Genomic DNA, 288358 nt, shown 5'->3' with positions numbered 1-288358 from the left:
GAAAATTGGTCTTTCGCTCATTCATCGAATGATGATCAAATGTGCTTTTTAGCGGGAAATATGAGTGCCCATAATGCATTGCGTTATGTGTGCGTTATGTGATTGGCCAAATCATGCACCCTGGCCTCCATGCTTTGGCCAATCAAATGATCTCTGCCATGATTGGACAAAGGCAGGCTCCCTTTAGCCAATCATGGCTCAGGGGCTAAGTACACCCCCCACACTATATAGCAGCGTGTTGTGTGATAAATGTGCGGGCGAGATAGGAGACAGGTAGAGGAATGTGTTTGAGGCAAGGAGAGAATAGTCATTTGCAGTTTGTTAGACAGTGCAGTGTAGTTCAGAGACATTGCTAGCAGAGAGTTAGGCAGGGAGAGGATCATGTTTTTCAGGCAGGAATAGCAAAGTGATTTTCAGTTTGTCACACAGTGCAGTGTAGTCTAGAGACATTGCTAGCAGTGAGTAAGGGAGGTAGGGGATTGTGTTTTTCAGGCAGGGAGAGCAAAGTGATTTGCAGTTTTTCAGACAGTGCAGTGTAGTCTAATTAGAGACATTGCTAGCAGTGAGCTAGGCAGGGAGAGAGATTTGTGCTTTTTAAAAGTTAAGAGATCAGATAATGAAGTATATTCAGTAGTGCAGTATATACCATAGACCATATACCATACAATGATCTCTATATATAGTGCCATTGATTAGATCATAACAGGGCAGTGAGTATCTATCGGTCAGTTGCGTATACCCCATATTGATCTCTGTCTATATATAGGGCAATTGATTAGATCATAGCAGCCCATTGAGTATTTATCGGTCAGTTGAGCATACCCTATATTGATCTCTATCTATATATAGGGCTATTAGTTAGATCATAGCAGCCCATTGAGTATTTATTGGTCAGTTGCGTATACCCTATATTGATCTCTATCTATATATATAGGGCAATCGATTAGATCGTGTCAGCCCATTGAGTATCTATCGGTCAGTTGCGTATGCCCTATATTAATCTCTGTCTATATATAGGGCTATTGATTAAATCATATCAGCCCATTGAGTATATATCGGTCAGTTGCATATACCCTATATTGATCTCTATATATAGAGCTAGTGATTAGATCATATTAGGCCATTGAGTATCTATCGGCCAGTTGCGTATACCCTATATTGATCTATATATGAATATATAGAGCACATAGTGCTCAAAAATATTTTGGGACTTTGTGTGAGATATGGCCAATGGGCACATGATGTTGTTATGTGATGTTCAATATACCTAGGCTGGTAAGCACAAAAAAAGGTATAGAATCAATTAACATCGTGTGTTTTAATATTGTATAAATGGCAATTGACAATGTTATAGATACAATACAATGGAGGTAAAAAGGGTTTGCATATAAAATTGATACAAAGTTGTAACACAAATAATTGAACATAAAAGAAATATTTTTTAGATGCTAAGACCATGCCTGCTCCTGAGGAAGTGAATAATATTTCACGAAACGCGTCGAGATTAAGAGGCAAACAATTCATCTACAAGCATTACCAGATATACTCGAATGTTTTGTAATATTTTCTTTTATGTTCAATTATTTGTGTTACAACTTTGTATCAATTTTATATGCAAACCCTTTTTACCTCCATTGTATTGTATCTATAACATTGTCAATTGCCATTTATACAATATTAAAACACACGATGTTAATTGATTCTATACCTTTTTTTGTGCTTACCAGCCTAGGTATATTGAACATCACATAACAACATCATGTGCCCATTGGCCATATCTCACACAAAGTCCCAAAATATTTTTGAGCACTATGTGCTCTATATATTCATGTATACACAGGGATGGAGACTCTAGGCAGGAGTCTCATATAAAGTCCCACCTACCCTTGACGTCTTCCCATTTTCCTCCCCTGTTCCTTTCCTCCCCCCCCCCTCCCTTCTTTCCTTCCCCCCCCATTGTTTCCCCCCCCCTTCTCCCATTATTAGATTGATCTATATATATATAGTGCAATTGATTAGATCATATCAGGCCATTGAGTATATATGATGGTATAGCAATGAGTGCCACAGAGACTTATACTCAATCTGCTAGCAGTACACCACCGCTTGATTTGACTAGCAGGCAAATTTCACTACCCCAGTTGCTGAACCGTAGAAAGAAATACAGTCCCAGTCATCCACAGGCTCAGCATCTTTTTTTTTTTTTTAATGTTCTTTTTTATTGAAATTCAACATCATACAAGGAAACCAACCATAACACAGTCAGGTACATTGCAACATTAACGAAAATGCAACAGTAAATGGGGAAGAGGGAGGGGGGGCGGGGGTGGGAGCAATAAAAGAGCAGAAAGAAAAGAGAGATTCCAGTATTAACATACAAAGTAGGCATATCCCATATGGAAAGAGAGCCCGTAGTAGGGAGGAGCGAGAGCCACCCCCACAGCCCCCCGTGGGAACATACTTGCCATGGGGGAGGCCCCCGCATCCCCTCCACGTACTCAGAGTACATTCAGGGATAGTAACTCCAGCACTGCCACACCTTCACAAAGTGACCATATGAAAGGGAGTTTACTGCCAGCGCTTTTTCTAGCACATAGTTGCCGTTGACAGTTGATACTACTTCAGAGAAATTAGGCACTTCTAGAGAACGCCATTTGCGCAGGATCAGAGTCCTGGAAGCTAGAAGGATATGGGTTACGACCTGTCTATATTGGGCAGGGTAGGACTCAATACCCACGTTCAGCAGAGCCAGTTCCTTCCTAGGGGGACCCAATATACCCGTACATTCCGCTATACATCTAAAGATCCTGTTCCAGTAACTTGTCAATGAGGGACATTCCCACAGAACATGTGCCAACGTCCCTCTATGTCCACATTCACGCCAACAGAGATCAGGAACAGATGGAAAATTTTTTGACAGTCTGTGTGGGGTGTAATACCACCTATTAACAATCTTCAACATCATCTCCCAATGCGAAGTACAGTGGGAGTACTGGTAAGTAGCGGAAAGGGCCCTGGACCACTGTTCCGGGGTGACGGCAACACCAAGATCTCTCTCCCATCTCTGCATAGAGACAGAGACCGGAGGATCCGGCCTGCGCAGGAGCAAGTCATAAAACAGAGAGATGCCCTTGGCCTTTTTCAGTGAGGAATGGTAAAACGCCCATGCTTTTATAGGGATTTTCACGGTCCGTAGGGGATGCTTCCTGAGGAAGCTACATATCTGCAGTATTGGAAAGTAGAGGGAAGGGGGCACCCTGAAGTTGTGCATCAGCTGCTGAGGGGTCAACAGTTCACCGTCCGCATAAAAATGGGAAAGTTCGGAGAGGCCTAAATCAAGCAAACAGGACACTGACAGAGAGGGTATGTGTGCGGATAACACAGTCACAGGCAAGGATGAAGAGGAGTGGGGAGCCACCCCAACTTCGCCCACGCATGTTTCCCCCAACTTCCTCCAGGAGAGTAGGGCCTCCCGCAACGTCGGGGGGAGCCCCGATAGCGGCCATCGTATCCAAAGGTCACTCAAAAGCAACAACCAAAGGTCTTTGATAGGCGCCATGTGACCCTCCAGAGACTTCCAGGGGAAGCAGTTCCCAGGGTCAAACCAAGCCCTCAGTTGATCCAATCTAGTGGACCAGTAATACGTCGAGAGATCCGGGAGCTTGGCGCCTCCCAAAGCCTTGGGCTGAATTAACAGGGATGTAGCGACTCTGGCCCTCTTCCCGTACCAGATAAAGTTACGTAATCTACAGGATAGGGCAACCATGTATTTCCTGGGGAAGGGGATGGGAATCGCCCTGAAGATGTAAAGTATTTGTGGCAGGATCATCATCTTATAGGCGGCCATCCGACCGCCCCAGGAAATGTCAGTCTTAGCCATGTCCCCCATTTCTTTGTTGATTTTCTTAAGCAAGGGGTCTAGGTTAGCAGGGAGGAGTCTAGCTATACTCGGGGTAACTCGCACCCCTAGATATGGGATTTGATCCACCGTCCATTGGTAGGGATAGTTCAGTTGGAGAAGGGCAGCTACCTTCGGGTCAATTCCCATGTTGAGTATTAGGGATTTAGAGGCATTGACCTTGTGGTAGGAAATCTCCCCGAAGGCCAGCAGTATCCTGTGGACCGCCGGTAAGGACCGGACCGGGTTTGTTAGGACCACCACAACGTCATCCGCAAACAGGTTAACCTTGTGGACGGTGTCTCCCATTCGGAACCCCTCGACCCCGTCGTCAGAACGAATGGCCTCCGCCAGCGGCTCAATCATCAGATTGAAAATCGCTGGAGAGAGAGGACAGCCCTGGCGGGTGCCATTAGAAATGACGAACGGGCTGAGGCAACGCCCGAAGCGAGAACCTGGGCCGAAGGGCAGGAATAGAGTGCCAACAGAGCAGACAAGATGCCCCCCGAGAAGCCGAACTTCTCCAAGGTCATCCGCATATAGAGCCAATTGACTCTATCAAACGCCTTCTCTGCGTCCAATGTGAGGAGCAGAGAAGGGGTATGGGAACTCTCAGCGAGATGCACCAGGTCAATAATACGCCTGGTGGCATCCGATGTCTGTCTGCCTGGCATAAACCCCATTTGATCATTTTTGATTAGGCACGGGAGGACGGTCTGTAAACGGGCGGCCAAGATTTTAGCATATATTTTGGTGTCGCTATTCAGTAGAGAGATGGGCCTGTAATTAGCTGGGAGGCTAGGATCCTTTCCTGGCTTGGGGATGGTAGTGATGTAGGCACCCAGCATTTCCCGCGGGAAGGTGGATGTCGACATCGCCTTATTGAAGACCTGAGCAAGGAATGGGCTGAGGGTATGGTTGTGGAGTTTATAGTAATCGTTGCCCAATCCATCCGGGCCCGGAGACTTACCGATAGGAAGGGATTGGATTACCCTAGACACCTCCGGTACGGTTATCGAAGCCAAAAGGGTACTAAGTTAGGTTTCAGATAGGGAGGGGAGGGACAGTTTAGCCAGAAAGCTCTGGATGGCCTCAGTACTGGGTTGGGCGGTGGAGGAGTCTTGGGACAGGTTGTAGAGAGAACCATAGAACTTCGCAAACTCATTTGCGATGTCCTTCGGGTGCGTGAGTTTCGTTTTGGAGGTATGATGCGTTAGGTGGGAAATGCGGGCAGACGCCCGCCGTTGTTTGACCCGGGAAGCTAGGACCTTACCCACCCTGTTAGCATGAGCATAGTAGCGAAGTCTAAGGCTTTTGAGGTGGCGATCATAACGCTCCATAAGGTGGGATCTAAGGGACTCACGCCTGCGGGTCAGATCCCTAGTCACTGTGTCGGTAGGGCCTCGCTTGTGAATGGTCTCCAACTCCTTAATTTCCTTAAGGAGATCCGTTAGCCTCTGGTTGTAAGCCCTACGCAACCTGGCCGTTTGTTGGATGCACACCCCTCGAATGAAAGCCTTGTGCCCCCCCCACAGTGACCAGGGGTCCGAAACCGAAGGAGCATTAATGTTAAAAAACTCCAACAATTGATCCCCTATAACCTTGCCCGTCCTTGTGTCCTGAAGGACTTTGGTGTCACATCGCCAAATGGAAGTCCGTTCCCTGGGTCCGCCCTCCTCCAAGACCATCTCCACAGCCGCATGGTCAGACCATGTGATGCTTCTGACAGCCGAGGAGGAGACCTTACCCAGTAAAGGGAGATCCGTCAAAAACATATCAATACGTGCATAGGAACGATGTCTGGGGGAGTAGTGGGAGTAATCCCTTTCCGAGCCATGCTGGCACCGCCAAACATCATAGAGATGTTCCCTGTGGAGGAGGGATTGCAAAGAGAATTGTCGCCCCCGGGCGGGCACCGAGGTGTCAAGCCCTGGGTCGACCACCGTATTAAAATCCCCACACAGAACCAGATTACCATACACATTAGCAGTCATCTGCCTAAGCAGTCTCAAGAGAAACCTCTTCTGATGACTATTCGGAGCATACAATACCACAAGAGTCATAGGAAGAGAGTTGAAGTCCCCCTGCAGGATTAGGAATCGACCCTCTGGGTCGCTGGTCTGGCCCTTAAGGGTGAAGGCCACAGTGTCCCTGATCGCCACCAAGACTCCCCGCTTCTTCTCCGGAGCGTTGGCAAAAAAAAGATGTGGAAAGTTCCTATGGGAGAACCGCGGCGGCTGGGCGGCCTTAAAATGAGTCTCTTGCAGGGCAACTACATCAGCTCGACTGGTGCACAGTTCAGTCCACAACGAGTGGCGCTTGACTGGGTGATTCAATCCGTTAACATTCAGAGAGAGCAGTTTAATGGTCATGGTGGGTGGCTCAGGGGGAGACGGTCAAGCTGGGTGGAAGCAAAGTAACAGAGTTCAAGGTGCAGCATGATGAGGAGCACTGGAACCAACGAGGTGGTCAGGTAAGCAAAAAACAATCCAACGTCGGAGCAGGAACAAGGGGAGGAAGGGAAAGGAACAGGGGCAACGGGCAGAGCCCGAACCATAAAAAAAAGTCCAAAAGCAGGAGGAGCCTGCAACAGGTAACGAGGGGCCAGGAGGATCAGGGTCATCCTAGGCCTGAGACTATAGTGGAGACTGTGGGAAGACACTCTCACCTCCAGACGAACGTTGTGCCGAGTTGGAGCGTTTGCGTGATGCTACTTGCCATTCACTGGGGACGGGCGTCGGTGAAGGAGCCGTAGAGGGCAGAGGGGACGAGACCGGGATGATATTCCAGCGTCGCAACAGAGCCAGTCCTTCCTCCATGGTAGAGATGGTGACTGTAGACCCATTGTGCGTTATTGACAGGAAGGCCGGATGTTTCCACTTGTGTGGAATGTGGTGATTACGGAGGGCCTTAGTCACCGTGGCCAGATTCCTTCGCTTCTGTAAGGTGTGCCTGGACAAATCGGGAAGAATCTGAAGTTGAGGGTACTCTCCCGGCATGGATTGCAACTTCCTGGATGCCATAAGCACTTTATCCTTAGTCTGAAAAAAATGGACACGAAGCAATACATCCCGAGGCAGGTCCTGGGCAATAAAGCCGGGCTTGTGTATCCTGTGTATCCTGTCTATCTCAAGCTCAGCTGCTGAGAGAGATGGAACCAGCGCAGTAAAAAGGGTCTTGACCATTTTTTCTAAGTTTTGCGGCAGCACCGACTCAGGGACACCCCTGAGCTTCAAGTTATTCCTGCGAGACCTGTCCTCCAGGTCCGCAACTTTGTCCTTCAACCAGGAGATGTCCTCAGAGTGGCTATTATGGGCAGCCACCAATGTGTTCAAAGATAGTGAGCACTTCTCCATGGAGGCCTCCACAGTATCCACCCGCACCCCAAGATGGCGGACCTCGCGCCGCGTCTGGGACATTCCCTGCACCATGTCGGCGTGCAAGGAGGTCCACAGGGATCTCATCATGTCCTTCAACAGGGAAGCTGACACCTGCTGGTCTCCCTCTGGGAAGGCCGCAAAGGGATCGGCCATAGCTGCAGGCTGGGTCTGGGTTTGATCAGGAGTAGCAGACATGTCCATGTGTGCACCGCCGTAACTCTCAGGGGGAGAGGGGCCCCGGCGTGGTTTTTGTTTGGCAGGGCTAGTAAAAGTCTGGGATGGCGGGGTCGAGGAGCCCGAGGAGTTCCCGCTATCGGGATTTGCTACTTGCCTGAGCGGCAGAGATCCATCTCCTGGCAGGCTGCAGGATCGCTCACGCGGAGGCCGTTGTTGCTGAGGCGGGCCGGCGCCATGTTGCCTGGGACCGGCGGCGCTGGATATAAGAAATCCGTCCATCCGAGCAAACTTGTGGGCTCCCTTCTTGCCCTTCGCCATCCGGGACACCACCAGGAGGTATACAGAGGCGAGAGGGTCGTTCCGTGGGGTCAGTGTAGGCTGTAGTCTCGAGTGGCCGACGGAGCTGCAGGACTATGCGGCCATCTCCAGCGCCGTACGCCACGCCCCCTCCCACATGCTCAGCATCTTAAGGCTAGCTTGACCAAATTGCTAGCATTACAATTGTGCCTTTTCATCTGGTAGACTCTGCTCCCTTTCACGAATTTGAGGAATGCGCTGTACCACGGTACCAAAAAGGTATTTATTTTCACGTAAGGCCATTCCAGCTCTCTACCGTCATGTGGAAGGTAGTGTTTTGGCCTCGTTAGACAGAGCAGTCAGCAGCAAGGTTCACATTACTGCTGACTCTTGGTCCAGCAGGCATGGACAGGAACGTTACATTTCTTTCATGGCGCACTGGGTAACTCTGCCAGCTTGGAAGGACGCAGAACAGGGTTCAGTGTTGCAGCTTGTTTTGCCACCACGCCTCCAAAAAGCTGGTGCCGGTTCTGCCACATCTGGCTACTCCACCACCTCCTCCTCTTTTTCTTCCTCCATGTCCTCTTCTGCTCAATTGTCCTCTGAAGCAGCAGTGCTCCCTAAGCGTTCAAAGGCCTACGCAAGCTGTCAGGCTAAAAGATGCCACGACGTGCTTCAGTTGGTCTGTCTAGGGGATAGGAGTCACACTGGGGCAGAGATTCTGTCAGAAAAGTGTCCGCACACCAAACGATGGCTACGGGATGAAAGGCTTTATTGAAATGGGCCCAGCAAGAGTAACTGCGAGGGGATTATGGTGTTCACCACCAACAACCAAGGCCGAAGTACATGCCATTTGAAATTCGTATGTTTATTTGTATATGACATTTTTTCCATGGGAGTCTTGGTTGATGATAGATTAGGCAATAGCATGCATTGTCAAGCGGCAGCTGCCAAAGCAAGCTGAATATTAGCATGCATAAAGAAAGGAGGGATGTATTCCAGAGATAAGACTATAATCCTTCCACTTTATAAAACTCTGGTCCGACCGCATCTGGAGTATTCTGTCCAGTTCTGGTCACCAGTCCTCTGGAGGGATGTGTTGGAGCTGGAGAGAGTCCAGAGAAGGGCAACTAAACTGATTAGGGGATTGGAGGACCTTAATTATGAAGAGCATCTGCAATCGCTTGATTTATTCTCCCTGGAGAAGAGACGCCTGAGGGGGGACATGATAGCAATTTATAAATATCTCAATGGGGATCTCAGCTTAGAAAAAAAGCTGTTCAGTCAAAGGGATTGCATGAGGACTCGAGGGCATACAATGCGATTAGGGGAGAAGCGTTTTAACCTCAGGCAACGTGGGGGGTTCTTTACTGTTAGGGCTACAAGATTGTGGAATTCTCTACCACAAGAGGTGGTTTCTGTGGGTAGTATGGTGGCTTTCAAAACATTCTTAGACGTACATCTCAAGGATCAGAACATTTAGGGCTATGTGAGATGATGATTACAGCCACACACACCTACACAGGTTGAACTGGATGGACTATTGTCTTTATTCAACCTCACCTACTATGTAACTATGTAACTATGTATTGCTGCAGCAAGCTAGATACATCGTACAGATGCACTACTTTACAGGCACATTCGGGGGACCCCCCAGGCACGATATTTGAAGGAATTGTCCATTTTTATAGTTTCACTTTAAGCCTCATTAAAATTAGTAAATCACTGCTCCTTTAAAAACGATCCCTTTTAAAAACTTTTTTTGCATTGCTACATGTTCCCCAGGTAAGTACCTGGACTCCCATACACTTTTTTGGGGCAATAACATGCATTTAAGCCTTCAAAATGAGGCCATTTGATTTTTGACGCTCGAGTCCCATAGACTTCAATGGAGTTCGTTTGTTTGAACAAACTTTTCCTCTGTTCGCGGTGTTCTGGTGTGAACCGAACCTGGGGGTGCTTGACTCATCACTATTCATGATAAAAGAGAGGATTGAAGGGTTAATGGTGTTTTCATGCTGTATATTCTTCTCTATTTCTCATGTAGCTATCCTTGATTCATAGTCATAACATCTTGTTTGTTCAGATATGTCTGACTCTGCAAAAATAGTTTTACATGAGAATATAAATTTTTTGTGGGAATAATCTAACTTGTGTAGTATGCTCTCTGTTTCAAATTGTATATATGCTCGGGACATTTCCTGAAATAAACGAACATGCTCTGACTCTACCCTCGTGTGTGGGTGTCTCTGTGTGTTCCCGAATCCCAAAGCCTCGTAAGGAGTCACGCCAGCGAAGTCCCTAGGAAGTCCCTAACGCTGGTAGCATATTTTTATTAAAAGGCAAATAAAAAAAAGTCTGTAACATAGGTTTCCCATGCAGGGGTTCTTCTCCAGTAAATACACAAACCGAATATACCAGCCCATCTGGCTCTTAAGCTCTCCCTCAGCTTTAGTTGCAGTACCTCTGCTCTTTGTGCTGGTCACCCCGACCATAGGTGCTTATGTGCAGATCACTTTACTCAAGCGTCCACAGCTCCGCTCTGACCTTAGTCCTCTGACTGCGTACTGCCTCTGACACACACATGCTCTGGCTGCCATCTACAGCCTCTCTGACTCCTGGAGAGGATTAGAGTCCTCCTGACTCCCCATGCACAGACCTATCTGTTGGGTGGAGCAGTCTCCAACTGGGAGCCCTGAGGTATTCCTATACCTCTATTATAAGGCCTATGTGCACCTGACAGTGTTGCCAACCGTCCGTATATTCACAGACAGCCCGTAAAATCAGGGCACTTTTCTCCTGCCCGTAAATGCCCGTAGCAGGAGAAAAGTGCCCGTTAAAATGATGGCCGCGGCGAGACAATGTGACTGCGCATGCGCGGCGTGTGCCTCAGTCATCTCCGGACACTTCTGAACTAGTGAACTCACTTGTCATCTCGAGTCCTGCTCCGATTGTCTCCGAGTCCTCCCCGCCTGACGTGACCGCCTCCGGCTCCGCCTGTGTGTGCCCTCTGCCCTAGGCGGGCCCGCCCCCGCCCCGCCCAGAATCTTGAATCTCGATCTTCCCGCCACTGCCGCCGCGGCTGCTACCTACCTACCTCCCCCAGCCTGAGGAGCCTGTTGCCGGACCAGGGACCGTGTGTGGAGAGACCCGACCAGCCCAGGACAGGACAGGACTGTCTGCAGCAGCGCCACCAGCCAGCTGAGCTCCAGCCTCCAGTCCCACCACCCCGGCGTTCCCCCACCACGACGAGGACAAGCCAAGGATCCATCCATCTCTGCCTGGGCTTGGGCTGGCCTGGCACAGACACCACCACCATCGGCCATCCACTGTCTCCACTCAGTCTCCAGTGAGATCTTCTTCACTTCTCCAGAGACCGTGAGTAGTACTCCTCCTAGGGCTAGGCTCCTACTTATCTCCTCGCTCCCAGACCCAGTCCCCCCCAGCCTCAGGCCCCACCTGACACTTCTCTGACTGACCCCCAGGCCCCAGCCCTGGATTGAGCCCTGGGCAGGGCCAGGGCGGCTGCTGAGTGCTGAAGCAGGATCCATCCATGAGGAATTGATGATTCCATCCATCCATGGCCTCTCCTCGACCTCGCTCCCAGTCCCAGTCCCCCCCAGGCCCCACCACCTGCTGCCACCTCTGACCCCCTCAGCCCTGGCCCTGGCCTGAGCCCAGGGCAGGGCTGCTGAAGGATCCATCCATCCAGGAAACAGGATTCAATTTCCATCCATGGCCTCTCCTCGCTCCCAGTCCCCACCTAGGCCCCACCTGCCATCTCTGACCCCGGTCACCCCCTGGCCTGAGCCTAGGGCAGGGCTGCTGAAGAATCCATCCATCCATCCATCCATCCAGGATTCCATCCATGGCCTCTCCTTGCTCCCAGTTCCCCCAGGCCCCACATGCCACCTCTGACCACCTCCTGTACCATGTCCGCAGTCTCTGACCACCTTCTGTACCATGTCCGCAGTCTCTGACCACCTCCTGTACCATGTCCGCAGTCTCTGATCACCTCCTGTACCATGTCCGCAGTCTCTGACCACCTCCTGTACCATGTCCGCAGTCTCTGACCACCTCCTGTACCATGTCCGCAGTCTCTGACCACCTCCTGTACCATGTCCGCAGTCTCTGACCACCTCCTGTACCATGTCCGCAGTCTCTGACCACCTCCTGTACCATGTCTGCAGTCTCTGACCACCTCCTGTACCATGTCTGCAGTCTCTGACCACCTCCTGTACCATGTCCGCAGTCTCTGACCATCTCTTGTATCATGTCCGCAGTGTCTGACCATCTCTTGTATCATGTCCGCAGTGTCTGACCATCTCTTGTATCATGTCCGCAGTGTCTGACCATCTCTTGTACAATGTCCGCAGTCTCTGACCACCTCCTGTACCATGTCCGCAGTCTCTGACCACCTCCTGTACCATGTCCGCAGTCTCTGACCACCTCCTGTACCATGTCCGCAGTCTCTGACCACCTCCTGTACCATGTCCGCAGTCTCTGACCATCTCTTGTCTTTTATCATGTCTGCAGGGGAGTCTGGACTCTGGAGAGGAGTCAAGAGTGAGAGCGCCGCCGGGATGGGGGTCACAGGAGAAGTCAGATGTGTGGGGCCTGCAGAGTGGAGACCAGAGCTGTCTGACTGAGCCCTGCACAGTGCACCTGAGAGGAGGTCAGTGACAGTGCCGCCAGACCAGTCTGATGGGGGGGTCACTGATGTAAGGTCCAGGGGGCACTGATATAAAGATCCCTCTATATTAGTAACCCCCCCAAATCTTAATGTATTCACTCTGTGGAAGGTGGTCTCTGGTCACCAGATTGCCCCCCACATCAGAGTTCCTGGCGTTCCCCTTTACATCAGAGTCTGCAGGATTCTCCCCTTACAGTGCGAAGGGGGAACTCTGCAGACCCTGATGTAAAAGGGAACTCTGATGTAAAGGAGAATGCAGTGGACTCTGATATAAGGCGGTTTCTGGTCACCAGAGCACCCGCTTAAATCAGAGTTCCCCCTTAAATCAAGATCTGCAGCATTCCTCTTTTTGTCAGAGTTACACTGTAAGGGGGAATCCTGCACACTGATATATGGGGGAACTCTGTGCTGGCTGGGTTATATTAATCTGATCTTCATGTAAATGGAGAAATATGTTTTTTGACTTTTGTTTAACCTAAACACATTGCTAATAGCACTATCTACATGTTTATAGTTTAAGTATTGATATTTGCACGGTTTAGCACTGAAAACAGCCTGTTTATGTGCATTTTTGCAATGCCAGTAAAAAATTGGTGCCGTCCGTAAATTTTGGACATTCTGCCAGTAAATTTCCCTCCGGGGGGTTGGCAACACTGGCACCTGAGCACACATCTTGCTGGATATCCACAAAACCTGGACACAGGGTTGGAGATTCCATCCCACCCAAGACACTATGGAATCTCCAAACTTCAGAGCCCCATTCAGGTATACCAAAACCTGGAGAAAGTTGCAAAAGCAGTTTTCGCCACTCCACAGCTACACTCTGTAGTCCTGCACGGAGCTAATGTGCATACTATGTGTCCTTTAAATTACCAATTTCACAGTGACAGTGCCTCGTCCTGTCACAGCTGATAAACATAATCAAAACATTTTCCAAAAAATATCGATACATTATGTAGTCCAAACGCTTAAAGAAGTGAAGAAAAATTATTCTGATGCAACCACTCTAGTGAAAGTGAAGATTTTATTCAAACTGTGTCCAGATAGCTAACCATCACCATCGAGTGAATTGCAAACTAACCGGAACGAATGGCTACCATCACAGCTGCATGTGCACCTTACAGCATATATGGAAATCTCTCTGGATGTGTCACAGCATTAAACTCCCACTGGCACCTCTCTACGGAGTCCAACTAAGAATAAAAGGAGCTCACCCAGGTGGATTTTCCATAGTGTAGTAGATTTATTCTTTCAATTGTTTAAAAACAGCAAAACAAACAAAAGTAAAAATCACTCACATAAAAGGCCGCTGGCGAACCACAATCACATGGTGGCAAGATATCAGCACCAAATTCCCCACCCTAAATGATAAATCATTGGCGTCAGTATATATTTATATATTTACCTAAGAGAGGCTTACCTTCTTCCACCCTGCTGGCTCTAGTACTGCTGAAGAACCAAAACGATTCAGATACCCTAAGGTAGGAGAGCATTTACGGATATTTTGCCACTCTCGGAAGACAACACATGAATAACACCTTAGAAGCCAGACCCAAGCAAGATTTAACACTAGAATATGTCTAAGAAAAAATATTCTGATGAATATAAAAGAAGGAAGGAGAATATGCACAATAGAGATGGCCTTGCGCTTCGCCTGGCAGTCGGTTCGTGGCCCACTTTGCTAGTTCGCTGTCCACCGATCATGCGAACATATGGCGATGTTCGCGGCCGTCATATTCTTTTACATTGTGAAGAACTTTGACCCATGACACATCCATCAGGTGGTACAGGACAGCCAATTGAGACATTTCACACATGGACATACCCCCTACCTTATAAATAGACCTGATCTGGCTGCCATTTTACATTCTGCCTTTTGTCAGTGTAGGGAGAGGTTTGCTGTGTGGAGCAGGGACAGATTGTCAGTGACACAAATCGCTCGGTAATAGGTCCACAAAAGTCCCTTTTAAGGACTGGTATAGGTGTACTGTCTATATTCTGTCTTTTGCCAGTGTAGGGAGAGGTTGCTGTGGGGAGCAGGGACAGACTGTCAGTGACACAGATCGCTCGGTAATAGGTCCACAAAAGTCCTTTTAAGGACTGGTATAGGTGTACTATTGTTTGGTGGGCAGTATATAGGGGTGTAATACACTTATAATATACTTTCTAACATAGAAAGCATATTATAGTGTATTTGGGTACGGCAGAGATTTTGCCTCTTTTGCTGCTTTAACTCTGCTACACACAGTGACAAAAGTTACTAGAAAATATTTTTCAGAACTGGTGTGATAAACCAGTGGCCCCCCAAAATGACAGATTGAAGCGGGGTGTTATACTTTCATAATAGTGTTTTTGGGTACTGCAGAAATTTTGCCTCTTTCGCTGCATTAACTCTGCTACACACAGTGACAAAAATTACTAGAAAATATTTTTCATAACTGGTGTGATTAACCAGTGGCCCCCCAAAACGACAGATGGAAGCAGGGTGTTATACTTTCATAATAGTGTTTTTGGGTACTGCAGAAATGTTGCCTCTTTAGCTGCATTACCTCTGCTACACACAGTGACAAAAGTTACTAGAAATTTTTTTTTTATAACTGGTGTGATAAACCAGTGGCCCCCCAAAATGACAGAGTGAAGCGGGGTGTTATACTTTCATAATAGTGTTGTTGGGTACTGCAGAAATTTTGCCTCTTTCGCTGCGTTAACTCTGCTACACACAGCGACAAAAGTTGCTAAAAAATATTTTTCATAACTGGTGTTATAAACCAGTGGCCCCCCAAAATGACAGATTGAAGCACGGTGTTATATACCTTCTTCCACATATACTGTGCTTCTCTAGAGACTTTTGTCACAGGGTCATCTAAAAGATGACAGGCAGATGAAGAGGCAGGCCCTTCGGCAGGGGTGGTAGGGGTAGGACAGGAGCACCAGGCCGGAGCCAAAGTGGGAAGTTGCAGAAGGCGTGTTTGATTACATCAAAGGACGCACCTGACTTGGTTGAGTGGCTCACTCAGCCTTCTCCTTCTGCACCCTCCTCATCCTCTCCATTTGCACCCTCTTCACTCTCTGCTCTTTGCACCCGCAAAGACACCACCACCACCACCATATACCCTCCGCTTGAGTCACAGGAATTATTTTCTGATCCATCACAAGACATTTACGATGCGCAGCCATTGTTGGCATCGGATCAGGAAGAGGAGGTAGCAACAGCCGTCACTCAGCAGTCTGACGACAGTACCCAGATCAGCCCAAGGAGGTTGGTCCCTGCTGTTGCTGCCTACTCCAAGATCTCAAATGTTAGTGGTGGGGAAGGTGACGTTGATGATGACGTGTCTATGGACATCATGTGGGTGCCCACAAGAGTGGAAGAGGAGGGGAGTTCAGAGGGAGAGATGGACCAGCAGATAGGGAGGAGAAGCAGGCCGAACTAATATTGCACAGGAGGGACAAACCAAACTGGAAATGTATCAGGAGCGAGCTATCAACCATGTAAGGTCACATCTGGCGCTCCCAGGACGCAGGCACATGGCTCCGCAGTGTGGGCTTTTTTTTACCTGTCCGCTGCTGACAATAGTGTTGCCATCTGCAGCCTTTTCTGTCAACGCATAAGTCGCGGTAAGCCCAACACTCACCTAGGGACGAAGGCACCTGGACTCCCATCACCGAGCCCAGTGGGAACAACACCATCACAACCCACAAAGCCAAACTCCAGGCTCTCACCGTCCAGCCTCTTCTCCTTCTCCTTTCTCCTCACAATTGTCCTCCACTCCACCTTCCATCATGCCGTCTTCAAGTTTTTCTGGAAAAAGGCAGGCTTCCGTGGCCCAAATGTTGGAGCGTAAAAAAATGATGACGCCGCATAACCCTCTTGCCCAATGGTTGACCGCTGGCTTGTCAGAACTTATAGCCCGCCAACTACTGCTATATAAACTGGTAGACTCGGAGGTCTTTAGAAAATTTGTGGCCATTGGAGCACCACAATGGAAGGTCCCAGGAAGGAAATATTTCTCGCAGAAGGGCATCCCAGAGCTATATGGCCATTTTCAGCGGCAAGTGAATGTATCTCTGGCTCACAGTGTCGGCGCCAAGATACATCTGACCACAGACACGTGGTCTAGCAAACACAGGCAGGGAAGGTATATAACTTTTAATGCCCACTGGGTGAACCTTCTGACGGCCGTCAAGCATGTAACCCGTGGCACCCGTGTAGATTTGGTTTTACTGCTACGGATTGCATGCGGGCCTGCCTCTTCTTCTCCTTCTCCATCCTCCCTCTCCTCCTCGGCTGACTCCTCCTTTTCCAATGCTACTGTCTCTTCCATTGCGCCGCCCAAGATCTCCAGAACCAATTCGACATGCCAGGTGAGACGTTGCCATGCTGTGCTGTATCTGTTGTGCCTGGAAGCCAAAAGCCACACTGGTCCTGCACTTCTTTCAGCTTTGCGTTCACAGGCAGATCAGTGGCTAACACCGCTCAATTTGACAGTTGGTAAAGTGGTGTCTGACAATGGTGCCAATCTGCTGAGTGCACTGAAACAGGGTAAAATTACACACGTGCCATGCATGGCACACGTCCTGAACTTGGTTGTGCAGCAATTCGTTGTCAATTACCCTGAGGTCCAGGACATCTTGTGGCAGGCCAGGAAAATCTGGGGCCATTTCAGAAGATCTTACACAGCCATGGCTCGCCTTGCTGACATTCAGCAGTGACACAACCTGCCCGTCAGACGTCTTTATTGTGACTGCCCAACGCAATGGAACTCAACCTAGTATATGCTTGATAGGCTGCTCCAGCAGAAACGTGCAGTTAACGACTACCTGTATGAACTCTGCGGCAGGACAGGTTCTGTGGAGCTTGGGTTTTTTTTATTGCACCAGTGGCTGCTCATGTGCGACGCATGCAGACTGCTGCGGCCATTTGATGAGATCACCAAACTTGTCGGTCGCAGCCAGGGCTCCATCAGTGACATCATACCTTACGCCTTCTTTCTGGAGCATGCATTGCGTCGTATCATTGATCAAGCCGTCGAGGAGCAGGAAGATGAGGAAGTCGCTATGCTGGATGAATTCCCAGGGGGGCTACTCCATATGAGACAAGTCAATAACAGGAGTCTTAAGAGGAGTCAGAAGAGGATGGTGCCGGGGCAGATGAGGAGGAGCAAGAAGAGCATGCTTTAAACCTTTCTGGGATCCCTGGTGTTGTCCGTAGATGGGAGGAGGAGAACGAGGATGACATTATCCTGGATGATGAGCTTGAGCCAGGCCACTACACTGCTTCCAGTTTAGTGCGAATGGGGGCCTTCATGCTCCAGTGTTTTAAGGGGGACCCCCGTATAAAAGGCATAAAGGGCAAGGACCTGTACTGGGTAGCAACGAACTTAGACCCCCGGTACAAACAAAACATGGCAAAAATGTTACCACCATCACAGAGGGCTGTCAGAACTTCCAGGCCTTGCTTCGGGAAATGCTGCATTCTACTTTTGTGTGCTCTGGCAGAGGAATTTCCACTTACAGAGAAACAGTTGCGGGTAGCAATCCAACAGCACCTGCAAGAAGAGGGCGGTTTGAAGATGTGTTGGTCACTTCTGATATGAGATCATTCTTTCAGCCGACCCATCCACAGCTGTCCTCCGGATCCAGCATCTGTAATGCCTAGACCGACAGGTGTCCGACTACATCTGGTTAACGGCCGATGTGGACGCTCTGAGAAGTGATGAACCCCTGGACTACTGGGTGGGCAGGCTTGACCTCTGGCCAAAGCTTGCAGAATTTGCAATGGAACTGTTGGCTTGCCCCTCATCCAGTGTCCTGTCCGAAAGGAGGTTCAGCGCAGCAGGGGGGATCATGACAGATAAGCGCACTCGCCTAGCTCACGGCAGTGTTGACTACCTCACATTTATAAAAATGAATGAGGCATGGATCTCAGAGGAATTCAACACATGTGACCAGTAGACCATGTTTGATTCAAATTCCTCATGACAGCCCACAAATATCCACCACCACCCATAACAATTCATGGTCCCTGTCTTAGGTAAATATATCAGCATAAAAGGCCTTTTATGTCCATTGAATGCCTAATTTTAGGGGCCTGTAATGGCCGACACTTATTTATTCTGTGAATGTCCAATGTACCTCCAGCCACAGAATACCAAGTTCTTTGCTGTCAGGGGAACGCCTGCTGGCTAATTTTTGGGGCTTGTACTGGCCAACACTTACTTCTGTAGCCTGTGTATGCCTAATGTACCTCCAGCCACAGAAAACCAAGTTCTTTGCTGTCAGGTGAACGCCTGTGGGCTAATTTTTGGGGCCTGTACTGGCTGACACTTACTTCTGTATCCTGTGAATGCCTAATGTACCTCCAGCCACAGAATACAAAGTTCTTTGCTGTCAGGTGAACGACTGTTGGCTAATTTTTGGGGCCTGTACTGGCCAACACTTACTTCTGTATCCTGTGTATGCCTAATGTACCTCCAGCCACAGAATACAAAGTTCTTTGCTGTCAGGTGAACGCCTGTGGGCTAATTTTTGGGGCCTGTATTGGCCGACACTTACTTCTGTATTCTGTGTATGCCTAATGTACCTCCAGCCACAGAATACAAAGTTCTTTGCTGCCAGGTGAATGCCTGTTGGCTAATTTTTGGGGCCTGTACTGGCCAAAATGTTTTGGCTGAAAAAAAAAATGTTTTATGGCAACTTTTCCAATAGCAATACTTCTGGTATGTCAGTGTCCATGTTGTGGGACTATGTGTGCACAGCTAGTAAGTATTTTGTGGCTGCAAATATGACCTGGATGTTTTTAATTTTTGCCTGCCATTAAAGTGAATGGGGTCCGCCGCAAACTTGCGGTTCGCAAACATTTGAGAAAGTTTGCGGATCGCGTTCGCGAACCACCCCATCCGATTTTAATCCATCACTAATGCACAATAAAGAAACAGAGAAAGCTCTTAAAATGCACAAGGGCAAAAGCAAAACAAAGCAAGATGAGAATGTTTTCACTGTAAAAACAGTAAAAAAAAAGACTGTATAATCTGGAAAGCTGAGCAGCGAATGTGAGAGCCATTCACAGGAGAAAGAGATAAAGTAGTTTAAAAGGTAACTGAAGGAACATCATGGAGTGGCACTTTTAAAGTGATTCAGAATAGTATACCACGTGGTTGGTTCATCAAACCATATGACCAGCGATGAGACTTTCTTTACAGAAATTGATATCAGTGCAAAAGGCAAAGTCTTCCTAGCCAATGGGAAAAGTATTACTGCAGAAGGTAATGGTCAAGGGTTCTTGAACTGCATCACACCATCAGGGGACAAGCAAAGTATTCTCGTAAAAAATGTCCTGAATATCACAGACCTAGAAAGAAGTCTTCTATCAGTAAAAATCCTCGCTAACAAAGGTCTCACAGTTCGAATCCAAGGTGATGAATGCACAATTTGAATTAACAAGCAAGTTGGAAAAGCATTATTTGGAAAAGTAAAAACTATATAGTATTGTTCCCTCTCAGGTATAAAAATATTACCAGCAGCTAACGCAATTTGATGACAGCAGATCTTCAAACATCCAAAAACAAGTGTATTGCTTTAAATTCCTTGGAAAAAGAAGATTGGGTGAACATCTATACAGAACCATCATCGCAGAAGATCAAGCCAAGATTGCCACTCAGAATCCCCACAACAAATGAATTTCCCTATGGCACAGACAACTGGGGCACCGAAACCCAGAAGCCATAAAGGAACTGATAAAGAGAGGTTTATCAGAAGATATGACAATGCTGCCTTGCAAATTCCACATGAAATGCAAGTGTTGTATGGAATCAAAGGCCACACATACTCCACTTCAAACAGGTACTTTGGGACTGGAATCTGTGCATCTGTTTTATTAAGGGCCCACTCCATGCTAATGCAACATCCTGTATTTTATTTCACTAATATACAACCAGTTTATTCAATTTCCTGCAATTTTGTATTTTTACTAACACACAAGCTGTTCATTCCATTTCATATATATTCTTCTATGTCCACTCCCATATTAACCTATTCAGAGCAATCCAAAACCATGAGCTTTTTTCTATTATCTGCATCTTATGCCGTATCTTTCAATAATTCATCAGCTGGTTCTCTTTTCTGGTGACTGTGCTCCTTTTCTAACTACGTTAGAAGAATACGTTGTCTTCATCATGTACCTTGAAATGTTAACACCTATATAAATGTTATAATATTTGGCTATTTATCAAGGTTCTTTCTACATTTTCTGCAATTCCATTTGCCATGTTTCCAGTCTGGTAAAACACTCTTACTTCTAAATTGCAATTTTCAGATAACAAATAATCTCCAATTTATACAGTTTTATGCAAAGAATCATACTGAATTAATGCTTCTCTAAGCCAAATGTAAATGTGTAGGTAACAATTTAGTCCCAATTGTAATGCCATTATATCTGGAAGACAGCAATCAAGTATAATCCTGTGAAATAGGTGACAGTTATGGGAACTTAGAAGTTATATCCACTAAACTTGCTTGTACCTTTGGGAGCTATCAGCATTGCAGAAAATGAATGGAACCAATAAATAAAGCAGAATCAGTCTCACACAGCTACCAGGACCATGAAAATAATTCTTTGGGTAAGTAAAGTAAAACAGAATTGAAGTGTGCTAACACCTTATTAGCCTTATATGCAGTTAGGTAATATTACTTGGCAAACTGAAGTCTATGGGACTCGAACCTCGAAAATCAAACGGCCTCATTTTGAAGGCTTTAATGTAAGTTATTGCCCCAAAAAAGTGTATGGGGGTCTGGGTCCTGGCCTGGGGAACATGTGGAAATGAAAAAAACGTTTTTAAAAATTATCGTTTTTTAACGGAGCACTGATTTACTGATTTTAATGAGGCTTAAAGGGAGACTATAAAAATGAAAAATTCCTTCAAATATCATGCCTGGGGGGGGGGGGGGTCCCCTGAATTTGCATGTAAAGTAGTGCATCTCTATGATGTATGTAGCCTGCTGCAGCAATCCTGACATTTCTAAAGCAAAAAATGTCATATACAAATATACATACAAATTTCAAATCGCATGTACTTGTCATACGGGTGCAGAAAAATTGGGCCTTGTTTGTTGGTGGTGCCTGAACACTGTAACCCCTTGTAATTACTCTTGCTGGGCGCAGAAATGGCCCCTGCTGCTTAAAAATCCATACAAATTTGAAATTGCATGTACTTGTCATACAGGTGCCAAAAAGTGGGCCTTTGCTGTTGGTGGTGCCTGAACACCGTAACCAAGGCCTCGCAGTTACTTTTGCTGGGTGCAGAAACAGACCTGCTGGTAAGAATTCCATAAAAATTTGAAATCGCATGTGCTATACAAGTGCCAAAAATTGGGCCTTTGCTGTTGGTGGTGCCTGAACACAGTAAACAAGCCCTCGCAGTTACTCTTGCTGGGTGCAGGAATGGGACCTGCTGGTAAGAATTCCATACCAATTTGAAATCGCATGTACTTGTCACTTGTCATAGAGGTGCAGAAAAATTGTGCCTTGGGTGTTGGTGGAGCCTGAACACCGCAACGCCTCGCAGTTACTCTTACTGGGCGCAGGAACGGGCCCTGCTGGTAAAAATGCCATACTAATTTGAAATTGGCAAAGATCAAGTGTTGCATGTGTTCTTATCAGTGATCTAGTGGGGGCGCTGTGCTGTCATCTGACCTGGCCAAGGTTAGGAGGCGGCTATGCAAACTGGCAGGAGTGATGGGGACCTGGAAGGTTAGAATCGGCAGGAACTGAAACTAAAATTGGGCCTTGGTTGTTGGTGGTGCCTGAACACTGCAACTCCTCGCAGTTACTCTTGCTGGGCGCAGGTACGGGCCCTGCTGATAAAAAATCCATACAAATTTGAAATCGCATGTACTTGTCATACAGGTGCCAAAAATTGGGCCTTTGCTGTTGGTGGTGCCTTAACACCGTAACCAAGGCCTCACAGTTACTCTTGCTGGGTGCAGGAACGGGACCTGCTAGGAAGAATTATTTATTTTTATTTTATTTATTTCAGGTACTTATATAGCGCTGTCAATTTACACAGCGCTTTACATATACATTGCACATTCACATCAGTCCCTGCCCTCAAGGAGCTTACAATCTAAGGTCCCTAACTTACATACATAAACAGTAGGGCCAATTTTTTATTTTTTTTATACAGGATTCAATTAACCTACCAGCATGTCTTTGGAGTGTGGGAGGAAACCGGAGTACCCGGGGGAAACCCACGCAGGCACAGGGAGAACATGCAAACTCCAGGCAGGTAGTGAGCAACCCTCTTGCTGCTAGTTAAAAGTGCTAACCACTACACCACATACAAATTTGAAATTGCTTGAGCTATACAAGTGCCAAAAATTGGGCCTTTGGTGTTGGCGGTGCCTGAACACCATAACCAAGCCCTCACAGTTACTCTCTGCTGGGCACAGGAAAGGGACCTGCTGGTAAGAATTCCATACAAATTTTAAATTGCATGTACTACACAGGTGCCAAAAATTGGGCCTTTGGTGTTGGTGGTGCCTGAACACTGTAAACCCTCACAGTTAGCAGGGCACAGGGACAGGGCCGGCTGTTAAAAATGACATAAGACATTTAATTTGTATGCACCTGTCATACAAGTGCAGAAAAAATAGGCCTTGGGGGTTGGCAGTGACCTAAACCAAAAGCATTGTTGGAAGCTAGCAGAATAAAGGTAGAGGAATAGGATAGGCAGCATAGGCAGTGTTCAAGGGATGGCAGACCCCTAGCAAATTCAATCAGTTACATCAGCATCAGGGGCCTGATAGCTCTTGTTGATCCAGGACTGGTTCATTTTGATAAAAGTCAGCTGGTCAACAGAGTCTGTGGACAGACGTACTCTTCTATCCATCACAAAACCTCCAGCAGCACTGAACACGCTGGAAGCAGGACAGGCCAGTAGCTCCATTGCATATTGAGCAAGTTCTGTCCAGTGGTCCATCCTCAAGAACCAGTAAGCCAGTGGATGCGCAGCTGGAAAGGTCTCCAAGTCTGGTCTTGCGTCTAGATAATCATGCACCATATGATGGAGACGCTGCCAATGGTTGCTTAAACCGGGTGCTGCTGAGGACAAAAGAACTGTTTAAAGGCATCGGTCAGCTGGTCACCTTCGCCACTGCTCCTCCTTTGGCTGAACGATGCCTCAGAAACACGTCCAGAGAATGTTGACCTCCCAGTGTCTGGAAAGGCGGTACACAATTTTTTTTCAAGGCCTCCTCAAGATGTTTCATCCTCTGCTCCCGCTGCGAACGCAGGATGAGCTCTGCAACTTTACCCTTGTAATGTGGATCAAGAAGGATTGCCAACCAGTAATTATCACTCTCCTTGATAGCACAAATCCTCGGGTCCTTTCGCAGGCTTTGCAGAATCAGGAAGCCCATGCAACGTAAGTTGGAGGAGGCATGAGCTTCTGAGTCCTCTGGGTCACTAAGGATGCCATTGTCAGCACCTCTCCCAACCACTTACAACTCCTGTGGTTTCTGGGGAATCAAAACCATCCCTTGAAGACTGCTGTATGCTATCCTCTTCCTCTACATCCATGCTACCGAAATCCTCATCCTCCTCCTCCTCTTCCTCCTGTGTGTTTTGTGGCCCAGCAGGAATGATATTTGCATAAAGAGGGCCATGTGAGGAAAGGAAGTTCAACTCTTCTTGCCGCTGTTCTGCCTCAAGTGCCCTGTCCATGATTCCACGCAGCATTTCCTACAGCAGGTAGACTAGCGGGATAGTGTCACTGATGCATGCATCGTCCCGGCTCATCATCCTTGTGGCCTCCTCAAATGGTGAGAGGACGATGCATACATCCTTAATCAAAAGCCACTTGCATGGCAAAAAAATGCAAAGTTCTCCTGACCCTGTCCTTGTGCCATACTCGCACAGGTACTGATTGATGGCCCTCTGCTGCGTGTGCAACCGCTGCAGCATTGCCAACATTGAGTTCCACCTGGTGGTGAATTCCCCTTTAATGTCAGATAAGCAAGCACTGGCATTGAAAGAACGGCAGAAATGGCCACGGACTTTCCTGGCCTGCCTCAGGAGATCTTGGAAGCCCAGGTATCTGCTCAAGAAACGCTGCACCACCAGATTCCTAACATGTGCCAAGCATGGAACATGTGTCAAGTGTCCCTGTCGGAGTGTGGAGGGAAGGTTGGTGCCATTATCGCATACAACCATTCCTGGCTCAAGCTGTCATGGCGTCAACCATCTCTGAGCCTGCCCCTGCAGAGCTGACAGAATCTCTGCACCGGTGTGACTCCTATACCCTAGACAGACAAACTGAAGCACAGCATGGCATCTTTGAGCCTGACTGCTTGCATAGCCCCTTGAATGCTTAGGGAGCACTGCTACAACAGAGGACAATTGAGCAGAAGAGGACATGGAGGAGGAGGTGGTGGAGTATCCAGATGTGGCAGAACCAGCACCAGCTTTTTGGAGGCGTGGTGGCAAAACAAGCTGCAACACTGAACCCTGTCCCGCATCCTTCCCAGCTGCCAGCAGAGTTACCCAGTGCACCGTGAAAGAAATGTAATGTCCCTGTTCATGCCTGCTGGACCAAGAATCAGCAGGGAATGTGCACCTTCCTGCTGAGTGCTTTGTCCAACGAGGCCAAAACACTACCTTCCACATGACGGTAGAGGGCCGGAATGGCCTTACGCGAAAAAAATGCCTTTTTGGGACCTGCCACTGTGGTACAGCACATTCCACAAATTCGTGAAAGGGAGCCGAGTATACCAGATGAAAAGTAATGTGTCAAGTATAACCGTGCTCTTTTAAATAACAAAATAAAGCTGCAGCTTATAGTGGGATAACACCTTAGACAAGTAAAATAAAAAAAGCTGCGCTAACGTGACCAAATACAAATAAATGTATCAATAAATAAATATGAGAAATAACATAAATAAATAAGTAATTCAAACTTAATGAACAGTATCCACAATGGTGATGAAAAATCAATATATAACCAAGGATGGTGACAAAAAGAAATGAATATTGAAACAAAGTCGCACAATATTGATATAAGTCAGTAGGTAAGTCCTGGGTATGAGTGACGGGTACCCCACAGTACGGGTATGGGTACCACCAGGAAGACGTCAGCTGTGACTAAACGCATCGGGACCGGTGTGCTGACGTCACCATGCAACCCGGAAGGATGGGCGACACAGAAGCCGGCCGGTTGTGTTGAGATTTTTAGCGGTTTATCTTCCAACTGATTGTGAGTAGAGTTGAGCGGACACCTGGATGTCCGTGTTCGGCGGGTTCGGCCAAACTTTAAAAAAAGTCCGGGTCCGTGTCCCGGGCTTTTACCAAACTTTTCCCGGACACCGAACCCCATTGAAGTCAATGGGGACCCGAACTTTCAGGCACTAAAATGGCTCTAAAACACCAATGGAAAGGGCTAGAGTGCTGCAAATGGCAGCAAAACGTAGTTAAGAGCATGGCAAGTGCTCTGCAAACAAATGTGGATAGGGAAATAACTTCAAACAACGAAAAAAAAACAGAAAAATAAAACAATGTTCTTCATCTCTGAAGGACGAGGCCCATATGGAGTAGGAGGGAGGTTGAGGTGGTGGTGGATGTGGCGGTGTCATAGGCATGTGCACAGGGTGTGCCGGGTGTACCTGGGCACACCCTAATCACCTAGGGCACATAGCATTATCGCTCTGTTTGCCAGTGAGGAGATGGGAAAGATCTCCCTTGGACCTGCTCTGCTCCATTTCTCTTTGCCAGCAGGGAGAGTAATGTATCGGGGCCATGTACATGTAGGCAAACACATGCATGTGTATTTAAACTTTGGGGTGCACACCCTAATGCAATAGGCTGCGCACACCTATGGGCGGTGTAGGTGGAAAAAGCGGCGGAGGAGGACCAGGGCTGGATTAAGAGCATCATGGGCTTGGTGCTGAGGATTTTGAAGGGCCTTAAGGGCCGTGCCTTGGCATGCACCCAGAGGAGGAAGGGTGCAGCCATGCATGCCTAATTCAACATGGGATGCTGTCTCTGAAGCCCATAAACACATCCATGCATCGGCAACTGTCCCTCCTTGTCCGGCCTTCATGCTGTGTGGGGAGGTTCTGAGGGAGCTGCCTGGGGAAGCGAGCATAGAAGCCAGACTTCTGTGTTTACAAGTGACAGAAGAGCGGTAACAGTGAATATGGCCAACCCGGGGCCTATATAAAGGTAGGGGCCCGGAGCTGCAGCTCCAATAGCCCCTACGTTAATCTGGCCCTGAGGAGGACGAGGTAGCCAACACTGCTTCTTTTCACAAATTTTAAATGAGGGTACACCCCAAAAGAGTGAGAAAGAGCAAACATAGAACAATGGCTGGGTAAGGTCGGTATCCATCGCTATTCTGCACAAGGTACGGAAAAGTCCCGTGGGATCCATGCCTGGTTCATTTTAATGAACGTGAGCTTGTCCACATTGTCTCTGGACAGGCAGCTGCGCTTGTCTGTGATAACGCCCCCAGCCGTGCTAAATACCCGTTCAGATAATACACTGGCTGCAGGGCATGCCAGCACCTCCAAGGCGTAAAGGGCAAGCTCAGGCCATGTGCCCAACTTGGAGACCCAGAAGTTGAAGGGGGCAGACCCCTCATTCAGTACGTCTAGGCGTGTGCACACATACTGCTCCACCATGTTGGTAAAATGCTGCCTCCTGCTAAGACGTTCCATCCTGCTAAGACGTTCCATCAGCTGGTGCTGCTGTTTGTTGTGGCGTGCTGACAAAGCTTTTCCACATTTCGGCCATGCTAACCCTGCCTTCTGAGGTGCTGGCGGTGCCCTGGTTGCGTTGGTGACCTCTTCCTCCTCCTCTGCCTTGTGCTTCCACTGTGGCCCCGCTGTCAGGTGGGAATGCCAGCAGCATGGCGTCTACCAGCGTGCGCTTGTACTCGCGCATCTTGCGATCGCGCTCCAGTGAGTGAATTAAGGACGGTACGTTGTCCTTGTAACGGAGATCCAGCAGCGTGGCCACCCAGTAATCAGCACAAGTTAGAATGTGGGCAACTCGGCGGTCGTTGTGGAGACACTGCAGCATGTAATCACTCATGTGTGCCAGGCTGCCCAGAGGCAACGAAAGGCTGTCCTCTGTGGGAGGTGTATCGTCTGTGTCCTCTGTATCCCCCCAGCCACGCACCAGTGATGGCCATGAGCTGGCCTGGGTGCCACCCTGCTGTGAACATGGTTCCATCTCCTCCTCCAGCTCCTCCTCCTCCTCCTCCTCATCCTCCAGAACTGTGCCCCTGCTGGACAATTGTGTCCCTGGCGTTTGTGTGTGCAGGAACCCACCCTCGGAGCCCCTTGCGAATGACTGCCCTGTAAGCCTTGGAAATGTTACCTCCTCATCCTCCTCCTTCTCCTCCTCCTCCTCATCCTGTGCCACATCCTCTTCCATCATCGCCCGAATTGTTTTTTCAAGGAGGCATAGAAGTGGGATAGTTAAGCTGAGAACGGCGTCATCGGCACTGGCCATGTTGGTGGAGTACTCAAAACAGCGCAACAAGGCACACAGGTCTCGCATGGAGGCCCAGTTATTGGTGGTGAAGTGGTGCTGTTCCGCAGAGCGACTCACGCGTGCGTGCTGCAGCTGAAACTCCACTATGGCCTGCTGCTGCTCGCACAGTCTTTGCAGCATGTGCAAGGTGGAGTTCCACCTTGTGGGCACGTCACATATGAGGTGGTGAGCGGGAAGGCCGAAGTTACGCTGCAGCGCTGACAGGCGAGAAGCAGCAGGGTGAGAACGCCGAAAGTGCGCACAGACGGCTCGCACTTTCTGCAGCAGCTCTGACATATCGGGGTAGTTTTTAAGGAACCTCTGCACCACCAAATTCAGCACATGCGCCAGGCAAGGGATGTGCGTCAAACCGGCTAGGCCCAGAGCTGCTATGAGATTTCGCCCATTATCGCACACCACCAGGCCGGGCTTGAGGCTCGCTGGCAGCAACCACTCATTTGTCTGCTGTTTCATGCTCCTCCACAACTCCTGCGCGGTGTGTGGTTTGTCCCCCAAACAGGCAAGTTGTAAAACTGCCTGCTGTCGTTTACCCCTGGCCGTGCTGAAGTTGGTGGTGAAGGTGTTACACTGTGCGGATGAGGAGGCGGTAGAGGATGAGGAAGCGGAGTAGGAGGAGTTAGGAACAGGAGGCAAACTGAAGCGCCCTGCAATCCTCGGTGGTGGAAGGACATGCGCCAAATTGCTATCCGCCTCAGGCCCATCCGCCACTGCATTTACCCAGTGTGCCGTTAGGGAGATATAACGCCCCTGACCGTGCTTACTGGTCCACGTATCGGTAGTTAGGTGGACCTTGCCAGAGATGGCGTTGCGCAGTGCACACCTGATTTTTTCCCCCACTTGGTTGTGCAGGGAAGGGATGGCTTGCCTGGAAAAGTAGTGGCGGCTGTGCACGACGTACTGTGGGACAGCCACCGACATAAGGTTTTTAAAACTGTGCGTCTCCACCAGACGGAATGACAGCATTTCAAAGGCCAAGAATTTTGAAATGCTGGCATTCAGGGCCAGGGATCGCGGGTGGGTAGGGGGGTACTTCCTCTTCCTCTCAAGTGTTTGGGAGATGGAAAGCTGAACGCTTCCACGGGACATTGTGGAGATGGTTGGTGACCCAGGTGGTGGTGTTGCTGACAGATCCTCTGTTTGCGGGGTGGCAGGTGCTGGTATCACTACAGATGTGGCTGGAGCGGCCGAGACTGCAGCAGAAGAGGAAGCAGGATGAGCCAGAGACGTTTCTTGGTTTTGAAGGTGTCTACTCCACTGCAGCTCGTGCTTTGCACTTAGATGCCTGATCATGCAGGTTGTGCTCAGGTTGAGAAGGTTTATGCCTCGCTTCAGGCTCTGATTGCACAGGGTGCAATCCACTCGTGTCCTGTCATCAGCACATTTTCTAAAGAACTTCCACGCTAGAGAACTCCTTTGAGCTGACTTTGGTGCGCTCGTTCCCTTGCTGCGTTGGGCAGTAGCGGGCGTAGTGTCTAGGGCACGGCCGCTCCGCTTCTGCACCCTGCTCCCTCTTCTGCTGTGCTGGTGGCTCTGTGCGACCACCGCCTCTTCCTCCAAACTACTCAGGTCACCTGCATGACCTTCATTCCATGTGGGGTCGATGACCTCATCGTTCTCCACATCATCTTCCACCCAGTCTTCACCCCTGCCCTCCTTGTCAGTCTCCACAATGCTGAACGCCACAGTAGTTGGCACCTGCGTTTCGTCATCATCGGAGACGTGCTGCGATGGTCCTTGCATGTACTCATCTTGAGAAATAAGTGGTTGGGCATCGCTGCACTCAATCTCTTCAACTTCTGGGGCAGGGCTAGGTGGATGGCCCTGGGAAACCCTGCTGACAGATTCCTCAAAAAGAAGAAGAGACTGCTGTATGGATTGGGGCTCAGACTGCTTGCCTGATTTCCAAGGGGGTGTGGTGAAAGACGGTTGGACATTGGCTGCAGGTGCCAACTCTTACCTTTCTGCAGTAGACTGGGTGGGAGACAATGTGAAGGAATCGGAGGCACTGTCAGCAACCCAATCTACTATCGCCTGTACTTCTTCAGGCCTCATCACGTCTAGAGGCGCATGATGCCCTACCAAATACTGCTGCAGGTTCTGTCGCCTACTCACACTTGTGGAAGGTGTTTCACTTGTGCGTGTAGCTGGCACAGATCGACCACGTCCTCTCCTTGCAACAGGAGCTCTACCAGCAGCACCACGACCCAGGCCACGGCCCCTATTTGACGGTCTCCTCATATTTCTGTAATTTATGATCTTGCCCTAGAAAGGTGTTTATTGAATAACGGAACAAAACAACAACAGTATCTCACGGGTGTATCTCACAGTCAAATATGCAAACTATGCCGCAATTTAATGTTTTTTACCCCAAAAGGGTGTATATTGAATAGCGGAATAGGAAAAAGGATAAAAAAACGGTGTATCTCACACGTACAAACACAGACTAGGCCCCGATTCAAATTTTTTGTACCCTAAAGGGAGGATGAGGAAGAGGAGTAGGAGGAGTTGGGAACAGGAGGCAAACTGAAGCGTCCTGCAATCCTTGGCGGTGGAAGGAGATGCGCCAAACAAATTTAAAAGGTGTATCTCACACGTACCGATACAGACTATGCCGTAATTTAATTTTCTTACACTCCAAAAGGGTGTATATTGAATAGCGGAATAGAAAAAATGTTATAATACGGTGTATCTCACACGTACAAACACAGACTAGGCCCCAATTACAATTTTTTGTACCCTAAAGGCAGGATGAGGAAGAGGAGTAGGAGGAGTTGGGAACAGGAGGCAAACTGAAGCGCCCTGCAATCCTCGGCAGTAGAAGGAGATGCGCCAAACAAATTTAAAAAGGTGTATCTCACATGTACCGGTACAGACTATCCCGCAATTTAATTTTTTACACTCAAACAGGGTGTATATTGAATAGCGGAATAGGACAAATTTTACAAAACGGTGTATCTCACACGTACAAACACAAACTAGGCCCCGATTACAATTTTTTCTACCCTAAAGGCAGGATGAGGAGTAGGAGGAGTTCGGAACAGGCAGGAGGCAGACTGAAGCACCCTCAAATCCTCGGCAGTATGAGATGCGCCCCAAAAATTGGAAAGGTGTATCTCACACGTACCGACACAGACTATCACGCAATTTAATTGTTTATACCCAAAGGTTTTGATTAAATAGCGGAATAGAAAATATGATCCAAAAAAAAGTGTATGTATATCACACGTACACAACCACGCTAGGCCCCAATTACTATTGTTTGTACCCCTAAAGGCAGGATGAGGAGTAGGAGGAGTTTGGAACAGGCAGCACCCTCAAATCTTCAGAAGTATGAGATGAACCCCAAAAACTTGCAAAGGTGGATCTCACACGTACCAACACAGACTATCCCGCAATTTAATTGATCCCCAAAGGTTTTTATTGAATAGCGGAATAGGAAATATGATCAAAAAAAGTGTATGTATCTCACACGTACAGAAGCAGACTAGGCCCCAATTACTATTGTTTGTACCCCTAAAGGCAGGATGAGGAGTAGGAGGAGTATGGAACAGGCAGCACCCTCAAATCTTCAGAAGTATGAGATGAACCCCAAAAACTTGGAAAGGTGGATCTCACACGTACCAACACAGACTATCCCGCAATTTAATTGATCCCCAAAGGTTTTTATTGAATAGAGGAATAGGAAATATGATCAAAAAAAGTGTATGTATCTCACACGTACAGAAGCAGACTAGGCCCCAATTACTATTGTTTGTACCCCTAAAGGCAGGATGAGGAGTAGGAGGAGTATGGAACAGGCAGCACCCTCAAATCTTCAGAAGTATGAGATGAACCCCAAAAACTTGGAAAGGTGGATCTCACACGTACCAACACAGACTATCCCGCAATTTAATTGATCCCCAAAGGTTTTTATTGAATAGCGGAATAGGAAATATGATCAAAAAAAGTGTATGTATCTCACACGTACAGAAGCAGACTAGGCCCCAATTACTATTGTTTGTACCCCTAAAGGCAGGATGAGGAGTAGGAGGAGTATGGAACAGGCAGCACCCTAAAATCTTCAGAAGTATGAGATGAACCCCAAAAACTTGGAAAGGTGGATCTCACACGTACCAACACAGACTATCCCACAATTTAATTGATCCCCAAAGGTTTTTATTGAATAGCGGAATAGGAAATATGATCAAAAAAAGTGTATGTATCTCACACGTACAGAAGCAGACTAGGCCCCAATTACTATTGTTTGTACCCCTAAAAGGCTGGATGAGGAGTAGGGGGAGTATGGAACAGGCAGCACCCTCAAATATTCAGAAGTATGAGATGAACCCCAAAAACTTGGAAAGGTGGATCTCTCCCACACGTACCAACACAGACTATGCCCCAATTTAACTGATCCCCAAAGGTTTTTGATTAAATAGCGGAATAGAAAATATGATCAAAAAAAGTGTATGTATATCACACGTACACAACCACACTAGGCCCCAATTACTATTGTTTGTACCCCTAAAAGGCTGGATGAGGAGTAGGGGGAGTATGGAACAGGCAGCACCCTCAAATCTTCAGAAGTATGAGATGAACCCCAAAAACTTGGAAAGGTGGATCTCTCCCACACGTACCAACACAGACTATCCCCCAATTTAACTAGCCCCTAAAGGTTTTTGATTAAATAGCGGAATAGAAAATATGATCAAAAAAAGTGTATGTATATCACACGTACACAACCACACTAGGCCCCAATTACTATTGTTTGTACCCCTAAAAGGCTGGATGAGGAGTAGAAGGAGTATGGAACAGGCAGCACCCTCAAATCTTCAGAAGTATGAGATGAACCCCAAAAACTTGGAAAGGTGGATCTCACACGTACCGACACAGACTATCCCCCAATTTAACTGATCCCCAAAGGTTTTTGATTAAATAGCGGAATAGAAAATATGATCAAAAAAAGTGTATGTATATCACACGTACACAACCACACTAGGCCCCAATTACTATTGTTTGTACCCCTAAAAGGCTGGATGAGGAGTAGGAGGAGTATGGAACAGGCAGCACCCTCAAATCTTCAGAAGTATGAGATGAACCAAAAAACTTGGAAAGGTGGATCTCACATGTACCGACACAGACTATCCCCCAATTTAACTGATCCCCAAAGGTTTTTGATTAAATAGCGGAATAGAAAATATGATCAAAAAAAGTGTATGTATATCACACGTACACAACCACACTAGGCCCCAATTACTATTGTTTGTACCCCTAAAAGGCTGGATGAGGAGTAGGGAGAGTATGGAACAGGCAGCACCCTCAAATCTTCAGAAGTATGAGATGAACCCCAAAAACTTGGAAAGGTGGATCTCTCCCACACGTACCAACACAGACTATCCCCCAATTTAACTGATCCCCAAAGGTTTTTGATTAAATAGCGGAATAGAAAATATGATCAAAAAAAGTGTATGTATATCACACGTACACAACCACACTAGGCCCCAATTACTATTGTTTGTACCCCTAAAAGGCTGGATGAGGAGTAGGGGGAGTATGGAACAGGCAGCACCCTCAAATCTTCAGAAGTATGAGATGAACCCCAAAAACTTGGAAAGGTGGATCTCTCCCACACGTACCAACACAGACTATCCCCCAATTTAACTGATCCCCAAAGGTTTTTGATTAAATAGCGGAATAGAAAATATGATCAAAAAAAGTGTATGTATATCACACGTACACAAGCAGACTAGGCCCCAATTACTATTGTTTGTACCCCTAAAAGGCTGGATGAGGAGTAGGGGGGAGTATGGAACAGGCAGCACCCTCAAATCTTCAGAAGTATGAGATGAACCCCAAAAACTTGGAAAGGTGGATCTCACACGTATCAACACAGACTATCCCGCAATTTAATTGATCCCCAAAGGTTTTTATTGAATAGCGGAATAGGAAATATGATCAAAAAAAGTGTATGTATCTCACACGTACACAACCACACTAGGCCCCAATTACTATTGTTTGTACCCCTAAAAGGCTGGATGAGGAGTAGGGGGGAGTATGGAACAGGCAGCACCCTCAAATCTTCAGAAGTATGAGATGAACCCCAAAAACCCCAAATATCATTCAGCTCTGCTGCAGGCCACAACTTAATTTTTTTTAACCCAAGGCTGTATATTGAATAGTGGAATAGAAAAAAAGTGTATGATTTTTGAAACCACTCAATATTAGCACATGTGAACTGAACACAGCAGTGTATGATCAGTCACTCAGCACAGCACAGCACAGCTGAAGGAAAAATGCTGCACACAGTGACTGATAGAAAAAGACTTTTCTCCCTCCTCCTCAGTGGGCAAAAAAGATTGTGTTCACTGCACCCCAAAAAGATTGTGTTCACTGTACCCCAAAAAGATTGCGTTCACTGCACCCCAAAAAGATTGTGTTCACTGCACCCCAAAAAGATTGCGATCACTGCACCCCAAAAAGATTGCATTCACTGCACCCCAAAAAGATTGTGTTCACTGCACCCCACAAAGATTTTGTTCACTGCACCCCAAAAAGATTGTGTTCACTGCACCCCACAAAGATTGTGTTCACTGCACCCCAAAACGATTTTGTTCACTGCACCCCAAAAAGATTGTGTTCACTGCACCCCACAAAGATTGTGTTCACTGTACCCCAAAAAGATTGTGTTCACTGTACCCCAAAAAGATTGTGTTCACTGCACCCCAAAAAGATTGTGTTCACTGCAGCCCACACACAGCAAAATGGATGTGGATCACTGACACCTGCCTATCTCCTATCCCACACCACACAGCAATATCGATTGTAGTTTGTAGAACACACTTTCCCTAAAAATCAGCAGACTCTATCCCTAACAGGATTTATAAGATCGTAGATCGGGACTGCAGACCCCACCCCACACAGCAATATCGATTGTAGTTTGTAGAACACATTTTCCCTAAAAATCAGCAGACTCTATCCCTAACAGGATTTATAAGATCGTAGATCGGGACTGCAGACCCCACCCCACACAGCAATATCGATTGTAGTTTGTAGAACACACTTTCCCTAAAAATCAGCAGACTCTATCCCTAACAGGATTGATAAGAGATCGTAGATCGGGTGACTGCAAACCCCACCCCACACAGCAATGTCGATTGTAGTTTGTAGAACACACTTTCCCTAAAAATCAGCAGACTCTCTCCCTAAAATCCCCTGTAGTGCATTTGCACATCCTTCCCAGTAAGGAGTATTATCTCCAAGGGTTAGGCTGGATTCATCTCTTTTTCATGGATAGTGTAGGACCCACTGATAATGGGGTACTTTGACGCAGTAGTGGGCTTGAGCACGATATGGCCATATGGTGGGACCAAACCCCCATTTTTATTTATGGATTGTCTTCAGATTTGGTAGTTATTTCTTTTGCATTTGCGGGCTATTCTTTTTTAATATACATGTCTTTTGGTTCATAGCTGCAGCAGCTTTAGAAATACATGGGTATGCTCCCCCAAATTTTTTGCCTGTTTATTATGTATTCGGTCTGACCAGACTATAGAGGTTGAGCAACCCTCCCCACCCCCCCACACACACCTGTACTCAATCAGTGTCCACCATCAAGTGGATATAGGAGGAGTCCCCTGTAGTGCATTTGCACATCCTTCCCAGCAAGGAGTATTATCTCCAAGGGTTAGGCTGGATTCATCTCTTTTTCATGGATAGTGTAGGACCCACTGATAATGGGGTACTTTGATGCAGTAGTGGGCTTGAGCACGATATGGCCATATGGTGGGACCAAACCCCCATTTTTATTTATGGACTGTCTTCAGATTTGGTAGTTATTTCTTTTGCATTTGCGCGCGATTCTTTTTTAATATATATCTCTCCCTAAAATGCCTACAACTCGCCCTGCCTAACACACTCCGACCTGTCCCTCAATTCTATCCGGACACAAATGTTTTTTTTTTCCTGTCTGTCCCTAATCAGCAGCCAGCACGTTGATGTGTGCTCTCTCCCTGATCTAAGCAGCAGAATGACGCCGTAGCGGCGCTGCCTCGAACTTATAAAGACTTGGTCACATGCTTCAGACGGCCAATCACAGCTACTGATACATTTGTAGGCATGGCTGGGATGGCTTAAGGCACACCAGTTAAACGCTTGTTGATTGGCTGTTGAAAGCCCGCCATGAAAAGTGCGCCAAAGCATGCAAAACCCGGAAATAAAACGACCGAACACAGATTTTTACCCGAATATACAGTAAAGTGTCCGTGTCCTTGTTCGGGTAAAAAAAATCCAATTATTCGGTACGAACACGAATAATACAGTCCGTGTTCGCTCAACACTAATTGTGAGTTATTTTCTACATTATTAAAGTGTTTTTTTCTAATACACTACACTATGGAGCCTTCTTCATCTTTTTAATGGTAACATTCTGGACGGGTGCTGTTTATGTGCTCCGAGTCTGTTATCTGCTGTTCGGTGTGGTATCCTGCCATATTGACGTCTCCCAGCCGTTTACATCTACTGTGGGCATCATCATCTGGACCCATCTAGTGGTTGCTTGGTTGGCATATCACTTACCAATATCTGGTAAGCTCATAGGTATGCTTTGGTGATAGACGCACCGTGGAGGAGAACATATATTTCACTGTGGTGGAGGACTACACATCCTTATCACACACCTGCTATTAATTAATTTTTATCACTCATACCCAGGACTTTATTATCAGTCACACACTGACCTATATCAATATTGTTGGACTTTGTTTCAATATTCATTTCTTTTTGTCACCATTCTTGGTTATATATTGATTTTTCATCACCATTGTGGATACTGTTTATTAAGTTTGAATTTCTTATTTATTTGTGTTATTTCTCATATTTTTTTATCGATATATATTTATTTGTATTTGATCACGTTAGCGCATCTTTTTTTTATTTTATTTCTTTATTATTATACCAGATGAAAAGGCAACAACTGTAATGCTAGCAATTTGGCCAAGCTAGCATTAAGACGCTGAGCATATGGATGGCTGGGACAGTATTTCTTTCTATGGTTCAAATACTGGGGTAGTGAAATTTGCCTGCTGCTCAAATCAAGCGGCGATGTACTGCTAGCAGACTGGGTGCAAGTCTCTGTTGCACTCATTGCTATACCACCATCCCTCTCAATGCTGGTATTTGAGAAGGCATGAGGTATAGTAGGGTTAGAGATCGCAGATGAGGAGCAAGGTGATGTATGCTTGTTTTGATCTGCTGCCTCTTTCAGGTGCTGTTGCCAATGGACTGCATGGCAGGTCGTCATATGCCTTGTCAAGCATGTGGTGCCCAAGCGGCTGGTGTTCTGGCCACACTTGATCCGCTTCAGACAGATGTTGCAAACAGCAATTCTGCGGTCTACTGCACAGATGCTGAAAAAAGCCCACACTAATGAACTTTTTGGAGTTTTCGGGGATTTTGCAGCACCCTGCATCTGTGGAGCTCTGTGCTGTGAGGCAATAGGTTGGCTACTGCTATGGTGGCCCATGGAGCACATCCTGCCTCGTTGGAGTTGTGCGTCCTCCTCATCTTCCCCCTCCTCCTCCTCTATCCTGTCAGACACCCAAGTACAGTCAGTGACCTCATCATCCCCTCCCTCCTCGTCACTGGAGCAAACTTGGCAATATGCTTCAGCTGTGACAACATGACTGCTGTTTTTTTGTCCGTCATTGTCACCCCCTCTCTCTAGGCTCATGTTATTCCCTTCATCAACCTGGGAACCAACATCACAGCTTTTTAATTTGCTGTGCATCCTCCAGGAGCATGTCAATGACACTATGATCGAATAGTTCAGGTGACTCCTTCGTGCGTGATGGTGGGGCGACTGAAGGAGTAGCTGTGGAGATGGAGCCTGTGGAATGGGCCGCTTTGGCAGTTGCGGTGGAAGGCAAACTACTGGGAGCGTGGGTGTCAGAGGAAGAGGAGGATGAGGACAGCTTATTGATCCACTCCACCAACTCTTCCATATGTTATGGATGAATAGCACGGGCAGCTTTATCTGTGATATATTATATAATGTTCCACGACTGACCAATGAATAATCTGAATGATATCTGAACTGATCTATAATCAAATAGGTCTGTGAATATTATAGAATGTTCCACGACTGACCAATGAATACTCTGAATGATATCTGAACTGATCTATAATCAACTAGGTCTGTGAATATTATAGAATGTTCCACGACTGACCAATGAATACTGTGACTGATATCTGAACCAATCTATAATCAAATAGGTCTGTGAATATTATAGAATATTCCACGACTGACCAATAAATACTCTGAATGATATCTGAACTGATCTATAATCAAATAGGTCTGTGAATAATATAGAATGTTCCACGACTGACCAATGAATACTCTGAATGATATCTGAACTGATCTATAATCAACTAGGTCTGTGAATATTATAGAATGTTCCACGACTGACCAATGAATACTGTGACTGATATCTGAACCAATCTATAATCAAATAGGTCTGTGAATATTATAGAATATTCCACGACTGACCAATAAATACTCTGAATGATATCTGAACTGATCTATAATCAAATAGGTCTGTGAATAATATAGAATGTTCCACGACTGACCAATGAATACTCTGAATGATATCTGAACTGATCTATAATCAAATAGGTCTGTGAATATTATAAAATGTTTCAGAAACTGACTGATGAACAATACTCTGACTGGTATCTGATGTAAAGAAATAAATCTCTCCCTACCTCACACAGGAACCTTGCCCTCCCTACACTGCTAGCAATGTCTCTGCACTGTCTGATATGATGTAAAGAAATAAATCTCTCCCTACCTCACACAGGAACCAAGCCCTCCCTACACTGCTAGTAATGTCTTACAAACTCCCTAAAAACTACTCTCTCCCTGCCTCAATCGCATGCCTGTCCCTGTCTCATCGCCTGCACACTACATGCTGCGGCTGTGCAGCCTTTATGTAGTGTGGGGGGTGTACTTGGCCCCTGAGCCACGATTGGCTAAAGGCAGCCTGCCTTTAGTCCAATCATGGCAGAGATCATTTGATTGGCCAAAGCATGAGGTCACGGTGCATGCTTTGGCCAAACACATAACATGCTGCATGCGTGGCGCGCATGCAGTGCATTATAGGAAACTCAAATTTCCCGCAAAGAAGCACATTTGTTCGTCATTCGACGAATGATCGAATAAGCGATGTTCGAGTCGAACTTACCTTCGACTCGAACTCAAAGCTCATCCCTAAATCCAAAAATTTATTTGAATCCTGCTTTAAGTCAGTGAGAGGTGAATTTTGAAAATCCATTCTCTCAATGCTAATAGGCAAAGGATTGTCAAACAAATGCACCCTCCTGCAATGTATATTTTTGAGGTCTACATAGAGGCAGAAACACTATAAGACTCTCCAGAATCAGCCATGACACCTTCTTCATAGAAACATCTGAAAGGTAAAACATTTAATTTTAAAAAATTCCTAAAGTGATAGCAAAGTAAAAACAAAAATTAAATAACAAAGATGATATACTTACCTGCTCTGGGTATTGGAATTGCAGAGTGGACCTGATCCTCCTCCTCTTCTCAGATCTCCTGACAGTGCTCCTGGCTCTTCCTGGTGTGCCACCACAGATAGCCATTTTGTTTAGTGGCACATCTGCGGCCTTGATCCTGTGCCACACTGCCTGCACCCATACACAAAGGCAGCATGGCTTGGCCCTTCCCCCCACTCCCTCATCACACTATATAGGTACATTGACAATGTCCTTATTGTCTGGACAGGCAGTGAGGAATTACTCCTGGACTGTGTTCACTCCATGAACAGGAACAACTTCAATCTTTCATTTACCCTAAATTATAATAGTGAATCCATTGATTTCCTGGACATCACAATTAATAAAAACCAATTAGGCAACATCACGACCACATTGTTTAGAAAACCTACCGCTGCCAATACAGTACTCTACGCAACTAGTGCTCATCCAGCCCCATTAATAAGGTCTATCCCTTACGGGCAATATTTGCGACTCAGACGCAACTGCTCTGAAGATCCCATTTTTAAGTTGGAAGCAGATAAACTTAGAACAAGATTGACCACCAGAGGCTACACACAAACTTGTCTTAAAAAGGCCTATCGTAGGGCCAAATCGCAACAAAGACAAGACCTCATCTTCAAAAAATCGATCAAAACTTCACGTGATAGCAATCAGATCCAACACCAGGCACGTATTATAACCTCATACACGAAACAACATGATAGAGTCTACAATGTCCTCAACAAATATTGGCATTTACTTACATGTGATCCACATCTTAATCCCTTTGTTACTGACCAACCGGCGATAACTTATCGCAAGACTCGTTCACTCAAGGATAAATTAGTTAAAAGTGAATACACAGGCGAATTCCGCCAAGATCCTTGTAAACGCTTAGGAACTTTTAAATGTGGAGGGTGCAATATATGTCAATACATTTGCACAGACCCCAATATACTTCTCCCCAATGGGTCCCCATACAGACCCCTACATTTCTCTAATTGTCAAACGATAGGAGTAGTCTATCTCCTCCTCTGCTGCTGTGGGTGCTTCTATGTCGGGAAAACGAAAAATGAATTTCATAAACGAGCTCAACGACATATTACATGTATGCGTCAACGCAACCCTGATCTCCCTCTTGGGAGACACGTTCTAACTACACACAGTGGCATTTTCCCACGTTGCCTTTTTGTCATCCTTGACCGGGTGCACCCCAGTAGCAGAGGAGGAGATTGGGACAAGACTCTTTTACAAAGGGAATCTAGATGGATCCATAATCTCAGGGCTACCATCCCCCCAGGACTCAATGAAAGCATTAGCTTCAAGCCCTTTCTTGAGGGTTTCTCATCAGGAGGATGGGATCCATAACATAAGTCCTTGAGGACATGACTTAATGACGACACTATGGGGCAATGTCCTTAAATGTAATATTTGTTTCACTTTTAAATCACTAAATATATCTATATACCCATAATATATTGGACACGATCTCTTCCTTCCCTTTCTTCCATATATATTGCCTGACAAATAAAACTTAGATCTGTTTCTTTAACGGATGCAGTTAGTCCATACGTTTTCATTCTATTTCAGTCCCAATTTCTGTGAACCTCATTGTTTACATACACTTTTGCTTTAGTCCTTTTGGATTAGTTGCCCTTTCTTCCTACCTATTACTACCCTTTATCATATATCACATACTATAGCATATAAGTACCACTGTGTGGCTATTTAATACACTCTGTTTGCGGTGGCCTTTGCTCCCGTTTTAATTGAATGTTACTCCAAAAGTATCCAATATCAATTATGTCCTATTTTTTGTATCTGCTCCTTTATGTAAACACAGAGTTTGCCTTGTTTTGATGTCTTTGTTTTTGGTTCCGCCCCCTCAGCCGCAGCTTTATGTTATCGACAGTGATGCTCACCGGACAGATCCTCCCCCCGGCGCACACAGGGGCGTCCTTTCGCCCCATCACCGGTCACCTGATCCCGCCGTGGGCGGAGATTCAGACCCGGATGTTGTGCGTCGGCGTGCCCGGAACGCACGCCGCGGCTAACCATGTGTGGGCGGCGTCTGTGCGTTCCGGACACGGAGGACCTCCATTGGAGGCTCCGGCGCATGCGCCGGCGTACTTAATGGCGGACCGCGCTCTACTCAGAGCGCGCCGCCATTACTCACACACACAGGACTGTACAGGTAAGTTATCCTCTCTCTGGACATCTTGAACTATTTTTGTGATACTTGCACTTGCCATAGAATTTTTACTAACATCTATTCTGGTATCCGGGCACCTTTTGGGACTTCCATTAGTACCATCTCTCCCTCACTTGGTGACTTTTATCCTCGGCCATATATTGCTCCTACATTCCTCCCCACCACCCAGTTTTCTTTCTCTTTCCTTTGTAAATCATAGGACTCACTTTGGGAAATGAGGCCTTCTCCATCCTTACTTTTACCTCCTATCTGCTAATCCTCTGATACTCCATATATTTTCATGCTTGACATGTTTTAGGTCAACAGGGATGCAGTGCTGGATACGTCCCAGCACTATATATCTATCGGGGGACACCTCCATTCTACTACTAATTCACAGGTAGTCATTACCAACAATATCTTTTCCTATTTCCCATTTCAATCTTCATTATGGATATACTCCATTTAATTTTCCTTCTACTTTTCCTTTTCATAACCATCTAGATGATCTGTGTGTTTTTGACCTTACCTTGGAGATCCTCGTGGGATTTTCTGATCGTGGAGCTCTCTTCTCACTGTCATTTGCCAAACCACTGTGTATTTGGCTTATAACCATTCAAATCTCCTTTGGAAGCCCATACAACATTAATAAATTGTTCTGAGCCTATCTTGCATAGACCCAGCCAAATTGGCGTATACTACTTGCGGCCATAGACAATTGAAGGCCTTTTTCTCATCCACCAAGGCCCATCCCTTTGGTCTCACGTCCTGGATTCCACAGAGGTCTTACATATCTGGTATGTAATCATAGAGGCATTTCTGCCCCCCTTTTCACATCTAAATACGACAAACACTGTGTATAATGAATTATGTGATATATTGTTTCTAACATTGTTTAATACATGTGAAATCTAATTCTATGCTTACCATTTGCATCATACTCATTGTTACCTTTTATGCTCCTAGTCTGAGCTCTGGTGTTCTCTGGACTATCGAGAAAGGCAATTGGACCGAAACGCGTCTAGTCCGATCCAGACACCTCAGACCCTCTTGGTTCCAAAACGTATCTATGACCTTGTTTTTATCATATATTTTATGTGTGATTATGTATGTTTCATCTTTGTAATACGTGTAATAAAATTTATATATTTTCATACTCAAGTCCTGGTTCTTGCCGTTGAAAGTCCCAATCCTCAGGGGTTATTTTCTGTTTCATAAGCCATAATCATCAAACTTAAAAGAAAGAAATGCTCTGTGTGTAATAAATCTATATAATAATAGGAGAGCACAGCCAAACCACACTCGTGAAAGGAATTAGGGTAGACAAAGCACTGCAGCAAGGAGCTTCATTTATTCTAGTCTCATGCAAAGGAGGAGTGTTGCTGGACTACCCATTCCAATCAGATGTCTGAGATTTTCTGAGTGCGTGTTTGCTGCTGTAAAGGCAGCCATCTTTTCTCACTCTGGTGAGTGTCCATTACACAGGGGTGCTGTAAATGGTTCTGGAGCACTTCACTGGATCACCTTAACTTACCTGAAGCATATTTTTGCACAGATCCCACATTGGACAGTTTAGATGACAAAAGGCTCACTCCCCTTACCCTGTTTTGGGATTATACATTTGAGCCTTTATCTCGTTCAGCACTGAGAGGACTTTATTTCTATTTTCTTTTATTGTTTTTATTCTCCTTAAAGTGGAGTTCCAGCCGCAAAATCGTTACATTCGATTTTGTGCCATCTGCTTCCTTATTGTCACCTGAAAAAGAATTGGAGATTCCAGAATTTTTTTTTTTTTTACTTACCTTGTTTCAGAAGAAAATATACTCACCTTTCCTTCAACTTCCTCCCTCTGTGGCCACGGCCTGCACCATCACTTCCTGTCCTGCAATGCATCCTGGGAGCTCTTACTCATCACTCCCAGGAGGCAATGGGCAGTGACGTAGGCGGCTGGCCGCTCCTCTCATCACTGCCGTCCCTATGGAATCCCTTACTATGCTGATCGCATAGTACTGGGCATGCGCGAGATTTTGCGCTGCATTCATCGGCCCCCTCCAGGAAGCAGGGCAGACATTTGCATACTGCGGCTTTGGGTGACCAAGACAAAGATGGTGGCGCTCAGCAAACTTTTTTTAAAGTAAGATTTTATGATTGCCAATCCATTATTAAACTGTCTAAAACCGGATTAGCGGATTTATGAAGGGCGGGGGATCACTCTTTGGGAAGTATTTATTAAAAAAAAAAAACGATTCTGTAGCCGGAACTCCGCTTTAATCTTATTTCTTTATGGACTATTTTTCATTATTTGTTCACTTCAGCACTTTTACATTGCATTATTTGTCATTTACTTTTCTGGCGCAGCACCCTTTTTTGATTGTTGCTATATAATATGAGTTTCACTTTTTGAATTTGATTGCCGTATATACTCGAGTATAAGCCGACCCGAGTATAAGCCGAGGCCCCTAATTTTACCACAAAAAAATGGGAAAAATGATTGACTCGAGTATAAGCCTAGGGTGAGAATGCAGGGCTGCAGGCATGGTACAGGAGAATGCAGGGAGGCGGGCATGGTACAGGAGAATGCAGTGCTGCGGGCATGGTACAGGACAATGCAGGGCTGCAGGCATGGTACAGAACAATGCAGGGATGCAGGCATGGTACAGGACAATGCAGGGCTGCAGGCATGGTACAGGACAATGCTGTGGGCATGGTACAGGACAATGCTGTGGGCATGGTACAGAACAAGGCAGTGCTGTGGGCATAGTACAGGACAATGCAGTGCTGTGGGCATAGTACAGGACAATGCAGTGCTGCGGGCATAGTACAAGAGAATGCGGGGCTGCGGGCATACTACAGGAGATGCTGTGCTGCGGGCATGTACAGGTGTACCATGCCCGCAGCACTGCATCCCTTGTAGTATGCCCGCAGCCCAGCATTATGGCAGGTAGTGCGGCTGTGTTTCACTTACCTGTTCTAGAAGCGCTTTAAATTTAAAAATGGCGCCGCCCAGTGCCGATGCGTCATTGCTCATGCGCCGACGCCGCTCGGGAAAGCTCGTAAATGTTCGGCTATTCCCGGGAACAGCCTAATGTGTACGGCCTGTCCCGAGCGGCGGCGGCGCATGCGCAGTGACACGTTGGTGCCATTTTTAAAGTAAAGGACGTCGGGCCGGCCGGGGACATTTTTTTTTTGTTGACTCGAGTATAAGCCGATGGGGACATTTTCAGCAAAAAACAAAAAAATGTGCTGAAAAACTCAGCTTATACTCAAGTATATATATACGGTACTAAAATAAATTAACTTTTTGATGATATTTTATTTGACTGTAAAGGTGAAAATATGTTGACTCCAAAAGACATTTCCCAAGTGCTTTGTTTTGTTTGTGAACAAAGCAACCAGGGTTTCTCTTAAAGGCTAACTTCGCTTTTTCCAGAAAAAAAACCCTATGCAGTTAACACAGAGCTCCACCCAAAAGGGGAAGCTCCACTTGTTTGCTTCCTCCCCCCTCCACTGCCATATTTGGCACCTTTCGGGGGGGGGGGCGTTTACCTGCTTTTTACAGGTACCCATCCCCACTTCTTTTCATCCTCCTTGTAAATGAGAAGAGGTTTGACCGCACTCCAGTGGATGAAGATAAAATGATCCTTTATTGACATTGTAAATCCAACAAAACAAGAAAATCGAGCCACAGATAGTTGACGTGTTTCATGATTCAAGATTGCCTAATCATAACTGGCCAGTTGTGATTAATAAATATTAATAATTAGGATCATTTTATCTTCATTCACTGGAGTGCGGTCAAAACTTTTTTTGTTTACATCGAGTGGATCGAGACCACGGATTTGCACCTAGTTGTTTGAGGGTTGGATTGTCCTCAACTGGAGCGGTGTCCATTTCCTTTCAGTGAACCCCCTCCTCCTTCCCTGCCAGCAAGCCATTCAGAAAGCGCAGGTGCTTGACTCATGCACAGTAGGAAACCAGCTGTGAAGCCACAAGGCTTCACTGCTGGTTTCCCTTACAAGGTATGGCAGTGACAGCACCCAAGAGCCGATTGAAAAAATTGGCTGGGGTGCCGACATTGCGGGACCCCTGGACAGATAAAAGTCCTAAAATTAAAAGTCAGAAGCTATAGCATTTGAGGTGCGGCTGCCGTGGTGGTTCCTGGTTTTTAGTTTTACATGCATTTTTTTGCATTATATCTGTTGTTTATACCATTTTCATTGTATTGTTTACACTATTTGTCAGCAGGGGCAGACTGGTGACTTTCAGCCCAGGGGGCAAGTACAAACCAGAGGCCCATAGTGCAGAGACTTGGCCCCCTCCTACTCAACAGCTTTCCGGTCTCCTCCTGACCCCCAGTCCAGTCTGAAGCTTCATTCCAGGTACTCTCTACTCACCGGCTGAATTCAGGTTCCTGACCTGGCCAGCAGGGGGCGGTTGGGGGAGCTGGAACAGGTCAGGAACCTGGATTCATGGATTCACCCGGTGAGTAGAGAGTACCTGGAATGGAGCTTCAGCCTGGAATGGGGGTCAGGAGGGGGCCGGAAAGAGGGAGAGTGGGAGGGGGGCCAAGTCACTGGAGAGTGTCCAGTGGGGCATGGAACCAGCCTCTGCTCAGACACAGTTGTTCACACCATCCATGCTGGGTGGGGGAGGTCTGCGCTCTGTCCTTGTCTTCATCCTACACTCATTAGGTCAGCGGCAGAGACTTTTTTCTTCTCTGCACCAGGAATCTTTTAGGCATGTATTTGGCAGAAGCAGTGCAGCCTTTTTACAGGACATCAGAGTGGCCCAGGGGGCAATTGCCCCCCTGCCCCCTGGCCCAGTCCTCCCCTGTTTGTCAGGCATTTGAGCGCTACTAAAGATTTCTCCTTCTTGCACAGTTTGATGATATTGTGGGCACACTGGTCAGCTGCTGGACATATTCATTTGGGAAGGTTATATATATAGAAGTCATAGCAGGTGTCCATCAATTCATTTAATCAGTTTGAGTGTATATGCTTTACCCTCCAGGTGAAATGAAATGCATAAACATGGCATGCTGAATGAAATTCACAGAACAAAACAAACAAAAAAACACCAATTAACAAAGGGAATATGTTTAACCGCTTGCCGACAGCCGCAAGTAGATACACTGCGGCGGTCAGCCCCGGCCAGGCAAAGTGATGAATATATACGTCACTAGCCTGTGACCGGTTTGTGAGCCAATAGCGGGCGAGCGCGCGCCCGCCGCGGCTCGTTCACGGAGGAGTCCGCGCGTGTGACCGGCGGACCCCATGTCCGCCGGTCACACTACGATCGTCGGTAGAGCGGGAGAAAGGCAGGCGGCTTATGTAAACAAGCCGCCTGTCATTCTCACCTGTGTAAAAATGGAGATCAGACGGGTCTACTATGTAGAACTGTTGATCTCTGTTTTTACAATAGTAGACCTGTCCCACTACAGTTAGAAGCACGCCCCTAGGACACACTTAACCCCTCCCTCTCCAATACAGTTAACCCCTTCCTTGCCAGTGTCATTTTTATAGTAACAGTGCATATGTATAGCACTGATTACTGCAGTAATGTCACCGGTAACCCTAAAAGTGTCAAAAATGTCAGTCAAGGGTCCGATCTGTCCGCTGCAATGTCGCAGTACCGCAAAAAAAATCGCAGATCGTCGCCATTACTCCTTAAAAAAAAATCTTTCCCTTTGTTAGTAACGCGATAACTTTTGCGCAAACCAATCAAAATACGCTTTTTGCGATTTTTTTTTACCAAACATACGTAGCATAAAACAAATTGCCCGAAAATGTTAAAAAATTTAGATTTTTACATTTTTTTGGGGGAATTTCATATAAAAAAATGTGAAAAATATTGTTATTTTTGCAAAATTTACGCTCTTTTTTTGTTTATAGCGCATGATCAAAAAATCGCACAGGTGATCAAATACCACCAAAAGAAAGCTCTGTTTGTGGGAAAAAAAGGACGTGAAATTCGTTTAGGTACAGCGTCGCACGACCGCGCAATTGTCCGTTAAAGTCACGCAGTAAAAAATCGCAAAAAACCCCCTGGTCGGAATGGGGGTAAAATCTTCCGGGGCTTAAGTGGTTAATATGTCAGAAAATAGGCCTAAAGTAAAAAAAATGTACAAGTGAATTAAAATAGTTAATTTTAGAAACGTATACAGTGTATACAGTGCATTGTATGTATGTATTGCAGTACTATCCACATTTATGATGGGTTCACAGAGGAAGAGAGGAGTTCTCCTGTAATTTTTTTTATAGTGGTAATGACAAGTTTGCCTTGAAAATCTTTATTTTTTGTTGGTGGAATTCAGGTTGTAATTTTATAAGGAAGCCACTGGTGGAGTCTGTCCCAGATTTAGATAAGAATAGACAGTGTGCGTCCTACTTTTTTGTCATTTTTGTTTTTAAGGGTTAATATATTGATTGTAACATTATGTTTAGTGATATTAAAGCGGAGTTCCACCCTGGAATACTTTTTTTTAATAAAAATACCCCCGGGACAGTCAGGGCTAGTACATTCCACAATGGATAGCCTCTGATCTGTCCCGGGTTGCACTTACCTTTTAGGACAAATACTTACCTTGAAAAAGTATTGTCCAGCGCTGCCATCTCAGGTGTGGACAGCTTGAAGCCAGCGTGATCCTCTTCTGTGTCCTCTTCCGTCTTCTTCGGTCCCACGATGCACTGCACCGGCCCCGCCGTCACTTCCGGTGCGCGCGCGTCATCCCTCCACAGCTTCTGGGCATGCCCAGAAGCTGTTTAGAAGGGAATGACGCGCGTCCCGGAACTGACGTCGGGGCCGGTGCAGGCGCAATGATTCCTGGGAGCGATGACGTTCAGCTCCCAGGAATCATTGCAAAGCCAGGAAGTGACGACGGGCCGTGGCCGCCGAGGGGAGGAAGAAGGAAGTAAGGTAAGTATTTTCTTCTCTACGAGGTAAGTAAAAAAAAAAAAATGCGATTATCCATTTGTTTTTCAGGTGACCCGGAGCGAGGAGATGGAGGTAAGTATCATTTTAGGGTGGAACTCCACTTTAGGGCTTGATTTTGGCTATAATTTAGGAATATGATATGCTACTCAGTCTAAAATGGAGTCCTGACATCTTTGCCAAAAATCACTGTTCTCTAAAGACATTGACTGGGTCGAAACGTGTTACATGTGGCTTGATGGTGATGTCATTGCGCAGACGCGCTCGATCAAGCAGGCATGCTTTCAGTTTTCACAAGCTATTAATTTACTGTTTATGTGAGCAGCATTCCTAATAAAAGTGAATGTTTTAAAAGGTTGATGCACATACCCAGAGAGATGTCTACTTTGTTAATGAATACCAAACTGTACCTAATCTTTGCATATTGCGACTGTTTCTTTCTTGTTTGTTTGTTTTTTTGTTTATTCTTGTTAAACTTCAATAAAAATTATTTTGAAAAAAAAAAAGGTTAATGCACTATGGACATGTATTCCTTTTATTATTTGGAGCTCATGTGGGGCTTATGTGGCTTTGATCGGTGTTGGGTGCCGTAGATCACATTTCCTAAAGACCTGAAGATTTAAGCTGGCTGAGGCTGCTGTTACAGTGGCTGGGACCATAGTGGAGGATTCAAAAGCTGCCTGAAAGATCGTTTTGACACTTCTGTGATATTGGCTTATTTCTAAGCGCTTCCGAGCACATTGTTTTGGTGGTCTTCCTATCTGGTAAGGAGATACTGTGTCATTAAGGTTGTAGAGCACTGGTTTATTTGGAAGGAGTTCCTCTACATTGTTATTTCACGATAATGGACTAGCTATTTTATATTATTTTTAACTTGTGCACTATTTTATCATGCATGGGCACGGTATATGTATAATGATTGAGTTTATAATTTATGTTTATTTACACTGTGTTTTATTTATTTATTAACTAAATCTTTTTGGTTCAATGAAACTAGGCTACTTCAACCACTTCTGGACTGGAAGATTTTCCTGCTTAATAACCAGGCCCTATTTTGCAATTCGGCACTGCGTTACTTAACGGACAATTGCGCGGTTGTGCGATGATGTACCCAAAAAAAATTAACGTCCTTTTTTTCCCACAAATAGAGCTTTCTTTTGGTGGTATTTGATTATCTGTGTGATTTTTATTTTTTGCGCTATAAACAAAAAACTATTTTGAAAAAAAAAACAATATTTTTCACATTCTGCTATATAACATTCCCCCCAAAAAAAATGTAAACATCAAAATGTTTTAACATTTTAGGCCAATTTGTTTTCTGCTACATATTTTTGGTAAAAATATTGCAATAAGCGTATTTGGATTGGTTTGCGCAAAAGTTATTGTGTCTACTAACTACGGGAAAGATTTATGTCATTTTTATTGTTTTTCTTTTTTTTTACTAGTAATGGCGGCGTTCTGCAATTTTTTTGCGGGACTGCGACATTGTGGCGGACAGATCAGACCCCTAACTGACATTTGTGACACTTTTGGGGTACCAGTGACATTACTACAGTAATCAGTGCTAAAAATATGCACTGTTACTGTAATAATGACACTGGCAGGGAAGGGGTTAACACTATGGGTGATCAAGGGGTTAAATGTAAGCCTAGGGGTGTGATTCTAACTGTGGGGTACATGGCTTCTGAAATGATCACAGAGAAATGCGATCCTATACAGCATGGTCACATGGTCTTTGTAATCACTGCAGGGAGAAGAATGGTCGGCTGTGTTTACATCAGTCGACCATCCTTCTCTCTCAGCGGGGAGAGATCGCTGGTCTCAGGCAGCAATCAGAGCTGCCTGACACACACACAGGCTTCCCCGCTGATGAGTGGGGTGGGAGCGCACTGGCAGCGGTGCACGCTTACTCCCTAGCCTCCTGAGAGCGAGCGATGTAAAACTACGTCGATTTGCCCAGGAGCGGCTGCCTGCCGCAATAAATCTGTGGCGGGCGGTCATAAAGGGGTTAAGAAAAAAAATACCTACCATCATGAGAAACTTTGGAAATACAAAACACCAAAAATGTAGTAATGTGACAATGTGATCTAGAAAGCTTTAAATAGGGTCTAGCCTCTAGAAATTGACTCAAATGCTTGTACTGAATGTCGGTAAAAATCACACACAAAATGTAGAAGATACAATAATGTAATTGAATGCAACAAATTACATAAGCACACAATATTTGATGCAGTAGCTATTCTATTATTAGATATGATTAGTGTAACAGATTTTGGTCTCTATCCACTAACAGATATTTAATCCAAGTGACTGCAGGAACATGCCTGAGAGTCGGCAGAGAGCACTGACAGTGGGGCAAAGCAGACCAGACAACTACAGAGTGACTTTCATGGGTAGAGATGCATATCATCTAGGAGAAGAACAGTCTAGGTAAAGCAGAAGTATACCATTCTCGAACCCTTAGCCATTATGGGGGGGCCAATCAGGAGAGCTGCTTCCTGACTGGCCACGGTGCCAGTACTTTGGGTTAAACTGGGAAGTCCCATGGAGCCATGTGATGCTGGAATCCAGGAGAGGTGGGTGTGATATTTAGCTTAAGTTAATTTGCACACTCAAACAGGATAAAATAAGGAGATTAAATCATGGGTTTCTGTGTTAGGAACATGAAATAAAATTAAGTAAACAGAAAAAGCAGGTTTTATACATTAGTCAAAACCAATAGTAGTAAATGGTATACATATTTTATTGGACATTTAATTTATGCTGGCTTGCTCAGAAGATAAAAGCTTGTTAATACAATTATGGTAGATGAGTAAATGACAGGAAGTAGAAACATAAGAAAAGAAAATGAGGTTACTTGGGTTCCACATTGGGGTTAGAGGTTGACAGTCGTACTAGTGTTAATGGTGTGTATTAGGTAAAAAGCTGGGCAACTTTTCAGTTTCTGAATTGACATAAAAGCATTCAGTTTAAATGCTTATGTTCCTATACAGTTATGGAACTGTTCCACAGATAAGTCTATTTACATAGATGAAAATTAGCAAATCAAAAAATCAAACTAGCTATTGACAGCACTTTAGAAGATATTTTAAAGAGATATAATGAGCTTATATCACTGGATCATGCAGCATTTAACATCAGTATGTTGACCAAGTTGGAGATAAAAGTTCTGGCAAGTCTCAGGGTACAATGATCCAGTCAAGCACTAACAGACATCTTGCAGTCTATCATTATCAGTAATTGAATTACTTTGGATTGGTAGCCCTGACTGACTAGGTAAAATATTAACACACTGTCCGGCTATTTCAGTTTGTCATTACAATGACCCGAATTAAAGGAATGCCCCATATTTAGACTCCACATATTGATGTCAGTCACATGATAAATGTTTATGGTACAATTCAGCATGACTGTCTTTAAATGGAAAAGGCTCACTAAGTAAATTACAATGACAGAAAGTAAAGGCTTTTAGCGATGGTGGCTAGTGTGGAACATAATTTTTAAAACCTTTTTGATTTAGTTTCTAACAAACCTGACTTTGCAAAGCTTTTCTGAACTCCGTAGTCCTTGAACAAATTAGTTTATAAAAGCAATGATGACTTTGAAAATATAACACTAGCTACCTTAAACATAATAATGCAATCTCAAGTCAGGTAGCAACAAGTTAATACCTTTAAAGTTGAACTTTCTTTTCCTTTTTTTTTAGTCTGGAGGTATAATATACTTTATTAATTTAGTTTCTCCTTCATAACTTTGCCAGATGTACTGGCAAGTTAGTGTTGTTAGTTTTTTTTTTTTTAATTACTTAACATTCAATGACAAACTAAAAGCTGTCTATCAGTTTATTTAACCAATGATGATGTTTATGTGAGTACAAAATGTACAAGAAAATCTGGGGCACTGTGTATTTCATAAGAACTGTCTGTATTGCATTTTAGCAATTTTCCAGTGCTAACTTTAAACTGATTTGTTATGTGAATCAGAAAATAACAGCTTTTTTTTGATGGGCATGAGCCACATTATAGAGTGTGCTGAATGGAAACTAAAGAAAGGAAATGTAGGGCAAATGTGGAGCAGTTGCCATATAAATCATTTGTACTACCTGTTTCGCTTTAAGGCCAATTTTGCACAAACTTGCATTAACACTACACACATGATTGCAAACTACTCATTTTGGTCATTTAAAAAGCACATTTATAAAAGTTAATAGTGTATATATATACAGGAACCAAGTCTACCAATCAGATCATCTCATGCCTTATCCTACTTCTTCCATAGGCAATCCCCTGGCTTCAGTGTACCCTTTCTTTTCTTCTAGATTTGGGCCTGGACAAATCTCAGCTGCCACATTGAAGCTGAATCAGCTTCTTACCACTGTACTGATCTTGAACTATTGTGTCACCACCATATTGACATTGAACCAGCTCCTGAATATCCAAAGCCCTGGTTGGGGGAATCTGGCAGAGCCAGTAGGAGACTACACGGAGTAAGGGGCCATGTAGCCAGTTGAGCTGTAGGTCAGAGAGGGGTCCACCCACTGGGAGCCTAAGGAGAAGCTGGCAGGCCATGTCCAGAACATCACAGCCTGTTAATCTGGGAAAAAAGAGATTCCAACTATATGGCTTTGCAACTCATTATGGTCAGCAGCCAGGACCTCAACAAGGACAGTTTGGTTACCTAATGCAGTCTTATTTTTTTAAGGTTCTCTAGAGATATTTAAAGGACATGCAAGCTTTGCGTCAGGAGGAATGGGCACACATAATGGACAACGGATGTTTTTAGGTGGGCAACAGAGATCAGGGTCTAATTCTCAATTAAGCCAGTTGTCACACAATACCAAGCAGGACCCTAGGAGCCAGTTGTCAGGCAATAACAAGCAGGGCCCTCATCCTTGGCAGCAGCAAAAATAATAACAGTCTCAGTATTCTCAGCAGTAATTAGGCTTGCAGGTTGATTGCCAATATCTGACTTTTTGGTCCTAGTGTCCTTCCAGCCAGCCCGTGCAGCCCAGTTTCAGCATAAAACAGCAGTTTTAATTGTTTACTCCTTATAGTCATCAAAAGCAACTGGGCTCTCACTCAGCAACAAATAGCTTCTCAGTTTTAAGGTCATCATCAGATTTCCCTGTCCATGTCCTCTGGCAAGCCTGTACAGCCCATTTTAATTCACCAACAGCAGTCTCCATTACTTTTACAGTATGCACAGCAACAGCAGCTAGGTCCTCCCACCAGTCTACAAAGTCAGCTATCATAAATTCAACATGATCTGCAGCACTCAACTTTTTGAGGTAAGGATTTTCCTTATCCTCTTCAGTATTAGGTGCACAGCAGGGGAGTACCTATTTTAAGCAATGCCCCCCATCTGCCACAGCAGAGGACATAGGTACAGTAGGAAAAAGGAGATTTAAACCAAATATGTTTAGTGAGTGTAGCATTATGTGTTTTTCAGAAACATGGCTGCACAGAGATATTCCCGATCACAATGTTACCATAAGTGGTTTCCAGATTGCTACAGCGGACAGGGACTGCACAAGTAATGTAGGAGGAAGGGAGGGGGGCTTGTTATTTTTGTAAACATATATGTTTAAGACCAATACAGGTCTTAAGCAGGTTGGTGGAGGAACTAGGGGTGATGTGGAGAGGGCAAATGAACTGAGCCATTTTTTAAATAGGTTTGATTTGAAGGCCCTGACTTTAACTTCTTTATATTCAACACAAAGCTGTAGGAGAGCAGAGTTTTGGAAAGTACCCTCCAGTTCTAATACTAGATGTCCTTCCTCCTTTAATGTGTGATCTGATTCCCCCCTATTGGATACTTTTACCGGTTGTTCTTTTTATAAGAACAATTCTACCCCTCCTTTACGGCAAAGGGCATCAATGTCTTTTACAGCTGATCAGGTGAGTAGACAGTTGAGGAGACTTGAGGCAGGAAAATCAGCATGCCCTGATGGAGTTAACCCCCCGGGTGCTTAGGGCATGTGCAGACCAGCTGGGTAGTGTCCTTCAAGGGGTCTTTAACCTGAGCCTGAGTCTACGAAAGGTTCCTGTGTTGTAGAAGACGTCCTGTCTTGTCCCTGTGCCAAGGATTATAGACCAGTGGCTTTGACCTCTCACATCATAAAGATCTTGGAGATACTTGTTTTATATCAGTTACGACCCATGGTTAGTAAATGTTTAGACCCTAGAGCCAAGACTGGGGGTTGAGGATGCTATAATTTTCATGTTAAATCACATGTATGCACACTTGGATACGTCAACAAGCACTGTGAGGGTCATGTTTTTTAAATTCTGCAGTGTTTTTGATACTATCAGGCTGGATCTCTAGGGTGAGAAGCTAGCAGCAATACAGGTTGATGTTTCCCTTGTGTCATGGATTGCACACTACCTGACTGGAAGACCACAGTATGTATGTTTGCAAGACTGTGTCAGATAGGGTGATCAACAATATTGGGGTTCCACAGGGGACAGTTCTCTCTCCCTTTCTCTTTACTGTCTATACCAATGGTTTTAGCTACCAAACAGAGTCTTGCCATCTTTAGAAGTATTCTGATGACTCTGCGGTAGTAGGATGTATCAGGGATGGGGAAGAGACTGAATATAGGACTGTGTTGGAGAACTTTGTCACCTGGTGTGAGGAATAGGATAATCATCTGTATCTAAATGTGACAAAGACAAAGAAGCTGGTTGTGGATTTCAGAAAGAGGAAGTCACCAGTGACCCCAGTCTCCATCCGAGGAGTGGAGGTAAAGTAGTAGAGAGTTAAAAGTATCTGGGGGTAATAATAATAATAAGCTGGACTGGAGCAAGAACATTGAGGGGCTCGGTAGGAGGTGCCAGAGCCGCCTCTACTCTTTGAGGAGACTGAGGTCCTTTAACACCTGCAGGACGATGCTGAAGATGTTTTATGAGTCTGTGGTGGCCAGCATTCTCCTGTATGCAGTGGCATGCTGGGGAAGCAGGCTTAGGGTGTCTGACACCAACAGACTCAATAAACCAATTCGCAAGGCCACTGATGTTGTTGGATTGAATTTGGAGTCTTGCCCAACAGTGTTGGAGAAGAAAATGTTGTTCAAGCTACGTTCAATCTTGGACAACTACCACCCACTCCACAGTACGCTAGTCAGTCTGTGGAGTCCCATCAGTGACAGATTGTTACAACCACAATGCACCAGAGAGTGATACAGGAAATCATTTTTGCCTGTGGCAATTAAGTTATATAATTCTTCTCTGTGAAGGCTGGAGGTGAAGATTTAATTCTGGTTTATGATTAGGATTTTGTGTTGTTTTTATAATATATTGGTATTGTGTTGGTTATTATTTGGGGTGGTGTTACAAAATGTGTCAAAAAAAACATTAAAAAATTCCAAGCGCAATTGTTCTAACTAACAGTTCATGTTAAAACCAGGGGTTAAGTTTTCACACATTTGCAAATATATGTGTAAGCTGCAGGGTCACTTCACGGCATCCTAGTGTATTGCAGTCCTAACCCTAGAAATGTTGAGAGTCTCCAAAGTTGGAGCACATATATAATAATGGACAGATTGAGGGCAGGTATGCCTGCAGAGAGCCCACCCCTCTTTAAAGGCACAGAGGTTCAATGGGCACCCAGCAATAGCACAATGGCAGCCAAGGTATCCAGTGCACCCCCTCACCAAATAACCAACAGTACAAACAAATGACAACCACCCCAGCCAGTAACTGGCCTTTGCAGCAAGGAGCACATAGAACTATGACATATGTCAAAAAAGAATATAGAAAAATTCTAAGCTCACTTACTAGCCAGCCTGAAACAAACCGAGAGCCCCTGTTCTCATGCACATTGCTGGATCGAGAAAACAGGCTCAGGCAAGTATAAGGTGGGCTGGGGGGAGGGGGGGGGGGAGCTGCATGCAGTAGGCTTTTTACCTTAATAAATAGAGTGCATTAAGGCCAAAAAAAACAATTCAGCGTTTATAACCACTTTAAACCTAATGCAAGTTTTACCCCAAAGACATATTTGTATTTACATGCGTATCATAACATTTATACAAGTGATTCACTGTTTAGAGAATTAAGGTAATCCAAACACATATAAAAAAGATTTTAGTGAGGATGTACTGACATTATTGTGACTGAAATTAGTATTCAGAATCATCATCAGTTTAAGTGACGAACCCAACTGGCACTGAAGCACTGCAATGAAATAGTCGTATAATAAGCAAATGTAATGTGCAAACTCTGGCTTCATTTTCACCATTTTTGGGGGGAAGATGCAGAGAAGAACACAATCTGCTAATTAGCCTTTGAATCTGCTAATCATCTTGTGTTATTCCCAGCTATTAAAGACTTCTTCTCTAATTAGCAATGAAGCTTGTGATCCTGCTTGCAGATGGGGAAGATCAGCTCTGCTATAGTATTATATATGGTCCTCAGTCTCCATGATTAGTTCATTGTTCTACCTCAAAGGTACGTGACTAATTGAGTTTGACCAATAATGTAGATATGGATTGCCAAATCATTAGACACCACAATTTTAAAGTCCATAGTTAAAAATGTACTGGAAAAAAAATGTATAAGCAGAGTATATATATATATATATATATATATATATATATATATATATATATTTATTATTATTTTTCAGGATTTATATAAAAAAAATGATAAAGTGCCAACAGTTTGTGCAGCACTTTACAAAATGAAGCAGACATTGCAGTTACAGTACAATTCAATAGGAATCAGAGGGCCCTGATTGTTAGAGCTTACAATCTAAGAGGAAGGGTCAAGTGATACAAAAGGTAATAACTGTGGGGGATGAGCTGATGGAGAGAATAAAAAACAGTGTATTAGTTAGAAGTAGTATAGGCTTCGCTAAAGAGATGGGTTTTTTAGGGATCACCTAAAGGTGCATAGAGTAGGAGATAGAGACAGATTGGGGTGAGGAGTTCCAGAGAACAAAAGAGACTCTGAAGACATCCTGGATGTGAGCAGAAGAGGAGGTGGCTGGTTTTGGGGTGCTGAATCAACAACAGGCATGGGAGAAAATATATGAAAGAAAAGTTATGATGTACAATTAAAATGTAACAATTTTTCTTGCAAAAATCATATCTAAAATTGCCAATAGGCATATACAATGATCAGGTTAAAAACAATCAAATATGCGGTCTGTGCATTTTGGAGGGGTATTCCAAAGAGCACAGAAGAAGGGGAGGCTGGTTCTGGAAAGAAGAGGAATAGAAACCAGATTGTGTGGATTGTGGCTGCTGTTGGAGAATGGCAGGCAGGGCCGCTGATAATGCAGTACAGCCAGCCTCCCTGTACCGGACCCGAGCCCAATCAGTTAAAAGGGGGGCCCAGGCATTTGCTGAGCAGGAGGTCTGGCTGTACTGTCTTATTGTAGTTTGTGAATGAACAGGAAACCTTGGAGCGCTTCCTATTAATTTATCTGTGCAGCTGAGACTACAGAGAAAGGGACTGATAAATCTATGACCCTAGTCACTTTCAGCCAGGAAAAGGGGGCCCTGTCACTATGTATGGCTGTATGGGGCCCCGTGATTTCTAAGAGCAGCCCTGATGGCGGGTGTCAGGGGTGTTGGTAAAAGTTAAGTAATGATGGCCCAGGATTTTAGGAAATATATACAAAAGTTAAGGGAAGCAGAAGGGTCAGAGAGGTAATATGTTCTTGGACCCCTCCTATTTTCAATCTACACCTCCTCTCTGGGTCAGCTGATAGCCTCCCACGGCTTCCAATACCATCTCTACACTGACGATACCCAAATCTATTTATCCACCCCTCAGCTCTCTCCCTCAGTTTCCGCACGTATCACTAATTTACTATCTGATATATCGGTCTGGATGTCACACCACTTCCTCAAACTCAATCCCTCCAAAACCAAGCTAATAATCTTTCCTCCACCATGTGCCCCTTCTCCTGATCTCTCTGTCAATATCAATGCAATTACTATGAGCCCATCCCCGCATGCCAAGGTCCTAGGTGTTGTCCTGGACTCTGAACTCTCCTTCAAGCCCCACGTCCAATCGCTGTCCAAATCTTGCCGCCTTAACCTCCGCAACATCTCCAAAATACGCCCCTTTCTAACCAAAGACACAACAAAGCTCCTAGTTCACTCCCTGGTCATCTCGTGCCTCGACTACTGCAATTCCCTTCTCATTGGCTTACCTCTACACAGGCTATCCCCCCTTCAATCCATCATGAATGCCGCCGCCAGACTCATTCATCTTACTAATCGCTCTGTGTCCGCCGCTCCTCTCTGTCAAGCCCTCCACTGGCTTCCGCTCACCCAACGAATCAAATTCAAAATACTAACAACATCTTACAAAGCCATCCACAGCTTAGCCCCCAACTACATCACTAGCCTAGTCTCAAAATACCAATTTCCTGCTCTCTAGCTCCCTTGTCACCTCCTTTCATGCTCGCCTCCAGGACTTTACCAGAGCCTCTCCACTCCTATGGAACTCCTTACCCTTATCTGTCCGATTATCTCCTACTCTATTAGCTTTTAGGCAATCTCTGAAAACCCTCCTCTTCAGTGAAGCCTATCCTACCCACACCTAACAACTCTACCTCCATTTTATCCATCTGCCCATTCCCCTCAGTTACTGTCTTTTGTTTCACTTGACCCTCCCTTATAGATTGTAAGCTCTAACTAGCAGGGCCCTCTGATTCCTCCTGTATTGAACTGTACTGTAACTGTATTGTCTTCCCCCACACTGTAAAGCGCTGCGCAATCTGTTGGCGCTATATAAATCCTGTATAATAATAATAATATGGGAGTGTGACTTATATGTAAGGGAATGGCCCAGTGTTTTGGAGGTTTTCTTAGCATGTGGGTTCAGATTTAGCAGGGGGTGTTGAGTGCAGTAGGGAGAGGACCGGAGTGAGGATGAAATATATATAAGTTGTGGGATGGAGAAGAGGGGTGAAGGAAAGAGGGTTTAAGAGGATGGACACAACTGTTAGAAGAAGTAGAGAGTGCATGTTACAGAGTGAAGAAATTAAATAGCTTGATAGGGAAACCGGTCACCTTCAGTCTATCTAGTGTTTTGCAAAGTAGTTTGCTGTGGATTCTCACTTTGTGCATTCACTGAAGTGCAGAGCGGAAAGTGCATTCAAGTTGAAAAATTTATTCAAGATGATAGTTGCCAATGCCACTCCTGCCTAGGCTACCCCTGCCTGTGAGTTCCCCTAAAGATGATCTAAATTTATACAGAGATGGTTGGGGGTAGTACTTGTCACCTAATCAATTAGGAGTGCACAGGAGACACATGGCTTGCAGAGAAAACTTCTCACACCAAAGCCAGACTACAAGAGAGCAGGAAGGAAGAGCTGTAAAGATAAAGATCAGCTCCTAATTAAGGTGAGACAATAGGAGAACAAAAAAAAAACAAAAAAACATCACAATAATTTGGACAGGACTACAGATTTTGAAAGCAACATAAATTACCATTAAGCACATTATTTGTAATGAGTTATCTTCAGTTAGAGGTGGATTTTGATATATAGAGTACATATTAACTTTTTTTCATAAATATGTTTGAATTAAATATGAATGCCAAATTAAATTCTATCATCTTTCATTGATCTCTAGTATATCTACAGCCTAAACATTCTGTCTGAAATAGAAAAGTGTTTGACATTTTTTGCCATCTGCATCTAATTGTGGAGATTTCTCTTAACTTCCTCCCTGTAGACGCTACATAAAGTGAAAGGAAATAACCCCCCTTAGTTAGCTGTCGCTTTAATAGGTGTTCTTTCCTATTGGAAGATTTCCCCCTTTATCCATATTCTGTGGAAAACCCCTCGCCACTTAATACAAAACTTAAAGAACAAATATTTGGCTTCTGTCAACTTTCCCACCTGTTGCACAATTCCCTGTCACCTAGTGTTCCCATTGGAAGATTTCCCCATCTTCTTCAATTCTGTGGACATATAAAAAATTGGCGTTTCCCTCACTTCTTGTCCTGATGACAATACAAGGGCAAACACAGGAATAAAAACTTGATGGCTTTTGTCAACTTTCCCAAGGACTGCACATTTCTCAGTCTACTTGGACTGCCAGGACATTTCTCTGCTTGGTTTGCTGATTCTCTGAGTCAGAATTTTATGTCCTCATAAGACCAATTTCCTATTTGTTTCCTAGAATTTTTCTACCTGTCAAGGTGATTGATGTCAGATATAACAGGAAGAGAAATCTCCGCTGTGGGCTCAAAGACAGCATTCAAAGTCTGAAGCTACTATTTGGGGACTGCAGTGTGAGAATTGGGTATCTAAGACATAGACATTAGGTCACTTACTTTATTTGTCAGCCAGGTAACGCTTAATTCCCATTTACACCTGTCCATTTGTGGTGCAATACAGCAACCCATTCATCGCCAAAATGCACTATCCACATGGTAGTGTATTGTGATGCCATTCATTGGCAAGCCAACACCCCGACACATCCAATACAGTACACCATAGTGCACAATAATTTACTACTATACATTATGGTGTGCTGAATCAGAAAAAAATCATACTTGTACAATTTTTGTCTGTTCTTGTGCATTGCCCCAAATAAACGGGTTGCTCAAATGCAACACATGTGAAGTGTTACCCCCATAGGGGCTGCTGGTAATAGCTGGTTCTTTCCAAATAATAAAGAGGCTGCCTACCACCACAAGTACCAGTCCATACACACTGACTTCAATAAAACAGTCTAAGGGATGTCTTTTTAGGATTTACTGCTTAACAAAAGTTTAAACAGGAGAGGGGATAGGGCATGGGATGCTCCAAAACGATTAGCCTTGGTTCACACCAGTGTGGCTTTGAAATCTGGTTACTTCAGCATGATCTCAAGGCCTCAGAAGAACTGTAAGCCCTGGTTTATTGCACTACTTCAGCGGGATTTCAAAGCAATTAACATTTAACAGAAGTCAATGCAAGTCACAATGGAATCGCAAAAAAGGTATGCAGTATCACAGCATTTACACGAGTACAAGTACTCCTGCAAATGCTTAGTATTGGCACCGATACCCATGTCATCATCGGTGCAACGCTAGTGAATACCCATTGTCTCCCATTGTGGAAGAACATATGACCTCCTAGGATTAAGTGCTTGGTTTTAACAGTTAATTACCAGATCCAAACACTGTTTCTTTAAGGGAAGAAAAATTGCCATCTGACACAGAGTTTAAACAGAGTAAGGACTGCAACAGAGCAATGGAGTGGTTGTAGTATCTGCAGATGTCTTTTTTTTATAGGAGAAGTTTTTTTTATTTTTTAACAAATTTCATTTTAACACATTTCTAACCTTGAAATCCTACAGAGTAAACAATTAGCATTTAAATCTGACAAATATTCCAAACCTTCCCCATTCTTTTCAAAAATGAAAAAAAAGTTTTGGCTGGATTTACTTAAACCCCGCAGTAGCTGTGTAAAAGCATCCATTTGGCTCTTTACTTTTCTGTAGGATGTTTTAACATGATTAAGAGATTTACTTACAATGGACCATAAAAATGTGTAAGAGAAATTAAGCAGCCACAGATATATTTATCATAACACAAAATTACAAGGCTGTTTTATCGCAGTATGACAATGTGTGAGCCTGTTGTGCCGTTCTTCTCAATGGAGCCTGGATAATGTCTAATCCGATTCCCTCTAAACACTCTGCTTGTCAGGAAAACCATTAGGTTTATCAGCATGCGTCCTGCTGTTGGCTAGTGAGAAGCTCTGAAGGCTGAAGGCTGACCTCCCATAGAAGCTGAGATGACAGACACCACATTAATGTCTGAATAATCATTTCTGCTGGCTGTCAGACCTGCCGCATTGTTCTTTTTCATGAGCTTACAAATAAAAATCCCGGGTCAGTAACAATCACAAACAAGAGGCTGCATTGATAATAAACATGCATTTAAGATGGAATTGGGAACTTGAGAATATGATGGCACCCCTGAACTTTGTTTTTTTAGATGAATCAAAAAAACATATTTGTTTATGTGTAGGCCACAGTATTTCCAAACCCAATTTCACTGGAAGCATGAATGAACAAATATGTAGTGGTGAGCGGATCCCGTACCCTGAAAAAAAACTGTCAAATGATTTGTACTTCCTGAGATTTATACAGTCCTGTTACACAGCACAAGTAGAAGGATAATACCACTTTCTCCTTTAAGGATCGCAGACTGTATATTGTAGAGATGGTTATGATGTGCACATTTCATTCTTATTTGTATGCTCATTTTAACATTCCAAATGTCCCTAACCCAGCACTTTAAGGAGACTTGTGTACACACAAGCCATCGGACCAATAACAAACCCCTTGAGGGACAGTTCAGTCCAAAGTTGCAATTAGACAAACAGAGTCTCAAAGTAAGTAGCTTTTGCTTTGTCATCTTTTTAGCTAACCATATTTTAAAATGCATTTGTAAAACAAAGATGGTACATACAGTAAAACAGATTTAAAACAATATGTAGAAACTTCAAAACCAACTAAACTAAAACTATTATAGTTTCCAATGAAAAAACAGTAAAACATAAAAAGCCATTTGTCGTCTATTGAAGCAATAGAGGCACCCTTTACTGAGGAAGAAGTATTTGTTTCTATAGGGAATACCTTGAATGAAAATAGCCGTGGCCGGGATTGGTTTACCCCAAAATTTTATAAGAAATGTAAGGCATTAGTTACACCTTTACTAAACAAGGTAGTAAATGCTATATCTCAAGGGGAGATGCTTCCTCAGTCCTTAGAAGCTCATATTTTATTAATACCAAAAGCTAGTAAAGATCTTGTTTTTTGTTCTAATTACAGATCCTTATCCTTAATTGATGTGGATATGAAGATTTATTACAGGGTGCCAGCTAAACAATTTTAACCCTTGCTTTCTAAACTTGTCCACTTGTACCAGGTTTGGTTTGTTCCTGGTGAAGAAGTTTAGACAACACGATCAAAACCATTTTACTTATGCAACATGCAGAAATATCTTGTGTTCCCATGTGTTTTCTAGCAGTTGATGCCAAGAAAGCATTCGATGGGGTGAGTTGGTCCTTCCTAAAGCACACATTCAAACAACTTGATTTAGGCCCCAAAATTATATCTAGTATTTTTGCTTTATATTCCACCCCTTCAGCCAGGGTTAAAGTAAATGTCTCTCTATCTCCTAGATTTTTCATTAATATTGGTATCCAGCAAAGGTGCCCCTTACCCCTCGCTTTATATTTTTATGATGGAGCATTTAGTGGTGGCTTTAAGAAATAATAACAAGATTCCTGGAATTTCTGTTAGGTCGATTCAAAGTAAATTATCAATGTTTGCAGATAGTGATGGGCTGAACACCACCCTATTCGGTTCGCACCAGAACATCTCAAACAGAGGAAAAAGTTCTAGCGAACATGCAAACTCTATTAAAGTCTATGAGACACAAACATGAAAAATCAAAAATACAAATTTTAAAGGCTTATATGCAAGTTATTGCCATCAAAAGGGTATGGGGACCCGGGTACTGCCCTGGGGGACATGTATCAATGCAAAACATTTTTTTTTTTTAAAGGTGCAGTGATTTTAATGATGCTTAAAGTAAAACAATAAAAATGAAATATTCCTTTAAATATTGTGCCTGGGGGGGTCCCCTTAGTCTGCCTGTAAATTGGTGCATTTCTAAAGGAAAAAATGTAATTTAAACGGGCTCGCGGCTGTAATGTATTTCCGGCTGCCGGCAATACAAATAAAAAAAAAAGCCAAAAGTAAAAAAAGAAATGGTGTGCCCCCCCCCCCCCCCAAATCCATACCATACCCTTATCCGAGCATGCAGCCTGGCAGGTCAGGAAAGGGGGTAGACGAGTGGGCGCCCCCCCCCCTAAATTATACCAGGCCATATGCCCTTAACATGGGGGGGGTGGGTGCTTTGGGCAAAGCACCTTGTGCCCATGTTGATGAGGACAAGAGCCTCTTCCCAACAACCGTGGATTGTGGTTTTCGGGGTCTGCAGGTTGGGTTCTTATTGGAATCTGGAAGCCCCTTTAACAAAGGGGCCCCCAGATCCCAGCCCCCCCTTAAGTGAATAGATATCAGGTACATTGTACCTGTACCGAAAAAAAAAAAGTGTAAAAAGTTAAAAACCACAGAACACAGTTTTTGACAAGCCCTTTAATAAAAATAAAAAAATATAGTGTCCCTCGATGTACAGCCATCATCAATCACAATGCCCACTGGACCCGAAAAATAGAAAACAATTAAAAAATGCTTTGCCTCTTTAGAGGCTACCCACCGCTTGCCCGATCCTCAGCTTTGACAGTTGACTATATATTATAGTAACAGGCACAACTATACAGTGAAACGCCCAAATAATTTTGTTATCTATGATAGATTTATGATCTATGATATAGCTTTCTCTTTGTACATAGGAGGCAGAGATTTGAAGCAGCAGAGAAAGTGGACAAAAGGGCAAGGACCCTCCAGAATAAGGAAGGTCAGGGGGAAGTGTAGGGTGTGGAGGGATGAGGATTGGATGGTGAAGAGATGGGCCATAATGAGTGTGGTGGGGTTGATTGTAGCGAGGGAGATCGGAGAAAGGAGAATAAATGCATAGTGGAGAAAGACAAGCAATGGAAGAGAACTGAAATCAGGTTGAATCTTTCATCAGAATTTTAGCTTGGTCTGAAAAAGATGAAGTCAATTCAAAGCAACAATTTTTTTTGTAGTACTGTATATTTCAGGCTTGTTTTGAGATGTCAAATGGGATATGCACGAGAAAAAAAAGAAGGGATCATCTTGGGTTTTAAAGTCTATGAACTGTTGCAAGATTCATCACACTCTGTGCCAAAAGATATTTGGGCATGACCAAAATTTGTTGAAAATTTGCCCCCTCTAGCTTTGTGGTATCTCCAACAGCAGTTGGAGGTGATAGGATAGAATTCATGCAGGGTTGATGGTGTTCTGTGGCATTTGGTTAAGATCTTAAAATTGGTCTCCTGGAGTTTGGTGTAAATGAATTTCTTCAGTGAAAAATGTATTATTTTCTGACAATGTTTCAGGTTGAAGGTCTGTCTACTAGGGCTGAAGATAGGAAAATTTATACCTCAGGTCCCCCTTTACATCATCCCCCTCCACCCCTTTCACAGTAATGTTCTCACACTTCCTTGGCGTCAACCCCCCAACAGTACTATCCTCTGCCCCTATTTACATCATCCCCCCCACATTACTACCCTCTGTCCCCAATCCCCCCCCCCACACACACACAATACAGTCCTCAGCCACCCTGCATTACTGTCCTCAGCCCCCTTCACAACCAATCATGATCTTGCAACACCCCCCTCCATCCAAACATGCTGTGCTGTGCCTCCCTCCAGTCTTCAATCTGTGTAAGCAAAATAAGACAGTGAGGGAGGGGGTGAAGTCATAGGGAGTGAGGACACTAGTGTGTGAAAAGCTGAAAATGAGGAATGTGTGTGCTGAGGATAGTGATATGGGGGGCTGGGGGGCTGATGACATCAAGGTTGGAGGAGCCTGAGGACTGTAATGTGGGTGCACTGATGACATCAAAGTGAGGGGTGGGGGGCTGAGGACTGTGATGTGTGTGTGTGTGGGGGGGGGGGGGCTGAGGAGATTAATGTGGGGGACTGAGGATTGTATTATGGGGGGTTAGGGCATTAAAGGGGGGGCTGGGGACTGTGATGTGTGGGGGGGCTGAGGACATTAAAGTGGGGGGGGGGGGCTGGGGACTGTGATATGTGGGGGGGGGGGAGGCTGAGTACATTAAATTGAGGGACTGAATACTGTAATGTTGGGATGTTGGGGGGGTTAAGACATGAAAGTGGGGGGCCGAGGACTGCAATGTGGGAGGGACTGAGGACATTAAAGTGGGGAGGCTGAGGACTGTGATGTTGGGGGGCTGAGGCTGTAATGTGGTGGGCTGAGGACATCATAGGGGGGAGGCTAAGGACATTCAAGTGGGGGCCCTGGGGACTGCGATGATGGGGGGGGGCCCTGAGGACTGTGATGTGGGGGGAACCGAGGACAATAAAGTGGGGGTGCTGAGGACTGTAACGTGGGGGGACAGATAATTATAATGTGGAGGGAGCTGAGGACATCTTAGGCAGACTTCTGGGAAAATCGCTGAGCCAATTACACAAGGAGGAAATTATGTTTCTGTGGTGTGGTCAGTACACATTCTGTGTACAGAAAAGCTCCAGGTAGTCATATTGCATTGCATTTTCAGAAAATTACAACAGCTGCAGTTTGAAAAGGAAAGGTAATTTTTAATAGCATTCAATTACAATATGATTTGTGTCGCAATTGTATACACTATATTGTTTTTTCTTTATTCGCTATTTTTTTTTCCCACGAAAGTGGAGTTACCCTTTAAGCAATGTAGATCCTCCTCAATCACAATGAACTACAGTCTTGATAACCCAGCAACCATGCATAACAATCCAATCCCAGCAGACTTTACATCTTAACTGAAGCAGTTAGACAACTTTGACTGAATAAGGTTATGACCATATTAAGTCAATGCCTCCTCCCAGTATGCCAACTGGCTAGTTTATAAAGAAAATAGTGGTGGCCGCCAGCATCTCAGCAACCAAGGGTGGTAGAAATACTGCCAATTAATGAAGGGCTTTTTGCATCTTCTGCTGGCTAATTGGCCAAAAAGTTCTACTCACCCACAAACACTGAATATCCAAAGTTCGGATGTAAACCCTACATAAAGCCAAACCTGAACCCCAACCTTATGCACAATTACCAATTATGTTTGGGAACAGCTCATAAACTAACAAAGGCTGGAGCCATCTAGTTTAATTATTTTGCTATTATGAACTGACAAATATCAGCTAAAGATGACTGACCCGATCTACATAGAACTGCATTAATTCTAATTTGCCCCAGATTGTTCTGTTTCTCTCATTCACGGATCAAAGCAAGGGTCAGCTTTTTAAAGACTTGCTTCTCTAAAAAAGATCAATGAATGCATCTCAATGAATCCAGTTTTGTTGCTTTTATTTCCTATGGAAACATATCTAAAAATGTTTGAATTTACAGTTACATCTCTTCCTACACGACTGTGATCTACCTGAAGTTCACTACTGGGACTATAATACCTCTATATTAGCACTTGTATCCTGCTTCTGTATCTATTTTGCTTTGCTCAAAATGTTGGCAGCTGCCTTGATTTATATGACCTAATGTGTCAAAAGTGTCAGCACTCAATCATTACTATATTAATGAACTCTGTTATTATTAATAATTAATAAATTAATTGTATGCAATTAATTAGGCTATTTCCCAGATGATTTATAACAGCTGAGCCCAATGATGAAGTAATTTGTCTCTAAGTAATGCAAAGGTAAACACCAGCCAAAGTGACAATTTGAAAATGTAGTAGAACTAAAAGGAAAAGTTTTCTGGATAAAGTAAGGAATGGTTACATATATTCTTCAAGGAAAAGTCCTCTTTCGCAGCAAACTGTATCCCTACTCTCCAGAACACGGTCCCTCTGCCCCCCTGCGTCATCAGATACAATGCATATCTATTGACCCTGCATTGTAGGCAGAGGTGGCAGGAGCTGCTGAGAGTGTGTTAGAAGGAGACTTTGAAAAACCGGCCACACCAACAGAGGAATGCTGCTAGAGCGAAGGTAAGTATTACACCCTGTTTGGACTAAACAAGCATTTAACCCATACAGCGTGGGGGGCCCACTCCAAAGTTTTTTTTGTTTTTTTGCTTTAGTGTTACTTCATTTTTGTTAAGAAAAACAACCCCTCTGGGAGATATACTGTATGTGCACTGCAAGGACTTTAACAAACATTGTAGCAGATTCCTACCTTTTTCTGTTCTATAAAAGAAGATGTAAGATCCACTATGTCCCTAAAGACTGATTCCTGAATGGGAGAATCTGTGTTTATTAATGCAACCTGATGCAGATTCAGTATTCTAATAAGGAAAGTTACAGTGTTCGCATTCCTTAGGCAAAACTTTATTTTCATAATGTGTAGCGCTGTCATTCAGAAATCATACATTTATTTGTATATCAAATTCATAAGCTGTGCTCAAACTCCTAAACATAGCATATTGCAGTCCAATAAAGAATAAAAAGTCCACCATGAAAAAAAAGAATAATTTTCACACCCTAATCATGCACTAGCTACCTTATTTTCATGCAGCAACCAGACATTCAGACCCCACATTATAAAAGGTCTGAAACCGCTTTAAAATAAGGAATCCCGGATGGATGGATGGATGATCGTGGCTCTCACTTCTTCACTTCAGAATCTGGCCTGAATGTCTCTCTCTCATTGGCAGCATACCACAACAAACCATCAGATGTACCTTACTACTTTACACAAATGCCTCAGCACAATAGAACATGCCAGGAGGAAAAAAGAAAGGTCCAATAGTAAAAACCAGTGTTTATTATAAAACTCAGTAGGGTACTGACAAAACAGTAAGGTGTTAGAGCATATCACAGAACACCAGCTGGCTCTCCAGCTCTCACTGCTAGGCTTAGCACTACGCGTTTCGTCGGATGGGATGTCTTGCGGGGTAACGGATACAAATTCCTTAGGGAATATCTGGCAAAAAAAAAATCCTATTTCAGAAGATGCCTAAAGTTAGTAATCCAATCACACAATCAGGAAATTTAATTTTTGGTTACCACATTGCATCTCTCATTACCTGCCCAGCTGTCCCTACTGATACTGATACTGATTGCCTCCAGGCTTGGCCAGCATCCACATTTCAAAATTATACTTCTGAGTGGATTGGTCTTTTACCTAGTGGTGCCCAGTATATTCTGTAACATTATTCTTTAGAACCAGAACTGGTGTCTGTAACAGTCTTATCTTTCCTCTGCTTCACCTCTGGCACCAATAATCTTTCTTGAGCTGACCTTTTGACTACCAGGTGCACTTACAGTGTAAGATGACATTTCTTCTCCCAATAACCACAACTTTTTTCCACTACTGATCACCAATGTCTTGCATGTGAACATTAAAAAAGGGGAAATTCTTTTTTCACTGACCACCAATGTAAGGTGACATTACTTGTCTATTGACCAAAAGTTTAAGAAGAAACTTCCATAAAGCAATAACATTTCTTCTCCACTGCTGACTAACATAAGAAGTCACTTCTTCTCCAGCTGTCAAATAATGTGAGAGGGCATTTCTTATCTCAATGTTCATCAAAGAAAGGGTTAATAAAATTTTTTCTGCCTACCAATGTAAGAGTGCACTTCTTCTCCTACTGTCCGCTAATATAACTACCGACTAGCAATGTAAGCATGCACTTCTACTCCCACTGTTCACCAATGCAAGGAGGCATTTCCTTTCTACTGACTTCTAATGTAAAAGTGTACTTCTTCTCCCATAGCCCACCAATGTAAAGAGGGTGTACTGACTACCAATGTATGGGTGCACTTTTTCTGCCACTATCCACCAGTAAAAGGGTGCATTTCTTTTCTACTGACTAGCAATGTGAGTATGCACTTTTTTTCCCCACTGTCTGCCAATGCAATGAGGCGCCTTCCACTGACCACAAATTAATGTGGAGGAACTTCTTCTCCCACTGATCACTGTAAGGGGACTAAAAAAAAATGCTATGTGCCACAGAGATTTCACTGAAAAAGGTGACACTGTATTGGGAACCCCATAAAAAAAAAAAAAAAATCATTCAGTATGTGGCTCTGTGATTTATAGTTAAACCCCTGCATTACAGCTTTCCACTTAAAACGTTCAAAACTAAAATGAACAAGTTAGAAAACATGACAGTGTTCCTTTAAACAAATTAGTGCTGAGTTGTATAACAGCATTAATGCCCAAGCACCTTTAATTGTAACTGATCATGTACACACTGGAAATGAAGAACTCGGCTATACCTGCAGCATTTGCAATCATTTATTTGCTATGTTAAACCAGTGAAGAGAAACAGAATTGTCGTTTCCCTGAGGGAGATAAGAGAAGTGTGAAATGAACAAAACCCTGAACAGGGTTTCCCCTGAATAATTGAGCACACTATAGATTAATCAGGCTGTATCTACTTAAAAAAAGATGTATTAGTATTCCACAAGTACACAAAGATAACAGCCAGAAGTGGGTATTTGTACTGAATATTTATATTTTGTTAAGCTTTCCTACAGGAAATCATTATGTAGAACAGAAGTTATTTCATTTGTACAGATGGGACATAAGCACTAAGAACAAAAAGATATACAGCACAGCATCTTAAAATTCTTTGCACTTCGGTTACTGAAGGTGCCAAAATAATTCATAAGCGCACACATTGCATATCTGCTTGGAAATCTTTCATAGTGTATATCCAAATAAAGAATATCAACAAGTTAGTTAGAATACCATATAACCAATGGATTCCAAGATTTCTCAAAAGCAAGAAAGGCATCTGATCTGAGTGATATCATTATTTCATAAGAATAATGAAGCAGAGTTAATGCTACAGCTTCTGATGGGTTAAGTGCCATCTCCTGCTTCCAATATCTTGTGATATGAAGTTTTGCTAAAAGTAATATATTGGCTATTATTGAGTGATAAGAAGGAGGAAAGGCTTCTATTCCTAAATTCAGAATAGCCAGTGCAAAGGGGCGTAAGGCTACCTGAGACATCTGAAAAGCTTTGGAATATCATCTGCCAGAAGCTGTGCAGATTCTTACAAGACCAGAAAATATGTAATAGGCTGCAGGATTTGAGGGGAGGGGGTGGGAGTAAAAAAATATGTATTTGTATCATCATTACATTTTGGTATCTAGAATCCAAGACCTTTCCACCAAGATCTCCCTACTTCAAGGCTTCCTTTCCTAAGAAATCCGATATCCATTGTATGCCATAGCAACACAATTTAGAGATGGACAGAAGGGGAATAATAAGTTCTAACATTTTTTGAGGGAAACAGATATCTCTATTAGGGGATATAAACTGAGTGAGTGATTCAAGAATCTCCATGATATTAGAGAGGCTTTAGTTGTAACCGAGCATGTATCTAAATTAAGTGACTTCCACATGTCCGCAATTAAGTGTAGAGGTAAGTCACTTGTTTTGGTTAGGGCTGTTCCAATGTTAACCGAAAGCAACTGAGTAGAGTCGTGGAACCAGTGTTTCAGCTGGTCTAGGTTGATATATAGTAGTCCTGGATATCGACCATGTCAATCCCCCCATTTGTCCTGTCTTTAATTAACTGTGCATATGAACATCTCATCCATTCCTAGATAAAACCTTGGAAGAGGGTGATTAATAATGGAAGGTATGAATGTTTGAAGTGGATGGGTAAAGTACATAAAAAGTAGAGGATCTGATAGAGGATTAGCATTTTGAATGCTGCCCACCTGCCGACCCAGGATAATTCAAACTTGGCAAGGTTGTGGAGTTCTGAGTCCAATTTGGCAATAAAGGCCTCAAAGTTAGATTCCGCTATGTTATCTATGGAGGGGGTTAATACAATAACCATTTTTGGTATACTCTCTGTTGCCCAGGAGTATGCCAGCTGTTGAGTCAGGGATTGCTGAATAGATTGGGGAACACCTAAGTTTAGGGTCCGGGTCTTAGTAACGTTAACCTTTTAATAGGACACAAAGCTGAGCTCAGTGAGAATTGAGAAGTGAGTGCGGGGAAGCAATACCAATGGATTAGTTAAAAACAGAATGAAGTCATTAGTAAAGAGATTAAGAGTATGGGGTCTAGTGTTGAATTTGAAATCTGATATTTGTGGATGAGAGCGGATAGTTTCTGCCAGGGGCTCTATCATTTAAATACAGAGGAAGATAGAGGATATCCTTAACATGTACTGTTAGATTTCTGAAGGACTTAGAAAACAGGCAGCAGGCTTAAGGTGTACACTTCCAAAAAACAACAATATCTCTCCTGCGCTCAAGTGGTATGCAGGAAGGTGAATCTTCTAGGCGGTTTTATGACACAAATGAAGTGGTCTTGCTGCCCCCCTCAGGACCAAAGGTATCCAAAAGGCACTACAAGAAAACAACAAGAGAAGGGCGCACCGACCTTGTGCATTACCACTTAAAAGTTTATTAAAATCAAAGAAGGGTAGTGTACAATATACTCACAAACGTAGCATATGAACAAGCCTATAGGAAATGGGCACCGCTCGCTTCCAGGACACTTCTCTACTGCTGGATAGCGTTATGGCGTCCTCAAAACCTGATGTGGCTTACGCATTTCGAGGGAGGGAGATTTTGGCTCTGAGGAAGAGGGTCCTCCCTCGAAACACGTAAGCCACATCAGGTTTTGAGGACGCCATCACGCTATCCAGCAGTAGAGAAGTGTCCAGGAAGCGAGCGGTGCCCATTTCCTAAATGCTTGTTCATATGCTACGTTTGTGAGTATATTGTACACTACCCTTCTTTGATTTTAATAAACTTTTAAGTGGTAATGCACAAGGTCGGTGCGCCCTTCTCTCGTTGTTTTCTTAAGGTGTACACTTGGCAGGTGGGGGAGGGGGGTTGGAGTATAAAGCTAAAATAGCCAACAGCATCGCCCCCCCCAAGCCAAACTTAGATGAAACTTGAGACATATAACCCCCAATGTACTCGGTCAAATGACTTCTCCGCATCAAAAGAAAAAAGCAGAGAAGATGTTTGACGTGTATACGTTTGGTGGCAACAAAGGCTTGCATCCCTTTAGTAAATTCCATTTGGACTGTTTGGGGGGGGCACCAGCAGTGCGGGGGAAGGTTGCTGAACATAGTACACCCTAAAAACGAGTGTAGCATGTTCAGAAAGGTGAATTTACCCTTTAAACACATCCACCAATCCTCAAGTTATCTGGGTTTAATGGAGTTCAATATGGTTTTAGCCACTAGTAGCAGTCATAATAATTTAAACTTGATTACTTATCAAATGTCCAATCTGATTTCACCCTGTATCTTTACATTTAGGAGTCTTGAACCCTGAATGATGGTAGTGCTGCCAATAATGTGGCCCTTGAGCAGATCTTGTTAGCAACCAGTGGTTAAATAGCAGCAAATTTCCATCTCCTCATTTGAATGTTATTTGCATGTAATGTCATTCTCTTGTCACTTTCTCATCCCCAGCAGTGACTGTTCCACTCTGAATACTGTCAAAATGCCAAGCCAATTTTATAAGACGATGTAACAGATTCATCTTTATCAAGCTGATGTCACCACTAACACTTTGAAAAGACAGGAATTTGTCACTGTCTCTTATAAGTTATTCTCTGGTATTGCTTAGCCAAGTAATCATTGCTTTATATGGTGACAGAGAAGACACAGGTGCAGAACTACAGAGAAACATGCTTTCATTGAGATCTGTATATAATTGTATGTGCTAAAGGTTTGCTATTGCAAAATAGATGCAGTCCAAAAAAATCTTCCTGTTTTCAACTCTAAAATTTCTCTTTAACTGCAATATACTGTACATAAATGCTCTGTATTTTTCCCATGAGACCACCAAACTAATAGCTGTGATTCTAAATACAGTACATTGTACCATGCAACTGTGCCCTAAAAGTGCCCTACATTTAAACCCTGTGTTTATTTAGCACAAGAAACATTACTTATTAATCCAATGTGTCGCTTGTGCTGCTGGTACCTCCATTCCTTGAAATCTTCCTCCTTCAATCCCCCCTACCCCCATCACTGTATTTTCCAGTGCAGTGGGGGATTATATATCTAAGGGAACTAAGAGAGGCACTCATCAAAAGTTTCTAAGTATGCCAACTCTTTCCACCCCCTACCCCCCTATTATATAGTCCACTCTATACTCTATATTATTCAATATATTGCTTCTATGAATAAAAAGGGATCTATTATTGGAGGATAGAAATGTGATTGAAAGGTACGCACCCTCTATTTATGAAAGCTTTTCATTAATAGAAGATATAGTATGGCTTATATGAATGGAGGAGGGGGTAGAAAAGGCAGAAATAGTCAAGCACTCTTAATGGGTGGCTTCCAGAGCTCCCTCGGCTCTACTAGCCCCAGAAGATTCCTCATGGGAGGAATATTTCAAGGAATGCAGGGGCCAGCAGCACAAGGGGCACTTTGCAATAATAATAAGTAACGTCCCTTGTGCTGATTTTTATAACTAAACTCAGGCTTAAACTAAAGCATATCTACTGGATATACTCGATTTTGTTTCCTTTTCTTATGTAGAGTTACTCTTGGAGGAGCCACTGTTCAAATGGTTCCTTCTGTTTCCCTCAGTGATGGTGACTCGTCAAGGTAGAGCCCAACCTCACTAACACACCTTAAATGGCATGGAATTTACTAAACAAAAAAGCCTTGTAAAGGTGGAAACTCAATGCAGCAAGGCACCAAGTACAACAAAATTTGACAGTAAAAACAGTACACTATTATTCTAAGGTGTAAATCTACTAATAAGTTCAGTACCCGACCAAACAGCCTGACTACATTTTAAAATGACCCTTTCCTACACCACTGGCCAGTGGGCTATTAAGTAGAACTAAAGACACACATACTTACCCTAATTCTTACCGGTAAAAACCCGCAAGGTCCCTTGCTGGCGCTAGCATCATCTCCCTGGGTTGTTCCAGGTACTGGTTTTTGGCCATTTTAATTGGCTAATGCAGGATGCACTGCATGCATGTACAGCTTAGTGTACATTCCACAGAGGATTGCAAATAGGCAGGTAAGTGTACTAAAATTTTCTATTTTTTCACATTAAGTTGGAGCACGTAGAGTACCATTAGCTGTGTTCACTTAAGCCTGAGATATGTGTAATACACTTGAAAAGGGATATTACAGTCCTCAAAGACAGTAACATAGGAACAACAGCCTAATATACACATTGGGGTGGCCGGTAGGCCTCTCACCACTCTGGCATTCAGGGAGAATCTTACTTGAAAGCAAGTCACCCCTTCCGGGTGAGGTAAGACAAAACAAACCCCTCTAAGCTTTGGGCCTTCCTCCCAAACCTTCCCCTCACTGGGAATACATTTCTGTGTCTAAGTCATATGTCACGCTGCCACTGCGGATTTCTACCAAAAGTCTCTGAACAGCAACAGGGACACATTATACCTTTCTCACTTATAGTCATCTGCTGCCCCTCTGCAGAGCATCTGTAGTGGGCCAATCTCTATGTATTGCAGGAATAGCAGCCACATAGGAACCCCAATAACACTGGTATGTGCTCAGTACAACAGCCCTTCACAAACAAGTCTGCTGTGCATGCTGTACATCAGTTTCCATCTCAGCAACACAGAGTTTATGCATATTAAGTAATAATTGGTACCAATGACTGAATTTGATCAACACAATGCCATAATCTCACCAAGGTTTAGAACCACTGCTCCAGAGCACATACATACATACACACCTTGTGAAAAAGTCTTATCAATTTCAAACTTTCAGGCATGAAAGTGACTGAAACACAGACATGTATTATTTTTCATGTCAGCTTCCCCCCACTGGTCCACTTTAGTATCTGAGGGTTGAGGAGCTAAAGTGCTTAGCTTTGTTAAGCATTGCTTCAAAAATATGTTGGATTCAAGGATTCAAACCTTGAATCCAATATATTGATGAACAAGTTCTGTCCCAGAAATATTTGTCCTAATACACTGAAGATTCATCCTTGTTTACAATGATTTACTGGAATTACAACATGCTTCAATTCTAGAATTCTCAAAAGGGAAAATATAAGTGACATGGAGCAGCTAATGTGTTCCTAACATCCAGGCAAAAACATTACATTTATACAAGGACAGATTGAGGCTCTCTAGTGTACATTTATGTGAGTACAGTGTGGCACCTGGAGGAAAAAACAGTGCAGTAAGAAGAATAAATAGCATAACCGTTAAATGTTTTATTTCCTTATATGCTTGGAGATGGGTGAGCTGGAAACAAAAAAGAGGTATAAACCTTTATCCAATATACTTCTGACAAGGGCATTGCTGGAAATGTGACACATCCATGGATACAATGAGGTGAGGAACTCCATGACTTGTTTAGCACACATCAGCAAATGGTGGGTATTCTACCAAGCAGTGGAAGTACTTTTAAGGGACTTAGTTAAAAACAGCCTGAGCCTACTTGGTATGTGCACTGTACATATGTGCATTCCATGTACCCACTAAATATGCCTTAATTATTGTGCCGCATGGGAGAGTCTCATAGACACACATAAACCAAAGCACAAAGGATTTTTTTTTAATCAAAACTCTTTACATATTTATGCTTTTCTGTACCCAGAAGATTGTCTGCTAACACATTGTCCAAAAGAAGACTTTCATTAAAACAGTTGGAAACTGTAAAGACATTAAACAACTTGGTCAAGAGTATGTGACTTAAAACATAGCATATAGAGTGCAGTGGTCATAAGTGTGAAATGCACAGTGCAGCTTACAATGTGCAGTAGTCAGGATTAACGTAAATCAGGAGATAACAATTTTTACTAGTTGTGTATGGCTCTCTTACATTGGTGGTTGTTACAGTACCCTCCTAATTTAGTGGGTAGTGGAGAGTGCCCCTTTGGACAAGTGGCCAGTGGCAAGTGCCCCCTTTAATGGTTGGTCAGTGGGAAGTACCTTGTTCATTAGTGAAGTTTCCCTTTTATTAGTGGTCATTAGTGAAGTGTCCAAGTTCTTTAGTGGTAAGAATTGTGGTGCATTTCTATGTTTGTTGGTGGTCAGCAGTGAGTACCCCCTTACTCTTTGGTCAGTGTCTCCTTACTATGCGGCAGTATTCAGTGTTTACTTAAAGTGTATCTATGGTCAAAAAGAAAAATTATATAATCATTTTGACATTGTACAGTATTTCAAATAATTCTAGAATACTCCTATTACTCTGAACAACCTTGACTTTTGTAAACTTACTTTGTGAATATCTCCACACATTTACTTCCCTGAATTCTGTGACAAAAATGTACTATGCCCTGTCAAAAGGCACTGCTGTGTCACAGAATTTACAGAGCCTACCTTCTGAACTACATAGTCACTGAGGCAAAGAGTTTTCGTAGGGGGGAGTCAGTACAGGAATCTCTGCTTGCAGGCAGGAAGGTATCATGGAATTTGTAGTCCTTATAAATTAAAATCAAACAGCAGAGGAGAAGCTGTAAAGCATGCAGAGAATCTGTGAAGTTGTGGAAAGAGATGGGAAGCAGATAGGCTTAATTCACAACAGGAAAGGGGCTTACTTGAAAATTGTAATAGCAATGCAAAATAACTATTTTTTGCATTACTATTACAATGCTGATATTTTCAAAATATAGGTTAATGTTATGACCATAGATTTCCTTTAACCAAAAGAAACTGCACAGGTTCTGCACCACTGCTATCTAAGTCTTCTGTAAGGGTCAATTCTCATCAGGTGCGGTGGGACTGCATTAGGGCAGCTATTCCAGCACATTCCTGCCACAAGACAGGGCAAAATGCCTTGTCTGCAGTGTGGTTGGTGCATACCACTGCATTGCGTGGTGTATGAGCAGTGTGCACTGAACAAAAGTACTGCATGCATTACTTTTTTCCAGGGCAGCGATGCTCAACACATGCTGGCCGATAGAATGCTTTGAAATGTCACTGTAACATTTCAATAAAGTTTGTTTAAAAAAGGGAGCAGCGCTTTGTGTTGGTATTGGTGCATCAGCACTGCACTAGTCTGGCTGGAGTGCACTGCACACCAGCTGCTGCATTGCAATGTAGCCACTGCATTGCACTGTCCACTAGGATATCAGTCCACCCTATGTTTCCTGTTATAGCTGCAGCACTACTTCATCTAGGTCCACAGAGGTGTCAATAGACCCAAGACACTGAGCAGGAGACCTAAGGCCCCTGATGCCTAGGTCAAGCAACTCCTAGGGGTTCCTTTTAATATACAAGTAACTTTTTGACATGAGATGATGTCTGTGGTCTACTGAGGCTGCCAGGTTGTGCTCTGCCACTCATCCTCAAAAGATATAAATATGCAATTTTGGACAATTTAATAATACTTGCTAATAGAAAAATAATTTAGAAAAATTATCTTTTGGCAGTCTCTTTACATAAGTGCAGCCAGAAGGTAAACAAAGCGAGGACTCAATTCCTTGCCTTAGATGCCTTTAAGCCTTCAACTAGGTACACATCTATTACTCCAAATAATTTCTGTTATGGAAAATAATATTATCCCTAGTTTGTTTAACAAATTACATTACTATTAAAATCAGTAGAAAGGTCATTCTTTTAGCTAGGGCACTGAAGTCTGCTACACAAATTTAACCAGACTATATACTGCCCTTGTCAAACAAAAGTGAATTAGAAAGACAAGACAAATTGCATTTTATGGCTGTGCACTGGTACTGTTAGTCGCCTGCTTACACTGGATTGCACTTTTCCCTCCAATATGTGTACAAAAGCATGCATTATATTATAATAATTACAGCAAAACATACAATATATTTTAATACTTAGATCAAATGAAATTAAATTGTTTATATACACAAAGTGGGGGTAAACAACAAGTCAGTGCATTAATGAAGAATATTGTTAATGTAACTGATGTCAGATTCATGGGGTTCAGGTACATGGCATGCATGAGTAATCAAATCACAGAAGTCCATTCATCATTTGGATATATACAGATTGGTTAGCTGACTTTTCTGTTTCAAGTATTTTATTGAATAATGCAAGTAAGTAACAACGTGTGACACTCAGAATAATGCGAAGTAGTGCAAACAAAGCTCGGTAACAAAGCATGACCAATAACTGTAACTACAGCAAATCGTGAGGGTTAGAAGACAAGGGGCGGCAGAATGGGCGGTCACGAGAGAGTAGTGATTGGCATTGCCAACCCATCGGCACCCCATAAAGGGAGCACACTGTGCCCAGGTGGGTAGGCGAAACCAACCAATTGTTATTCTAAAAGGGTACCCAAGTCTACCGTACCGTGTGGGAAGAGGCTGGGGGATGAGAGGAACCACACGGGTATCAATCAAACAGGATAAACATGGGCTACAGGCAGCCAATATGAGTGAATAAATCGAACAGGTAACCAGTAAACTGTAGTTAAAACGACACGGTAGAACCAAACTCAGACATTGTAGGTGCTACTACAGATGTATGCAAAGGGAAGTAAGGCGGGGGGGGGGGGAGAAACAGAGAGAAGGGGGTAACAAGAGGGGACAAGAATAAAAGGGAAGAGAGAGGGGGAAGAGGAAGGGGAAGGATCGCCGGGGGGGCCAGTACATAAGGAGTGGAGGTGTTGGGTCCCCAGGTATGGTTCAGGGCAGCAATAGGGAGCTATCAAAATTGGGGGGAAGAAAATTGTCAACCCAAGGTTGCCAGAGTCAATCATATTGCTCGACTCTATCCGTCAGAACAGCATCGATTTTGGTGTGAATCATAGCGTTGGTGATTCGGTGTTTCACTTCAGTCACAGGAAGGTGTGGGGATTTCCACGCTTTCACAATGGTTTGAGTTAGCTGACTTTTCATTAACATTTATCATAATAATCACTAACATAAACTGCAGTCTAAACATGAATTCTCAGTTTTATGAAAACTGTATATTCAGTGCACAGTAACAGAAATATTGTCATAGTGAGTATTATGGGGCCCGATGAGAGTGTTCACAGGCAGGTCCTGTAGGTGAATAGAATCTAAAAATAACACTGACTATTGCAGGTCTGCGCATAGGCAAAATATTATAAAGCCTGTGACCATAAAATGAAAGCAGATGTAAACCCTAACTGAGTTTGCTAAACTATCATTTTAATATGATAATGAATTGCTACTTTTAAAAAATAAAATACAGTTAAATATTTTTTTGCATATCAGCACTGATGATCATAAAATCTTTTTGTAGACACTTCCTATTTACCCTAGCAGAAACCCAAACTGTTCCAAGCGCTAAGTCAATGATTCCACAGATGTATAAGAGAAAAAGATACTGAATTGTCCTGGTTGCTGTAAAGAGCACTTGGAGTAGTGACCGGACAGAAAAACTCAGGGTTAACAGCGCTCAGGAACCCTTGATCAGTTGAAATTAATCAGAGATCCATTGTGAGATACATGATGGGAAGAAAAAGTCCAGCACGGCTACTCCATAAACACAAAGTACATATATTGAGCCATAGAAGCATTAGTCATAAAGATTTCCAAGAGCCATTGACTGTTGGTAACCTTTATGACTAAAGCCAAGTACACACAATGAGATCATTGGACGAATGATTGTCAGTTTTTTTCATGCTAGTCTCCATATCGAAAACGAAGAGGTTACTAAAGAACAAAAATTCTCATACGACAGAATAAATATTTTGGAAGTGATGTATTGTGTTGTAGTATATTTGTATTGTATTTTTGGATGAAAACTGTACTGATTAACCTGTTGCCGACCGCCCAACGCAGTTATGCGGCGGCAGGCAGCCACTCCCAGGTGAATCGCCATAGCTGTACGTCGCTCGCTCTCAGGAGTCTAGGGGGCAAGCACGCTCATCAGCGGGGAAGCCGATGCAGTGGCAGGCGGCTCCGATTGCTGCCTGACACCCGCGATCGTTCCCCACTGAGAGAGAAGAACGGTCAGCTGTTGTAAACGCAGCCGACCGTTCTTCACCCTGGAATGATCATAGAGCTCATGTGATCCTTCTATGTAGGGTCACATGTCTCTATGGTCATTTCAGAAGCTCCGCCCCCCCACAGTTAGAATCACTCCCCTAGGCTCACTTTTAACCCCTTGATCACCCATAATGTTAACCCCTTCCCTGCCAATGTCATTATTACAGTAACAGTGCATATTTTTAGCACTGATTACTGTAGTAATGTCACTGGTCCCCCAAAAGTGTCAAACATGTCAGTCAGGGGTCCGATCTGTACGCTGCAATGTCGCAGTCCCTCAAAAATCACAGATTGCCACCATTACTAGCAAAAAAAAGACAATAAAAATGACATAAATCTTTCCCGTAGTTAGTAGATGCAATAACTTTTGCATCTGCATATCTGTAGCAGAAAACAAATTGGCCTAAAATGTTAAAAAATTTAGATTTTTAAATTTTTTTTGAGAATGTCATTTAGCAGAATGTGAAAAATATTGTTTTTTTTTTTTTTTTTTCAAAATTGTCGTTTTTTTTTTTGTTTATAGCGCAAAAAATAAAAATTGCACAGGTGATCAAATACCACCAAAAGAAAGCTCTGTTTGTGGGAAAAAAGGACATCAATTTTATTTGGGTACAGCGTCGCACGAACGCGCAATTGTCAGTTAAAGTAATGCAGTGCCGTATCACAAAATAGGGCCTGGTCAGGAAGGGGGCAAATCCTTCTGGTCTCAAAGTGGTTAAACGAACACTGTACGATCTGTCACACAGCAGCAGACTTCCACAGCAGGGAGAATGAGAACGAGAAATGCATATCATTTACCTTGCATATACAAGACCTGTGGACTGCTAAGATTAATACGGAGGTGTTTTGGTATGTTCCTCCCACACTCCAAACTGGAATTGACCATGTGGTAAAAAGCTTCCCCAACCATTCCTGACTGGTCATGGTGTACAAAATTGAAAAAAGCTTATCAGTGTGCTGGCAACATATTTTATTTAAGTGTAAAGCTGAGACGTGTCTGAAGAAGGGTTCCTGTGTAGCCCTGAGACATTACTTTTCTATGCGATCCTTTACCAACATACTATATTACCAGAAGTATTAGAATCCTAATAAGTTGGTTCTGAGTCCACGCACATGAACTTTAATGGCATCCCAGTCTTAGGCCAAAGGGTTCAATATTGAGTTGGCACACCCTTTGCAGCTATAAAAGCTTTAACTTTTCTGGGAAGGTTGTCCATAAGGTTTAGGAGTGTGTCTATGGAAATGATACCAGAGCCTCTCCAATCCTATGGAACTCCTTACCCTTATCTGTCCGATTATCTCCTACTCTATTAGCTTTTAGGCGATCTCTGAAAACCCTCCTCTTCAGAGAAGCCTATCCTACCCACACCTAATAACTCTACCTCCATTTTATCCATCTGCCTTCCCCCTCGGTTATTGCCTTTTGTTTCACTTGATCCTCCCTTCTTGATTGTAAGCTCTAACGAGCAGGGCCCTCTGATTCCTCCTGTATTGAATTGTACTGTAACTGTAATGTCTTCCCCCACATTGTAAAGCGCTGCGCAAACTGTTGGCGCTATATAAATCCTATATAATAATAATAATAATAATGATTGACCATTCTTCCAGAAGAGCATTTGTGAGGTCAAGCACTGATGTTAGAGAGAAGGCCTGGCTCACAGTCTGTGCTCTAATTCATCCCAAAGGTGCTCTATCGGGTTGAGGTCAGGACTCTGTGCTGGCCAGTCAAGTTCCTCCACTCCTAACTCACTCATCCATGTCTTTATGGTCCTTGCTTTGTGCACTGGTGCGCAGTCATGTTGGAACAGGAAGGGGCCATCCCCAAACTGTTCGCAGAAAGGTTGGAGCATGAAATTGTCCAAAATGTCTTAGTATACTAACGCCTTAAGAGTTTCCTTCACTGTAGCTAAGGGGCCACGCCAAACCCCTAAAAGAAACCCCCACACCATAATCTCCCCTCCACCCAATGATTTGGACCAGTGTACAAAGCAAGGTCTATAAAGACATGGATGAGCGATTTTGGGGTGGAGGAACTTGACTGGTAAGTAGTCCTGGCCTCAACCTAATAGAACACCTTTGTGATGAATTAGAGTGCAGATTGTGAGCCCAGCCTTCTCTCCAACATCAGTGCCTGACCTCACAAATGCGCTTCTGGAACAATGGTCAAACATTCCCATAGACACACTCCTACACCTTGTGGATATCCCTCTCAGAAAAGCTGAAGCTGTTAGAGCTGCAAAGGGGGAGCCAACTCAATATTAAACCCTAAGGACTAAGACTGGAATGCCATTAAATTTCATGTGCGTGTAAAGGCAGGTGTCCCAATACTTTTGGTAATATTGTGTATTTTATCCAAATAATGAGGTCTGGCTTCAACGTAAGATGTGGAACGAGGAATGGAGACTCTGTAAAGCTCCAAAGCTTCCAGACTCAGAACCAACTTATTAAGATTATAAATAAAACAAAATGTTTGTTTTCTTCGTGTAGCACCCTTCTAGTGCAGAAAAGGCTGCTAGGTAAATTTAGCTTGGCTCCTCTGTAATCAGTGGAGCAGGGGTTGATTATCTAGAGCTGCTCAGTGTTTCACAGACTGCTGTTCTATTACTTCTCCCTGTCTTTTAGATTGTAGAAGCATAGTGGGAGGAAGGACAGAACAAGCAGCCTGAATATTTATGGAACTCCAACCAATCCCTAGGGAGGTGTGCCCGAAAGGTGGAGAGAGAGCTCATAAATAGTCAAATGCTTGAACAGCAAGGGCAGTGTTCCTGGGTCAAGTGCTACAGGAGAAGACCCCTGTGGTGGGGATCTGCCCCTGGTGCAGGGTCCTAGAGGAAACCTTAAGGAAGACACTGAAGTCCCAGCTAGGCTTAGCTGGGGGGGGGGGGTCTATTTGCACTTCCACATCCAGTCTAGTGAAGCTCACTGAAGAGAGCCCAGAGGAAGTTGGTGGAAAAGAGTCCAGCTGTCCTATGATAGTGTTCGTCTACATCTCCATCACTAGGAAGAACCTGCTGGATATCAGCAGGAGGCAACCAATGATCCTGTGACTGAGTTAGCAGATGATCCCAGTGCTAGAGAAAAAGTGACTGTGTGTAGCTTCTAACTCTGGAAGGAGTACAAGTCAACAACAGCACAAGGGATCCTGTGGGACATTCAGCAGTTTGCGCAGTGCAGTCAGCAGTTTGCTCAGTGCAGCCAGCAGTTCCATGAAGTGCTGCCCAGGCTCCCGCTCCCTATCCAAGTTCATCTTTCCCAATAAAAACTCTAATAAGAACCTAGATTGTTTTCTGAGCCAGTGGGAGAATGAAGAACATTCTGTGTGCCTGGCTGTGTGTGCTCTAAGTGGGGAAAGAGGACTGTATTCACCAGTGGCTTCTACTGGGGTGCACTAAATTCACATCAGTCATAACCCTGGAGCCCCTCACCATGTGTATGTGAGAAACCTAGTTGACACATACACACAGTATCCACAGTAGTAGAGATTGCAGGCAGATTATCAAATTATATCAATCAAATCAAATCAGATTATAAAAGTTCTAATACAGTCCCATTTACAGAAGTGGTCCTGAGACGTGCAGACAGAAGTAAAATAGAAACTGCTGATCCGACCCAGGCTGCATGTCGAACAGTCTATTTAGGTAGTCCTAGTTGGGACAAATGTGAACTGCATCCTGCCCTGGGATAAAAGGATGAGTAATGACCAGCAACTGGCAAAGACTTAACCACTTTACCACCGGAGGATTTTGCTGTCTTCCGTCCAGGCCACTTTTTGCGATTCGGCGCTGTGCAACTTCAACTGACAATTGCGCGGTCGTGCGACGCCGTACCCAAACGAAATTTACGTCCTTTTTTTCCCACAAACAGAGCTTTCTTTTGGTGGTATTTGATCACCTGTGCGATTTTTACTTTTTGCGCTATAAACAAAAAAAAGCGTTTATTTTGAAAAAATAACAATATTTTTAACATTTTTTTATATGAAATTCCCCCCAAAAAAGATGTAAAAACCAATTTTTTAAAAAAATTTGGCCAATTTGTTTTCTGCTACCTATGTTTGGTAAAAAAAAATCGCAATAAGCGTATTTTGATTGGTTTGCGCAAAAGTTATTGCGTTTACTAACAAAGGGAAAGATTTCTGTCATTTTTGGTGTTTTTTATTTTAACGCGTAATGGCGGCGATCTGCGATTTTTTTTGCGGGACTGCGACATTGCGGCGGACAGATCGGACCCTTGACTGACATTTTTGACACTTTTGGGGGTACCAGTGACATTACTGCAGTAATCAGTGCTATATATATGCACTGTTACTGTAAAAATGACACTGGCAGGGAAGGGGTTAATTTTATTGGAGAGGGAGGGGTTAATGTATGCCTGGTGCTTACTGACGTGTAGGGGGGGAGGTGACTGAGTGAGTCATGGACAGATCGGATGTCCAGCTATGCTGAACAGTCCGATCTGTCACTCCCTGTCACTATGGAGATCCGCCCGCTGTGTTTACACACAGCGGGCGGATCTCCAGACTCGATCCCCGACGATCGGGTAAGAGCAGCGGCGATCGCCACTGCTCCTCCCCTGGCCCGACTTCCGCTGTGAATGAAAACAGCGGGAGCGAGCCTCCGGCGGCGCGCAAGCGCCGCCCAGAAGGGGGAGTGTCTGACGACGTTAATACTACGTCGTCAGACGATAACGAGCCACTCTGCCGCAGTAGTATTACTGTGAGCAGACGCAAAGTGGTTAAGGTTAATCATTACATAGTACAAAGAATTCATGATCATATAGTTAGACAGAAAAGGGTCCCTTACTAAGTTGAGCGTTCATAGTACTATAAATATACTAAAAATAAAAAAAAATCTACACTATCATTTCTATTAAAGAGTATCTACAATTTTCAGTGCCATGGTCCGAAATAATGAAACAATAACTGATGAATATTGCTGATGAACTTAGGAGCTCACATGCTCGCCTATATCTGAAAGTTACAGGCCAGTGGGTGAAAACAATGGCATGGGACTATAAGAAAGTTTCAGTGATGGAGGGGGTGATCTTTTTAAAGCACAGGTTCACTTTAAGATAGATGTAAACCATAACTTAATGACAATTACTTAACTAAAGCACTGAGCATCATAAAACAAATAAACAAATGCCATTTATTACATGCAGCACCGTCCCTGTAGGGTTTGCTTTTTGATGACTTGTTGGGCCTTCTCTGATTACCTGTAGACAGTCATTTAGGGACAATTCACACATACATCCTTACTCCCAGTGGCTCCTTACTTAATAAACAATCTAGGGGTTTTGGTTTTATATTGATTGTGGAACTTTGATGGGACAAGGGAATAGTGGGATACTCCAACTGGAACTATGTACAGTTGATAAGGACAACTCTCACTTTGACTCACCAGGTTATTTGTAGTAGCAGACCCACTGCTTTAACCATACTGCCTGTATGGAGAAATGAAGTCTTATTGCTCTCTCTAGCAGCAGACTTGATGCAACTTCATTATCTTCAGGACACTCTCCAGCATCCCCTTGATTGACACCCGTCCACTGACTTTTCTAGCTGAAGGAATGGCCCTCTCAGGGCAGGCCCCATGACACAGATCTGTAGTCACTGTAGGCAGAAACAGATCCTTTCTGGTGTCTCCCTTCCAGTCAGCTCTGCAGGACATGTGGGTTCAGCTCCTCTTTGACTCTCCGGCCCTCAGGTCGACCACCTGAGGCCACATTGTAGCTTCTTTAGAGGAGGGACAGCCGTACCCTCCCTCCAGGAGCCAGCTTTCCAGCTGAAAGACCCCAAGCACATGTGTCCTTAACATTTATACAGTATCCCAGCATGCATTGATGCACATTCCTCTGCTAATCACCAGGGCTGTACTAAATGCCTGTGCACTCATTTGTCAGGTTTCCTCCCACTGTCCAATATGCCTCCCTATTGGAACAGTGTGAAACACTTAGAACAAACTGAGCTGCATCTGAGCACTATGAGCAGACCTCGCTAGCAAATCCTGCTCCTCTGGTAGGCAGAGAGCAATATAAATTTACCTGGCAATTTCTGTGGTAAGCAGAAATATCCAAAAAACTATCTTCTCTCTTCTAGCACCTACCTAGGAGGGTGCTACATACATATTTTCATCATTTGTGGCATCTCCACGCTGTTGATTTCATGCAGCCTCATCCTGTCTACATACTGTACATGCACTTGTGGCTGCAAGACACTTCTCAAAGTAGGTATCCAAATGGTGACAACAGTTTACCATTAATTAACCACTTAAGCCCTGGAGGATTTGGCTGCTAAAAGACCAGGGGGTTTTTTGCGATTTTTTACTGCGTGACTTTAACAGACAATTGCGCGGTCGTGCGACGCTGTACCTAAACGAATTTGACGTCCTTTTTTTCCCACAAACAGAGCTTTCTTTTGGTGGTATTTGATCACCTGTGCGATTTTTTGATCATGCGCTATAAACAAAAAAAGAGCGTCAATTTTGCAAAAATAACAATATTTTTCACATTTTTTTATATGAAATTCCCCCCAAAAAAATGTAAAAATCAAATTTTTTTAACATTTTCAGCCAATTTGTTTTATGCTACATATGTTTGGTAAAAAAAAAATTGCAAAAAGCGTATTTTGATTGGTTTGCGCAAAAGTTATCGCGTTTACTAACAAAGGGAAAGATTTTTGTCATTTTTGGTGTTTTTTTTTTTTAACGCGTAATGGCGGCGATCTGCAATTTTTTTTCGGTACTGCGACATTGCGGCGGACAGATCGGACCCTTGACTGACATTTTTGACACTTTTGGGGGTATCAGTGACATTACTGCAGTAATCAGTGCTATACATATGCACTGTTACTGCAAAAATGACACTGGCAGGGAAGGGGTTAACTTTATTGGACAGGGAGGGGTTAAGTGTGTCCTAGGGGTGTGATTCTAACATTCAGGGACATTGCTATTGGTGTAAAAACAAAGATCAATGGTCCTACATAGTAGAACCGTCTGATCTTCATTTTTACACCAGGGAGAATGACGGGCGGCTTGTTTACATAAGCTGCTCCGCCTTTCTCCCTTCACAGGAGCGATCGTAGTGTGACCGGCGGACATCGAGTCCGCCGGTCACACGCACTGACTTGTCTGTGAACGAGCCGCAGCGGGCGCGCGCCTCGGCGGGCGCATGCCCGCAATTGGCTCGCAAGTCAGTGACAGGCGAGTGACGTATCCATACGTCACTCTGCCTGGCCGGGGCTGACCGCCGCAGTATATAGTCGTGCGGCGGTCGGCAACCGGTTAAAAAAAGATGTGTTGGTTTCTTTTCTTTTTTCCACAATCATACTTACCTAGGTGGATGCAGCATCGGTCCGATACTGCATCTGTCCCCCGGTGCCTTTAACACTGAGAACTGAGCGATCAAACACGCATGATTGCTCATTTTTCACAGCTTCCTGAGCAACTGTAAGTCAGCAGCTCTCTGCTCTGCCCCCTTCCCACTCACTGGAGCGCTGGGCTGTGGAGGGGCAGGGAACGGCTGGCTCAGGCTCTCTGAGAGTCTGAGCCGGTCCAGACATGTGGGTGGATCCCGGCTTCATTTTCACGATCTTGCCTGAGCCTGGACCAGCACTGTGACGTCAGCAGACAGTGGACTTCAGCCCATTGTCTGCTGAAAATTGGTCACAGAAGTGCAGAACAAACTGCAATCCTGTGATACACAGGAGTAGTACAGCCAAATGAGCTTTGGCTGTACTTCTCCTTTAATAATATGTGTTGAAACACCCAATTGTAGTCTGTAGCAGGGTGACAATGCCGGAAAATAAATGAAAGACAGGAAGAGAGTTGTCACTCATTAAAATAAAGTGTTTGAAAAAGGACCCTCATAGCAGGATACCCATGTATTATTTAAGAAAATAATACTGTTTAAAAGATATTGAAAACAACTTTAGAATATATCTTAACATGTTGCAGTCTAGATACAATTTTAGTGACTGAGTATAAAAATACTTTAGGTAGTTCTGCAAGGGAGTGGAGGGGGGAGCTAAAACTGACTAAATATGGGGCAATAAAATGGCTTATTTACATAAACAACATATCTTACTCATAGAGTGTATGCTTTATTTTATTGTTGATCTAGGAATAAAGTGGACTTACTTACCACCTACTACTGAATAAACAGTTTCTTACTGTTTGAACTAGAATTTTCATGTTTAAACAGTTTTAATGTGTTTGCTTAACTAAGCAAGTTAGCTAATTGCAGATAAGGTGTTGGTATGAGGAAGGAAATGTCTGGTGGTTCATGGCAACCGGTTTATTGATTAAAGCTTAGCTCTAGCTAAGCAACATAATTCCAGATGAAACAAATTATAACCCCTCTGGAAATGAGAAATGAGCTGTGGAAATAGTGAAGTAAATAAAAAGACAGTAAACATTTTTCAAGCTGCCACTGACACCAATTCAGTTATAAGGTGGCATAAAAATCATTTTTTCACTGCAGATAATAATATTTTCTTTCTGTAAATGGTCAGTTCAAATAAATTAAAATAGCAGAATGATATAAAAATAAATAAATGAAATGTTTAACATAATATTTGATTTCCAGTTCCATTAGGAATGTGATTACTGTAAATTAAAAATACAATAAGGGTTTTCTCACACTGCTTTTTCCATATTTCCACATTTTTTTGCAATGGTATAGTACATTAATAGGGAATCCACTTTTCAATATTGTTTCTAAACTTATTTCTACCTTTTTTTTGGGGTGGTGAAAAAGAAGCAGTGTGTTAGAACATGTCTGTTTACTGAATCAAATATAATAATATAATAAATATACATAATATTTGTCTATTTCCAATTACCATAGGCATAGGACAATATCTACATTCTATATATATATATATATATATATATATATATATATATATATATTGATATATATAAATATATGTATATACTTAGGACATACCAGAACTGCAAAGGGACTAGCAATAAAATGTATATACAGTATTGGATTTAGTGCAAGTTAAAAAGGAAATATTGCCAAAAATAGGATCACCAGAGCCATGATCCATGCCAAAGCGGAAGCAGTTTTCCTGAACAGGGTCAAACAATATAAACGCTTGTGGGAACAATGGATAATTATTTAACAAGGGATTATTATTTCCCTTTTGACTTTGATGAAACATTATTGTCCCCTTGTTTCCCGAGGTTCTTTGTTGAGGATCCTTGATCCCCTTCCTCTTTACCATGCCTTTACCCTTTTCATTCACCCCTCCCCTCTCTGTTTTTCTGGTCCTTTGTTTTTTTCTCCATCTGTTTTCTGGTCTCCCTTCTCCTCTTCATCCCTGTCTCCCCCTTCCCCCCTCTTTTTTCTTCTGTCTCCTCTCTTCTCTTATTGACTGATTAGTCTCTTTTACCAAGGTTATGTGTGAAACCAACTCTACTTTCATTACCAAAGGTAGCTTACCCAGTTTCCTCAATTTGTCATTCCCTATACCCTTAGTTGTTCATACCATATGTTACCTGCTATTCTTTAAATGTTTACTTACAACATTTTTAATGTGGCTTCAGCTGTCTTGAGGGGCTAGCCTTTGCATTTCCCTCCATCCCTTCATGACCTAGTTGGACATTTGAGGTTTATCATATTTTTCTAAACAGATTTGAACTACAGTCATTAAAAGTTTAATGTCATTGTTTTTGATGCTTTACCCAGTTGCCGACCACGCAGCGCAGTTTTACTGCGGCAAGGCAGCTCGGCTGCACGAACCGACGTAACTGTAAGTCGGTCGTGCATGGGGGTAGGGGGCATGCATGCGTGCGCCTGCTGTCCCCACGATGTGCTGATTCAGTAACCGATAAGTCATCAGTTCCAGGCCAATGATTTTTGGCCTGGACCTGGTGATCGGTTCTGACCAATTGCAGAATGTCCTGTGCCTGTGTAATGTAAACACAGGCATAGGAATCGATGCAATCTCCTCTCCTGGAGCCCTTTTCGGTTCCAGTCTGACAGGAGAGAACATCAGACAGTGAGTACACAAGCACTACACTGACACCAGTACACATAGGCACATTTGTCACCCCCTGATCAACCCCCAGTTAACCCTTTCACTCCCTGTCACAGTTTCACTATATACAGTATACAGATAATTTACTGATCACTGTATTAGTGTCATTTGTGACGCATGTTAGAGTGAGAGGCAGTTAGTGGTAGTTCAGCGGCAGTCCCAGATAGATTAAGGGTACCCGTCATACATTCCCTAATAAAGATTTAACCCCCTGATCACCGCCAGTTAACCCCTTCATTGCCCTGTCACAGTGTGACTATTATAGTGTACAGATATTTTTTCTGATCACTGTATTAGTGTCACAAGTGACATCAGTTAGCATTAACGTTAGTTATCGTCCATTCAGGACAGCGCTAGATTGCCCGCCACATATTTAGTAATACATTTTAACCCTTCAATTGCCTGTGACATACACACACACACTAGACACCTCCATTATTAGTAGTGTCTGAACAGATCAATAGTTTAGTATTGTGTTCCCAAAATGCACCGTTAGCAGGATCAGCCCAGACACCTGCCAACACCTGCATTTAGCCCTTCCGCCCAGCCCCCAAGGAATGCAGTATCAGCAAATTACTGTCACTTCCAATACACAGCACACTAAACCGCAGCATTAGTAGAATCAGGCTTGATCTTTGCTAGCACATTTTTTGGTAGCAGCTCAAACAGTCCTTGACAACCAGGTGCTTGTTTACCTGTGAGTCACACTAGGTACTTATCAATTTATTGACCAAAATGTCCAAACAGAGGTACACTAGTGAAGAGGCCTACACGATGCTGAGCATGACAGATGAGAGCAATAGGGAAGCCTCACTGTCAGAATCAGGCACCGTATTCAAACTTGTAGATAGCAGCGGCACCGTAAAAGATAGCTCTGATGACAGAGTAGTGGTCCCTGCTAAAGTCAGGTGTACCCAACCCCGTTCTTCTGTTGTTGTGATGCAACAATCTCAGGGTTCTTGTATGCAGCAGAGTGTCAGTACTAGTGCCACTCAACCTCGTGGTAAACTGGTACTAGTGGCCTAGTAGATCCTGGTCGTAGTCAAGCCAGCACTTAAGTAACACTTGATGACGTGGCGAGTCCCATAAGTGCAGTTCAAGTTGTGCCCCACAGTCACTAAGAATTTGAAGACAGGCCCATTAAGCCCAAAGTCTCCTTCCTTAGAGGCTTGCAAATCCTGATTGGGAGTCCACCACTTCTGCAGCGCCCGTACTTCCCATATTCACTGGCCCATCCGCAGGGCCGGATTAAGAGCATCATGGGCTTGGTGCTGAGGATTTTGAAGGGCCTTAAGGGCCGTGCCTTGGCATGCACCCAGAGGAGGAAGGGTGCAGCCATGCATGCCTAATTCAACATGGAATGCTGTCTCTGAAGCCCATAAACACATCCATGCATCGGCAACTGTCCATCCTTGTCCGGTCTTCGTGCTGTGTGGGAAGGTTCTGAGGGAGCTGCCTGGGGAAGCGAGCATAGAAGCCAGACTTCTGTGTTTACAAGTGACAGAAGAGCGGTAACAGTGAATATGGCCAACCCGGGGCCTATATTAAGGTAGGGGCCTGGAGCTGCAGCTCCAATAGCCCCTATGTTAATCTGGCCCTGCCCATCTGGAATTCAGGTGGAAACAGTCGATTTTACTCCCCATGATTTTTATGAGCTGTTTATCATAGAAGATCTGTACAGATCTATTGTGGACCAAAGCAATTTTTATGCCAATCAATTTATCTCCACAAATCCAAATTTGACCCTTGCCAGAGAATTTGCATGAAAACGTATCACTGTTTTCGAATTTTAAACCTTTCTGGGCCTATCCCTCATCATGGGCATTACTAAAAAGAGGGAGTTGAGATCATATTGGTCCACTGACCCAATTCATCATATGCCCGTGTTCTCTGCTGTCATGGCCAGGACTAGATACAAGCAAATCTTACAGTTCATGCATTTCATTGACAATGAACTCTGTCATCCTCGGGGTGACCCTGGATATAACCGGCTCCACAAAATTCGGCCCCCTTGTAAATCGCTTCAACCAAAAGTTTGCAGCCTTGTATACGCCCCAACAAGCGGTCTGAAGACAAGGCGGCAAGAAAATTTATTTAGGGACTCATCAATGCAAACAGTTTCTCCCCAGCAAGTGTGCCAGATATGGGGTCAAGATGTATAAGCTCTGTGACAGGGCAACAGGCCATTCTACTTTCTGGATTTACAATGGAAAAGATAGCATTGTGGAGCCTCCCAACTGCCCAGACTACATAGGGAACAACAGCAAGACTGTTTGAGACTTGGTGTCAACTTTATTCAGAAAGGGGTACCATTTTGGACAATTATTACACAAGCGTGCCACTTTTTAGTCACCTTTTTGGCTTGCAGATTCCCAACTTAGACAGGGGGGGGGAGAGCCTGCTTGAAGTGTAATTAATTGCTTGCAGTAAAGTGGAGGGACACACCGAAGGTTTTCGTTCTGTCCTCCATTCATGCAGATTCGACAGTCCAAATTGCAACAGCGACTGGTGTTATTGAGAAGCCCCTCCCCTCGACTGTCCACAAATACATTCTTAACATGGGAGGGGTGGACTTCAATGACCAGATAATGATGCCGTACTTAATTGCTTGTAAAGCCAGACAGACGCTGGTATCTGTATCCTTATTCCAATTGGCTTTGCTGAATGCCTACGTGCTATACAAAGCGTCAGGAAAAAGTGGATCATTCCTAAAATTCCAGGAAGAGATCAACACAGCCCTTCTGTATCCAGAAGGTGCTGTGGCCCAAATTCACACTCCAGATGCAGTGAGCCGGCTGCATAAGAGGCATTTTGCGGAAGTCCTACCTGGTACCTCTACCCAAAGAGCACCCCAAAGAAGATGTCATGTCTGTAGAAAATGCGGATATAGGCATGACACCAGCTTTTTTTGTCCCTCCTGTCCTGGCCAACCTGGTCTCTGCAACGGGGACTGTTTCCGTCGCTACCACACACTAGTATGGTACAGCACAACACAGTCTAGGGCACACTTTCACACAGGGTCTCGAAAGATGTTAGCTAGCTATCACATTTTGAGAGACCCTAGAATGTTTAAAGTCTTTTTACAGTTGCAAAAAAAAAAATTAAAAAAGCCAAAAATAGTTGTAGTTTTATTGAGTTAATTTTTCTGTTCTTACTCTTTTACTGTAGTTTATAATATACTGTTATCCTGTAATGTTTTATTGTCACTGTTTTTCGTTGTTAACCATAGCTTGATTTGCAGATATGGCCTTTCTACTGTATTACTGTACTGTATGCTATTATAATGTAATGTTTTATTGCTACTGTGTTTTATTAACTAGTGTTTGCTTTGCAGGTATGCCCATCAGCTGCAGCACTGATTTGTTTATTCTGCGAGCAACAGCGTTTGCTCTCAGCAAACACGTAAATCATTGATTGCAGCGCTGTAGGAGGTGATTTCACCACCACAGTTAAAAAAATATATATATGGCGAAGCAAAGGGGATGGAGTGGACACAGCATCTCCCCTATGCTTTACAAAATATTTTTAACACTTTTCTTGGCAGAGATTTCTTCATCCACATCGATTGATGTGAATGGCTGAATCTGCTATGCTCTCTTTTTTGTTCAGCCCATGGGCTGAACGAAAAAAAAAATAACATTGCATATATGTCCATCAATAGAAGTGGGTGGATGCTGGGAGGTCTAATGGTGGGCATACCACACACTTTCTGGCAGAGATTTTTTCATTCACATCAATCGATGTAAATGGCGTGTTTTTTTTTCCATTCAGCCCACAGGCTGATTGAAAAAGAAAGAACCTTACAACATATGCCCAACAAGGACCAGCAACGTTTTTTTTTTTTTTTTTTTTACACAAAGTTGTCACTTAATTGATATATTGCTCAAACATGCCATGGCTACATGTAAATCTACACCCCAGAATACATTCTTCGGCTTCTCCTGAGTACAGGCTTTCTAGGGGCGTAAATTGTTGATTTCACTCCTCACTACCACAACCCCCCCCCCCCCAAATGACCCCTTTTCAGAAAGTAGATAAGGTATTTGCTAAGAGGCATGGGGAGTATTTTGCAGCTCTCATTTGTTTTGGAAAATGAAGAAAGACAAAGATAATTTATTTCTTTTTTTTCATTTTTCAAAACTTTGTGACAAAAAGCGAGATCTGCAAAATACTCAACATTCCACTCAGCAAATGGCTTAGGGTGTCTACTTTACAAAAAGGGGTCACTTGGGGTTTTTTTTTTGCAGTCTCTGCATTTTATGGCCTTCGAAACTGTGATAGGTAGTGAGGAGTGAAATCAACAATTTACGCACTTAGAAAGCCTGAAGGCAGTGATTGGTTTTCGGGGTCCTGTACGCGGCTAGGCTCCCAAAAAGTCTTACACATGGGGTATCCATATACTCAGGAGAGGCAGCAGAATGTATTTTAGGGTGTCATTCCACATATACCCATGGCATGCGTGAGAAATAAATCATTTCAATGACATTTGTGTAAAAAAAATATATATATATTTTTTGTCATTTTTTAAACACCTTTGACAAAAAAATTAATTTTCAATGGGCTCAACATGCCTCCCAGGAAATTCCTTGGGATTTCTACTTTACAAAAGGTGTAATTTGAGAGGGGGGAGGGGGTTGTACCGCCCTGCCATTTTAGCACTTAAAGAAATGAGAATGAGCCAGAAAGTAAAAGCTGTGTAAATTCCAGTATATACACCATAGTTTGTAGACGCTGTTATGCTTATTGACATTTTTTAAAATCAAAGACATGTAGCTAAATACATTTTGGCCTAAATGTATGACAAAATTTGAGTTCATTGGATATTTTTTATAAGAAAAAGTAGAAAATATCATTTTTTCTCAAAATATATTTAATCTTTTTTAATTTATATCGCAAAAAATGAAAACTGCAGAGGTGATCAAATACCACTTAAATAAATCTCTATTTGTGGGGGAAAAAAAGACATACATTTTGTTTGGGTACAGCATTGCATGACTGCACAATTACCAGTTAAAGTTACACACTGCCAAATTGCAAAAAATGGCCTGGTCATTAACGGGGTAAAATCTTCCAGGCCTTAAGTGGTTAACTAACACATCATAGTGGGCTGCATCCTAGTTTAATTGATGCACTATTATGCAAGCTGTTTTACCCCCTTGCCTTGCGGTTATTCCGCAAGAGTTTCTATGCTTTGTATGCTCCTCTTTTTTTCTGCATCAATAAAAATACACTGCCTGGCCAAAAAAAAAGTCGCCACCTGGAATTACCTAATTAACTAACTAAACTAACTAACATATGCCCAAAGAATGAGGTCAGCCGACTACCTGAATATACTGAATGACCAGGTTATTCCATCAATGGATTTTTTCTTCCCTGATGGCATGGGCATATTCCAAGATGACAATGCCAGGATTCATCGGGCTCAAATTTTGAAAGAGTGGTTCAGGGAGCATGATACATAATTTTCACACATGGACTGGCCACCACAGAGTCTAGAACCTAACCCCCATTGGGAATGTTTGGGATGTGCTGGAGAAGGCTTTGCGCAGTGGTCCGACTCTCCCATCATCAATACAAGATCTTGGTGAAAAATATTGCAACACTGGAGGGAAATAAATCTTGTGACATTGCAGAATTTGCAGCTTTTTTTTGGTGGCGACTTTTTTTTTTTTGGCAAGGCAGTGTATTTGAACAAGATAAAGGAAATATTGGAAATATTGATTACAGTAGGTTTGCCCATTTATAGAGCTGTTCAAGACAATTTTTCCACAGGATGAAAAAAGTAAAATTAATTTTCCACTTGCTTGCTGTCAGTTAGTAAACTTCACTCCATTTTCTCAATTAATGTTGGCAATAAAGCTTCCCATGGTAAACTTTTATAAAGCAGGGCAAGAATTGGATTTTGGGTTTACCTGTAAAATCCTTTTCTTGAAGTACATCACACGACACAGAGCATCTTTATATTCATTACGATAAAGTTAAGCTGGCACCTTCAGGTGATTGGACACTGGCAACAAGACAGGAAGTCCCCTTCCAGATAGAACCCTTTCCCATCAGGCAAGGCACCAGTTTTTGTAGCAAGCCATGGACTACAAAGGAAGAGGAACGGTAAAGAACCCTAATATGCAGTTTAAGGTTAAACCGCTTCTCATCCAAATTCACTGAGTGGCCACATATCATCTTAACAGATCTAAGATTGAAAAGTTTACCCCTACTCTAGTCTAGAACCAACCAATTTAGATATTTGTATATTATGATTATATCTTCTCTTAAATGTCTCTTCTTTGGGGAGAATAAGTTTAATGTTTGTAGCCATTCCTCATTAACTGAGCCCTCCTTTTAGCTTTGTTACCCTTCTCCGGACTCTTTCCAGTTCCAGCATATCCTTCCTGAGGATTGGTGACCAGAACAGGTCATATTGAAGATAGGGCCGAACCAGTATTTCGTAAAGTGGTAGAATTATAATTTTTTCTTTTCAGTAAATAGCCTTTTTAACCACTTGCTTACTGGGCACTTATACCCCCTTCCTGGCCATGCCAATTTTCAGCTTTCAGCGCTGTTACACTTTGAATGACAATTGCGCGGTCATGCAACACTCTACCCAGACTAAATTATTATAATTTTTTCACACAAATGGACCTTTCTTATGGTAGTATTTAATCACCATTGGGTTTTTTATTTTTTGCTAAAGAAACAAAAAAAGATCAAAATTTGGAAAAAAAACAAAACATTTTTTCATAGTTTGTTATAAAATTCAGCAAACAAGTAATGTTTCCCCTGATATGCGCTGATGAGGATGCACTGATGGACACTGATAGGCTGCCCTGATGGGCACTAATAGGTGGCAATGATGGGCACTGATGAACCTGCACTAATGGGCACTGATGAGGCAGCACTGGTGGGCACTGATGAGGATTGAAAAAAATATTGAAAAAATTGACACCACATTTTACCAATTCTATTTTAACTACGGAGTTTGGTTCATATAAGGATTCTTTTATATGAATTTTTGTATGAATTTATATGGTACCACGAGTTGTGCTAATATTTAGCAACCCACATATATTTTAGCTTTTTAAAGCCGGGATATCTTCCTCTTATGAATATAGAATTTGTTTTATATTTATCTATATATATATCAATATTCTTGAATTTCTGCAATACTGTATTTTTAGCCACTAATTTATTTTATAGTTGTTGTAATTCCCATTCAGAAAGTAAACCACAGTAATATATATTTTTTATGATTAACACTTTTCATTATTGAGAGCCTATATATAATAATTTTTTTTAATATCGTGGACTTTTTTTAATATTTAGGATTTTTAGCCAATATCCTTTTATTAATTATCTTTATTTGATAACTATCTTTATTCATTAATTAGAAAGCTGTGATTCACATCTGGATGTGGTATTTATAATATATGGGTCTCCCCGTGAGGCAATGCCCAAATTGCAGCTTGTTATAAAGTTATAAAGTTATTTATGAAAGATCGGCAAGTGATTTCCGGTTGGGTGTACATGAGGTCAGGTACACCCAGCAGGAACAGGAAATGACCAATGTATTAGAGGAGGAGGGGGTATTTATACCCTTCCTAGTTGAGGCCGGAAATACGTCTGTGATAACGCCTTGGAGGAGGGCGAAACGTGTTGACGCAATTTCCGGTCCCACGCTTGCTGTGACGTCACTTCCGGTAGCGGTGAAACGCATGCTGGGACCAGGGGAGCCCGCAGCACACCGCGATCTGAACGATCGGTTATACCAGTTGATTGACTGCATCAGCTTGCCTTTTTGTATCATGCCAAATGTGAGTGATCCATTTATGTTTTTCACAATAAACGTTTAATTTAGCAATATTACACTATTGTGAGCCTTTCCTTTCGCATATGGTCCCTATCCTGCTGAGTTCATTGGAGGTCCCTTGGTGGTTTCAATCAGTCTAAAGGATAACTGCCTGGATTCCTTACTGGACTAAGCCTGTGTGACCCTTACACAATACGTCTAGGGGTCCATTTTGTCCGGTAAGTGTAACATCCTGGGGGAGAGGAAAAGTCACAGTTTTTCACCACACTATGGCAGCATGATTTTGCACAGAATTTCCAGCACTTTATCACCTTTTGTGGACTATCTTTCACTGGCCACCTGCTGAAGCACTTTGGATTTTATGTATTATGTTTTGATTGACTTTTTATTACAATTTTCATGGACTTTTATATTCACTGCACAGGGTGTATAATATCGGTTGCTTTTTATTGATATTTATTGCACAGGGTTTAGGTACCTGTCTCATATATATATTTATATTTATATTCATATCCACATTTATATTGATTATTTTTATGATATTTTTTGTGATTCATCATCACATTTTTTATGCCAATCACAACCATTTTGCGCTGTTATTTTGTATTGTCACGTTTAAGAATCCTTTTGATTTTTGCACAGCAGCACTTTGAGTTGCACTTTAGCACCACCATAGCGCAGCATTAATTTACATTTCATTCCACTGATGAGGAGGCACTAATGGGGCTGCACTGATAGGTGGCATTGGTGGGCACTAATAGGTGGCACTGATGGGCTCTGATAGGCAGCACTGAAGGGCACTGAGAGGTGGTACTGATAGGTGGCACTGATGGGCACTGATAAGCAGCACCGATGGGCACTTATAGTCACTGGAAAGCAGTGCTGATAGGCAGCACTAAAAGGTGACACTGATGATGAGGCACTGACTGGCAGCACTGTTGGGCACTGATAGGTGGCACTGGTGGGCACTGATTGGTAGCACTGGTGGGCACTGATAGTTTGCACTGGTGCTGATAGGTGGCACTGATTAGCAGCACTGGTGGGCACAGATTGGAACCAAATTCCCTGTAGCAGAAGCCAGTTAATGGCTTTCTTCTTTTCTCCTCATGCTGATCGCGAGGAGAAAAAAAGTCAATAACCAGCTTCTGTTTACTTTCATGATCAGCTGTCATTGGCTGGTTAAAGGCCCGCTGTAATTGGCCCTTTTCTCTGTTCTGTGATCAGCTGAGTCCAAAGGACTAGACAATCACGAGCAGCGTGTTTACGGGAGGACATCTATTAACGCCCTCCCGACACTGGAAGCCCTTGCTGTAGCTGTCTTTCGAGTATAGCGCGGGTGGAAAGTGGTTAACCCTTTTGCTGCCAGGTCCATATGGTGTACAGACCTACAGCAGTGCTTCCAGCATTCCTCTGCTTTAATCTTATGGCCACTTCAGTGCTTATGAACTTATAGCAGAAATGTTCAGCAGACTCTGCAGAACAAAACAATACCTCTGATTAGCGGCTAACAAGCCGCTGATCAGAGCTATTCACCTAAAATGAAAGACCCTTCCTCCACCAATACTGCCGCCAATGCCCTTTTACCTCTCACCTGCTGCTTCCTCTCCTCATGCACTGCCTAAAATGCCTGCGCCCGGCCCTCCCACTGTCCCCTATCTTCACCAATAATCCTTCCCAAGCACTAATTCTCTAATTCTCACCCCCAGCATCGGTCTTCCCTCCCCCCCACCTGCCAGCATGGATCTCTGTGGATCCAATGCAATTCCTGGCTTACCCCCTCTGCCTCTCCCGCCACCAATTGCAGAGTTAAACCTTTAACATTTTGTCCCCCCTTCAGCGCCCCCCCCCCCTCACTCACTGATCCCTGGTGGCCCTTCCATGCAGCTCTGCTAGCCGGCTTTCCCTCCACCACCTCCCTCTGCCTGCAGGCACTGCCCGGAAGATTGGCAAGTGTCAGATCAGGGTCAGGATGAAGAGCAGGGGGGGGGGGCTGGTAAACATGTATTTACCAGCCCCCTTTTTTTTCCTGAATGAACAAAGTAGCAATCCATCTGTTTATTCATCACTGACACATAGTAAACTGTGTCTTCAGTCCCTTTCTCTGTTTTAAAAAAGAGACATTAGGGGTCCCTGATGTCCCTCCAAAGCCCCCCACCCCCCAAAAAAATGTACAAATATAAAAAAAACAATTGTAAAAATAAAAAAATAGTAAGGGTCTCAATCTCTCAATCCACATTCGGATCACACTCCAGAGGCTACTGACAGGCAGTGAGGAAGCAATTCGATGCCTCCTCACCACCTGTTTTAACCCCATTTTTGCCAAGAAATGGGCTGCAACCACGTGTATTCCATGCAGTTGCAGTGCCTTTGTGGCTCTTCTTCAGGCTTAAAATAGAAGCGTTCATCACTACTAGTCAGGTCAACTGTGCCACAATTCCAGCTTCTAAACCTCTGTGAAGGGCCTGCAGAAAAGTGGGTTCACTCCATAATTACGAGGAGGACTTGTCCCCCAGCTTAGAGGGCTTAACAGTCCATGGTTCCTTGTGGAACTGAAACTGAGGTATGGGCCTGAAACCCGAGGCTTGAGATTGACAAAACGTGTAGTAGATCTCTGAACTGTAGGCCATTCTTTCTTTTTAGGTGGTAAAAAAAGTACTCTTATTCATATTCTCCTTCTGGATGTAATCCTCTAAAGCAGGAAAAAACAAAGATTTCGCTTGAAAGGGAAAAAAAACATCCCGCATGCAGGGTAATGCCGCTGACCAACACTTCAGCCATATGATTCTGCAAAAGAGTACAGAGAAGACTCCTAGATGAGCAAATGAGGCCTTAAAGTAATATTAAAGACTCACTTTTTGTTATTAAAATAAAAAAAGATGTTTACATTACCTGCTCTGTGCAGTGGTATGCACAGAGCTCCTCCTTAGCTCCTCTTCTGGGGTTGCCCTGGTGCTATTTGCTGTTCCTCTTCCCTAAGTGCCCCATAGCAAGCCATGTGCTATGAGGGCACTCATGCAGGTGCACTCCTGAGCTTGGCTATGTGCGTGCATAGAAACATACAGCGTGGCTCGGCCATTCCCCATTCACTCCTTCCTCACAGGATTTGACTGACAGCACCAGGAACCAATGACTCCCACTGCTCTCAGTGAAGCTTGTGAATGTAGGAAGAGAGGAGAGCAAGGCTGCTGGTGGGGACATGGCTGGATCATGAGTGGAGTCAGGTAAGTGTTTAGGGGGCGATGGGGTGAAAGAAGAGCTATGGGAGTGTTGTTTTACCTTCATACAAGGAATGCATTAAGGTAAAAAATGTTTTGCCTTTATAACCATTAACATAGTGTCTCGAGACGTTTGTCTGAGGCATCTTTAAACCAAAAGCATACTCTTTTTCCAAGTGAACGTGCTCTCCATGGGATATTGCTGAGTTAATCTTTTTGCATAGCACTTTGTTACGGTGAACCCAGTTTGTGTCCTTCAAATGAAAATGTACATAGTTTAACCACTTTAAAAATGGAAGGATTTGCCCCCTAATGACCAGGCCCTATTTTGCGATTCAGCACTGCATTACTTTAACGGACAATTGCACGGTCACACGACACTGTACCTAAACAAAATGTACATCCTTTTTTTCCCCACAAATAGAGCTTTCTTTTGGTGGTATTTGATCACCTGTGCAATTTTTATTTTTTGCATTATAAACAAAAAAGAGCGACAATTTTGAAATAAAAACAATGTTTTTCATTTTCTGCTATATAACATTCCAAAAAAAAAAAAAAAATCTAAATTTTTTAACATTTTAGGCCAATTTGTTTTCTGCTACATATTTTTGGTAAAAAAAAAAATCGCAAATAAGCGTATTTTGATTGGTATGCGTAGAAGTTATTGCGTCTACTAACTACGGACGAAGATTTATGTCATTTTTATTGGTTTTTTTTACTAGTAATGGCGGCGATCTTTAGCGGGACTGCCCATTGCGGTGGACAGATCGGACCCCTAACTGACATTTTTGACACTTTTGGGGGTACCAGTGACATTACTACAGGGGGGGGGGCGTGGGGGAGCATGGCTTCTGAGATGACCACAGAGACATTTGATCCTATATAGAAGGATCACATGAGCTCTGTGATTCTTTCAGGGAGAAGGATGGACGGCTGTGTTTACAACAGCCGACCGTCCTTCTCTCTCTGCGGGGAGTGATCGCGGGTGTCAGGCGGCAATCGGAGCCGCCTAGCACACGCATTGGCTTTCCCGCTGATGAGCGGGGGCGGGAGCGCACCGCCGGTGGTGCGCGATCCCCCCTAACTCCTCCCAGGTGAGCGACATAGACCTACGTCGTTTTGCCTGTATGAGCCAGCCTTCCGCAGTAAATATAACGTAAGTGGTCGGGAAGTGGTTAAGGAAGGATTACAGATGCTGTGGCAGACGCCATGATCTAAATCCTGTAACCTTTGGAGTGAAGGTAGAGGTTAAATTATTCTGAATAACTTCCATGAGAAAGTTCACACTTTGGGTCAAAGACTCTGGTCCTGTGGTTCTGCAGGAGGAGACTCTTTAGATGAAGATTCTTCTGTATCTCCATCTACGGCAACATACTAGTCCTCCTTTACTTTGTCCTTTCCTTGGTTCCTCTGTCATAATAAGGTGGGAGATAGAGGAAACGTTTCAGTTTGTGACCCAGATGGCCCAACCCTGCAAGTATTCCTCAAACCTGCTGCTGAAACAATAGCAGACAAAATTTACTTCTGGCAAACAAAATCAACTAGAGAAACCTTCCCCCTGAAGTGGCGTAGATGCCAGTCTGCTTTAGAGTGTTCAAGTCGCATGGAGCATAATGATCCTTAGGGGAAAATAAATAACTGCCTCCTGGAGGGCTCATCAGGCCAGGGCACGAGTACTAGCATAGGAGCTAGCCCAGGGCACTCAACACCATAACCTAAATATAGTAATATATTAGACCTAGATATTAGTAAATAAATGGAAACCTTGCTTGATAAGGAAGGGTTATATCTGGGAGGGGACTTCCTGTCTTTTTGCCAGTGTCAGATCACCTTAAGGTGCCAGCAAAGCACTTTTGTAATTTTGTAATTTGTAATGAATATGAAGATGAAGGATGAACGAAAAATAAATGCAGAGGGCCTAGTACATAAAAATAGTGAAGTGGAAAACAAATTATTTACATTTTTACGAACTTTTTCAAAAGCCCCCATAGACTGCAGAGGACTCATGAATAAAGAAACCGTTTTGCATTCTATTTTACAGTGAATATTGTTGCCGAATGACTGTGTAAAATATATGGCTTACCCAGTGACCTAAACCACATCTGCGGTCATCCAGAGCATGAATGGCACATGTTTTCCAACATTGCTCAATCTACGATGCACAAAGGTGTAAAACAGAATGGATTGAATTTACTAAGGGCAAATAGTCTGTTCACTACAAGTAAAGTTGCACTTTGCATGGTAATTATCCCCAGAGCTTAGTGTATGTGGTTAAACTTCACATTGCAAAGAATACCTAATCACATGCAAGGAAAAAGGGAAAAAAAAGAATAAAACAGCATTTTTGCTTGAACATAATTGTATGAAGTAGTCAGCAGAGCTTCACCTCATTCACTAAGCTCTGGGAAAAAATTCCCAAGCTAAGTTCAACTTCCCTTGCAAATTGAATGGTCTATTTTCTTGTATTTTGTTTCTTCCAAAGGTTTCTTACATTTGCATGGTGTCTCTCCATGGTGCCAGTCACATAAGCTGAAATGGTACCTTTGACATGCTGTACCTGCAAGTGCAGATCTTTCTCCTGCCAAATTGCACTATTTACTACACTATTCACTCCTCCTGCGTCCTTTCTAGCATTTCCAGCACCACTGGTATAATTTCCTTTGACGTAACCAGCAACAACAAGCAGTATCCTATTTAAAATCCCTTAAACATTTGAACATTGATAAGGTTTTACTCTTCTACAAAGAGGATCAGATGATCATCCTTATCCACCACTTACAATCACTTGAACAATTGGTCTTTGAAGTTTTTCAGAAATACATTTTCTTCACATTCTTTCTTTTGCTTAATGAGGACAACTTTTTTCCTTTACATAAATGCATTTTACTTTAAGTGCAATCCCTAAGATAGCAAGAAGCCTTAACCAGAGAAAGAAAAAGTCAGCCATTTCAACCAATCAGGCTTCATTTACATTCCATGTACAGTAGTACCTGAAGACTTACCAAAAATATCAAATCATTTAGAATACAGCATACCACAGATTTTTATGGACTGATAGGAAAATCAATAACCCATTATTATCTTAAACAATGCATCAGACTCTGACAGGCCTATATTTGCTTTCAAATAGAAGATTGATAAAAAGCCAGCAGTCTGATGAGATTTAAATGCTGCATGTGGGAGAGGGCTAATAGGGAAGAAGGGAGATTGTCATTTATCTCTCACGCTAATGCTAGATGTAGGATGCAGAAAAAAGGCCTCAGAATAAATTGCCTACATAGTGACTAATTTGTGTCAGAAAGTCATTAAAGAGCTGTAGATTATGGAGGGGTTATAGACTTATAATTTATGCTACAAATAAGGTGAATTGATTATGTAGGACTCTCAATAGGCTCTACTATACATAGGAAGGATAGTGGTAAAAGGAATTGCAGGGAATTGGTGGAAGCGCTTGAGCTTTATTTAATTTTCTTTCAAAATGGTCTCTAAGAGACACTTATTAGCTTTGTGTGTAGCCAGTGGTGTACCTGATCAGCCAAGCAAATTAAATGTCGGGAAGCCTGGTAAGCAAGCAGTGATCTTATATTAAAAGCATCCAGGGGTCATTTTTGGATATAATGACTGGTAAAATAAACAGTATTTGTCTTTTCTTCTGCTTGATTAAACATAAAATAGAGTTCTTTACCAGAATACATATCTGTTATGTAGGTTTTTCATCATTTCTATCATCATGAAAGCTGGACATCTTCTAAGATTTAACAAAAAAATATTGTGATGGAAAAACATATAAGAAATAAGGCATTTGTTAAAATAGACTGTAGCATATACTATAATGTGCCACTAATTTATAGCTAACAAATGTTGGGACAAAGAGGTTGATTTAGTAAAGGCAAATAGGCTTAAGGCTTTGCAAGGCAATTGGTCGCAGGGCTTAATGAATTTAGTGAAGTTTCAATTTGCAAGGCATACCCAATCACATGCAAGGGAAAAAAAAAAAACAATAAAAATACCCAGAATTTTTGCTTGTACATGATTGGATGTTATAAGTTCTCAGAGCTAAAAAAAAAAAAAAAAAAAAAAAAAAAAAGTTCTCAGAGCTTCATCTTATTAACTAAGCTCTGGGGAAGATTCTCTTCTTCCCATTTACTCTGAAAATGATGTAAAATAATTATTAATTGCCATAATTAGATACTGACAAAATGATGATCATCTATCAAAACCATTGCCATTTAGAAATATCCCTCTGGTCTTGATTAAAATTTGCACACGTTTAGGCCTGAAGATTGAATAAAACCCCCAAACCGTACATATTTCAGAAAGCAGAGCCCTCAGAGAATAAAGTGGTGTCAGTTAAAATTTTTATGGCTAATGATTAGTGATGAGCCGAACACCCTCCTATTTGATCCGCACCAGAACATCTCGAACAGGGGAAATGTTCTAGCGAACATACGAACAATTACAAGTCCTCATTTTAAAGGCTTAAATGTAAGTGACTATTAATCACCCGGCAAGGGGAAATTAGAACCCATAGCCTCTAACTTGCAAGCCGTTATTCTACCAGCTATGCCATCGAGCCAACTGATTAACCTAAGACCGTCTCTGCTTAACTAACTTCTATCTGAGTTAGACAGCTCTTGATTGCACATGATTGAAAGATGAAAGTCAGCAGATCTTTCTCTAATTCGCTAAGCTCTGTGGAAAATGCTCTTGCAAAGTGTAAGTGAAAACCAGTGTTTTTTTAATCATAATAAGTTACTTTTTTTACACTTAACTTTACTTCTATCTCATAGCAGGCTGATAGCCCCATGTGATGGCATAGAGACATCAGGGGTCTATTATACCCATAATGTTACCTATGGGCCCCACTGAAGTCAATCAAGCACAAATCATGTTTGATCAGCTTCTTCACCAGCTACAGTAGTCAGAGAATAACAGTGTTGAACCTGGAAGTGATGTAATACACATTGTTCTGTGTTCACTAACCAGAGGGCACATCTCTGTTCCACCTGCCCATACCTGCCATGCCCATCCTGAGTTAAAAGGAGGCCAAGATTCATGGCTGGGGTAGTCACGTGAGTAAGACAGTATTTTCAGGGGTAATGATCACTTTCACCAGAAAGTCGACAATCAGTTAGAAAGGAGTAAGCACGCTTCCAGCTGCTGTAGCAGCCAGGAGTGGATTCAAAGCCTGTTCTACCAGTCATTGTTTATAAAGGACACTGATAGACAACTAATAAAGCAGCATAGCAGATCAGAATCGTTTACCCTAGGTTTCCACATTGTAAATTATTCTTTTTTACAGTGGAAAGTCCACAATGGGACAATAGGGGGGGATTGGGACTATGCGATACCAAAAAAGTAAAGGTAATGAAGGAATTACACTTAAAGATGAAAAAAGTAATACTCTTAAATATGAATTTTATTGATGCAAAAAACAGTAAAACATCTCAATGAAAAACCATTGTTAGGTAAATAATAAAAAGTATGAGGACATACAAACTTACATAAATGTGCAGGGAGAACCCTGGTATAGACAAAAATATTGAAATTAGTGGACACAGAAGCCCCAACGCGTTTCAACATAAAGTCTTCTTTTGGGGGTAAAGATGTCCACTCATCAAGGATTTTTTTGACAGATCAAAACATATAAAGGTCTATACATATGGTAGAAAAACCAACTGCGTGTCAGAGACTTGGAAAGGACACTCCAAAAACATTGACGGAAGCTATTATTTATTACAGGTATGCTGCATATGCACATTAATCCCTGCCTTTACAATCTAAGGTCCCTAACGCACATGTATACATATACTAGGGCTTTTTAAGACAGAATCCAATTACCTTTGAGTATGTCTTCAGAGTGTGGGAGAAAATCCATGCAAACATCCATGAAGATCCTGATTGGGATACAAACTTGGGACCCTAGTGCTACAAGGCAGAAGGGCTGACCATGAATCCATTGGGCGGCAACTTTTTATCTTCCTGCGAAAAAAAAAAAAAACATTATTTTCTATACGCAACCACTCATAAGTTTTTCTTACCCTCCCCTTTTACATTAACTGCAGAAGTAGCTGACAGGCAATCCCCATCACTTCTGAATGCCTGTAACATTCTGAACTCATCAAAGAGATTACATAGTCTATACGCCTGATTCTTTTATCACTGTTTCCGGAATAACCTATTCAGAATTGCACCTTATCAATGGCTTCTGACAGAGCAATTGATGTAATAATGTTGAGAAGATTTATCAGAATGAATTGTTAAATGAAAAATACAGCTGCTTTGATAGCGATAGAAAAAAAAATGTGCCTGAAATGTTGTAATGTTGTCACTTTACAGTAATTATTAATAATTATTTATGAAACATTCTCCTACATAATATACGATCTTCTCTTTTTAGCATTTCGCAGGTTGGAGTATGCATTGTCATTACTGATATGATTAAATGTGAGGCAGTAGAGTGGGAATTTCAGTGAGTTGGTTTTTTTCATTTGGTATCAGCAGTTCAAGGAAAGCATCACCAGTTTTTTTTTTTTTTTTTTTACATCCTCTGTCATTGCAGAGTTTGGAATTTGATAAGTAATAGCGAAATGTATTGCTTTCATGCGTGGAACAGAAGCAGAAGACTCATCTCTCTCATTTAGCAGCTTGCTTTCCCCTGTAGCAATCTCAAGCTAATAGTTTCATTACTGTGTTTATCCTTAAAGTTCCCATAATAGATGAGTATTTGATGATGGTGTTTTAAATGAGTCATAGTTTAGTCCCTTTTTATTACAGATTGGCAATAACTGATATTATAAAGCAGATAAAACAAGTAGGATTTAACTGAAACATCAGAATTTGTAAAGTAATAAGAAGATTTGTATTTGAAAACAGTAACATCTTTACACATTATTTTTATATGTGAAGCCTTTTGATTGTTGACCTACTACTGTGTCAGAAATTGCATCTCTGATTGTTAAGACATTTCTTGGATGGATAATTTGGTCGTTCCATCTTTCATATCTTTGCCTGAGGTCTAAAGTCAGTGACATGACCTGAGCCTCTTGGGGCAAGTCTTGGGCAAACAAAGGTTGCCAGATTCGATTTAGGTTCAGGGACCGCTCACATGATGCATGGTGTTATCCTATGTACAGACAAGGTGTATTGTGTTAAGACAACTTCATTTTTAATGAGCTGACATTTTACCTAAATGCATGTAAAATGAGACATGTTCTTTTTTGTAAAAGCAGCCACCCTACATGCATTTTGGTGCCTTGCCCCTACTACAACAGTCTATTGAGGTGACATTAAAATAAACAGCACCATAGTGTGGTGTGTGAGATGGGCAACATGCCAGTGTAAATGTGCCCGAAAGCTTTAGGTTAATAGGCTAAATATCATGTTTTTGTCAAGTATTATAAAACCAGATTCATTAAAATAAAATTATAAAATAAAATAAAATATAAAATACAATTTTTTCTTAGATGGTGCCATACAGTAAACAACGATTATTATCATTCATCACAGTCATAGTGTATTTGCTAATAGGCGGTATTAACTAAAATCTGTAGTATTAGTGTATTATTAGTATATTAGGGTGTAGTAGTGTATTTGCTAAAAAGCGGTATTAACTGCAATGATAATATGTTTTTCCTCACAGAGTACTCAACATTACCACTGCCACACATACATGCTAGCAAGCATTAGACAGGGACTATTTTAGGATCTGCTAGTTAAAGTTAAAGCGGAGTTCCACCCTGAAAAACATTTTTTAGCTAAAAATACCCCCGGGCTAGTGCAGTCAGGGCTAGTGCATTTCAGCAACGATAGCCTCCGAACTGTCCCCTGTTTCACTTACCTTTGAGAAGAAATACTTACCTTGAAAATGTCTTGTCCAGCGCTGCCATCTCAGGTGTGGGCAGCTGAAGCCGGAGAGTCCTCTTCGGTGTCCTCTTCGGTCACGTTGGAGTCCCAGAATGCCCTGCACTGGCCCTGCTCGTCACTTCCGGGACAGGCGCGTCATCCCTGCACAGCTTCTGGGCATGCTCAGAATCTGTTTAGCAGGGAATGACGTGCCTGCACCGGAACTGACGAGCGGGCCGGTGCAGGCGCATTGACTCCTGGGAGCGATGACGCTCATCTCCCAGGAGTCAATGCAAGCAGAAAGAGATGGCGCGGGCCGTGGCCGCAGAGGGAGTAAGAGGAAGGAAGGTAAGTATATTTTGTTTAAAGATAAGGTAAGTAAATAATAAAAAAAAATAAAACTATCCAATTCTTTTTTAGGTAAAAAAAAAGCAAACGGATGGTGCAAAGTTGTTTTTGAGGCCGGAACTCCGATTTAAGAAGTTACCACTATAGGGACAGAAGTAAAAGAATTGGGCCTGCTGTGTACTGCTGTAGGGACTAAAGAATGCCCCATCCAAGGATTTTCCTAAACAGTTACTGGATTTAATGCACTTTAGCTGTTGCCTTTGTTGTCCAGCAAATAATGATTATGAAGTGTTTTATATTTGTCCAAGGAGTGTAACACAAAATTGAAATGTTATATTTTCAGCCTTCAGTAACTACAAAATAAAAAATGTGTTGCAGTATTGATTGTTCAGCATATGTAAGGTATCAGGAATCTGGATGGTTAATTACCCCACAGATAATGTATCAAGAACGGGTATAACATATTTTTTAGTAGTGTTGGTTCATAAATGGATCATAATGTGTTTTCCATAAACTTCCAACATTAATTAACATTTAAAATTCTGTATTCCACTTTATGGGATGCAGTAACAATTGGCTTCCTTTATGCAGCAGCAGCCTTGGTCATGCAGTTACTTAGGAACTGATAAGGTGCTATGTGACACTTATAAATATATCTCTTTGTCAACAGAAGGATCTATTCTGTTTCATTAGCATGCTCTTTGACCCATAAATCATTGACAATCATTGAGCCATTATTAATATGCTATGTATCATGAAATATACATATAATAAATATGTATAAAATGTTTTTGGATTCCCATCATGCCTCATTGGTCATAATCCAGCATATCTAATGTTTCTAACCCAATCCCAGCAAAATCTCTATTTATTAGTGTTCTATTCTATTTCATTGTTTATATCAGGGGTCTCTTAACTTTCTATACAAAGGTCCAGTTTTCTGTCTTTCTGTCTTTTTTTACTTTAGGGGGGCTGGACTGTGACCAGTGGGAGTAAAACATGCCCCAGGGTCAGTAAGAATAAACAATGTGTAAAGTTTGGTGGTTAGTGGGAGTAAAAACCCATCATTACTAAAGGAAGGAATATTGCCCAATCACTGGTATTAGTGGATGTCACATACCTGGTTAGTGAGCCTGATGTGAAGAGACCTCTCATACAGGCATAGGAATCAGGACCAAACACACAGAATGCTGTAGGACAAACAGCAATGAGCCAGTGCTGAAGGACTGTTTAAACAGGCCATTGGACGCTAGTATTGATGACAGGCGCACATGTGTGCACCTGAAAAGTCCATCTGCACTATGGATAAGCCTTCCCTGACAGTGGGAGCAATAGTGCATCATTGTTAGTGTCAGTGGAAGAAAGAGTACCTCATCGTTGGTGTCAGTGGAAGGAATAATGCCCCATAATTCCGGTCAATAAGATAGTGCCTTGTATCAGTAGGAGGAATGGTGCCCCAAGCAAATGGCTGCATCTGCCCTGCTTGTTGCAGTTTGAAGACCATTGGTCTATATCCAGTAGACATGTGCAGTTTGTTACGTTCCGAATCAAAATTTGGACTGAATTTACGAATTTCAATAGTAATGATATTTAAACCAATCCAAAATAACAAAACTAAATTTTGGATGAAATTCAAATCAAGTTTGAACGGTTTTCAAATTTGATTCAAATTGTGTTAGAATTTTTATCATTTTTGAATTCAAATCTTTTTCAAATTCAATTGAAATTCAAATTTTCAATAAGATAGAATAGAAAAAAAAAGGAAAATTATACAAAATAATAGGATAGAAGAGAACAGAATATAATATAATAGAATAGAATAGACTAGAAAATATAGAATTAGAACAGGAAAAAAAAGAAATGAAATAGAAACTAAATGAATAAAAAATAATAAAGTAAGCCAGAGCAAAATGGAATAGAAAATAAAAGAACAGAATAAAATAGAATAGAAATTATAGGAAAAGAATAGAAAATAATAGAACAGAATAGATTAGAATAGAATAGAAAATAAAAGCATAGATTAGAATAGACAATAATAGAATAGAATAGAAAAAAAAACAATAAATACTACTATTATTACTAATACTGAACAAAAACATCTGTACGACTAGTGTCCCATCAACATCTGCCTCAGTGTGTACCAGCACACAACAATACATCTGTCACAGTTTACCATTGCACAAAACCTAGTGCCCCAGCAACATCTGATGTGAAAGCTGAAAAATGGCCCGGGCAGGAAAGAATTGTCAAGTATTTAAATGAAACATACCTAAGCTGAAAGAAGTAACAATCCAATATTCAAATTGTTACTAATTCCAATAGATTTGAATTTGAAAACGAAATCGAAAGAGTACATCATATTCCTGCTGATGAAAAAAAACGAGGGTCATTTTTCTTTTATAAAAATGTTGTCTCTAGGTCTCGCGTACTACTGGCCCCATCAACATCTGTCACAGTGTATCTGTGCCCAAAAACATTTGTAGTAGTAGTAGTATGTGTCCAACCAACATCTGTCAGAGTTTACCAGTGCAACCAATCAGCTGTTACAGCAGGCATGTTCCAGTGTACCAAAACATCTGTACGACTAGTGTCCCATCACAATCTGTCTCAGTGTGTACCAGTGCACACCAAAACATCTGTCACGCACAGATTTGGTTGAAATGTTTTCTAATACGATTGAAATGTTTATTAATGCAGTTAAAATGTTTTCTACGTAATGAGGTTGCAATGTTTTCTAATGTGGTTGAAATGTTTATTAATGCAGTTGAAATGTTTTCTAATGCAGTTGAAATATTTATTAATGTGGTTAAAAGGTTTATTAATGCGGTTGAAATGTTTTCTAATTTCGTTAAAATGTTTTCTAGATTGAATGAAATGTTTTCGAATGTGGTTGAAATGTTTTCGAACGTGGTCAAATTTGAATACGAATAAACAAAACGAAACTAATTCCAAAAGGGAATTAACCACTTTAATACAGGGCACTTCCCTCCCTTCCCGCCCAGGCCAATTTTCCCCTTTTAGCGATGTTGCATTTTGAATGACAATTGCGCGGTCATGCAACACTGTACTTACACCAAATTTATATCATTTTCCCCCCACAAATAGAGCTTTCTTTTGGTGGTATTTGATCACCTGTGCGATTTTTACTTTTTGCTAAACAAATAAAAAAAGACAGAAAAGTTTGAAAAAAAAAAAAGTTTTTTTGTTTATGTTATACAATTTTGTAAATAAATACGTTTTTTCCTGCACTGATGAGCACTAATGAGACTGCACTGACAGGCACTGATGAGGAGGCAATGATGGGGTGGCACTGATGGGGTGGCACTGATGGGGTGGCACTGATGGGGTGGCACTGATAGGCGGCACTGATAGGCACTGATATGTGGCACTGATAGGTAGCACTGATATGCAGCATTGGTGGGCACTGATAGGCGGCACTGCTGGGCACTGATAGGCGGCATTGATGGGCACTGATAGGCGGCACTGATGGGCACTGATAGGTGGCACTGACGGGCACTAATGGGCACTGATAGGCAGTACTGGTGGGCACTGATGGGCACTGATGGGCGGCACTGATGGGTACTGACGGGCGGCACTGATGGGCACTAATGGGCACTGATAGGCGGCACTGGTGGGCAATAATGGGCACTGGTGGGTGACACTAAAGGATGGCAATGATGGACACTTGTGGGCAGCACTGATAGGGAAGACACTGGTGGGCATCACTGATGGGGAGGGCAATGGGGGGCTCCCTGAGCCCTGATTGCCATCCCTGGTGGCCATAGTGGGCATCCCTGGGGTCATAGTGGGCATCCCTGGGGTCATAGTGGGCATCCCTGGTGGTTCTAGTGGCATCCCCCCCCCCGAGGGTCTGCACTGGTAATCAATGATCTGATTACCAGTGCCAACCCCCCCCCCCCTGTCATGGGAGCCACCGATCGGCGCTCCTTTACTCGTGCCTGTCAGGCACGAACTAAGGAAAGCCGATCAACAGTGATTGGACATGGCTGATCACATGGTAAAGAGCCTCCGTCAGAGGCTCTTTACCGAGATCGGAGGTGCAGGGTGTCAGACTGACACCTCGCATCACCGATCGCTGCTCTGCGCGCCCCCGGGGGGCGCCCAGAGCGGTGTTATCCTGCCGCCGTCATATGACGTCCGGTCAGGATAACTCAACCACATTCCCGCCGTCTTTTTGTAATAGGGCGGGCGGGAAGTGGTTAAACAAAATAACGAATCTAACTAAACAAAATTGTTTAAGTAAAGAATGGAAACGAAACACATGGTTTAGTTTTGCATATGTCTAATATCCAGCCCACTTGTTCCACGGGTCTGTTTTGCTTTGTGTCTTTTAAGGTCATTTTGCAAAAAGCAAGGAAGTCTAAAAAAACCTTTGTAGTATATTATGTGCTTTACTAAACAAGAATGCTGCAATACAAACTACAGTACATAAAAATTTTAGGATAACAATACACAATATACAGAGTATTATAAATATGCTTACAATATACACATATACAACTATCTATCCTGCCTAGAAAATGAGCATGGACAATGTATGCGATAGGGAGACATTAACAGTTACTTAAAGGAGTTATAAAGTCAGGTTTTTTATCTTAATGCCTTCTATGCATTACGATAAAAAGCCTTCTGTGTGTGGCAGCCTCCCCAGCACCCCCTAATACTTACCTGAGCCCCATCTCTGTCCAGTGATGTCCACGAGTCCCTCAGCCATCTGGGACTCTTCCTCCCTCCCATTGGCTCCTGCGGCTGTCAATCAAAGTCAGTTAGCCATTAAGGAGAGATAGGGGTGGGTCAAAACCACATCTCCCTGTCTGAATGAACACACAGAGCTGCAGCTCAGCTCGAGTGCCCCCATAGCAAACTGCTTGCTGTGGGGGGCACTCAACAGGAGGGATGGACTAGGAGCAGCAAAGAGGGACAATAGAAGAGGAGGATCCAGGCTGCCTTGTGCAAAACCACCGCACAGAGGAGGTAAGTATAACATGTTTGTTATTTTAAAAAAAAAAACATAGCTAGTGCGCATGCACGCGGCCCCGGGGACGGCTGTGATCTGACTGGGCTCCGCACACTGACACCCTACATCTGCCTTCATCCGCATCAGGACAAGACATCTAGCCTCCCAAGACACCCTGTTCGACAGCATGAGGCGCGGAGGACCTGGCCAGCCTAAAAAATCCGGGCAAAAACAGACTTACCCGCTCCGTTCATCGCGGCCTACTTCCTCTCCTCAGCCCTCAGTCTCCAAGATGGCGCCAGGCGGGATGGACACGCGCGAGGCGCCGGACTCCGGGCAGCCCCCACGGCAGAACGGACACTGGCCACTACCTCCACAGAATCCCTAGAGGTACATTATGCCCAGGAGGGGGGAGACATCTCGGCCATATTACAGGGACAGAGCTCCCCATGCCCCTCATCCCTGGCACTTTTTTCAGGCCTGTGGCCTGGTGAGGGGTCCCCAGCTTCCTCACTGGATAAACAGATGGCTGATATGGCCGAATTGGCCTTCAGCCAGCATAGCCAGCAGAGCCCCACTCGGTCCTTCCCGGATTCTAATCTTGCTGACCCACCACCTGTATATGCGGGTGATGCAGTGCTTATAGCCCACTTCTCCAACTTATTGCAGCAGGAACTCTCTAAAGCTTGTACAATCATCACGACGGATCTTAAACATGACTTCCAGTCAATCGGGACCAGGCTAGACACTATAGAAACTAAAATGGATGGTACTGTTGCAAGGGTTAACCAGAACTCCCGCATGATCTCTGAGCTACACGAGCGCTTGGAGGAGGCCTACTCTAAAATCGAGGACCTGGAGAACAGGTCCCCCGGGACAATATACGTATTAGGGGGATCTGGAAAGCACGGTCCAGGAACTCATGAAGGTGTTGATCCCTGATATCAGGCCCCACCAACTGGAAATTGACCGCACTCACGGCCCCACTGCAAGACGGCCTCCCTCGTGATGTGGTGGTTAAGCCTCACTACTAGGGTGAAGGAAAAGCTTATGCCAGCTGCTAGACTTAAGCCCGACCTATCCCTTTTGGGTGCTCCTGTCCAACTCTTTATGGAACTGGCTCCTTCCCCAATACAGAAAAGAAGAGCCATTAAGCCGCTATTGCAACAGCTCATCAACCAACAGATAAAGTATCGCTGGTCTTTTCCCTTTACGCTCTCCTTCACCTACAAGGGCAAGTCCCATTCCTTCACCAAGTTTAATGATGAGGAAGATCTCCTATTTCAACTGGGCATCATATCCAAAGAGTCGTCCTCCCCCAGACAGCGAGAGGGGGCTGATGGTTCGCTTTCGCCCATCTGGACCTCACCGAAGCATCGTTCCCGCCGTCACCCCTCCCGCAGAGATGTCCAGCCCAACTGAAGCGGACTACACCATGCTCTACGGCTCTGTTTTTGGCTACACATGTAGCACCCTGTCACTCTGACTGGTGACCCCTGTCCGGGGTGTCTCTCGGTCCTGGGACTGTTCCATGCCCCTGGACCAGAGTTGTGGTTCTTTTGTTCTGACAATTGTTTTAGGTCTTGTCCTGACCTTTCAGTTTTTTATCTGCAGGTTTCGGTGTACACGCTTGCCACTTATTTTTGTGTACCCTTGCCTTCATCCCTTGGGGTGGGGGCAATGTTGCATGTGGTAGCTAGGCTGGGCCCGGAGAAGGGTGTTAGCCTATGGGCCTTCTGGTCCACCAATTTTCTTTTCTTTTTTTGCCTTACTCTTTCTCTGATCCTTACTCTTTCTCTTTTCTGGCTCGTGTTTCCCTCTCTTCCTATTTTTCCTCGTCCCCCTATCTTTTTGTGTATTGCCCTTATGATTTTTCTTTCTTTTTTAGGCTTCATATCCTACTGGTGCTTTGGTGACCCATGGGGCGTCCTCGGCTCGGGGGTCTCTCTGGATCTCCGCCTGGTATCTGCAGCCAAAAGGGGTGAGTGTATTCTGCCATACCACCATGTCTAACATACGATCCTCATCTTATATGGTAGTTTCCCACAATGTGCAGGGTCTTAATGCTCCCACAAAGAGGATCAAGGCATTCCAATGCTATCAGAGAATGGGTGCAGATATTCTTTTGATGCAAGAGACACATTTCTCGATATACGCAGTGCTATTTGTCTGGCGGACCCAGAAAGAAGTGTGGAGTGGCAATCTGTTTCTCTAAAAAGGTTCAGTTTGTTCCTGGCACTATTGTCAGGAATAAGGAGGGTAGGTTTGTTATGGCGGCGGGGAGGATCAATGATCAGGCTGTCTCCTTCATCTCATATTATGCCCCCAATGTGGGACAGGTGGCTTTTTTTAGGGATATGTTGGCTACTCTGCTCCCTAAGATTAGTGGGGGTGTGGTGTTGGCGGGAGATAGTAATCTTCCTCTGGAACATGTCCTGGATAAGTCCCCCCCGGTCAGGCCAGTTGCCCGGCACCTGCCCAGGCAGAGTGGTGCACTGGCGCAAGTTTTACACCACCATGACTTGGTGGATGCCTGGAGGGAATGTAATCCCTCCACTAAGGATTACACATTTCTCTCCCACGTCCATCATACGTACTCTAGGATTGACCATATCTTGGTACAGACACCCATGATACCCTATATCACCTCTGTGAAAATAATGGATACTCCATGGTCAGTTCACTCCCCATTACGCATGACTCTAACTGATCTCTGGTCCCGACCATCCCCGTCTCCTTGGCGCCTAAATGCCTCTTTGCTGAGTGACCCGACCATTTGTTCGGAAGTGGAGACGGAAATACGTTCTTTTTTTGCTACAAACCAGCCTTCTGATACGTTTCCCTCCTTTCTAGCCTCCTATGTGCACCCTGACCAGGCTGTGTTTGCACCTATTAGACAGGCTTCTGATCAAACCAGGAGGGTGATTGATGTAATTTCGGCCCTTCACTCTGATTGGGATGCTTGTGGATCCAGGAAGGGGATGTTGCTCTCCTTTGATGTCCACAAGGCTTTCGACTCACTCTCCTGGCACTATCTCTTATATGTGAAGGAGAAATACGGGTTTGGCCCACGTTTCCTGTCTATCGTTAAGGTATTATATGATAAACCGGAAGCCTCAGTTATGGTCAGGGGTCACAGATCGGGCCCTCTACGGATCCATAGGGGTACCCGACAGGGATGCCCTCTGTCGCCATTGCTTTTCGTCCTGGGACTTGAGCCCCTGGCGATTAGCATCCGGCGACATCGGGATATTCAGGGTCTTACATGTGGGGGGGGGGGGGGTGGATAATAAGTGTCTGCTCTTTGCGGACGACATCTTAATGTTGTTGTCCTCCCTGATTGTCTCCATACCTAGCCTATATAAAGTGCTGGGCCACTTCTCACGGATCTCGGGACTCACGGTCAATCATGCAAAATCTCGGGCACTGAATATATCTCTAGATCTTAGCATGGTGGAGCTACTGAAACAAAACTTTTCTTTTTAATGGCAGGCTCAGGCTCTTCCCTATTTGGGAATCAACCTCACTCCCTCTTTACGCACCTTATATGCCCTGAACTACCAGCCATTGCTTAGACAACTTTCGGAGGACCTCACCAGATGTCAAATTAGGCCTCCATCTTGGTATGGCAGAATTCATTCTCTAAAAATGGTGGTACTTTCGAAACCTTTGTATTTATTCCGTACCCTCCCTATACAACTTCATAAACCAGATATTGTTTCCTTTCAGAAGAAAATGCTTTCATCTGTTTGGGGTAATAAGAAACCGAGGGTTAACAAGCGCACTCTCCATGCTCCCAGGGGGAGGAGGGGCCTAGGGGTCCCACACCTCTTTAAGTATTTTTATGCAGCTCAATTAGCCCGGCTCATCAGAGCCCATTCGCGGACCGCACTCCCTTTGTGGCTGCGGGTGGAGTCTGTTTCTGCTGGGGCTCACCCAATCTCTCACCTGCTGTGGCTGCCTTCCAGGTCTCGCCCGGCCATTATGTGTCCTTCGCTTTCTCTCTCCCTGGGGCTGTGGGATAGGCTCTCCAGGTCATTTAAATTTGTATCCCCCCACAGACCGCTAGCCCCTTTGTTCGGAAACCCTGAATTTGCCCCGGGCCTTGAGCCCAGGGCGTTCTCATGGTGGACGAACAAGGGCCTGCTGCGAATCGCGAATGTCTGTGACCACAGGGATCTTTTCACCAAATGGGTTTTGATGAAAAAGTTGCATATGCCAGAGTCCGAATGCTATCGCTATGCTCAAATTGCGCACTACGCCAAAACTCTGCAGCGCGGGTCTGACCTCGCTTATAGAACCCAAATGGAATTCTTGTGTGAACAATTTGATAAACTGGGGGTCATATTTCTCAAATATATGCTATCATGACATCCTCCAATTCATGCAAACTAAATTATATGGGGGCTTGGGAGGGGGACCTGCAGGAGACTTTGGACCTGGCGGATTGGCATAAGTTGGCTACCACTGCTTCTAGGTCCCTTATTAATACCTCTATCATTGAGGCAAATTATAAAGTTCTCCTGTGATGGTATATGTTTCCTACACGGTTGGCGGCATGTGTCCCGGGGGCTTCTGTGTTTCACGATCTGTGGTCAACAGGGGACGGCCTATCATGTGTGGGTCTGCCCGAAAGTACAGCACTACTGGATATGGATCTATAATTTCATTTACTCTTTGACCCAAGTGAACCTGCGGAAATCCCCGAGACAGGCGTTGCTGGGGGAGATGGTGACGAATGCTCCCAAGGGGGCCAAGTTGCTTATACGATTTATTTTTGTGGCGGCGAGAATAGTGATAGCACGGTCCTGGCGCTCGGCAACAATACCTTTTGAAATGCTTAGAGCAAAATTGACTTGGCTGATGATTAATGAACGTTTATCTGCTGTACTAAATGATAGGGTAAAACTGTTTGAGAAGGTCTGGCATCCATGGTTGCAGTACTTGGAAAGAGACCCCGAAGCCTACTTAGGTTGAATGATGCCTCTTGGGCTTTTTGGGCTTCTCTGGGGGTAGACTAGGCTTTTGCACCTGCTCCCCTTGGGGGTTGCCCCCTAGCTGTACCAGTCAGGGACTTCTGCAAAGTTTATGTGTCTCCCCTCCTTCTCTCCTTCTTCTCTCTTTTTCCTTTATCTCGCCTTCCCCTCTTTCTTTTTCCTCTCCCCCTTTCTCCCTTATTGTTTTACCTTTCTTGTCCTTTCCTTGGGACGGTGGTCATCTGCGGTCGCCCTGCCTAAGTTTATGGGTCCCCCTGATCCTTTGGGACCATGTAAGTCTGGGGTTGATTGGGGTGGGGGGGGGATATTTTCTGATGTTGCATTCATTTTGCTTACCCCTATCCCCCCATTGCATTATTGTATTTAGCATGGCGGTTAGTTCATAACACTGTGGACTTTTTGACACTGTCAGTTTATATCACTGTTCCCTGTATTTGGGCTCTTTTCCTTGCCCTTTTTTTTGTTCCCTTTTTGTTACTTATATTGTTGTATTTTATTGCAAAATCTTTCTAATAAAAATTATTGAAATAAAAAAAAACTTTACAATCACTTTAACTTAGGTTGTAGATTTAGTGTCACCCCCTGGTAAAGTTCCTTCTTTCAGTCCTCAAGACTAGTTCCTTTGTGTTCAGCAGATCGCTGGTACCATGCAGGACTACTGCAGACCTGTCAGTGTATCTGTGTGCTTGTACCTTTTTCAGGCAGGCAGATACTCACTGACAGGAAGAATGAATGAACTACCACAGCACTCAACAGCGCCATGGTAGTTCAATGAGAACTACAAGCCGACAGTCGCAAAGGCTGTTGTGACTTGTAGTTTCCAATTCAAAGGGGACTGTGAATCAATGACGTGGCTGGGCGGGCAGAGAAGATGCTCAACTGCTGTCAGCGGGGAGTGAGGGGAGAGGGGAAATGGTTGCAGCTGCTAAAACATGTTACATGTTCCACCCTAAATAAGGTTGGAGCATGTAACATGTTTCAAAAGGTAAACTTATCCTTTAAGTTTTGATTAAAAAAAAAAAACCTGGAAGCTGACTGGTTTTCATGCAAACCTGCACAAGATTTTTCACTCTTCAGTTTTAGTACATCAACCCTTGTGTGTGTCTTCCATAGAAGGCTGTGGACAAATATTAATGGTAGTACTCCATGTCTGGAAGTCTATGATGCTCTGCTATGATGCTGCCTTATCCTATAGCAGTGATGGCGAACCTTGGCCCCCCCAGATGTTTTGGAACTACATTTACCATGATGCTCAACTACACTGCAGAGTGCATGAGCATCATGGGAAATGTAGTTCCAAAACATCTGGGGTGCCAAGGTTCACCATCACTGCCCTATAGCAATCATTTACATTTCGTCCATGGATCACCAACAATGGATCACCAACCACATGTTTTAGTATGCTGATGGCACAATTGATTGCCAGATGATCTACCTAAATCACTTAATTACCGCCTGCCCGCATTGTACCATGGGTGAGCTGCCACTGTAGGCAAAGTGATACACTAGTATGTCGCTGCCAACTTCCAGGCCTAGGGCATGTGCCCCCACCCCCAAGCCGGCCAACACCGGCTTTGATTGTACACACTGGGAGCCTGTCAGCAAATCCCGCCCAATGATTCACAACAGGGACCTTCTGACCGGCTGTGTACAATTACAGCACAAAGCTCTGTGTTGAAGTTTAACACAGAGCTCTATACACAGGGAGTGATCTGTCAGTTTGCAGGGATGATAATGATTTGTAAAAAGTACACTTTATACACATTAAACATAGGTGATAGCCAGACCATTTTAGGTGATAGCCAGACCATTTTACCTAATTTTTGAGAATAGTCTACTGATGGGAATAGTACCAGCTGATTGGAGAAAAGCCAACTTGGCACCAATATTTAAAAAAGGGCAGATATATGTCCCTGGGAACTACAGGCCAGTTAGCCTAACATCATTAATCTGCAAGCCATTGGAGGGGATGGTAAGGGACTATATACAAGACTTTAATAATGAAAACGGTATTATTAGTAGTAATCAACATGGATTCATGAAGAATCGTTCTTGCCAAGTTGCCAGACCATTCTATTAACCTTCTATGAAGAAATGAGCTGCCATATAGATAAAGGAAGGCCTGTGTATGTGGTGTATCTGGACTTTGCAAAGGCATTTGATACAGTTCCCCACAAACGCTTACTGTACAAACTAAGGTACATAGGTATGGATCATAGGGTGAGTACCTGGATTGAAAACTGGTTTCAGGGCTTAGCCCAGAGGGTGGTGATAAATGGCGAATACTCGGATTGGTCAGATGTTGAAAGTGGGGTCCCCCAAGGATCTGTCCGGAGACTATTCCTGTTTCATTTATTCATAAACGATCTGGAGGATGGGATGACCAGCACAATCTCAGTATTTGAGGACAATACTAAGAGATGCAGGGCAATATCTTCTTGACAGGACATGGAAGCCATACAAAAAGACCTGAAGAAAATAATGGGTGGGCAACTACATGACAAATGGTTTAATGTTGAAAAATGTAAGGTAATACACTTGGGTGCCAGAAATATGAACACAAGTTAATTGCTAGGAGGAGAACCTCTGGGGGAATCTAAGATGAAAAGGACCTGGGGGTCTTAGTAGACAACAAGCTCAGCAAGCTGCTGCAAGCAAAGCCAACAGAATACTGGCATGTATAAAAAAGGGGATTCACTCCAGAGATAAAGCGATTATTCTCCCACAATACAAGACCAGCAGCATCCCGAGTATGCCGTCCAGTTCTGGGCACCGGTCTTTAGGAAGGATATGCTGGAACTGGAGAGAGTCCAGAAAAGGGCAACAAAGATAATTAGGGGAATAGACTACAAGCATTGAACTTATTCTCTCTGGAGAAGAGACGATTGAGAGGGGATATGATATCAATGTACAAATAATAAAATTGTTTATGGAAAAAAAAAATCAATGTACAAATACCGAACTGGCGACCCTAGCATAGAGAACAAACTTTTCAACAAAAGGGAATTTAAAAAGACACGTGGCAATTCACTAAAATTAGAAGAGAAGCGGTTTAACCTTAAACTGCATAAAGGGTTCTTTACTGTCAGAGTGGTAAGGATGTGAAATTCTCTTCCACAAGCAGTGGTATCAGCAGGGAGCATCGATAGTTTCAAAAAAACTATTAGATGGGCACCTTATCGAGCACAAAATACAGGGGTATACAATGTACTGTTAAGTGCAAACACACACATCATAGGTTGAACTGAATGGACTGGTGTCTTTTTTCAACCTCACTAACTATGTAACTATGTATAGTTAGGCACAAAACTAACCCCTTGATTGCCCTAGATGTAAACAGCCAGTGTCATTAATAAAGTAACAGTGTATGTTTTTAGCACTGACCACTGTATTAATAGCACTGGGGATGTCAGTGGCAGTCAGCCAGTCTCCCCCCCCCCCGGTGTCAATTAGTGTCAGATTGTCCGCTGAAATATTGCAGTCCCATTATAAGTTGCTGATCGCTACCACTATTCGTATAAAAGTAAAAATAGGGCGTACCAGCGGAGGCGCGCTCCCGCCCCTGCTCCTCAGCGGGGAAGCCGATGCAGCGGGCAGGTGGCTCGGATTGCCGCCTGACACCGGAGATTATTCCCCGCTGAGAGAGAAGAACGGTCAGCTGTTGTAAACACAGCTAACTGTTCCTCTCCCTGGAATGATCATAGAGCCCCTGTGATAATTCTATATAGGATTACAGGTCTCTATGGTCATTCCATAAGCCTTGCCACCCCCCCCCCCCAAACGTTAGAATCACTCTTCTAGGCTCACATTTAACCCCTTGATCACCCACAATGTTAACCCCTTCCCTGCCAGTGTCATTATTACAGTAACAGTGCATATTTTTAGCACTGATTACTGTAGTAATGTCACCGGTCCCCCCAAAAGTATTAAAAATGTCAGTCAGGGGTCCAATCTGTCCGCCACAATGTCGCAATCCCGTATAAAATCGCAGATCGCCGCCATTACTAGTAAAAAAAAAAAAACGTAGTTAGTAGACGCAATAACTTTTGCGCAAACCAATGAAAATACGCTTTTTGCAATTTTTTTTTACCAAAAACATGTAGCAAAAAACAAATTGGCCTAAAATGTTAAAAAATTTAGATTTTTTAATTTTTTTTTTTGGGAATGTTGTATAGCAGAACGTGAAAAATATTGATTTTTTTTTTCAGAATTGTTGCTCTTTTGTGTATAGCACAAAAAATAAAAATCACACAGGTGATCAAATACCACCAAAAGAAAGCTCTGTTTGTGGTAAAAAAAAAAAGGACATAAATTTCCTTTGGGCACCGCATTGCACAACCATGCAATTGTCAGTTAAAGTCACGCAGTGCCAAGTTGAAAAAAGTGGCCTGGTTATTAAGGGGGCAAATCCTTCCGGTCTTAAAGTGGTTAAATGAAGCACTCACCACCAATTTTCATGGCAAGAAATGTGATTTGCACTATTTACATTTTTTACCTTTCCTTCTTGATATTAGAGGCATTTCCACCATGACTGCTCTCTTTGACTTTAATCTGCTTGGTCTGTTGTAATTTCTTTATTTTTTTTTCTGTCTGCAGGTCTCACGCACACTGCTGTGGCTTATTAGCTCCAGGTGTACTATGTTTCGCTTCTAGAACACAGCAGCATACGGTGCACTCTTCTATCCATTTGTGTGTAGGTGTAGATTGCATGAATAAACACACTAAGAAGGTGTGGAGGGGGGAGTCAATGAGCTTAGAAACAGCCTTATAATGCAAGTTCCTGAACTCAAGACTGCAAGGCACATTGAGAGCTGTCTGTGTGGGAGGACCCCCAAAATGACAATTTACTAATCAGCCCTGGTTCTATCTCAGTCCTGTCATTTGTAGTGTAATAGTTCATCCATTATTCCAAAGTTCTTTCTGATCATTGCTGCTGCTGCCTGACATTAAAGGGAAACCCTTCACCTTTGGAGATCATTTAGCTGACAGGGATTGTCACTGTATACGGTGAGACAAAGGCTCCATTACCTGTAATAGGAAATTATACATTCATAATGACTTCCCTAGCCAATAGCAAACTGCCAGGGTTATGGCCATAGCTGAAATAAATATTAATGTGTTTATTTTGCCTTTATGCTGTCAAAATTTAGGGAAAAAGGCAGAGTTAAAGTGATGATGACATGTATGAAATGGAACGAGGTGTACAAATAAATACATTTGGGTTTTGTTTCTAACATATTTAACTGTAGATGAGGTGGAAGATTTATTAAAAGTTAAAAAAAAGTTTAGCAGGAAATCTAAATCATGATACCTAAATACATTGCGAATGAACATCTTGAGAAAAAACTTGTCGATTACATGTTAAGACATACAATAGGTTTTATAACTAGCAACATAAAACAAAGGTAGAAGCATTCTTATTTTCTTTATGTAGTCTCACAAGACAAAATACACTATATTATCAAAAGTATTGGGACTAGGGATCGACCGATTATCGGCAAGGCCGATATATCGAGGGCCGATATTGACTTTTGCCGATATAGCTGTAACAGCCCCAGAACTGGTCGATATTGCAGACATTCCAAATATTGCTCATGTAAGGGTAAAATGATGTCACATAGCATAATTCCCTTTACAAATGTTATTGAATATGCCACTCACATATGTACAAATTAAAGATATAAGCAATTCCACATTAGCGGATCTGCTGGCAGATCAGTATCTCTCACCCACTTGCCGTAAGTGATACCCAGGTAATACTGCTCCATTCGGCATCCACTCAATACTGCTCTCACCCGCTCCAACTCCCACCCAGCCGATACCGATCCGTCTCTCACCCACTTGCAGTAAGTGACACCCCGGGTGATACCACTCCGTCCGGCATATGATGATGATCATCCCGGAGGTCACATGGTCACGCCAGGCGTGACCACGAACTTGGCCTCCGAGATCGTTTGTCGGATGGAGCGGTATCACCCAGGTGTCACTTACGGCAAGTGGGTGAGAGACGGATCAGTATTGGGTGGGTGGGAGATGGAGCGGGTGAAAGACAGAGCAGTATTGAGTGGATGCCGAACGAAGCGGCATCACCCGGGTATCACTTATGGCAAGTGGGTGAGAGATACCAATCTGCCAGCAGATCTGCTAATGTGTAATTGCTTATATCTTTAATTTGTACATATGTGAGTGGCATATTTATTAACCACTTAAGCCCCGGAAGATTTTACCCCCTTCCTGACCAGGGGGTATTTTGCGATTCGGCACTGCGTGACTTTAACGGACAATTGCGCGGTCATGCGACGCTGTACCTAAACTAATTTGACGTCCTTTTTTTCCCACAAACAGAGCTTTCTTTTGGTGGTATTTGATCACCTGTGCGATTTTTTGATCACGCGCTATAAACAAAAAAAAGCGTCAATTTTGCAAAAATAACAATATTTTTCACATTTTTTATATGAAATTCCCCCCCAAAAAAAAGTAAAAATCAAAATTTTTTAAAATTTTCAGCCAATTTGTTTTATGCTACATATGTTTGGTAAAAAAAATCGCAAAAAGCGTATTTTGATTGGTTTGCGCAAAAGTTATCGCGTTTACTAACAAAGAGAAAGATTTTTGTCATTTTTGTTGTTTTCTTTTTAACGCGTAATGGCGGCGATCTGCGATTTTTTTTGCGGTACTGCGACATTGCGGCAGACAGATCGGACCCTTGACTGACATTTTTGACACTTTTGGGGTTACCAGTAACATTTCTACAGTAATCAGTGCTATATATATGCACTGTTACTGTAAAAATACACTGGCAGTGAAGGGGTTAACTTTATTTGAGAGGGAGGGGCTGTGTGTGTCCCTAGGGGCGTGATTCTAACTGTGATTGGCTGTGGCTTGAGGTGTAGTTACACTGATCAACGGTTCTACATAGTAGAACCGTATGATAAGTGTTTCTACACAGGGAGACCTGACAGGCAGCTTGTGACAGGCAGCTTGTTTACACAAGCTGCCTGCCTTTCTCCCTCTCCCCCGCCGATCGCCGAGTGACCAGCGGACATCGGGTCCGCCGGTCACACTCGCGGGGGGGCCCGTGACCGTGCGGGAGCGGGAGCGCGCCGCCGGCGGTGCGCGCTCGCTCCCCAGACCCTCCCAGGCTAGTGACGTACCGATACGTCACTCTGCCTGTGAGGGGCTGACCGCCGCAGTATATAGTCGTGCGGCGGTCGGTAAGTGGTTAACATTTGTAAACAGAATTATGCTATGTGACATCATTTTACCCTTACATGAGCATCACCATCTAATGGTTGGAGCAGGAGAAGACTAGTCTCGGACCCTGACATAAGATGTACAAAATATCAGCCGATACCGATATGCGATGGCCAAAATATCGGTATTGGCAACGAAAAACCATTATCAGTGCAACCCAGTCTTAGTCCATAGGGTTCAGTATTGTGTTGGTCCATCCTTTGCTGCATTAACTGCTTCAGCTCTTTTGGGAAGGCTGGCCACAAGGTTTAGGAGTGTGTCTATGAGAATGTTTGACCATTCTTCCAGAAGCACATTTGTGAGGTCAGGAGAGAAGGCCTGGCCCACAGTCTGTGCTCTAAATCATCCCAAAGGTGTTCTATCGGGTTGAGGACAGGACTCTGTGCAGGCCAGTAAAGTTCCTCCACCCCCAACCTCGCTCATCCATGTCTTTATGGACCTTGCTTTGTGCACTGGTGCGCAGTCATGTTGGAACAGGAAGGGCCAAAGCCAAACTGTTCCCACAAGGTTGGGAGCATTCAGTTGTGGTGTGGGGTTGTTTTTCAGGAGTTGGGCTTGGCCCCTTAGTTACAGTTGAGAGAACTCTTAAGGCATTAGCATAACAAGACATTTTTGACTAGTTCATGTTCCTAAAATTGTGGGAACAGTTTGGGGATGGCCCCTACTTGTTCCAACATGACTGCACACCATTGCACAAAGCAAGGTCCATAAATTCACGGATAAGCGAGTTTGGGATGGAGGAAATTTAAAGGGCTGCAAAGAGTCCTGACCTCAACCAGATAGAACACCTTTGGGATGAATTAGAGCAGAGACTGTGAGCCAGGCCTTCTCATCCAACATCAGTGCCTGACCTCACAAATGTGCTTCTGGAAGAATGGTCAAACATTCCCATAGACACACTTCTAAACCATGTGGTCAGCCTTCCCAGAAGAGTTAAAGCTGTTATAGCTGAAAAGAGTCAATAATAAACCCTATGGACCCCAATACTTTTGGTAATATAGTGTATGTCATTGTAGATGTTATTTGTTCAAAAACATCATGGTAGTTGTGAAGGTTTATGAAACCACCATGTATTAGAAACATGCCATAGAGTATGGGATATGTGTTATTTATTCAAGTCACTTGGCAATGTAACTCTGTGTGCTGGTTCACATATATGCGATGTAAGACATTGCATGTGATTCGCACCGCACTGCTATGCAAATCACATACAATAAAAATAAATGTGTAAAAAAACTGCGCTAACAAAAAATAGTGAAAGTATAAAAGCCGCTAGCAAATCAACTGACATATGTTGTGAATAAAGTGAAAAATAGGAAATTGCAGCGCTAAACCAAAAATGCAAACAACATGTGACCATATGTGAATAAAGGATATATACATCAATGAATGATATATAAAATCAAAATGTGATATAAGGTAATGAAAAGTGTTGCCACTAAAAAGAAGTTGATGAAGAAAGTCCCAGGTAGTGATAATAATAGTTGGGCATCCAAATTCAAAGGTGATATTGAACCGTGCCAGGGAACCCCACACCAAGGATCAAATAATTGCGCTCACCTGCCATGACAACTTCCTATGATTATGTCTGCTTAGAGGAAACGCGTCAGTAACGTCATTCATGCCATCTGTTTCTGTATACATGCCTTAAGTTCATTGGATGCTTGTACACTATACTATGGCTTTTACACTATATTAAAGTTTAGCGGTTTTACACTATGTCGGTTTTATCTGGCTTCTTCCATGTATGACTGGGAGAGATCTAGGGCTTCCATTGTGACACTGTGGTTACCTTCTTGATATCTGGTGTTCCAGACTTATCTTGGGAGTATACAGCAATATCAGCCCGTATTTTGGGTCCATACTCACCGGTGAGCACAATTATTTGATCCTTGGTGTGGGGTTCCCTGGCACGGTTCAATATCACCTTTAAATTTGGATGCATAACTATTATTATCACTACCTGAGACTTTCTTCATGAACGTCTTTTTAGTGGCAACACTTTTCATTACCTTATATCACATTTTGATTTTATATATCATTCATTGATGTATATATCCTTTATTTACATATGGTCACATGTTGTTTGCATTTTTGGTTTAGCGCTGCAATTTCCTATTTTTCACTTAAATCACATACAATGTCTGTGCGATGCAAATTCAGCCATACAGATTGAATGGCTGAATTTGCATCGCATTCGGACAAAGGCGCGCAGGACCATTTTTTTTGTCATCCTAGCTGTGTACAGGACCCCAAAAACCAATCACCGCCGTCAGGCTTTCTAAGGGCTTAAATTGTTGATTTCACTCCTCTTTACCTATCACAGTTTTGGAGGCCATGAAATGCCAAGATAGCACAAAAAAAAAAAAAAAAACTACCCCTTTTTGGAAAGTAGACACCCTAAGCTATTTGCTAAGAGGCATGTTGAGAAGGCAGTGAAAGGGTTAACTGGGGGTTGACCAGGGGGTTAAATATGTGCCTATGTGTACTGGTGTCAGTGTAGCGCTTGTGTACTCACAGTTGATGCTCTCTTCTCTCACGCTGGAAGAGAGATTGAATGATTTCCTGTGCCTCTGTTTATATTACACAGGCACAGGACGCTCTGCAATTGGTTAGAACTGATCACCATGTCCAGGCCTAAAATCATTGGCATAGACCTAATGACTGATCAGTTCTGAACCAAATCAGCACATCGTGGGGACAGCAGACATGTATGCTCCCTAGCCCCGCGTGCAACCGATGTACAATTAAGTTTTCGCACAGCCGAGCTACCTTGCCGCTGGACAATCGCGGCGGGTGGTGGGCAACAGGTTAAAGACATATTGGTTATTTCCATACAGCACAAAATACTGGTCAAGAAACCCATGCAAACAACAAAAGGAGAAAAGACTCCTAGTTTAATTTAAGATGGCATGCAAAAGTAAATGCTCTACCCACTAAGTGTTTAAGTAAAAACACCTGCCAAAAGACAGTACTAATTTATTGATGTTAAATGATGTTGATCATGATGATCATGATTGATCATGATTAGAGTTGAGCGAACACCTGGATGTCCGGGTTCGGTGGGTTCGCCAAACTTGAAAAAAAAGTGCGGGTTCGTGACCCGAACTTAACCCGAACTTTACCCCGATCCCGAACCCCATTGAAGTCAATGGTGACCCAAACTTTTGCGCACTAAAATGGCTCTAAAAAAAAACATGGAAAGGGCTAGAGGGCTGCAAATGGCAAGTGCTCTGCAAACAAATGTGGATAGGGAAATAACTTAAAATAACATAAAAAACTGAAAAATAAAAATGAATCATCTTGATCTAGGAGGACGAGGCCCATATGAAGTAGGAGGTTGAGGTGGCGGTGAATGTGGAGGTGTAGGTGGAAGCGGCGGTGGAGGAGGATGAGGTAGCCAACACTGGTTTTTGTTTTTAATTTTCTTTTTAAATTAGGGTACACCCCAAAAGAGTGAGAAAGATCAAAAATACAACAATGGCTGGGTAAGGCCGGTATACATGTCTATTCTGCACAAGGTACGGACAAGTCCTGTGGGATCCATGCCTGGTTCATTTTAATGAACGTGAGCTTGTCCACATTGTCTCTGGACAGGTGGCTGCGCTTGTCTGTGATAACGCCCCCAGCCATGCTAAATACACGTTCAGGTAATACACTGGCTGCAGGGCAAGCCAGCACCTCCAAGGCGTAAAGGGCAAGCTCAGGCCATGTGCCCAATTTGGAGACCCAGAAGTTGAAGGGGGCAGACCCATCATTCAGTACGTGTATAGTACGTAAGGAACAGTAAGGAACTGTATATGGTATATGGTAAGTTACGGTGATGGGGGGCTTTTTTCCCCCTTCTGGTTTGAGTCTGGCCTTGGAAAAGGTATGTGTCCCTGGTTGTGGGCCGGGCTCTCCCAAAGCTGTCTAAGTTCTGAGGCCTTCTGGTAGGGACAGGGCTGCACTGGTCTTGCCAGGGACTGGGATTCTGAAAAGCCTGTGGTGTATGTGCCCCTGGAGTGGCAGTCCAGGGGTGCCATAATTCACGGTGGATGGCAACACTATGAGTATGGCACCAAGGACACTGCACTTCCCACACCCGTTTTTCACACCTGTGTCTAGGGCCGGGCCTTTTGGTCAGGAGTCAGGACCAGAGGAATTTTTTATTCCTGACTGAAGGGCCTGCCATAGTATAGCAACGTGGCACTAACCTTGCACTTCTTCTTCACTAACCCTTTCCCCACTGTTATGTGTTGTGTGTCTCACGTTTTGTGTTTTTTATTGTGGCGGTACACTTTATTTTGCACAGCGTGATTAGTAGGGTGTAGGTCCTTGGGCCTGTCCCTGAAAGTCTTGGGAGGGGGTGGATATAGCCTTCTGGCTTGGTTCGCCCTCTCTCATGGGGTCTCTCTTTGGGAGAGCCCCACCTAGTACTTGGGGTGGTCTGTTTCAGCAGACCTCCTAAAGAACGGGGCTGCCTGGTTTCGGCCAGGTTAGCTAGTGTAAGTACCCCAGTCCCTGTCAGGACCCTTGCACCCTGGGGATCAGGGTCAGGGACCATGTGTACACCCTGTGCACTTTTTGTGTTTCACTTTTTTGGTGTGCACTTTTTTATGCACCCACTGGGTGATAGTCTGAGTGTGTTCACACACCACGGGTTTAAAAAAAAAATAGCTGATGGTCCTGGTTGTATGTTACTGTAAAATATGAAGGAAAAAAGTTTTTTTTTTTTTAATCCAGATTAAGCAGACACAATCCAGATTAAGCAGACACATATGCACTGAGCTTGCATTACATGGCTGCTACACGCCGCAAACCTAACAGGTTGGATACTGTTGTTGTTCTATTCCGCTATTGAATAAAAAACCCATTTGAATGAAAAACTAAAAAATATTTTTTTCCCCGTAAATTGGTGATTTTAGAATAGCAGATTAGAACAGCAGTGTCTAAACAGTAAACTATGAAGGAAAAAAGTTTTTTTTTTTTTTTTATCCAGATTAAGCAGACACATATGCACTGAGCTTGCATTACATGGCTGCTACACGCCGCACACTGCCCACCTAACAGACTGATAAAAGTTTTTTTTCTCACTCCTCCTCAGTAGGCTCAGGTCAGGGCAAAAAGATCGTGCACTGCACCCCCACACAATAAAATCGATGTAAATTGCTGTCTGATTAAAGAAGATTCTCATATTCTTTCCCTAAAAGCAATCTCCAGCCTGCCCCTACAATAATCTCCTATCTCTCCCTCAGCAGCAGCATCAGGAACCTCTCCCTACAGTAGTTAGAGCAGAGTGACGTGTGGCGCTACGTGACTCCAGCTTATATAGAGGCTGGGTCACATGCTGCACTGGCCAATCACAGCCATGCCATTAGTAGGCATGGCTGTGATGGCTTCTAAAGGCACACTAGTTAAACGCTTGTTGATTGGCTGCCCTGCAGCTGTTGAAACTGCGCCATTAAAACCGCGCCAAAACATTAAAACCGCGCCAAAACATGAAATAAAATTACCGAACAATGGACTGTATCCCGAATATACAGTAAAATGTTCGGGTCCGTGTCCGGGTACCAAACACCCAAAAGTCCGGTACGATCCCGAACAATACAGTCCGTGTTCGCTCAACCATAATCATGATTGATTATGATGATAATATTTGCTCTTCGTGGTTTTCTTTGCTTATTTTGCATTATGATAATGGAAGACTTGTTATGTTAAATAAAGGTCCTGATGGAGAAATTGTAATTTTTCCCTAGTGATGGCTCACTAATACATAAGAATGTAGATGAGGGATGGTTTTCATATAACTGACCCAAAACAAAGGAATGTCCTTACTACAAATTGAATAAGCCCTTGGTAGAACGTGTGCTATCTTTCTTAAACAGCAATACTATTTTCCAGGGTTATGATTGTTAAATACTACTGATTATTCCTGTATATACCGCGGCCAAAACAGGAATAAGTTAGTCTTTCACCAGAGCTGCTACATGCATGTCTGGTTTGATTATCTGCCAAGTACTTGGAAATGGGTTGGATTCCTTGACAAAAGGCATCTATAACATACTTGCAACTAAGTTTCTTGTTATATTTTTCCATCATCATTACATTTTGTTACTTTTATCTGCTATTGCTATAACTAAATATTGTATGTTTGATTTTACCTGCAAGTGCTTGTGTGATCTCTCTTTGTATAACTCAAAATAAACCCCAAATACATAAACTATCAAGTAACGATGATAAAACAGGTCCAAAGTTATATTATATCATATCATCTAAAAATTATTTTAGTTGCTGCCTGATTTACATGGCTTTCACAGTATTCCAACATCCTGCACGGTTGGTGGAAATGTTCTTTACAGTGGAATTGTAGGCCACATTCTCACTTATTAACCTTATTAAATAATAACCATGACTCTCAGTTCTTTGGCAAGAAAAGGCCGCGGCACTCTTTATTGGTTTAATATAATTGAAATCATAAACATTTAATTGCTTGTATAAATACTCAAATACCAAATAAACTTGTAATTGCTCAGTTATACACAACTCAAGCAAAATAAACATCAATAACCATCTGAAAACAACGTCCCCCCTGAGATACCAGGGTGACCCGACCACATAAAGGTGCACGCGACAAGGGAGGGGGGGCGGGAACTTTCCTCGGTGTGCTCTTCGGTGCAAAGGGAAGAACTCCAGACTGCACCAAACTTAAATAGCCTCTGCTCCAGCCACTGGAATATTCCTTGATAACTGATTGGCCATTACCTGTTACCTCTAGCCAGGTATAATTTAACCACATAAATGCCTAATAATAACCACAGCAACCATATGAATCTAAACCTTAACTGCTTACAGGTGGGGTGGCCACAATTCCACACAAGTGGCCACATACTGTGCCCCCTTATATATTCTTTTATATCATCCTAACAGAATTTGTTATGTTTTGTGTAGATTTCTTTCTTATATGTATTATGTAAAACAGTAACCATGCTTACAACCACTTCTTCTATTTAACAACATTTTTAATTTGTTGCATACTGTATCAAAGATATTATGATGGGACAAATTGGCAACCAGATAGAATGACTATGGAAGAGATAAGCAGATGAAGAGAAAGCCTGAGATATTCTCTGTACTCATAACTGCAATTATTACAAATAACTGCTGCAAATTGCTCCAAAATGGAGTCTGGGATGAGAGTAGCATTAGTGAGAAAATGAGTGTTATTTTAATAAAACAGCTATCTTCATAAAAAGGCCATCAGTATAATGGAGAACTACTTAAGTCCATGACAGGTGTTCAACCAACTGGGTCATACTTCTGTACTGTTTCTGCTTTGATACATACATACATACATACATACATTCGTTTGTCACAAAAATATTTTAAAATGCATTGTCTGAAAAATGCATTTTCTGATGTGTTGTATATGAGATACTATAAGTGCTTCTCCTGGTTTCTTAAGATCGGTGTCTAGCTTTATTCTTCAGTATAGAGAAAGCAAAAGGATTATTAGGAATGCATTAAGATATATGTTTTTGATATGCCGAATATCCCATACAAGTCAAATCACAGAGGAATGGCACTTTATTGTTTTCTTTCTTTTCATTTATCCTTCTTTAGTAAATGTAGTATAAAAATGTAGCATATAAAGGAAAATACTGTACATGTGTAGTTTATGTTCAGTGAGAACCACATGTTATAAAGATTAGACGATCCAGAAGTACAGGCAGATGACGTTATAAGCATTTTGCAACTTTTCCTGTTATGTCAAGCTTGGTCATGCTCTTTCCATCTCCAAAATCTTCCAGTTCGTGCAATAGTATTCTAGACGGATTAACTTAGCAATATACAGTGCCTTGCGAAAGTATTCGGCCCCCTTGAACTTTGCGACCTTTTGCCACATTTCAGGCTTCAAAAATAAAGATATAAAACTGTAAATTTTTGTGAAGAATCAAAAACAAATGGGACACAATCATGAAGTGGAATGAAATTTATTGAATATTTCAAACTTAATTAACAAATAAAAAAACTGAAAAATTGGGTGTGCAAAATTATTCAGCCCCTTTACTTTCAGTGCAGCAAACTCTCTCCAGAAGTTCAGTGAGGATCTCTGAATGATCCAATGTTGACCTAAATGACTAATGATGATAAATAGAATCCACCTGTGTGTAATCAAGTCTCCCTATAAATGCACCTGCACTTTGATAGTCTCAGAGGTCCGTTTAAAGCACAGAGAGCATCATGAAGAACAAGGAACACACCAGGCAGGTCCGAGATACTGTTGTGGAGAATTTTAAAGCCGGATTTGGATACAAAAATATTTCCCAAGCTTTAAACATCCAAAGTAGCACTGTGCAAGCGATAATATTGAAATGGAAGGAGTATCAGACCATTGCAAATCTACGAAGACCTGGCCGTCCCTCTAAACTTTCAGCTCATACAAGGAGAAGACTGATCAGAGATGCAACCAAGAGGCCCATGATCACTCTGGATGAACTGCAGAGATCTAGAGCTGAGGTGGGAGACTCTGTCCATAGGACAACAATCATTTGTATACTGCACAAATCTGGGGCTTTATGGAAGAGTGGCAAGAAGAAAGCCATTTCTTAAAGATATCCAAATAGTGTAGTTTAAAGTTTGCCACAAGCCACCTGGGAGACACACCAAACATGTGGAAGAAGGTGCTCTGGTCAGATGAAACCAAAATTGAACTTTTTGGCAACAATGCAAAACGTTATGTTTGGCGTAAAAGCAACACAGCTCATCACCCTGAACACACCATCCCCACTGTCAAACATGGTGGTGGCAGCATGATGGTTTGGGCCTGCTTTTCTTCAGCAGGGACAGGGAAGATGGTTAAAATTGATGGGAAGATGGATGGAGCCAAATACAGTACCATTCTGGAAGAAAACCTGATGGAGTCTGCAAAAGACCTGAGACTGGGACGGAAATTTGTCTTCCAACAAGACAATGATCCAAAACATAAAGCAAAATCTACAATGGAATGGTTCACAAATAAACATATCCAGGTGTTAGAATGGCCAAGTCAAAGTCCAGACCTGAATCCAATTGAGAATCTGTGGAAAGAACTGAAAACTGCTGTTCACAAACGCTCTCCATCCAACCTCACTGAGCTCGAGCTGTTTTGCAAGGAGGAATGGGCAAAAATTTCAGTCTCTCGATGTGCAAAACTGATAGAGACATACCCCAAGCGACTTACAGCTGTAATCGCAAGCAAAAGGTGGCGCTACAAAGTATTAACTTAAGGGGGCTGAATAATTTTGCACGCCCAATTTTTCAGTTTTTTATTTGTTAAAAAAGTTTGAAATATCCAATAAATTTAGTTCCACTTCATGATTGTGTCCCACTTGTTATTGATTCTTCACAAAAAAATTACAGTTTTATATCTATATGTTTGAAGCCTGAAATGTGGCAAAAGGTCGAAAAGTTCAAGGGGGCCAAATACTTTTGCAAGGCACTGTAAATGCTCAGGAGAGAGGAGGGTTGTGTAAAAGCTTAGATTTATTGGCAAAAGTCAAGATTCGTGCAGCATTTCAGCTGCTTATAAATCTGGAGGTACTGATCATTTTTTTATGCATTTCTCAGTGATGGTGAACTGTGCTTATCTATTGTTTCATAATTTGAATTGGTCAGATTTATGGCAGATTTAATATCTGCCCTGGTGATGAGTCTGAGTTAGTACACATGGGATCACACACACATAAAGAAATATGAGAGCGGGGAATATGTGTCTTGTCAGTGGCCTACTCTCCTTTTTCCATCCATATCACCCCCAGATCTTTGGCATTGCATAAGCATACTTTAGTGCAGGCAAATAACCAAAAACACACTGGGCTTGATTTACTAAAATAGGAGAGTGTAAATTATGGTGCAGCTCTGCATCAAACAACAATCAGCATCCATTTTTTTTGGGGGGGGGGGGGGGGGGGATTGTCAAAACTCAATTGAACAAATTGAAGTTAGAAGCTGATTGGCTACCATGCACAGCTGCACCAGAAATAAGGATCTTTTAAATTATTTTATTCAAAGAAAAGAAGCGGTTTAGAGGAATGAGGCCTAGGGTGTGGTGGTCAAGTGTGGAATGAAGAATCCTAAAATGCTGGCCAGGGGCCTCTAGTATAGCTCTGAGTGTCCACCAAAAATGAAAAGAGAGGGATGCAGGAGTGCTGTTATAGTGTGATAGATTTTTTTTTCTTTTTTAGAAATTCTTTATTAAAAGCATCCGGCATTCTTAGAATGACAAGTAAACATACAGGTGCAATACAATTTTAGACCATAGTGTCGTAGAATAGTTCAGAAATGCATCAATAAAAACATTGCTTAAAACCACGAAGAGTAGTTCCACAGTAAGAGGAAAAAAGATCAAAGTAGACTTACATCTGTTCAGGCTGAGTGATGAAGAACAAGCAACCTTCCAAGTGCACAGACGGAGAAGACCTGTCTCCACACAGGGTTTGTGTGGTCACTCTCTATGCCTTGGGAGTTCCCATCCTGGGTACTCTGCAGAGTTCTCAAGCTGGTAAAATGAATCACTTAGAGGAATCAGCTCAAAATCAGTTCAAAAAATATGTCAGTAGTCCAATTGGCAAAGGTGCCCAAAGTGGTTTCTGTAAGGATAGGCATGAATCGCCTGCTTTAATAAAATATCCAATTTCTTTATTTCACCAAATAAAATGCGTTTCATCATTTTAAATTGCCACTTTCTCAGTTATAGGTGATAACATGTACAGCTGATCCACGAGATCCACTCAGATGACTTTACAGGCCTAAGTTCTTCATCAATTTTATCACCTTGAACTAAGGAAGTGGCAATCTAAAGCCACAAAACAAGTTTTATTTGGTGAAATAAGGAAATTGGATGTTATAATAAAGCAGATGACTTGTGCTTATCCTTAGCAAAAACACTTTTGGTGCCTCTGTTGATCAGCTTACCGACAGCCTGATTCCTCTTATCAAGAGTATAGTGGTGTCTGTAAACTATGGCAGACTGGACAACAGGATTTAAATATACATTTTCCAAAGGCTCTGTTTGTTCTTACGGTCAAAAAAATAAAGCCTTGAAATGCATACAAGACTATTCCATTTATTTTTGTATAGATATTCATATAGAGCAAACATTTTACACAGTGCTCAAGGAGCTTACAATCCAAGGTCTCTATCCCATATACCCTATATTACCAAAAGTATTGGGACACCTGCCTTTACACGCACGTGAGCTTTAATGGCATCTCAGTCTCAGTCCGTAGGGTTCAATATTGAGTTGGCCCACCGTTTGCAGATATAACAGCTTCAACTCTTTTGGGAAGGCTGTCCACAAAGTTTAGGAGTGTGTCTATGAGAATGTTTGACCATTCTTCCAGAAGTGCATTTGTGAGGTCAGGCACTGATGTTGATGAGAAGGCCTGGCTCACAGTCTGTGCTCTAATTCATCCCAAATATGTTCTATTGGGTTGAGGTAAGGAATTTGTGCAGGCCAGTCATGTTTCTCCACCCCAAAATTGCTCATCTATGTCTTTATGGACCTTTATTTGTGCACTGGTCTAAATCATTTTGTGGAGGGGGGGTTATGGTGTGGGTTGTTTTTCAAGGGTTGGGCCCCTTAGTTCCACTGAAGGTAACTCTTAAGGCGTCAGCATTCCAAGACATTTTGGACAATTTCATGCTCTCAACTTTGTGGGAACAGTTTGGGAATGGCCCCTTCCTGTTCCAACATGACTGCACATCAATACACAAACAAGATCCATCATGACATGGATGAGCGAGTTTGGGGTGAAGGAACATGACTGGCCTGCACAGAGTCCTGACCTCAACCAGATAGAACACTTTTGGGATGTATTTGAGCGCAGACTGCAAGCCAGGCCTATTCTACCACATCAGTGCTTGACCTCACAAATGCGTTTCTGGAAGAATGGTCAAACATACCCATAGACACACTTCTAAACCTTGTGGACAGCCTTCCCAGAAGAGTTAAAGCTGTTATAACTGCAAAGGGTAGGCCAACTCAATATTGAAAACTACAGACTAAGACTGGGATGCTATTAAAGTTCATGTGCTTGTAAAGGCAGGGGTCCCAATACTTTTAGTAATATAGTGTACATACATATTTGGGCCAGTTTAGACAGGAGCCAAATACCTTACCAGTATATCTTTGGAGTGTGGGATGAAACCCACACAAACACAGGAAGGACATGAAAACTCAATGCAGATGGTGTCCGAACCAGGATTCAGACTGGGACCCTAGTGCTGCAAGGCGGAAGTTCTAACTACTTAACCACTTAACTACATCTTTTTGTATATAATCTGGTGAACTGAGTGCTGTTTTTGGATACCTATTGGTAACATAGGAAAGGTGTTCCTAAACACATCCACTGTAGGCTCCTTTCTTTTTTCCATGTAGTGAAACCTGATATAACACAGGCTTTCAGTGCTAAAGGCAATGTTTTGGAAGCTCTAAACTGATCAGTATTACAAAGTTATGCAGTAAACTCTTTTGGTAGAGGACACACCTATTGCAATACATCTAAGTGGCGGTTCACATTTGTGCGATTGCAGAGATTGCATGTAATTCAGAGCGCACTGCTCCTAAATTACATGTGATCTCATGTGCGGTGCGAATTTCAGCCATACACTTTGTATGGCTGAATTTGCACTGCATCCACAATAAACACGCACATGAGGCTTTTTTTTATCCGCAGCATAATCGGATCGCATAGTGGTTCACACTAGTGCGATCCAATTCTGTGCAAACTTGCAGATCGCACTGCGATATGCGATCGCAACTGGGGGTAAAGTTAACTTTTAATTGGCAGCCCCTGCGTGTCGCATATGGCAGTGTGAACTGCCAGAGGTGTGGATGCGATGCGGGATCACTCTGCATATTCGCATCGTTCCCGCATCGCACAAATGTGAACCGGGACTAACTCAGATCATGGTAAATTTATTTACTTTCCTACACAGTTGCAGTACTTGCTAAATATCATTAGCAGTCTATATTTTTTTTTGTCAGGAAAGGTTATTTGATGTTAAAATATATGTATTTTATTTCTATATAGGACACTTTGTTGCAATTACCAAAGAAAAACAGTTCTAGTGTCCATGTGACCAACATTAATTGTATTTTGCATCAAGCAACGCACAGTCTGTTAAACCAATTTATTTCATACTCTGTTTGCTTACTTGATATTCTATCATCCCCTGCTGAAATCTGCTTTTACTCTGTTATTAACACACTCATCCCTTCCTCCGTGTTAAAAACCTGTGTTTACCTCTTAATTAAAATAATAACATAATGTAGAAATTCTTTGCAGCCTCACACTGGACTGAGCTTGGTGTAATTTCAGCATGGTGAGTTGCTTCCCTCCTTCTGAGACTAATCTATCATGCTATAATTTGCTATGTTACCTTTTGAAATGTCTCCTTTGCCTCATAGCATCTCTCTGCTGAAACTTTGATAAGTAATGAAATATTTCCTACACTAGAATTGCCCAGCCAACGTTATCATCAAACCATAGTCACTAAAAATGGTCATTCAACTATGCGTTAATACCCTAATGAGATTAATCAGTATCGCAGAAGCAGAGAGCATTTCAAAAAGGTTGTCTCTAAAACTGCCGTGATAGTGTAACAAATGTATGTGGTTTCATGCTACGTGAACATACTGTAATTATTAAATGCAAACTCCTTTGTTTAGATTTTTAGGCAAAAATTTGCTGTATAGTATATAGGTGTAGTTAGATTATTTTAAAAAACTATATAAATGCTTCCCACACTTTTAAGTTCCATAACTATGGTGGATGGTTTTGCTGGCTAACGGGAAGATGTAAACATGTTGAGGGTTGTGCCTTATAATAAAGTATTGTAGTATATATTAAGTAAAAGCATAACTGTCTGGGGCAGTAAAGAACTTCTAAAGCAGGAATTTTAAATGAACCAATGAGATTAACTGAGAAGACTAAAAATGAATGATGTTTATTGAAGGCCACAGCTACTTAAAGAGCAATTGTACTCTGAAAGCCAAAAAGAAGAAAAAAAGGCAGGCAGAGGGCATTTCCCTATTACTGATTTACAACATCTTGTTCTGCAATGTGTCTCTGTGTGAAGGTAGCCATTATGGTAGAGGCAGGGCTTTGCATCCTCCTATCAGAGTCTCCAGTAAGGAGAACAATGAGCAGCACAGTAATGGTAATCATTGAATATCAACTCTTCTAGGGGGACTTAGACAGCAGTGCCTTAGATCTCACACTGGAGGTATTCAGCTATGAGGCTGTAAGTACAGGAGTGCCTAGGCACCCTCACATTCCAGAAAGTGCACTGCTATTTTTCAGGAGGAATTCCAAGAAAATGGTACATTTTTCAGGAGTCTTCCTATTCACAACTAATAGTTCTAGATGTTCCCTATAAAAAAGCAAATCTTCACTTTTTGCATTCTGGTCTACTTTATTTCCAGAAAAATAGTATGACACGTTTGGGATCTAACATTATAGTAAAAATGCATTTTGTAACATCTAATCCCAGAAAAAGGGGTCATAAAACATTTCCTGATTTAGCTGTAAAGTTATGTAGGGAAGTGCAGCGTATCAACTGAAAATAGCTGAGTCTGTTTATTTATTTTTATACTTCCACTTCTGTTCTAGAGCAAAACAACAAAAAGGAAATTATTTTCCAAAAATAAGGGACTTTAAAGGCATCTTACTCAAACTAAAAACACAATTTTATATAAAACGATATTTATTTAAACCCTTTAAAAGAAATGATGGAATAATGCATAACCCCCACACATAAGGTACAAACGCTGTAGTACATAATACTAAAAACAATACAAATGCATAAATAGAGTAGATGCTGATATATCCCGCTAGTCTGCGTCTGACACATTTCACAGACCACAACTGCTTCATCAGGGACACCGCGGAAGCATCTGAAAAGTTGGAAAATATTTTTACAGTACAGACATTAATACAATTTAGATATAACCTATTACATCACCATCTGTATCAGTAGGTTTATCATAGCATTTGTCACATGTATATAACTGCTAAATCTCAGGAAAATGACACATTCAAGGTCTGAGTACCAATCTGACAGAACCAAACCTAGGGGGAGGTAAACAGAATGCTGGACCAGTCAAAGGGGAGGCGAGGGCCATGACCAGCCACACTACTAAAGTGGGTAAAGAAAAGTGCGCTGGATATTTAAAGTAAAGCTGCAACCTTAGATCCAAATGGGAACAGTGTGAGGAGAGAGCAGCAGAAGGGAAGGTCGTTCTATACACAGCGCTCCACTCCAAGCCGGGTACAACCATTGTCCGAGCAATGTGTCTTTTGACATGAGGCTTATACCATCAACAAACCAGAGGGGTCCTATCCAGCCACATATCAGGAGAAGAGGAGGGTATCTATAGTGGATGTTTACCATCAGCTCTTACATTCGGCTTTCTGGTAAGAGGCTTCTCTGTCCCTTCTTGGAGAGGAGAGAAGATTCCCATACGATTCCTCCCTTCACCTGAGCACCATTATTTACCCTGGATTTGTATAGACACACGCCCTAACACTTTTTCACTCCGGTAAGGGAGCCAGTCCACTAGCGGTGATGGGATAACTGCACATCCAGTTGCTGTGAATTTTTTCACTTGGAGTCATAGTGAATGTGTTTTTGTTATATCGCGGACTATTTGGACTTTTCATTTCAACACCTTTATTTATTAATTGAATAGTTACATATTGCATCAACTGATTTGTTCATTGTGTGAATTTTATGCACCTATATTGTAACTCACTTTGGTCACCATTATTTTGGTCACTTGTTTGCATAGGTGATCAGATCATTTGATCTGGTTGTGATTTTCACACACGGTTAATGTCACTAGTTAGTGGCTGACCTTTTCTTCAGTCTTTGTAAGTTTCTGTCATTTGCTTGATAAGCACACTTGTAAGTTTAGCGCACCTGCTTTTTTAAACTAGCCACACTACTAAAGCTGCAAAAAATAACACAACTACAGGTGTGCTTGCATAAAACCTAAATCGCTATAACATAAGGTAAAAAACAACAGGGGTAGACAAGCCATATCAGCATCCCTACACCAACCAACTACACACAAACAAACAGAGCTCCAACCCCCCAACCACAGGGGCCTTGGGAACATGTGTTCTCACACCCACACACATACCCCAACCCAACAACAATTCACACAACCAACAAAGACCACCACAAGATCTCTAACACTAAAACAATATAGACGAATTAGCAACCAAAGCCAATGCCCATCAAACACCACACATTTTTTTATTTTCTTGCACACATTTAAAAATCTGAATTTGTCCAAAAATAACTTAAAACACCCATAACATTTTACGTTTTCAGAAAGCAGAGAGCTTGTAGTAAAAAAAAGAAAGTAGTGGCAATCTTTTATGCTGCGTAATTGTGCAACAGTTTATCAAATGGATATTTTCAGGAAAAAATATAATAAAATGAATTTTAGTGCATACAACCACAATATAATAGTGACGTGTCGTTCTTTATATACCGATTTTTTAATTTACATTTACTTCGTCCTGTGCACAATTGCATTAGTGTGTAGTGCACTATTTATAACCACAATATAATACCTGAATTTTGGCTAAAATATAAAAAGATTGGGTTGTATTGAGTAAATAGATACCAAACATGCAAGTTTTAAAATTGTGTGCACCTTTGATGTTGCAAAAAACAATAGTACCCACAAATATATAGTATCTCAAATATACATATAAACTGTGCAGAGACAGAATGATTCTTGGTAACATCCAGTTTAAGAAGTGGAAAATCCACATATCCCCTATGTGCTAGGAGCATCTTCCTACAAAAATACCCTAAGAATGATGCAACTTGGTGCCAGAAGCCTTACATTTAAAAATGGAGAATGTTTATAGGGAAAACAGTTGATGTTTAATCTTTAACTCAAATGACAATCAGTGATCTAACTAAAATCTTCCAGCTTATTAAAGTATCAGAAGAGAGAATGGCAATTGGCAAAACCCACCACCATTATTTGTGGATCCTTACTCTGGATGAACTAGTAGAGACTAAAGGCCCGTATACACGTACCGATTGTTGGCCGAAAATATTCGGCCGCCGAACGATCGGCCGATTTTCGGCTTGTTAGTATGATGCTTCCGACAGCCGACAGCGCACTTTCGGCCGAAAAGAATCTGTTGTGCAAGCATTAAAATTTTTGTTGGCCAACACCAGAACGGCCGATTGTTCGCCAGTCAGTACAGAATTCGGCCGACAGACAGCAGATTTGCAAGACTGGGCATGCTCAGAAAAGAAAAAAGACCAGGAAAGTTAACCATCACATGACATCACTTCTGCAGTCGGCTGTTGTTGGCCGACAAAATTCGTGTGCAGTCTTTTGCAGTTTTCAACAGACACGACAGCCCTGGACAAAAGACGGCCGATCGTTCGGCCGACGATTGGTACGTGTGTACGGGGCTTTAGGCAGGCCATAGATGATGCAGTTTTTTGTTTTGGTCAACCAGTGGGTTAAACCAATGTAAAAAAAAAAAACATCACATAACTATATTTACAGAAGCAAAAAAAAGGTGCTATTTGCAAAGATTTATTTTTTCTTTTTTTTTTTGCATTACTTTATAATGCCATATTATATAAATAGATCCTTAGACGTAATAAAAAAATATTTAAAAAAAATATTAATGATACAAAATGTTTTGTACATACCAGAAGGTACTGTATTAGTCATGCACTCCCTGTACTAATATTGATAAAAAAACATCCACCAAGATATCAATTAGACTGCAATGTATCATATTGCAGTGGCAACAATGTACAGTATATTTTAAGCATCTAAAGTGCCACACATTATAAACAGCACCCTAGCCTGTCCTGGCATCTCGTTCGATTTTCTAGATTCTAACGAACAGGGCCCTCTAGTTCCTCCTGTTTTGAATTGTATTGTAACTGTATTGTCTTCCCTCACATTGTAAAGTGCTGCGCAAACTGTTGGCGTTATATAAATCCTGTATAATAATAATGTATATGTACTAAAATTCTTTGTCACCAGTTCTTTTACAGCATTATGCATTTATCAGCACTCAGTTTTATTGCCAAACACATACTGTCATGAACACATCTAGTGTTATGCTATGGGCAATGGCCAACTCACTTTGTTAGTTATTTATGTGTGTATTAATGCATGTAGCTTCAATTCAAGGTCTGCTTAGTACCCTTAAGGGTCACAAAAATCCTTTTAGGAGTCAGAGTTGTGGTCTGGAATGTAGTCCTCTAGTCACTCTAAGCTCTCTGTGAGCTGTCACAGCTGCAAGCTGAACTGAAACTTACTGTTCCTAAACTGTCATCCTAATTATGGGATGTTGTGCACATTAGAACCCAAAGGTCTGTTAAGAACGATTGACTACATTTTGTAGCCTTTGCTACGTTGCCTTACAGGGTCAGCCTCCTGGGATCAATTACTGGTGTATTTAATTAAAAAATCATAGAAATGATGTATTTTCATAATGCGTTGGTTAATAAACACATTTTTGTTCAGTTATCTTCCTAGGCAAGAATTCAAAAATGCACACATTTTTATCGGACCAGTAAACACAAAATACTTTTTTAGCTGTGTACATTTTTAACAACATTCACAGGTGAATGCTTTCAAGGTTCAGCTGCAACCGTCATTTAAACCTCCTGTGGCTACCTGAGGTCATCGCTGAGTGTTGGAGAAAAAATTATTACAGCACTCAGAATATCCTATGTTTACTTCAAGCTTCAGCCGTTTCTTTAACACCAGAAAGACAGAAATAATGAATTCAATTACATAAGAAGCAGAGCAATAATATTATTAATGTCTTACAGCATTTCTAAAGTGAGACTGTGCTCCAGGGAAACATAACATGCTAAGGGGGGGGGGGGGGGGGCATGCACGCAAAATCACAAAGTAATGTGCTATAGCATGTTCATATATATATATATATATATATATATATATATATATATTTATATTTATTTATTCATTTATATATATATATATATTTATTCATTTATATATATATATATATATATATATATATATATATATATTTATATACATATATAAATATATATATATATATATATATATATATATATATATATATATATATATATATACAGTGCCTTGCGAAAGTATTCGGCCCCCTTGAACTTTGCGACCTTTTGCCACATTTCAGGCTTCAAACATAAAGATATAAAACTGTAATTTTTTGTGAAGAATCAACAATGAGTGGGACACAATCATGAAGTGGAACGAAATTTATTGGATATTTCAAACTTTGTTAACAAATAAAAAACTGAAAAATTGGGCGTGCAAAATTATTCAGCCCCCTTAAGTTAATACTTTGTAGCGCCACCTTTTGTTGCGATTACAGCTGTAAGTCGCTTGGGGTATGTCTCTATCAGTTTTGCACATCGAGAGACTGACATTTTTGCCTATTCCTCCTTGCAAAACAGCTTGAGCTCAGTGAGGTTGGATGGAGAGCGTTTGTGAACAGCATTTTTCAGTTCTTTCCACAGATTCTTGATTGGATTCAGGTCTGGACTTTGACTTGGCCATTCTAACACCTGGATATGGTTATTTGTGAACCATTCCATTGTATATTTCGCTTTATGTTTTGGATCACTGTCTTGTTGGAAGACAAATCTCTGCCCCAGTCTCAGGTCTTTTGCAGACTCCATCAGGTTTTCTTCCAGAATGGTCCTGTATTTGGCTCCATCCATCTTCCCATCAATTTTAACCATCTTCCCTGTCCCTGCTGAAGAAAAGCAGGCCCAAACCATGATGCTGCCACCACCATGTTTGACAGTGGGGATGGTGTTTTCAGGGTGATGCGCTGTGTTGCTTTTACGCCAGACATAACGTTTTGCATTGTTGCCAAAAAGTTTGATTTTGGTTTCATCTGAGCAGAGCACCTTCTTCCACATGTTTGGCGTGTCTCCCAGGTGGCTTGTGGCAAACTTTAAACGACACTTTTTATGGATATCTTTAAGAAATGGCTTTCTCCTTGCCACTCTTCCATAAAGGCCAGATTTGTGCAGTATACGACTGATTGTTGTCCTATGGACAGAGTCTCCCACCTCAGCTGTAGATCTCTGCAGTTCATCCAGAGTGATCATGGGCCTCTTGGCTGAATCTCTGATCAGTCTTCTCCTTGTATGAGCTGAAAGGGACGGCCAGGTATTTGTAGATTGGCCCTGGGACTCAGACAAGATTGCAGTGAGAGCGGCAAGCTGGATTTGATGTGACCATCGGAGTTCTCATGCGGGTCAGCCTCACCGATAAGAGAGTGAATATTCCTACCGAATTGCTATCTACCAGTGCCATCGGGATTTGATATATGCAACTTTAATATCTTTATCTGGTAAGCGGGGAATTTTGGTGACGGTCCATACGGGATCACAACTAAATTTAAGTGATCATTTACACCTGATTTACCTGCATGAATCTGGTAATTTGATTGGGATTATGGTGGTGGCTCTTCTCATTCCTTCCATTCATCTGTGATCTGTTTGATTGATTTGCCCATATATACTTACCTCTGGTAAGCTGCCTGTGATGGTGGTGGTGTCTATCAGCACTCTTTCCTTTGATTCACACGGGAGATATTAGTATTTTTATACAGTATCACGCTATGTTTTTCTATATATTTTTTATTTCATTACCCACCAATTTGTACCTCTAAATTGGATACCGTCGGTGAGGAATCCTCTGCAGATTTCCATCTGGCTTGGCTTCATATACCTAAGGCTCATCATACTGCTGCATCTGGTAAGCAGTATCTACACGCACTGTTTGCATCTGTGGAGTGTGAATGAAATTTCGGACTTTATTTCGTTTTTATTCATTTATTCAACACAAATTTTGGGACTTTTTTTTGGGACATTCTTTTGACCTAATACTTATGGTCTTTATCACTTAGTGCAGCTTCCCCTATTTATTGTTTCTTTGATGTTTGTCGCATATTAAGTTGCTGCTACTTTTTTTCTATAGATATTTAGCGCAGTTTTTTTCTTTCCTATTTGTAGATTTGCAGTGGTCTGATACTCCTTCCATTTCAATATTATCGCTTGCACAGTGCTCCTTGGGATGGTTAAAGCTTGGGAAATCTTTTTGTATCCAAATCCGGCTTTAAACTTCTCCACAACAGTATCTCGTACCTGCCTGGTGTGTTCCTTGTTCTTCATGATGCTTTCTGCGCTTTAAACGGACCTCTGAGACTATCACAGTGCAGGTGCATTTATATGGAGACTTGATTACACACAGGTGGATTCTATTTATCATCAATAGTCATTTAGGTCAACAGTAGATCATTCAGAGATCCTAACTGAACTTCTGGAGAGAGTTTGCTGCACTGAAAGTAAAGGGGCTGAATAATTTTGCACGCCCAATTTTTCAGTTTTTTATTTGTTAAAAAAGTTTAAATATCTAATAAATTTAGTTCTACTTCATGATTGTGCCCCACTTGTTGTTGATTCTTCACAAAAAATTACAATTTAAAATCTTTATGTTTGAAGCCTGAAATGTGGCAAAAGGTTGAAAAGTTCAAGGGGGCCAAATACTTTCGCAAGGCACTGTGTGTGTATATATATATATATATATATATATATATATATATATATATATATATAAAAATATATATATATATATATATATATATATATATGAACATGCTATAGCACATTACTTTGTGATTTTGCGTGTATGCCCCCCCCCCTATATATATATATGTATAGAGAGAGAGCGAGAGAGAGAGAGCGATAAAGGGTAGGTGGGGCACACCCTAAACATGAATTTCTAAAGCTAGTGCTGCTATAAAGACCAATATGCATTGGATCCCCTGTAATTATATATGCACATTGGTCTTTATAGCAGCACCAGCTTTAGAAATTAAGGTTTAGTGTGTGCCCCCCCCCCAACCCTTTGTCTGTTTGTTACACATTGAGTCCTGACCAGATTCCTGGGGTGGAGTACCCCACTCTCCCACACCAGTACTTCGTTATCAGTGTCCACTAGTTTATAGGAGAAGTCCCTGTATGGTCCCTCTATAGTGTAGTTTAAGCAGTGTTTTCTGCAGCTAGCACATTTCACACAGTAAGTATCTCCCATGGTTAAGAGAGGTGGGATTTATGCTTCAATTTATGGATAGTGCAGGACCCACTGATAATGGGGTACTTAAGCCCCAGTAGTGGGCTTAAGCACGATATGGCCATATAGTGTGACCAAATGCCCATTTTTTACTCATTTGATCAGGTCTCAGTAACCTTGTAATATTTGAATGTTACTCCTTTTGTATGTGTGCACTATCCTCTGTAGTTATATATATATATATATATATATATATATATATAGTGATGGATGAACATGGGCCGGGGCGGTTCGCGAACGTCAGCCGCAAATTTTCTCAAAAGTCCGCGAACCACGAGTTTGCGGCGGGCCCCACTGACTTTAATGGGAGGCGAAATTTAAAAACCTTTAGGTCATATTTGCAGCCACAAAAGATGTACTAGCTGTGCACAAATAGTCCCAGCACATGGACAATGTCATAACAGAAGTATTGCAATTGAAAATGTTGCCCTAAATCTTTTTTTTTTTACAGCAAAAAATTATTATTTTTTTTTTCTCATAAATCAGCTAGAACTGACAGCAGCCGGTAAATACATGGCTAATACATATAGGGTCCATTCACACATCTGTAAAATGGGTCTGCATCCATTCCACAATTTGGTGGAACCTTTACAGACCCATTGATTTTCAATTCCAGTCTGAAAAATTAGGCATTCACTAGATACAGAAGTAAGTGTCGGCCAGTATTGGCCCCAAAAATTAGCCCACATGGGTTTACCTGACAGCTAAGTACGTAGTATTCTGTGGCTGAAGGTACATTAGGCATTCCCACAGTATACAGAAGTAAGTGTCGGCCTGTATAGGCCCCAAAAATTAGCCCACATGGGTTTAACTGACAGCAAAGAACATAGTGTATTTGATGGCTGGAGGTACAGTAGGCATTCACAGTATACAGAAGTAAGTGTCAGCCTGTATAGGATCCAAAAACTAGCTCACATGGGTTTAACTGACAGCAAAGAACTTAGTATTTGATGGCTAGAGGTACATTAGGCATTCACACAGTATACAGAAGTAAGTGTAGACCTGTATAGGCTCCAAAAATTAGCTCACATGGGTTGAACTGACAGCAAAGAACGTAGTATTTGATGGCTGGAGGTACAGTAGGCATTCACAGTATACAGAAGTAAGTGTCGGGCTGCATAGGCCCCAAAAATTAGCCCACATGGGTTTAACTGACAGCAAAGAACGTAATTTATTTGACGGCTGGAGGTGCAGTAGGCGTTCACAGGATATAGAAGTGTCGGCCTGTATAGGCCCAAAAAATTAGCCCACATGTGTTTAACTGACAGCAAAGAACGTAGTGTATTTGATGGCTGGAGGTACAGTAGGCATTCACAGTATACAGAAGTAAGTGTCGGCCTGTATAGGCCCCAAAAATTAGCCCACATGGGTTTAACTGACAGCAAAGAAGGTAGTATTTGATGGCTAGAGGTACATTAGGCATTCACACAGTATACAGAAGTAAGTGTCGGCCTGTATAGGCTCCAAAAATTAGCCCACATGGGTTTAACTGACAGCGAAGAACGTAGTATTTGATGGCTAGATGTACATTAGGCATTCACACAGTATACAGAAGTAAGTGTCGGCCTGTATAGGCCCCAAAAATTAGCCCACATGGGTTTAACTGACAGCAAAGAACATAGTATTTGATGGCTAGAGGTACATTAGGCATTCACACAGTATACAGAAGTAAGTGTCGGCCTCTATAGGCCCCAAAAATTAGCCCACATGGGTTTAACTGATAGCAAAGAACGTAGTATTTGATGGCTGGAGGTACATTAGGCATTCACAGAAAAAATAATTGTCGGCCCTGAAAGGCCCCAAAAATTTGCAATTCAATGGACATGAAATGCCTTTTATGCCGCTGTATGTAGCGAAGCCAAGGACCAGGAATTTCTGTGGGTGGATGGCGGTCTGGCGAATATTTGTGGCCTGGCATGAGGAAATTCGATGAAACATGGTCTACTGGTCACATGTGTTGAATTCCTCAGAGATCCATGCCTCATTCATTTTTATAAATGTGAGGTAGTCAACACTGTCATGAGCTAGGCGAGTGCGCTTATCTGTCACGATCCCCCCTGCTGCGCTGAACGTCCTTTCAGGCAGGACACTGGATGGGGGGCAAGCCAACATTTCAGTAAATTGTAGATTGCAGCAAATTGTGCAAGCTCTGGCCAGAGGTCAAGCCTGCCCACCCAGTAGTCCAGGGGTTCATCACTCCTCAGAGCGTCCACAGAGCGTCCACATCGGGCGTAACCCGATGTAGTCGGACACCTGTCGGTCTAGGCATTCCCTCATGCTGGATCCGGAGTACAGCTGTCGATGGTTTGACTGAAAGAAGGATCTCATATCTGAAGTGACCAAGACATCTTCCAACCGCTCTCTTCTTGCAGGCGCTGTTGGATTGCTACCCACAACTGTCTCTCTGTGACTGGAAATTCCTCTGCCAGCGCACGGAAAAGCAGAATGCAGCATTTCGCCCAGCAAGGCCTGGAAGCCCTGCATTCTGACTGTCCTCTGTGATTGTGGTAACATTTCCACCATTTTGTGTTTGTACCGAGGGTCTGAGTATGTTGCCACCCAGTACTGGTCCTTGGCCTTTATGCATTTTATACGGGGGTCCAGCTTAAAACACTGGAGCATGAAGGCCCCCATTCGCACTAAACTGGAAGCGGCCTGCTTCCAGGTCATCATCCAGCATAATGTCATCCTCATTCTCCTCCCCCCATCCATGGATAACACCAGGGATCCCAGAAAGGTTTAAAACATGCTCCTCTTGCTCCTCCTCATCCCCCCCAGCACCATCCTCATCCCCCCAGCACCATCCTCCTCTGACTCCTCTTCAGACTCCTGCTGTTGATTTGTCTCAGATGGAGTAGCACCCACTGGGAATTCATCCAACATTGCGACTTCCTCATCTTCCTGCTCCTGCTCCTTGATGGCTTGATCAATGACACGACGCAATGCACGCTCCAGAAAGAAGGCGTAAGGTATGATGTCACTTATGGCGCCCTGGCCGTGACTGACCAGTTTGGGGATCTCATCGAATGGCCGCAGAAGTCTGCATGCGTCCCACAAGCAGCCACTGGCGAGGTGAAAAAAAACCAAGCTCCCCAGAACCTGTCCTGCCGCCGAGTTTGAACAGGTAGTCGTTTCTGCTGGAGCAGCCTATCGAGCATATGCAACGTTGAGTTCCATCGCGTCGGGCAGTAACAAATAAGACGCCTGAGGGGCAGGTTGTGTCGCCGCTGAATGTCAGCAAGGCGAGCCATGGCTGTGTAAGATCTTCGGAAATGGACTGAGATTTTCCTGGCCTGCCGCAAGACGTCCTGGACCCGAGGGTATTTGCCAAAGAATCGCTGCACCAGAGGGTTCAGGACATGTGCCATGCATGGCACATGTGTTATTTTGCCCTGTTTCAGTGCACTCAGCAGATTGGCACTGTTGTCGCACACCACATTACCAACTGTCAAATTCAGCGGTGTCAGCCACTGATCTGCCGTTGAATGCAAAGCTGAAAGGAGTGCAGGACCAGTGTGGCTCCTAGCTTCCAGGGACAACAGACGCAGAACAGCATGGCAACGTCTCACCTGGCATGTGGAATTGGTTCTGGGGATCTTGGGCGGCGCAGGAGAAGAGACGGTAGCAGCGGAAGAGGAGGAGTCAGCCGAGGAAGAGAGGGAGGATGGAGGAGGAGGAGGAGAAGAAGAGGCAGGCCTGCTTGCAATCCGTGGCGGTACAACTAAATCTACACGGGTGCCATGGGTTACATGCTTAATGGCCGTCAGAAGGTTCACCCAGTGGGCAGTAAAAGTGATATACCTTCCCTGACCATGTTTGCTAGACCATGTGTCTGTGGTCAGATGTATCTTGGCACCAACACTGTGTGCCAGAGATATATTCACTTGCAACTGAACACGGCCATTCAGCTCTGGAATGCCCTTCTGCGAGAAATATTTCCTGCCTGGGACCTTCCATTGTGGTGTTCCAATGGCCACAAATTTACGAAAGGCCTCCGAGTCCACCAATTGATATGGCAGTAGTTGGCGGGCTATCAGTTCCGACAAGCCAGCAGTCAAATGTTGGGCAAGAGGGTTATCCGGCATCATCATTTTTTTCTGCTCCAACATTTGGACCACAGAAGCCTGCCTTTTTCCAGAACAACGTGACGACGGCATCATGGAAGGTGGAGTGGAGGGCAAATGTGAGGAGAGAGGAGAAGGAGAAGGGGCTGGACGGTGAGAGCCTGGAGTGTGGCTTTGTGGGTTCTGACGGCGTTGCTCCCACTGGGCTCGGTGATGGGAGTTCAGGTGCCTTCTTAAGGCGGTTGTCCCTAGGTGAGTGTTGGGCTTATCGTGACTTATGCGTTGACTGCAAAGGCTGCAGATGGCAACACTGTTGTCAGCAACGGCCACATTAAAAAAAGCCCACGCTGCGGAGCCATGTGACGGCATCCTGTTAGCACCAGATGTGACTGTACATGGTTGATGGCTCACTCCTGATACATTTGCAGTCTGCTTTGTGCCTCTTGTGCAATGCAAGTTCTGCTTGCCTCTCCTCCCTATCTGGCGGTCCGTCTCTCCCTCTGAACTCCCTTCCTCTTCCTCTCTTGTGGACACCCACGTGACGTCCATAGACTCGTCATCATCCAGGTCACCTTCCCCACCACTAACATTCGAGATCTCAGAGAAGGCAGCAACAGCGGGGACCAACCTCCTTGGGCTGATCTGGGTACTGTTGTCAGACTGCTGAGTGGCGGCTGTTGCTACCTCCTCTTCCTGATCCGATGCCAACAATGGCTGCGCATCGCAAACGTCTTGTGATGGATCAGAAAATTATTCCAGTGACTCAAGCGGAGGGTATGTGGTGGTGGTGGTGTCTTTGGGGGTGCACACAGCAGAGTGTGAAGAGGGTGCAGATAGAGAGGATGAGGAGGGTGCAGAAGAGGAAGGCTGAGTGACCCACTCAACCAAGTCTGGTGCGACCTTTGCCATAATTGCACGCGGCTTTTGAAACTTCACACTTTGGCTCCGGCCTATTGCTCCTGCCCTACCCCTACCACCCCTGCGTACGTCTCTGCCTCTTCCTCTGCCTGTCTTTTTTTTTAATTACCCTGTGACAAAAGTCTCTAGAGATTTGCAGTATATCTGGAAAAAGGTAGATAACATGCTGTGAAAGTAGCAGAACCCTATGCCTGCGCTAATGAAATTATTTGCAGGCATAGGGCTTCGCTCCTATCACACCTATATGTGTGTATGTGTATAAATACATATATGTGTGTGTGTATATATACCCCTATACAGAAGTTCAGATGTTATGCCTGCCTCCAAAGACGCCCAGAAAATGCCCAAAAAAATGCCTGCAACAAAAACGCCCAGGTGTGTTGTTGCAGGCGTTTTTTTTGTCATTTTTTAGGCATCTTTGGAGGCAGGCATAACATCTGAACTTCTGTATAGGGGTATATATACACACACACATATATGTATTTATACACATACACACATATAGGTGTGATAAGAGCGGAGCCCTGTGCCTGCAAATAATTTCATTAGCGCAGGCATAGGGTTCTGCTACTTTCACACCTATATGTGTGTATGTGTATATATACATATATGTGTGTGTGTATATATACCCCTACACAGAAGTTCAGATGTCATTCCTGCCTCCAAAGACTTCCACAAAGAAGCCCAATAAACGCCTGCAACAAAAACGGCCAGGTGTGAAAATAGCGGTGCCATATCCCTGCTCTACTGCAATTCTAAGACAATCTTTTTTTTTTCTGGTTCTGGACATGCTACAGAGCTGAAACTTCACAGGTACACTTTTTAGACCCCCCCAGACACTAAATCCAAAGAAATCTCTTTTTTTTTTTTCAATAATTTTTTCAATAATTGGCTCTCTATCAAAAACGACAATTTTTAAGAACTTTTTTGTGTGTGATTAATAGTCCATGGGGCATGACCCAGAACCCTAGGCACTTTTTAGGGGCATTTATTGGGTTTTAGGGCTTCAAAATGGTGTTTTTTGAGTACCGAAGTTCGGGTCCCATTGATTTCAATGGGGTTCTGGAATCCGGACCCAAACTTTTGGGAAGTTCGGGTGTTCTGGTCGAACCAAACTTTTCAAAAGTTCGATCATCCCTAGCCACAGGTTTATTACAACAGTTCTACAAATAATTGGCCAGTAACTGTTGTCACTGTGTGTAGCACAGTCAACACAGCAAGAGAGGCCACATTTTTGCAGGACTAAAGTACACTCTTAGAAAAGTATACTGTTAAATAACACCCCACTTCAATATGTGGTATTGGGGGGCTACTGGTTTATCACACCAGTTGTTGAAAAAATTGGCCAGGGAGTTTGGCACTGTGTGTACAAGACTTAACACGGCAAAAGAGGCAATATTGTTGCAGGACACAAATACACTTGTAAAAGTATACTCAGATAACACCCCGCTTCAATATGTGGTATTGGGGGGCCACAGGTTTATTTCAACAGTTCTACAAATAATTGGCTAGTAACTGTTGTCACTGTGTGTAGCACAGTCAACACAGCAAGAGAGGCCAAATGTTTGCAGGACTAAAATACACTCTTAGAAACGTATACTGTTAAATAACACCCCACTTCAATATGTGGTATTGGGGGGCCACTGGTCTATCACACCAGTTGTTGAAAAAATTGGCCAGGGAGTTTGGCACTTTGTGTATCAGACCTAACTCAGCAAAAGAGGCAATATTGTTGCAGGACACAAATACACTTGTAAAAGTATACTCAGATAACACCCCGCTTCAATATGTGGTATTGGGGGGTCACATGTTAATTACAACAGTTCTACAAATAATTGGCCAGTAGCTGTTGTCACTGTGTGTAGCACAGTCAACACAGCAAGAGAGGCCAAATTTTTGCAGGACTAAAATACACTCTTAGAAAAGTATACTGTTAAGTAACACCCCACTTCAATATGTGGTATTGGGGGGCCACTGGTCTATCACACCAATTGTTGAAAAAATTGGCCAGGGAGTTTGGCACTGTGTGTATCAGACTTAACTCAGCAAAAGAGGCAATATTGTTGCAGGACACAAATACACTTGTAAAAGTATACTCAGTTAACACCGCTTCAATATGTGGTATTGGGGGGCCACAGGTTTATTACAACAGTTCTACAAATAATTGGCCAGTAACTGTTGTCACTGTGTGTAGCACAGTCAACACAGCAAGAGAGGCCACATTTTTGCAGGACTAAAATACACTCTTAGAAAAGTATACTGTTAAATAACACCCCACTTCAATATGTGGTATTGGGGGGCCACTGGTCTATCACACCAGTTGTTGAAAAAATTGGCCAGGGAGTTTGACACTGTGTGTATCAGACTTAACTCAGAAAAAGAGGCAATATTGTTGCAGGACACAAATACACTTGTAAAAGTATACTCAGATAACACCCAGCTTCAATATGTGGTATTGGAGGGGGGGGGGGCACAGGTTTATTACAATAGTTCTACAAATAATTGGCCAGTAACTGTTGTCACTGTGTGCAGCACTGTCAACACAGCAAGAGAGGCCACATTTTTGCAGGACTAAAATACACTCTTAGAAATGTATACTGTTAAATAACACCCCACTTCAATATGTGGTATTGGGGGGGCACTGGTCTATCACACCAGTTGTTGAAAAAATTGGCCAGGGAGTTTGGCACTTTGTGTATCAGACTTAACTTAGCAAAAGAGGCAATATTGTTGCAGGACACAAATACACTTGTAAAAGTATACTCAGATAACACCCCACTTCAATATGTGGTATTGGGGGACCACTGGTCTATCACACCAGTTGTTCAAAAATTTGGCCAGGGAGTTTGCCACTGTTTGTAGTATTGCTGCATCGACACTCAGTCACCACACCTGTCACAATGCTGCACAGTGCACAATAATACTACTAATCCACTATAATATGCTTTATACAAAGTATATTATACTGTGGATTACCCCCCTCCACCCTCCTTTTTAGTGCAGTGCACAGCAATACCAAAAAAATTGCAGCCCTTTAAATGACTTTTGTGGACATTAACAAAGCGATTTGTGTCACTGCTGACGATCTCTAACTGCCCCTAAAGCACAGACGGGATACCTGTCCCTATACTGAAGAGACTGTAATAGAACTATACCGACATTGCAGCCCTTTAAATGACTTTTGTGGACATTAACAGAGCGATTTGTGTCACCACAGATGACGATCTCTGACTGCCCCTAAAGCACAGACTGGATACCTGTCCCTATACTGAAGAGAGACTGGACCTATACCGAAATACCAGCCCTGAAAAGGACTTTTGTGGACATTAACAGAGCGATTTGTGTGACTGCAGCCGATCTCTAACTGCCCCTAAGCAACGACTGGTTACCTGTCCCTAAACTGAGAAGATACTAGTAGACCTATACCGAAATACCAGCCCTGAAAAGGACTTTTGTGGATCTTCACAGAGCTATTTGTGTCTAGCAAACTTTCCCTCATGAGCACAGCAGACCTCTCCCTACACTGGCAGAAAGCGGAATGTGAAATGGCCGACAGCTCAGGTCTATTTATAGGGTAGGGGGCATGTCCATGTGCTGAAATGTTTCGATTGGCTGTCCCATTCCACCTGACGGCTGTATCATGGGTCAAAGTTCTCCCCAATATAAACTAATATGGCCACCGCGAACGACGCCATGTGTTTGCAAATTTGGCGGGTAGCGAACAAGCAAAACTTGCCGCGTACCGACTGTCAGGCTAACCTCAAGGCTATTTCTATATATATATATATATATATATATATATATATATATTTTTTTTTATTAGGTAAGGCTTTGAGTAACTTTATGTCCATAAATGCATGTCTAATATATAGTACTTTTTTGACATGTCACTACACTGTATACACAATTTTTTTTTTTTAACTAGCTAAGACTTCTTCCCAGTAAGGGATATGAAAATGTGAAATAGGGTAACTAGCAGGCCCGGCTGCTCCATTTTAGATCTCAACCATCTGAATAATTTATCAACAGGTATTTCGATTTTTGAATGTTTTAAGAATCTGTAATCTGAAAAAACATACTTTCTGGCAATGTAATATATTGTTTCTGTGTTTATTTGGTTCCTGAAAACTTAATAAAATTAAATAAATAGAAAATGTGAAATAGACTTCCTCATGAACTAGTTATGGCCAGCTCAGTAGGTTGTGGACAAAAAAAAAAAAAAAAACAGGGCTCTAATGCTCCTATCATTGATATCAGTCAATATGACATGTAATGAACTGGTGCAGATTGTGTTAATCAGCTCATCAGGTTACAATATGCTACAGAAAAATGTCAATCGATTGCGCACAGGATGTGAACTCACTGTGACCAAAACTAAGCCAGGTAATGTAAGATGCTTCGGTTCTGCTCTCCACCGGCAGGAGAGGTCTGTCAGATGCATTTCACCACCCTAGCAGACTTCATCGTTGAGGCCTCAATGATTAAGTCCATTGGTGGGGGGGCATGTCTCAGGGTCCTCTCCTATGGATGGAGAGCAGAGCTGAAGCCATCTTACATTACCTGGCTTAGTTTTGGTCACAGTGAGTCCACGTCCTGTGTGCGATCGGTTGCAATTCTTTTGCAGCTCAGTAGATTGTTTTTAAAAAGACCTGAATGCATTCCTAGGTGCACAAAATAAAATTAGATATTACTATGTATAGGTAATAACACCAGAGATTGTTAATCCAGGAAATATCCGATTGCCTCCTAAAGATTCAGCAAAAAAAAATTTCCCAGCTGAAGTAAATTGGATCATGCTTTTTTGCCTTCCTCTGGATCAACTGTGGGTATACGTTTGTGTATACAGTGGTTTTCTATTTGTATGTTTTTTTTCTATTGGTTGAACTGGATGGTATTGTGTCTTTATTATTTTTTTAATTTATGTAACTATGTCATCTATGTAATCTTTATAATTATGTAACTATGTACATTTTAATATCAAAAAGCCCTCCAGCCAGTGACTTTACCTAGCCTCCCCACTGATCGGTCTACAACACTTTTAGCAATAATCACAAACCAGGCGCTCCTGGGATGCCTGTAGGGTGGAGGGATAGACGTAAGCCTGTGAGGCTCCCCAGCAGTTGTTTTTCTGTTAGCCAACTAATGGCTCAGTAAAGAGATTCGCACCCAGGGCAGCCATAGGAAAAAATCCAGTCCAGAAGTCAAATAAATAATCACAAATTTGGTGCTCCTGGGGTGCCTTTAGGGTGGAGGGATAGAAGTAAGCCTGTGAGGCTCCCCAGTGTTTTTTCTGCTGCTAGCCAACAAGCATAGGAAGGGTGCTGATATGGACAAAAGTACATGAGGAAGGGAGCGCATGAACCACGATGCAATGGATAAGGAAGTCAGGTGAACATCCAGTATAGAAAGGGTTAACAGTTTATTGGTATTGATAACCGAAAAACAAAGTACATAAAATGCTTACATCCCCCTGGGCTGGAGTGGACAAGGGCACCTGGCAGCAAGCAACATGAGTGCGAGGAGGTCAGTCTCCCAGGACTGCTGAGCAGTGTGTGCGCAAAGCCGGAAACCACCCGGCGCGAGGATAAAAGGACACCGCTGTAGTTCCGTAGCGGTGACATCAGGCGCCACTTGCGGGGAACCAGGAACCAGGGTGGAACACAAGCTATATGGTTGCCATGACTACATGTTTTGTGCTGTCATGGAACAGGGAAATTTAAAGAGAGGGGAAGGGGCGGGACTGTGATTACAAACCAGGACACTTTTAGGCTCCATGCGCACTAGCGTTTTTGTAAGCTCCTAGAAGCTGTTATAAGCATTTTTTCTTCTGCTCCTAGAAGCTAAATAGTGTTATCCTATATGTCCATTTACACCACTTTAGGCTATTAGTGTTTTTTTGAGCTTCAGCATCTTGGAGCAGAAATAAAAAAGTTTTTGTAGAGTTTCTTGGAGTGTTTCAAAAGTAGAAACGCTCCAAAATGCAGCAAAGTGCTGCTAAACGATCCTAAACGCTACTAATAGCGTTTTTTGAACTGCAAAAATGTTAATAAAACACTAACGTTCCTAAATGCTCCTAAAACACTACTAAAATGCTACTACAAAAAGCTATTACTGGCATTTTTATCCAGAGTTTTTTCCAGCATCTTTTTAGCTTAAAAAAAAAAAAAAACACTAGTATGTATGGAGTCTAACTTTGTACCAATTCTCAAGGCCAGAGGCTACACCAGGGGGTTGATCTGAATCAGACATATATGAACATACCAAGAGCTGCAAATGCACCAGGATTTTCATGGTTGCGTCATCTCTGAGCCAGCATTTAAGTCCAGGAAGAGATGCAGACCCTAAATAAAAATAGCACAATACTTCTAGAGTGAAAATCAAATGAAGTCTTCGTCAACACTTACACATTAGCCCTTTTGTGACCAGTCGTTATTGATACTTAGATGCCTGAGTCAAATTTAACTATGCAACAGATCTGTGTCTACTTGATCTTCCTTAAAATGTTCTCCCTGCTTTTTTTTAGAGTATTTTTACTTTTGCAACCAAGTTGGTATAGCACCTGCTTTATAATTGTTTCATGATCTTATTCACATAGCTAACTTTTTTAGCTGCTCTATTCTGGATTCCCCCAGTGCCATAAAAGCCTTCTATTTCTACTTTGTTTATGAGGGAGTCGGACAGCTGTGTTTGCTATAATTTACCCTGTCTGTACTCTGCAGGCAGATCTACATTATCGTGGTATAAATGTGGGTGCGCTGATAGGGGTAAAGTTGCTACCTGAACTAAACCCAGTGAAAAATAAATGTTGAAAAAATAGGTGCGCTAAACAAGAGTGCTAAAATTAATTACCATAGTAACACATATACAAAATTCACAATGAATAAACAGTGAACATTCACAAAAAAGTGTAAGGTGATCAAATAAAACAAAAAGTGAACGTGATCCAAAAATGGAAAACTGAACAAAGGTTCAAAACCAATAATAGTCCACAAAGTCCAAATGATATAATCTTCACCATACAGTGCAATGTGAAAAATTGTGGGAAATCAACTTCAAGTGATGTTTCCAGTGATATAGATAGTGATTCCCACCACCGACAGGCTTTCCTCCTTACCAGAGTGAATAAGGTAAGGTGCAGAGTAAAACTCAATGTAGCCAGTTGGAGAGGAGGAAAACTTCCACTACAATTCCACTCTGTGAGATGAGGCAAATTGGCCTCTTACCAGATGGTATATGTCAAAACACAGGAAGAATCTCCTGAATGGATGTCCCCTCTGCTAATCGGATATCTGTAGTCACATCCACTAACCACGCAAGTCCGCTCCCTGCGCAGCCATTCTCCTCCTCCGGCTCCAGCCTACATTATCTACATTACACTCCAGATCTACATTATCAATTGTAACTAGATTTGAACTTTTTTTATGTCCTAAAAAAAGGCAAAGGTTTAAAGGCTAGGTTCCTTGTTTGGTATGTTAATGAGGACACTCTAACTGTTCAAAAATCCTTGCAGTCAACCATGACACCTTTTCCTGAGAAACACCTAAAAGTAAAGACATGTTTTTGCATGTTTTAGGTATGCTGTGTAAAAAAGAAAATGGGAACACATAAAAAACATATAGTAGGGTTGTCTCAAATTTGACTGCAAAAGTGTAAATATTCTTTAACCACACTGAGGACCAGTCACCGCAGATTTACTGCGGCAGGCAGCCTCTCCTGCGCGAACCAACATAGCCCTATGTCAGTTGCGCGCATGGTGCTGGGGGATCGAGCGTGTGCCGGTGGTGGAACACTCCCGTCCCCCACTAGGCAGCGGGAATGCCGATGCACGGGGCCGGTGGCCGTGATTGCCACTGGTCACCCACGATCGCTCTCCGCTGAGAGAGAAGAACGGTCAACTGTTGTAAACACAGCTGACTGTTCTTCTCTCTGAAATGATCACAGAGTGCCTGTGATTAGTGTTGAGCGAACACGGACTGTATTATTCGTGTTCGTACCGAATAATTGGATTTTTGTTACCCGAACACGGACCGAAAACTTTACTGTATGTTTGGGTTTAAAATCCGTGTTCGGTCATTTTATTTCCGGGTTTGTATGTAATGGCGCGCTTTTAATGGCGGGCTTTCAACAGCCAATCAACAAGCGTTTAACTGGTGTGCCTTAAGCCATCCCAGCCATGCCTACTAATGTATTAGTAGCTGTGATTGGCCATCTGAAGCATGTGACCATGTCTTTATAAGTTCGAGAGCCCCAGCGCGCTGCGCCATTCTGCTGTAGTTTAGGGACAGAGCACACATCATACGTGCTGGCTGCTGATTAGGGACAGACAGTGGAAAATTGTATTGTGTCCGAAAAGAATGCAGGGACAGGTCAGAGTGCTGCAGGCAGGGCGAGTTATTAGGGCATTTTAGAGCGAGGCTGGAGAATAGGCAGGGTCAGTGTTCTACATCGATTTTGCTGTGTGGGGGGTTGTGCCAGTAAACAATCTTATCGATCATATTAGGGACAGGCTGGAGAATAGGCAGGGTCAGTGTTCTACATCAATTTAGCTGTGTGTGGGGTGGTGCAGTGAACACAATCTTTTTGCCCGCTGAGGAGGAGGGAGAAAAAAATCTATTTTTATCGGTCAGTTGGGTGCAGCGTTTTTGCTTCAGTGCTGCTGACTGTGATAAGACACTGCTGTGTTAACATGTGCTATTATTGAGTGATGATTTTCAATTTTATACACTTTTTTCTATTCCACTATTAAATATACACCCTTTTGGGTTAAAAAAATTAAATTGTGGCATAGTCTGTACTAATCTATTTAAAAATTACAAACTTAAAGGGGAATTTTCTTTTTTTTTTCCCTTCATAGCCTGCAGCAGAGCTGACTGACATAAGACACTGCTGTGTTCACATGTGCTATTGAAAAATCAACAATTTTATATCATATTTTCTATTCCACTATTCAATCTACACCCTTTGAGGTAAAAATAATTAAATTGCGGGATAGTCTGTATCGGTACGTGTGAGATACACCTTTCCAATGTTTGGGGCGCATCTTATACCGCCGAGGATTGCAGGGTTCTTCAGTTTGCCTCCTGCCTGTTCCGAACTCCTCCCACTCCTCATCCTGCCTTTAGGGTACAAAAAATTGTAATCAGGGCCTAGTCTGGGTCTGTACGTGTGAGATAGATACACCTTTTGATATCATATTTTCTATTCCGCTATTCAATCTACACCCTTGGGGTAAAAAGAATTAAATTGCGGGATAGTCTGTATCGGTACGTGTGAGATACACCTTTCCAATTTTTGGGGCGCATCTTATACCGCCGAGGATTGCAGGGTGCTTCAGTTTGCCTCCTGCCTGTTCCGAACTCCTCCTACTCCTCATCCTGCCTTTAGGGTACAAAAAATAGTAATCAGGGCCTAGTCTGGGTCTGTACGTGTGAGATAGATACACCTTTTCATATCATATTTTCTATTCCGCTATTCAATCTATACCCTTGGGGTAAAAAGAATTAAATTGCGGCATAGTCTGTATCGGTACGTGTGAGATACACCTTTCCAATTTTTGGGGTGCATCTTATACCGCCGAGGATTGCAGGGTGCTTCAGTTTGCCTCCTGCCTGTTCCGAACTCCTCCTACTCCTCATCCTGCCTTTAGGGTTCAAAAAATTGTAATCAGGGCCTAGTCTGGGTCTGTACGTGTGAGATAGATACACCTTTTGATATCATATTTTCTATTCCGCTATTCAATCTACACCCTTGGGGTAAAAAGAATTAAATTGCGGGATAGTCTGTATCGGTACGTGTGAGATACACCTTTCCAATTTTTGGGGCGCATCTTATACCGCCGAGGATTGCAGGGTGCTTCAGTTTGCCTCCTGCCTGTTCCGAACTCCTCCTACTCCTCATCCTGCCTTTAGGGTACAAAAAATAGTATTCAGGGCCTAGTCTGGGTCTGTACATGTGAGATAGATACACCTTTTGATATCATATTTTCTATTCCGCTATTCAATCTACACCCTTGGGGTAAAAATAATTAAATTGCGGCATAGTCTGTTTCGGTACGTGTGAGATACACCTTCCAAATTTTTGGGGTGCATCTTCCACCGCCGAGGATTGCAGGGGGCTTCAGTTTGCCTCCTGCCTGTTCCGAACTCCTCTTACTCCTCATCCTGCCTTTAGGGTACAAAAAATAGTAATCAGGGCCTAGTCTGGGTCTGTACGTGTGAGATAGATACACCTTTTGATATCATATTTTCTATTCCGCTATTCAATCTACACCCTTGGGGTAAAAATAATTAAATTGCGGCATAGTCTGTATCGGTACGTGTGAGATACACCTTTCCAATTTTTGGGGCTCATCTTACACCACCAAGGATTGCAGGGTGCTTCAGTTTGCCTCCTGCCTGTTCCGAACTCCTCCTACTCCTCATCCTGCCTTTAGGGTACAAAAAATAATAATCAGGGCCTAGTCTGGGTCTGTACGTGTGAGATAGATACACCTTTTGATATCATATTTTCTATTCCGCTATTCAATCTACACCCTTTGGGGTAAAAAAAATTAAATTGCGGCATAGTCTGTATCGGTACGTGTGAGATACACCTTCCAATCTTTTGGGGCGCATCTTCCACCGCCGAGGATTGCAGGGTGCTTCAGTTTGCCTCCTGTTCCGACCTCCTCCTACTCCTCATCTTCATCCTACCTTTAGGGTACAAAAAATTGTAATCGGGGCCATAGTCTGTGTTTGTACGTGTGAGATACACCGTTTTATAAAATTTTTTTCTATTCCGCTATTCAATCTACACCCTTTGGGGTACGTGTGAGATACACCTCCCAATCTTTTGGGGCGCATCTTCCACCGCCGAGGATTGCAGGGTGCTTCAGTTTGCCTCCTGTTCCGACCTCCTCCTACTCCTCATCTTCATCCTACCTTTAGGGTACAAATAATTGTAATCGGGGCCATAGTCTGTGTTTGTACGTGTGAGATACACCGTTTTATAAAATTTTTTTCTATTCCGCTATTCAATCTACACCCTTTGGGGTACGTGTGAGATACACCTCCCAATCTTTTGGGGCGCATCTTCCACCGACGAAGGATTGCAGGGTGCTTCAGTTTGCCTCCTGTTCCTAACTCCTCCTACTCCGCTTCCTCATCCTCTACCGCCTCCTCATCCGGTCAGCGTAACACCTTCACCACCAACTTCAGCACAGCCAGGGGTAAACGACAGCAGGCAGTTTTAAAACTTGCCTGTCTGGGGGAAAAACCACAGACAAATGAGTGGTTGCTGCCAGCGAGCCTCAAGCCCGGCCTGGTGGTGTGCGATAACGGGCGAAATCTCATAGCAGCTCTGGGCCTAGCCGGTTTGACGCACATCCCTTGCCTGGCACATGTGCTGAATTTGGTGGTGCAGAGGTTCCTTAAAAATTACCCCGATATGTCAGAGCTGCTGCAGAAAGTGCGGGCCGTCTGTGCGCACTTTCGGCGTTCTCACCCTGCTGCTGCTCGCCTGTCAGCGCTGCAGCGTAACTTCAGCCTTCCCGCTCACAGCCTCATATGTGACGTGCCCACAAGGTGGAACTCCACCTTGCACATGCTGGAAAGACTGTGCGAGCAGCAGCAGGCCATAGTGGAGTTTCAGCTGCAACACGCACGCGTGAGTCGCTCTGCGGAACAGCACCACTTCACCACCAATAACTGGGCCTCCATGCGAGAACTGTGTGCCTTGTTGCGCTGTTTTGAGTACTCCACCAACACGGCCAGTGCCGATGACGCCGTTGTCAGCTTAACTATCCCACTTCTATGCCTCCTTCAAAAAACGATTCGGGCGATGATGGAAGAGGATGTGGCACAGGATGAGGAGGAGGAGGAGGATGAAGAGGTAACATTTCCAAGGCTTTCAGGGCAGTCATTCGCAAGTGGCTCCGAGGGTGGGTTCCTGCACCCACAAACGCCAGGGACACAATTGTCCAGCAGGGGCACAGTTCTGGAGGATGAGGAGGAGGAGATGGAGGAGGAGATGGAACCATGTTCACAGCAGGGTGGCACCCAGGCCAGCTCATGGCCATCACTGGTGCGTGACTGGGGGGATACAGAGGACACAGACGATACACCTCCCACAGAGGACAGCCTTTCGTTGCCTCTGGGCAGCCTGGCACACATGAGCGATTACATGCTGCAGTGTCTCCACAACGACCACCGAGTTGCCCACATTCTAACTTGTGCTGATTACTGGGTGGCCACGCTGCTGGATCCCCGTTACAAGGACAACGTACCGTCCTTAATTCACTCACTGGAGCGCGATCGCAAGATGCGCGAGTACAAGCACACGCTGGTAGACGCGATGCTGCTGGCATTCCCACCTGACAGCGGGGCCACAGTGGAAGCACAAGGCCAAGGCAGAGGAGGAGGAGGAAGAGGTCGCCAACGCAACCAGAGCACCGCCAGCACCTCAGAAGGCAGGGTTAGCATGGCCGAAATGTGGAAAAGCTTTGTCAGCACGCCACAACAAACATCAGCACCAGCAGCTCATATGGAACGTCTTAGCAGGAGGCAGCATTTCACCAACATGGTGGAGCAGTATGTGTGCGCACGCCTACATGTAGTGAATGACGGGTCTGCCCCCTTCAACTTCTGGGTCTCCAAATTGGGCACATGGCCTGAGCTTGCCCTTTACGCCTTGGAGGTGCTGGCGTGCCCTGCAGCCAGTGTATTATCTGAACGTGTATTTAGCACGGCTGGGGGCGTTATCACAGACAAGCGCAGCCGCCTGTCCAGAGACAATGTGGACAAGCTCACGTTCATTAAAATGAACCAGGCATGGATCCCACAGGACTTTTCCGTACCTTGTGCAGAATAGAGATGGATACCGACCTTACCCAGCCATTGTTCTATTTTTGATCTTTCTCACTCTTTTGGGGTGTACCCTCATTTAAAATGACTGAAAAAAAGCAGTGTTGGCTACCTTGTCCTCCTCCACCGCAGCTTCCACCTACACCGCCCATAGGTGTGCGCAGCCTATTGCATCAGGGTGTGCACCCCAAAGTTTAAATACACATGCATGTGTTTGCCTACATGTATATGGCCCTGGTACATTACTCTCCCTGCTGGCAAAGTGAAATAGAAGTGTGTGGCACTTCTCTTATGGCAGAGCAGGTCCGAGGGAGATCTTTCCCATCTCCTCACTGGCAAACAGAGCGATAATGCTAATGTGCCCTAGGTGGCACACCCGGCACACCCTGTGCGCACGCCTATGACACCGCCACATCCACCACCACCTCAACCTCCCTCCTACTCCATATGGGCCTCGTCCTTCACAGATGAAGAACATTGTTTTATTTTTCTGTTTTTTTTTTTTGTTGTTTTAAGTTATTTCCCTATCCACATTTGTTTGCAGAGCACTTGCCATGCTCTTAACTACATTTTGCTGCCATTTGCAGCACTCTAGCCCTTTCCATTGGTGTTTTAGAGCCATTTTAGTGCCTGAAAGTTCGGGTCCCCATTGACTTCAATGGGGTTCGGTGTCCGGGTAAAGTTCGGAAAAAGTCCGGGACACAGACCCGGACTTTTTTTTCAAGTTCGGCCGAACCCGCCGAACACGGACATCCAGGTGTCCGCTCAACTCTACCTGTGATCCTTCTTTATAGGATCACAGTTCTCTATGATCATTTCACAAGCCCCCCCCCCCCCCCCCCACAGTTAGTAAACACTCCCCTAGGCTCACACTTAACCCTTTGGTCATCCTGGGTTAACCCCTACCCTGCCAATGTCATTATTACAGTAGCAGTGCAAATTTTTAGCACTGATTACTGTAGTGATGTCACTGGTCCCCCCAAAAGTGTAAAAAATGTCAGTTAGGGGTCTGATTTGTCTGCTGCAATGTTTCAGTCCTGCTAAAAATCCCAGATCGCTGCCATTACTAGTAAAGAATTAAAAAATAAAAATGACATAAATCTTTCCCCTAGTTTGTAGACGCAATAACATTTGCACAAACCGATCAAAATCCACTTATTGCATTTTTTTTAACCAAAAATATGTAGCAGAATACAAATTGGCCTAAAAGGATGAAAAATTTAGTTTTTTACATTTTTTTGGGAATGTTATATAGCAGAAAGTAAAAAATATTGTTGTTTTTTGTTTTTTCAGAAATGTAGTTCTTTTTTTATTTATAGTGGAAAAGATAAAAATTACACAGGTGATCAAATACCACCAAAAGAAAGCTCTTTGTGTGGGAGAAAAAGGACATCAATTTTATTTTGGTACTGCGTCGCAAGACTACGCAATTGTACATTAACCACTTCCATACCGAGTCATGTAAAATGACGTCGGCAAAGTGGTTGTCTAGATCCGGGCCGCCGTCATATGACGTCGGCCCGTTCTAGCTGCTACTGCGCGCCCCCGGCGGCGCGCAGCGGCGCGATCAGGGATGAGGCTCGTCCCTCGGACATAGCCCATCACTGATCAAGGTAAACAGCCAATAGAAATTGGCTGTTTACCACGTGATCGGCTGTGTCAATCACAGCCGATCACATGAGCGGCTCCAGCACGAGCCGCTCGTTCTCTCTGCAATGCGCGCCCCCGGGGGCGCGCAGAGCAGCGATCGGGGACGAGGCTCGTCCCTCGGACAGAGTCGATCCCCGATCTAGGTAAAGAGCCAATGAAATTGGCTCTTTACCACGTGACCGGCTGTGTCCAATCACAGCCGGTCACAAATGTCAACAGAGAACACGGTAACTAGCTGTCACCGTGTTCTCCTCCTCACACACTGATCCTGTGTGAGGAGGAGATTGTGGTAACAGCTAGTTACCAACTACAGTGCACCCTAAACACACTGATTGCCCCCCCCAATAAAGAGCACCTGTCACTAGCCCATCAAAGTACCCGAGTACCTGTCATCAGGTACTCAGATGACAGGTACTCGGGTACTCTGATGGGCTGGTGACAGGTACTCAGGTACTCTGATGACGGATACTCTGATGACAGGTACTCGGGTACTCTGATGACAGGTACTCGGGTACTCTGACGGGTACTCGGGTACTCTGATGACGGGTACTCGGGTACTCTGATGACGGGTACTCGGTTACTCTGATGACAGGTACTCGGGTACTCTGATGACAGGTACTCGGGTACTCTGATGACAGGTACTCGGGTACTCTGATGACAGGTACTCGAGTACTCTGATGACGGGTACTCGGGTACTCTGACAGGTACTCGGGTACTCTGATGACAGGTACTCGGGTACTCTGATGACGGGTACTCGGGTACTCTGATGACAGGTACTCGGGTACTCTGATGACAGGTACTCGGGTACTTTGAGTACCTGTCAACGGAGTACCCGTCATCAGAGTACCTGAGTACCTGTCACCTACCCATCAGAGTACCCGAGTACCTTCCACCTGCTCATCAGAGTACCTGACGCCTGAAGTACCCGAGTACTTGCCGCCTGCTCATCAGTACCCATCACTACTCATCAGTACTCATCAGTACCTATCACGTATCAGTACTGATCATCAGTACCCATCAGTACAGTATCACCTATCACCTATCAGTCAGTGAGTACTACTCATCAGTACCTATCACCTGCCTGTCACCTGCCCATCAGAGTACCCGAGTACCTGTCACCTGCCTATCGGAGTACCCGAGTACCTGCCACCTGCTCATCAGTACCAGAGTACCTGTCACCTGCCCAACAAAGTACCCGAGTACCTGTCACCCTTCATACAGCCACCATGTCCAAGTCCAAAAAGGTTTATATACGATTTTCCGATAAGGGTGGTCCCAGCGGCGGATTCGCCGTGGGATCACCCTTCCGGGATGGCGGAAGAGGCGCCCCCCCCCTCCCGACGCGTTCCGGTCCTTTTCCCCGCTTACCGGACCCGCCGGCAGCGGGGAAAACGATCCGGTCCCGAATCCTCACAGACAGGATGTCGAGTGAGGGCAAGCTTGCCCTCACTTGACTCTATGGTCTTTGAGGACCGGAGCTACGGAAAATGTTGTTGCCTAGCAACCGGTTTAAAGGTCCTTTTTTTTTTTTTTTTTCATTTTATATTATAATTATTTTTTTTTTTTTTTCTATCTTTTAGTGTACTTGTGAGATCTGAGGACTTTTTGACCCCAGATCTCACAAAAAAGAGGTCCTGTCGTGCCTATTTCTATTACGAGGAATATTTACATTTCTTTTAATAGAAATAAAAATGATCAATTTTTTTTTTTTTTTTTAACGGTGTAAAAATAAAAAATAATAAATAAAATAAATAGTAAAAAAAAAAAAAAAAAAAAATTAAAGCGCCCTGTATTCAGTCACAGCGGGAGTCGGGCCAGGGGAAGAGAGGCGGTGATCACCGCCGCTCTTCCCCGATCGTCGGGAATTGAGTGTGGAAATCCGCCCGCTTGTGTAAACAAAGCAGGCGGATCTCCTAAGTGACAGGCAGGGACAGATAGCAGGATTCAGCATAGCTGAACCGGGGATCTGTGCCTGTGTCACTCAGTCCCCTCCCCCCACACACGTTAGTATGCACCAGGCATACATTAACCCCTTGATCACCAATAAAAGTTAACCCCTTCCCTGCTAGTGTCATTTTTACAGTAACAGTGCATATTTACAGCACTGATTACTGTAGTAGTGTCACTGGTACCCCCAAAAGTGTCAAAAATGTCAGTCAAGGGTCTGATCTGTCCACTGCAATGTCGCAGTCCCGCAAAAAAAATCGCAGATCGCCGCCATTACTAGTTAAAAAAAACAACAATAAAAATTACATAAATTTACCGTAGTTAGCAGCTGCGATAACTTTTGCGCAAACCAATCAAAATACGCTTATTGCAATTTTTTTACCAAAAATATGTAGCAGAAAACAAATTGGCCTAAAATATTGTTATTTTTCAAAACTGTCAATCTTTTTTTATTTATAGCGCAAAAAGTAAAAATCGCACAGGTGATCAAATACCACCAAAAGAAAGCTCTATTTGTGGGGAAAAAGGGACATAAATTTAGTTTGGGTACAGCATCGCACAACCGCGCAATTGTCCATTAAATTAATGCAGTGCCGAATCACAAAATATGGCCTGGTCAGGAATGGGGTAAAATCTTATGGTCTTAAAGCGGTTAAAAATACGCTCATTGAGAATTTTTTTGTCAAAGACATGTAGCTAAATACATTTTGGCCTAAATATATGACAAAAATTAAATATATTGGATATTTTTTAACTGTCAAAGTAGAAAAATATTGTTATTTTTTCCAAATTTTTGCATTTTTTTATTAATATCGCAAAAAAAAAAAAGTGCAGAGGTGATCAAATACCACCAAAAGAAAGCTCTGTTTGTGGGAAAAAAAGGACGTAAATATCGTTTGGATACGGCGTTGCATGACCGCGCAATTGTCAGTTAAATTCGCACAGTGCCGAATCGCAAAAAGTGGCCTGGACGTAAGACAGCAAAATCCTCCGGTGGTAAAGTGGTTAATAAATAACAATATGATATCAATAAATTCCATAAAAAGTGGAGCAATTTGTTGATGCATCCCAAGGCCTTGAATGCATAGAAGTATTTAATATAATAGTAATAGGCTATTTATGGTCTCCCTATAAAGAGCTACCTTCAGTTTCTTTCTCTTTACCTTCATCTTGATTGATTTATGTTTAATTGTGCCCTCTCTTCCAGTTTAACAACTTAACATTAATTGCTAATTACATGTCAATACCTAATTGAATTTATTAATCTAATACCATGGTAAAGATAAGCAATTTGTTCATATTATGCCTCTTTTAGACCTACTATACCCACTAATTGATATTTGATTCCATTTAAAGAGTAACTCCACTTTTGTTGAGAAAAAAAAAAAAAACATTCCCCTCTGGGTGACCAATGTACATTATAAGTATTATAACAAACTTTGTTGCAGATTTCTACCTTTTGTTATTCTGAAGGTATCACTGTGTGTTTGTCTGTGTCCATGTGGAAAATGAGTCTAAAGGGAATGGTTTCATATTTATAAATCTGCTGCTGCAGCTGCAGGGCTCTCATGAGGAAAATTGCAAGGCGTGCATCCCTTTAGACGTGATTTCCTATTCTGAGTATCTCACCAAAAATGACAATTTTGTTGCAGGTGGTGCCGGAAATCTGACTTGCATCTTAATGCAGACTTCTGGGAAAATCAGTGAGCCAATCAAACAAGCAGGAAATTATTTTTTGGGGAGGGTAAGGCATTCTGTACAGAACACCTCTAGGTAGCCATATTGCATTGCATTTTACAGAAAATTACATAGCTGCAGATTATAAAGGAAACATGTTTTAATAACATTAAATTACAATTTAACTTGTGTTGCAATTTTATATACTATTTTTTTTCTAGGAAAGTGGAGTTACCCTTTAAGTCATGTAAAACTGGTATACCTAAACTGTCGTAGATTTATGCTCTTTATGCAGTTTTGTGCTCTTGGGTTATAACTGTAATTTGATTAATGTCATTCCATAGGTAATAATTACAAATCAATGTGTGAATTCTTTATGTCACAATAATTCTGCATCTTGTTGTTTTCTTACTGTTTCTGATTTAATAAAATTGTAAAAAATAAAAAAGACAAAATTGCTTCTGTCAAGGTGCATTTATTTGTGGCAAAACACAATGACAGTTCAGCTGGTGCTGGCTTGTTTGTAAACATGTCATGTGATCACTATAATTGGCAGTAATATTGATCACGCGATCAGGAAACACATTGATTGGTTCCTGGTCACTGTATTTGACAGGACCCCTGACAGATACAGCAATCATTGCGGGTTGCTAGTTCTGCAATTTGACATTGAATAACTTATCCTCACCATAAAAGTAGTATTAAACCTAAAAGCAAATATTTAATATGTTGCAGCTTAACAATCCGTAGATGTGATAGCTGTTTTAGTTTCCTTTTTTAGGCTCTCTTTTTTGGTTTTCATCTGGTGATCCAACCAGCAAAACAGTTTGAACATATCAGTCTACATGGATGAGACAAATGACTTAACACTAGCCTAGCAGGGGTGAATAAAATAATCAGCTTTTATTTATCACTGCTAAACCTTTATCCCAAAAGGAAATAAAAAACTGTTTGCTGTAACTGACTATAAAGTGGGAGCTAGAGTTTGGCTTAAATTTGTTAGTTTATCTAAATCTGCTAATACATTTAAAGTGATTGTCTCATTTTTCTATTTTTTTAAAAATAACAAACATGTTATACTTACCTCCTACTCCAATGGTTTTGCATAGGGCAGCTCAGGTCCTCCTCTTCTCGGATCCCTCTTTGCTGCTCCTGGCCCCTCCCTCCTGTCGAGTGCCCCCACAGCAAGCAGCCTGCTATGGGGGCACCCGAGCCGAGCTGCAGCTCCGTGTATGCATTCAGACATGAAGCTGTGGTTCATCCCCGCCCCTATCTCTCCTGATTGGCTAACTGACTTTGATTGACAGCCGTGGGAGCCAATGGTGCTGCTGCTGTGTCTCAGCCAATCAGGATGGAGAGTTTCGGACAGCTGAGGGACTCGGGGACATTGCTGGACAGTGATGGGGCTCAGGTAAGTATTAGAGGGGCTGAGGGGGACTTCTACACACAGAAGGCTATTTATCTTAATGCATAGAAATGCATTAAGATAATAAAAAACCTTCTGCCTTTACATTTCCTTTAACAATCCCCTTCCTGTTTGCTGTGCCTCCTTTCCTTACTCCTTAAATCGGTGTTCCAGCCTCCCCCCTCCAAAAATTTAAAGTCACAGCCGATCACAGATCGTGGTGAATGGCCAATCACAGCGGCCATTCACTACGTGATCGGACCATCCAATGAGAGATGATCTCATATGTAAACATATGAGATCATCTCTCATCGCCGGCGCTCCTTCCTCACACGGAGCCTGCAGTGTGAGGAAGGAGGGGGAGCCGTCAGCCGCCGGGGACACAGAGACATGTAATCAGGGCACTGATCACCAGTGCCCTGATTACTAAAAGGTAAAAAAAACATACAAATTGCCCCCAACAGTGCCCACAGTGCCAGCCATCAGTGTCCCCCATCAATGCCCACAATTAGTGCCCATATTGCTGCCAGTCAGTGCCCATCAGTGCCTGCTCATCTAGGCACTGATGAGCACTGACTGGCAGCACTATGGGCACTGAGTGTGGGCACTGATGGTGCTGCCCATCAGTGCTCATCAGTGCCGCCCATCAGTGCTCATCAGTGCTACCCGTCAGTGTCCATCAGTACCATCCGCCAGTGCCCATCAGTGCCGCCTCTCAGTGCCCATCAGTGCCGCCCGTCAGTGCCGCCTCTCAGTGCCCAGCAGTGCCACCTCTCAGTGCCACCTCTCAGTGCCCAGCAGTGCCACCTCTCAGTGCCCAGCAGTGCCGCCTATCAGTGCTCATCAGTGCCGCCTATCAGTGCCGCCTATCAGTGCCGCCTATCAATGCCGCCTATCAGTGCTCATCAGTGCGGCATATTAGTACCTCCTCATCAGTGCCCATAAGTGCCACCTCATCAGTGCCCATAAGTGCCACCTCATCAGTGCCCATCAGTGCCGCCTCATCAGCGCACATCAGTGAAGGAGAAAAATTTATTTTCAAAATTTACTCGCAGAAAATAAGAAAAACTTTTTTTTTTTTTCAAAATTTTCTATCTTTATTCTTTTTTTTTTGTAAAAAATAAAAAACCCAGAGATGATTAAATACCACCAAAAGAAAGCTCTATTTGTGTGGAAAAAATGATAAAAATTTCATATGGGTACGGTGTAGCATGACCGCGCAATTGTCAGTCAAAGTGTGACAGCGCTGAAAGCTGAAAATTGGCCTGGATGGGAAGGGTGTTTAAGTGCACAGTAGGCAAGTGGTTAAGGACACAAAGTAAAGACACGGGCAGCAAAAAATAACCTGATAGGAGTTTTAAGTTTTCTGTACTCTATCCAAAAAAAATTATTAAAAGCATTGGGTATTCGTATACTTTAGCTCTTGGCATGCTGGGCCATAATATGGAAGAAGACATTGATTGGGTAAAAATGTTAAGGAAACCAGAGCAGATATGATCATTTTGTGTGTTTGGAACTATTTGTGTCTATCTTATTATCACATACATAACTATTTTTTTTTTTTGTGTGTGTGTGTGTGTGTGTGCAAACATTTTTGGGAGCTATAATAACAGTAAGTCATTTTGTGGAGTGTGAGAACAATGCAAAGGTCACACTTATGGTAACTATGCAAGTGTGCCTTTGTTTAGCAAAACAAGAAGGGTTGACTTTGGTTATTGTCTGAGTTGCAAGATAATAAAGGATGAGCTCTGGCAGGTTCAAGGATGGCCATATGCTTCACTGCTAATGTTTTGGCTTATTGCCAGACATCTTTCCTACATATTGTATGTCCATCTTTAGTGACCAAACTACAACGTAAGAAGAATTAGTACATAACTGTCCTATAGGGGCTGAATGTAAGTTATCACTCTTGTCTAATTTGGTACATTTATTATGGACCCATTCGCTGAAACTGAATGCAGACATCTTTATGGCTTAAAGTGGTTGTAAAGGCAGAAATGTTTTTTACATTAATGCATTCTATGCATTAACCACTTGCCGACCAGCCGCCGCATATGTACGGCGGCAGGTCGGCTCTCCCAGGCAAAGTCCCGTACATGTACAGTGCTCGTCTGGGAGGAGCTAGGGGTCAAGCGCACGCTGCCGCTGGCGCGCTCCCACCCCCACTCATCAGCGAGAAAGCCAGTGCGTGTGTCAGGTTGCTCCGATGGCTGCCGGACACCCGTGATCTCCCCCCGCTGACAGAGAAGGACGGACAGCTGATTTAAACACAGCCGTCTGTCCTTCTCCCTGAGATGATCACAGAGCGCCTGTGATCCTGCTATATAGTATCGCATGTCTCAATGGTCATCTCACAAGCCCAACCCTCCCACAGTTAGAATCACTCCCCTAGGCTTACATTTAACCCCTTGATCGCAAATAGTATTAACCCCTTGCCTGCCAATGGCATTATTACAGTAACAGTGCATATATTTAGTAGTAATGTCACTGGTCCCCCCCAAAACTGTCAAAAATGTCAGTTAGGGGTTCGATCTGTCCGCCAAAATGTCACAGTCCTGCAAAAAAATCGCAGATCGCCGCCATTACTAGTAAAAAAAAACAATAAAAATGACGTAAATCTTTCCTGTAGTTAGTAAACGCAATAACTTTGGCGCAAATCAATCAAAATACACTTATTGTGATTTTTTTTTTTTACCAAAAATATGTAACAGAAAACAAATTGGCCTAAAATGTTAAAAATTTTTGATTTTTAAATTTTTTTCTTGGGAATGTTATATAGCAAAATGTGAAAAATATTGTTTATAGCGCAAAAAATTAAAATCGCACAGGTAATCAAATATCACCAAAAGAAAGCTCTACTTGTGGGAAAAAAGGACGTCAATTTAGTTTGGGTACAGCGTCGCACGACCGCGCAGTGCTGAATCGCAAAATAGGGCCTGGTCATTAAGCAGCAAAATCTTTTGGTGTTTAAGTGGTTAAAATAAAAAGCCTTCTGTGTGTAGCAGCCCCCCCCCCCTCAGCCCCCATCTTGATCCAGCGATGTTGCAGGAGTATCTCGGCTGCCTGAAACTCTTCTTCCTGATTGGCTGAGATAGCAGCACTGCGCCATTGACTCCCACTGCTATAAATCAAATTCAGTGAGGCAATGAGAGGAGAGAGTGGCCGGGTCACGGCTCTGTGTCTGAATGAACACAGGGAGCTTTGGCTCAGCTCAGCTTCTTGCTGTGGGGGCACTCAACAAGAGGAAGGGGCCAGGAGCTCTGAAGAGGGACCCGGGGAGAGAGTAGGATCTGGGCTGCTCTGTGCAAAACCAAGTGCACAGAGGAGGTAAATATGACATGACATTATTTTTAACAAAATAAAAAAAAAAAAAACAAGACTTTACAATCACTCGAAATACTTTAGATTTTGTCTATATAGCTTATATGTAAAAGGGAAAAATTGGCAGGAAACCAAAATAAAAATATTGCAAGAGGAAAAACAATGCATTGTATTTTAAGAATGGAAAATCCATTATTGATTTTTCATTGCTGCATGAACCCTGCTTAAACCAAGACTGTAGATTTCTTGTAGTGGGCTTCAATGGGTGATGAATAATAAGGTTCTGGACCTTATCACTTTCTCTTTAGAAGGCTGACTTTTCCAAAATGTAATGTTCCTGCTTTTAGCTGCTCAAGGAAAGAAGACTTCCATTATAAATTACTCAGAACTTTTTACTGCTTGTTTGCTAGTGGTGTTATTATGATTTATACTCTCCCCATGAGGAATCCTGATGAGGGCAAATAAAAGGTGAAAATCATGCACTGAAATAGGTTTTTCGTACAGATTGCTTTAGTCACAAGATGGTAAACTAGCAGTGTCATCAGAAGCTTCGCATTCCAATTTAGATTTTTATAAGGAGCTATTAATTCAGTCAGAAACTTTGTTTATCTGGGTTACTATGTTAATATTTAAGAAACATATGAGAAAATGTAAGCTTCCTGAAATAATAAATACAATTATTATGTCAAATGACCAATAACATTTACCGGTAGTAGTCCTAAAACATAATAATCTGTTTTTTGGTTGTTACAATTACAGCTATCCTTTCTTTTTAAAAAATCATATAACATTTTAAAGTTAAATTCTAGGATCATCTTGCCCCTCCAAAATAGTAGTGAAAGTGTTACAAAAGGTAATTTTTTAAAATTAAAATAACAAACATGTTATACTCACCTGCTACAGTGGTGATGGAAAGTTTGGGCACCCCAGGTAAAAATTTGTATTAATGTGCATAAAGAAGCCAAGGAAAGATGGAAAAATCTCCAAAAGCCATCAATTTACAGATTAGACATTCTTATAATATGTCAACAAAAGTTAGATTTTATTTCCATCATTGACACTTTCAAAATTACAGAAAACAAAAACAATGGTATCTGCAAAAGTTTTGGGCACCCGGCAGAATTTATAGCATGCACTGCCCCCTTTGCAAGGCTGAGACCTGCCAGTGTCATGGATTGTTCTCAATCATCATCTGGGAAAACCAGGTGATGTCAATCTCAAAGGTTTTAAATGCCCAGACTCATCTGATCTTGCCCCAACAATCAGCACTAGGGATGATCGAACTTTTGAAAAGTTCGGTTCGGCCAGAACATCCGAACTTCCCAAAAGTTCGGCCCGGATTTCAGAACCCCATTGAAATCAATGGGACCCGAACTTCGGTAATCAAAAAACACAATTTTTAAGCCCTAAAACCCAATAAATGCCCCTAAAAAGTCCCTAGGGTTCTGGGTCATGCCCCATTAACTATTAATCACACAAAAAAAAAGTTCTTAAAAATTGTCATTTTTGATAAAAAAGCCAATTATTGAAAAAAAAAAAAGAGAGATTTTTTGATTTGACTTTGGATTTAGTATCTGGGGGGGGGGTCTAAAAAGTGTACATGTGAAGTTTCAGCTCTGTAGCATGTCCAGAACCATGAAAAAAAAAAGATAATTTTTCAGTAGAACAGGGATGTGGGACCCTCCTTTTACACCTATATGATCTTTTTTTTCTGGTTCTGGACATGCTACAGAGCTGAAACTTCACAGGTACACCTTTTAGACCCCCCAGACACAAAATCACACAAAAACAAGTTCTTAAAAATTGTCATTTTTGATAAAAAAGCCAATTATTGAGAAATTAAAAAAAAAAAAAAAGAGAGATTTTTTTGGTTTTTACTTTGGATTTCGTATCTGGGGGGGGGTCTAAAAAGTGTACATGTGAAGTTTAAGCTCTGTAGCATGTCCAGAACCATTAAAAAAAGATTGTTTGTATTAGAACACTTTCAGCTCAGGGGGTTGGCTTCTCTTCTCGGTTTTCACACCTTGCCGGTTTAATAGCAGGCATTTTTTTGGGTTCTTTGCAGTCAGGAAAAACATCTGAACTTGTGTATAGTGGTACTGTGCACAAGTTCTGATGTTTTGCCTGCCTCCAAAAACCCCCAAAAAATGCCAGCAAAAACACACCTGGGCATTTTTTTTTTGACACTAGCGTTTTTTTTGGCATTTTTGGGGTTCTTTTGAGGCAGGCAAAACATCTGAACTTGTGTATAGTGGTATATATACACACATAATTATATGTATATAGACACCTAGCCATATATAGGTGTGATAGTAGCAGAAATATATTACTGTAAATGATTTCATTAGCGCAAGCATATATTTCTGCTACTATCACACCTATATATGTCTAGGTGTGTATATAAATATATGTATGTGTGTATATACACCACTATACACAAGTTCAGATGTTTTGCCTGCCTCCAAAACCCCCCAAAAAATGCCAGCAAAAACACACCTGGGCATTTTTTTTTGACGCTAGTGTTTTTTTGGCATTTTTTTGGGTTCTTTTGAGGCAGGCAAAACATCTGAACTTGTGTATAGTGGTATATATACACACATAATTATATGTATATAGACACCTAGCCATATATAGGTGTGATAGTAGCAGAAATATATTACTGTAAATGATTTCATTAGCGCAAGCATATATTTCTGCTACTATCACACCTATATATGTCTAGGTGTGTATATAAATATATGTATGTGTGTATATACACCACTATACACAAGTTCAGATGTTTTGCCTGCCTCCAAAACCCCCCAAAAAATGCCAGAAAAAACACACCTGGGCATTTTTTTTTTGACGCTAGCGTTTTTTTGGCATTTTTTTGGGTTCTTTTGAGGCAGGCAAAACATCTGAACTTGTGTATAGTGGTATATATATATACACACATAATTATATGTATATAGACACCTAGCCATATATAGGTGTGATAGTAGCAGAAATATATTACTGTAAATGATTTCATTAGCGCAAGCATATATTTCTGCTACTATGACACCTATATATGTCTAGGGGTATATATACAGACATATATGTGTATATATACCCCCTATACACATGTTCAGATGTCATGTCTGACATCAAACATGTCCTCAAAAAAGCACTGGCAGTGACAACCCCTGCAGCATGAAAAATGCTTGCTGGTGAGAAGCCATATTCCTGTCCCGAAGCAACTCAGAGAAATTATCATTTCTCTATAGCGGTCACCCTGCTATGGAAGGGTTTTGTCACCCTTTCATAGCAGTCACTGTCAGTTAACCCTACACTACACTACGGTCCCCTTACACTTAACACTTTCCCTACAGAAACTACATTTTTGAAGCTAACTTAAGTGTAAAGGAGCACTCTAACTACACTAGATATCCCTTTCCTCACACTAAAAATAGCTAAATGACACTTTGTAACACATTAGAACAGAACAGCATTCCACTCTCTTCCATGTCCCGTACAAGAATGCCAGGAATTTGGCGGGGGCGATCTTATATACTGGGGGGCGTATTCACTAATGATTGCTAATGATTTTTGTGCAAAAAGTTCTAAATTCGGCCGAACCTCGAACACCCAATGTTCGGGTCGAACCAATGGTGGACCCGAACCGTTCGATCATCCCTAATCAGCACCATGGGATCTTCTAAGCAGTTGTCTAGAAAACTGAAACTGAAAATAGTTGACACTCATAAAGCTGGAGAAGGCTATAATAAGATAGCAAAGCATTTTCAGATGTCAATATCCTCTGTTCGGAATGTAATTAAGAAATGGCAGTCATCAGGAACAGTGGAAGTTAAAGCAAGATCTGGAAGACCAAGAAAAATATGAAACAGAACAGCTCGCAGGATTGTGAGAATAACAATTCAAAACCCATGTTTGACTGCACGATCCCTCTAGAAAGATCTGGCAGACACTGGAGTTGTGGTACACTATTCCACTATAAAGAGATACTTGTACAAATATGGTCTTCATGGAAGAGTCATCAGAAGAAAACCTCTTCTACGTCCTCACCACAAAAATCAGCGTTTGAACTTTGCAAATGAACATATAGACAAGCCTGATGCATTTTGGAAACAAGTTCTGTGGACCGATGAGGTTAAAATTGAACTTTTTGGCTGGAATGAGCAAAGGTACGTTTGGAAAAGAAGGGGCACAGAATTTAATGAAAAGAACCTCTGTCCAACTGTTAAGCATGGGGGTGGATCAATCATGCTTTGGGGTTGTATTGCTGCCAGTGGCACAGGGAACATCTCACAAGTAGAAGGAAAAATGGATTCAATAAAATTTCAGCAAATTTTGGATGGTAACTTGATGCCATCTGTGAAAAAGCTGAAGTTAAAGAGAGGATGGCTTCTACAAATGGATAATGATCCTAAACACACCTCGAAATCCACGGGGTATTACATCAAGAGGCGTAAACTGAAGGTTTTGCCATGGCCTTCACAATCTCTTGACCTCAACATAATTGAAAATCTTTGGATAGACCTTAAAAGAGCAGTTTGTGACAGACAGCACAGATATCTCAAAGAACTGGAAGACTTTTGTAAGAAAGAATGGGCAAAGATACCTCAAACAAGAATTGAAAGACTCTTGGCTGGCTACAAAAAGCGTTTACTAGCTGTGACACTTGCCAAAGGGGGCAGTACAAGATATTAACTCTGCAGGGTGCCCAAACTTTTGCAGACGCAATTTTTTTGTTTTCTGTAATTTTTAAAGTGTAAGTGATGGAAATAAAATCTAACTTTTGTTGACATATTATAAGAATGTCTAATCTGTAATTTGATGCCTTTTGGAGATTTTTCCATCTTTCCTTGTCTTCTTTATGCACATTAATACAAATTTTTACCTGGGGTGCCCAAACTTTCGATCACCACTGTATGTGCATTGGCTTTGCATAGAGCAGCTCGGATTCTCCTCCTCTGGGGTCTCCTGCCGACAGTCTTGTCTCCTCCTCTTCTTGGTGTACCCCCATAGCAAGCTGTGGGGGTGAGTGGGAAGGGTGCTTCCTTTCACTGATTCCAAGGTATTCTTCTCCACTGACCAGAAAGGTAATACCATACTCCTGACAGCTGCTCTTTGTGCACTAGTACATTGCATAGTCTGACCACTACGCTGTACATACTTTTTAAAGAGTTACACATACCTGACCTTATATGCTATGTTGCATTGTTCTAACTAAATTGTTTATCATCTCAACAGTTGGTAATTTCAAGGTAGGCTCAGACAAAGTGTCAGCTCCCTGTCTATATTCTGTTTTATTTTATTAAAACAATCCTCTATGTTTATGAGCATCTTAGAGAGTCTCATAAGGATCATGGAATTAAAATTGTAATATATTGTCACATGACAAAAATTCTCCTTTATTCTTCAGTATAGTATGTACTATTCCCATTCTAACTAGGTGTTTCTTAATATAATGAGTCTACTTTTATTGTAACTTGAGTGGCAGTATTGGGGACTTAGCTCCCCACTTACACCACTAGCACCATAAACGGGGCCGGTGCAAGCACATTGATTCCTGGGAGCGATGACGTTCAGCTCCCAGGAATCATTGCAAGCCAGGGAGTGACGAATCGCCGTGGCCGCCGAGGGGAGGAAGAGGAAGTAAGGTAAGTATATTTTCTTCTAAACATGGTAAGTAAAAAAAAAATTGTGATTATCCATTTGTTTTTCAGGTGACCCGGAGCAAGAAGATGGAGGTAAGTATAATTTTAGGGTGGAACTCCGCTTTAAGTCTATCATGAGTGCTGCTGCTAGACGTATCCACCTTATTAACCGCTCAGTATCTGCCACTCCTCTTTGCCCATACCATCATTAGCTTTTGCTAGCCCAACAAATGCCAATAAAAATGCTAACAACAACATACAAAGCCACACACTCTGCTTAAGCGGCATCACCAATTTCATCTCAAAATATCACCTAAACTTCCCCTTTCCCTCCTACCAAATCCTCCTGCTCTTTAGCCTCCTCATCATCTTCAGGAAGTGTCCAGAGCCTCTCTAATGTCTGGAATTGCAGGATGGCAACCATATAGCTTGTGTCCCACCCTGGTTCCTGGTTTTTTCCCACAAGTGGCGCCTGTCCGGCTGATGTCACCGCTCCGAAACTACACACACTGCTCAGCAGTCCTGGGAGACTGACCTCCTCTCACTCGTGTTGCTTGCTGCCAGGTGCCCTTGTCCACTCCAGCCCAAGGGGATGTAATTTTTTTATTAACTTTTTTTCCGGTTATCCATACCAATAAACTGTTAACCCTTTCTATACTGGATGTTCACCTGACTCCTTTATCCATTGCATCCCGATTTGGTTCATGCGCTGCCTTCCTCATGTACTTTTGTCCGTATCAGCACCCTTCCTATGCTCATTGGCTAGCAGCAGAACATTGGCTCATTGGCTAGCAGCCTCACAGGCTTACTTCTATCCCACCACTCTACAGGTACCCCAGGAGTGCCGGGTTTGTGAGTATTTCTAATCTCTGGAATGCCCTACCTCAATCTGTCTTGCTACCTCTACCTAAGGCAGGCTATAGATTATGAAATTTTCTTTCCTTCTATCATGAGTAGAAGGAAAGAAAAATTGCTTGATTCCACCATCAACACAGTCAGTGTTGATGGGGTATTCCTTCCTGCAGAGCTATTATGTTCTGCTGGCAGGGAAGGTGGGGAGCCCTCTCTGCTCAGAGAACACAATGATCAGTGTTTCCAGCTATAGCCAGTGGTACTAATGATTCAGGGAAAACCTGACAGGTTGGTTGTACACAAATCAATCGATATATCAACTTGTTTACAACGATAGATCAACTTGTGTACAACAAGGGTACCCATACATGGATAGAAATGCGTCCTGTTCCTGCTGAACCACCTGAATTTTGCCCATGTGTGCTTAACAACTGAACTTTTACTTTCTCTATCACCTCATCCCCACACAGTTTTTACCTTTTTGTATCACTTGCCCCTCCCTTTTAGATTGTAAGCTCTCACAAGCAGGACCCTCCTAACCCTCTTTTTTTGATTTGTATTGTAACTGTACTACTTCCCTTTGCATTGCAATTTGCTGCACAAACTGTTTGTAGTAAATACATTCCCTAAACAATAATATGGGTGTAAAATAGCACATACTGTATACTGCTGACTAAGGTCCTTATTTGTCCATGAGCATTCACTTGCAGCACAACAACTAGATTTGCAGGGAACTGTAAACACCTTCTGCCCTCAGGGTGTTGGTACATTGTGTGGATTTTCTGCACCATAACTCTGTTTCTGTTTGTTTTACATTCCTGATTGCCAGTTTGGTTACTTTTCCAGTCTGCCACCTAATTCGTGTTCTTCACCTGCTTGACACCTGCTTTGACCTCATTCCCCTATTTTACATATGTCTCATTTCTGACAGCCTCAACCTTTCGTTAACATTATGATCTCTGTCTCTGGTATCACTCATGAATGTTAAGATGCCACCTGCCTTGACACTTGTCTATAAAAATAATACTGCTTATCTAACAATATGATAATTTGTTTGAGTAGTAAGTGACCTCACTAGTATGCTAGATCATGACCAGGGCCATGGGCAACAATTGTTACACAGAAGACCCAAAAATTCCTGCAGGGGTTCCTGGGAAAAAAAGCTGTTATTATATATTCAAATGAGTAATAATACATTTATATACTGTATATGCAATGTCACTTTCTTAACTACCATTATGGGAGCAGTTCCAAGTTACAAAACTGAAAAGGAGACCTTGTCATATTACTGACGTAAGTAACCTGCAAATTCTTGTGTGGTTGATTGGCACAGATGTTTACTGACAGTGTGTGATTTTTTTTTTTTTCCTCCCCTCATGACTTCTGCTAGAAATGTGAAAAGTCACGTCACCAAACTATGCCCTAAAGTGCCATGTGTCCCTTAACCTTCACAAGTAATTCTAACGTGTTGCTCCAATTTGTTCTGAGGCAGATGGAGACCCAATGGCTCCAAATACATTGCTTATTTTTAGTGCTAACATCAAGGTACAACTTAAAATTCAGCTATAATGAATCTTGCTTTTATGTGTTTGCTTGTTTTTAAGCATGGGGTCTGTTTGTATACATTTTTTTAAATTAAAAACACTGAAAGTCTACTGTTTATGTTAACATTGTTTTATGTTTAAAAAAAAAAAAACAAGTACAATAACTGCTGTTTCCATAGTTTTTTTTTTTTTCTTTGCAGTTTAATATTTTTTAGATGAATGGCTTAAACAAAGTTTAAAGCAAAAAAAACTTTAAAGTGTACCTACAATCAAATATTAACACAGAGCAATCTTTACTGTCTTGCTGAAAATAATGAAACAAGAAATATGTTTAATTGTATTAGTAAAAACTATACATTTTTATTTTTGAACAATTTAAAAACATAAAATCAATTAAAACCAAACAGTAGCATATGTGCACCTATATGTTGATAGGGTAAGTGGCCCCTAAAGGTATGTACAACAATAACCACACAATTCACTGGTCGTTAGTGCTGTAAAGTATTGATAAATGGGAGTGCCACCATCCCTTCGCATGAGACTCAACATGTTTCACGCAGTACTGATTTGTCAGGAGCAAATGGGGTAAAAGTAAAAGGTAAGAAATGCTACAAAAACATTGGTTGGGAAAGGAAAATTATATCAACCAAACAGTATGCACGCTAGGCAAGTGTGGAAAGCTCCATGCAGCATCAAGAGGTACACCAAGGTAAAACATATGGCTATAAGCTTCCACATGAGAAGAGAAGATCCCACCTTCGATGGAACAAACCAACAATTCATATATAGCAAAACAACCTGGAAATATATAAGTGGTTCAAGCAGTGCACAAGAAATAAAGCCAAAGGCATTATTGTGTGGGAACTTCTGTATCAAGTTCCGTCTGCTGACCCCTAGAGCAGGACGTCCTCTATATTTCACCAAGCATAACAAGGTAGAGGCTGTTAATCTTTATACCGAGTATAGGATCCCCCACAAGATCTTTTTTCCGATGTATATCAAAAAGAAGGTTAACCTAACAGTAGACTTCCTATGACGAAACGCGTAGAGTGGAGTTTTTTACGCCAACCTCACTTCCTGGTTTCAGAGTTTGAGCCGTGGAACGTGGAAGCATGCTGGCGCCTGCACTGATCTCGATCAGCCTGAATAGTGAGTCTGATTTACTTGCACCTATCCGGCTTTTTTGTACTACAACATGGGGTTTCTTTCTGTTTGAGCGCCCAGATCGGACGATCATCCTTCATCCACCTGAGCCTGCTCACCACAGAACAGAGACGACCCCTGGATTACTTTGCTTGGTTTGGAGATTACCATTAACAAGAGCTGACACCCTATACTGAAGGGTTGAATAGGGTGAGTGCGATAACTAGTGGGCATCACAGGTAAAGGGCACCTAATTCACCAGTTTCATTTAATTTTAACCATTTTCATTTTTTTCACGGGCACTGTACCCAGCACTTTAAAGGAAAACATTTTTTTTCTTTTTCCTATTTTAATTTTATCTTTCATCTGCTTATTTACTCAAGGAGTAATTATTAATTGATTACCCACACACTACCGGCACTGTATAAATACATTTTATTACAATTCGTGCACTTTTGTTTTATTTGTATGATCACCATATATAATTCTTTGGACACTGAGCACTTTTGGGGGCTTGGACACTTCTTATTTATTTATTTATACGGTTTGAATTTTATGAATATGCATCTATAAGACTTTCCAAACATATACTTTTTAATAGGTAGCGCCTTTACCAACCTTTCCTTACTTTTATCTTACTAATTGTTTTGTTTTTTTTTTCCATTTTTTATTTTCCATAAAATACATTTTTATTGAAAACCAATGAATACAGAAAATTGCACAACAGCTTATTAACAAAATGTAAATAAGAAGAACCGCACACAGGTTGTCTAACGATACAGGCCATACTTCACAGCAAATATGAAAATTGCCCCTGGACGGGACCGAAGCCCAATCCCCTGTGGGTGCAAACAAAGTAGGAACATACACACAGGCCACCGGATTTCATGTAATAACTCATTAAGGCTAGTCAAGACAGTGAGGAGGTGCCACCGTGGCACAGAAACGGTGAGATTTAGCCAGGTTAAGCCAGTGACCAGGGGATCCTAAACAGGATGGTGAATACGAGGAGGAATGAAAGGAAAAATAAAACACCCAGCTACGGGCAGGGTGAGTTCGCGAATCGCGAGTATGGCTCTGAGAAATGCTCAGAAGCGAAAGGCCACTTCAAGAATATAAGAAGAGGGGGGAAATGAGGACAGAGAAAGAAAGCAGGAGCCAGAAAGGTCGAAGTGACAAGCCAAGAAGAGGGATAGGACATAGACAAGAGGTAACAAGGGCAAAAAAAAAGGGGGGGAGGAGACCAGAAGGAAGGGAGGAACGCAAGGGGGAACAGGATGAGAATATGCCTAAGAAGGAGGTCTACCAGGCAAAGTGACCTTAAACTGGGGTCATAATCACGGAGTAAGCAGCGGTATCTTTGAAGCGGATCCAATCAAACCAGGTAGCAACAAATCCAGAGTAGGAATCGTGGACAATTGCAATCAATTCCTCCATTTGTTCTATGTAATTCAGCCTGCGGAACCATTCTCTGGTGGAGGGGACAGTGGTCAATCTCCAATGGCATGGTACGCACAACTTAGCCGCAGTTACCATGTGCATGGCCAGCGACTTCCAATAGGAACACCGCCGAGAAGGGGCCCAATGTAACAGATATTGCGTCGGGGAGAAGCCCAGCACTCTTGAGGTAACCAATTTGATTGTGTCATGAACCATTGTCCAAAAGGGTTGGAGAACAGGGCAGGACCACCAAACATGGAGCATCGTACCCAGATCTTGTTCACATCTCCAGCATGCACTAGGAACAGCCGGACAGAACTTGTGGATCCGGCCAGGAGTCCGGTACCATCTTGTAAGGACTTTGTAGCTATTTTCCTGAATGGTTACGCAAACAGAGGCGCGCTGGATGGTGCGGCATATGGAGGACCAATCCGCATTCGTAATAGAGAGGTCCAGTTCCCTGGACTAAGCCCGGACAAGATAGAAAGAAGATACAAGAGGGGCCGCCAGGAGGAGGCGGTACAGTTCAGAAATGATATGCCGTTGTGGGCCGGGTCGTTCGCAAATGGCTTCAATGTCGGACGCCTGAGGAAGGAGCACGCATGCTCCGAACGCGAGCACCCCCCTGCCACTATTGGATGTAAGCCTGGATACTGAACGCTGCCAGAACCACAGGAAGTGTCGGACTCCACCGGCACAGCCAGGACCACGGCCGCCACAGGGTACTTCCCGAACATCCCTGCAGTGTTGCAGATGAACCATCACCATTTGCTGATCAACGATTTCCTCTGTGTGAGTTACTACGTTGTTTTTATGTAATAAATAACCTTTTAATCTACACTGAGGTGGCGCTGCTTTTCTTCTCCTACCCCTTTAATGTCGGACGAAGGTCTCATCCAGAGGGACAGAGGGTGGCAAGCGGATAGAAAATGTTGAATTTGAAAGAATGTCCATAGGGTGATAGAGTGAGGGTGAAGTAGCCGATTAAGAGCTTCTTGAAAGTAGTGTTTAGCTAGAACATTACTGTGCGGCCAAACATCCCGGAGAAATGATGTGGACATCACTGGAGCAAAATCAGGGTTTAGGCGGAGCGATGTCAAAGGGCCGGAGGCTGGGTCGATCTTTTTGGCTTTGCGCCATACATAGTGCAGTTTAAGCGGAGGGCCAATCAGAGGATGCCCCTTTAGCTCCTCCCGGGCTGTTGAATAGGGAAGCCAGGAAAGCAGGTGCAGCTGGGTCGCCGAGAACGCATTTTCCAGGTCCACAACTGCTTTCAAAGACGAATGCAGGTTCCAATGAACCAGTCTCCCCATGATGCAGGCCTTGTAATAAGTTTGTAAGTCCGGCAGCCCCAAACCCCCGCACTACTTGGGGGTGGTGAGCTGGGAGAATTTGATCCGAGGCTTTTTGTCTCCCCAGACAAACTTCATGGCATGAGATTTAACCTCCCTGGCGGTATGATTCTTTCGGATTTTAGGTGCTGAAAGCGGTACCATTATTTTGCTTGCAATTCTGGAGAATGAGCAGCCCAAACCAGCTATTTACTAATGATTTCTTTTTACCGTGTGTTCTTCTTTATAACATCCCGAGTATGATAAAGTTTGAAACACAAAATCCTAAATTATAATATAATAAATAACTATAAAATAATAATATAATAATAACACTTTTTTTTTTTCCAAAAAATAACACTTTTTATTCAATAAATGATAGTAAATCATGTAATCAAAAACACTGACATTTTTTTTTGTCAAACAAGGATGCAATATATATTTTTTTTTCCCAAAAAGGATGCAATATTACTCTTCATACTGCTTCAATAAACGTCCCGGGTGTGGAAAATTTTGAAACAGGGTACAGCGCAAAGTCCAACATCACAGTCTGGACAGTAGTACCGTGTTTCTTTTCTTATTTTCCGCCCGGTGTCGTCGTGCTTGGAACAGCACACCACACACATTCTTGTGGGTGCAGCCTTCTTCTCCGTCGGCGGAATGAGGTCCATAAAATGACGACCGGTCAGTCGTTCGGGGTTCACGACACCAGCCGCACGGCGTCCGGATCGACTTACAGTTGGTGTCTGGTGTCTGAGAAAAATCAGCTCCGCAATTTTCCACACAAAGTCCGCATGGATCATAGGCCGGTCGCTTTTCTTTTTCAGCAGAATGAAGGCATTCCATAAACACTGCTCCAGGAGGTGTCTGAAAATTTTTTTAAAGTATTTCTTCTGCTGTTTCCGCATTGCTGGATAGAAGGTCATGGCCTGGTCAGCTCTGTCCACACCTCCCATGGTGTTATTGTAATCTAGGGCCAGTTGCGGTTTCAGCACATCTTTTCCCCCTTTTGTATGGACCATGACAGTGGCGGTGCTATGGATGGTGCTCATCAGGCAGACATCTTTTTTGTCGCGCCATCTAAGTGCCAACATTTTGCCTTTCTGCCACGCAACTAACTCTCCAGGCTTGAGTTTTTTGTTGGCAAAGCTGGGGGGCATGTCACGCCGGTTTGCTCTGACGGTCCCATAAGCATCCGTCTTGTGCTGTAGGAGGAACTCAAACAGTTCTGGGGAGGTGTAAAAATTGTCTGTAGTGACACAATACCCCTGATCCAGCAGAGGCTCAATCAGCGTCAGAACTGAAGCAGTTGCCATCCCATAGCTGCTGAACCTTGGGTTAAACTTAGTTCCTCTTCCGGTATATAGGACCGAGTTCCAAATATATCCAGAGCTGGATTCACACAGCATAAAGGATTTTATTCCAAAGCGTGCTCGCTTGGACGCAATATATTGGATCCAGCTAAGTCTCCCTTTATACGCCATAAGACTTTCGTCAATGCAAATGTCTCTTTCTGGGACATAGGACCGCTGGAAGTTTTTCAAAATTAATTGATAAATGTCCCAGATTTTTTTCAGCTTCGGAGCCGGATGAGATGTTTCATCAAACTCCTCATTGTTGGCAAAGTGCAAATATCGCATTATAAGGGAAAATTTGTACTCCGACATTATGGTTCCAAAAAAAGGAGTGGCCAATAATTTGTTGGTGGTCCAATACCACTTCTGCAGGGGTTTCCCCACCACTCCCTGCAGAATAATAAGGCCCAGGAATCTCCAGATATCCGCACTGGTAACGGGTTCCCACATCCTGCTCCTGGAAAACCGCCGATGTGCTGCGGTTTGTTGTTGCTGGTACCGGTTGGTCTCCACAACAATTTTTTCGATGACCTCATCGGTCAAAAAAAGCTGCAGATACGCCAAGGGGTTATCCTCCTCAACATCAACTTTGAGACCAGGCGTTCCGGTATACGGGAACCTTGGGGGCGCTACGTGCTCCATACCGCAGTCGATCACGCACCACGTACGCACATCGCTCGGCACATCATCATCACTAAACTCACTTTCGTCGGATGATGAGCTTTCCCATGCATCGCTGTCACTCCACTCTCCGTGCGATTCGGGATCGCTGTCGCTATCGCCCAGCAGGTCATACATCGCTTTTGATGTTGCGGCACGCTTGCTTGAGGCCATGGTCGCTCTGCAATAATCCAGATACAAAGTATGGAAATAATGCAGGAAGTGCAATGGAGAAAGCACTGGGGGGCATAAAAAGGTCACTTTATTATATTTTGGGAATGTAATCCAATAGGATTACAGTGTGTCAGTGTGTTTGGTGTTTATACTTTTTGAATTTGCCGCCGGTTCCACCCCCCGGCGGACGTCACGTCGCCGTAGACGGAAGCCGGGGCTTACAGACGATCGAGAGGAAGCTCCGCCGCCGGACGCCGCTCTCATACATCGCTGGATCCCGGAGAAAAGGTAAGTGAAACCTCCACCAGGATCCAGCGATCTTCCCAGCGCTACCCCAAATGTGACTCGGGGTTACCGCTTTTGGCTCAAAAATCTTACCCCGAGTCACACTCGGGAATACCGCTAGGAAGGTTAAAGGAGGTGAAAAACGAATTTGGGAGGTGAATCGGGACTGTTTGGAAGAGGTATAAGAACTTGGGGAGGATGGTCATCTTAAGGAGAGCCGCTCGTCCAAACCACGACACCCGAAGGGAGCCCCAGGAACGCAGGGAAGCGCAGATATCGTTCAAGATAGGTTGGTAATTCACGTGAAATAAGTCGGGCAGTCTATATGGAATAAGAATGTCCACATACGGAATGGAATCAGATGCCCATTTGAAAGGAAAGTTGGACTGACAGCGATCCACCTCCGTCTGGGGGAGGGTGACATTGAGAGCCAAAGATTTAGCATAATTGATCTGGAGGTTAGACAGGAGTTTGAAGCTTTCCAAGTCGCGTAGCAAGAGTGGGAGAGATAGATGGGGCCATGTTAAGAAAAGCAGCATGTCGTCTGCAAAGGCCGCGACCTTGTGCACGGTGCCTGCGGTACTGATCCCCTGGATGTCCAGGTTAGAATGGATCATGCTGAGGAAGGGTTCTAGCGAAAGGATGAACAATATCGGGGACAAAGGGCACCCCTGCCTAGTGCCGTTGGCCAGGCTGAAGGCATCCGACAGGTGGCCATTGACGCGTACCCTGGCCATCTGGTTGGTGTATAGAGCCCGTATACTAGAAAGCATGCGGCTCTGCAGGCCCAAAGCCTCCAGGGTTGTCATCAAATAGTCCCAGGCCACTCTGTCGAACACCTTCTCGGCGTCCAATGACAGGAAGAAACCAGGGACGCCGCGTGAGATAAGCCAATGGTGGATGTTCAGAGCCCTTGTGGTGTTGTCCCTAGCCTCCCTCCCCGGGACGAATCCCACCTGGTCCAAGGAGACTAGAGAGGGCAGATGAGGGAGGAGGCGGTTAGCCAGCATCTTGGCATAGAGCTTGACGTCCACATTCAGGAGAGATATGGGACGGTAGTTCCCCAACCTAGCAGCATCCTTCCCCTCCTTGGGCAGCACCGTAATGTGTGCCTCCAGAAAAGAGGAAGAGTGGTGGGGGACCTCTGCCAGGGACCTGAAAGCTTTCAAGAAGTGGGGTCTAAGAATCGCTGAAAAAGTACGATCGTATTGTAAGGAGAAGCCATCCGGGCCGGGCATTTCCCCGGTTTCATCTCCTTGACTGCTCTATCGAATTCTTCCCCTGACAAAGGTAGCACCAGGGAGGACACCACCGAAGTCGGGAGAGGTGGGAGGCCGTGAGTCTCCAGGAAAGACTGCAGAGCTTCCTGACGACGGGACAATGAAGGCAGGGATTGGAATGGCGGTTGTAAGTTATAAAGAGAGTGGTAGAAGGATTCAAATTGCTTCGCTATATCCTCGTTCCAGCAGTGCTTCGTGCCCCCATCATCCCTTATGAAGTGCATGTTTGTGGACTTCCTCTGGGCCTGGACTGCCCTGGCCAGAAGACAACCACATTTGTTTCCCTGCTCGTAGAAGATCCTACGCCCCAGGGCCAGTCTTCGGTGACTCTGCGCCTCAAGAATCTCTCTGATCTCACGGCGAACTTCGGTGAGCTCCGCTAGAGTGTTGGCAGCAAGAGAGCGTTTGTGCGCCCTCTCGAGATCACCAAGCCGTCTAAACAGACCTGCCAACGTGGCCTGTCTGACTCTCTTGTGGGAGGCCGAGAGGGACAAAAACTCCCCCCTGAGAACGCACTTGTGAGCCTCCCACTGGCCGAGGGGGCTAGAATCCGGCGTGTCATTTTCCAAAAAATAGGAAGATAATGCTTCACAAAGTTTTGCTGTCACCGCCCAGTCTTTCAGTAAAGAGGGGTTCATTCGCCAGGATTTGCGTCTGGTATCCAAAAGGGGAAATGTGATGGTCATTGTAATGGGGTTGTGGTCTGAAAGAACCTGCGGTTTGATAGTGGCCGAGGTCAGCATCGGTATGTCCGTCTGTGAAAGGAAGAAGTAATCAATTCTGAAAAATTTGCCATGTGGCGCGGAAAAGAGTGTGTAATCTCTTGTCTAAGGATGCAACAATCTCCAGGAGTCATGGAGTCGCAGAGCCTGTAACTGGGTAGCAATTTGGTGCAGAGCACGGTATGGAAGGGCGGAAGCGCCAGTGGACTTACGAATTGTTTTACGAGTTCAGGTCTTTCCTACCTTTAGAAACGTCTCCCAGGACCTTAAAAAGTCCTGGGAACAAGCTTTGACAAAGAGTAGCCTAGAGTTAAAAAATGTACTAATTGAACAATACAAGGCAGACATGGAAGAGCTTGACTGTAAATTAACACTAATTCAAAAAGCTGTCAAGATTTACAGACCCACAGCATTTATAAACCAAATGGCAAGAACTCAGGGAATATTTGAATAAATTAAAAAGGATATCATTTTTAAGAAGCAACTGAAGATTAATAAGTATCAGCTGGCCTTCTCTGAAAGACTTGCTTATTATTATTGGACATACCCACACCAGAAAAGGTCACATTGCAGACTAAATCACACTTCTAATGTTACTAGGGAAGAGGGAACAGAATCAGACTCATCTGTTTCATCTTCTTTTTTTTGCAGTCTGCAATAAGAAAGCATCCTGCACCTGCAACACAGCACAGACATGGATCACGTAAGAGGAATCACTATGGTGGCGGGTATATCCTAAATTACCCTAAAAGACGCCCTAGTACCGTAGTAGTCAGCATTTTAATTCTCTTACCTCGATTAAAAGCACTGGTGGACAGAACAAACTGGGTGATGGACATATATCTCACATGGCACCTCACACCCATTTAAGACAGACTGCTTCCCAAGCTGTCCAACTTATGACAGCACACACACTCCATAGCAGCGTCTGACGACAATATGCAGAATCAAAGCTTCACAGCCTCCATCACCTTTTCCTAAATTTTTTTAGAACGAACCCAGGTACAGGAGCATGGGAAACAGTTGACTTTGGATGCATTTTACGTCCACCCACAATACAACCGAACACATCTTCCATGCAAGTGACACTTTCGTTAATTTCATTAATTTGACTTCTTATATGCAAAAATAAAAATTGATACTTTTTAATAATACGAGTAATGTGTGGCCATAAAGTCCATGAACTACGGTTCACAATTAAATATATTTCTTGTTTCATATTAATAGAAGTGGCACTTGTATATTCCAGATCAGCAAAAAATCTTTTGCATAACCAAATATCCCTTTTTCGTTGGTCATTTTACTCGAGTCTTTTTTTTTTTGATTGCTGAAAATAATAAAGTGAAAGTAATAGAAAGACTTAAATACTTACATTTTTGGACAACATGCTGACTCTTGATGTCTTATGGAATAACCTTTTTGTCAGGTAACTTTTTTTTCAAGAGGAAGATTAGAATTATGATTGGTTAAACCTCCCCTACAGATCATTTGACTAGATCCTTAGGCATCCCTAGGCATCCAGACATGAGACTAACATTAAGGGAAGCCTAGTGTAGCTCTAAGAGAAGCTATAGACGTATTCTCTTTTTTGTGTTTCCATTAGCTGAAATGTTTCAACATAGGTGTATACCTTAAGACTTTGTAATATGCATATATTTTTTGTAAATAGCGCACACTCTTTGGGAGTGATTTTGCCCCATTATTTTAGGTCGATTAAGGTTAGACAAATTTTTTGTACATACATTTTTAAATATTACTAATTACTGTATTTTCAAGCAGATTGGGCTTTGACTGTACATTGTTCATTTTTATGTTCTTGAACTACTAATATGGTACATTGGTTGTATGTCAGAGGGTAGAGGGATGGCCAAAGTGGACATGTTTATGTTTATAGGTCAGCTGGCCAACAAGCAGGTAATTGCATTATGCCTACAAATTTTAATGCTTTTGTTTTATAATGGTCACTTTTTTGTTCCTGAAACTATGAAACGTGTCCACTAACTCCTGTTTGCACTAAGGATTACACTAACTGCCATTTGTCTGCTCAAGAGAATCAGCCCAGTGGGAGCTATCAAAATTAACGTTTGAATAAATCTCGGACAATTCTTTACTGTGAGCTTTTCAGTAGATTAGGGTAAGTATAACATTCAAGGACAAAATCAAACTGAAACTAGAAACAAATGGAATGTTGAATAAAATGTCATTATGTATTACATCATTATACTGTAAGTTAACTTTTTTTTTTGGGTAAAAAAAAAAGTTAAAGGTTCTTTTCCTTTGAAAGGGGAAAGATCTGTACAAGTCAACCCCCTCCCCAGAAAACTAACATAAAAAAAAAAAAAAATTGTAAAGAATGTACATGTCTATATTTTGAAGGAACGGTATGCAATATATCTCAAGAAATGTGCATTACTTTGTTTAATTTGAAAATAGCCCTGGGGAACATAGAATATTTACTGTTGACAGGAAAATGATTTCTGCATAAATCTGTTTGCTTTCTTCTTCAATTAAGTTTTCATTTGCTGTAGCAAGTAGACCTTACTGTTTGTGCCTTTTTTAAGTGTAGTCACACCACAAATCCCAGCATACACTTCCACCCTTTATTAGACATACATATTGACTATTGCTGGCAAGTTATCTGGAGACTTACAGATTCAAAGTCACTAGGGGGCCACAGGTTACAGCATGATACATTTCATTTATATTTTTAGCAGTCTGGTATGTTTCTTCACATTGTACCTGTGCTTAGTCCATGCAGAGCAAATGGGGTTCACTTAAATGCTGCAATCTAGAGCTTCACAGCTTCTTTCATTCTTCCACCACTCTGTTCAGCTGCTGAGTGAAGAGAATTACCCAGTACTTCTGTGTATGTTACTACTACTACTACTACTACAACTTTCCTCAAATATGACAGCACCAGTATTTGGCCATCGGATGCTCAGGCACCCAGTGCTGCCACATGGTAGCAGGGAGAAAGTGCCCAACCCTGTATACATTCCAAATTGTGACTTGGAACTTACACAAGGTTCCTCTTTCTGCTTTCAACTGCAGAACAGAGCCGCAGGGTAGTGAAGGGAAGAAGAAACTGTGAAGCTGGGAGGGACTGCAGTTAAAAGAATCAATTGCTTTGCCCTGTGGGTGTTCAGGCCTTAGCATATTGTTTTTCACGAAAAGACAGTAATAAATGTTAAAGCGTAACTCCACTTTTGTTGAGAAAAAAACAGTCCCCTCTGTACATTTCAGGAATTTTAACGAACTTTGTTGCAGATTCCTACCTTTTGTTATTCTGAAGAAATCATTGTTTGTTCCCCTGTGCTCCTGTGCTGAGTGGGTCAAATGGGAGTGGTTTCATAATTATCTATCAACTGTGTCAGCTGCAGGGCTCTAATGAGGGAAATCACTGGGCCTGCATCCCTTTAGACGTGTCCCTTTTGGGAGTATCTCATCAAAAATGAAATTTTTTGTTGCACGAGATGTCTTCTGGGAAAATTGGTGAGCCAATTACACAAGCAGGAAATGATGTTTCTGGGGTGTGGTCAGTATACATTCTGTGTACAGAAAAGCTCTAGCTGCAGATTGAGAAGGAAAGGTCATTTTTAATACCATTCAATTACAATATGATTTGTGTCGCAATTGTATACGCTATATTGTTTTTTCTTTATTTGCTGATTTTTTTTCCCCATGAAAGTGGAGTTACCCTTTAAAGCAGAACTAGTTCTGTTGTTACATTTTGTTAGCAGGCAGACTTTTTATTGCAGATAAGACACACAATGTCTCTCCTGCAATAAACTACCCCAAAGCAGCTTTTTCTATCTACATGAGTCTGTTTCACGTATATACTTTTTTTTTTTTTTTTGGTTTGTTCAACAAAAGCATAAAAAAAAAATCTTCTTATGTGGCCCTGGCTTAGAGACATGAAATTAGAGACTGGGTAGGAGGAAGACTAAAATAAAAGTACTGGAGTCAGTCATTTTACTGAAACTTCTATACAAATATTATAATACGTGATCTAAAGCATTTTGCTACTGTGTATAACTACCTATTAGCTGCTCTGTTTTGTATTTATACTTGTTAGTAACCAGACCCACTTAGCTTTTTGCTTCTACATAATGTTAAGGAGGCGGCTAGGATGTTATATTTACCATAATTAACCCTGCCTGCACTATGCTAGCAGATCTTTATTATCAGTTGTAAATTAGATTTATACACTGTCTGTCCTAACAAAGGGGTAACGATATTGGGGCTTGGGTAGTATATTGTATGTTAATGCTCTTTTAGGTTCAATCTGTCCCTAAAATGTCCTAAATAAACAAATCGTTTTAGGTATGCTGTTTGATTGGGAATGCATAACACACATAACAGAGTTTCTTAACCACTTGCCGACTGCCTAACGACGAGTTACGTCGGTAGTCAGCCCCTCACAGGCAAAGTGACGTAGTACTACGTCGCTAGCCTGTGAGGCTCTGGGGAGCGAGCGCGCCGCTGGAGGCGCACTCCCGCTCGCTCACGGACCCCCCCGTGCGTGTGAGCGGCGGACCCGATGTCCGCCGGTCACTCGCGATCGTCGGTTACACCAGGAGAAAGGCAGGCGGCTAATGTAAACAAAGTCGCCTGTCATTCTCCCCTGTGTAACAGCACAGATCATATGGTCCTGCTATGTAGGACCGTAGATCTCTGCTGTTTCATCACAAGTCACATCCAATCACAGTTAGAAACATGCCCCTAGGGACACACTTAACCCCTCCTTCTCAAATAAAATTAACCACTTCCCTGCCAGTGTAATTTTTCAGTAACAGTGCATATGTATAGCACTGATTACTGTAGTAATGTCACTGGTAACCCCAAAAGTGTCAAAAATGTCAGTCAAGGGTCCGATCTGTCCGCCGCAAGGTCGCAGTCGTGCAAAAAAAATTGCAGATCGCTGCCATTACTCGTTAAAAAAAAAAACAATAAAAATGACAAAAATCTTTCCCTTAGTTAGTAAACGCAATAACTTTTGCGCAAACCAATCAAAATACGCTTTTTGCGATTTTTTTTTACCAAACATATGTAGCAGAAAACAAATTGGCTTAAAATGTAAACACATTTTGATTTTTACATTTTTTGGGGGGGAATTTCATATAAAAAAAATTTGAAAATATTGTTATTTTTGCAAAATTGTCACTCTTTTTTTGTTTATAGCGCATGATCAAAAAATCGCACAGGTGATCAAATACCACCAAAAGAAAGCTCTATTTGTGGGGAAAAAAGGACGTCAATTTCATTTGGGTACAGCGTCACATGACCGCGCAATTGTCGGTTAAATTCACGCAGTGCCAAATCACAAAATAGGCCCTGGTCAGGAAGGGGGTAAAATCTTCCGGGGCTTAAGTGGTTAAATGTGGCTGCAAAGATGGAAATACACTTCATGTTGTACGTTTTTATTTGAAATGAAAAAACATCAAAGGAGGGGGAAGAAGGCCCTCCGAAACCAATGTTGGAAAATTCATTTTATGGGTGAATATATTATTCACATGGATGTATGACTGGTTACACAGTACATGCTAATTTCAAAATTTTTCACAGTAAAATAATAATTTTATTTCAGTGTTGTAAAAAAATACAGTATACAGAAGGAAACAGTGTAAAATAAAATTTAGACTGATTCTTCCTTTAAAGAATCAGTAAGTAAAGACCAATGAACTAGAGCCATACTGTACTTTCCACATTTCAGTTTTAAATTCATGCTTTACATGTTCACATTTATAAAGATTAAATTGGAACATATGCCTCTTGTCATGTTTTAATATGAAAATACTGTCTTTTTATTCAATGTGTCTACTACTCCATAGCCAATTATCATGTCATACTGTATTTCATCTTTTTGGAGAAATATATTTAAACACCTTTTAATTCAAGCTATTGGAAATGTTTTACAGTGCATAACAAATGTATACAAGATCCGTGACAGAGGCTGTTAAATTTTAATATTATATCTCTATTTTATTTCATTAAAACTCAATGAAAGATGTATGAAAATTAAACTATATTAGCAGTGCTCATACAGTATTCCTTTCAGAGCTATTTATGATTTCCCGCATGTAGAAAATCATATATGCGGTAAAAACATTAAAATTCTATTGTTAGAGTAGCACTGAAAGATAATGATAAGTATAGGGAATTAGGACCTAACAATTGACTTTGTTCACAGGTAGTTAACATTTACCTTCATAGATTTCCAGTTTAATTTTTGACATTTAGACTCATTAAGCGTATGAAGCCTCTCATGAGTTAATCCAGAATGATCATTGTTTAAATCGGGAGGTTGGGTGCTAGGCTTTAAGTGCAGCTTAGTGCACCTTTAGCCAATAACAAGTCGAAACTACAACCATTACAGCAGTATTAAACACAAAAGCAAACATTTATTATATTGCAGCTTACCAATTCTTGGATGCGATGGCTATATTAGTTTCCTTTTTTTAGGCTTTCTTTCTTCTATTTATATTTTGTGATCCAACCAGCAAGCCAGTTTTTAAAAAGCCCAAGCTCTCCAGCAGAATGTATCAGTTTACATAGAAGAGATAAACCATTTGAAGGTTGATTTGAATGATCAGCTTTTATTTATTCATGCAAAATCTTTATCCCAAAAGGAAAAAACAGTGTTCTGTAACTGCTCATGAAGTGTGAGCTGGAGTTCATCTTCAGTATGTTGGTGAATCTAAATCTGCTATTACATTTAAAGCAGAACTAAACCCAACAATTTAACAGCTTAAAAAAACAGTTACATTCTTGGCATGTTCCAGGATTGATAACTGTCACATTGTTTGTGCTCTCAACCAAACTGTTAAAGCATCAAATGGCTGGGATCAAAACTGATCACATGTGCAGCACCATGGCAGTTGAAAACAGAGGCCAAGATGGCAACTTCCTTGGTTTAAAGTGATAGGAGGGATTAGTTCTGTTTTAACACCAACCTTCCCTCCCCCCACCCCGTCCCCCAGACTGACAATGCTGCTGTCAGCTGTGCCTCCTGTACTCAGTCCTCCAGATTTGTGTCTTACTAATACAGGAGGTGTGTTACTGGAAAAAAAGCCAAAGTAAAGAAAACTGATGCAGCCACCACATCTAATGTTTGGTAAGCTTCTGACCCCTATATCAGCTTGGCTGACCCTCTGTACACTGCCCTGCTAACATCCCATCCTCTGCCCCCTGACATTTTTTACTGCACCCCTACATTGGACAAGCTATATCTGGCCCTGGTCATGCAGTGCAAAAACTAGATAACGTTCTTGACATGTTGCCTTTTCTGTAGTAAATTACCCATTGTGTTACAATAAGGTGGACTTTTGTTTTTTAAAGTGGTATAGCAGACTTACAATAAATGCAGGTTAGAAACTACAAGGTAGGTGTGCAGCACCACAAACAGGGCAGGCATAGGGACCCCAGATAAAATCATAGGGTAAGAGAAGGGAGAGGAAAAAGCAGAGATATTGACAATCTATGAAATCAAAATTAGTGTATATTCCAATTTATTATAAATAGTTTGTTCACTCTTGCTGTATTGTAATATGCACAAGGAGACCATTTCATTTGTTAGGCTTACCTGTTCTTCACTGAAGAGTCACCATTATCCCAATAGGGAAGTAGCAGGAAAGAAGCCAGGAGGGGGAAAGCCATCCCTATAATAAAATCCACTAAAAAAGGTTTGCAATATAAATCATGCAGAAACAATCAGTCAAATAGGTTTGTCACTCTTTTTATTTGACAGTTGCAGTTGGTCAATCCTGCACTATCCCGCCCTATATCCATGCCCAACTGATTATACATAGTGGGATTGGCATAGGCAAGGACAGAGGAAGGAGAATGTAAGGAAGTCCCAGGGGCAATATTTCATTCCTGGCACAGGATGATACGTTAGTGTTTCATTGAGTCCCAGTGTTTGGTGGACCTTGGGGTCTGTACCTGTTTGTTTTCACTGCATAATAGTGAAATGGTGATCTATCTATATCCCCTCCTCTTTCATGGGGTCAATATGACCAAATGTGTACCACCCTCTTAGTTGGGCTGCTCGGTAAATTTGTTTTTTTGGCTTGCTCTGTAATCAGAGGAACAGTGATTGTTTAGTCTAGTCTGTTTGGGTTTCACAGACTGGGAGTTTGATTACTCCCCCCCCCCCACCTCTAGAAGAAGTTTCTATAGCTTAGGAAGGCAGAATTCAAATAACCAGCTTGAATATTTAGCAGGGCCTGGCCAATCCTTGGGAGTTTTGCGCAGATGGTGGTTGGGGATGCTGTTAAATAGTCTGCAGCCCTGAGGCAGTGGCGTCTCCAGCTTTCATATTTAGGGGGGGCACATGGGGGGACAGGGACAAAATTAGGGGGGCCAACTATAAAACGCAATTATATATATATATATATATATATATATATATACACACACACTAGCTATCTACCTATTCAGTGACAGTCTCACAGTAAATAAAAACTAGAAAGATCCACGCTTAGGATAGAAAATAAAGAACTAGGGAGATATATATATATATATATATATGGATAAATATATAGGAGGTTGTCTGCAGCCCACTTCAGAATATAACCCTGGAAGGGGTTAAATAATAGATTATAAAAAGGAAGAGGAAGTGATTGGCGCTGCCAGTATATATGTGAAATACAATAAATAATCTATATTGACATGGTGTGTATACAAAAAGGGAAACGTAGATACATGTATGTATATGTAGAGGAAAATAAATTATTAATATATAAATTTATAAATCACCTCTGAATTATTAATTTATTTTCCTCTACATATACATACATACATCTACTTTTCCCTTTTTGTATACACACCATGTCAATATAGATTATTTATTGTATTTCACATATATATACTGGCAGCGCCAATCACTTCCTCTTCCTTTTTACTTTTACACATAGTGGTGGTAGGAGGCTGGAGCGGTGAATTAGGAGCCGGGAAAGGAGCACAGATACACTGACTCACTCATGCACTGCAGCCCGCCCCACACGTTCAGTGAGTCTCACTCTCCGCCCTAGTTTTCTCAATGGCACATTCAGGGAACCAATCACGCCGTGAGTAGCGGCACAGCGAACCAATCAGGAGTGCAGGCACACGTAATTGGTTAGCTGTGCAGCTGCTCACGGCGTGATTGGTTCCCTGAATGTGCCATTGAGAAAACTAGGGCGGAGAGTGAGACTCACTGAACGTGTGGGGCGGGCTGCAGTGGGATGGATGTGTGAGTCCTCCTCCGAGTCCCTTCCCCCTGCCTATGCAAAATATTGTGACCTCGGCCTACGGCCGCAGAACAATAGTCGATATCATATCGACTATTGTTCAGCCCTAATACATACATATACACACTATATATATATATATATATATATATATATATATAGACCCCCCAATATGGGCATCAAAAGCATAAACATGAAATATTTCTGACAATGGGCATCAAATGCATAAACATGAAATATTACTGACAATGGATAATAAAAGCATAAACATTAAATGACAATGTGGACTGACACGCTGATAGAATTTTACAGCTGGACATAGCAAACATACGGACATGTATTATACATGTTTGCCATGTTCAACTGTAAAGTTCTGTCAGCGGATCAGTCCACATTGTCATTTTCAGGGGCGTGAGGGTGGTACGAGAAAGGAAATCTGCAGTGGACTCACTGCTCCACTTACCTGGCACCTCTAAAATCGATCTCCCCAGGCCTGCTCCTTGCGTGCTGGCTGTGTCTGGCTCCTCTGCTTCGTGCTGCTGCCTCGCCTTACCAGTGACTCCACTGATGTCGTCCACACACTCTGGGCCTTCAATAGCATAAAACATGAAACATTTGTGCAAAATTGGCCAAATAAAGACAAACATGAAATATTCCTGACAATGGGCATCAGTCACGAATATTTCATGTTTATATATTTGAAGGCCCAGAGCATGCGGACAGCGGATTAGCGGAGTCACCTGTAAGGTGAGGCAGCAGTACGCAGCAATGGAACCAGACACATTGAGCCAGCACACAAGAAGCAGGCCCGGGGACATCGGTTTTAGAGATGGCACTCGCACTAGTGGAGCAGTTCAGCTCAGCTGTAGAATAAATTCTGTCAGCATGTCACTGTCAGCCCACATTGTCATTTTCAGGGGTATGAGGGTGGTGTGAGATGCAAATGTGCAATGGACTCAATGTGAGTCCATTGCACATTTGCATCTCATACCACCCTCATACCCCCTGAAAATGACAATGTGGGCTGACAGTGACATGCTGACAGAATTTTACAGCATTGTTCAGCTGTAAAATTCTGTCAGCTTGGCATGTCAAGCACTGTCCCTCCACATTGACAATTGTTGGATGTGCTTGAGGGTGGTACCATGCATGCATTACAAATGGCTGGGCTGCAGGGCTGGGCATTGACTCACCTCACAAATGGCCTGGCTGGCTCCTCGGTCACTCTTCCTGCGTGCTCCACTGCTCCTCAGTCTGAATCCTCCACTCCTCCTCTGTAGTGCCAGTGCTTGGCCCCCTTGGCTTGCTCTTGCTGACTCTGCTGGGTTGGCCTAGGCCTATGCTTGCCGGCTGGCTGGCTGCCAGTCCTGGTCCACTCCAGAGAGACGCCACTGTGAGTGTCTTGCTTGCCTTCGGCCGCCTCGCGGCCTCACCGTCACCGGCTTCTGGTCAGTCGTCCTGGTCCCGAGCGAGTCCCGACTGTCCTCGTCCCGGACTCCCGATCCCCGACAGGACACAGACACACTGGACAGCCCGCCGCCAGTCACGCTCCCACGCGCGCTTTCGGCCAGGCTGGGGCGGGCTGGTGCGCACTGCTCCCCTGACGTCATGCCGCTGAGCCGCTCCGCTGTGCACCGCCCCCTCCGCTCTCTCGTCGGGGCGCCGGTCCGCCCAGCCCGCTCGCCGACCTTCTCCTGCTATGTGTTAGAGGCGCTGAGCGGCGGCGCCGCGGCGATGGGAAGATGATTTTAGTCAGTGTGTACAGTATATAATGTTGTGCTCATAATTAATTGGGGGGGCACATGGTGGGGCACAGACTAATTTTGGAGGGGCCATGGCCCCCTCTGGCCCCACCCTAGTGACGCCACTGCCCTGAGGAGATTGTCCTATTTCTCCCCTGTGGGAATTGATTTTTGATCTGAGAGGGAACTGATCTGCAAGCTCCAGAGAGCTGTCTAGCCCTGGAGCAACTCTGGGCTGGCTGCTGGACTACTCTTCTATGGACAGAGCTCATGGACTTATTCTCTACTCCTGAGATCTTTAATTAGAGCCTAATTTTCTTGTGCTGAAAGGTATCCATGGTCTCCAGCATATTCGCAGCGTTCCTGCATCGCACAAATGTGAACCGGCACGTACAGCCGTGTTAGATAGGGGAAATCTACCTACACACGGCTGTGTGTTGTAAACACAGTGGAAACAGGACAACACTGTGGGGGGGGGGATGCAGAGGACGGTATTATGCAGGGGGGGCAGGGGGGGCAGCAATGGGGGTGCAGAGGACACTCCTGAGGGGGGGAGGGAGTTGCATAGTACACAGCTATAGAGAGGGGCAGAGGACACTACTGTGGGGGGGGGGGGAGCAGAGGACACTACTCTGGGGGTGCAGAGGACACTGCTATGGGGGGAATACTGTGGGGGGTCAGAGGACACTGCTGTGGGGGGAAGAGGGTGGAGGACACTACAGAAGGAGGAAAGAGGACACTACTCTGTGTGGGGTGGACTACTGTGGGGGGGGGGAGAGGACACTGCTATGGGGGGGGCAAAGGGCATGGGAGAATGCAGTGGACAGTTCTATGCGGGGGGGGGCAGGGGACAATTCTGTGTGGGGTGCAGAGGAAACTGCTATGGGAAAAGAGGGCATTATGGTGGGGTGAGGGAGGCAGAGGATACCATTTTGGGGAGTACAGGACGCTACTATTGGGGGAGGGACACTGCTGTGTGTCGGGGGGAGCAGAGGACACTACCGTATGTGTGTGCGAGAGCAGAGGACACTACTGTGTGGCAGAGGCAGAGGGACAGAGAACACCACAGTGGGAGGGCATAGTATATTATTGGGGGGTAATGTGACAGGGGCAGAGGATACCACTGTAAGGGGGGGGGCAAAAATGTGGATGGGGAGTGATTTGAGCAGGACGGGAGACCCTACTGTGACACACTATGTGTTTTTATTGGGCGTTTTATTTATTTATTTTTTACAGGGTGATGATTCCCCCCCCCCCCTCCTCCCTGGAGTCTTTGATTTCCTCCATGTTGTCCAGGTAGACCTTAACCTATGAAAGGTTGCCTACCCCTGATCTAAAGCTTAATAAATGTGGTGACATACAGCATTCATTTATATGTCTACTAGATATCAACTCTGGTTTACTCATGTCAACAATACTAAATAAGGATCAATGTGTTCTGTGTGGAAAAGTTCTCAAATTTGACAAGCTAAATGGCATTTTTTAACAAAACACCTACAGTATGAAAATAATTCCAATGTATTCTTCAATGGCAAGGCAGAAAGCTTAGAAAATAGTGTTTCTTGAAGCAGGATCAATTTATAAGACTCCAATCCCTTCTTAGTCCTAAACTAAGCTATATTAACTATTTGTTTTATTTGTTTGTTTTTTATTATGTGGCCGTTGTTAAGGTTTTACTGATTTTTTTAATGAAAATTCTCTTCTTGGGTCCCACTACAGAAACAATTTTTGATTTAGGTCCACTGGTTTTGGTGAGCTTTAAGTAGTTCATTTGGATCAAGCTGGTCCAAACAGATTATTTCTTTCACTAACACATGCAGCAGCTGTGTTCTCTGTATAAACTGTATGTTGCATCAGTTTGGCTAAGGTGGAAATTGTGACATCATCTACCTGTCTCTTCACTTCAGCCTATCAGAAGAAGCCCTGTACTAATTTTGGAAATACAAAGCTTCTTGTGAATGGCTGAGCTGTCCCTAGCTCAACTCAATTTTGTTTAACCAGGGAGATGAAAAGTCTCTCTACAGTTCATACAGTGCTGACAACCCCTGCATGTGTTGGTGAAATAAATTGTTTGTTTGGACCAGCTTGGTCTAAACGAACTGTTAAAACTTGGAGCTAGGCTTTAACCACTTTAAGACCGGAAGATTTTCTCCCTTAAAGCGGAGTTCTGGCCTCGGGGGTCAATTTTAGCTAAAAATACCCTCGGGACAGTCAGGGCTAGTACATTCCATAATGGATAGCCTCTGAACTGTCCCAGGTTGCACTTACCTGAAAGAAGAAATACTTACCTAGAAAATTTCTTCTCCAGCGCTGCCATCTCAGGTGTGGGCAGCTGAAGCCGCAGTGTCCCTCTTCGTGTCCTCTTCCGTGGCCTCTTCATGACGTTGGGCATGCCCAGAAGCTGTTTAGCAGTGAATACCGCCGCCTGCACCAGAGGAGGCCGATGCAGGCGCATTGATTCCTGGGAGCGATGATGTTCAGCTCCCAGTAATCATCGCGAGCCGGAAGTGACGGCGTGGGCCGCGGCCGCAGAGGGAGGAAGTGGAAGGAAGGTGAGTATATTTTCTTCTATAATAAGGTAAGTGACCAAAAAAAAAAATTGCCAGTATCCATTTCTTTTTCAGGTTCCCCTTAGCAAGCGGATGGCCCAAAATCGATTTTATCGATTTTGAGGCCGGAACTCCGCTTTAATGACCAGGCCCTATTTTGCGATTCGGCACTGCGTTACTTTTACGGACAATTGCGCGGTCGCGCAACACTGTACCCAAACTAAATTTACGTCCTTTTTTCCCACAAATAGAGCTTTCTTTTGGTGGTATTTGATCACCTGTGTGATTTTTTTTTTTTGCACTATAAACAAAAAAGAGCAACAATTTTGAAAAAAATATATATATATTTTTCACATTCTGCTATATGACATTCTCAAAAGAAAAAAAAAATTTTAAAATCAAAATTTTTTACCATTTTAGGCCAATTTGTTTTCTGCTACTTATTTTTAGTAAAAAAATCACAAAATCACAATAAGTGTATTTTGATTGGTGTGCAAAATTTATTGCGTCTACTAACTACGGGAAAGATTTATGTCATTTTCATTGTTTTTTTGGGTTTTTTTTACTTGTAATGGCGGCGATCTGCGATTTTTTGCGGGACTGCGACATTGCGGCAGACAGATCGGACCCCTAACTGACATTTTTGACACTTTTGTGCATACCAGTGACATTACTATAGTAATCAGTTCTAAAAATATGCACTGTTACTGTATTAATGCCATTGGCAGGGAAGGGGTTAACCCTGTTGGTGATCAAGGGGTTAAATGTAAGCCTAGGGGAGTGATTCTAACTGTGGGGGGGTTAGGCTTATGAAATGATCATAGAGACATGCGATCCTATATAGCAGGATCACATGGTCTCTGTGATCATTGCAGGGAGAAGGATGGACGGCTGTGTTTACATCAGCTGACTGTCCTTCTCTGTCAGTGGGGAGAGATCGCCGGTGTCAGGCAGCAATCGGAGCCACCTGACACACGCGCCAGCTTCCCTGCTGACGAGCTGCAGCCCCCTAGCTGCCTGCGCATGACCGACGTAGAACTACATCGTTTTGCCCAGGAGCGGCTGCCTGCCACAGTGAATCTGCCGCGGGCGGTCGTAAAGTGGCTAAGTGCCGGTTCACACTAGGTCGCTCCGACTTAGGGGGAGACCTGTGAAGTCGCGTGCAGCGCGACTTGCACGGACTTCATAAAATGAATGTCTATGCAAGTCGCCTCCAGGTCGCCCCGAAGTAGTACAGGACCTTTTTTCTAAGTCGGAGCGACTTGTGTCGCTCCTATTAGAATGGCTCCTGTACTACACAATGGGAGCGTGACGGACCGCGACTTGTCAGGCTGACAAGTCGCCTGACAAGTCGGATCAATGTGAATGCGGTCTAAGAGTCCCTGAGGTACAGTATCTGGGGCTCTAGAAGACTGCTGCTTACTCACAAAGCCAGTGAGCCAGGTTAAAAGAAACGCAGCCTATGGTTGTTGTATTCATATTTGTATAGTAAGATAAGTGTGCAATTTTTAGAAATTAAAAATACATAAACAAACACATTACCTGAGATCTTATTTATCGGTGTGTCCCATATAGTGTTTTTGTCTCATAGAATACCATTAAATTTACAAAACGAATGGAGCATTAAAGACCACAGTCCAACTATATTTATTACTGTATTAAATACCCAGTCAATGTAGCATGTACTAGTAAAACGACAAGTAATGAAGTAAGTGTGCATATTATTTTAATAAAACACACACACAAAGACATAAAATAAATAGACCAAGTGATAATTCCATATACATATATTTTACATAATAGGTTAGCAGTACATTTGGATGCCTCTATTTTTTTAATATTATTTATTAGTGGTGAGTATCAGCAGATTATCCTTGTACAGTTGATTATCACACAGTGTTGCCTTTAGCCCACGTTTGTCAAATTGTAATCGCAATAAACTGCTATGTTAATGGATATATTGTGTTACAAACACTGCGGCACAATAGCTGATCATGAGTTTTAGATGGTGGCAAGAAATGATCTATTTTTTTGGCCACTTGCTGGGATCAATCAACTCCTCTGTGGTTGGTTTCAATTAGCCGATCATGTAATGTAAAAAGGATATTTTAAACACTGTTTGAGACCGAATACTCTTTCTCTTGCCAATTGCACATCCTATTCTAGCTTGAATTAAATGATGCTTTTAAGCCCTACATAGTAAAAATGGCAGATGTGATCTAAACACATTAAAAGGATGTTGACCATGTTAACTCTTTTGTCCCAAGGGCCTTTTTACTTAAATATTACAACTATATATTAAAATAAAATGTAACAAAAAATATCCGAGCAATAATAATAGTACATTTTGTAAAGCTGGCCATTAACTCATAGCTAGGGTTGAGCGAACACCTAGATGTCCGTGTTCGACGGGTTCGGCCGAACTTTAAAAAAAAGTCCGGGTCCGTGTCCCGGACTTTTACCGAACTTTTCCCGGACACCGAACCCCATTGAAGTCAATGGGGACCCGAACTTTAAGGCACTAAAATGGCTCTAAAACACCAAAGGAAAGGGCTAGAGTGCTGCAAATGGCAGCAAAACGTAATTAAGAGCATGGCAAGTGCTCTGCAAACAAATGTGGATAGGGAAATAACTTAAAACAACAAAAAAAAACAGAAAAATAAAACAATGTTCTTCTTCATCTCTGAAGGACGAGGCCCATATGGAGTAGGAGGGAGGTTGAGGTGGTGGTGGATGTGGCGGTGACTAGACATATGCCGGTTTTCGGTAATTCGATATATCGCGGTATTGCATAGCCACGGTATTGTTATTGTGGCATTTTTAAAATACCGAGTTTCTCTGTCAAGTCTGCCTGACTTGTGAATTGATACATTTCAGTGAGCTGGATGACTCATTCACTCACTCAGCTAACACCTTTCAGCATTAAGTCTCCTAACTATAAACAAAAATGATTACATTTGTATCTTTTCCTTCCCTCTGCCAGGGAGAAAGGAAGTTTAACCTCTTAAAGACTGGATCTTTTTCTGACACTTGCAGCTTGCAAGTTAAAATCAGTTTTTTTTTTGCTAGAAAAGTACTTAGAACCCCCAAACATTTTATATATTTTTTTAGCAGAGACCCTACAGAATAAAATGGCGATTGTTGTAATATTTTATGTCACACTGTATTTGCGCAGCAGTCTTTCAAACGCAATGATTAGACTTTAATGAATAAAAAAAAAAAAAAAAACGTAACAGTAAAGTTATCCCAATTTTTTTTTTTTTTGTTACACAGAGAATCGTGAGAGAATCGTGATCTTTATTCCAAGCTAAAAAATCGTGATTCTCATTTTGGCCAGAATCGTGCAGCTCTAATAAATATATATATACACACACACACGCCTAGCAGCCCACATTACATTATTATATAGCCATCAAGCAGTGTCTGGCCTACCTGGTGATGACTGGTCCTGGCGCTCTGATCCGATGGCCTGGTCTTTAAAGGGGCAAATCCTTGCGATCCAGAAGTGGTTAAACCTGCAGGAGGACCGGTGTTTTTATCTATTAATGACTTTACTATTGCTTTAGGCCTGGTTCACATGTATGCGGGTTGGTGGTTCACATGTATGCGGGTTGGCGGTTCACATGTATGCGGGTTGGCGGCCCACATTTGCACAGGCATAGCAGCCCATTGATTTGAACGGGCTGCTATGCCCTCATTTTCCGCAGAAAAAAGGTGCATGCAGCATTTTTTTTAAATTCAGTGGCCTTGAAATCCATCCTGCTTTTGCACCATGCGACTAACCTGCAGTTCCTGCTCTGGCAAGCTTTCTGCATTTTTTGTATACGTGGGCACGGCATTTAAAAATAAACAGTTTGCGTGTGCAGCAACGGCAGGTAAGTCGCATGGTGCAAAAGAAGGATGGATTTCATGGCCACTGCATTTTTTTAAATTCTGCATGCACCTTTTTTCAGCTGAAAACGCAGGCATAGCAGCTCAAGCCCATTCACATCAATGGGCTGCTATGCCTGTGCAAATGTGGGCCCCCAACCCGCATACATGTGAACCAGGCCTAAAGCAATAGTAAAGTCATTAATAGATAAAAACACCGGTCCTCCTGCAGGTTTAACCAATTAATGACTTTACTATTGCTTTAGGCCTGGTTCACATGTATGCGGGTTGGGGGCCCACATTTGCACAGGCATAGCAGCCCATTGATGTGAATGGGCTTGAGCTGCTATGCCTGCGTTTTCAGCTGAAAAAAGGTGCATGCAGAATTTAAAAAAATGCAGTGGCCATGAAATCCATCCTTCTTTTGCACCATGCGACTTACCTGCCGTTGCTGCACACGCAAACTGTTTATTTTTAAATGCCGTGCCCACGTATACAAAAAATGCAGAAAGCTTGCCAGAGCAGGAACTGCAGGTTAGTCGCATGGTGCAAAAGCAGGATGGATTTCAAGGCCACTGAATTTTAAAAAAATGCTGCATGCACCTTTTTTCTGCGGAAAATGAGGGCATAGCAGCCCATTCAAATCAATGGGCTGCTATGCCTGTGCAAATGTGAACCACCAACCCGCATACATGTGAACCAGGCCTAAAGCAATAGTAAAGTAATTTATAAACAACACCTCCTTCAGGTTTAACCACTTCTTGACCACAAGGATTTGCCCTCTTAATGACCAGGCCATCGGATCGGAGCCGAGCGCCAGAACCAGTTATCACCAGTTAGGCCAGACACTGCTTGATGACCTATTTCAGGCCTGGTTCACAGAGTCTGTACTGACTGACTATATAATAATGTGCATAAGTGAACCAAAGCCCCTAAATTCAGCAATGAAATTGAAGTGAGGTGGAAATTTAATAATTTAAATTTAATAATAGAATACCGTGATAATACCGTATACCGTGGCAAAACCTTAATCAATTAATCGCAGCATGAAAATCTGATACCGTCACAAGCCTAGCGGTGACATAGGCGTGCGCACAGGGTGTGCTGGGTGTGCCTGGGCACACCCTAATCACCTAGGGCACATAGCATTGCCAGTGAGGAGATGGGAAAGATCTCCCTGGGACCTGCTCTGCTCTATTTCTCCTTGCCTACAGGTACATGGCCCCGATACATTACTCTCCCTGCTGGCAAACACATGCATGTGTATTTCAACTTTGGGGTGCACACCTTAATGCAATAGGCTGCGCACACCTATGGGCGGTGTAGGTGGAAGCGGCGGTGGAGGAGGACCAGGGCCGGATTAACAGCATCATGGGCTTGGTGCTGAGGATTTTGAAGGGCCTTAAGGGCCGTGCCTTGCCATGCACCCAGAGGAGGAAGGGTGCAGCCATGCATGCCTAATTCAACATGGGATGCTGTCTCTGAAGCCCATAAACACATCCATGCATCGCCAACTGTCCCTCCTTGTCCGGCCTTCACGCTGTGTGGGGAGGTTCTGAGGGTGCTGCCTGGGGAAGCGAGCATAGAAGCCAGACTTCTGTGTTTACAAGTGACAGAAGAGCGGTAACAGTGAATATGGCCAACCCGGGGCCTATATAAAAGGTAGGGGCCTGGAGCTGCAGCTCCAATAGCCCCTACATTAATCTGGCCCTGAGGAGGAGGACGAGGTAGCCAACACTGCTTCTTTTCAAAAATTTTAAATGAGGGTACACCCCAAAAGAGTGAGAAAGAGCAAAAATGGAACAATGGGTGGGTAAGGTCGGTATCCATTGCTATTCTGCATAAGGTACGGAAAAGTCCCGTGGGATCCATGCCTGGTTCATTTTAATGAACGTGAGCTTGTCCACATTGTCTCTGGACAGGCGGCTGCGCTTGTCTGTTATAACGCCCCCAGCCGTGCTAAATACCCGTTCAGATAATACACTGGCTGCAGGGCACGCCAGCACCTCCAAGGCGTAAAGGGCAAGCTCAAGCCATGTGCCCAATTTGGAGACCCAGAAGTTGAAGGGGGCAGACCCGTCATTCACTACATGTAGGCGTGTGCACACATACTGCTCCACCATGTTGGTAAAATGCTGCCTCCTGCTAAGACGTTCCATCTGAGCTGCTGGTGCTGCTGTTTGTTGTGGCGTGCTGACAAAGCTTTTCCACATTTCGGCCATGCTAACCCTGCCTTCTGAGGTGCTGGCGGTGCCCTGGTTGCGTTGGCGACCTCCTCCTCCTCCTCCTCTGCCTTGTGCTTCCACTGTGGCCCCGCTGTCAGATGGGAATGCCAGCAGCATGGCGTCTACCAGCGTGCGCTTGTACTCGCGCATCTTGCGATCGCGCTCCAGTGAGTGAATTAAGGACGGTACGTTGTCCTTGTAACGGGGATCCAGCAGCGTGGCCACCCAGTAATCAGCACAAGTTAGAATGTGGGCAACTCGGCGGTCGTTGTGGAGACACTGCAGCATGTAATCGCTCATGTGTGCCAGGCTGCCCAGAGGCAACGAAAGGCTGTCCTCTGTGGGAGGTGTATCGTCCGTGTCCTCTGTATCCCCCCAGCCACGCACCAGTGATGGCCATGAGCTGGCCTGGGTGCCACCCTGCTGTGAACATGGTTCCATCTCCTCCTCCAGCTCCTCCTCCTCCTCATCCTCCTCATCCTCCAGAACTGTGCCCCTGCTGGACAATTGCGTCCCTGGCGTTTGCGTGTGCAGGAACCCACCCTCGGAGCCCCTTGCGAATGACTGCCCTGAAAGCCTTGGAAATGTTACCTCTTCATCCTCCTCCTCCTCCTCATCCTGTGCCACATCCTCTTCCATCATCGCCCGAATTGTTTTTTCAAGGAGGCATGGAAGTGGGATAGTTAAGCTGAGAACGGCGTCATTGCCACTGGCCATGTTGGTGGAGTACTCAAAACAGCGCAACAAGGCACACAGGTCTCGCATGGAGGCCCAGTTAAATTAAATAGCGGAATAGAAAATATGATCCAAAAAAAGTGTATGTATATCACACGTACACAACCACACTGGGCCCCAATTACTATTGTTTGTACCCCTAAAAGGCTAGATGAGGAGTAGGGGGAGTATGGAACAGGCAGCACCCTCAAACCTTCAGAAGTATGAGATGAACCCCAACAACTTGGAAAGGTGGATCTCTCTCACACGTACCGACACAGACTATCCCGCAATTCAATTGATCCTCAAAGGTTTTTATTGAATAGCGGAATAGGAAATATGATCAAAAAAAGTGTATGTATCTCGCACGTACACAACCACACTAGGCCCCAATTACTATTGTTTGTACCCCTAAAAGGCTAGATGAGGAGTAGGGGGGGTATGGAACAGGCAGCACCCTCAAACCTTCAGAAGTATGAGATGAACCCCAACAACTTGGAAAGGTGGATCTCTCTCACACGTACCGACACAGACTATCCCCCAATTTAACTGATCCCCAAAGGTTTTTGATTAAATAGCGGAATAGAAAATATGATCCAAAAAAAGTGTATGTATATCACACGTACACAACCACACTAGGCCCCAATTACTATTGTTTGTACCCCTAAAAGGCTAGATGAGGAGTAGGGGGGGTATGGAACAGGCAGCACCCTCAAACCTTCAGAAGTATGAGATGAACCCCAACAACTTGGAAAGGTGGATCTCTCTCACACGTACCGACACAGACTATCCCCCAATTTAACTGATCCCCAAAGGTTTTTGATTAAATAGCGGAATAGAAAATATGATCCCAAAAAAGTGTATGTATATCACACGTACACAACCACACTAGGCCCCAATTACTATTGTTTGTACCCCTAAAAGGCTAGGAGTAGGGGGAGTATGGAACAGGCAGCACCCTCAAACCTTCAGAAGTATGAGATGAACCCCAACAACTTGGAAAGGTGGATCTCTCTCACACGTACCAACACAGACTATCCCCCAATTTAACTGATCCCCAGAGGTTTTTGATTAAATAGCGGAATAGAAAATATGATCCCAAAAAAGTGTATGTATATCACACGTACACAACCACACTAGGCCCCAATTACTATTGTTTGTACCCCTAAAAGGCTAGGAGTAGGGGGAGTATGGAACAGGCAGCACCCTCAAACCTTCAGAAGTATGAGATGAACCCCAACAACTTGGAAAGGTGGATCTCTCTCACACGTACCAACACAGACTATCCCCCAATTTAACTGATCCCCAGAGGTTTTTGATTAAATAGCGGAATAGAAAATATGATCCCAAAAAAGTGTATGTATATCACACGTACACAACCACACTAGGCCCCAATTACTATTGTTTGTACCCCTAAAAGGCTAGGAGTAGGGGGAGTATGGAACAGGCAGCACCCTCAAACCTTCAGAAGTATGAGATGAACCCCAACAACTTGGAAAGGTGGATCTCTCTCACACGTACCAACACAGACTATCCCCCAATTTAACTGATCCCCAGAGGTTTTTGATTAAATAGCGGAATAGAAAATATGATCCCAAAAAAGTGTATGTATATCACACGTACACAACCACACTAGGCCCCAATTACTATTGTTTGTACCCCTAAAAGGCTAGATGAGGAGTAGGGGGAGTATGGAACAGGCAGCACCCTCAAACCTTCAGAAGTATGAGATGAACCCCAACAACTTGGAAAGGTGGATCTCTCTCACACGTACCAACACAGACTATCCCCCAATTTAACTGATCCCCAAAGGTTTTTGATTAAATAGCGGAATAGAAAATATGATCCCAAAAAAGTGTATGTATATCACACGTACACAACCACACTAGGCCCCAATTACTATTGTTTGTACCCCTAAAAGGCTAGGAGTAGGGGGAGTATGGAACAGGCAGCACCCTCAAACCTTCAGAAGTATGAGATGAACCCCAACAACTTGGAAAGGTGGATCTCTCTCACACGTACCAACACAGACTATCCCCCAATTTAACTGATCCCCAGAGGTTTTTGATTAAATAGCGGAATAGAAAATATGATCCCAAAAAAGTGTATGTATATCACACGTACACAACCACACTAGGCCCCAATTACTATTGTTTGTACCCCTAAAAGGCTAGGAGTAGGGGGAGTATGGAACAGGCAGCACCCTCAAACCTTCAGAAGTATGAGATGAACCCCAACAACTTGGAAAGGTGGATCTCTCTCACACGTACCGACACAGACTATCCCCCAATTTAACTGATCCCCAAAGGTTTTTGATTAAATAGCGGAATAGAAAATATGATCCCAAAAAAGTGTATGTATATCACACGTACACAACCACACTAGGCCCCAATTACTATTGTTTGTACCCCTAAAAGGCTAGGAGTAGGGGGAGTATGGAACAGGCAGCACCCTCAAACCTTCAGAAGTATGAGATGAACCCCAACAACTTGGAAAGGTGGATCTCTCTCACACGTACCAACACAGACTATCCCCCAATTTAACTGATCCCCAGAGGTTTTTGATTAAATAGCGGAATAGAAAATATGATCCCAAAAAAGTGTATGTATATCACACGTACACAACCACACTAGGCCCCAATTACTATTGTTTGTACCCCTAAAAGGCTAGGAGTAGGGGGAGTATGGAACAGGCAGCACCCTCAAACCTTCAGAAGTATGAGATGAACCCCAACAACTTGGAAAGGTGGATCTCTCTCACACGTACCAACACAGACTATCCCCCAATTTAACTGATCCCCAAAGGTTTTTGATTAAATAGCGGAATAGAAAATATGATCCCAAAAAAGTGTATGTATATCACACGTACACAACCACACTAGGCCCCAATTACTATTGTTTGTACCCCTAAAAGGCTAGGAGTAGGGGGAGTATGGAACAGGCAGCACCCTCAAACCTTCAGAAGTATGAGATGAACCCCAACAACTTGGAAAGGTGGATCTCTCTCACACGTACCAACACAGACTATCCCCCAATTTAACTGATCCCCAGAGGTTTTTGATTAAATAGCGGAATAGAAAATATGATCCCAAAAAAGTGTATGTATATCACACGTACACAACCACACTAGGCCCCAATTACTATTGTTTGTACCCCTAAAAGGCTAGGAGTAGGGGGAGTATGGAACAGGCAGCACCCTCAAACCTTCAGAAGTATGAGATGAACCCCAACAACTTGGAAAGGTGGATCTCTCTCACACGTACCAACACAGACTATCCCCCAATTTAACTGATCCCCAGAGGTTTTTGATTAAATAGCGGAATAGAAAATATGATCCCAAAAAAGTGTATGTATATCACACGTACACAACCACACTAGGCCCCAATTACTATTGTTTGTACCCCTAAAAGGCTAGGAGTAGGGGGAGTATGGAACAGGCAGCACCCTCAAACCTTCAGAAGTATGAGATGAACCCCAACAACTTGGAAAGGTGGATCTCTCTCACACGTACCAACACAGACTATCCCCCAATTTAACTGATCCCCAGAGGTTTTTGATTAAATAGCGGAATAGAAAATATGATCCCAAAAAAGTGTATGTATATCACACGTACACAACCACACTAGGCCCCAATTACTATTGTTTGTACCCCTAAAAGGCTAGGAGTAGGGGGAGTATGGAACAGGCAGCACCCTCAAACCTTCAGAAGTATGAGATGAACCCCAACAACTTGGAAAGGTGGATCTCTCTCACACGTACCAACACAGACTATCCCCCAATTTAACTGATCCCCAGAGGTTTTTGATTAAATAGCGGAATAGAAAATATGATCCCAAAAAAGTGTATGTATATCACACGTACACAACCACACTAGGCCCCAATTACTATTGTTTGTACCCCTAAAAGGCTAGGAGTAGGGGGAGTATGGAACAGGCAGCACCCTCAAACCTTCAGAAGTATGAGATGAACCCCAACAACTTGGAAAGGTGGATCTCTCTCACACGTACCAACACAGACTATCCCCCAATTTAACTGATCCCCAAAGGTTTTTGATTAAATAGCGGAATAGAAAATATGATCCCAAAAAAGTGTATGTATATCACACGTACACAACCACACTAGGCCCCAATTACTATTGTTTGTACCCCTAAAAGGCTAGATGAGGAGTAGGGGGAGTATGGAACAGGCAGCACCCTCAAACCTTCAGTATGAGATTGTGTTCACTGTACCCCACAAAGATTGAGTTCACTGCACCCCACAATGATTGTGTTCACTGCACCCCACAAAGATTGTGTTCACTGCACCTCACAAAGATTGTGTTCACTGTACCCCCCAAAGATTGTGTTCACTGCACCCCACAAAGATTCTGTTCACTGTACCCCACAAAGATTGTGTTCACTGCACCCCAAAAAGATTGTGTTCACTGCACCCCACAAAGGATTTTGTTCACTGCACCCCAAAAAGATTGTGTTCACTGCACCCCAAAAAGGATGTTGTTCACTGCACCCCAAAAAGGATTTTGTTCACTGCACCCCAAAAAGATTGTGTTCACTGCACCCCACAAAGGATTTTGTTCACTGCACCCCACAAAGATTGTGTTCACTGCACACCAAAAAGGATTGTGTTCACTGCACCCCAAAAAGATTTTGTTCACTGCACCCCAAAAAGATTGTGTTCACTGCAGCCCAAAAAGATTGTGTTCACTGCAGCCCAAAAAGATTGTGTTCACTGCAGCCCAAAAAGATTGTGTTCACTGCAGCCCAAAAAGATTGTGTTCACTGCAGCCCAAAAAGATTGTGTTCACTGCAGCTCACACACAGAAAAATGGATGTGGATCACTGACACCTGCCTATCTCCAATCCCACACCACACAGCAATATCGATTGTAGTTTGTAGAACACAGTTTCCCTAAAATTCAGCAGACTCTGTCCCTAACAGGATTGAGAAGAGATCGTAGATCAGGATTGAGTGCAGATTCACCCCACCCCCCACACAGCAATATCGATTGTAGTTTGTAGAAGACACTGACCCTATATAATTCAGCAGACTCTATCCCTAAAATGCCTACAACTCGCCCTGCCTAAACACTCCGACCTGTCCCTCAATTCTATCCGGACACAAATGGTTTTTTCCTGCCTATCTTTCCCTAATCAGCAGCCAGCACGTTGATGTGTGCTCTGTCCCTGAATCTAAGCAGCATAATGACGCCGCTGCGGCTGCCTCGAACTTATAAAGACTTGGTCACATGCTTCAGACGGCCAATCACAGCTACTGAGACATTTGCAGGCATGGCTGGGATGGCTTAAGGCACACCAGTTAAACGATTGTTGATTGGCTGTTGAAAGCCCGCCATGAAAAGAGCGCCAAAGCATGCAAAACCCGGAAATAAAACGACCGAACACGGATTTTTACCCGAACATACAGTAAAGTGTCCGTGTCCGTGTTCGGGTACAAAAAATCCAATTATTCGGTACGAACACGAATAATACAGTCCGTGTTCGCTCAACACTACTCATAGCCCAAATATTAGAATAAACAAATATATTAAATTTTCAGTGCTTCAATAAGGTGAGCAGACTCATGGGCACAAGTGTCTGGGCATTTTTTAAAAGTCTTCAATACAAGTACACTTTTCTAGAGGATTCTACGCTGCGTGATCACTTTCAAAAGTGGACTGTTTTTTTTTATTATTTTAGGTTTGTGGACATTTTCACTGTATACTTGACTATACACAGTAATTTGTGGGGTTTTCACTGCATGTTTAGTGTTGATTTTTTTGAAGATGTTTTTTGGCTGTATTTTTGGATAACTATTTATTACATAATTTATGATCTTGTACATTAAGATTTAAAGCACTGCACGTTTGATATATATATATATATATATATATATATATATATATATATATATATATATATATATATATATATATATATATATATATATATATATATATATATATATATATATATATATATATTTTAACCCTTTGTACTAAAATTTCAAACATTTAATCTACAGATTCTGTTCATTGTTTTGAATATAGTATAATAGTTAAATAAACATAAATAGAATAGATGTTCTTTGAGAGCACCCAAGCATTTCAGGCTCACACTACCATTGTATCTGCTCTAGGAGAAAAAGTAAATGGCTAAATGATCAGAGAGAGATTAATTGTAATTTTAACTGTAATTGTAATTGAAAACTGGTAAACTGGTGAAAAGTTAGAAACAAAAAAGCAGAACAAATTCAGAAAAGCAAAAAACAAAACAAAAAAAAAAAAAAAAAAAAAGGAAATTGTAGAACAATGAAAGCTGCACAAACATTCTAAAGTTGCACAAACATGAAATCTTTCAAAGCAATGGCTCTGTGATTCAATCAGGGTATAATGTGGCTGCAAAGCATAGTCTCTACAAGACTCTATATCAAGAGACAGTCTTCACTTTTGGCCTACCCTATATAGGAACTTTTGAATCAATGACCTGACATCAGTCACAGTTGTTGGGGAACCTCCATTCCTGTATGATCTTTACTTTTTTCGGAATGGGGATTATGCCATTTCTGGAATTAATGTTTTCTAGGATCTCAGGCTTAAATGGATGGCACTTCTTGGGTTTGAGCTTCAGCTTATACTGGTGCAACCAGGGCGACACAGCATCAAAGCATAAAGTGCCTTACGAAAGTATTCGGCCCCCTTGAACTTTGCGACCTTTTGCCACATTTCAGGCTTCAAACATAAAGATGTAAAACTGTAATTTTTTGTGAAGAATCAACAACAAGTGGGACACAATCATGAAGTGGAACGAAATTTATTGGATATTTCAAACTTTGTTAACAAATAAAAAACTGAAAAATTGGGCGTGCAAAATTATTCAGCCCCTTTACTTTCAGTGCAGCAAACTCTCTCCAGAAGTTCAGTGAGGATCTCCAATATTGACCTAAATGACTAATGATGATAAATAGAATCCACCTGTGTGTAATCTCTGCATTAATGCACCTGCACTGTGATAATCTCAGAGGTCTATTTAAAGCGCAGAGAGCATCATGAAGAACAAGGAACACACCAGGCAGGTCCGAAATACTGTTGTGGAGAAGTTTAAAGCTGGATTTGGATACAAAAAGATTTCCCAAGCTTTAAACATCCCAAGGAGCACTGTGCAAGCGATAATATTGAAATGGAAGGAGTATCAGACCACTGCAAATCTGCGAAGACCTGGCCGTCCCTCTAAACTTTCATCTCATACAAGGAGAAGACTGATCAGAGATGCAGCCAAGAGGCCCATGATCACTCTGGATGAACTGCAGAGATCTACAGCTGAGGTGGGAGACTCTGTCCATAGGACAACAATCAGTCATATACTGCACAAATCTGGCCTTTATGGAAGAGTGGCAAGAAGAAAGCCATTTCTTAAAGATATCCATAAAAAGTGTCATTTAAAGTTTGCCACAAGCCACCTGGGAGACACACCAAACATGTGGAAGAAGGTGCTCTGGTGAGATGAAACCAAAATCGAACTTTTTGGAAACAATGCAAAACGTTATGTTTGGCGTAAAAGCAACACAGCTCATCACCCTGAACACACCATCCCACCATATTGAATTATGTAACATCACATGTATAGAAATATATATATGTGTATATGTCTATATTATACATATGTATATACACTTTTTCAATAATTTTTCACTTTAAATAGTGTTTTCATATACGAAGTTTGTCCAGCACTATATATTTTTCATATACACTTTTTACATTGGGCACACTTATTTCGTTTTTACATCACCATATTGGGGATTTATTTATTCGTATCGGTTAGAAAACCTTTTTGATCAAGTATTGATCGGTTGATACATACTCACATTTTTTCTATATTGAATATTTCACAATTTACATAAATATACATATACATATATTGTATACAAGTTTATTTATTTTAGCACGATTATATTTATGTATTCAAATAATATTGAGTTTGTTCAACACAAATGCACATTTTTTTACATTTTTTTTACATTTTTTGTTTTAAATGAATATTTTGAATACTTTGAAATTGATGTATTTTTATACACATATCATTATTATTGTGTATTTGAATTTGTATGTGTTTTGGTTTGGGGCCATTCTGTTTGTGCACTTTAAATCCACAGACTTGCAGCCGACACCTATTCAGATAATCAATTCAGTTAATGAACTTGAACATTTACAGCTGTTTGTATGGGTTTATCTGTGGTAGCTGCACACACAGAATGTAGTTGGCAATGAGTAAGCGACATCTCTAAGTCGTTAAACGCGTCTGCCTTTGTGTCCTGCATCCACAGTGTGTTGTTCCAGTTTGCCCATTTGTTTTGATGTGGAATAAATTTTACTCCAATTTTTGATTTACATCGGAGTGCGGTCATTTTCTTCTTGCTTCAAGTGATTCCGGATCAACGGATCCGACCAGCACCTGATACCCAGCCCACCTGGAGCGGTCTTTTTCCCCCTTGGATTTCAGCACACCATCCCACCTGTCAAACATGGTGGTGGCAGCATCATGGTTTGGGCCTGCTTTTCTTCAACAGGGACAGGGAAGATGGTTAAAATTGATGGGAAGATGGATGGAGCCAAATACAGGACCATTCTGGAAGAAAACCTGATGGAGTCTGCAAAAGACCCGAGACTGGGACAGAGATTTGTCTTCCAACAAGACAATGATCCAAAACATAAAGCAAAATCTACAATGGAATGGTTCACAAATAAACATATACAGGTGTTAGAATGGCAAAGTCAAAGTCCAGACCTGAATCCAATCGAGAATCTGTGGAAAGAACTGAAAACTGCTGTTCACAAACGCTCTCCATCAGACCTCACTGAGCTCGAGCTGTTTTGCAAGGAGGAATGGGCAAAAATTTCAGTCTCTCGATGTGCAAAACTGATAGAGACATACCTCAAGCGATTTACAGCTGTAATCGCCGCAAAAGGTGGCGCTACAAAGCATTACCTTAAGGGGGCTGAATAATTCTGCACGCCCCATTTTTCAGTTTTTTATTTGTTAAAAAAGTTTGAAATATCCAATAAATTCCGTTCCACTTCATGATTGTGTCCCACTTGTCATTGATTCTTCACAAAAAATTACAGTTTTATATCTTTATGTTTGAAGCCTGAAATGTGGCAAAAGATCGCAAAGTTCAAGGGGGCCGAATACTTTTGCAAGGCACTGTACATGATGGTCCTTTAATGTGGCAGAAAACACAACTATGTTATCTAGATATTTCAGAATAGTATCCAGCTTTATGTCCCCAAGGCAGTGTTGCACCATCCTCTGGAATGTGGCTGGTGCATTGTTGAGCATGAAGGGTATTTTTTGAACTGGCATAACCTCATGGGAGTAATGAAAGTGGTCTTCAGCCAGATTTCCTTGGTGGCAGGCATTTCCCCAATATCCACTGGAGAGATTGAGTGTGTAGATATATTTGACCTGTCAGAGGGCAGCAAGGGATTCCTCAATCTTCTCCAGGTAACCACGTTCGGAAGCCTATAGACCATGAAAAAAGGAGGGTGTTTTCCATCTTGTCAACCAAGATGACTGGGCTCTTTTTGTCTTTGATCACCTTTTGCTTCATCATCTCTTCTAGAATCTGCTTAATGACTTGGTAAAGGTGTGGAGATATGCTTTACTATCTCTCCTGGATGCATGGGCACTTTCCTGTAGGTATCTTATGTTTTTTCCCATTGCCACAGCCCAGGTCATGGTCCTCCTGTGAGAACACCTTTGACCACTTATCCACTAGACACCTTACTGCTTCTAACTGAATTGGGGTTTCATTTCTTCAGTGGTTAATTTCAGGTTTGGTAGTATTTGCTTTCCTGCCCTCTCTCCATTTGTTTCTGAGTCATATTCACTCTAGCCATATAGCAGCCACCATGGAACTCTTGTAACTTTATGTGCAGGTGCAGCTGTAAGAATACAATGTCTTGGTGGGAGGGACTCTACCATCCCTCTCTGAATAAATGATAAAAAACTAACAGTTTATGATTAGCTTTAGTGTTATGAATTCCAACTAGTACTGTACCTTGCTTGACCATTGTAGGGGTCCAGGAGACAAATTAATTTACTTCTGAGAGCAAGGGTTCCACAAGAACAGGGAATTCTTGCAATTCACATAGAAATCCGACAGTCATGGGAAATAGGAGTTCTTTATTAGGCAGTACCAAAATGTCTATCCTGAAAAGAACCCAGATGCATGTGTCAGGACCATCCAGTTCTTTCAACATGTGCAGCAGTCCCCTTATTTCCTTATGTGGGCCCAAGTATCTAGTGTGTCCCTGCAACATCTCAGCCCTCAGTCCCTGGATAATATTCATGTCCAGTATCACCTACGATCACCCCCCTCCAAGAGTTGCAAGTTATCACTATGACCTTCTGGTCAAGGTCCTGTATCCTCAAGTCCAATTTGATCCAGATAATCTAGGCTGCTTCTATGGGAAGCTTATGGTGGCTCTCAACAAGATCCATTGCCTGCACAAGCTCTTCTTCTTCTTAGGAAAGTATTGTTGAGCAATGGTTCTGACAGGGTAGTGACTTTTGAGCCAGTATCGATCTCTTGGTCATTGAAGCATCAATGCACAACAGAACAGTCAGCTACCACATCTTCAGATCTTGAATGGGGAGCCCTTCCACTTTGCCACCCTGCTGCTTGTTTCCTGGTAGTGAGGGCTTCTAGTTTAACATCTTCCTCTGGATACTATTGGGGTAGTCTCTCTGAAGATGGCACAGCTCTTGACAGCCATAGCACAAAGATGGTAACCTTGCCCTCTTTGGCCAAATTAAAGGCTTTGCCACGCGGGGATGTTTCCTCCCTGCCCCTCAGAAAAGTATTCTTGTCTGTGCTTCATTAAGGATAACTGTCTGGAGCTGAGCCATCCCTACTGGCAGTTTCCAGATGGCCACCTTCAATGGAGCTGTCTGATCATTTGCAGATTGGTCTATCAGCTCATGACAACCATTGGTGCATCCGAGCCTGTACGTTTCTTCTCGAGAGCCATTTCTAATAGTTCATTCAAGGGTTGCTGCTTTCTTTTGCAAGGTTTCTCTGACCTTGAGGGACAACAGTCAATCTACATATTGTTTCTTCAGCCATCCATGCACATCACGTCAGCTGGGCCATCCTACTTGGCCCCTTTCCCTGTGGTGTGTCTCTGATGTCATATCTTGCAGTTTCTGTGTATATTGTGGAATGGACTCTGAGTGGCCTCTGAGGTTCCCTAATGTTACTTCTTGACCATAAACCACTTTCAAGCAGTTAATGTGTAACTCTACTTTTTTTGAGGGAAAAAAAACACTCCCTTCTGGGTGATCTATGTACATTGCAGGGATTTTACTAAATTTTGTTCCAGATTCATACTTTTTGTTATTCTGACGAAATATCTGTTTGTTTGTCTGTGTCCATGTGCTCAATGAATCTGTATTGGAGTGACTTCATAATTATCTATTACCTGCTGCACCTGCAGGGCTCTAATGAGGAAATTTGCAGGGTCTGCATCCCATTAGACGTGATTGGGAGTATCTCACCAAAAATGATATTTTTGTTGCAGGGGATGCTCAACATATGACTTGTATCTTAGTGCAGACTTCTGGGAAAATCAGTAAGCCAATCACACAAGCAGGAAATTACATATTTTGAGAGATTGTACAGAAAGTTACAGTGCTGCAGATTAAAAAAGGAAAGTTTTTTTTTTCCCCTTTTAATAACATTCAATTACAATATGACTTGTATTGCAATTTTTATACACGTTATTATCTTGTAAAGGTAATTCTGGTTTTCCACTAGGAGGTACAGGATTATTCTTCTCTGTTCCCCCACTAAGGCACTATTAGTCAGTTCTGCCTGGTGCTTGGGTGGGATCCCATATGATTGGCTTAGGCCCAGCAAACTCTTGACCCAAACATCGAAGTCTAGACCTTGCCCTGTGTACTTATTCAATTGTAATAGCAGGAACCCTGCCAGGAATAAAGGGGAAAAGGGGGTAATTACTATAGGGGCAATGAGTTACCTTCTTCTCTCTGGAGTATTAATAACTGGCACTGCTTTTGCTACACCCCCATTGCCATTGTCTGACATGGCCAATACTGACTGTAGATGCCAAGTTTAACAAAATAGGAATTCTGCTGAACAATTATACAGAGAGCAATTGTAACTTGCAGGTTTTACAACAGGTGCATAGTTAGATGCAATAATGCAAAACAGGTTCATAATGGCAAAAAAACAAAAACAAATACACTGCAGATTGATGAAGGATACAGTGTCATGCTGCAAATTACTACTTTGGTAAAACAGTTAAGAACATAGCTACTTCTGATTATCCTAATAAACAGCATCCTTTTTACAGTAATGTCCAGGGTAGCTCTAGCAGCACTGACAGAAACAAAATGGGGGGATCCAAAACCCTAGGATAAAGGGCTACGCAGCTGGAGTACTCTGGTAACAACTGGGGAGGAAATCCTCACAGTTGCTGCATCTTCAGGAGAAGCTGAGTGGAGAAATGTCATCAACACGTCAAGGGTCCCTCAAAGGGTCCAAAGCTTTATTCACATGGTCACACAGTACACATACAGCAACATTTCTGAGCCAAGCAGGGCCCCTTCATCACCTTCTGGAGAAGCTGTGTTCCAAAAGATTCTGGCCTGGAAGCCCACATGTTGGTTATGATAGTGGAGGGTCCCTAATCTGCCTGAAAATCACTGGTACAGGTCTGAGCTGCAGAGGGACGGAAGTATCCAGGAACCAAAGTTGTTTGGTAAAATCATGGAGTTAAAGAGGCCTGCATCTAAATCTGAGCATAGTGTATAAATATGAACTCTGTTATAGAGCTACCACAGATATTTTTCTACAGCCCTGGTGCCAAACTCATGGCCTGCAGGCCACATACATTCACCAGCCTATTGTGTGCCCATGAGTGTTAGGCACCATGTAAACAGAAATGATAGGCAGCCTGCAGACCGACAGCCTTTGTTTACATTTTAACTAAGCTAGTGCTGGGATGCTGTTAGTGCACTTAAAACATCAACAAAGGCTGTCAGTCTGCAGGCTGCTGGTCCTAATTTTCACACTGGCCCGATCCCAGCAGCGGGGGTCCTAAAGTAATAAACAGCAGATGCTGTCAATGCAGGCTCTGAGCTCCCAGCTGTGGAAGGAAATCGGCCACCTGTACCCCCTTGTTTACATGAGCTGTCAAAAGGTAATCTACCTGCTTGGGGCCCTGCAGAGACTTCCTATAACTGCCCCTCTGGAACTGGAATGTTGAAAAACTTGAAGATAGGATCAGAGTGAATGTGAGTTTCTTTACAATTATTGTAAGTTAAAGTGATACAAAACTCTGTGCAAATGGGCCCCTTCACATCTTTGCAGTATGTTCCTGCATGCCTATTGTGCATCAGCAGTGTACCTCAATCCACCAAAAATACTCAAAAATAGGGTTAGGAATTACTTTTTTAACTCAACACACTGCAATGTATAGCACCCAAATTTATAGTCAAGATTTCATGTCTCTGTATATCTTTATTTTTCTCATGGTATCCTCATATAGTTTATTTGTAGATATAACAAAGGGATGCCTTAGGCTAGGGTCCAGATTTCCACAGCCCAATACTCTGACCTAAGGCTCCTAATATACACGAGAAAATAAGTAACACCATATGTATTTCAATAGTATAATACAATCACTTTTATATAAAATAAGAGTATTTTGACCAAATCATCATTTTTATGCACAATGTCCCACTCCAAGCTGTATTAACTTGAATATTTATTTAAGCATATCAGTTGTGTATTTGTGTAATGAGGGGGATGTGGCCTAAGGAGATCAAAACCCTATATCACGGTGTGCATAATTATTAGGCTGCATCTTTTCCTCAGGCAAAATTGGCCAAAAAAGAGATTTAACTGACTCTGAAAAGTCAAAAATTGTAAAAAAATATTTCCAAGGGATACAGCACTTTTGCAATTGCTAAGATATTGGGGAGCGATCACAGAAACATCCATACAAAAGCAAGTGTGTCTTGCCTACAGTCAAGCATAGTGGTGGGAGTGTCATGGTCTGGGGCTGCATGAGTGCTGCCGGCACTGGGGAGCTACAGTTCATTGAGGGAACCATGAATGCCAACATGTACTGTGACAGAGCACGATCCCCTCCCTTCGGAGACTGGGACGCAGGGCAGTATTCCAACATGATAACGACCCCAAACACACCTCCAAGATGACCACTGCCTTGCTAAAGAAGCTGAGGGTAAAGGTGATGGACTGGCCAAGCATGTCTCCAGACCTAAACCCTATTAAGAATCTGCGGGGCATCCTCAAACAGAAGGTGGAGGAGTGCAAGGTCTCTAAAATCCACAAGCTCCGTGATGTCCTCATGGAGGAGTGGAAGAGGACTCCAGTGGCAACCTGTGAAGCTCTGGTGAACTCCATGCCGAAGAGAGTTAAAGCGGAGTTCCACCCAAAAGTGGAACTTCCGCTCATCTGCTTCCTCTCTCAAGTGCCACCTTTGGCACCTTTCGGGGAGGAGGGGAGGGGACTGGTACCTGGTACCTGTTTTTGACAGGTATCCTTCCCCACTTCTGGGAGACAGCCTCGGAAGTTCCATCCCCTCATTCCCCTGCCACTGAGCCAATGAGAATGTGCAGCACACTTCGAGCATGCACAGTAGGAAACTGGCTGTGAAGCCGGAAGGCTTCCAAAAATCAGCCTGGGTGCTGACATCGCGGGCTCTCTGGACAGGTAATTGTCTATATAATAAAAGTCAGCAGCTACAGTATTTGTAGCTGCTGTCTTTTAATTTCTTATTCACAGCTGGAACACCGCTTTAACCACTTGCCGACTGCCGCACGACTATGTACTGCAGCAGTCAGCCTCTCCTGGGCAAAGTGACATATGGGTACGTCACTCACCCACGAGCCTGTAGGGGGCGAGCGCACGCCCCCACCCCCACTCGTTCCCTGCCTTCCCCGCGCGTGTGACCGGCGGCTCCGATGTTGATCCTGCTATGTAAGATCGTATGTCTCTGTGATAATCTAACAAGCCACGCCCCCTGACAGTTAGAATCACGCCCCTAGGGACACACTTAACCAATTGATCACCAATAAAGTTAACCCTTTCCTTGCCAGTGTCATTTTTACAGTAACAGTGCATATTTATAGCACTGATTACTGTAGTAATGTCACTGGTACCCCCAAAAGTGTCAAAAATGTCAGTCAAGGGTCCGATCTGACAGCCGCAATGTCGCAGTCCCACAAAAAAATCGCAGATCGCCGCCATTACTAGTTAAAAAAAACAATAAAAATGACATAAATATTTCCCGTAGTTAGTAAACGCAATAACTTTTGCGCAAACCAATCAAAATGCGCTTGTTGCAATTTTTTTTTACCAAACATATGTAGCAGAAAACAAATTGGCCTAAAATTTTAAAAAAAATTTGATTTTTACATTTTTTTTTGAGAATTTCATATAAAAAATGTGAACAATATTGTTATTTTTTCAAAATTGTCGCTCTTTTTTTGTTTATAGCGTAAAAAGTAAAAATCACAGAGGTGATCAAATACCACCAGAAGAAAGCTCTGTTTGTGGGAAAAAAAGGACATCAATTTCATTTGGGTACAGCAGCGCACGACTGCGCATTTTTCCGTTACATTCACGCAGTGCTGAATCGCAAAATAGGGCCTGGTCTTTGAGCAGTCAAATCCTCCGGGGCTTGAGTGATTAAGGCAGTGCTGGAAAATAATGGTGACCACACAAAATAATGACACTTAGGACCCAATTTGGACATTGTCACTTAGGGTGTACTCACTTTTGTTGCCATCGGTTTAGACAATAATGGCTGTGTGTTGAGTTATTTTGAGGTGACAGCAATTTTACACTCTTATGAAAGCTGTACACTCACTACTTTACATTGTAGGAAAGTGTTATCACATGAAAAATATAATAAGATACTTACAAAAATATGAGGGGTGTACTCACTTTTGTAAGATACTGTGTATATATATATATATACATATATATATATATATATATACATACACACACTTTATATAGTAAATACAGTATATTATTTTAGTCTACTATAGATTGTTTTAGGTATAATGTGAACCCTTTGCGTCTCAACAGTAGCCAGTGGCCCAAGGCATGTCCATTTACTCAAAAGTTACCGATATATGAAATATATCCAGAAGGAGTTGTTCAATAGTTAATTTCCTGGTAGAGCCTCAGTGTGTCCTTTCTTTGTTTAAGCACTGGGAGCAATATTGGAAACTTCATACAAGGAATTGCAAGTATCAAGTATAGGTTCATGGCATATTATACTGCAGCTGCAAGGGAAGAAGGATACCAAGCTATTAAAATGTGGCAGCTTCAACTCTCCTGTTTAACTTTGAGACAAATGGGGCGATATGCTTACAGCTGAGGCTTGCATTTATTAAACCCCTCAAGCTTGTTTTCTATGTGCATTTGTTTGTAATATGAAATACAATTAAAACAGAATGATTTTGCAATATAATTTTCTTGACTGTAGGGGAAATCCTATTTCTTCTTTCCAAAGTTGCTGAAAGCATTCTAGATTTGTTTTTGTTAGTTCAACAAAAAAGTTATACTGTAGCCTTCTTTTATTTATAGGATAATAAAAAAAATAACTTTGTTTGGTTAACTGGTGGCTTTGTTAGGGTTAGTGCCCCTGGAGATCTTTACATATAACTATATATGCATTTGTTCTAATTAGTTTGAAATAGCTTATTTTTAAAGGGTAACTCCACTTTCATGGGGAAAAAAATAGTAAATAAAGAAAAAACAATATAGCGTATACAATTGCAACACAAGTCATATTGTAATTAAATGTTATTAAAAATAATCATTCCTTTTCAATCTGCAGCCTCTGTAATTTTCTGAAAATGCAATGCATTATGGCTACCTGGAGGTGTTCTGTACACAGAATGTGTACAAAACGCCCCTCAGAAACATAATATCCTGCTTGTGTGATTGGCTCACCGATTTTTCTAGTAGTCTGCACTAAGATACAAGTCAGATTTCTGGCATCCTCTGCAACAAAAATGTAATTTTTGTTGAGATACTCCCAATAGGAACACATCTAAAGTGATGCAGGCCCAGCAGATTTCCTCATTAGTGACCTGCAGGTGCACAGCTGATTGATAATTATGAAACCATTCCCATTAGACTCATTTTAATGGGGGCACAGAAGAACAAACTGTGATTTCTTCAGAATAACAAAAGGTAGGAATCTGCAACAAAGTTTGTTAAAATCCTTGCAATGTACTTTGTACATAGATCACCCAGAGTGTTTTTTTCTCAACAAAAGTAGAGTTATGCTTTAAAGAACTGTATATAGCTTATTTGGCATAAGCATAGCTCTGCTGTTAGGAATCTTAAAAAAGAACTCTGGAAATACAGCTCAATACACAATTGAAATACATATTTATTTACTGTTAAATCTGCAAAAGAATTTGTCATTCTGTACATTCAATCTTATGATTTACATACATTTTCAGCTCTGCACAGCCAGACATATTGTTCATAATTAAATAAATAATCTTCTTAGTTTATTATGGCTGATCAAATTTATAACTATGTATTTTTGGGGACCTTTGGAGGAATCTTTGTGCCTTTTTTTTTTTCCAACCACTAGGGAAATGTCATGTGCTGGCAATTTAAAACATGTTTTTCCTTTGTAAATGTCAGTGGCGCTGCAGCACTTTCTGTTATAACAGAGGTACCTGTTCACAAGCAGGAGTTGGGCACCCCCTGACATGTTATTTAACTGCTTCCCATCTGGCCTATAGCAGAATGACAGCAGGAATTCTCCCATCCTGGGTAGATGTTATATGATGTAAATATAGCTTAAAAAAAATAAAGAACAAAAAAATTAAAAAAAAAATGATTTTTATAAACATACTGTCCCCAGTCAGTATCCCTGGTCACCGGCATACAAGTCATATGATGCTGCTGTACTACTCTGATGACAATATGTAAAAAAAAAAATTGTAAAAATATTTTTTATGTTATTTCTTAATTTTCCAAAAAATTGTGACAAAAAATTATACCTTAAAAAAATCACCATGCCTCTTACCTCTTACTAGGACAGGATTATTGGTACTGTCCTGGCAGTTTAGGGCTCAAGAAATTATATAAGCAGTCAGTACATCAGGATTAATCAATTTTCAGAGATATATATAATAGTTTGTGTGACAGCACTAAAATCTGAAAATTGGCGAGGGCAGGAAGGGTGTAAAAGTGTTTAGTATTGAGGTGCGTAAAGGAATTGGGCATTTTTTTTATGTTTTGCTTCAAGCATTTAAAAAATGTAATTCTACCAGTCAAATTAAATTTAAAAAAATGTGTTGGCACAGGTTCCTGAGGGCAGTGCCCATCCCCATGCTTTTTTTTGACAATTCCTTCCCTTTTAGCCCTGAAAATTGGCATTTTTAATTTCACATATTTGGCTCCCATTGATTTGAATTAGGTTCAGGATTGGTATCATAACTTCTCTAAAGTTCGCCAAACCCTGCTCAAACTGAAACCAAGCTAGTTTGACTCATCTCTTGTGCAAATATGTACTTAAAAGCAGGTTTAAGCTTTATTATTTAAAAAAAAAAAAAGTTTTTTGGTACATGTATATTGTGGCAACTGGGTCTTAATAAATTACTTGCATCAGTTTTAGGTAACATCAAACTTGTCCCAGACCCTGCATTTGCCCTATTAAACCATTATACTCATGACCTTACCAGAGCCCAGATAAAAATTGTGATACAGATCCTGACAGCTTCCAAACAAACTATTGCAAGAGCCTGAAAGACCTCCACTCTCTGTATAGTAGAAACCAAAAACAGAATTATGCAGGCAATGTTTTAAAGGTAAAATTGAAGCTACTCTCACTGATAGTCTCCAAACACCTTAAGGTCTGGCAACCTTGAGTAGACAATTTTTTGCCACTGGGTTTTGATTCCTCCCTCTTTAAGCCTTGATCTCTTATCTTTATTTTCATTTTAGGCTTGTTGCCATATGGGGTTTAGGCGTAATCTCTCATACCGTGTTGTGAGGATGAGGGGTTTATGTATAAAACTCCATCAGTAATTGTAAATATATATATTAATGAAAGTAGTAAAGGTACCCATTTTTGATTGCAAACTCATACTTGGGAATTTTAGTGTAGATAGATTTGCGTGAGCCAGACGGACTGGTTTTTAGTAATTAATTAATCCAGGGTAACACATTCCTTTGAAAGGCCAGCTGGCTATTTACATATAAATACCTACGGACAGTATCAACCCGTGTTTACATCCTGGAAGTGAGACTTTCTGGAGCCAGGACACATCTTGCATATCTTAAGTAGCCATTTCAGAGCTACTCCACAGCGAGGAGTAAACGAACCCCCCCCCCAACAGAAAAGGAGTGGTTAGAAAGAGGCGTAACTATGGGAGGGGGAAATGGTCCAATCTGGGAAGAGATACGCCCACAGGAAGTGACAAGCAAGATAGCTGAACCAATGAGAATGGCCCTATACAAGGCTATGGGATATGGGTCTATATTAGGTTCGGTGAGACAGGGTGACTTCCTGTTTGGCATGGGAGAGCGAGAGCCATCACTAGAGGTAATTATGGAGTAAGGATTAAGGGTACATTGTATATTTTACTTGTGTCGGTCATAGTGTGTGTATATGAGTCTATACTCTATGCATTGTATTTGTTTAGTTGAACCCAGGAATATTTTACATTTTGTAGTATGTACAATAGTTATTATTGATGTAAATTATGTAGAATTGGCAAACCTTATACAAATAAATAATTGTTGTGTTAAAGTTTTCACACAGTCATAGAACTCTCATTATTAACCCAAATATTGTCTGAGATAAATTAACTCTCATAGATTTTTGGTAACAGGCTTATTTCACGAAAATAGCTCTGGCCACTTGGACTAAGTTGACCTCCAACCACCACTCTCTTTCACTCCCTTCCGCTTCCTTCCCTATTTCCTCTCACGCCTCTCTTTTTTCATTTCACCTATTCTCTTTTCTCTTTTTATTTTCCCTGTCTCTCTCTTTTCTTTTGTTTTGTAGACATTTTGCACTGTAATTCAAAAATAAACCTTGCACTACTAAATATAAAATATAAATAATGTCTTTGACATGGTTGTCTACAGTGCTGGGTATTGGTTGACTATGTTTTGTAGGGCATTGTGCTCCGATCATTTGAATTAGTTGGATTACTAATATTTTGTATACCTACATGGTATGTTTTTTTGTGTAACACTCTGTTATATTGAAAGTAAATAGAGTGGGTATAACCCACCTTAATGTAACCTTAAACCTGTTTTTGCCATTTTTTTGCTTAATAAATAGATTGAAAAGAAATCACTTGTGATGCTGGAATTTTGAACAATGGAAAATTAATGAGTAATGCCAAGGCAACCTATTATTGGTATAGTTTTTTTCCTCTCTGACCTCCCCCCCCCCCTTCCTGTTTCTGCTGGTCCCTAGTCACCACTCTGAATTCACCCTGCTACTAGTTGGTGTCGTTCCTGTTCATGTAAATTTAGTAATCTTGGGAATGTTTTTTTTACCTCCAAGAAAACTCAAGAAAAACATATCTTGTAATGTACCAGCCTGGAATAAACTGTACTAGATACCACTGAGTATTTATGGTAATTGACTTTGCCTATGAATCTTGTCAAGATGTCTTACTGTCCATACGGACTGGCACTCGGGAGGAGTGTGTTTTGCATAAAGAACATTTGAGACAGAACAGAATCACATCAGAAAATCTGTGGAAACTTCTCCTTTTAGTACCTTTTATATGCTGCGTCTCTACTGTTAACAATGCCTATTCTTGTCTGAAAAAACACTTAAGATATATCTCCAAAGTGGCGTTAATATGAAAAATCATGTTGAGTTATAGATCAAGTAGAACAAAAAGACTAGTTGAAAGTGCATTGGAAAATTACATATAAATATAATGTATATAGGGCACCGGGGGGTATCGTGAAATTAGTGGGCCCTTGTGCAAGATAAAAAGTGGGCCATAGTAAAAAAAATATATATTTTCCAGCATTGAGTTAGCCCTCTTGGGCATGGAGTTCACCAGAGCTTCACAGGTTGCCACTGGAGTCCTCTTCCCCTCCTCCCTGACGACATCACGGAGCTGGTGCATGTTAGAGATCTTGCGCTCCTCCACCCTCCATTTGAGAATGCCCCGCAGATGCTCAATAGGGTTTAGGTCTGGGGACATGCTTGGCCATTTCATCACCTTTACCCTCAGCTTCTTTAGCAAGGCAGTGGTTGTCTTGGAGTTGTGTTTGGGTTCATTATCATGTTGGAATACTGCCCTGTGGCCCAGTCTCCAAAGGGAAGGGATCATGCTCTGCTTCAGTATGTCACAGTACATGTTGGCATTCATGGCTCCCTCAATGAACTGTATTCATTGAGGCCTATTCTGAGTGGAACCTGTCCTTTTAAACCACTGTATCGTCTTGGCCACCGTGCTGCAGCTTAGATTTAGGGTCTTGGCAATTTTCGTATAGCCTATGTCATCTTTATGTAGAGCAATAATTCTTTTTTTAACATCCTCAGACAGTTCTTTGCCATGAGGTGCCATGTTGAACTTCAAGTGACCAGTATAAGAGAGTGAGAGCGATAACACCAAATTTAGCACACCTGCTCCGCATTCAACCCAAGACCTTGTAACACTAATGAGTCACATGACACCAGGGAGGGAAAATGGCTAATTGGGTCCAATTTGGACATTTTAATTGAGGGGTGTACTCACTTTTGTTGCCAGCGGTTTAGACTTTAATGGATGTGTGTTGATTTATTTTGAGGGGACTGTTATACAAGCTGTAAGTGTCATTTCTTCAGTGTTGTCACATGAAAAGATATAATAAAATATTTACAAAAATGTGAGGGGTGAACTCACTTTTGTGAGATATTGTACGTAAACCTTCAAAATGGGCACTTTTGATTTTTCCTGCTTGGCTCCTTTAGACTTCAGTGGGGTTTGGTATTCAGGTTAGAACATTTCCCCTGTTTGGGAGTTCTTCTGGGTGTTTGGCACATCTCTACTTTTCAGTGGGCAGCATTTGTTTAGCTTTTCTAGCAATGTAGAGTTATTGCTCTTACAACTTCTACTGCAGCCCACCAATCCTAAATGAATCCTGTAAGCCTAAAAAAAATTCTCCCTGAGGCCGTAAAAGATTTGTAGTTCTGCAAACAAAAAAAAAATCAAAGTTTAAAATACATAGTTAGTGAGATGGAAAAAAGACAACAGTCCATCCAGTTCAACCTATGTTGAGCGTGTGTATGTGTTTATGTCAATAGTACATTGTATACCCCTGTATGTTGTGGTCGTTAAGGTGCCCATCTAATAGTTTTTTGGAACTATGGATGCTCCATGCTGATACCACTGCTTGTGGAAGAGAATTCCACATCCTTACCACTCTGACGGTAAAGAACCCTTTACACAGTTTAACCACTTCCTTACCGAGTCATGTAAAATGACGTCGGCAAGGTGGTTGTCTAGATCCGGGCCGCCGTCATATGACGTCGGCCCGTTCTAGCTGCTACTGCGCGCCCCCGGCGGCGCGCCCCCGGCGGCGCGCAGCGGCGCGATCAGGGATGAGGCTCGTCCCTCGGACATAGCCCATCACTGATCAAGGTAAACAGCCAATAGAAATTGGCTGTTTACCACGTGATCGGCTGTGTCAATCACAGCCGATCACATGAGCGGCTCCAGCACGAGCCGCTCGTTCTCTCTGCAATGCGCGCCCCCGGGGGCGCGCAGAGCAGCGATCGGGGACGAGGCTCGTCCCTCGGACAGAGTCGATCCCCGATCTAGGTAAAGAGCCAATGAAATTGGCTCTTTACCACGTGACCGGCTGTGTCCAATCACAGCCGGTCACAAATGTCAACAGAGAACACGGTAACTAGCTGTCACCGTGTTCTCCTCCTCACACACTGATCCTGTGTGAGGAGGAGATTGTGGTAACAGCTAGTTACCAACTACAGTGCACCCCAACCACACTGATTGCCCCCCCCCCCAGTAAAGAGCACCTGTCACTAGCCCATCAAAGTACCCGAGTACCTGTCATCAGGTACTCAGATGACAGGTACTCGGGTACTCTGATGGGCTGGTGACAGGTATTCGGGTACTCTGATGACAGGTACTCGGGTACTCTGACGGGTACTCGGGTACTCTGATGACGGGTACTCGGGTACTCTGATGACAGGTACTCGGGTACTCTGATGACAGGTACTCGGGTACTCTGATGACAGGTACTCGGGTACTCTGACGGGTACTCGGGTACTCTGATGACGGGTACTCGGGTACTCTGATGACAGGTACTCGGGTACTCTGATGACGGGTACTCGGGTACTCTGATGACAGGTACTCGGGTACTCTGATGACAGGTACTCGAGTACTCTGATGACGGGTACTCGGGTACTCTGATGACGGGTACTCGGGTACTCTGACAGGTACTCGGGTACTCTGATGACAGGTACTCGGGTACTCTGATGACGGGTACTCGGGTACTCTGATGACAGGTACTCGGGTACTCTGATGACAGGTACTCGGGTACTCTGATGACGGGTACTCAGGTACTCTGATGACAGGTACTCGGGTACTTTGAGTACCTGTCAACGGAGTACCCGTCATCAGAGTACCTGAGTACCTGTCACCTATCCATCAGAGTACCCGAGTACCTTCCACCTGCTCATCAGAGTACCTGACGCCTGAAGTACCCAAGTACTTGCCGCCTGCTCATCAGTACCCATCACTACTCATCAGTACTCATCAGTACCTATCACGTATCAGTACTGATCATCAGTACCCATCAGTACAGTATCACCTATCACCTATCAGTCAGTGAGTACTACTCATCAGTACCTATCACCTGCCTGTCACCTGCCCATCAGAGTACCCGAGTACCTGTCACCTGCCTATCGGAGTACCCGAGTACCTGCCACCTGCTCATCAGTACCAGAGTACCTGTCACCTGCCCAACAAAGTACCCGAGTACCTGTCACCCTTCATACAGCCACCATGTCCAAGTCCAAAAAGGTTTATATACGTCGTCCGTTTAAACCTAAATACCGGTGTTATGGTAGCAGATAGCTGCCATAACCCTGGTATTTTTTTAAACGGTGGACGGTTGGCTTTCCGATAAGGGTGGTCCCAGCGGCGGATTCGCCGTGGGATCACCCTTCCGGGATGGCGGAAGAGGCGCCCCCCCCCCTCCCGACGCGTTCCGGTCCTTTTCCCCGCTTACCGGACCCGCCGGCAGCGGGGAAAACGATCCGGTCCCGAATCCTCACAGACAGGATGTCGAGTGAGGGCAAGCTTGCCCTCACTTGACTCTATGGTCTTGGAGGACCGGAGCTACGGAAAATGTTGTTGCCTAGCAACCAGTTTAAAGGTCCTTTTTTTTTTTTTTTCATTTTATATTATAATTATTATTATTTTTTTTTTTTTTTTCTATCTTTTAGTGTACTTGTGAGATCTGAGGACTTTTTGACCCCAGATCTCACAAAAAAGAGGTCCTGTCGTGCCTATTTCTATTACGAGGAATATTTACATTTCTTTTAATAGAAATAAAAATGATCAATTTTTTTTTTTTTTTAAACGGTGTAAAAATAAAAAATAATAAATAAAATAAATAGTAAAAAAAAAAAAAAAAAAAATTAAAGCGCCCTGTCCCCGTTAGCTCGCGCGCAGAAGCGAATGCATACAGAAACCCCGCCCACATATGTAAACGGTGTTCAAACCACACATGTGAGGTATCGCCGCGATCGTTAGAGCAAGGGGAATAATTTGAGCCCTAGACCTCCTCTGTAACTCAAAGATGGCAACCTGTAGAAATTTTTAAATTGTCGCCTATGGGGATTTTTAAGTACCAAAGTTTGTCACCATTCCGTGAGCGTGCGCAATTTTGAAACATGACATGTTGGGTATCTATTTACTCGGCGTAACATTATCTTTCACATTATGGAAAAAAATTGGGCTAACTTTACTGGTTTCTTATTTTTTAATTAAAAAAAGTGAATTTTTTCCAAAAAAACTGCGTTTGGAAGACCGCTACGCAAATACGGTGTGATAAAAAATAGTGCAATAATCTCCATTTTATTCTCTAGGGTCTCTGCTAAAAAAAATATATAATGTTTGGGGGTTCTAAGCAGTTTTCTAGCAAAACAACTGATTTTAGCTTGTAAACACCAAATGTCAAAAATAGGCCTAGGCAAGTGGCTAGGATGCATGATGATGCTTCTTGGATGTTGGGCCCCTCTATATGGCTAGGCTGTGAAAAAGTCTCACACATGTGGTATTGCCATACTCAGGAGGAGTGGCAGAATGTATTTTGGGGTGTCATTTTTGCTGTGTACATGCTATGTGTTAGGAATATCCTATAAATTGACAACTTTGTGTAAAAAAAAAAAGTTTTCATTTTTTTCCCACATTTTCCAAAAACCTGTGGAAAAAAATGATATGTTCAAACGACCCATAATGCCTCATAGAATATACGTTGGAGTGTTTGCTTTCCAAAATGGGGTCATTTTGTGGACTTTTCCATTGTATTGGTGCTCTAGGGCCTTGAAAAGTGTGATAGGTAGTAAGAAAGTTTTATGTGTATTTATGCTCCTAGAACGCCTGAATGTGCTTCTTGGACGTGGAGTCTCTTTTTGTGGCCAGGCTGTGTAAAAGTCTCACACATGTCGTATCGCCATACTCGGAAGGAGTAGCAGAATGTATTTTTGGGTGTAATTTTTGCTGTGTACATGCTATGTGTTAGAAATAGCTTATAAATTGACAACTTTGTGGGAAAAAAAAGAAAAAAAAATTTTTTCTTCATTTTCCCAAGAATTGTGGGAAAAAATTACAACTTCAAAAAACTCACCATGCCTCTTACTAAATACCTTGGACTGTCTACTTTACAAAAAGGGGTCATTTGGTCGGTATTTGTACTGTCCTGACATTTCAGGGCCTCAAGAAAGGAGATAGGCAGTCAGTACATCTGGTGTGATTAATTTTCAGTAATTGGTACCATAGCTTCTAGACTCAATAACTTTCACACAGACTAAATAATATACACTAATTTGGGTTAATTTTACCAGAGACATGTAGCAGTATACATTTTGGCCCAAATGTATGAAGAAAAATTTATTTTTTGCAAAATTTCATAATTGAAACTAAAAAAAAGTGTTTTTTTTTTCAAAATTTTTGCTCTTTTTTTGCATATATCACGAAAAAAAAAAACCCCAGTTGTGATCAAATACCACCAAAAGAAAGCTCTATTTGTGTGAAAAAAATGATAAAAATTTTGTTTGGTTATAGTGTAGCATGACTGAGCAATTGTCATTCAAAGTGTGAGAGTGCTGAAAGCTGAAAATTGGTCTGGGCAGGAAGGGTGCCTAACTGCTCTGTATGGAAGCGGTTAAGGATTAAACCGCTTAAATAACTTGGTATATGTTTATTGAGTAATTGTATTCAGAATATTTAATTGTATAATAATATACAATTTAATGATTGTTACTAATATTGCAACAACTCTTCATTTTTTTTTCTTTTTTTTTTTTTTTTTACTGACTCCATTAAATACATCTTTTAGTGCTGCCTTTAGCAGAGGAAGAGTGCCACAGATATAATTTACACTAAGGCCCTGGGAACCGACATACTGAAAACCCCTGGCTAGCTGCCAAGTAAGTACGGAGTAGTTAAAGCAGAGCTCCACCCAAAAGGGGAAGCCCCGCTTGTTTGCTTCCTTCCCCCCGCCCCCCCTTTTAAAACCAGGTACCCACTCCCACTTCCAGGTAAGATTGCAGCATTTTTTGCGTGGTGATCTATGCAACTTCCCTCCTCCTCCTCCCCCGCTGCTTTCTGGGAGACACACAGGTCCCAGAAGACAGCGGAACCATTCAGAAAGCACAGCGCAATTTGCGCATGGGCAGTAGGAAGCAGGCTGTGAAGCTTTAAGGCTTCACTTCCTGTTTCCCTTTGTAAAAATGCCAGTGCCTGCACCCGGTGGCAATAGACGGATTGACTTTGGGTGGCGACATTATGGGATCCCTGGACAGGTAAGTGTCCTTATGTTAAAAGTCAGGAGCCACAGTATTTGTAGCTGCTGACTTTTAATTTTTCCCCCCAGGCTTGAACTCTTCTTTAACTGAAAAATTAGGGCTAAAAACGGAAAATTTATATCAAATACTTACCGTAATTTTCCTTTCCTGATGGACTCCATGGCAGCATACGTATCGGGTTTGGCCCCGCCTCCAAACCTACCCATAGGACCTCACTCCCATAAATCTTTGCTCCTGTTCAGCACACGTGTTCTGTAACTATCCTCCACAGAAATCCGGGAGGGAACTCCTGCTGCCATGGAGTCCATCAGGAAAGGAAAATTACGGTAAGTATTTGATATAAATTTTCCGTTTTCCTGACAGACTCCATGGCAGCATACGTATCGGGAAATAACTCGCCGTACACACAGGGTGGGCAGGTGCTGAACAGAAAAGTTTAATGCATTTTGTCAAACAGACAGGACTTGCAAACCGAAATTCACAGAAGAAAGAGCCGCTGGCTCAACACAGTAATGGGATAAGAAAGTGTTAATAGAGGACCACGACGCTGCTCTGCAAATGACTTCAGGAGCCACATGTCTGGATACTGCCCAGGAGGTAGAGATGCTCCGCGTCGAATGAGCTGTAACTACTGCTGGAGGGGTCAAGCCCTTAGCCCTATAAGCCCACTGGATGGTCTGGATGATCCAAGAGGAAATGGATCTCGTCGAGGCTCTTGAACCTTTGTTTTTTCCATAGAAGGTAACAAAAAGATGTTCTGATTTTCTGAAAGAGGAAGTGGCATCTAAATATTTCTTAATACACTCTCCAACATCCAGCGGATGAACCGAAGATTCTTCCTCTTCCTGTCTAAAGGTTGGTAATACTGTTTCTATGTTTTCATGGAAGACAGAGGTCCTTTTTGGCCTCGCATCCAGCATGGGGATGAGCACCACTCTGTCAGGAAAAAAGGTTAAGAAAGGCTCTTGTGTCCCAAAGGACCCAATTTCCGACACTCTTTTTGCTGAGGTTATAGCTACCAGAAACACTGTTATCAGTGTAAGCTCTCTTATGGTCAAAGAATCAGACATGTCTTGAATCTGACTCGCCAGGAAATCCAGAACTAGTGGCAGATCCCACTTGGGAAACCTGGGTTTTCTCTGAGGTCTGATTCTCACTGCCCCTTGGAAGAACTGACGAATTAGGGCATGAGTGGCCCAGGAGATCCCTGTAAAAGCGGAAATAGCCGCGACCTGGACTCTGAGCGAACTCACTGATAGAGGCAAATCCAGTCCTGATTGGAGAAAGCTCAATACATCCTGGATCTTAATTGAAGATTGAGGATCAGGCCTTGTATTCAGTTGTGCAGAAAATTTTTCCCAGATTCTCTGATACACCCTGTTCGTTGAGCTTCTTCTAGCACTAAGTAATGTCGAAATTGCCGTTTCTGGACAGCCTAAAGCCTGTAACCTCCTCCTCTCAACATCCAAACCCTGAGATGTAAACGGTCTGGGCACGGATGGAGTACAGACCCCTGGGACAACAGATCCGGTCTGAAGGGTAGCGGGATTGGGTCTCGGACACTGAGTAGCGTCAGAAGGGGAAACCATGGCCTGTTCGGCCAGAAGGGAATCACCGCCACTACCTCCACTGGCTCCGACCTGAGTCTCCGAAGGAACTGCAACACAATCGGAATTGGTGGGAAGGCGTATGCCCTGTGGAATCTCCACTGATCCGAGAGTGCATCTATCCCTGATGCTTGTGGATCTCTGAATCTTGAGTAGTACTTCGGCAGTTTGTGATTGCAGGGGGAGGCGAAGAGGTCTACCTCTGGAGAAAGCCCCAATGTTAGGATCCAGTTGAACGTTTCCTTGTGAAGGGACCACTCGTTGTTGTCCAGATCCACTCTGGACAAGAAGTCTGCTTTGACATTCTGGACTCCTGGAACATAAACCGCTGAAAGATTCGAGAGATTTTTCTGTGCCCAGGACATAATCGGCTCCACTTCCCTCAATAGGGACCAGCTGCGTGTTCCCCCTTGTTTCCTGATGTATGCCACTGCTGAGGTGTTGTCCAGGCGCAGCATGACAGGTTGGTCTTTTGTCAGGTGAGCAAATGCTTGAAGAGCTTGGAATGCTGCTCGGAGTTCTAGTATGTTGGATACTATTCCTCGAGTGGAAAACTCCCACCTGCCCTGTGCCACCTCCGACAGACAGTGGGCACCCCAGCCTATGTTGCTGGCGTCCGAGGTAACCACTACCCACGGAGCTGGCCTCAGAGAGTGGCAGTTCAGCAGGTGGTCTCTGCATAACCACCAGGGGAGACTCGCTCTCATTGAAGGGGTTAAGAAGATGCGTTGATCCAGATGCCACGTATCCCATTGCTGAAGGAATCCCTTCTGAAAGGGTCTCATCCTCCACAGGGCCCACTTCACCATGGGGACTACTGCGACCATAGTCCCGATCACCTTCAGGCATTGACGTGCCTGAAGATGAGAGGATGAGAGGGCAAAGCGAATCCTGTCTCGAAGAGTCCCTATCTTTTCCTCTGGAAGAGAGATAGTCGCCTTCTCTGTGTCGAACAGAGCGCCCAAGTAGATCAGGGACTGAGTTGGAATCAGGTGACTCTTCTCCTTGTTGAGTAACCAACCAAACTTCTGGAGAGTGGACACGACCTGCTCCAGATGAACTAATAGTTGGTCTCTGTCTTGGGACAACAGGAGTAGATCGTCCAAATAGTGGTGAAGACGGATACCTTTCAATCTCAGTAGGGCTACCACGGCCAATAAGATTTTTGAAAAGGTCCGTGGAGATGTTGAGAGCCCGAATGGGAGACAGATAAACTGAAGATGTAATCCTCCCACTTCGAACCGGAGAAACCTTTGAAAATCTTCGTCCACAGGGACATGAAAGTAGGCGTCTTTCAAGTCGATGGACACCATCCAATCTGCCGGCTGGACTGACTGCTGTATGGACAACAGGGTCTCCATTTTGAACCTTTCTTTTTTTATGAATTTGTTCAAGAAGGTCAAATCTATTACTGGTCTCCATGATCCGTTCTTCTTTTGGACCAGAAAGAGCGGAGAATATATTCCTTGGCCTCGCTCGGACTCTGGAACGGAGATGACAGCCCCTTGAGCAATGAGAGCTTCGACGTAAGAAAACAAAATCTGACGTCTTTCTTCTAGGCATGGTATGGCAGTAGGCAGGAACCTTGAGCCTGGCCTCTCCTTGAAGACCCACTTGTGGCCTGAAGACACCGTCCTGACGGCCCAGGGGTCCTGAATCGAAGCCGCCCAGACATGTCGGAAGGAGCGTAGACGTGCACCCACCCGACATGTCTGAGCGGGCCCACCTTCAAAAGGACTTAGTGGGCTCACGGTCCCCCGAGGAGACGTTCTTTGTCGTCTTCCTGGAAGACTGTCTGGATCTCCAGTTCCGGTTGAACTCCCGACCAGGTCTATAAGAACGAGCTTCCCTGGCCCGGTCAGGCACAAATTTTCTGGTAGGCTGTCCTTTCTTGACGTTGAACTGGCGCCGATCCTGGGGAAGAAACCCAGACTTACCGCCTGTAGCCCGGGTTATGGCCTCGTCAAGTTTATTCCCGAAAAGGGAGGACCCCTCAAAGGGAATACAGCACCAAACTTGCTTTGATGCCGGATCCACAACCCAAGGGCGGAGCCAAAGAGCTCTCTTAGCTGTGACCGAGGACAGCATAACTCTTGCCAATAGACGGATCAAGTCTATGGAAGCCTCCCCAAGGAACGCTTTGGATAGAGCAGCCAAAGCCAGGACTGGTTTACAGGCCATACCTGCTGTAAGGTAGATTCTCTTCAAATCAGAGTCCATCCTTCGGTCCAACGGGTCTTTAAATGAGACCGTATCCTCTAAGGGAAGGGTCACGTGCTTGACCAGTCTCATGACTGCTGCGTCAACTAGGGGAGGAGACTCAAGATGTTTCACATCATCCTCTTTGAAGGGGTAAAGTTTAGCCATCTTGGATACTAAGGAATTCTTTCGTTCCACCTTTTTCCACTCCTCCAAGATGATTTCACCCAACTCTCCCAGGAAGGGAAAATTAACACGCTCCTTATTGAGCTGTTTAAAGTACTTCTTCTGCTTGGGAGGGGGAACAGCTGACTCTTCCCAATTTAAGGTCTCTCTGACCGCTTTAACCAGGGAAGGCACCAAGGTATATTCAAAACCCAAGCAGGGATCTTCATCTTCAGAGTCGCTACCCGACAAGAGCATCGACTGATGGCTTGTGTGGGCCGACTCGAAATCTTCCTGTACCTGTAGTGCTACAGGGGAAGGGCTTGGGGAAGCCGTTGCAGTGTCTTGAGAACGACTGACACCCAACTCTGCCAAAGAATCCTTTACCACTCTCTTGACCAAAGCCTCAATGCGTTGATCGGAAGTATCCCTTTCTCCCGCAGCCTGGGAGAAACATCTGTCACAGAAAAGCTTCCTCTCCGGGACACTAGCGCCACAGCCCCTGCAACCTGCTTTGTCAGGTCTCTGTGCGTGGCTGGCTGAAGTGGACGCTTTACGATGATGTGAGCCCGAACGGGACTTCCCAGTAGAGTGCCGGTGGCGAGAGCTTGAGCGCCTTTCACTTCTTTGAGAAGAGTGCCTAGTCTCTGAACGAGGAGGGCTGTGAACAAGAGAAAAAACAGAAAACACAGACAGGAAGCTAGGAACACTTGAGTTCCTACCCCCACCCCCTATAACCCACAACCCCACCAAGAAGCCCCAAATACCTGTTAGGGGCGGGCTGACCACCGGAGGGCAAAGTAGCTTCCATTCTGATGCTGACCTACAAGAATGAGCCGGACAGCATGTCAGAAAAACCAGCAAAGCGGGGGGGGGGGGTTGCTCCCAAACTGGGGCCAGTACTCACCAGGAACCAAGGTTAGCAGGCAGAGCGGCAGCGCACAGCAAAATGACCACAAAAACGAACGATTTTCGTATGTGTAACACCCAGTATCAGCAGTGTGTACAAACACAACACTGCTGACAGCTCTGGGGTTTAAATATGGCGCCTGGTGACGTCATCAGCGATCGCCACCGACGCCAGCTTACTGCGCATGCGCCGTGCTTACACTGCGCATGCGCGAGAACCAAGCCTCGTTCCCGAGGCGCCGCACATGCGCAGTAGCGCGCACCGGAGGCCGGTCAGGAAGTGAATCGCTGACCGGCCCCGGACCACTAGCCACCAGGGAAGGCAGGAGAAAAACCAGGTAAGACATAAAGGCACGAGCAAGCAATAATATAAACAAAATAGCTGCCATGGAGGACTTTGTACTCACGGACCGCAGATCACCAGGGATGGATGCACACACCGGACTTATCTCATTCTTAGGGTACCGGCCACCCGCAGCAGCTGGGCTTTTTGGCCAAGGCTGCATACATCTTCGCCCCTACTCCATACCCCGCAGCAGCTGGGGCTTATTGGAGAGCTCCATACCCGACTGGTAGAGCCATCCATCACCCGGAATCCATCTTCAGGTAGGATATCAGGTAATCCTTTGGAGGACAAAAAAAGAACACGTGTGCTGAACAGGAGCAAAGATTTATGGGAGTGAGGTCCTATGGGTAGGTTTGGAGGCGGGGCCAAACCCGATACGTATGCTGCCATGGAGTCTGTCAGGAAAGTTAATTACCTACACTGCTGTCCCCATTTCTCAAACAACTTCAGTCCACAACATTGGTCCCTCTATTTCAGTGCATTGACTATGCTGAGAACTCCTCCTGCTACTTGTCCTTGGGACAGAATTTATGCACCATCAATGACACTGCCAAATGCAACAGAATGAGGTTGCTAAGGGCCCCATCAAAATTGTCTGATGGTCCCTGTGACCTGTAGTTTCACCTCCATGTTTCTGAAGAAAGCATTGGGAAAAGCAGCAGGTGATTTTCCGCAGGCTGTAATGACAACACTTTGCTTGCTTTGTGCCTTTTTTTTTTCTCCAGGCTCGTCAGATGTCCAAACAACAACTTGATACAAATGACAAGGTGGCAGACAGTCAACAAGTCTCTAAGCAGCAGGTGTTATAGCAGATTCAGAGCTAAACTGCTTATTCTAAAATCACATAAAAAAATCTCACCCATGCTCTCCAGAATTTCCAAAATTAATTTCAATCCTAACAGCTACCAGCATTAAAAAGTAGTATTGTTGAATATACCTCACTTTGTATTGCAGTCATATGTATGTTTCTTTACCGGTGTAGCAGAAATACAGTAATCTTAATTTACACCTCTGTGGTAAAACTATCTGCTTTGATCTCACATATAGCTTTACATTACACCATGAACTATTTTTTTTTTTTTTTAGTTATTTTTTTTATTCTTTATTATTCTTTTAGTGGTAGTATTGTAGTTGGTAGGCAAGTGTGTGTTAGTAATTGCAACACAACACCCATTATGTAAGGTAATATGTCTTAGTCCTTTCAGGTTTTTGCATTTTAACTAACATTACAGTGTACCTAAGGGGGGGCGTAGCCTGCACAGGCATATGAGCGGTCTCTCAGGGCCCTTGATTCTATCCTGCAGCGATCCTTGCCTCCTATACTGATCCCAAGATGGCTCCCAGCAGCCTTTATAGCAGCGGCCATCTCATAGAGGGGACAAGCCAAAGGGAAGTGTGAGTAACACTCCTAAACCTCCCAAGCAATTGTGGAAGGAGCACCCATGGAATATGCTTTGTTATACCCAAAACTTGTCAGCTGGGGCTAGTCAGTCTGCTGGAGAAGAATGTGTGCCTTCTTCTTCCTGGGACTATGTGAACCCTGCAGGGATGGCCATGTGTGAGGAGTATGATATATCAGGGGATTGCATGACATGGTTGTAGATCCTGAAGTTGGGGTTAATGATGATTCCCCCCCCCCCAACCCACCCTTGGTAATATCCTGCAGGCTGTGCAGAAATGCACTGCATCAGTGGATTACCAGAAGGAACACTTTGACGGGTTGCGGGAGGAGGTGTCTCCCCTCTGCCAAGACCTGCAAAAAAAAAGGAAACGCATGACTGCAGTTGAGGGTAGAATTAGTGATCTGGAAGACCAGTTTCCTCCCATGATGCTAGAACGGCCACCCAACAGGTAGCAGCTGCCAATGAAAAGGCGGATGACAGAAAATTGTCTCCACCACAATAAGATGCGCATTGTGGGGTTGCTAGAGAAAGTGGAGGGCCATGAGATCATCCTGCGGCTAGCCAGAGAAGAAGCAAATATCCAGTATAACAGTGTGAAAGTTTCCTTTTTCCCGGATTTCTCTGCAGAGATTCAGCGCAGGAGGGTGAAGTTTCAAGATGTGATGAAAAACCTGCTATGCCTTCAACTGGTGTATGCCATGCTTTTCCTGGTCAGGCTGAGGGTTACTGCTAAAGGCCAAACTCACTTCTTTGAATCTGCTCCTGACACAGCCTACTGGATGGACCACAGCAAGCAAAGCTTATGACCCTGTCGCGAGGCCATGGATGAGAGCTGACCTGCCTTACTGCTTGTCAAGATGGGCAACATGTGGTTGCCTTTTTTGGATACCTACCTTTTCAGCTTCCTTTACTCGGAGGGTCGGATTCAATACCACATATACCTGTATGATGCCTAACGTTGGATATGGAGTTGGGCCTCTGGGCACAATGTGTTGTTATTCACTTTCTCCTTATATCCAGTGGCTACTACCTCACAGCCTTCATCCATTACTCCCTTGGATTTCCAGCTTTGTTGGCATTCTTCCAAGCGGCCGCCTAGAAAACAAGCTACAGCCATGACCTTATTCCAATTCCGGATCTGACTTGGATTTGTAAGTTTTGAAGTGCCCATATAAGTCCCCACTTGCATATGATATTACTGCTGCTTCACCATGGCTAATATTCCCCTGGTGTCGTGGAACATCCAAGGTGTCCACAACCCTTTGAAAAGGACCATGAATTTCTCCTGTATAAAGCACTTCCAGCCTGCAATAGTGTGTTTCCAGGAAACTCACCTCACTAAGTACTCAGCTTCATGCCTTAATTATTATTTGTTACTGGGGAGCTATTACTCCACCACACATACACCATATTCCCATGGGGTCAGTGTCCTGATCCATAGGGCCTTGATGGTTGCTTTATTTTTCTATATTGTAAACTGTATACTGTCACTATTGTGTTAGCTTTTGTATATATATATATATATATATACACACACACGGTATCTTACAAAAGTGAGTACACCCCTCACATTTTTGTAAATATTTTATTATACCTTTTCATGTGACAACACTGAAGAAATTACACTTTGCTACAATGTTAAGTAGTGAGTGTACAGCTTGTATAACAGTGTAAATTTGCTGTCCCCTCAAAATAACACAACACACAGCCAATAACATCTAAACTGCTGGCAACAAAAGTGAGTACACCCCTAAGTGAAAATGTCCAAATTGTGCCCAATTACCTAATTTTACCTCCCAGATGTCATGTGACTCATTAGTGTTACAAGGTCTCAGATGTGAATGGGGAATAGGTGTGTTAAATTTGGTGTTATCACTCTCATTCATCCCATACTGGTCATTGGAAGTTCAACATGGCACCTCATAGCAAAGAACTCTTTGAGGATCTGAAAAAAAGAATTGTTGCTCTACATAAAGATGGCCTAGGCTATAAGAAGATTGCCAAGACCCTGAAACTGAGCTGCAGCACGGTGGCCAAGAACATACAGCGATTTAACAGGACAGGTTCCACTCAGAACAGGACTAGACCACGGAAGTTGAGTGCACATGCTCAGCATCATATACAGAGGTTGTCTTTGGGAAATAGACCCATGAGTGCTGCCAGCATTGCTGCAGAGGTTGAAGGGGAGGGGGGTCAGATGGTCAGGCTCAGATTATATGTGGCACACTACATCAAATTGGTCTGCATGGCTGTCATCCCAGAAGGAAGCCTTTTCTAAAGATAATGCACAAGAAAGCCCAAAAACAGTTTGCTGAAGACAAGCAGACTAAGGAAATGAATTACTGGAACCATGTCCAGTGGTCTGAAGAGACCAAGATAAACGTATTTGGTTCAGATGGTGTCAAGCATGTGTCACGGCAACCAGGTGAGGAGCACAAAGACAAGTATGTCTTGCCTTTGAAAAAAAAACAAACAAACCTGCTGTATATTCAGAGCTGGTGATGATTTTCCCTGTCCCGTTCTGCTTTACATTCACTGCTTCCTGCTCTGCTCTCCTAATAAGATCTTCAGCGGGCGGAGGTCTGACAAAGGAGCTGGGCATGCTCCGAAACATGTAACCTACCATCCACCTGCATCAGATGCCGTCTGCTTGCATTCCAGCGTGGTTGCAGGAAGTTTGTGCCACGCCGAGTGTATGCCCACACAGGAAGCACACATCCATCTACCTGAGCATCGGCTCCTCCGATCCTGGACATTGCTACCAACTCACTTCAGCTCCTTGTTTAGCTCATTATGGCTTACTGTTCGTAAGTGTTTTTTTTTAGTTTTTATCCCTTATTAAATTATTAAATGTGAAATACTTCACTTAGAGGCGCCTTGTTTCTTTGAGCACCTGGAGCAAGCTGCGATTGTCGCTGCAAAACCAATCTAACTAAAATAATCTTGATGCCCCAACTGCTGTATCCCCTGCACAGTTTGCCAGTGATGATCCCCTTAAAAATCTTTAGAATAGTTCAAACTATTTCCAGATCTCTGATTTGGAATACCCCCCTGGAATAAACAGGAACAACTTCAACACCACAAGGACGAGGGTGGCCTGGCACTCCCTAATCCCTGGCAGTATTATGTCGCGGCCCAGCTACAACAACTTACAGGCTTGTTTCTTACCCCATCCTCTAATTCCTCTAGTCCACTAATATCAGCTATTAAGGATAGGCTCTATGTTCAAGTCGAACATACATTCAACTCAAATATTGGGTGTTCGTTAAACACATGAAGAACCGGGGCGCTCGGCAGGAAGTTCGCCTGCCGACGAGCACCCCATAATGCACTGCGATTTTGTAGTGCATTGATTGCTGATGATTGGCCAAAGCATGCACCTGACCTGTATGTTTTGGCCAGTAACAAAACAATGTACTGTCAGAGCCATGATTGGTCTCCCTGAGCATCGGCTCCTCCGATCTTGCTACCGACTCACTTCAGCTCCTTGTTTAGGTCATTATGGCCTACCGTTTGTAAGTGTTTTTTTAACTTTTTATCCCTTATTAAAGTTGATATAGTGCACTTAGAGGCGCCTTGTTTCTTTGAACACCTGGAGCAAGCTGCGATTGTCAGTCACTGGCAAAACCAATTTAATTAAAATAATCTTGATGCCCCAACTGCTGTATCCCCTGCACAGTTTGCCAGTGATGATCCCCTTATACACACTATACAGGGCAGCCCTGTATAGTGTGTGTTAGTGGAGATTAGGCAGGGTAGTTAGTGGTTTGTGTGTTCAGTCAGTTTAGTCAATTTAGTGCAGTCAGTGTAGTGTGGTGCTGTGATTCTTGTGTAACACTGTGTAGTGTTGCCACTGAAGTGTTGGTGTATACAACACATCTGTGTCACCCCACTGATCCCATTTTTTTTTTTTCATTGATATTTTTTTTTTTTTGCAGCAGCATCAGGTTCTGTTTCTGCATTATTAGTACTCCCCCTTCTGTGTCACGGGTGCTATTCCTTCTGTGTCAGCAGTGGTTTTCTTTTTTTTTGTGGCACAGCAGCACTAAGAATATTTAGGGCATAATTGCTGTTTCCCCTTCTGTGTTGCAGGTGCTCTTCCATCTGCGTCAGGAGTGGTTTTCTTTTTCTTTTTTTTTTTTTTTCTTTTGTGGCATAGCAGCACTGATAATATTTAAGGCATAATGGCTGTCCCCCCTTTAACGTCACAGATGTTCCTCTTTCTGTGTCAGCAGTGTTTTCTGGGGGTTTTTTTGGCGCAGAAGCACTAATATTATTTAGGGCATAATTGCTGTTCCTCCATTCCTTGCATTCTTCCTCTGTGTCAGCAGTGGTTTCTTCTTTTTTTTTGCTTTCTTAATTTATTTCACTTTTATTTTTTGCAGCCACAGCAGCAATAAAAATAAATCACCACAGTTGCTGCACCCTTATTTTGTTTAAAAAAATATATATATATTTAATTCAACGATTTATAGAGCACCAAGTACAAAAGTATTGCACCCAATCACCATATTCCCTTCCCACACTCTATAATAAAAAAGTTATAAAAATCCCCCCATAAAATAAAAAACAATAATAAAACGGTTTATAGTGCCCCAAGCACAAAAGCATTGCACCCAAGCACCATATTTCCATCCTACACTCTATAATAAAAGTTATAAAAATCCCCCTCAAAAAATAAAAATAATGATAAAACAGGCTACAGTGTTCAGGCTTTACCAACACCCAAGGCCCAATTTTTCTGCATCTGTTTGACAGGTGCATGTAATTTAATTTTTTTTTTCTAATTTTTAACAGCAGGGCCCATTCCTGCACCAAGGAAGAGTAACTATGAGGTGTTACAGTGTTTAGGCACCACTAGGGATGGGCGAAAGGCTTGGACCAAGCATAAGTTTGGCCTCAACATTTCCCATTCATGTACTCGCCTAACACCTGAACTTTAGCTTTAGCAGGATGTTCGCCTGCTGAGCGCACAGTCAATAGTCGGTTAAGACTTCCCTGCTAAGAGCTACATTTAAATAAATAATTGTAAAAAAAAAATGTAAATTAAAAAATTTGAGGTAAAAACAGCTTGGGGGACCCTTTGGGTCTAAAACTAGAACAACATGGACTTTATAGGCACTACGGGTAAAATCAAAAACTTTAATTACTGATTATACAAAGAACACGATATATAAAAAACATAACATCACAATATAAAACCAAACAGAATAAAGAATACCCTCAACCGAACCGCATGTGTCTATCCCCTGTAAGACCTCGAAATTAAAGGTTCCCCCAATGGTAAGCACTGCAGATAGGATTGCACAGAAGGTTGGAAAAGAATCCAAGCTCAACATGTTTTGCGACGTGGTTCTTCTTCAGGAGCTCGTCAAACCATTCTCATGATTTACCAGCGCCTGGAGGGTTCCAACGTTAAGTGGGTATATAAAAGCAAACTGTCACATTATACAGGGGTTGACAGATGTAAAAATGTATGGATACCCCCGCCATCCTAAACCAATAATGGTGGAATAGTAAACAGAAGAGTGGCCTATAAGATGATACACAAGGCCAATGGGTCTTTCAAAATAAGTGTGTAGTTATGCAGTATACAGGTAACCTGAACAGACATCCACAAATTCCACAGGACAGACGCAGAAGTGGGGACAATATGCTTTGGGGTGGGGGTGCCCCAAAGCACCAACCCCTCCATGTTGAGGGCATTGGCCGGGTATGGTTCAGGAGGGAGCGGGCCGTTCGCTCATCCCCCCTTTCTGACCTGCCAAGTTGCATACTCACATAAGAATTTGATATGGATTTTGGGCGGGACTCTACACCATTTTTTTTATTTTTTATCTGTATTGATGGGAGTCGGCAATACATTACAGCCGTAAGCAAGTTTAAAGTTCAAGTGCCGGTTCACATTGGTGCAATGCGGGAACCCTGCGAATCCACTGTATCCGTATCACACCCGACTCGCAGGTAGTTCTCACTGCCATATCCGAACTGCTGGGAGTGTCAATACAAAGTTAATGACACCCCCAGGTTAGTTTGCCTATCACAGTGTGAACTGTGAATTCAGACAGGAATTGGATCGCATAGGTATTAACACCCATGCGATCCGATTCTGGTGTAGACCAAGAAAAGGGTCCTGCAAGACTGTGGTCCGAATGCGATGCAATATCAGCCATACAATCTGTATGGCTGAATTTGCATCACACAGCCATCACATGTGATTTGCCGAGCAGTGCGGTGCAAATCAAATGCGATGTCTGACATTGCATATGTGTGAACCGGGACTAAGGCTCCATTCATAGTACAGATGTGGCACTTTACAGGCAGTCTAAGGGGACCCCCCAGGCACTATTTTTAAAGGAATTTTTAATTTTTATTATTTTATTTTAATTTAAGCATCATTAAAATCACTGCTCCTTTAAAAAAATGTTTTTTGCATTGATACATGTCCCCCAGGGCAGTACCCAGACCCCCTTTTATGGCAATAACTTGCATATAAGCCTTTAAAATGAGGACTGATTTTTCATGTTTGTGTCCCATAGACTTTAACCGCTTGCCGACCGCCCGCCGCATATATACTGCGGCAGGCTGGCTCGGCTGCGCGAATTGCCATACCTGTACAGCGGGGAAGTTGATTCACGGGGCCGGCAGCCGCGATTGCTGCCAGGCACCCGCGATCACTCCCTGTGGAGAGAGAACAGCGGTCTTCTGTTGTAAGTGCAGAGGGATTAGAACAACTGTAAGGTTTTGTTGCTGTCTATGCCCCATTAGAAGATTCACCCTGACAATTGGTCCTGTTTACTGTTATCAATCAAGTTAAAAGTAAAAGAAAATCCCAAATTTTGAGTTGACATCAAAACGCTAACAGAGGAGAAATCTTTCATTGGGGACACTAGTTCTGACTTTGGAGGAATTTCCTCTCACTTCCTGTTTTGGCTATGGGACAGAAAGTAAAGGGAAATACGCATTTCAAGGCAGTAAAGCCTCTTTTGTCAAGCCTGCCCATTGAGGCTTGAGAAAGAGGCATTACCACCTCAAAAAACATGGCCATACCCCCTTCCAAACCAACAGCATCTGACATCGTCCTAGAATATTCCCATACTGTATATGCTGCAGGCGGCTTCTCTCTAAACCTCCCTGGATTTCTGCAGTTTAGTTTTGGTCCCTAAGATGATTTCCCTTGGTTTCAAGATATACTTTTTTTCATCTTACTAAAAGTAAATACATTTTTCACTGTTTTTATTATTAAACAATAGCTTGCTACTAATCGCATAGCATTGATGATGTTCTTCGGATGATGGTGAGTGAAAATATAGGACTTACTCCTGATCCCTTAGCCCTCCCTTATTCCATCTAAAGTGAGGGGATCCTGGTTTGTTATCCTAAACTTCAGGGGTCAGGATTAAGTAATGCCCACATTTCAGATGTCAAAATTAAGAGTTCAGTACTCATGAAGGTACTTACAGACTGTGGATTCTATCTGTCGTCCCCAGTGCCCAGCATTGTTCTGGCAAAGCATGTAAACTGTAAATGTCATAGTGTGTGGGATCCAACTTATTGCATTGTGCAAGCATCAGTCCAGAGTGGCACAGCTGAAGCAGTCTGCATGTGTGCAATGGCATGAGTTGGAGGCAATGCACTGTGAAGTTTACGTTATTGTTTCCTGTGGATAAGTCCAGGAACACCCATTTCCAGGGATAGATCCCTCACAATGGAGACAGAAGGTAACCTTACTCTTAACAGCTCTAAAATGTGTTCAGTGCTATGTGCAGACACTAGTAACTAGTGATGTCGCGAACCTAAAATTCGCGGTTCGCGAACGGCGAACGCGAACATCGGCAAATGTTCGCGAACCGGCGAACCGGGCGAACCGCCATAGACTTCAATAGGCAGGCGAATTTTAAAACACACAGGGACTCTTTCTGGCCACAATAGTGATGGAAAAGTTGTTTCAAGGGGACTAACACCTGGACTGTGGCATGCCGGAGAGGGATCACGCAAAAAAAAGTTCTTAAAAATTATAATTTTTTGATAGAGAGCCAATTATTGGAAAAATTAAAAAAAAATAAAAATAAAAAATTTCTTTGGATTTAGCATCTGGGGGGTCTAAAAAGTGTACCTGTGAAGTTTCAGCTCTGTAGCATGTCCAGAACCCCTAAAAAACAGAATTTTTCTTATATTTTCAGGAATATGGCTTCTCTGCGGCTGGCTTTTACTCTTGCAGGCATTTAGCGGGCATTTTTTTAGGCAGGCATGTCATTTTTTGTATTTAGTGTCTGGGGGGTCTAAAAAGTGTACCTGTCAATTTTCAGCTCTGTAGCATGTCCAGAACCCCTAAAAAAACAGCATTTTTCTTATATTTTCAGGAATATGGCTTCTCTGCGGCTGGCTTTTTCTCTTGCAGGCATTTAGCGGGCATTTTTTTAGGCAGGCATGTCATTTTTTGTATTTAGTGTCTGGGGGGTCACAAAAGTGTACCTGTCAATTTTCAGCTCTGTAGCATGTCCAGAACCCCTAAAAAACAGCATTTTTCTTATATTTTCAGGAATATGGCTTCTCTGCGGCTGGCTTTTTCTCTTGCAGGCATTTAGCGGGCATTTTTTTAGGCAGGCATGTCATTTTTTGTATTTAGTGTCTGGGGGGTCTAAAAAGTGTACCTGTCAAGTTTCAGCTCTGTAGCATGTCCAGAACCCCTAAAAAACAGCATTTTTCTTATATTTTCAGGAATATGGCTTCTCTGCGGCTGGCTTTTTCTCTTGCAGGCATTTATCGGGCATTTTTTTAGGCAGGCATGTCATTTTTTGTATTTAGTGTCTGGGGGGTCACAAAAGTGTACCTGTCAAGTTTCAGCTCTGTAGCATGTCCAGAACCCCTAAAAAACAGCATTTTTCTTATATTTTCAGGAATACGGCTTCTCTGCGGCTGGCTTTTTCTCTTGCAGGCATTTATCGGGCATTTTTTTAGGCAGGCATGTCATTTTTTGTATTTAGTGTCTGGGGGGTCACAAAAGTGTACCTGTCAAGTTTCAGCTCTGTAGCATGTCCAGAACCCCTAAAAAACAGCATTTTTCTTATATTTTCAGGAATACGGCTTCTCTGCGGCTGTCTTTTTCTCTTGCAGGCATATATCGGGCATTTTTTTAGGCAGGCATGTCATTTTTTGTATTTAGTGTCTGGGGGGTCTAAAAAGTGTACCTGTCAAGTTTCAGCTCTGTAGCATGTCCAGAACCCCTAAAAAACAGCATTTTTCTTATATTTTCAGGAATACGGCTTCTCTGCGGCTGTCTTTTTCTCTTGCAGGCATTTATCGGGCATTTTTTTAGGCAGGCATGTCATTTTTTGTATTTAGTGTCTGGGGGGTCTAAAAAGTGTACCTGTCAAGTTTCAGCTCTGTAGCATGTCCAGAACCCCTAAAAAACAGCATTTTTCTTATATTTTCAGGAATACGGCTTCTCTGCGGCTGTCTTTTTCTCTTGCAGGCATTTATCGGGCATTTTTTTAGGCAGGCATGCCATTTTTTGTATTTAGTGTCTGGGGGGTCTAAAAAGTGTACCTGTCAAGTTTCAGCTCTGTAGCATGTCCAGAACCCCTAAAAAACAGCATTTTTCTTATATTTTCAGGAATACGGCTTCTCTGCGGCTGTCTTTTTCTCTTGCAGGCATTTATCGGGTATTTTTTTAGGCAGGCATGTCATTTTTTGTATTTAGTGTCTGGGGGGTCTAAAAAGTGTACCTGTCAAGTTTCAGCTCTGTAGCATGTCCAGAACCCCTAAAAAACAGCATTTTCCTTATATTTTCAGGAATACGGCTTCTCTGCGGCTGTCTTTTTCTCTTGCAGGCATTTATCGGGCATTTTTTTAGGCAGGCATGTCATTTTTTGTATTTAGTGTCTGGGGGGTCTAAAAAGTGTACCTGTCAAGTTTCAGCTCTGTAGCATGTCCAGAACCCCTAAAAAAAGCATTTTTCTTATATTTTCAGGAATACGGCTTCTCTGCGGCTGGCTTTTTCTCTTGCAGGCATATATATCAGTGGTGGGTGGGCAGTGGCACAGTACACTCTCTGTGGACCTGGCAGCAGTCACTGGCACCCAGGCAACTGCAATTTAAAAAATATATATATATATTTTTTTTACTTTGCAAGCTGCTGTGCCACTTTATATATCAGTGGTGGGTGGGCAGTGGCACAGTACACTCTCTGTGGACCTGACAGCAGTCACTGGCACCCAGGCAACTGCAATTTAAAAAAATATATATTTTTTTTACTTTGCAAGCTGCTGTGCCACCTTATATATCAGTGGTGGGTGGGCAGTGGCACAGTACACTCTCTGTGGACCTGACAGCAGTCACTGGCACCCAGGCAACTGCAATTTAAAAAAAATATATTTTATTTTACTTTGCAAGCTGCTGTGCCACCTTATATATCAGTGGTGGGTGGGCAGTGGCACAGTACACTCTCTGTGGACCTGACAGCAGTCACTGGCACCCAGGCAACTGCAATTTAAAAAAATATATATATTTTTTTTACTTTGCAAGCTGCTGTGCCACCTTATATATCAGTGGTGGGTGGGCAGTGGCACAGTACACTCTCTGTGGACCTGACAGCAGTCACTGGCACCCAGGCAACTGCAATTTAAAAAATATATATATTTTTTTTTACTTTGCAAGCTGCTGTGCCACCTTATATATCAGTGGTGGGTGGGCAGTGGCACAGTACACTCTCTGTGGACCTGACAGCAGTCACTGGCACCCAGGCAACTGCAATTTAAAAAAATATATATATTTTTTTTACTTTGCAAGCTGCTGTGCCACCTTATATATCAGTGGTGGGTGGGCACACAGTGGCACTGCAGTGGGCACAGTACACTCTGTGGACCTGACAGTCACTGGCAGCCCAGGCAACTGCAATAATAAAAAATATTTTTTTTTTCAATTTATTGCAACAAGATGCTGTGCCAACGTATATATATCAGTGGTGGGCAGTGCACTGCAGTGGGTACAGTGCACTCTGTGGACCTGACACAGCACTCACTGCAATTATGACAGAGGAAAAAAAAATATTTTTTAAAATGCCAGGTACTGTGCCTGTGCCACCCGAAATGAGTGTCGTGTGCACACAGTACAGTCTGTGGTAGGTCTGTGGCCTCTCACACACAGCGGGCAGGCAACTGCAGTGTACAATAGATATATATATATATATATATATATATATATATAAAGAAAAAAATCTATTACCTTACCAGCCCTTAAAAGGGCTTTTGGGGACACTATATATATATATATATATGTATATATATAAATAAAAAAATCCTCAATTACCAGCCCTTAAAAGGGCTTTTGGGGACACTAGATAGATATAGATATATATATATATATGAAGAAACAACTCAATTACCAGCCCTTAAAAGGGCTTTTGGGGACGCTAGGTATATATATATATATATATATATAAAAAAAAAAAAAAAACACAAATACCAGCCCTTAGAAGGGCTTTTTGGGGTGCTGATATTACAGCAGTAGTGGACCAAGAACACTGCAAGACCAGGAACACTGACTAACTGTCCCTAGCTTAACAGCAGCAGCAGCAGCAGCAGCTCTCCCTACTCTCACTACACACACTGCTTCAGAATGATCTAAGATGGATGCTGCCCTTGCTTATTTATAGGAGGTGGGAGGGTGTGGGAGGGAGGTACGCTGATTGGCTGGAAATGTGTCTGCTGACTGTAAAGTTCAGGGTCAAAGTTTGCCTCAATGATGTCTTATGGGGGGCGGACCGAACATCGCATATGTTCGCCGGCAGCGGCGAACGCGAACATGCTAAGTTCGCCGGGAACTGTTCGCCGGCGAACAGTTCTATACATCTCTACTAGTAACCAATGCAAGGCAGTATCTGGGAACTTATCAACCATCATAAAAATGTTAAAACATCATTGAACTTGTGGCCTTTTTTATGGGACATTTGGCATAAACCCAAGAGTGACCTGACAAAGTTTGTAAATTTGCTATCTTCAGCAAATCAGCCTGATCTAGGGGTAAATCTGAGAAAAGCAAAGCATTTAACACAGTTTGAAATTAAGAGGATGATCCAATCTAGTTATGTTGTGGAAGTATATCTTACACTTTGATATAATTGAACACACAAAAGACAAAAGGAGAATATTAACTACTTTACGTTTCAATGTTTTTTCCCTGATTTAAAATAACTTTATCTAGAAAACTTTTTTTCTGTCATAAACAATGCAAAGTATAAGCAATTACCTAAATATAGAATTACATTTTGGACAATTTCAATAAAAATTGTCATTGACACGTATTTGCCCTTTTTCCATGTACATAGTTCAAAATGAGCCAATTCGCTAGTTGTTACTATGGAAGGATTTCCAGGGAAATGTAACAGACATAGGGGGAGATTTATTAAAACTGGTGCACACAGAATCTGGTGTAGCTGTGAATAGTAACTAGGGATCGACTGATTATCGGCACCACCAATATATTGGGGGCCGATATGCACTTTGCCCCTGAGGTTACCAATATTGCCGATATTTTGGGAAAGTGCTTACCAGAGTGATGCCTGAAGCTAGAGGCATCACCCCGGTACCGGTGTCCATAGCTGACGGTTAGCTGTCTTGAAATGACAACCGATGCGGCTGAGAAGCCACTCGGCTGTCATTACAAGAAGCGCGAGGGGATGCCCAGATTTCCGCGGCTCGCCCAGGTCTCCCATCCCACAGGGAGACCCGGGCATCCTACCTGCATGGCCAGCAAACAGAAGACCCAATCAAAGCCACATTCGATTCTGATCGGGTCTCCATGTAAACAACCCGGAAGTGATGTCATGACATCACTTCTGGGTACTCGGCGCAACATTCAAAAAACTGACAGCATTCAAAACAGCCAAACTTGGCATTTTGAATGCTTTTCAATGCTGAGGAGGGGTTTGGGGTCTTTTAGACACCCAGATCCCTCCTCAAGAGTACCTGGAAAAAAAACAATAATAAAAAAATAAAAACAATTTTACATGCCCGAAAATATCGGCCAATATCAGCCTATAGCGATATTTGATGACCAAAATATCAGTATCGGCATTAAAAAAACTATATTGATCGATCACTAATAGTAACCAATCAGCTTCTAACTTCATCTTGTTCAATTAAGCTTTGATAATAAGGCATAGAAGCTGAATGGTTACTATGCACAGCTGCCCCAGATTCGGAGTACACCGGTTTTAGTAAGTGCCTCTAATATTATTGAACTTGCTGATCAAAAACAAAAGAAAAAATAGAAAACACTCTATGCTTTTGTGTTTATAGGGGTGACATACTGTATGTAAACTATAACAATAAACTTATCGTATTTGCTACCTTTTGATCTGCTAAATATACCACCAAAAGCATTCTGTTCAGTAAGTGCAAAAAAATAACTGTTATACAGAATCATTTGTTTTATGTTGTGGAGAATAGGAAAGGGGATGATTTAAATAATTAAGCAAAGACAACTTGGCAGGACTAACACCTTTCTAGACCACACAAATGTTGTGCATTGTCAGCCCACAACAGGACTAAAGAGTTGAGTGCATTTCTGGCACATCAACAGTTATTTTTCTGTACTTGCAGTGTCTTTAGGGGTAAAACATTGGATGATGTGCATATATTGGAGAGATGTAATGCATATATATATATTTTTTTTTTTACTTTGTTCTGACATACATTTAAAGTGATTATAAACGATCACCTTGTAAAACAATCCATTCAGTTTAAAACTGAAATGAAAGGCAAAACATGTGTGCCTAGATATAAAAAAAAATATAAATACATTTTTTTTCTTTTTTAAATGATAACATATTCTCTATTCTCAGCTGCATAAGAGCTGGTGAGTTCCCAGCATAGCTAGAGAATTGACCATGGTGTGCTCTCCTGCCTAATGTGGTCAGTTTCTAATAGGAAAGCAGAGGGGCTGGCAGGTATACCAGGGATTTCACACAAAGGAAGCAATATAAATAGAATAGGATGATTTGCCATGCAAGTACATGGTACAGCAGTCACGTATCAGGAATAAAAAATGCTGGGGTACTAAACACTTTAAAGAGGTTGTAAACCTCTGAATTAAAAAAAAAACAAACACCTGAAAGAAAAACACATAATGAGCTAGTATGCATTGCATACTAGCTCATTATGAAATACTTACCTAAGAACGAAGCCCCACAGTGCCGACCGCTTACCTGTCTCATGGGCGAAATGTTCTGTCGCCCTTCTTCCGGGTTTGCAGCATCCGGCCATCTGATTGGCTGGAGCCGCGATGACGTCACTCCCGCGCATGCGTGCGGGAGCCGACAGTAACAGCACGGGCCTCTGAAGGAATAGCACGAGCGGCCGTTCCTTCAGAGCGCATGCGCCAGTGATGTCACTGGCTGAATGCAAGGTAAATATCTCCTAAACGGTGCAGGTTTAGGAGATATTTACAGTACCTATAGGTAAGCCTTAATATAGGCTTATATAGGTACAAGTTGCAGAGGAGGGTTAACTTCCTCTTTAAGCTCCTTCTTTCTGTTGCATTATGTCTTTTTTTTTTTTTTTTTATTATTATATCTTTATTTATTTAAAAAAAAAGAAATGAACATACAAAGACGGGAGCAAGTGCCCCCAAAGTGGTACACAATACATAAATGAGCAACAATCAGAATACAGTTGACCATATTATCAAAACGTAGTAGTAAAACATAGAAAAGCATGAGTTATAAGGGGGGGGGGGTAAAAGAGTGCAACAAAAGAGCAAAAGGCATATAACACTTTCAGTTGTAAGTGCAAGGGATGCACCCCAGGAAAAGAGGGGGGGGACAACTGACCAGGGTTTTCAGCTCGGGGTAAGTCCAATGAAGACATAGATTTACGTGATAACATGTTGAATTATGTCTTATTACCAACTTTTGTGAAAAGTCTTTTGTTTACAAAATTCAGTAGATCAAGTTGAAAGTGAAACTCACAAGTGTCACGATCTGAGGACTGGAACACCTGGGACTTTAAAACTATGGATCTAGCAGAGCAGTAGGGGCGACTAAACGGGTGTTTTAGAAAATCCAGTTAGAATTAAGATTAATTTTAAGCTTGATCAATTCAAATGGATTTTACGTGTTGGTGAAATTGCTGGGGGAGCCTGGTGGAGTCTGCCAAGACAAATGAACTCACAAAAAGTCCTAATTTTGAAAAACAAGCAGCACCGAAGAACCACTGAATTCACCAACAAAGTCTTTAGACAGATTTATGAAGCATTTTTCATTTAGGACTGCAAGAATCTACTGAATATCCACAATGAAGCCCCAAAGGAAAATGGTGTGATCACTTTGTGGCAAATGCACCACTTCATTATTGTGTATGTACCATTGAAGTATACTGTATCATTTCAGGTTTAGAGGTAAACAGTGACAGAACCAACAGATCTCTGATTTGACTAAGCACAAATTGAGAAGATCTTGAAGCTGTACTGTCTCCTTTTACATTGCTAAAAGCTGTGCAAACTGTTGATGATATATACGGTTTGTATAATATTGATAATAATTAGAAAACGGCCACCCTAAGTTTCAAGATGTAAAGTGTTTGCAAAATGAGCATTAATTACATTCACTGTATACATCCCTAAATACCATTTTAGTCACCTGATTATCATAGGCACATCCCTTGCAGCTAGCAGACTATGTATGGCTAGCCTAATGCCTCGTACACACGCAACGACTATCGGCCGACAGATCGTCCAACTTTTGTCCAGAGTGGTGTTTTGTTGGTTGGAATGTGCCTAGTTTGCGCACAATTTAATTGGCCAACAAAAATCTACTTCAGAAGTGATGTCATGTGATAGTTTACTTTCCGTGTGTTTTTTCTTCTCTGAGCATGCCCAGTCTTGCTCATCAGATTTTTGTCTGCCGAAATCTGTACTGACGAAAAATCGGCCTTTGTGTTGACGGCCAACAAAAATTTTGTAGCCTGCACACCAGATTTTTTTCGGCCGAAAAGTTGGAGTCAGTTGTTGGAAGCATCATACTAACAAGCCGAAAATCGGCCGATCGGACGTTGGCCGAAAATTCACAGCCAATTAACGACGCGTGTGTACGAGGCATTAGTTATATATTCTGTGCATGCAATAAAATGCTACTTCCTTTTTTGAATTAAATGGTAATTCAACAAAAATAATGTTTAACCATTCTGTTTGGAAAGAAAATTGTTAGCTTCTAGTGATTTACTAATCTACAGTAATGTCATGATAACATATGACATTTTCAATGTAACATTTTTCTATTTTGTGATGTTAGTTAATATAGCTTTTAATAACACAAAGAATACACTGGCTTTTGTCAAAATTATTTTGGACTAATACGGTATTTTATTATCTTTTTTTTTAAGCATCTGTATTTACTTAATCAAAATATATGTCTATATAAATAGGTCTACAGCACATTCCCATTAACCCCAACATCTGGGCAAAATCTATTTTTCCCATACCTCCCTACCACCTTTAACCCTTCTTTCTAGGTGTTTTTTCTTTACTTTACCTGATGAAGTCATTATCAAAAAGAATAAGGTGCCACTCATCAACCCAGGGTATTAGTATGTATATGCATGTGGCCTCTGCATGTGGCTGGAGCATACTGGCAGAGGCCACATTAATCTACATACCAATGCACTGAGTTGCTGAGCGGCACCTTTTCTTCTCTTTGATAATCTGCTTCACTTCACTTCTAAATGGTACATGGATGCCAGCTCCCTTCACTGCAACCAATGGGGAGATCACTGTCTCAGCTTAAAGCAGTACTGCAAGTTCACCTGATGAAGTCAATCATACTCATCTGACTCCCCCAACCAGATCCCTCGCTGATGCCCTTTCTGCCTGCTATCAGTTTTCTCAAGAATGAGAAGTCATTCCTCTACCTTCTCTCACCATGATCACAAGATTTCCCATCTTTAGGCTCTACTCAGTCCCGTTTTTGATAACTCCTTGGATTATTCTGTATCAAAAATTCTGAAGTCATTTTGAAACTGCTGAAAGCTTTGAAAATGTGCAGCATTTCACAAAAGTGAGTACACCCCTCACATTTTTGTAAATATTTTATTATATCTTTTCATGTTACAGCATTGAAGAAATTACACTTTGCTACAATGTAAAGTAGTGAGTGTACAGCTTGTATAACATGGACAGTACATTTTTTTTTTTTTAAAAAGTATAAAATCAATCAACTTAAACACTTTATAACTACATCCACAAATCATATCAGAGATGTATTTATCAGTTAGTTTACATGCATGTAGAATTTTCAACCAATATCCAATGGAAGTAATTGCCACTATGCTCTTTGTTAGCTCATTTTAGCGCTCTAACCCCCAAGCACCACTAAGGCAGTAGGTGAATGAAAGGGCCCACAGAATGACTGAAGAAAGGAATGCAAAGTTTAAAATGGTCAAAACCAAAAGGAGAAGCAAGTAGTGTGTGAGTTCACAGCTGCTCCATCCCTAAATGTTGCTATGCAACAAAAGAAATCTCTTCCGTGGGACTTTGTTGCAGCAAAACAAAACATTTTACAACATTTCATAAAAAGTCAATATTTATTATACAAAACCAATAAAATATATACATGTATTAAAATCTTGAGTTATTAAAAACGCACATAGTTTCATGTTGTCCTGTTGTACATGGCAGAAAAATACACGTCACACTCTTTCTAGAATAATGAAATTACCTGTCCGCCAACATAGGGGGGAGAAAGGCATATTGTACCCATAAAAATATTCTTACAGTGCAGCACAACCAAAAATCACCATAAAAAGTAATAGAATAAAAAAAAAATATATATATAAAAAAAATGGGTCAGATTATGTGTGTGGTGGTGGTAATAGACCCTATAATACACCTAGAGGACAGAGAAGACCTTATATTAATGGGTTTAATAAGGGTGGGTCTAATAGGAGATGACCTTTAAACTGGGTTATCAAGGTAATCACAACCCGACACCCTATTATCCCACGCAGCAGGAGTATAGATCCCCACATGGACAAGATAGGCCACAACAAGGATATGATAGACCCCAACAGGGAGGATATAATTCAGGGTGGCATAATAGATATGCAGTATTAGAGCGAGATGAGGAAGAATCTAATATACACTACCGTTCAAAAGTTTGGGGTCACTTAGAAATGTCCTTATTTATGAAAGAAAAGCACTGTTTTTTCATTGAAGATAACATTAAATTAATCAGAAATACAGTCTAGACATTGTTGTTGTGGTAAATGACTATTCTAGCTGGAAAAGGCTAATTTTTAATGGAATATCTACATAGGTATACAGAGGCCCATTTCCAGCAACCATTACTCCAGTGTTCTAATGGTACATTGTGTTAGCTAATCATGTTAAATGGCTAATTGATGCTTACAAAACCCTTATGCAATTATGTTAGCACAACTGTTGTGCTGATTAGAGAAGCTATAAAACTGGCCTTCCTTTGAGCTAGTTGAGCATCTGGAGCATCAGAATTTGTGGGTTCTATCATACTCTTACAATGGCCAGAAAAAGAGAACTTTCTTCTGAAACTTGACAGTCTATTCTTGTTCTGAGAAATGAAGGCTATTTCATGCAAGAAATTGCCAAGACACTGAAGATTTCCTACAAAGGTGTGTACTACTTCCTTCAGAGAACAGCACAAACGGGCTCTAACCAAAATAGAAAGAGAAGTGGAAGGCCCCGGTGCACAACTAAGCAAAGTACATTAGAGTCCCTAGTTTAAGAAATAGACACCTCACAGGTCCTCAACTGGCAGCTTCATTAAATGGTACCCGCAAAACGACAGTCTCAACGTCTACAGTGAAGAGGCGACTCTGGGATGCTGACCTTCTAGGCAGAGTGGCAAAGAAAAAGCCATATCTGAGACTGTCCAATGTCTGTGTTCTTTTGCCCATCTTAATCTTTTCCTTTTATTGGCCAGAGGAAGATTGGAAAAAAGTGTTATGGACAGACGAATCTAAGTTTGAGGTGTTTGGATCACACAGAAGAACATTTGTGAGATGCAGAACAAGTGAACAGATGCTGGAATAGTGCCTGACACCATCTGCCAATCATGGTGGAGGTAATGTGATGGTCTGGGGCTGCTTTGGTGCTGGTAAAGTGGGAGATTTGTACAAGGGAAAATGGATTTTGAATAAGGAAGGCCATTACTCCATTTTGCAATGCCATGCCATACCCTGTGGACAGCGCTTGATTGGAGCCAATTTCCTCCTACAACAGGACAATGACCCAAAGCACACCTCCAAACTATGCAATAACTATTTAGGGAAGAAGCAGTCAGCTGGTATTCTGTCTGTAATGGAGTGGCCAGCGCAGTCACCAGATCTCAACCCTATTGAGCTGTTGTGGGAGCAGCTTGACCGTATGTAAGAAGTGCCCATCAAGCCAATCAAACTTGTGGGAGGTGCTTCAGGAAGCAAGGGGTGAAATTTCTTTAGATTACCTTAACAAATTGACAGCTAGAATGCCAAAGGTCTGCAAGGCTGTTTTGCTGCACATGGAGAATTATTTGATGAAAGCAAAATTTGAAGGACAAAATTATTATTTCAAATAAAAATCATTATTTCTAACCTCGTCAATGTCTTGACTATATGTTCTATTCATTTTGCAACTCATTGAATGAATAAGTGTGAATTTTCATGGAAAACATGAAATTGTCTGGGTGACCCCAAACTTTTGAACGGTAGTGTAAATTATTTTTTAGGAACTGTAAGAACCCACAGGAGGGGGGGGACTAGTACAGGTATACAGTGGAAACACATCTGCAGTAGAAGGAAATGACAGAAGGGAAGAAGAGCAGGGAGCAGACTCCAAAAAAAGAAAATATCAGTAAGGGAGGGTATTTATAATATCAGCGGTGTCCCCTTAAATACTAATGAAATAAAGGTTTTGGATAAAGGTTTAAAGTTTGCCACAGTAAAAAATGTGAATAAATTTGAAACTTATGTTAATATTCCAAAATATGTAAGGACCCAAATTATAAAAAAAGATTTTTTATCTAAACCCATAGAGAGAGGCCGATACAGAATAATGTTGCATGTGGCACTAACCTCAGAAATAGATCTACATTTAACCCCCCGATTTCGGGTAAAAAACATATAGAATTGTTCAAAAATATGGTGGTCAATGATCTTGAAAAGCTCAAGATTAAAAAAGTCAATGACCCTGAATACATCAGGAGGGGAATTCACTTTTTTTGAGCAGAAGAAAAATGTGGTGATCAGACCTGCAGATAAGGGGTGGGGGGGTTGTTTTAATGTCTAAGACATATTAAAAAAACGAGATGGAGAGGATACTTGAGAATAGAAACACATATAAACCGCTTAGTAGTAATCCGGTTAGGCAATATAAAGATGAGTTATCTAGATTGGTGAAGAAAGGAATGAAGAAAGGCATTATAAGTAAGAAGGAAGCAGAATATCTGAACCCCACATCATGTCGTACCCCAGTAATATATTTGTTACCCAAAATCCATAAGGATAATAACAATCCCCCTGGAAGATTGATTGTCAAAGGGGTTGACTCTCTGTCTTTTAGGCTGGGTCAAAATTTGGATATTTTTTTACAACCATTCGTCGTATCAATTCCAGCTTATCTTAAGGACACAAAACATTTATTACAAATATTAGACAGTATATCCTTAGATAACTCTTCCTATTTTTTGGTAACAGCGGATATTAGCTCCTTATATACCATTATAAAACACTCCGAAGTAAAGAAATCTAGTAAATGGGCATTAGATAGTCCTTCTCTGGATAGGAAACATTGGAAATATTTGTTGGAATGCTTGAGTTTTTAATCCTTCATAATTATTTCTTGTATGACAATAGATATTTCCTACAAACAACCAGAGTAGCCATGGTAGCTAAACTTGCTCCCAGTGTGGCCAATTTTTTTTTTTTTGGCTCATTGGGAGTCTCAGGTTGCATTTCTCAATAGACCAGTGGAAATGGTGTGTTATAATAGGTTGATTGATGACCTGTTCATGATATGGAGGGGGGAAGAGTATAGCCTCCTCTCCTTCATGAACTGGTTAAATTGTAATGATAACAATATAGTGTTGGCATGGAAACATGACCAACAGCATATGGCCTTTCTGGATGTGGAGATATATATTGAGGGATGAGAGATTTATACCAGAATTATTGTAAACCTACAGATAGTAATGGTTATATTGCGATGGACAGCTGCCATCACAAAAATTGGCTTCTTAATATACCAAGGGGACAGTAAGATTAAATAGGAGCTGCACCACAGAGAGAGAATATAGAGAACAAGCATTTTCATTTAAGAAGAAATTCATACAGAAAGGATATGAGAGTACTCCCCTCCTATCCAAAATTCATATAAAAATATACCCCTAGTTTGAGGCATAGACTAGCCCCAGAGGTATTCGACCCACCTGTGAGTAGGATGGGAACGTTAACACCTCTACTAACTGGTTTTTACACATGTGGGAGATGTCTGGCATATAGGACAACAAAGGGACCTAATCCAAAAAGAAGAAAGGAATTTACAGCAACAACCACTGGGAGGGTCTATAAGATTAAAGAGTTTATTACATGCACAACAGAGGGGGTTGTTTATATTTTGGAGTGCCCTTGCAAGATGCAATATGTGGGTTGGACTTCCAGGCCCCTCTTGGTAAGGGTGCGTAAACATTTAAACAATATTAAAAAGGGAAAAAGGGATCACAGTGTGTCGAAACACTTCAGAGAGGTCCATGATAGGAATCCAGAGAATCTCAGATTTTGGGGAGTGGAGAAAGTGAATGATCATTAGAGAGGGGGTCATTTTGTACCCTCCCTCAGTCAATGTGAGTCCTTTTGGATCTAGAAAACTCAGGTTTTGATACCCAGAGGACGTAATGTTGACTTTGATTTAAATTGTTTAATTAGTAATGGGTAACACAAGATTAGATCTTTGAGTCGATTGGGGTTACAATGATTTGGATTAAAGAGTGTAGGAGAATATTAGTAACATAATCATCTTGTAGGTTGTGCTAGTGAATGGTAATGGAATATGTACATACTGTAACTGTGGAGTGATTCTACAGTATAGATATAGGGAATGGTCTTTTATTAGATAGGAATAGTAAGATATTAACACCCGTTTTTTAGCGATAGAGTGGGTTCTATAGAGCTAGATATATTAAATTGCAATAGAGTATCTAGTAGTAGGTGTTTACAATTATGCAGTGGAGAGATGGAGAGATCTCCCGCCTTTGATATGGAGTCTTATTAGGAGGTAATGTATATACATATACAATGTATATACATATATCATGTGTATATATATATATATATATATATATGTGATTGGTGTAAAAAATTGTGTTTTTTTTATATGTGGGTTTTTTAATATCTGAGATTAGCATTACAATCGTGTACTTATACGTTCTAGTTCTTAAGATGTAAAGTTTTAGAATGTATCTGAGCACTCACCCTGGTGGCCAGGAATGAGTTAAATTAGTTGGTAGCCCAGTGGGGAATATGGGGATACTAGTGATCTTTGGGGTGGGTAAGGAATACATCATAGCTGTAATAGAATTCCTCCTTCCATAGTCCACAGGAAGTGGGTTGGGCTTTGTGACTCTAGGCTGCCGTGGTGAAGCTCAGAAAGTTACCATGACAATGTTTAGCATATAATAAAGGCCCAGGTAAGTTGGCCCACTCACCTACTGAAGAAGCCCAATGAGTGGGTGAAACGCGTTTAGGAGGGAGTGGAGAGCATGACGTCATGCAGCCACCGCGATCTGTGTGGAGTGGTGAGCCGACGAATGTGAATGTGATTTAAAGCGCTTTTGGTTTTATATTTTGTGTTTTTTTTATATGGGGGCTTTTAATAAACTTTGTTCAAATGGAGAGCACTATGTAGTCTGCCTTTGTACTTGCATGAGGTTCACAGAGCAGTAAGAGGAGCTTGCAGAACCAGAAATCAGGAGAGGAGACGGTAGCAGGAGACTGAAGAAGTGTTTATATACAAAGCTGATTGATCTCATCTGTGAGGTGAGCAGGTTTTCCAGCTGGTGGTGGTGTGCACTTTTTGGTGTCATTAAGTGATTGAAGAAGACTGCGGTGGATCACTCTTTATATTTCATTTTATTTACACATGGACTTTGTTTTTTTGGGGGGTAGTTTTATGTTTTTGTTGATTTAAAAGGAATTTGATTGAAGATACACAACATTTTTTTATTTTTTTATTATATATTTCTTTATTCTATTACTTTTTATGGTGATTTTAGGTTGTGCTGCACTGTAAGAAAATGTATATGTTATTTGTAGTGTGGTTGAATCACTGGGAGTGTAAAGCAGCAATGTTATATTAATAATGAGTATATTGAAATATTGACACATTATTAGGATAGTGAAGAGTAGCGCTGATTGTACCTCACATACAATATTGTACAATATTGTACACCGTACTGTAGATAGTAGTATGTAGTATTGTAGATAACTGAATCTGTGAAAATTCAATCACAAATTCACTTTCCCAATGTGTTTCAGTTATATATAAAACCTTCCTCAGGGGCTGTAGGGTGCAGACGCATTTATATGGCAGCTTATGTGCAAAAAGTGACCAACCTAACATCAAATACCACAGGGAGTCAGTATCGGTAATCAGATCGGGGAAGCCCTCCTATAATGGATCAGTACCCCTACAGTGCTCCAGGCAAGACACTACATCCACCAGGTCTAACATGCAGGCTCATTTTTGTGGAGACCTTAAGTGGCGCACTGCATAGCAACATATATCTTTCCCTGTTTTTTTCTCCTAAATCATTATTGACTCAAAATAATTCAAATAGATTTTTAAAGGAAGGGACCTATGTAAGGGTGAGTTAATATGCCCCACCCTTCAAGATACATGTATTAAAGTCACCTCCCCTAGGACTAGGATGAATTTTATTTAAAATGACAAGGGATAAACCATCCTTCCTTGACAAAAAAACAATATATAGAGATGTGTAAAAAATATTCCCAAATAGTGGTATATACCTTTATCATCTAATGACCTGATTACTTACCAAAGCAAACTATTTTCAATTAGTTTACATTTATTTTGTTACCCAACACTTTCACACTTAATGGGTCACATTATCTCCAGGTACAGAGCGTGGCGGTGGGGGCTACTTGTGCCTCATCAAACATGAACCTGTACTTGCGGAGCTGGGAATGCATTCTGTTTTTGGGTGAACAGGTTTCGATGTACCTGTTCCATATTTTTTAATGGCACAGGCACATTGATGACATTTTTATTTTGTGGTCTTCTAGAAATTTTATAGATAGGCAACTCATACCCTCATATTGATCAATGATTCCAAATAAATAATAACTACTGAAGCAGGGAATAGACACAAAGAGATACAGTCAGCATTATTCCAAATCACTGTTCTGTTTATTCAGAGCAATTTAAGTTTTTTATACATATGACATAACGTATCAGGGCTTAATGCAGACAGGCTAATTTCTTATCAGGACTTGAAAAAATATGAATACATAATCAAAACATTTTTAGTGCCATAGTGTAAAATGTGTGCAGTGTGCAATACATAAGCAAAGCATACAAAATGGTATACAGTTTTGTAAAGAATTTACAATTTCTCTCACATTGGCCAGGTTCTGACCAATTATTACAAGAATTTGTGACATTCATTTATATTTCACTTATACCCGCCGCACACACACAAAAAAATCCCCTTTTTAGGATTTGATGATTAGAAGAACAGAGATAAAACTATTGAGATTAAACTATTCATAAAGTCATCTGCAGACAATACTATATTACACACACTGAGCTCACAACCTAAAGCTTTAATGAAAAGTATACCAAACTGTCACTACTTGAGGAAAAGACAAAATCATGCTAGAGCCAACTATGCCTATCCTTTCTACACCCTTCTCTATTCATAGAAGCTGTACAATAGCCTCCATGAATGAAAATAAATCTATAAAAGGAGTAGGTGGACTTTTTATTATTCTGCCCATCCTTCATAAATTCATAGATTGCTTTTTATTCATGGAAGCTATGGCACAGCTTCTATTAATGGAAAGGAAGGGGGGGGGGGCATATAAGGTGTAAGTAACATTGTTGGTTCAGATTCTTACCTAAACTTAGGCTTTAAGCAATTTCAGGTCCAATCCAAATGTGCAAGTCTTCTGGCTCAGTCTCAAAGTTTTCTTTACTTGATTTAATTCTTGCAATGTCTAGGTGCCTAGTATGTCATGTTAGGTGTGTCAATTTGTCTAAATGCAGTGCAGCTGACACTATGTGCCGCTGTTCTTCTCCAGTCTTATAAAGAGCAATACAGAAAGTCGGTTCTTTACTTAAAAGGGTGGCATACAGATTGTTTCTGCCTTTGTTAGATGGGATTGATAAACTTGCTTGTAGTATGATATGGGATAGGAAAAGGAAAATTTGGCCTCATAGCTTTACATGTCATACATAGGTGTGTTACTAGTTCAAGCATTAGGATATACTGTATCATTACTGCTGAAGCAAAAGTTTACCCAATAGTCTTTGCTGTTGCCTAGGCCCTCTTGCTGGGATGATATCATATATACATATATACAGTGTATATATATATACAGATATACTGTGTATAGTATTTCTGGATTGTAAGGCTTTTTTTAAACAGAAACAAACCTTTAGGAAGAAGAAATCTCCATCGGTCCTTAATCTTTCTAGACCTGTTTTTATACAGATCAATTTGCTCATCTCTACCTGAAAACTATAGGCTACAGATTCTCATTCAAGGGTCATTCACACTACAGTATGTGAAATTCACTCATGGAAAAATGCAGGTAACTGAAATGGCACATAGAAAACAATAATTTTCCATGTTACATGGTCACACCAGAATGCTGTGTTTCTCTTTATTCCTTAGCTGTGCGATTCTATGCATAATATCAATGCAATGCTCAGAAATGTGTGTAAATGCCCATAAACGCACCACATCTCTCACCCACAACAATTAAGGTCAGAGGAAACATGTCTTTGAATAAAAGAAAAAAAAAAAAAAACTACATAGAAAGACATGCTTAAAAACATATGGGAACATGCATTAAAAATGCATGGAAACATGCATAAAAATGCACAGGAGCACAGGGACTGCAGCCGAGATTTTTTGTGCATTGTAGTGTGAATGGGCCCTAGCTGTTTTACACACAATTTCTTGACCGTATACTAGGGCACCTCCTCGAACAACTTAGGGAAGCAGAAATGGTCTTTAATGTCCTACATTAGCAATTCATAATAAAAAAATAGAGTTCTTCTGTATCCAACCACATTAGTGACCTATATCTGTCATGTACACTGTGCTTTCACTATCCTCTGTTTGCAACTGCTCAGTAGTCTTGCAGAGCTTGTCAATAAAACTTCAACATGTGTAAAAAGCATTTCTCTTGAGTAGTGTTGAGCGAACACGGACTGTATTATTCGTGTTCGTACCGAATAATTGGATTTTTTGTACCCGAACACGGACACGGACACTTTACTGTATGTTCGGGTAAAAATCCGTGTTCGGTCGTTTTATTTCCGGGTTTTGCATGCTTTGGCGCTCTTTTCATGGCGGGCTTTCAACAGCCAATCAACAATCGTTTAACTGGTGTGCCTTAAGCCATCCCAGCCATGCCTGCAAATGTCTCAGTAGCTGTGATTGGCCGTCTGAAGCATGTGACCAAGTCTTTATAAGTTCGAGGCAGCCGCAGCGGCGTCATTATGCTGCTTAGATTCAGGGACAGAGCACACATCAACGTGCTGGCTGCTGATTAGGGAAAGATAGGCAGGAAAAAACCATTTGTGTCCGGATAGAATTGAGGGACAGGTCGGAGTGTTTAGGCAGGGCGAGTTGTAGGCATTTTAGGGATAGAGTCTGCTGAATTATAGGGTCAGTGTCTTCTACAAACTACAATCGATATTGCTGTGTGGGGGGTGGGGTCTGCACTCAATCCTGATCTACGATCTCTTCTCAATCCTGTTAGGGACAGAGTCTGCTGAATTTTAGGGAAACTGTGTTCTACAAACTACAATCGATATTGCTGTGTGGTGTGGGATTGGAGATAGGCAGGTGTCAGTGATCCACATCCATTTTTCTGTGTGTGAGCTGCAGTGAACACAATCTTTTTGGGCTGCAGTGAACACAATCTTTTTGGGCTGCAGTGAACACAATCTTTTTGGGCTGCAGTGAACACAATCTTTTTGGGCTGCAGTGAACACAATCTTTTTGGGCTGCAGTGAACACAATCTTTTTGGGGTGCAGTGAACAAAATCTTTTTGGGGTGCAGTGAACACAATCCTTTTTGGTGTGCAGTGAACACAATCTTTGTGGGGTGCAGTGAACAAAATCCTTTGTGGGGTGCAGTGAACACAATCATTTTGGGGTGCAGTGAACAAAATCCTTTTTGGGGTGCAGTGAACAACATCCTTTTTGGGGTGCAGTGAACACAATCTTTTTGGGGTGCAGTGAACAAAATCCTTTGTGGGGTGTAGTGAACACAATCTTTTTGGGGTGCAGTGAACACAATCTTTTTGGGGTGGAGTGAACAACATCCTTTTTGGGGTGCAGTGAACAAAATCCTTTTTGGGGTGCAGTGAACAAAATCATTTTTGGGGTGCAGTGAACACAATCTTTTTGGGGTGCAGTGAACACAATCTTTGTGGGGTGCAGTGAACACAATCTTTTTGGGGTGGAGTGAACAACATCCTTTTTGGGGTGCAGTGAACAACATCCTTTTTGGGGTGCAGTGAACACAATCTTTTTGGGGTGCAGTGAACACAATCTTTGTGGGGTACAGTGAACAGAATCTTTGTGGGGTGCAGTGAACACAATCTTTGGGGGGTACAGTGAACACAATCTTTGTGAGGTGCAGTGAACACAATCTTTGTGGGGTGCAGTGAACACAATCATTGTGGGGTGCAGTGAACTCAATCTTTGTGGGGTACAGTGAACACAATCTCATACTTCTGAAGGTTTGAGGGTGCTGCCTGTTCCATACTCCCCCTACTCCTCATCTAGCCTTTTAGGGGTACAAACAATAGTAATTGGGGCCTAGTGTGGTTGTGTACGTGTGATATACATACACTTTTTTGGGATCATATTTTCTATTCCGCTATTTAATCAAAAACCTTTGGGGATCAGTTAAATTGGGGGATAGTCTGTGTTGGTACGTGTGAGAGAGATCCACCTTTCCAAGTTGTTGGGGTTCATCTCATACTTCTGAAGGTTTGAGGGTGCTGCCTGTTCCATACTCCCCCTACTCCTAGCCTTTTAGGGGTACAAACAATAGTAATTGGGGCCTAGTGTGGTTGTGTACGTGTGATATACATACACTTTTTTGGGATCATATTTTCTATTCCGCTATTTAATCAAAAACCTTTGGGGATCAGTTAAATTGGGGGATAGTCTGTGTTGGTACGTGTGAGAGAGATCCACCTTTCCAAGTTGTTGGGGTTCATCTCATACTTCTGAAGGTTTGAGGGTGCTGCCTGTTCCATACTCCCCCTACTCCTAGCCTTTTAGGGGTACAAACAATAGTAATTGGGGCCTAGTGTGGTTGTGTACGTGTGATATACATACACTTTTTTGGGATCATATTTTCTATTCCGCTATTTAATCAAAAACCTTTGGGGATCAGTTAAATTGGGGGATAGTCTGTGTTGGTACGTGTGAGAGAGATCCACCTTTCCAAGTTGTTGGGGTTCATCTCATACTTCTGAAGGTTTGAGGGTGCTGCCTGTTCCATACTCCCCCTACTCCTCATCTAGCCTTTTAGGGGTACAAACAATAGTAATTGGGGCCTAGTGTGGTTGTGTACGTGCGAGATACATACACTTTTTTTGATCATATTTCCTATTCCGCTATTCAATAAAAACCTTTGAGGATCAATTGAATTGCGGGATAGTCTGTGTCGGTACGTGTGAGAGAGATCCACCTTTCCAAGTTGTTGGGGTTCATCTCATACTTCTGAAGGTTTGAGGGTGCTGCCTGTTCCATACCCCCCCTACTCCTCATCTAGCCTTTTAGGGGTACAAACAATAGTAATTGGGGCCTAGTGTGGTTGTGTACGTGCGAGATACATACACTTTTTTTGATCATATTTCCTATTCCGCTATTCAATAAAAACCTTTGAGGATCAATTGAATTGCGGGATAGTCTGTGTCGGTACGTGTGAGAGAGATCCACCTTTCCAAGTTGTTGGGGTTCATCTCATACTTCTGAAGGTTTGAGGGTGCTGCCTGTTCCATACCCCCCCTACTCCTCATCTAGCCTTTTAGGGGTACAAACAATAGTAATTGGGGCCTAGTGTGGTTGTGTACGTGCGAGATACATACACTTTTTTTGATCATATTTCCTATTCCGCTATTCAATAAAAACCTTTGAGGATCAATTGAATTGCGGGATAGTCTGTGTCGGTACGTGTGAGAGAGATCCACCTTTCCAAGTTGTTGGGGTTCATCTCATACTTCTGAAGGTTTGAGGGTGCTGCCTGTTCCATACTCCCCCTACTCCTCATCTAGCCTTTTAGGGGTACAAACAATAGTAATTGGGGCCTAGTGTGGTTGTGTACGTGTGATATACATACACTTTTTTTGGATCATATTTTCTATTCCGCTATTCAATAAAAACCTTTCTAGGGCAAGATCTTAAATTACAGAAATATGAGGAGACCGTCAAATAAGGGCCGTGGCCTGGGTCGTGGTGCTGCTGGTAGAGCTCCTGTTGCAAGGAGAGGACATGGTCGATCTGTGCCAGCTACACGCACAAGTGAAACACCTTCCTCAAGTGTGAGTAGGCGACAGAACCTGCATCAGTATTTGGTAGGGCATCAAACGCCCCTAGAAGTGATGAGGCCAGAACAAGTTGAGGCGATAGTAGATTGGTTTGCTGCTGACAGTGCCTCCAGTTCCTTCACATTGTCTCCCACCCAGTCTACTGCAGAAAGGTCAGAGTTGGCACCTGCAGCCAATGTCCAACCGTCTTTCACCTCACCCCCTTGCAAATCAGGCCAGCAGTCTGAGCCCCAAGCCATACAGCAGTCTCTTATTCTTTTTGAGGACTCTGTCAGCAGGGTTTCCCAGGGCCATCCACCTAGCCCTGCCCCAGAAGTGGAAGAGATTGAGTGCAGCGATGCCCAACCACTTATTTCTCAAGATGAGTACATGCAAGGATCATCGCAGCACGTCTCCGATGATGACGAAACGCAGGTGCCAACTGCTGCGGCGTTCAGCATTGTGGAGACCGACAAGGAGGGCAGGGGTGAAGACTGGGTGGAAGATGATGTGGAGGACGATGAGGTCCTCGACCCCACATGGAATGAACGTCATGCAGGTGACCTGAGTAGTTTGGAGGAAGAGGCGGTGGTCGCACAGAGCCACCAGCACAGCAGAAGAGGGAGCAGGGTGCAGAAGCGGAGCGGCCGTGCCCTAGACACTACGCCCGCTACTGCCCAACGCAGCAAGGGAACGAGCGCACCAAAGTCAGCTCAAAGGAGTTCTCTAGCGTGGAAGTTCTTTAGAAAATGTGCTGATGACAGGACACGAGTGGTTTGCACCCTGTGCAATCAGAGCTTGAAGCGAGGCATGAACCTTCTCAACCTGAGCACAACCTGCATGATCAGGCATCTAAGTGCAAAGCACGAGCTGCAGTGGAGTACACACCTTCAAAACCAAGAAACGTCTCTGGCTCATCCTGCTTCCTCTTCTGCTGCAGTCTCGGCCGCTCCAGCCACATCTGTAGTGATACCGGCACCTGCCACCCCGCAAACAGACGATCTGTCAGCAACACCACCACCTGGGTCACCAACAACCATCTCCACAATGTCCCGTGGAAGCGTTCAGCATTCCATCTCCCAAACACTTGAGAGGAAGAGGAAGTACCCCCCTACCCACCCGCGATCCCTGGCCCTGAATGCCAGCATTTCAAAATTATTGGCCTTTGAAATGCTGTCATTCCGTCTGGTGGAGACGCACAGTTTTAAAAACCTTATGTCGGTGGCTGTCCCACAGTACGTCGTGCCCAGCCGCCACTACTTTTCCAGGCAAGCCATCCCTTCCCTGCACAACCAAGTGGGGGAAAATATCAGGTGTGCACTGCGCAACGCCATCTGTGCCAAGGTCCACCTAACTACGGATACGTGGACCAGTAAGCACGGTCAGGGGCGTTATATCTCCCTAACGGCACACTGGGTAAATGCAGTGGCGGATGGGCCTGAGGCGGATAGCAATTTGGCGCATGTCCTTCCACCACCGAGGATTGCAGGGCGCTTCAGTTTGCCTCCTGTTCGTAACTCCTCCTACTCCGCTTCCTCATCCTCTACCGCCTCCTCATCCGGACAGCGTAACACCTTCACCACCAACTTCAGCACGGCCAGGGGTAAACGACAGCAGGCAGTTTTACAACTTGCCTGTTTGGGGGACAAACCACACACCGCGCAGGAGTTGTGGAGGAGCATGGAACAGCAGACAAATGAGTGGTTGCTGCCAGCGAGCCTCAAGCCCGGCCTGGTGGTGTGTGATAACGGGCGAAATCTCATAGCAGCTCTGGGCCTAGCCGGTTTGACGCACATCCCTTGCCTGGCGCATGTGCTGAATTTGGTGGTGCACAGGTTCCTTAAAAACTACCCCGATATGTCAGAGCTGCTGCAGAAAGTGCGGGCCGTTTGTGCGCACTTTCGGCGTTCTCACCCTGCTGCTGCTCACCTGGCAGCGCTGCAGCGTAACTTCGGCCTTCCCGCTCACCGCCTCATATGTGACGTGCCCACAAGGTGGAACTCCACCTTGCACATGCTGGAAAGACTGTGCGAGCAGCAGCAGGCCATAGTGGAGTTTCAGCTGCAGCACGCACGCGTGAGTCGCTCTGCGGAACAGCACCACTTCACCACCAATAACTGGGCCTCCATGCGAGACCTGTGTGCCTTGTTGCGCTGTTTTGAGTACTCCACCAACATGGCCAGTGGCAATGACGCCGTTCTCAGCTTAACTATCCCACTTCTATGCCTCCTTGAAAAAACAATTCGGGCGATGATGGAAGAGGATGTGGCACAGGATGAGGAGGAGGAGGAGGATGAAGAGGTAACATTTCCAAGGCTTTCAGGGCAGTCATTCGCAAGGGGCTCCGAGGGTGGGTTCCTGCACACGCAAACGCCAGGGACGCAATTGTCCAGCAGGGGCACAGTTCTGGAGGATGAGGAGGATGAGGAGGAGGAGGAGCTGGAGGAGGAGATGGAACCATGTTCACAGCAGGGTGGCACCCAGGCCAGCTCATGGCCATCACTGGTGCGTGGCTGGGGGGATACAGAGGACACGGACGATACACCTCCCACAGAGGACAGCCTTTCGTCGCCTCTGGGCAGCCTGGCACACATGAGCGATTACATGCTGCAGTGTCTCCACAACGACCGCCGAGTTGCCCACATTCTAACTTGTGCTGATTACTGGGTGGCCACGCTGCTGGATCCCCGTTACAAGGACAACGTACCGTCCTTAATTCACTCACTGGAGCGCGATCGCAAGATGCGCGAGTACAAGCGCACGCTGGTAGACGCCATGCTGCTGGCATTCCCATCTGACAGCGGGGCCACAGTGGAAGCACAAGGCAGAGGAGGAGGAGGAGGAGGTCGCCAACGCAACCAGGGCACCGCCAGCACCTCAGAAGGCAGGGTTAGCATGGCCGAAATGTGGAAAAGCTTTGTCAGCACGCCACAACAAACAGCAGCACCAGCAGCTCAGATGGAACGTCTTAGCAGGAGGCAGCATTTTACCAACATGGTGGAGCAGTATGTGTGCACACGCCTACATGTAGTGAATGACGGGTCTGCCCCCTTCAACTTCTGGGTCTCCAAATTGGGCACATGGCCTGAGCTTGCCCTTTACGCCTTGGAGGTGCTGGCGTGCCCTGCAGCCAGTGTATTATCTGAACGGGTATTTAGCACGGCTGGGGGCGTTATAACAGACAAGCGCAGCCGCCTGTCCAGAGACAATGTGGACAAGCTCATGTTCATTAAAATGAACCAGGCATGGATCCCACGGGACTTTTCCGTACCTTATGCAGAATAGCAATGGATACCGACCTTACCCACCCATTGTTCCATTTTTGCTCTTTCTCACTCTTTTGGGGTGTACCCTCATTTAAAATTTTTGAAAAGAAGCAGTGTTGGCTACCTCGTCCTCCTCCTCAGGGCCAGATTAATGTAGGGGCTATTGGAGCTGCAGCTCCAGGCCCCTACCTTTTATATAGGCCCCGGGTTGGCCATATTCACTGTTACCGCTCTTCTGTCACTTGTAAACACAGAAGTCTGGCTTCTATGCTCGCTTCCCCAGGCAGCACCCTCAGAACCTCCCCACACAGCGTGAAGGCCGGACAAGGAGGGACAGTTGGCGATGCATGGATGTGTTTATGGGCTTCAGAGACAGCATCCCATGTTGAATTAGGCATGCATGGCTGCACCCTTCCTCCTCTGGGTGCATGGCAAGGCACGGCCCTTAAGGCCCTTCAAAATCCTCAGCACCAAGCCCATGATGCTGTTAATCCGGCCCTGGTCCTCCTCCACCGCCGCTTCCACCTACACCGCCCATAGGTGTGCGCAGCCTATTGCATTAAGGTGTGCACCCCAAAGTTGAAATACACATGCATGTGTTTGCCAGCAGGGAGAGTAATGTATCGGGGCCATGTACCTGTAGGCAAGGAGAAATAGAGCAGAGCAGGTCCCAGGGAGATCTTTCCCATCTCCTCACTGGCAATGCTATGTGCCCTAGGTGATTAGGGTGTGCCCAGGCACACCCAGCACACCCTGTGCGCACGCCTATGTCACCGCCACATCCACCACCACCTCAACCTCCCTCCTACTCCATATGGGCCTCGTCCTTCAGAGATGAAGAAGAACATTGTTTTATTTTTCTGTTTTTTTTTTGTTGTTTTAAGTTATTTCCCTATCCACATTTGTTTGCAGAGCACTTGCCATGCTCTTAATTACGTTTTGCTGCCATTTGCAGCACTCTAGCCCTTTCCTTTGGTGTTTTAGAGCCATTTTAGTGCCTTAAAGTTCGGGTCCCCATTGACTTCAATGGGGTTCGGTGTCCGGGAAAAGTTCGGTAAAAGTCCGGGACACGGACCCGGACTTTTTTTTAAAGTTCGGCCGAACCCGTCGAACACGGACATCTAGGTGTTCGCTCAACCCTACTCTTGAGCGCTCTGTGTATTCCTTCACTTCAAAGCTCAACTTATCACAAAACTTATCAAACATTGCTGACCTCATTTAAAACAATAAAGGTCAATATGTACTTCTAATTTGTTGTTGCTAGAAGAGAACATTAGAAGAGCGTCTTTGCTTGTTTTAATCCCACTTCTCTGGTGCCGTAAGCAGAACTCTTTCAATAAGGAATGAATAATTAAAATAACCCATACATTAGCTTTAAATATATAAAATTATGACACTACAAACTTGCATTGGTACAAACGGCCACGGCCTTTATTAAATATTTTTAAAATACCATGTGGGATTTAAACAAAGGTATAGCTTGGCCCTAAAGCCCAAACTAACCACCACTGAAATGTAAACAAATAATACATATATATACTGTAGGCTAGCCAAAAAGCACAGCCTATACCACAAAATAATATTAAACATCCCACAACCACTAAGCCGTGACAAAAACAGAAAAACAGGGCGGGCGGGAGGGACAAAAAGTTCTGAAGCTATTGTCTGTTGCTCCCGCTGCTGAATGAATTTTAACCGTTAGATTTCCTCTTTATATAGGGGAGTCCAAATGGCTCAAGGTGAAAATTCTGTCACTTTTGGACCAACCAACAACAGGTAATAAAAAAGTAACCAGTAATATTACATGGGATGGCAAGCATCTATTGAATACCCTTAAATAATTTACACCAGACAGCTTTGTTGGATAATAATTTGGCCACGGCCTTTATTTATTGGTTTTTTCAATATTTTATTAACTCATTAAACCATGAATAAACCATTATTAACTTTAAACATTACCATAATTTCACACCACATAACACGACAACCCAGCTTAGCCGCTCGGGTTATTACTAACCACAGAATAAACCTCCACATAAACGTCCCCCTTTCTTCAAAGGTGACCCAACCACATAAATTTTTTAAGGCCGTGACGTTAACATCTTTTTTTTTTTTTTTTTTTTTTTTTAAAAAAGGGGGAGGGGGGGCGGGAAGCTCCGCTCTTGCTGCTCTCCTGAGGCGACTGACCACGCGCTCCGGCTCCCACTCATATTTATAGCCTACCTCGGTTCCAGAAGCTTCTGTCACATGACCTTCCGCAGGCAGCTATTTTGACCAATCCGCTTCTTCTTCCCCTGCACTACCTGCCACTCCCCCAGTCAGGGGGGGGGAACTAGAAACTGCCTATTCCGCAGCCCTCCCATGAGGAAAAAGGAAGAAAATGGGTTTCTTGAAACCCCTTTCCCTTTTTCCATTCATGGGATGGCAAGCATCTATTGAATACCCTTAAATAATTTACACCAGACAGCTTTGTTGGATAATAATTTGGCCACGGCCTTTATTTATTGGTTTTTTCAATATTTTATTAACTCATTAAACCATGAATAAACCATTATTAACTTTAAACATTACCATAATTTCACACCACATAACACGACAACCCAGCTTAGCCGCTCGGGTTATTACTAACCACAGAATAAACCTCCACCAAGTCAGGAGGTGCTAACCTCCTGACTACCCCACCAGCCCGCGGCCAATTCTATTGCTGTCTGGAAGCCTAGATTCATTATATCCAGACCTATATCCGAAAGATGTACCCCATCCTTCCAATATAAGCCCGAGATACCACCCTCTAAATCTACGTGCCTATAGGACAAGCCATAACCCATATTCATGAACTTTTCTAATTTATGATTTACTCTTCTTCTCATTTTCTCAAAAACCTTCCCCGACTTATCCTTTAACCAAATGAGACGAGGGATGATCTCAGAAAAAATGATGACTGTACCTGGTGAATATGACTTCCACTTCTGTATGATAAAGCATATTTTAAAGATTAACCTGACTGTTTGCAATTTTCCGATGTCATTGCCGCCCAGGTGGATTAACAAAATATCCGGCAATGGCCAACCATAACTCAGCCTACCCAATTCAGTCATCAGATTATCCCAGATCAACCCACCTTTACCAAACCAATATAGTTCAAATAAACATGGATCCAGATCCAGATTAGTGCCGTAAATTCTGCTTTCGGCTCTTTTGTGCGCCCATCGGACATAAGAGTGCCCGACGATCCAAACTATCAACTTCTTACCTGGAAGCAAAAGATACATTGTTAGACTTCACATATTTCAAATAGACATTTGACTTCCATCTACCCACTTTCTTTATTGCATCTTCACCCATCCCCGATCTAGCTGCTGTTGTGGCTGCCCCAATTCTGAACGAGTGACATGAAATACCCAAATTGCGCATGCCCAAAACAGATAGTATTTTTGCCAAAATTCTCCGAAACTGAAACCCAGTAAGAGGAGACCGGTTCTCATGAACAAAAAGACGAGTCTCTCCACTCGGCCTCAATTCCAAATAAGAACTCAACGCTTCTATAGGACATATGGACCGCAACAAACTCCTTCTTAATACAATCCACGTCCCCTTTCCGGACTGATCTGTCTTGGATTTGCGCAAAAATAATTTTAACTGGTCCTTTTCAATTATGGCATCTTCCAATAACAGCCCGCCCTCATCCTTTTTTGCTCTCGGGACTAATTCCGAAATTCTTAAGGCTGCAAAAAAACAAACCGAAAATGCAGCCTTAAACAGCCTTGTTTCATAGGTCGAAAAACAAACCTTTCGCGTTGCCTTACAAATATCCACTAAATTAGTGACCGAGATTGGACCTCTATAATCCACTCTAGCCTGTTTTTTCTTATAACCTTTAAGGACTTGCTGAACTAAAAAGAAAGATAACATAGACTCTAAACCTTTTAGTTTCAGAAAATAAGAGATCCCGTACAATATTTTGCTAATATGTGACCAGGACAATTTCTTCATTAATAATTTCTCCAGAAAACCCAATACCAACCTTTCTGAAATTGCCCCCTGGTCAATATTGGTCTCATTTAAGAAAGACAACCACAATGACCAGGAGCTACAATAGCTCTTCCACGTTGAATTTGCCAGGGAGTTACGAATGTTCTCTTGTACTAAACTATATCCCATAGATGCTTTGGACAATCCATACCCACTGTGTTTGCTCCCGGTACCAGCTCGAAGAACTTGCCCATCTGTAATCGGGAGAGAGCATCAGCAATAACATTTAGTTTACCCGGAACATATTGAGCCTTTATCCAAATGTTATGAAGCAAGCATCTGGAGACTAAATGGCGAATCAAAGAAATAACCGGTGGAGATCTAGACGTTAAGCAATTTATCGCAAATAGTACTCCTTTGTTGTCTGTACTCAACAGGATGCGCCTGTTTTTGAATTTCAGACCCCATATTTCTACTGCTACTATGACAGGAAAAAGTTCCAATAAAACAATGTTTTTTAACAGACCTTTTTCCTTCCATTTTACCTGCCAATTCCCTGCACACCACTCATGCTTCCATATGGCTGAAAAACCGACTGATCCAGCAGCATCCGTGAATAAACAAAAATCCGAATCAGTAATGAAATCTTCCTGAATTATCGCTCTACCATTAAATGACTGCAAAAATTTTGACCATAGCAGCATATCTTCCCTCATGTCCTGAGTCACTCTTATATGGGAATATGGACTCTTTAAGCCTGACATCTTCAAATACATTCTTCTGGAATAAATTCTCCCAACTGGAAGAACTCTAGTAGCAAATGCTAAATTACCTAATAATTTTTGCAGTTCTTTCAACAGAACTTTCTTTTTTCTTATCAGAATGATAATTAAATTGAAAATCCTGTCTAATTTCTCTTTCGGTAGTTTGAATTCCATTTTATTGGAGTCAATAATGATTCCCAAAAATTCCAGCTCTTGAGAAGGATACACCGTTTTTTCTTCCGCTAGAGGAATATTAAACCTAGAGCACAGGTTTTGAAACGACTGTAACAAACTCAAACATCTGCCGGAATTCCTGGGACCCAAAAAAAGAAAATCGTCTAAATAATGAAGTGTAAATTTTGACTCCGCCTCCGATTGTAACACCCATTCGAGAAAGGTGGCAAAGGCTTCAAAATAAGCGCACGATAAAGAACAACCCATTGGTAGAAACATGTCGAAATAAAATTTCTTGTCGAACATGAAACCAAGTGAGTTAAAACAACTCGGATGTATTGGCAGCAATCTAAATGCTGACAAAACATCCGCCTTGCTCATCAATGCTCCAGCACCCAACTCCTTCAACAATATTATCGCCTTTTCAAATGAAGCATATTCCACCGAACAATCCCCTGGATCTATTTGGTCATTAAGGGAACTCCCGAATGGGAATGACAAGTGATGTATGAGTCTAAATTTATTTGGTTCTTTTTTTGGTATGATACCCAAAGGAGAAATCCTAAAATTAGCGAATGGTGGCTTCAGAAATGGACCCGCAATTCTACCTGCCTTAATTTCTTTATCAATTTTTTCCTCAACAATATGCGGCAACTCATTAACTGATTTTAGATTTCTCACTAATACACAACCTTCTCCATCAAAGACAGGTAGCCTGAAACCTTCTGCAAACCCTTTAAAGAGCATGCTGGCCATCCGCTGGTCTGGATATTTGCGTAGCCAAATTTGCATTTCTTGTAGGTTCACCAGCAGCTTGCCCCTTAAGAAATGGCTCTTTTCCTACAGTTTGAGAGCTAGCTGCCATTTTTTTGAAACATTTTGACACACTATGAGCTCCAGAACAGAAGGCACATTCATGTCTAAAACGACAATTATGCAACCACTTACAACTGGACTCATTGAATGCAAAACATATGCCTTTCCTGTAACTTGTGGCCTGAGCGGCCACAGCCACTGGTCTAGAAATCTGTGGCCTTTGTGGGATTAGCAGGTTAAGCCATAAACCCACATCCTTACAACCCCATTGGAGATCTTTATGGACGGATAATTTTTGTCTAAAGGATTCATCATATGAAAACCATCCAAAGCCTCCAAAGTTCTTATATGCCTCTAATATGATTTCCACATGATGAAAAAGGCCCACTGCTTTGTAAGGGTGTCTCTCGCATAATACACCCGCATATATACAGAAGGCCTGCAGCCAATTATTAAAAGATTTGGCCACCGGTCTTCTCCTGTCTTCTTCATTTTTATCTGATTTCAGAAATTCTTTACTAGATGGCAGTAATGACAGTAAGTCCATAAATTCTCCATTCCAAATTTTCTCCTTGATACTCATACCCAGATGGAAACCCAAAGGAGATGGGGAACAAGGCATGCTTTCTTTAAGACTAATTTCTGGCACACCCACTTCCTGAAAGCCCGTTACCCTATCTGTCACTACCTTCCCCTCATCCGGGTCCAACCATACCGACGATACATTTCTTGTCTGAACCCTATTATGTAGCATCTGTAGGGAATTAGCAATTTGATTCAAGGACTGGTTCAGATTACCTAAGATATTTAAATTACACTCACCCGGCCCAGCAGCTTGATCCTCTAAAGTGATTTGGTCCTCTGCTGGCCAATATAGCGGGCTTACTTCTCTGTCATCCTGCAGGCAGCTGTCCTTAGGGCCTAAACCGGACCTTCCTTCAACAGCCCCTGCTTCCGAATGCCACCTTGCTGTGCTGGCTTCCTCTGTTCTCGGTGCCTTATGTCTTCTTGTCTTCTGACACGCTGGGCGCTCTTCAACCGGCGGGCTGAATCTCCTTCGCGGTGTCCTTCTCCTCTTCTGCAGCTCTTCCTTTGCTGCACCGCTGCTAGACTCCTCCCCCATGGACTCCGACCCGTTGTGCTCCCGTGCCGTTCCGCTTCCAGCCGACTCTGTTTTGCCGCGTTGTCTTCCCGCCGGTCTGCCTCTCTTCCCGCCTCTCTTCTCCTCACCGCTGACGCTTCCCGCTGCTGACTTCTTCAAATCTTCCGCCGGACTACTTTCTTCTTGTCCCGCCTCTTCTCTTCTTTCTTCAGAGGATGTCTCTAAGCAGCGTCTCAGCCACTTCTCCCCGCCTTCTGCTTCGGCTCTCTCCAGTAGCTGTCGCAGTAGAGTCTTCATTTCTTCTGGAAGCTCCGCTCTTGCTGCTCTCCTGAGGCGACTGACCACGCGCTCCGGCTCCCAC

This window comes from Pelophylax lessonae, assembly GCF_965119305.1.
Source record: "Pelophylax lessonae genome assembly, chromosome: 3".
In the NCBI taxonomy this organism is placed as follows: domain Eukaryota; kingdom Metazoa; phylum Chordata; class Amphibia; order Anura; family Ranidae; genus Pelophylax; species Pelophylax lessonae.
Note: the sequence above shows the minus strand (reverse complement) of the source record.